At 39.5% G+C, this 288,358-nt stretch overlaps 8 protein-coding genes and 1 long non-coding RNA gene across 19 annotated transcripts in view; 4 read left to right on the forward strand and 5 right to left on the reverse strand.

Moving 5' to 3' along the window:
• The first annotated feature begins 11,157 nt into the window (after positions 1-11,157).
• Positions 11,158-41,621, forward strand: NPHP3 (nephrocystin 3). 6 transcript variants are annotated; one of them, XM_037383823.1, is made up of 27 exons: positions 11,162-11,770; positions 12,130-12,255; positions 13,558-13,708; positions 15,215-15,367; positions 16,714-16,847; positions 17,084-17,244; positions 19,141-19,288; positions 19,856-19,930; positions 20,488-20,664; positions 22,096-22,199; positions 22,931-23,045; positions 23,930-24,073; positions 24,623-24,720; positions 25,217-25,319; positions 25,896-25,978; positions 27,002-27,140; positions 27,968-28,132; positions 28,647-28,744; positions 29,582-29,704; positions 30,076-30,265; positions 30,408-30,649; positions 31,051-31,126; positions 32,303-32,430; positions 34,624-34,864; positions 36,774-36,899; positions 37,805-37,920; positions 38,117-41,621. In XM_037383823.1, the coding sequence occupies exons 1-27, from the start codon at positions 11,420-11,422 to the stop codon at positions 38,295-38,297; spliced, it is 3,948 nt and encodes a 1,315-aa protein (XP_037239720.1). In that variant the 5' UTR covers positions 11,162-11,419; the 3' UTR covers positions 38,298-41,621. The 6 variants fall into 6 exon arrangements, 3 of the variants coding, with proteins under 3 accessions (XP_037239721.1, XP_037239722.1, XP_037239720.1); XR_005103706.1 differs by lacking the exons at positions 34,624-34,864; positions 37,805-37,920; positions 38,117-41,621 and having other exon boundaries at positions 11,158-11,770; positions 32,247-32,430; positions 36,774-36,856; XR_005103705.1 differs by lacking the exons at positions 36,774-36,899; positions 37,805-37,920; positions 38,117-41,621 and having other exon boundaries at positions 11,158-11,770; positions 32,247-32,430; positions 34,624-34,738.
• On the reverse strand, positions 40,658-51,616 carry UBA5 (ubiquitin like modifier activating enzyme 5). Of its 2 annotated transcripts, XM_037383828.1 has the most exons (12): positions 51,406-51,616; positions 50,318-50,363; positions 50,136-50,225; positions 48,940-49,049; positions 48,439-48,525; positions 47,676-47,760; positions 46,741-46,845; positions 46,433-46,560; positions 44,823-44,958; positions 44,294-44,369; positions 43,390-43,496; positions 40,658-42,881 (listed from the first exon to the last, which is right to left on the reverse strand). In XM_037383828.1, the coding sequence occupies exons 1-12, from the start codon at positions 51,549-51,551 to the stop codon at positions 42,798-42,800; spliced, it is 1,200 nt and encodes a 399-aa protein (XP_037239725.1). In that variant the 5' UTR covers positions 51,552-51,616; the 3' UTR covers positions 40,658-42,797. The 2 variants fall into 2 exon arrangements, with proteins under 2 accessions (XP_037239725.1, XP_037239726.1); XM_037383829.1 differs by lacking the exons at positions 50,318-50,363; positions 51,406-51,616 and having other exon boundaries at positions 50,141-50,225.
• A 269-nt stretch (positions 51,617-51,885) lies between these two features.
• Positions 51,886-85,731, forward strand: ACAD11 (acyl-CoA dehydrogenase family member 11). 2 transcript variants are annotated; one of them, XM_037383826.1, is made up of 20 exons: positions 51,886-52,065; positions 54,086-54,185; positions 54,421-54,546; positions 59,123-59,284; positions 59,738-59,902; positions 61,524-61,671; positions 62,235-62,356; positions 63,454-63,560; positions 63,693-63,816; positions 65,434-65,535; positions 65,914-66,052; positions 66,162-66,269; positions 67,487-67,585; positions 79,336-79,402; positions 80,898-80,983; positions 81,178-81,249; positions 82,125-82,279; positions 84,125-84,241; positions 84,693-84,802; positions 85,318-85,731. In XM_037383826.1, the coding sequence occupies exons 1-20, from the start codon at positions 51,929-51,931 to the stop codon at positions 85,430-85,432; spliced, it is 2,361 nt and encodes a 786-aa protein (XP_037239723.1). In that variant the 5' UTR covers positions 51,886-51,928; the 3' UTR covers positions 85,433-85,731. The 2 variants fall into 2 exon arrangements, with proteins under 2 accessions (XP_037239723.1, XP_037239724.1); XM_037383827.1 differs by having other exon boundaries at positions 51,887-52,065; positions 65,458-65,535.
• ACKR4 (atypical chemokine receptor 4) lies at positions 69,454-79,322 on the reverse strand. Its single transcript, XM_037383830.1, is given in 2 exon segments — positions 69,454-71,526; positions 74,399-79,322. Coding segments are annotated over 2 exon segments (1,161 nt in total). The 5' UTR covers positions 74,479-79,322; the 3' UTR covers positions 69,454-70,445.
• Positions 85,732-87,082: 1,351 nt separating the features above from the next.
• DNAJC13 (DnaJ heat shock protein family (Hsp40) member C13) lies at positions 87,083-142,592 on the reverse strand. 3 transcript variants are annotated; one of them, XR_005103704.1, is made up of 58 exons: positions 142,326-142,592; positions 135,290-135,370; positions 132,002-132,077; positions 131,360-131,509; positions 130,996-131,037; positions 129,695-129,895; positions 128,392-128,598; positions 128,210-128,305; positions 127,968-128,059; positions 127,003-127,169; positions 126,824-126,903; positions 126,573-126,742; positions 125,766-125,865; positions 125,415-125,522; positions 124,701-124,856; positions 123,892-123,948; positions 122,502-122,623; positions 121,222-121,297; positions 120,105-120,200; positions 119,812-119,955; positions 118,619-118,633; positions 118,023-118,105; positions 116,743-116,896; positions 114,460-114,563; positions 114,227-114,386; positions 113,134-113,196; positions 112,713-112,814; positions 112,463-112,567; positions 111,893-112,095; positions 111,378-111,462; positions 110,745-110,899; positions 109,734-109,779; positions 109,361-109,515; positions 108,528-108,729; positions 107,648-107,763; positions 106,758-106,836; positions 106,044-106,179; positions 104,756-104,940; positions 103,228-103,302; positions 102,926-103,045; positions 101,903-102,082; positions 100,838-101,005; positions 100,120-100,233; positions 99,700-99,816; positions 98,994-99,171; positions 97,824-97,915; positions 97,349-97,448; positions 96,819-96,893; positions 96,538-96,650; positions 95,959-96,128; positions 95,545-95,587; positions 94,459-94,632; positions 93,242-93,421; positions 92,811-92,951; positions 92,185-92,328; positions 91,188-91,287; positions 89,319-89,430; positions 87,083-87,937 (listed from the first exon to the last, which is right to left on the reverse strand). XR_005103704.1 is itself a non-coding variant. In XM_037383821.1 (57 exons), exons 2-57 carry the CDS (start codon positions 135,355-135,357, stop codon positions 87,840-87,842), a joined length of 6,738 nt encoding a protein of 2,245 aa, XP_037239718.1. In that variant the 5' UTR covers positions 135,358-135,370; positions 142,326-142,590; the 3' UTR covers positions 87,083-87,839. The 3 variants fall into 3 exon arrangements, 2 of the variants coding, with proteins under 2 accessions (XP_037239718.1, XP_037239719.1); XM_037383821.1 differs by lacking the exon at positions 89,319-89,430 and having other exon boundaries at positions 142,326-142,590; XM_037383822.1 differs by lacking the exons at positions 89,319-89,430; positions 118,619-118,633 and having other exon boundaries at positions 142,326-142,590.
• A 298-nt stretch (positions 142,593-142,890) lies between these two features.
• LOC119147676 lies at positions 142,891-171,950 on the forward strand. The gene is made up of 4 exons (XR_005104109.1): positions 142,891-143,158; positions 145,797-145,886; positions 164,611-164,674; positions 171,870-171,950. It is a non-coding gene; the product is annotated as an uncharacterized LOC119147676 (long non-coding RNA).
• On the reverse strand, positions 160,694-182,790 carry ACP3 (acid phosphatase 3). Of its 2 annotated transcripts, XM_037386959.1 has the most exons (12): positions 182,675-182,790; positions 176,655-176,750; positions 175,194-175,280; positions 174,089-174,241; positions 171,413-171,511; positions 169,843-169,947; positions 168,689-168,821; positions 167,207-167,289; positions 165,304-165,410; positions 164,557-164,726; positions 163,503-163,628; positions 160,694-162,323 (listed from the first exon to the last, which is right to left on the reverse strand). In XM_037386959.1, the coding sequence occupies exons 1-11, from the start codon at positions 182,786-182,788 to the stop codon at positions 163,510-163,512; spliced, it is 1,266 nt and encodes a 421-aa protein (XP_037242856.1). In that variant the 5' UTR covers positions 182,789-182,790; the 3' UTR covers positions 160,694-162,323; positions 163,503-163,509. The 2 variants fall into 2 exon arrangements, with proteins under 2 accessions (XP_037242856.1, XP_037242855.1); XM_037386958.1 differs by having other exon boundaries at positions 160,694-163,628.
• A 9,110-nt stretch (positions 182,791-191,900) lies between these two features.
• On the reverse strand, positions 191,901-204,561 carry LOC119146346 (prostatic acid phosphatase-like). Its single transcript, XM_037383848.1, has 10 exons — positions 204,448-204,561; positions 203,013-203,108; positions 200,433-200,519; positions 199,644-199,796; positions 198,589-198,687; positions 197,386-197,481; positions 194,811-194,943; positions 193,475-193,560; positions 192,515-192,621; positions 191,901-192,057 (listed from the first exon to the last, which is right to left on the reverse strand). The coding sequence occupies exons 1-10, from the start codon at positions 204,559-204,561 to the stop codon at positions 191,901-191,903; spliced, it is 1,128 nt and encodes a 375-aa protein (XP_037239745.1).
• A 55,493-nt stretch (positions 204,562-260,054) lies between these two features.
• CPNE4 (copine 4) overlaps positions 260,055-288,358 on the forward strand; it is a 244,814-nt gene continuing 216,510 nt past the window's right edge. Inside the window, exon 1 of the mRNA XM_037386063.1 lies at positions 260,055-260,185. The gene's annotated coding sequence lies outside the window, so the exon portion shown is untranslated. The remainder of the gene's footprint in view (positions 260,186-288,358) is intronic.

Raw genomic sequence — 288,358 nt, forward strand, 5'->3', positions numbered from 1 at the left:
GCCTGTGCTCAGAAAAACAAACCATACCATTTAAACACCATTCTATGTTGCAGGCTGACCAAACACATGTTGGCCTTTGAAAAGATGAATTCAAACACTGCAGCATCCTCTCCAGGATAGCAAGCTACTCTGTGTCAATGCCATTGCCCTAAACTGCAACAGGAGGACAACAGAGAGACAGCCTCATTTCCTTAGCACATCCTGCAGAGAACCCTGGAATGCAATTCCCATAAAGCATTGCCACATTGCTAAGAGAAGGAATTTGGAGAGATCTGTTTCTGAAACCAAGCACCTGACTTTGCTGCTTACTAGATATGAATACTCTCCTCAGTGCTCCTGATGCACTGAGGAAGCCCTGTCATTATACCCCAAAGCAGAGGTACTTCACTTGTGCCCAGTTCATTTGCAAGCTGTTCAGGTATTGCAAAGGAAAAGCACAGCTCATTGCTGCCTGAGCTCCAGACACAAACTGGCCCTTAACCTAGAAACTACAGTTAGTCTATCATCTGTATACACAAGTGCAGCAGGAAGAACAGGCATTGCCCTTACTTTTAATTTCTCTTCCATGAGGATTAATTTTCAAAGGAAACTCTGAATGTTTGAAGTAGCCTTGGGCTTTGCTTTAGCAGATGCATGAGAATGAAGTGACAGACTTTAGGGAGGATGGGGAAATAAAGTAATATTTTGAATGTTTCCTTTACTGTTAGATATCAGTAGTGTTTATTCTAACGTATCACCTAATCTAAAGTCATGTCAATGAAAAGGCTTCACCAGAGACTGCAACAAATTGTTTACTCAATAAAGGTCATTCAATTGGTGCTGTTAATCATTTAGTTCCATTGTGAACATAAGCCCAGCTCTGACATTTAACAATGGAAAGCTAGGTAGGGTTACTGTTTCCAAGACTAGTCTCACTGCTAGACAGAATTCTAATAAAATTGTTTTCAACATGCAGTGTGAAATGTTTCTTCTCATTTAAAGGCAGTATATTTTTTGACAGGTCTGAGCTATGCATTTTGTGGCTTTATTTATATTGTTTAAGAATAAAGTGTCAATTTGCTGTTTAAAAATACATTGAAAAAGTGTTTATGGCATATTTGCCTGTTGAAGGCAATATAAAAGGTATTTTAAAAAAGTAGAAAAGACTTTGCCTGCTTTGTTGTTGTTTGAAACTGCTCTGGGGAGTCAGGTTGCTCTTCTCATTGCAGCTTGCTTTCTTTGTGTGGAGCAGAAGCTTTATACAAGAAGTTTAGCGCTTGTGATTGCAAAGACAGGTTTCTAATGTACTTGAGATACCAGCAGGTATTAAAGATTGTACCTCACACCAAGCACTTTGCATTCTTTTCCAAGTGATTTGTAGCACCTGTGATCTGCTTCCTACCACAGAGAAAATAATGAGAAACCAGTTTTCCCATTGCCAGAAGACATCTTCCTTCATCTGTTGACCCCAAGCTTTTTCCTCTTCCTTTACCATATGTGATGTCTCTTCACACAGCACAGTTTTCATTTGTGGGTTTTTTTTTTAAAACAAAAAATAGACAGAAGACTGAATTAGGAGCTAAGGGGATGAAGCAGACAGCAGTCAGATTTGTGGTGTGGAGCAATACCTAAATTAATGCAGAGAAATGGCTGGCTGTTGAAATGCTTCTGCTTGAGCAGAAGGAGTGAAGAGCCCTGCTAATGCTATCTGGTTCTCTTACTATTCCTTTGGCATGCACTGAAAGATGCTGAAAGGTGGAATGGGATGGGAATGAAGCCTGGAAAGGAGCAAAAATGAAGTCTGTAGAATGAGAAGGACAGCATGGCAAACAACTTTTCAGAAATCAAGTAATGATTATGCATTATGTCCCTTCTTTTGAAGTCTTCAAGACATTTTCAGTAAAGTCTACTTCTAGTATCTTATGCAGTTGTGAAATGCCTCTGTGTGTACTGCAGAGAAGCTGTGGCTCCAGATACAGGGCACACACAAGTAGAATTGCTGTGTACAAATGGAGCTGTCATGTTTCCCAGGCACAAGTACTATGGACACACTGCAGCTTGTAGTGCATGTTCCGTAAATCCAGTATATCTCATATGGATCAGATCCACTGCATTTGAGCAGATGGAATCATAGAATCATTTAGTTTGGAAAAGACCTTTAAGTTCCTCAAGTCCAACCGTAAACCTAATACTGCCAAGTCTACCACTAAACCATGTCCCTAAGTGCCTCGTCTACAGTCTTTTAAACACCTCCAGGGATGGTGACTCCACCACTTCCCTGGGCAGCCTGTTCCAGTGCTTGACAACTCTTTCAGTGCAGAAATACCCAATCTAAATCTCCCCTGGTGCAACTTGAAGCCATTTCCTCTCATACTATTGCTTGTTGCTTGGGAGAAGACACTAACACCCACCTGCCTACAACCTCCTTTCAGGTAGCTGTAGAGAGCCATGAGGTCTCCCTTCAGCCTCCTTTTCTCCAGACAACTCCCATTTCCTCAGCTGCTCCTCATAAGACTTGTGCTCTAGACCGTCCACCAGCTGCATTGCTCTTTGGATGCGCTTCAGCACCTGTCTTTCTTGTAGTGAAGGGCCCCAAACCGATAATCTGTACAACAGATGCATGTTGATTTGACACTTTCTACAACAACAAATTCAGTGCACAGGCACAGTGGAGCTGATTAGTATGTGCACAGTGGGCAATCCTCAGCATGCGTCACTATACAACAACCAGCCAGACCTACCCAGTAAGAACTTATACCACTTGACACCATGGAGATACTCCCCAGTTCCAAACTTCCAGAAGGTCACAAGATCACAACCACATTTCTTATACAATAAAGAACATGCTCTGTTTACAGATATATATACATATTCGCAATTCATAAACTGAAGCCACTCCAAATGTGGAGACTTAAAGTAGCAATGAACACACCACAAAACACTTCACAAGTGCACATCTCTGCTGTATGCACTACAGACAAGTTTTTTTTTCCTTCCTCCCATTCTCTCTAGTCACAGTTCATTGCTACAAAACTCCTGAAGTAAGATGAGTTGTGGCATGAACCTGGAATGCAATCACAGACCTTTACACCTTCAATCTAAAGTACTCCCAGAAGAGTTACTGTAATGGCATGCCTTACATGTTTCAGAGAAAAATTAAGTAGACCTTCTCCCATATTATAGCCCATTGGTCTAATTTCAGCAATGCCACAACATAGCTTTGGTGTGTTTAAGTAAGCTGTAACTTAATTTAATATATATCTGACCACAAAGCCTTTCTTCATTCGAGTCACACTTTATAAGTTACATGTTTAAAGGAGTATATGCAGCTCCACTGTTCTCCAGCTATTCCTGTTATGCAATGGTTATCTAATCTCTCTGTGTGCCAGTCAATTATAGCCTCAAGACATTCAGAATTTGCTGCAGTTATAAAAAGAGAAACATCATTTGGTTTCAATACACATCTCATATATATAATTTAAGCACAATAAACAATGAAGTGCTAAAAAAACCTGCCAGCCCAATAGCCCAAGAAGGTTTTTTGGAAACTATATAAACTGACTCCACTAATATGCCACATGAATGGTTTAAAGATAAAATTCTACATCACGTGGTTGTCAGATTCAGCTCATACATGCCAAATTAATGCAGCAGAGAAGTAACTACATGCTCTTTCTAATAACATGATTTACATGGAAAATACCTAAGATTCTTCATTTATTTCAGCAATTTCTACACTACCCAGATTCATTTCTTCAAATGATATACTGTTCAGCAGGACAAATAATATAGTACAGCAGCACTCCTCAACAGTGAGCACTTTTGTTACACAACTAAAACTGGAGGGATCAACGAAAACCTTACATTTTCAGCTAGATGAAAAGGACCTTCCTCTGGAAGGTAGGAGATCAGAGCATCTAAGCCTCTATAGGGATCTATTCAGAGCTCAAATCAGAGTTTCAAAGGTACATGCTAAGAACTCCCGAGAAGCTTTCTAGTATTTACCTTCTTAACGCTGGGATTCAACATCCTATCTGCCGTGCCCCTGTTGGGACTTCTACTGCTAGACTAGCAACATGGGCATTTCTGAACAACCTTCATCTCCCAGGATATGAACATAATTTCTTCTGCATTTGATCAAGTCAGAAAACAATCTATGTGACTGCCTTTATACCCCCTAAAAGCAAAACTACTTCTGCATGAAAATAAGAGAATGACACCAACCACAAGAAAAAATGGCAGGAAGGGATTTAATATCAAAGTAAATACTGACACGATTAAGGACATTGCTAAATTGATATATTAGTGAAATGCAGCCATTTGCATCGTTGAATAAAGGTTATTCTAGAAAGAGGCAAATATGGCATCTTATAGTATTGTCACAGCAAACTCTTAAGCCTCTTGTCCTGATGACGCAATCAATCCATTACTTTAAATGTCTGACTTCTCTAGGCACTACAGGGGGAGGGTCACACTTGACCCTCACAGGCAGAATACTGAATAACAAAGATGACAGCTACCTAAAGGAATGATGAAAATGGCTATGTTTTATAACTGATCACCCTTGAGATCTCAGGTGCCTCTCTGAAGCAAGAGTTCATTTCAACCTCATCTGTGTATGGCTGAGTACATCTGGAGACAGAAGACTTTTATTTTTAGCTTGTTGTAAGAGAGGAGGTGTCCTAATCACTGAATTAAAGAGTCATGATCCTTATAGTTCTTTCTCTCTGGTCCCATAATCCATGCACTCCCTACTGAATGACATACTAGTTCTCCCCAGACAGTTGCAGAAGGTCTGAGCCCAGCCCTCCCTACAGCCTCCTGGTCAGGGCACCCTTCCGAGAAACAAAACATGCAGGATCTAATTGCTGTAGGCTAAAGAAGCCAGTGAACCCACTCAGGTATCAACCATTTGGATTGGGTCCATTTCCACCATCTGTTTTTGAAGAAAATTTTGTTCAGATCTAGGATGCCTAATTTGCATATCCAGATCAGGATAAGCTATTGGGACACTTGGCTCTGCCAAGAAGGCAGGTGTTCTGGGTGTGCACAATACAACATGAAAATATTCTGGAAATTTCACTCAGGTCCTGTTGAATTTCACACTCCCACTAGCACAAGAAGGTTTTGTAAAGAGTACTCTTAAGTGATCTTAAAAATTATTAGGTGCAATCTTCAGACTATTTCTTCTATATTCATCCCTTCTTACGCACCACTGTAGTTTTGTAGCTCTAGGCTGAACCAATAAAGAGCACAGCAACAGCAACTGCTTGTTGGACATTTCCCTTTCACCCCACTTTTCTGGTGAGCAAGATTAGTTGTTGTTCAGCATTGTGAACACACACAGTATTAATCCAATTCACCTGGAATCAAATGACCTTGAGACTGCAAAATCTGAGATGTCCTTCTCAGTTCAGTGATAATAAAACGGATGTCCAAGAACCCTCTTCTTGCTAGGATTATAACTCATTGTGGAATTCTCAGTTAAAACTCAATTCAGGCTTCTGACAAACTAAGGTCACTTCAAAGCTTGTTTCAAACTTTGAATGCAGAAATGTTACCAAGTGACTTGCTGTAAAGATTAAAGTTTATCTTGTCTGACACACTGAGGCCATGAAGGTGAAAAGTTTGTTTCTGATTATGAATTGCGTTGTTCTGAAACCATTTCCTATAGCTTATGTTGAAACATTTAATGTGTCCTTGCATTACAAGTTACAAACATAAACAAAATTTAAAGTAATAGACAGGTGTGGAGGCAGAAGATTCCAGACTATTATTTCCATTCTAAATAACAGACTGCAAAAACCTTCCTGCATAAGGGCATCTATTTCTTTCATAAAAAAATCAGAACACCTACCAGTTATTGAAGATTGCAAAGAAAAGCCCTATTGAAGATTGCAAAGAAAAGCCCTATTCTTACTGAAACCAATACAAAAAGTATTTATGAATTTAATGGAAGGAGTATATGGTTCTTGAAACCAGTTAGTGTTATGCTTTTCAAATTACACTATCTGTGAGTGACAGGCAAACCGGTACACTAAAACTTTAGGTTTTATTTATCTGTCTCCTCTGCATTTTGTCTTGAAACATCTTCCAAAACTGTCTCAATTCTTTTAAAAGCTTGATTATAGCTAGAAGCATGTAACTTCTGAACTAATACTTTCTTAACTCTTGTGTATGCAATTACTGTCCTTTTCTCCCACCTCTTCACACAATCCCATTTTCATGAGGTCGTGCTGTCCTCTAGTGGCAAAGAACTATGACATGTAAAGTTATGGGGGCATTTAAAAGTAGACATTCCTTCCTTCATTATGATTTTCATCATCTCTGCTCCGGGTAATTTTCAGGTCTCTCACCAAACGGATTCTTGAAAGAAGCTGATGATCTCAGCTTGACGACTGTAGTAAAGTTACTGAGTGAAACACAGCAAAGTTCAATAGCTATTTGAACTTAGAACCATGCCCCGAAGTTGAATTTGTTAATTTTGCTGTTTGAATTGTTTTGCAACTACCCACCTATATGTTGTATTCTTTTTAGCTTGAAAAGAAAAATCGGATGCATTAGATACTCTCATAAATGTGTCAATAGAAATAAATTATCTTAAGACTTTAGGTGGGATTTTCAGCACGTTTCTTCAGATTTCAGCTGTACAGTTCTACTTATAAAGCTTAAGTTTATAACAAAGTCATGGTTAGGAATGTAAACTTCTAACCTGTTGAGTTAATGATGAATCAGTTTCTTAGTTACCCTGTCTCCTGTACTCACAATATACCTCAAATTACTCCAACCCCAGTTCTGCAATTTCATGTCAGGTCATAGAAAGACTGTGCAAGGCATAAGCCAGTCATAATGATGGATATAGCCCCAGCCATGCTGGGTCACATGAAAAAGGGAAGACAACCTCTGCCTCCCCACCATCCAGATGACATTCCCTCAGCTGCACACAGCTCCAGAACCCTATACACTAGTCATAGTGGCTGGTGAATCATGGAACTGCTGCCACTTAGCGTGAAGGTATCAGAGGACAGAGGCAGATGCCTTTCATGCAGATGAACAAAATGCAGGTGCTGCAACAGGGCAGAGACAACAATTATCATGCTCTGAGCTAAGATCTGGCAGTTTCAGGCTTTTATGGAACAACTAGAGTACCATATACAACACAGACCATCTCTATTGAAAAATTCCCCCTGACTTCACTGTGCTGTACATCAGGCCTCATGCTATATAAAAGAAAGAAGCTGAATAAGTAGATCAGTCATTTGGCTTATTCAGGCTTGCACTTCCTGCACAGGGTAGAGTACGGAGGAAAGCCAACAAGTTAATAAAAACCAGCCCAACAGCAAGCAACATCTTAGAGCAAAGTCTTCATCATCACTAAAAAGAGGGAAGTAGAATCATATATAATCCAGGACAAAGTGAATCTTTTAAAAATTACCATACTACATCTTTTCATTGCGTGTCTTCAATATAACTCTCTTAATCATGCTCCATCAGACACAGATATTTTTGAATAATGGAGATCATAAAGAATTATCAACTTGATTCAGCGCAGGCACAAACAATTTAATAGTGATTTATGAAGGGCTTCTAACAGACTTTGCTTATGTCTGTGGTATATAGCCCTGTCACTCCATCATCTGAGTTAACAAAAAGGATGTGTAGAAGTTTGGTCAGCTGCCTTTCATTCAAAGCATCTTCTGCTTTCAGGTCATTATCAACATTCATTCTAACCACAGCAACTCTTGTTTTAATGGGTAGTCAATCTGTGGCAACTATCACTTTCAAATCTTCCTCAGCTTCCTCTGATCTTGCTGCATTCTGACCTTGTACACTAAATTCTACAGGAATACAGAGGCAATAGCGTACCAGACATATTATTTTATAAAATGAACATCTGCTAACTTTGAGCTGAACCATAATAATCCTTGTAAAAAACCAACCTTCTTTCAGAGGGCCATTTCCCACAGCTGTACTTTTCTCTGTGGGACAGATCCTTAGATCCATAATTTTGTTGTCAACAATCACCACCAACTCCTAAAATGAAATAAAGAGAAAGAAACCTCAACAATAAATCATGTAGTAATATAGTAGATATATCACAGACAAAAGCAATACCCCTACAGATGCCACATAGATGTTTTTAAACTGTAGCCCAGCAGATTTTAAGTATCAGCAAATAAAGTATTTAGAATGTTTGCACAAAATTGTCTATGCCATAAAACACAAAGGTCCATGGGCTTCTAAGTAATACATACAACAAAATACCCCCATAGTCTCCGTAGGAGGAAAACATTGGCAGAGCAGTTGTTCCATGATGGATCAGGAGTTAGATTGTATACTGACCCTGAAGGTGTAGGTAGAAGAATAAATTTGTTAAGAGGATCTGCCAATGTACTGTACTCCTCATTATGTGGATTCAGGGATGGAAAGCAGTCTGGTTCTGTTACAGCTGAAGTCAGGAAGGAGCTTTACAAAGTACAGGTCCTCATCTGACAAATACATCTGTACTGCGTCTGGTGAGATAGAGCTGATTTTCTTCATACCAGCCTGTACAGTGCTTTGTTTTAGATTTGTGACTAAACCAGTGTTGCTAACACATGTGTTTTAGCTACTGCAGAGCAGTGCTTGCACAGCGTCAAGGTGCTCTCTGCTTCTCACTCTGCCCACCAGCAAATAGGCTGAGGGTAGGAAAAAGCTGGCCGGGGACACAGCCAGGACAAATGATCCAAACTGGGCAAAGGCATATTCCATGCCATATAACATGATGCTCAGCAATAAAACCTGGGGTGGTCTCTCCAAAGTAGCTGTTCCCCAGAGATTAGCTGGGCATTGGTCTGCTGGTAGGAGGTTGTGAGTGACCACCTCTGCATCACTTGTTGTTTGAGTTCTTTTTTTCTTTTCTCTCTTTCCTTCACTAGTTAAACTGTCACTATTTTGACCCACAAGGTTTTCTCACTTTTGCTTTTCCAACTCTCTTCCCCATCCCGCTGGGCTGGGATACTGACTGAGCAACTGGTGGGTGCTTAGTTGCTGACCAGGGTTAAGCCACCGAATCTCACACAGAGATTGTCTTAATAACCTTTTTAAATTAGGTAAATAATAACAATGTTAAACATGAAGCTGCTCAAGTATCCCAAATGTATTCACTGCACTGTATTTACAGCACAATTCACCCAGCATTAATGTCCTCAATGGACTAAGGATTGGGCTGCCCTAACTGAAGCTTAAAAAAGTAACATAACATGACAAAGCAGTTTTTAAAGAACTTGATAATATATTTTCTCCAGCAATTAATTTTCTGGGTCGATTCATTTTTGAAAGTTAAGACAGCTCATCCTCAAATACTCTGAGAATTGTTTCCAACATCTGGGCAATGAACAGTTGGATTTCTTTCTGAATTGTCCTAGTTGGAGATTTAAAGCAATCTTTGTTTAGTTTACAAATTAGATGTTGAAGCAAGCTAATCTAATCCCTAAACATTAGGAAAACCAATCCATGAAGCAACAGGAAAGTAGTGTAATTTTTCTGTTTAGAAAGGGTTGTGTGAATATGGTCTCCACTATCCATAAAAATTCTGTAATGCACCCAAAAGCAGCATTAGAGAAACAGTATTTACAGTTCTTCCAATCTATTTGTTAATTTCAAGTGGACTATTAGAAGGAATCCAGGAGCTCTACAATACTACACTTTCTATTCTAGGCTTGAAGCTTGGAGATTTTGACTTTCATGAACTCAGAATATGAGAACAATTCAGCTGAAGCACCAGCATGAACATATTTTTAATTATTCCCAGAGTCCAAACAACAGTGAAGTGGAGAAACAGCCTGATACCAACATGCGAATGAAAAAATCAAGAGCCCTGCTTTGTTACAGAATTACAGGCTTATTTGCCATATCACCTAATATTGTGCAGGCTATATTATAGTCAATATTAGGGAAAACACAGTAGCATCCTTCCTCTTCCCACAATTGTCACATATTCTGTATCTGTCTTTTTCACTGAAAAGGGGTTTAACCAGAATAGATCACCAACATAACCATAAATGATATTCAGACAAGAAATTACCTTTTCTTTTTTCTTTTTTTTTTCATTAAAACAAAGAGGTAAATTAGGGCAAACAGCACATATTCCCCAAACCCAGTTTTTACTCTGGGAAATAAACCAACACTTTTTCTCTGTTGTACACAAAAGTAATTCTCCCCTCCAAGAGATTTTGCAATTCAGGGACATACCATTTGAAAGACATTTCCAAAACTCCCCCCCAGCCTTAAAAGCAGATGACTCCCTTGGTCATGGCAACAAACGTGGCACACATGAGGCAAAATCTGCTTTAAAGTAGCAACATTTTTGTTATTCATGCCAATAGTAGGGCAGGTTCTGAGATTTGGGAACAATCAGATGTTCTCCTCAGTCTTGGGGATCTGCTCCTCTGAAATCACCAGGATGAGTGAAGGAACCACACCTTTTTTTTTGAAGAGAGGGAAATCGCATTAGGATAATTTAAGGGACAGCTAATCTATGACTGCCTTATTCCTGAAAGGAAAGGTCTTCAAACAGAGAATTCACGTTTCAGACGAGGCCCTGAGGCACTGAATAGGGGTAGCACAGGGAGCCATTACCCAGCACTTACTTCTGGGTGGACCCACTACTGTCTCTTCTCAGTTCTTCTTTTTCAAGAGTGTGCCAGCTGGTCTCAAATGTCACCATTTTAGGGTGGTGAGAGATTTCCCCCACAAGGTCTCTACCTCACAAAAGCTTGTGGCACAACCTGTGCGCCCCTGCTTGGCTGAGGAGAACCGGGCGTTGTGAACGTGCAGGCCAATCCGGGGTGCGGAGCAGCCCGGTGGCTTCGGAGCGGCGGGTGGACCCGGTCGGGCCCTCTTCTCTGAAGAGAAAATGGCCGCTTTTTTGCGGACGCTGCTCGGCCCGGCAGCAGAGGCCGAGGAATAGGAGGGCTTGCCCTACCCTCACGTTACCTCCTGGTTTGAAAAGCAAAACCCCACAAAGCTCCCACTTTTCCTCAGAGGTGCAGATTTCCGTCCCCCGGCGCCGCCAGGCCCCGCCTTTCCCCGGCCTTCGCGCGCCCCCTCCCGGGCTGCTCCAGCAGCGCTCCCCGAACGGGAGCCGCCGTGGGACGGGACGGGACGGGGCGGGAGGGGGAGAGGGAGGGAGGCGGCCCGCGGGGCCTCCCGCCTTCTCTTCCTCGTCCGGCTGCCGCAAGGAGCGGCCCGTGGCCCGCGGGCTCGGAGGGCCCCCCGGCTCGGCCGGGCCGGGGCAGCGGTGAGAGGCGCTGGCCGGGGGGAGGCGGGGAGCTGCCGCCTCGGGGAACGCGGCGCCTCAGGCATGTCCCCGCCGCCAGGGCCTGCCGGAGGCGGTGGCTCCCTCGTTCGGCGTTGAAGCCTCACCCGGCGGTGGGCGCGGCAGCGGCGTTCCCCGGCCATGGGGACGGCGTCGTCGCTTGTGAGCCCGGCGGGCGGGGTCGGGGAGGTGATCGAGGACACGTACGGCGGCGGCGGCGAGGCCTGCGAGATCCCGGTGGAGGTGAAGCCCAAAGCTCGGCTGCTGCGCGGCTCCCTGCGACGCGTTGGGGCCTCACGGCCCGGCGGCCTCATCGGCGCCAGCTTCAAATCGACGGCCTCGGTGCAGGAGCTGGAGTGCGTGGCGGAGTACGAGCGCCTGAAGAAGGAGTACGAGATCTTCCGAGTCAGCAAGAACAACGAGGTGGCCTCCATGGTGAAGAAGGAGGCTAAACTGGACAGGGAGAACAAGCGGCTGCGCGCTGAGCTGCAGGTAGCGCCTGCCGCCCTCTCCGGCAAGGGGACTGAGCAGCGCAGCAGGGCTCTTGCGCGTGAAACCGCAAAGGACTCGGCCTGCTTCCCAGGAAAGCTGTGGCAGGGAGGTGATGGGTGTGATGGCTTTTCCTTCCCAAGGAAGGCAAGGTGTTCGGGGGACAGTCCTGGTGAGCTGTGGGGGCACGTTCAGGTGTGCCTCTGGGGATGGGGACCACATGGTGCGCAGCTGTCTTCCCTCGAGCAAGGAGAGGTGTAGGGTTCTGGGATAATGCTGTTGCAGTCAGGCAAAAAAGTAATCTAAAACCATTGATCAAAGATTGCTTTCACTCAGAAAATTGGTATGTTAAATATTTGCAGGCACTTCAGAAAACTTACCAGAAAATACTTAGAGAGAAAGAAAGTGCATTAGAAGCTAAATACCAAGCCATGGAAAGAGCTGCTACTTTTGAACATGATCGAGACAAGGTCAAAAGGCAATTCAAGGTATGGATTGACTTTTCTTTTCCTGGGAAATTGACCAAAAAGAAGAGTGATGTCACTTGGTCACATTGCCCCAGTGAACTTTTCTCCAGTAGCTTTCATAGCTTTCATGCAGACCTCTCCTCCTTAAAAAAAAAAAAAAAAAAAAAAAAAAAGTGTGTGGGGGGCACAGTATGGTAGCTGTAGCTGCCTATTCCGTTTAAGATGAGCCTACCAAAACTTCTCTGTAAAACTGTGAGGAAAAAATAGAATATATCTTTTTAAATATTATAAAAGGAGAATGTGCAGTGATGCATCATAAATTCCTGCATTATTTGAACACAGGAGTATCTTCATATTTGAGAGTGACGAGAAAACACGGGCTGCAAACTGATACATACTGAAGGAACGTATGAACAGAGTTCCACTATTTCTGATTTTACATATAGTATTAGAATGTTTAACACTTCTAGCTTTTATTAAAGAAAGGTGTGTATTGGTGCATCTCTTTTGGCTACTAAAATATGATGGCTAGTTAAAGACAAAAGCCTTTGCACTTTCTGGAGGGATGACTTGAAAGGCCAGGCTGATGCTTCCACTTTTCCCTTGATGCAGGTTTCTGCCACCCAAAACAGGGCAATAGATCCTGGGTTTGCACTGTTTTCAGATTCTTGATGTCTTGAATTGCAACAGGGGTTCATGTTTGGCAAATACATAAAAAGAGGGTTGGTTTTGACCTTATTTAAGAAAATGGGACTCAAAGAAGATTTCCTCTCTTCTTGTGATTGTGTTTTCTTCCCAACATGATGGTGATATTTTACAAACAAGACAACGGGAGATGTTTGATCTCTTTCTATCTTAGGAAATTTTAATTTCTGCAACAATAAAAAGTAAATATGAGATTATATGTAAATGTAGAAAAATTCTTGGAAGAGTAAAAGGGAATCTTTGAAAGAGTTTATACCATGTAGTGTGATTTTAGAGGATAAACTTTAAAAGGTAAAGAAAATTACTTGCCATTTTTAATGAACTTCCCATACTAATGTAGACTTCTAACTTTCAAAACATTATGTTGAGCTATAAAATGGTAAAATTTTAAATATAGATAATTATAAACTATGTTTTCCTGCTCAATTATAGGCTGCTTATGGCTTCTTGTTCTCGTTTTCATGCCTTTGCCTGCTAAATGAATGCTAGAAACTTATTTTTCCAATTGAAAGCAGATAACATGAATTCAGGAACTGATACTGAATTTTGAAAGATTTATCGTTTGTTGGTGGTTTTTTTCTTTTTTTTTTTTTTTTCTTCTTCCCCTTCCTGCGATAGATTTTTAGAGAAACTAAAGAAAATGAGATCCAGGACTTACTGAGGGCCAAACGAGAGCTGGAAGCAAAACTTCAGAGACTCCAGGCCCAAGGAATCCAAGTGTTTGATCCTGAAGAGTCTGATTCTGATGATAATTGTACAGATGTTACGGGTGAGAATTTCATCCCCAACGTGTTGTGCTGGAACATGACTGAACTCTGATTAGTAAAGCACAAGACAAATTATGTTCTTTTGAAAAAAGTTAGTTAATCCAGGTGAATAGCAACATAAAGAGTAAAAGCAGCTGACTTTACAAACTTGGTGTAGATGTGGGAACTCCACATTTCTAGTTGTATGAATGGATAGATGAAGAAAATAGAGCACTGTCTAGACACAGTGACTTGAACATTTTTTTTTAAATTGTTCCATGAACAATTCTGAGTTTTCTAGTCTTTTTTTGAGTTTTCTCATACTAGATGTAAGAGATCACGTTCCAAAGGATCCAAAAAGGACACCTGAAACTAGAGGGAATCTTAGGTAGACTTGCTGTCTTGGTTGATGAGGTGTGCTAGTCTCAGCTGCTGTACTTTTCAGAATAGCAGTTAGATATCTACCAAAAATGAACTGACCAGAGAGTCATTGAAGAATTTTTCAAAGGGAAGCCCTAGCAAACTTAATGACATAAAAGGCAAAACCTTCTGTATGCTGGAAGAGGTATTTGATAACATCCTAAGAATTCAGATAGGTATGTGATCAGTCCGCTGACTTTGTATCAGTCAAAATAGAGCAATAATTGTAGCAGTTCGCACCTTAACACTCTTAAGGATGGCCACCATTGCTTCTTGCACCATGAAGGGTTGCTGAGGAAAAACTGTGCAAGTGCTGTTGCTTAACCTTTGTTTTGCTTATTGAGTTATATTGACTGTCACATCTTGGCAGGAGTATAAATATGCAGTCTTTAAAAGTAGTAATGTTTCAAAATCCAGTGGTCATCTTTTTGCATAGTAATTATGCATTTGGTGAATTTTAGTGGTACAGATAGTCTTTTCTTTAATGTATTTTATCTTTTTTCTTTTGTGTTAAATTAATTTTTGAATTCATACCTCCTTTCTTACTTTTTTTCTGTCTTTTTCAATGTCCTGGTTTTCTCCATGGAGTATTTATTTAGTGTCTTGAATGTTCTATTCTATTGATTGGCAGAAGTGTAATCCAAGCATATTGTGAAGAGATACCGTGAAAGCTCTTTCATGTGGCACAGAGAATGTATTTCAGTCCTGACCTACAGCCTCTTTACACTTTTTCAGTGCTGGGACATTCCTGAACAAAAGTTGTCAGTTTTGTGAGGTGCACAAATGACTGAAGCAATACTGTGAACTGTTTTTCTGATCTGTAATGCAATTCAGCATTTGAACCCAATAGATGCGAGCAATCTGTATACTAACAAATACTAGCAAATAACCTCATCCTTTAGCAGCCTGGCTTCTCATTAACTTGGGATAAGCACCCATTTAGATTGCTTGTGTGTAAAGCACACAAAAGTGTGAGCAAAGCTGCTGAATGAGTAAAAATGATGGTCAGTGGCCTGTGCTAGTAAGTTTCAGCTAGAGTATTTAAGGCTGACAATTTACCTTGTTCAGTGACAATTACGAGGGGGGTTTTTTTGTTTTCCAATTCTTAGCTGCTGGGGCACAATCTGAATACTGGAATGGAGGAGCTTTGGGAAGTGAACCATCCATGGGTAGTATGATGCAACTTCAGCAGTCTTTCAGAGGGCCTGAATTTGCTCATAGCTCCATAGATGTTGAGGGACCATTTGCAAATATAAACAGGGGTAAGTAATCAGGTTTTTTGCTGGGATGATAGGTGTCTGTGTAATTTTTCTATCCATTCTTAAGTAATTCTGTTCTTTCTTAGTTCCTTTTTGGTCTGTTCTTGGGTTATTAGAAGGATTATTTGGAATTCTTTGTAAAAATAGAAGGAACTGTGCATGCTAAGTTGTGTTTAATATATTTGATGACTGTGGTATGTGCAGCAGTGATTTTAGCAAACAGCAGTGAATGGTGCTTCATTGTGAGTAAACTAAATAATAAATTGTTACTTATGTGGGCTAAGGAAGATGGTGATCTCTCTTTCAGTATCTGCTGGCATTCCTTTTTCCATTTTGTATTCAAATTCTTTACTTCCTGAGTATGAATGATACATTCATGTTAAAATGAACTATATCCCTGGGTTTTTTCATTGGTTTTTCATGGATTTTGACTCTGCTTAGGTGGCCATTTATGGAAATCTGATTGCAAGGCTAGGATGTATGCACTGTTATGTGAATCAGTGTTAGATATTTTTCTTGTCAATAATTGTTGCTTTTGAACATTTTTCCCAAATGGCCTGTTGTAAATTATCTTCCCGTGCTCTGGTTTCCCTCACTGTTGTCCTGGCCCTGGAACTCCTCCTGCATATAGCTGACTTCATGGCAGGTTTTTCCCTTTTTCCTTCAATGCTTCAGGCTGTGCTTCAAAAAGTCTGTGTCTGCAAAGTGGGAGGGGAAGGTCTGCTCTGTGATGCCTCCAGCTTAATACACAAAGCCTTTCATCATCCCATGTGGCACTGAAAGGAGAACCTATTCCTATCTTGAAACAATAACCAGCCACAAAGCCAAGAACCTAAGAAAATTTTAACATTCATTGCTTCTATAGGGAATTGACATACAGTACTACAGAAAGCAATGGACTTTTCTCTGAAGAGGAAGTTCCCATAATATTTTGCTGTCATTTATTTGTGTGGTCTAATTTAAATATATGTAGATCTAGAGAAAGAAATAAAATAATGTTTGATTATGAGCGATTTTAATTATTTCTGCATATTTTTACAACTATCAGCTCGATTTTTGTGGATAAGTTTCATCAATCCTATTTAAAGGGAATATTGTAATGATAATATGAATATATTTAACACTAGTCTTTTGCCACATTATCAAATTATGTGACAGTATCAGATGATACAGGTTTTCTGCATTCAAATTTATAAAATTGAAATAGTTGATGTATGTAAAGATGTTACTACTATTTTAAGTAAAGTGCAGTATTAATAATGTTAAGAGGTGATAACTTACCTGTTACGCAGCGTAATCAGATGTGAAGATCTCTAGGCTTCATTTTGGGCATTTTTTTTCATTGGCAGATGATTGGGATGCTGCTGTTGCCAGTTTATTACAGGTTACTCCTCTGTTTTCCCACTCTCTGTGGAGTAACACAGTAAGGTGTTTCATTATTAGTACTGATGAGACTCAACCAGAGGTGGACATCTTTGTTACAGTGAGTACCTCACAAACTTACGCTAACTTGTATGTTCTTTGCTTCAACTGTGATACTTATTCAGAAATTTGTCTAATATTCTGTGAAAGCTTTATTTAAGTGTAGCCGATTTCAGTGAAAGTACTGTCGAGGACTTCAGGGAAAGAAACTGCCTAGAGAAAAGAAACTGAGATTTATGTAATAGGTCCTTAGTGTTATGCAGATTTAGTAATAAATTTATTTAAATTTGCTTTCAGAACTACTCACCAAAACTTCAGAGACTCTGTGAAACAATGGGGTATTTCTTTCAAGTTGTTCATTTTTCAGCAGAAAATGAAAGGCCTCTTAAGGATGTAAGAAAATGGGAGATTGAAAAAAGCTCATTAGTCATTTTGCTCCTGCATTTAACTTTGCCAAGGTGAGTATTTTCCAGACTGGTAAAGCAAATGGAAACTGGTAATTTTTGCAGAGTGCATGGCTTATTAAAATGTATGTGGTGCTGTGCTCAGTACATTTCCTAAGTTAAGTGCCTTGGAAGTGATACTACTTCAAACTTTAGGTTTGCTAGTGCAGACAGTTAAAATAATATATCAGCATTGTATCTTTTTCTTGTAGCTACAGGTTCTCTTAAAATACAGTATGAAAGATGTCTTCATAATAAAGAAATGTCTGTTTTGCTTTCCAAGAGCAGCTCTCTGTTGTGCATATTGCTAGAGTCTTAGGAATTCAAGATGGCTGGTGTGAATGTCCTCAGTGTTTTTCATGTGCTTATCTAGCCTTACATCTGTCTGTAGTATTTTGGTTTTATTCTATCACTTACTATTTCCTGTCCTTGGCTATTTTTTGGACCGATTTCATGGTTGTCCTGTGTGATACCTTATGCTAGCTTTCTGTGGCTTAATTTACTGAAGTCATGATGTTTTATGACAAATGGTGATGCAATGTGTTCTGTTTGTTCAGTGAGTAATTTCCTAACTTTCTAGAAGAAGAAACATGAGTTACTAAATGAAAAACACCGAACCAGGGGTACTTGTAGAATTGTGTTAGGACTGTTTCAGTTACGCATTTGGGAATTTGAGTGGAGTTTGGTTTTGATATTTGGAGGAGGGAAGACTGTCCTTTTGCTGAAGGAGAGGAAAAGGGATTAGCAAAGATAATTTTAAGGATCACAGAGTGATCATTCCAAAACATCTCTGAATGCAAAAATCTGAAAATACTGGTATGCATTAAGTTTCATATTAGAGGTAGATTTTGAACTCTAGGGATTTCTAGTACTGTTGAATTGTTAGAGCTCTGTATTAACTAGACCTCCTGTTTCTGTAAATAAACCATCTCTTCACAGAGAATTGAAAAAAGGCTGGTTGAAGGCACTAGTGGCTAAAAGTTACAACAGTGAAGTGCTTCAGGGAGCAGCTAGGTACCACAGAAGATGTGCTTTTGTTTTCAGAGTGGAATCGGACTAGAGCTACTGTACATTTATGGTCTTAGAAAGATAATGTCAGCTGCTGAGGGTATATTGGCACTCTGAAGGGATACTCTTGCCAAATAACATGGTTTTATGTATGTGGGTCACAAGTGATCGAGAACAAAATAAGCAAGAGAAAAAAACACCACAATGGAGCATTCCTGACAACAGTATTTAGTTAGAGAGTTTCTCGCAGAAAAAACTGTGTTGAAAATTGTAGTGCTTATATAAAGAACATAATATTTGAGAGATCCTGTCTGCTAATGTCAGCATTCCTAAGTTGTATAGCTCCTTCTGTGGAACAGCGTTGCTGAGAAAGATATCCATGGATATCATTCACATATATAAATGCAAAATGTTTTTTAGTCTAGAGGTGTGTAATTCTCCCTTTCAACTACTATAAATTAAAAGGCTATCCTACATCTGACAAATACTGAAGGACTTACCCTAAAAAGGCCAAGGAGTAGAACAGAACCTTCAAATAAGAGATGGCAGAGCGTATGATGCTTATTAATCATGTGATTCCATGTTCTTTCCATGAAAGGCAATTAATTAGCTTTCACTCTGCATACTGGTGACAGGGAGATAAACTTTTAATTTACAAAGCAATTAATCATAAAAAAAGTAAATTAATGGTTTTGGTACAAGTAGCATAAATTTAGCTCTTAGCTTTTCCTTGTGTCAGACTTTTATCTTATTCTCTGCTGAAATATTTGCTTGCCCTTTGTTGTAAATAGATGAGACTTTTGAATTAGATTTTGCAGTGAAACCCATCTTTGGAGCTTGTGTTGATTGAACTGTTTACTACAGCAGTGTAATATAGCACAAGAATGCTGATTTCCAATCTAGTTGTTTGTTGGAGGACTATGAGGAAGCCTTCTTGAGGAATCCAGAAGAAAAACCCCGGCTAATTTACCACAGAAAGGAGAATGGCAGAGTCAGTTCAGTCTCAGTCCAGCAATTAATCGAACAAATTTCTTACATGAACAAAGCAAAGGTATGGCATTTTAAAGACTGTTGTATTTTAAAAGGCTTACTTTCCTGCTATAAACAACATTGAGTGCTGGTAGTCCCAGATTTTAGGAGAAATTGCATTACACTCATTGCTCTGGGTGCTCATTATATAAGCAGATTGATGAAGCTGAACTTTTTCAATGTTATGAAATTTTCATTAGCAGGGGAGAAAAAAAGCTACTGCATTTTCACTGAAAAAAAATTCCCTGTACTATAAGAATAGAAATTCTCACCTGTGTTTAGCCATTTGAATGGCAAAGTTATTTATCTAAGGTCCCTCTGTAGCCACTGAAGAGAAAGATGTGTACCTCCTGAGAGATTCCTCCCATCTGAAAATAGATCAGTTGTCATTTGTTTCCCTCTACAGAGATAACTGTTGAGAACAGCTGAAACTAGATGCCCAACTTCTAAAAGCTTAGGGAAAGTGAATCCTACCTAAGGAATGCAACAGAATGGAATTTAAATGTATTCCAGAATGTTTGTGTTGGAAGTCCTAAATAAACCCAGGTGGGTTCAGAGTTGCATCATGCTTTGCCTTGTACTTTTTCAGATAATTGACCATATTGGAGGTGTGGAGGAAGGAGCATATGAAATCTATAATTGTGTGGAAAAGATAATTAAACAGGTAGAGTACATGATGCATTTCAGCTTTTTCTGTTCCTACTTTGATTTATGAACTTAAATGATTTCAGCGTCATTACTATACACTTAAATGTAATTGAGAGAATCTTCTTTTTGTTTTCATCTTTAATATCTAGCAAGCAAGGAAATCTGCAAGTAGAAAATAAAACCCAAAGCTGAGCAGTGCTTTTATGGACAGAAGCAGAATTATCAGGGGAAAGGGATCTTTGTGGCCTTAATTAGCTTTTGTTTTCTTTTTATCCATATCATAGGATAAGGAAAAATTGCATAGGGCATGCTCTCCTTATCCCTGCTCGTGGTGAGTTGCTTCCACTGTGAGAAGACTAAAACCAGTGTTTTGAGACCTATGCATTCAGATTTAACTTAGTTTCATCTGATTGCTCTTTTATTCATGTTCCCTGCTAGCCTGAAAGGAAGCGAGCATATTGATGTTAGCAGAGCTGCACTCGTATACAGTGGAATTGAGACTAATGCCAAATGTGCCTGCACTGTTAAGAACTATAATTGTGGTTTTCTCCACGTAATTTTCTTTTTACTTAGGATATATTGGGATATGAAATGGCAGAACTAGAAGGCAAGGATTTGGGTAATAAGGAAGAGTCCACTACTCCTGAAGAAGTTTTTGGTGATGTATTGTGGGATGCACATGATGAACAAGAACAGATGGAAGCTTTTCAGCAGGCTTCTAATTCAACATGTGAGCTGGGATTTGAGAAAGTAAGTATTGGGAACGTATGTGGGTGAAGAGAAAGTCATCACTGATTTCTGTCTCTTGTTAGGCGAGATGTACTTCTACAGAAGAAGCGATGTCTGAGGGCGTACTTGAGGCTGTTACTCCTTAGGCTAGAATAAGCCATATGTCTTCTATAGATGGCATATTTATTTTCTGGGAGAGATGCCAATTTGTGTGTTGTTGAATGACATTGATGAAGCAGCAGTTGTTGTTCCTGCACTGGGGAAAAGCACTATAACAATATGTCAGAAGTAAGGTGTCCTGCTAGACTTTGGTTGTCAATAGAAAATGCTCTGAATGTCTTTTTATTTTCTTTTTTTGTTTCTTTTCTGATTTATGAGGAAATCTGAACTCTGTCTCGACACCTGGAGTTAGGTCTTTCGGAGATAACTAATGAAAAGATTTCAACTCATCATGCAGCCATACATATGTGAGAAGAAGACAGGAAACTTAAAAGTAGAGAGCTGCTGAATAGCTCAGTCCTTTCTCATTACTTGAAATAAAATAAATTTTTAAAAATATTTCAAATTGGGGGTATTGGAAACAGTTACATATGTAGAGAAGGTGTAATGAATGTAGGAAGGAAAAACAAAGTGGCCATGGAAAGTGATGTGACAGCCTTTTTAGGCAACCATTCCTTGATGTTATAATGTAACATAACCATGCAGTTTCTGTTACTGTATTGAAATTGTAGTTACCACTATTTGACTAGCAAAACTTCTCTTTTTCTTCACTACTCATATACTGGCAATAGTTTGGCAGATTGTGACACTTTTTTCTACATCTAGAACAGTAAAATAATAGAATATTAATAGAAAAAAATACCAATGTGTATCTTAATGTCCCTCCGCTGCTTTTTTTCAGACAAAAAAAATTTCAAAAAAAAATAATACTTCTTCCAAGTGGATGGAGGGTAGTTTTTGTTTTTGTCATCCTGAACTCTGCTACAACATTCTTGGGCATTCATGTGGTGAAAGAAAACCTTTCTTTTTGTGCTTAGTGCCTCAAAATACTGTTCATGGCAGATGTCAACATTGAAGGCTTTATCCTGGCAACCATATCCAGTGCAGTGGTGTAGTTGGGGAAGAGGGGGGGCGAGGAAGCCTGAACATAGTACCCAGCTGCTTTACTATAGTAACAGGAACTCAGTTTATTAGCACTGAAAGTTCCATCTTAAATAGAGTTTTGGAAAAAAAAATAGTATTTTACACTTTCTTTAGAAGAGATGATAAATTCTGTGATTTAAGTGTTTCATTACAAAATTTATTTCCATTTGTATTCTGTTTCATTTCAATATATTCCTTTACCTTAATGAATTTGTACGTGCATTTTGTATCTAGATGGTTTATAATACCAAGCACTATATTTGTCCCTTAAACAGTGAAATGTTTGTAATGATTGTGTCTTTGTTATAGTATTTTGAACGTCTAAATGACCTAGTAGCAGCACCAGCACCAATTCCACCTCTGCTTGTATCAGGAGGACCAGGCTCTGGGAAATCTCTCCTTCTGTCCAAATGGTAGTTTAAAGTTTTTATCCTTTTTTTTTTGTTGTTTGGGTTTGTTGGGGTTTTTTTTGTATAAATGAATGTCAAGAAAAAAATATATTACATTTCAAAGATTGTACCAGTTTAATTGAAGGTAAAATGGGAGCATTTACAAAGCACTGAAGCTATTGAAGCATCCTGGAAGGATTCGTAATAACTGAGTAGCTAATTCCATCTGGACTGCCTTCCACATGTCCCTGACTCCAACTGTAATACCCTACAGATCTGTCTTTGCGCAGAATTAGTGTGTGATTTTATTAGCTTGGTAGTGTTGCCCTTCTCTGATACACGAGAAGGATGCTTTGGAGTCTTTTTAACTGAAACAAAGGAAAGATCAGACCTAATAATTTATCATAGAAATGCATTTTATGGTCACTTGTAGGCTATGACAAAATTTGCTCACATAAGAATAAATTGATAGCCATTACTTCTTAAAAGCTTAGTGACACATGACTATCCAGTGCCAGGAGGGGCACTGGGCAATGGCTATCAATACTGGGGAGAACAAAAATGAAATCTGACATAAAAAGTTCAATTACAGCTCAGGAAATCATCCTATTTCGTAAGATAAACATGGAACACCTCTAGCTCAGACACTCTTGTTTCCTTTGGCAAAACTGTTGGGGTTCATTTGAGAGATATTTGCAGAATTACAGTCTGTTCCGTGCTTTTTCTTTTTTTGTCCCGTTTCTTCCTCTTACTAGGATTCAGTTGCAACAGAAACATTCACCAAACACTCTGATTCTTTATCACTTTGTTGGGAGGCCTATGTCTACTAGCTCAGAATCTGCATTGATAATTAAACGTCTTACTTTAAAGGTATGCTGTATTATTACCTACCTTTCATTGCATGATTCTTTGGAAAGTGCCTTTGTGTGCATGTGTCAAAAGATAGAATTTTCTACATGATTTTCTACATCAGTTAAGAGTAATACAAATGTAAAGCATTATAGAGTGGGGAAAATCTGATCCTGTGTATTGAATGCAGATCAATTAAATACCATCTCTGGATATTCGTAATAGATTGGCATTAGCAGTTAGGCTTCCAGTGACCTATATTGATGGCTTATAAAACCATGTAAGCTTCTTCCAAAACTTCCTGCCATCTGGCCAATGAGAGATGCAGGTGGTACCTCTTCTGTCTATGTATTTTGAAACCCGAGGCTGTATTCACCAATTGGCACCATATTGTTCCTTGACTAGTCTCTTTCCTATGTTAATATTTATTTTTTAATTGTCTGTTATATGGAAGAAATGAGGAGTATTTTTGTGCCAGGGTCTCAGCTTTCCTTTTCCTTTGTAGGGTAGCACTAAGGGCCTCACAGGACTATAACATTTAGAAAAAATAATCGATTGTGCACTCCTTGCAATTTTCTCATGTATTAGAAGTCTGCCTTTTTAACCTGTGGAACTTTTAAGCCTTTAAGTCTCCACATTCCTTTTCAATTGTGTAAACTCAGATTATCTGTCTGGAATTTACTCAACAAGTTTGATAAATATTCTTTGTTCTGCATATGCCAGCTTTCTGCATACACTAGAAGGAAAGAATTCTTGTGAACTTGACTAGAAAAATTGCCCCAAGATAGTGTGTTGGGTTTTTTTGTTTTGGGTTATTTTTCCCCTCTAGTGTCTATAGGACTACATTCAACTATCCTAGTTGATTTTTAAGGTAGAATTTGTTATATATGCTTATAATTTTGCAGCTTATGCAGCATTCTTGGCTAGTGTCACCTCTGACTTTGGATCCAGCAAAACTTCTGGAAGAGTTTCCCCGCTGGCTGGAAAAACTTTCGGCACGTCATCAAGGCAGCATTATTATAATTATTGATTCTATTGACCAAATACAGGTATGTTTTCAAAATACTTGCCATTTGTCAGTCTGAAGGAAACCTTGGCGACTCTAATAGATTCAGCTATAGCTATGTAATAGAAATATTGTTTGCCTTGCTCTAAAGAGTACATATAAAAAATAGTTTTGCAAACAGTGCGAATGAGTTAAAGTAGTCTTTCAATTTTTATAGATAGATTTTATGTTGGGTTGGGTTTTTTTTACTTCTGAATTTATTTTAACACCTTAATTTTTGAGCAGTCCAGTTACATGATCTATCCAAAGATTGAAGGCTGTGAGCTAACTTATTGGACATGTAAATAGCCTAGTCTTTATGAGGTGAACTTTGCAACAGTAGTATTCTATCTGCTTTATTTAATGTATGGTCATGCTGATACATATCAGTGGATCATTTAGCACCATTTCGAGAACCAGATCATGAACAATTTTTAAGGACACTGGAGAATTTAAGACTTCTTTCACTGAGCTGTGTAGTTAATGAAATGTATCAACTTCTGGCATTGTTTTGAACAACCTTTGTATTAAATAACCCAAATTTGTTTTTAAGCAAGCTGAGAAGCATATGAAGTGGCTGATAGATCCACTGCCAGTCAATGTGAGGGTGATTGTATCAGTGAATGTAGAAACATGTCCACAGGCTTGGAGGTACGTTATGTTTCTGAGATGTTTCAAAGTAGCCTGGGTTAGAATTACTGTTTTAAATTACGGTTACTCATTGAAGAGAAAACAGTCAGATTTGTCAAGATCTGGAGACTTAATAAGATAAGATTTTTCAACCATTGAAGGCAATGACAGCTTCTTTATTGCAGCTGCAGTGAGGATGGGTTTTAGCTGTTGGGAAACCAGGGTTTTGTTTTACCGTGGTGGATCTATCTACGTGACTGTATGATGCATGTGACTGTAAATGCAGTTAGATGCACGTGACAAACCTCAATACCATGATGTAGATCCAGGATAAGGCTAAAAGTGGAAATTTGAATTGTGATGACTGGAATTACTTAGTGGCAGGAAATAGCTTCAATTACTGCTTTGATATAAATCTTTAAAAAGTTCTGGAACATTGATGTCTTTTTTTTTTTTTTTTTCCTTTTGTGTGCTATTTAATAAGGTCTGAATATGACTTTGTTCTCTTTTAACAAAGGTTGTGGCCCACGCTTCATCTTGATCCACTGAATTCCAAAGATGTTAAATCTCTCATTAGTGCAGAATGTAACTCTGCAAATGTTAAATTGACTAAAGAGCAGGTATGTCTGTTGCAGTTCTTCTAGAGTACCTTTCTCTAGTATAACTTTTAATGAAAACATGGAAAGATGAAACAAGTCCAGCTGCCAGAAGGGTATTATATTTGGCTAACTAAATGCTGCTGCTCAAAATAGCATGCAATTTGAGTATTTCTACCTCATGGCTCATAGCTCTGAAAGAACAGTGTAAATTAACACAAAACTAGTTATGCAGTTGCACATATTGCTGTAAACATGATATTTTATTTTAGAATAATAGAAGGTATAGTATTGCATGATACTGTAACAATGATTAGCAGCGTACGAAAAGAGTATTTTACCTTTTTGCCTTGGAGTCTGATTCTGTAAGTTAATCCTCATACAATGATTAGATCCTAACCCTTCATCTTAAATTCAAAAGGGAACTTTCACTTGTATGCTCGTGTAGCTCTAAAAGCATGCACTATTTTGTGCACTACTTATTATGTCATAGTCAGATAGAAGCATATTTGGAATTCTTTAATTTTGTGTCAAAACTGAACATTTTAATGGTGTGGTTAATTTCATCTTGGCTCACAGATTTTGTTTAAAATGTTGTAGGAGAAGAAGCTTGAGAGACATTGTCGTTCTGCCACAACTTGCAATGCTTTGTATGTCACTCTCCTGGGCAAAACCATTGCTTGGTAAGTTGAGATGATCTTGAAATTGTTATACTCATCATTAGACTAAAAGACTTCAAGTAGTTTGTTAGCATTTTGAAATACATTCATTTAACACAGAATGAATCTCATTAAGAAAAAACAGTGGAGCAATGTACAGATTTTTCCCCTTTCACTGACTGTGAATGCGATGTGAGGAAAAAATCAGAGAGTTTGCAATCACCATTTTGATACTTCAAGTGAATCCACATAGTTGCATCTGTCTGTTTTCAGCTGTTCTGGTTTTATTTTTTTTTCCTGTTGTTCTGCTTTCTTGCTATGTTGGTTGCTTCAGTGCTTTTTAAAGGTATTTGGAGAATGTTGGTATGTTCTGTCAAACAGTTTAATTCAGATCTGTTGTATTTGCTGATGTACCAGATAGTTTGCCTCATAGATTTTTAAGGCTAAAAGGAAGTTCAGCAACTGTTTATTTTAACAGGCTGCATAGGGTACTTTGCCCTATAATTCCTGCTGTGGAGAAAAATAATCTTCCCTCTTTTGCAAGAGAATACTTAATAAGTGCATTGACTTATTAACCTAGACTTCATCTTGAGAAAGATGTGGGTTTAGTTTAGAGGCACCCAGAAGATGATACACTGATAATTTACTCTGGGTGACTGATTTTCATTATTTTTTGTTTGTTCTATATCCTAGAATGTTTAATTGCTCCTGGAAACATGCTTTGTAAATGCATTAAAAGAAACAGCAGCATGTAGTTTTATCTTTATCCAATCTGATGTTCCTATTTGGTACTCCTGGAAGAAGGAACACTGCAACATACTTTTTTTAAAAAAGAAAGATCTTGCAGCAATTTAGAAAAATCAGTGTGCTAGAAGGTGGTTTCAGGAATTCACCTCTTCTGTGTTTAATCTCTCTAGATGCTGTGCACCTTTCAAACCCAGTAGGAATTCAGAGCACTTTTAAGATACAGCTCTTCAGTGGTTTAAATTCATCTTACTCAGCCAAATGTAATATGCTAAATCATGCCCTTTTTGTCCTTCTGCTCAGCGTTGGAAATACAGGAAATATTGATGAAACCCTTCAACAGTGTTTTCAATGTCAAGACACTGTGTCGCTGTACAGGCTTGTTCTGAGATCAATTCAAGAATCATTGCAGAATGATAAAGAGAAAAGTCTTTTGAGAGAGGTAAGCAGAGAATGTATCACTGTGTCTACAGGTAAAGTATATTCTTTCCTGTGAAAAGTTTTTTCTTAACTTAAAAATAAGTATAAATTTCTGTTGGTTCATGTGTATGATTCAGAGATTACTGTGTTCGTAGTATACAAAGGAAACTTTATTAATCTAATTGTATCTATTGCAGAACTATAGAACATACAAATGCTTTGCATTAAATTTCAACTAAGCCGTTGTCTTACAGAACAGAACAGAACTTTTGCACTATGATGAGATACAGAATTAGCACTTCCTTGCCAATCACTGCCCTGATCCAATGATTAACTACATTGAGCATAGTAAATGTAATTAAAACATGGTATCTTGTGAATACAGGGCACCACTTACTAGATGTCTGATTCCTCTTTATACCTTTGCAGAATTTCCCTGTTCTGTGGGACATTTTTTTGATTAGGACATGCTACTCAATAATTGCTGGAAGTTTTTTGGTGCTGGCAGCATAAGACCTTTTAGCATATTTTACTTAGGTGGAAATCCGTTATGGTAAAGGAGTTATTTTCCCACAGTGTTCTAGAGGAAAGTCTAAGGAGGCATTTGTTTGTCCCAGAGCATCCTATTTGGTGCTTTATCTATTAGAATATTAATCTATTAGTGCTGAGGACTACTCTTTGAGGACAGAAGAGGGAAAGGGCTTGTGTAGGCAGGTTTGGGTTTTTCTTTCCCCTTGGCCTATAAAGTTATACACAGTGATACACTGAAATGCCAAGAAAAATATTGTGTAACTAAACTGTGTACCAAATATTGCTGACTGTGTAAAATTATTTTTCTGCTTTCTGTAGATACTGTGTGTCATCGGTGTTAGCCACAATGGTGTGAGTGAGTCAGAGCTGATGGACCTTTATCCTGAACTATCTTCTGCAGTGTTAGCCTCGCTTGTTCATAGCCTGCACAAAATGTGTTTGCTGACATACGGCTGTGGTTTGCTGAAGTTCCAGCACCTCCAGGTAAATTTTGTAATTCTAAACACGTGTAAGTAAAACTTGACCCCCTAAGCCCCTGCTGTTTCTTAGTTAAGTTCTGTTGTTAACTAGGTAGGCCATGATATTGTTTGTGTTTGCTCATCCGTTTTCCTTAACATCTGGTCTGATGTTAGAATCGTCTTGAAAGTTACTAGAACTATGATACCAGTATTGGTCAGTATTGTTCAGCAGTTGAAAACCTGGCATTTCAAACCTTCAGAAATTTCTGATCTATTAGTTGTTAACTCAGGTGTCATAGAAAAAACTGGTTCCGCAAAAACCAAGCAGAATTGAAGGAGAAGGGAATATTTATTATCTGAATAATACCAGATATTATCTGAATAATACCAGAGCTTTGATCTAATATAAGATGACCTGTTTGTAGTGCTGTTGTCATAGAAAGATATTCAGTTCTACAACACGAGACAAGTTTCATAGCACCCTGTATATCATCACCACTTAATAAAATGCATTCTTTCTCTCAATTATACTCTTTCAGGCTTGGGAGATGGTGAGACTAGAGTATATGGAAGAAGGTGAAAATGTTATTTCTGCCTATAGACAAAAACTAGTGGAGTATTTCACCATGCAGCTAAGGTAGGTCAGAATTCCTCAAGCTGTGCTAAACCATAAAGGTTTTATGCCCTGTGGATATTTTTGATTTCTTCACATAGATTCTTTGACTCAGTTTAGTACATTATTATGGCAAAATAACTCTCCAAAACCCTAGTTGTCAGCTTAGCAGTTTATTATTGATATGTTGCTTTTTAATCTTGGAAAAGATTGAGGGCTGTGGAGGGGAATGGGCATAGAGTGAAGTTATCATGTGTAATGGTAGGACATGAATTTGTACCGCATCAGTTATTTTGTGGTGACTGACTCGTGTGGATTTTTAGCTCCAAGTAAATACTAGGAAATTTGAGGTTGCTCAGAGCATGAAGGAGCAGCAGAAGACCACATGCATTCAGCGATACAAAAGAGGAGATGCAGTAAGCAGCTGAACAGCTACAAGTTCATATCCAGCTTGAAAACTGATTTGCATTTATAGTCCTGAGTTAGTGTGTCCCAGCTGTGGGCTACTACTTACTGTTCCTCAGAGCATCCACTTCTAGGTAGCAGAAAGCTAAGAGGGCCATGGTGTGCCGGGCAAAGGAGGTGCGAAGGGACAGTGGGCTGCTGCAGAGCTGTAGTCCTGCTAGCAGGCGTAGATTAGCCCGTATGGGAGGGAGGAGCAGCTTCCTGTGGGGTACCTGGGGGTTCCAGTACCCTCTGAGGTAAAAGTAAGATGTGGGGAAATGGAGTACGTAGGTCTTGCAGTAGTCTGTTTAGTCATTCAGGTATGGCAATTGTATGCTTGCCTAGTTCTCACATCAAATTGACAAGTTCTATTAGGCTTCTCAGAGTTTTTATTTTTATTTGCTTTTCTTTCAATAGTCGAGACCGAGTGACTTGGAGAAGTGCAGATGAACTTCCCTGGCTCTTCCAACAGCAGGGTGATAAGCAAAAGCTACACAAGTGTCTTTTGAATCTCTTTGTATCCCAAAACCTTTACAAAAGGTACAAAGGTAGCCACTGCTTTGGCAGTTATAAATATTTCAAAGTAATTCTTTGTCAATATAAATCAGAAAATGACAGATAGAGGTTAAAGGAACTTAAATAGTAGAGCCTGGAATGCTAAATTCAATTACAAATTCAAATTTGCTATTCAAAACTTAAAAATCGTATTTTTTTCTATTCTGTTATACCTGGGGGTTGGTAAAGGGAGAAATACTGCTGTTGAATAGCATTAGTCTCCATGGATTGTCTCTGTAGATGCTGTAGCATAAAGACAACATTCATGCATATGGCCCTTTTCCTCTAAGTTAGCATCAGTCTGAATAGAGGGGTATCAGAGATAAGATGAGCTTCTTATTTCCTTGTTAAAACAGGGGACATTTTGCAGAATTGCTGAGTTACTGGCAGCTGGTTGGGAAAGATAAGAGCTCTATGGCAGCTGAGTATTTTGACTCTCTGAAAGAATATGAAAAAAGCTGTGAGGGAGAGGAAAGTATGATCTGCCTGGCTGATCTTTATGAGACCCTGGGACGGTTTCTTAAGGACCTAGGTCTTCTCAGTCAGGTAAGTACATTTAGAGATTGTTGTAACAGCAAGAAGGCAAATTAAGCAGAGCTCATTGTGTGCTTTCTGTTGCAGTTGTTAACTTACTGTAGCATACAGGATGCTGCCTGCTGCCATTATGTTCTGAACTTTGTTGTTACAGGCTGTAGCTCCTCTGCAGCGGTCTCTGGAGATTCGAGAGACTGCACTGGATCCAGACCACCCAAGGGTGGCGCAGTCACTCCACCAGCTAGCAGGAGTTTATGTTCAGTGGAAAAAGTTTGGAAATGCTGAACAGTTGTATAAACAGGCACTGGAAATTTCTGAAAATGCTTACGGAGGTGAACATCCTCAGGTAGCCCGTGAACTTGATGCACTTGCAACCTTATACCAAAAGCAGAACAAGTAAGCTTAACTACACTGGTATTTTCCGTTTACGTTGAGGTGGTACAAAAATAAGAGCAAAGATTTTCTCCCTGAAGCCAGAATGTTTCTTTGGTTCTTTTTGAGGATTTCAGAAGTTCCAATGCAACCATGAGCATCCCCTCTGTGTTCTTGTAGCAGGCCACCCAATAGGGGCCAACTTTTGTGCTTAGTTTAACAACAAACCTCTAGAGATAGAGGAGGAGATTTTTCTGGCCCAAAGCATTTTGGATATTTTTATCTTTGACAAAAAATGTGATATTTTTTTTTTCTTCCCCAAGATTCTTATTAAATTGCAATACTCAAGTAACTTAAAAGCTTTCCAAAATACTCACTGATGCTACATTTGGCATTCTTTTAACACTATAAATAACTGTTTTCAGATATGAACAAGCTGAGCAACTGAGAAAAAAGTCCTTCAAAATACGCCAAAAAGCAGCAAGGCAGAAAGGCAGTCTGGTAAGGAAATTTTTGATATTTAATAAAAGCGCAGGGCATGCTGCGACTCTGCTAAATAGATGATAAAGTGTGTCAGCAGAGCTGACAAAGCTCCAGTGCTTTTGATAATTAAGGACATAGGTAGTGAAGTAGTCTAGCAGCAGCTTTTGGTGACTGCTGGAAATTTCAACTCTGCTGGAAGTGAAGATGCATCAGTACAACTGGTATGGAGTTGAGAAAGGTGGAAAAGAAATAAGTGGATATATGGTTTTGGGGGTACAGATTTACTGCTGATAGAATTGGCTGTCAAAGTGGCAACAGAAAGAAAGTGTTCTCCAAAATAACTGAGCCATTTATCCTACAAATATTAGTGAACACAGTGCTTACTGCAGTGGATAATCCCAGTAATAGTATTAGGTGCCATACTGAATTCTTCCTTATTTTTTCTTCTGTGTTTTTCAGCTACAGAGTTCCTTTTGTACTTTTAGAGCTAAGGATTTGTTTGTAATGTAGTGCTTGTCCTACAGGAGTTCATTTAGTAACTCCAGAATTCGAGTTGTGACTCTAATGATAGTGGTGAAAAGCCATAAAAATGTTCTGTTTCCACAGTGCTCAAATACAAATTAATTTGGATCATGGAAGTTTTGTCCATTTCTGCGATGAGTTCTACTACACAAATATTTTTTGTTAAGACTGCAAAGATCAAGAATAGGTAGAGTGTGTATCAATGGCTGCACTTTTTATTTGTAATTGCCTTCGCATGTAAACATTAGCTTGGCAGTCCATTCTACAAGGATCCATGTAAAGCCTTGAGAAATACTTTTATATGCATTTTTTATATGGCATTTAGGATAAGAGTTTTAACTTGATTTTAACTTTTGAGCTTCTAAAACTAAGAATTTGATCCATATTGGTTATTTGAACTGTGGAGTTTAAGCAGATTAGCATGTGGGATACAGGGAAAACAAAGCTGTATGACAGCACAGTAATTTAAATTTCCTGGAAGCATTTTTGGTGAAATTCACAGTTGGATTGTAAATAAGCAGAATGCCTATGTGCTATTTAGCTTCAAATGAGAACTTAGGTAGGATTATTGTGCTGCTGTGGCACCAAACTGAGTCTTTTGATTTTCTGTTTTCAGTTGTACACTTTAAAAGTAATGGTGATTGGCTTGCATTACCTTGTGCTTTGCTGTAGTGTGGCTTTGCTCTCCTGCGTCAGAGAGCCCTGCAACTGGAAGAGCTCACATTAGGCAAGGATACACCAGATAATGCTCGAACCCTCAATGAGCTTGGAGTCCTCTATTACCTGCAGAATAATCTTGAGTAAGTTGTATTAGTTTTGACACATACACTGAGTGCTCTCATAGATCTAAATGGAAGCAAAGCATTGAGGACTGGCATTAAATGTAGAGACATGACTCATTATGGTGCCATCCTGATTCTTTCTACTGGTTTTTGTTTACTGTGAAATTTACTTGTATTTTCTAGAGTTCATGCGGTTAGCATGTGAGTGTTTACCAAGTCAGTGCATTTTCTGTGTTCAGAATTGATGTTTGACAGTTAACTAGCGTTCATTGCAAATACCATTTCTCTCTCAAAATTTATGCCCCTTCTACTCAGCTTCACTATTTTGTTACCCTCCTTTATAGTGTTCATCCTTGAAGAGCAGGATTGTTGTCACTCCAAATTGTCATATTATAAGAGATAACGAGTTAAATACTCAATGTGCTTGTAATCCTCAGGCTCCTACCCTGCTAGACTTTTTAAGGGAAAAAGAGGACAGAACAAGCACAAAGGTGTTCTAAAAGCAGAGAGATAAGCAGGGGTTTTGAGGGGGAACAAAATGTGCAGAACAGTTCTGATTGCATGGTTAGCCACATTTCATATCAACTTCTTCAGTCCACAGAGTAGTCTAAAACTGTGTTGTGAGGTGATTGTAAAGTGACTTTAAATCCCACTCTGCTGAACTGAATCTCTTCAGAGGAGAAAGTAAGTGCACAGCAAAAAAGCACCAAATAAATTCTGGAAGTATTTTTACATTCTTCCTATATCTGATGTTTATGTCACCAGTAGTTGTTGGATAACTACAGAAGTATGTTATAATGTAGGATCTGAACACAGAATCTCTGTTAAATGCAGGACCTTTACAGTGAAGCAACTGATTTTTAACAGTTGTTGGAAATGCAGGAGTTTTCGTCAGTTTACCCTCATGAAGTCATACTGAAGTGACTGATTATAAAGGAGTGATACCGATCTAACCTCATACACAATCATTTTATATTCCACATTATTCATATGTAGTTCCTGTCCAACACAACCCGCTTCTAGAGTAACCATATCTCCACTATTTCATAGGTGACCAAAAGTTTAAACTTTGTTCTAGTAAAGGTTTAAGTCATTTCTCTAAATGGGTATTGTATGTCTGTTCTGAATCGGCAAGTCCAAAATTGAATTTTTTTCATAAATTTGATGCAGTTAGAATGAAATCAGTGGCAGAAGGCTATGTCACTTTGTTATATGCTATATCACACATCATCCTCTAGCCCTTGCATGGGGTCAGCACCTTTTGACACTTGTCTAAGAGTTCCAGAATTGAACCTACAGTTCTGTGTATAAATGGTCTTTTTTATTTTTTTATCTAGTGCGAAGTGGATTTTTCCAATTTACTAAGCTGACCTCTTGGGAATAGTGTCACGCAGAATTAGGTGTATGTCAGGATGACAAACTGCCTAGTTATACTGGATGCTACCAGTATTACATGGGGATCACCCGTTGTTTGTGATGGAGGAGCTGCTGTAAATCTGTAACGTAATGGTAGTAAGCTAGTCTAGTGAGAGAAAATATACCCTTTTGACAGGGAAACACTTGAATGGTGGCATTACACAGAGTCTTTTCTACTTTGTTACTTCTAGATGGGCTCTACCGCCATAATCTAGCTCATGATACACATAAATTTCTCGCCCTTTGGTATGAAAGCTGTCTGTTGAACTCTGTAGTATATTTTCTATTCTTTAAAGTTATTTGAAAAATAAGTGGGGCGTTCTGAACCTTTACTTTATATTCCACTGTTGCTTTATCTATGGGAAGTACTTGACTACTATGAGGAGTTGCCCTGAAGTCAGTAGAATGTCTTGAATAAAGAAGGATTATTTGCATAACTGAAGATATAGGCTGAATTAAATAAAAGAGCAGCTATGGGGTAGTGTAAAGTCTGCTGAAATCTGCTAGATTGGCTTGTCAGTCCTTGACAGGAGGGATCCAGGATTGCACAGGGGTATATTGACCAGCTTTCTGTCTGCATTCTTATGGTCAGCTTGCATAGCAGGACCATATCTGGGATGTATAGTTCCTCACTGTGTAAATTAATTGCTGATCTGGCATTGGCTTATTCTGAGAAAAGTCTGTTTCCAGATGTCAGTATTTGTGCACTTTCCAAGGCTGAGTTTGTTCTGTTTCACTTCAGCCTGTACAGATGTTACCAGCTTTAAAATATCACTGAATGAATGTGTTCTGTAGGACAGCAGAGCTTTTTCTGAAGCGCTCCTTGGAAATGAGAGAGAGAGTCCTGGGACCCAACCACCCAGACTGTGCACAGTCTTTGAACAATCTGGCAGCCTTGTACAATGAGAAGAAGCACTATGACAAGGCTGAGGAACTCTATGAAAAAGCTTTAGATATCAGGAGGAGAGCACTGGCTCCAGATCATCCCTCCTTGGCTTATACTGTGAAACACCTGGCAGTGCTATACAAAAAGATGGTAAGCACAAGCCTCTTCTCTTACCACCTAAATTAACTGCAATGCCTTGCATTGCTACAGTCTTCAATCCAAGAGGAGTGGGGCGTGGGAATTTTGTCTGCTATTGGTGTTCCACACACACCATGCATGAAAGATGTAGTCAGTGGCCTCAGTCTGTTTCCAAAAAGCCCAGCAGATTTTTCGAAGCATGCTTTACTTAAAGGAAAGCTATTTATGAATAATGTCTTCATTGTTCTCAGTATTCACGATGGAGAATTTCTGTTTTGGTTAAAAGCTAGTGTTTTAGCTGCAGTGAGGGAAGCTCTTCCCAACTGTATTTGAGTTCTCCAGTGTCTGCCATGTGACTTGTGCATACAAGAGTTTGGTCATGTGTGCCTTAATAGAAAAATCATGTTTCAGGGTGTAGGGATAGTTCTTTTTACACAGTGACCTTGAATTTTACAGTCAAATTGAGAGTAACTTGAAGGTTCACAAGGGACATAAAATAATCCCTTTGGCTGAGCCACCACAAGCTTATGTTGATTCACTGAAAGAAGAGTTAACCCACTGTGACATGCACTACAGGGAATAACATTAACAGTAGTATAAACTTCTGCATTTCATCATTTCAAGATGTTTTATGAATAGTTGTGCTTGCAGATGGTTGTTCTAATCATTCAATATCATAAGTGTAAGAGTGATGTAAGGTTTCCAGCTGTTGAACCAAGATCAAATCCAGAGTATGAAAATATTTTTTTTTCTTTTATATTTTCACATTTTACCATTCTTCGAAGAGAAAAGAGTCCATGAAGATAATCCCTTGGATCAGATGCGCCTGTGGTTGTGCTCAATAACTGTTCCCTGCTCTTATGTCCATTAAATTGTTTTGGGTCACGTATTTCCTGCTCACTTCTGCTTCTAATTTTTGTGCTGCTGGAAACTGCAAAAGCACTCAATATTTGCATTAAGAAACTCTTTGCTAGTTTGGAGGAGCACAAATCAAAATTCATGGTGTACTAGTGATGCAGGGAAGAGGGGAGGAAGAGAAGGGACGGGAATCAGATGTAGAAAATTACAGTTATTTATAAATAAGTATTTATTCCAGATGAATTACTAATCATCTTCAAACTGTGGTGTGGTGATGCTTTGAAAAAAGGAAGCAATTTGATTTGAATTTTGCAGTTATGGTAAACCATTATACAACGGACGTTTGCTGTATTTAAGTTCTGATTGCTATTAAACACGGGAATTGACATTCTAGTAATAGAAGCCTCAACACACTTCTGAAGTATGTCCAGTTCATGTGTGAGCAGACTGAGAATTGGAGGAGAACAGAGTTTCTGGAAAAATAATCTACATTAAAACATTAGTTGGAATAAGGGAAGGGTATTTTAGAGAAACCAAAGTCTCAGTATGGTGACTGGGAAGCAACAGGTACTTGAAATGACGCTGGGCACTGCAGCTGTTCCAAAGATGGTGCAAACACCGCTTCAGCAAGCAGAAGACTGCTCGAAAGTTAAGGCAGCTACATTCCCATATCACCAGTGAAATTTAGTCCGTTTAGGACAAAAAGTAAGTTCTGCTTTCTTGTATGGCAGAATGAGGAAATAAAAGTGGAGAAAGTTATTTGGATAGAAGTACAACTGAAAATTGTTTTTAACAAACAGCCTTCTCAATGAGACACTTACGGGGAAAAGTTAAAGAAATAGACATAACTGAGAAACACATTAGCTGGGAGTTGAATATGCTCAGTGTTTTGGAAAATTAGTTCATGATAAATATTAATGAGAAACAATCTGTGCAGAATTAATTAACGAAAGTGAAACCCTTATTCTGGAAACACATCTCCAGGGCTTTTTGTTTAAAATAGATTTGGCTGTTACCATTTTAACACAAGAGAACAGAATCATTTTTTCCCTGTTATTTCTAGGGAAAACTTGACAAGGCTGTTCCTCTGTACGAGCTAGCGGTTGAAATTCGACAGAAGTCTTTTGGCCCAAAACACCCTAGTGTAGCAACTGCTTTGGTAAATCTGGCTGTCCTTTATTGTCAGATGGTAAGTTTTTCATGTCTTACATGTTTATTATTCCTGTGCTAGGCTTTTTATGATTTGTTCCTAAATGATACCAAAGAAACTTGATCACATTTAAAAGGGAAATTCCTTGTAAGATTTGCAAATTCTTAGGTTCCATTGTAAAGATTGAAAGGTTATTTGGCAAGGAAAATGTATGCAGGGAACAGGTAATTGCTGTTAGTGGTATTTCACAAGAACGCTCGGGCTAATACTTTTCAGATTATTCAGCATGCCCACATGCTTTATAAGACTAGAGCTGGAGTACAGCATTTTCTGCAATATGGTGGTTCTCACAGTAAGATGAAACACAGCTCCACTGCTGACTTGGAGGGAAACACAATCCTTTGAAATTTATGTCCATGAATAAAGAGTGTTCACTGTGGCCAACTGCAACTCTGTGCAACTAAAAACCTGAGAAGGCTGTGGACTGTCTAGGAAGTCTGCAACTACTATGAGATTCAAAGGAGGTGCAATCAGCTTGCCAAATTAATTATTTGGCATCAATAGGAGTGAGCTGTAGATTGTTTGCTTGTTTCCTGTATTTCTGCAATCTGCATATCTGATTTTAAACAAGTATTAAAGCTGCCTCAGGTAAAATCAAAGAGCATCTGGTAATTCCAGACTTTTAGGACTGAGATTTTTTCAAAACTGCTGAAGAAGTCCCAGGTGCTAATTATGATAATATTATGGGAATTGCATTTGCAAGTGCAAGCCAGTTGCTTTGACAATCTCAATTATCATACTCATCTGTCAACAGTATCAAGAGCTCAAAACACCTGTCTGGTTAAATACACATGACTGAATATAGGATGTGTTGATACTATGTTGGAAAAAATAATAACAAATGTAATCTACGTCTGTAACAAACAACTTTCTACTACCCAAAGAAAAAGCAGATTGAAGCTTTACCTCTTTATGAACGTGCATTAAAGATTTATGAAGACAGCTTTGGTCACATGCATCCTCGTGTCGGGGAAACTCTGAAAAACTTGGCTGTGCTAAGGTAAGATTGTATGCTTTAGCCCTATAAAATCAAGTTACTATAAAAATTGCTGGATAAAACAAAACATCCTGGACTTCTGTCCAGGAAAGTAGAGAGCTTTAAGTAAACTTTGTTGATAGCATATTATGCATTTCAATTTAAATGAATTGACTTGTTTTATTTGCTTGTTTCAACTTTGTTTTACTCTGCTCCAAAGCTACGAAGGGGGAGACTTTGAGAAGGCAGCTGAACTTTACAAGAGAGCTATGGAAATAAAAGAAGCAGAGACTTTGTTGATAGGTGGAAAAGCAACTTCTCGACACTCATCGAATGGAGATACATTCAGCTTAAAAAGTGCGTTATCACCAAACATTTTCCTGGAACATGGACAAAGGTGATATAAACCTGCTCAAAGAAAAGGCAGTCTATTGCTATTGTAAAGCAGACATAAAATTATTAAGACAAACTTATTTTTCCTAGGCTAATGTACTATTTTGGGACCAACACCTGTCTTCATGAATGACGGGGAAACAGATCTTTAAGCTTGAAATCCCTCCACGTTAACTTTGCAGACTCTATGGTACAAAGTGAGTTTCTTCCATTGTATATAGATACGCATATTAATTACTAGCTAAAGTTACAGTTAACACCAAAAATGTGGATTTGATACCTCTTAGCTTAAGCGCCAGGATTACAGCAAGTTGAACCAACTGTATATACTCTGTAGGGTAGTTCTTATTTCTGTGTTGTAATAGCCTGGCTTAGATGATTTGTGTATTTTTGTTTCATCAATCTTTTCTGCCTTTTCAGAAGCTTTTGAATTTGTTTCTAAAGAGAGAGTAATTTTGAAAAAGTCAAAATACTGTTCCACCCAAAGCTTTACCTTGCAGGGTGATTTCAGCTTTAAGCAAACTTAATTCAAGGGATTTGTGCGAAAATAATTGGGTTTCCTTGGAAAGCTAATATATCTAAATATATTGTCACCTACAGTTACAGGTGTTTAACAGATTCACTGTGTTCAGTAAGAATATTTCCAGTGAGGGATTCTATGACCCAGCTCCCTGTTGTTGACCCTTTAGTGATACGTTCACTATTAAATCTCATTGAATCCCTTAAAATACAAGAATGTTTGTATTGGAGAAACCTAGTGATACAAAACAGTTTGCCCTCAGATAAAGAGATGCTAGTCAATCCTACCTGCCCGTCATTTCTTAATGCCCTGGTCATCTAGAAGAACCAGTTTGAAGTCTGTTCTCATTCAATGCATAAATCCGTGAATCAATTTAAATACATACTAAAGAAAAGATTTTGTAAAAAGTTGAATATAAGTGAAAAATTACTTGAAGCCTCACTATCATGTTCGAAGCAACTGATGTGAAGATTTATTTGATAGAGTTTGAAAAATGCAAATGGCCTTTATGTCAAAGGGGTACTTATCTTCCACAGCATTTTTTCCTTTTTAGAGTAGAGTTAAATATAACCTGTTCAGCCTTTGTTTTGTTTAGAAGGATTTAAATATTTTGGCAAGGCTGTAACTTGGCAAAAGAAACAGTATATAAAACTGACAGAACAAATACACAACCCAAATTTGATTTTTAAGATTACGATTTAGTTGGAAAAAAATAAAAATATATAGCTCTTGAAGTTATTACAGTACATCAACAAGAGCTGACACTTTGTAATAGCTCTCTAAGTATTTTCCTTTTACTTTAGAAAATGGGGATTTAATCAAAGAATCCACTGTATTCCAGCCACCTTGAAAACTTCTGAAAACAACAGAGTTCTTTGCAGGATTGTTACTGAGTAAGGAGAGGGGCAAAAAGGGAAAAAAACCCACCAACCTTGTAACTAACCAACCAAAACCACCAAAACAAAAAAAAAGCCAAAGCCAAGCCCAAAAACCTCATCCTTGCCAGCTTGTATGTGCGTCTGTTGCCTACTCTTCTCAGACCTGGTAATTCCCTCCTCTAATGTTTTGTGCTATGAATTACCAGATGTCGTATCTAGCTTATCACTTCTGATTTTAACACGTATAATGATGTACCTTGCTCTCCTAAATAGTTTTCCTTAATGTTACTGGCTTAAATAGGGAGCTGCTTTTCTAGACCTTCAGTGTTCTATCAGCCCTCTTCCCATTTAGTCATTTCCAATTTTGAACTGTTACTATTTTCCCTTGAGTGACTTCTCTCCAACTTACTCGTAGGTTGCAGGGTTGCTTTTGGAAGAAAAATCAGTCCCTAAAAAGCAGAGCAGATCCCAACCACCTATGGCCCATTAGCAGAGACCGTGAGGAAACAATCTGCTTACCCTGTCAACCCCCCCAAAATTATTACAGAAATAAAATAGCATTATGAGTAACAGTGGAGGGTCTTGCAGGCCCCATTTTGGCCATAACTATTGCTGCTGGTGTGACTGTTGCTGAATAGCCTCAAGATAGTTGTCCATGTCATTGTAGCTGTACCTCATGGACATTAAAAAATAATTGTATAGCTGATGTATGCCAAATAATTTTTCTATGTATAACTGCACCTCAGACCAAAGCGTCACCAGTTTCAATGGAGATTTCATCATAGTCAGAATGCTGCAGAAATGGAGAACTTCTTTTACGGGTTTGCCAAATAAACAAAGCTGGATGAAACCCTTGCAGTGTGCTTTGTAATGCGTAACAAAAGTAATAAACTTTCAGTTATGTTTTATAGTTGGAGCAGATTTCTACTTGTAAATGCCTTTTTAATTAAAAAAAGACCCTTAAAGCCGCTTCTGTCTTTGATGTTTATTTTAAAATAATTTTAACCACTGGCACATACAGTCATCTTAATGTATTTTCTAATTGTTTCCAATTCTTCTTATATATACAAGCTGAAAGTAACAAGAGACCCATTTTGCATACTTTGTAAATAAGCATATAAAAGTGTATTTATTTGGTCATAAAACTGTACGTGAAGTAAAATGGTAAACAATTGCCTCTTGTAAAGCTGACTGTCAGTCATGTGATAGCACTGAGGAAAAATTTCTTCTGTTTGGATTCAATGATCTTAAAGGCCTTTTCCAACCTAAATAGTTCTACAATTCTATGTCAGCCAAATAATTAAGAGTCAGGATTATCTGGGCTGTTATAGGAGCCAGGTGCATGTCTCACTTCTATTGTTCTCAATGGAAAGGTAAAGTCACAAAGAAACCTAAGTAACACTTAAATTGACACTTGGATCAAACTAATGTAGACTTAGTGACATAGATTCAATTATGCACCTTTTTAATGACCTCATTATTCTATTTCCCATCCCTCTTTACAGTTCAATTCTAAAATCTGGTTTCTCCAAAACTGAACTTAATCCAAAAAAAATCACTTCCATTTTACAGTATAATGGACCACACCAAAATGCCAACCAAAACCCCAATCTCTGAATGTAGTGAGGATTTGTATGTATATAATACAGTCTTAGCTGTGGAGAAACCAGATCTTGACATTTGTAACCACTGCTTAGAAATCAAACATTTAAGTAATTAATCATTCAGCTGCCCTAAGAAACAGAAGCACCTCTGCAATATCACTGTCTTCTTACATGTTGGTTGGATGCTGCTACTACCATTGCCAGCTGGTTCTGCGTTGGCTGTTATCATGCTGTGGAAAGGTTTTATGAACGGCCCAAGTTAGAGATACTTGTATTATTTTGCACCGCAAAGGCTGAAATTTACGTTTCTAAGCCAAATTTTGAAAAAAATAAGAAATTATGACCAAGCCAAATCTAAGTAATGATCAAGTTCTGGGTCAGACACCCACAGTAGTTAAAATGTGTGAAATTGATCCTTCCAGTTCAGCAGGGTACATTTACAGGTCAGTTTGATGCATGGTAATTTAAAAGGTAGTATGACTGTACTAACGTTATTCACAAGACAAATATAATAGCTAAGCTACTCCCCTGAAGATACTTGCAACACCAAACAAAGTTTAGAGCACTTAATTTTAGAAGCTTTCCCATGCAAACTCTGATTAATTATATTCATTAATCTAGCTCATGTGATGGGGATGGATCAGAATTATAGCTAAACTTCTAATAACCCCAAAAAAAAAAAATTTAGGTTTTCAAAAAGATAGATAAAATCTCTTCTTTCCAGTGTTGCTGGTGAGTCTTGAAAAAATTTTGTCATGAAAAGCATCTGCTGGCTGAAATGGTGACATACTAATACCCAGCCTGCTAGTGTAATTACTGACAGAAGACTTCGCCTTGTTGCAGCATACTCAAAGCATTATCACATGCAAAACATATAGGCAGCTACTTAAGAACAAGCAGTAGTAAAACACTGATAAAACCAGAGGCATTTAAAAAAAAAAATCCATCCCAGAGATATTTAAGGCAGATAAAAAGGCTGAAATGTTCTGTTTACTCAGAAAAAGTAACCACAGCACAATCCATGCCAAGAATTTGGACAACAGTGAACAACAACAGAGTACAAGTGCCTGGAAAATCAGGAGCAGCAATCTGAATGAGGCACTAGCATCTGCCCTTAACCTACTCGGTCCAACTCCAGCAGATTCCATCTTTCACTTGTCCTATACCATGTACTGTTCTCATTGCATGATACTGCATATAACATGCTACACCTGCTTTTGATAAATAATAAAAGGAGATGGATAAACTGAGTATCTGGACACTAGCAATGCTGAGAAATTAAAATTTACAGTAGCACAACTCTTTTATGTTAAAGACATGAATAGACAACAGAATATAAACAACGTAAGTCTGTTTCCTTCCTGTCCCTGTAACAGTTCCGTTTCATCAGAAAGGTAAAAATAAGCTTCAGTTGAGGTAAAAATAAGGGGGGGGGGAAGACATCTGGTCTTCTCAAAATCCAATGTCAATCCAAACTCCCAGAAGTTGTACTTCATATTTGTTTTGCTACATGTTTCTCATTTTGGCCATGAGTTCTTCTAGGCTTTCTTCAGACTCTGCTACCGTTTCCTCAGTTACCAAGTTCTCTTCCTGTTAGGAACATGAAGAAAAAGTTGGCAACAAAAATAGCAAACAAAAAGCCCCACAGAAGTAAGCTTGATTGCCATTACACCACATCGCTTTCCTAGAACCAAGTGCTCAACTGCACCATTAAGTCTAAGTGATTATAAGCTTAAATTGTAAACTATTCTGACTAGGAGTTAGAACATTCTGGCTGCAATAAATAACAGATTCTGTGTTCCCCAGTAATTGCTCTTTAACTGCATATAGCTTTTACAAATTAAATATGCTAAAAATCAATTAGTGACCAAAATATCAACTGAGAAATTCACATTTCATTTCCTTCCCCCCCCCCCCCAAATACACTCGTTCCTATCATCTCAAAACTACATTCACGCTAGCGTTCATACTTAAATGTATTATATAGAAACACAAAACTAGACCGTAGAAGGCACTAATCTGATGTACCGAGGTACAGTTTTCAATTTTATTTTAGGTTTAAACTGTATTTCAAAAATTCATAAAGAATAAATATTACCTTGTTTGGGATAGTATAAGCTACAGTAATTCCCTCAGGAAGCTCAGGTACTGGGCCAGATGCAGCCTTCAGCTCATCTTCTGAAATTTCTGATACTAATTCGATGCCTTTGCATTAAAAGGAATCAAGAACTCCATTACAACTTTAAAGAAATTTTTCTTCTATCACCAAGTTGTCACAGTAAGAGGAAAACAGCAGCTACTTTTCCAAAACAATAAATTCAAAAGCAGAAAGACCTTTGATTTCAATGACTTCCATTATCAATACAAGTATCCTTTACAATACAGGAAATGATTCTACACAGATAACTTACAGACAAGAATGGCACCTCTCCCATAGGACTTCCTTGTCCTTACCATTTAAATCTTACCATGAGGACACTTCTCCTGATGGCAATCTTAAGATTATTTTCTATATCATGTAATAAACAGAAGGTATATATCCATTCTTCAAATCGTTCTATAAAACACACTTACCACTCCTTAACACAACTCCTTCTAACTTAAAGCCCCCAGAGGAACATAAAAATCCATGAGATGCCTCAGCACAGTGGTTATGGAAATCACAAATGCTTTCTAGTTATGTATTTAAAAGGAATATGCAGTGAATACACCTCCTCACACATCTTTCATATCTTCAGACCACCTTTCAAGAAAGTTTTTTATTCAAATGGTGGTTACGTTTTGAGCCTAAAACCTGCACGTTACACTAAAAATGCATCATTAAGTTGTGGCAACGTTACTGTCAAAACCTGTGAAAAGCCAACAGCAATTACACAGTGCAAGTTAACAAAAAATACAAACCAGAAGAAGTCTCTGTGCCCTACAGTGTGTTCACCCAAAACAAAGACTTCAATTGAATCTTGGCACTGTGAACATCATTTAGTCTCCAGCTGATTACTTACCCCAGTCATTGTCTTCATGTACTATTTCTTCTTTCTGTTCAATTACTTCCTGTTTTGGTTGTGCAGCTTCTCTTTTCTGAAGGGAAAACATAAAAAGATAAAACCCACAATATATGTAATAGTCCAGTTTTCAACTATAGTGAAGAAGATAAAATCTAACATTCACACTTCTCTTAAGATATGCAGTCACCATTTAGAACTTTGCTAGGCATAAAAAGGTGGAATACCTGCAAGTTAAAAAAACACAAACCCCATTAATACTCAAAAATACATGACTGCCAGAAAGGTTGAGTAATTACTGTAGAAGAAAATGTTATCTAACTGAACACAAGCCATTCTGCCTACCCTTTGCTTTAAGATAACTCTAAGTACAGTATTTTCAGAAAAACATGCAACCATCTGAAGACAAGGCTGCTGAAAATTGCACTGGCAATGAAAGTTTTGTGTTACTACACATCTGTAGCCTGCTTTGTTCTTAGGACTTTAAGGTCAAAAAAACCCCAAACAACAAACCTCAAAACATTGTTACCTTATAATTTTCTTGTTGTTTTCTGCAATTTTGGTCACTACATTGTGGGTTTGGCTTCATAGACATAGTTGGAAAGAAATCCTGCATTGCATTGTAACCAAGATAGTAACTCACGGTACCAAAATTTAACAGGTATCTAGAAACACAAACAGAGAAAGTAGGCCCTTATATACCAGTGCAACCCTAACAATTCAGTTGCTCAAGGAATAACTTCTCCTCAAAGAACTTTTAGAATACACTTTCACACTACTGAAGTTTTAAAGAATTACTGTAATTGTCTTAAAATAAGCTGTAATCAACTGACAACAGTGTAACTACATCAACATAACAACCCGCTCCTCTTGTGGTGTGTGTGAGAACAAGTCCACTACAGTCTCAGAAAAAACACATTTAGAGTCGTAAGTAAGCAGTTTTCTCCTGTGCTCTAGTCCGTTGCTTGAAACACTCAGATGCCCTATATTACAACGGGAGAGTTTTCAACAGCTAATCAGAACCAGTTCAATCATCTTTACTGTAGGGTCAGAATTGCAATGAAAATAAAGATTTAGATTAAGCTGCATTGTTTGCATTCTTCATTAAAGAAACATAGATGTTGCTATGCAATTTTATATAATACATCTCTCTGCACAGCTGAAAATGGAGCTTTGTTGTTTATAGGCACTTGCAAACTTGAAAACTTTTATTCTTTGTAACCATAAATTTTTGGATAACTGACAAAGCCAAGCTAAGGCTACAAACAGGCTAAATAAGAACCTCTTCTCAAAGATGCTTGTAAAAGACAGTAAAACTGGGTACAAAGTTGTTCAAATATTTTCCTTGCTGGTACATGCAGTTCTTTTAGCAGTTGGAGTCATGTGACTACTTCTTGACAATATTAAAATAGGTCATACAGCTGTATAACTAATATTAATCCACCTCAGGTTTTTAGAATACAAACACTGCAAGAGAAATTATTTATTCTTTGTCCATGTACAAAATTTCAAAGACACATTTTCAGCACTTCAGCATTTTTTGTGTATAATTTAATGAGATCACATAATACATTTAAATGCAGAACTAAGAAAAAAATGTGTGTGTGTGTGTATGCAGTAAAAGAAATTCTTCGAGAAACTCTGAAGACCTTTTTCTTATGCCTGAAAAGTTCTATTAAGAACAGCCACCCCAAAGTAAACACACCAGTAATTCAAGCAGTGTGTATTTCAGCCCTGTCCAATAATGCCAATACCTTTACGGAAACAGGCCACAAATACAGAAAAAGAACTAAACCCATCATTATGAAATGTTCCTTCAGGTTTCTTTCTCTTACTGTGCTGTACACCTGTTGCAGCACAATCAAACTAGTAGACTGCAACAAGGCTTTACTGTTGGTCAGATTCTACTGTTTGTGCTGTATCTCCTTCCTCCAGGGGTCAGACCACACTACTCCTCCCTCCCCCCCCATCCTCTGGGCTATTTAACCACTTAGTGGGAACGAGCTACAGCTGCACATCATCCATGTCAATCAACCCACGGCCTCTGAGGCAAGGCCACAGCTGCATGTTATCACTGCTAATCAACCCACTGCCTTCATTCCTCTACATACACCGAAAAGCAACAACTCAATCACTTACTTCAGAACATTTTGTACGAGAATTCCTGCCACAACACCCATAGTTGTAGGAAGACTAGCTGCACAAACTCCTTCTCGTTTTAATGTTTTTTCATCAATATTTGCAGCGACTACAAGTGGAGGCGCACACTGATGGGAAATAAAGAAATTAAGTTTAAAAGAAGTATGAACGCTCCCGCCACACAGATCACACACAATCTTAAGATACTCCACCAGCTGTGCCAGGATCACATTCACTACCCAGCTAATCTTCATATTTCCAGTGCCACTTTAAAAGACAAACGAGCTATTCAGCAGAGTACTGCATACCGCAAAACAAGCAGATTCACCAGGTATGATCAGCTGTATATGGCCTGACACTGCATTTTCACTCACTCCAGATTCCATCCAGATTTGTCCAAGTTCATTGCAGGCCTTAGAAACACAGAAACACACACATCAGCACTGCAGAAGTTTAAGGAAAAGAAAAAAGTAAAAAAGAAACATAGTAAATTGAGAGTGATTAAACACACTGATCTTCCTACTTTAAGACAAAAAGGTTATGATCAGAAAAGGTAGAATAGAAATTGCTTATCAGAGTCAAAGGGGAAATCGAAGGACAAATTAAAGTCATCCTCATGAAGCCCTTTGTGCTTTCCTGAGGATCTGAGATTTTTGAACATGCATTAGTGATCCAGTTACTAGCACACTACAGAATCTAATTACACTGTATCCATGACTAAAAGTAGTTTGTGCATCTGTGTACCTTCAGTGCATGCAATTTATGAATCAAGTTAGCTGAAGGGTAACAGAAAACATGCATTTGGCGTGTACCCTATGCTGGCTGCTACTACAAAAAAACCCAGTTTGATTAGGTACATAGCCTTAAGATGTTTTTAGTATACAAAAAGTCATATGAAGTATACAATTAGCTATACACAGTCTTTTGAAAGTTAGCAAGATTTAACATACCAGGCTTTGATAATACCTTTATATAAACAGGATAATTTGGAAAGACAGAGAGGGCTCACAATACTGAACTCTTCCACTAAGCATTACCTGCCAGTAACTTAAAAGGCTACAGTTATATTTATACATATAAAATGTGTTTCGTAAGAACTGGGAAAAAGCCCAGATTCTGTTTTGTTAAACCAAGGAGGAAATTTCTTAGAAGATTCCTGAAAGTTCCTGTCCTTTCTCTAGTCCCCACAATTCCTAACACCATAGAAGAAAATATGTGAAGCTCACACCTTCAATGGCCTTACCGTGTTAATAGCCATGCGAGCTTCAAAGTTGTCCACACAGCTTAGAACAAGATCGACAGGCTGCCCTTCCTCTAGCGCACCGTTACTGAAATAAGTATCAGAAGTTTGCATAACATTGCTGGCAGAACTAAATACCAGCAGGGGAATCAACATACTGCTTTAGAGTATAGAAGCACATGGGAAGTGTATTTCTAATAAAACCTGTGCAAATGCAGAACAGGACAAAACTAGCATCATAGATCTACAATAGACACAAGAGCATGCTGAAGGTGGGTTTTAAATATAAGTGCATTTTAGATTAAAGTAAGTTGTATATAGTATACAGTCACAATAAAAAGTATTGCAAAAGAGCACCTTTGTACAACATAACTGCAAATGGGAAAAGTTACTTCAGAACCTAGTCTGAGATCCACTAATAACTATTTCCTTTCTTCATTCTACAAAGCATATCTGAAACTGCTCCAGAGCAGTCAAAATATGATCTGATCTGTTTTCTATAATGGAAAAAGCCTGTTAAGACCTGCAGCTTTGGCTGGAAATCTAAAGATGCACTAATATAATATATAACTGTAACAGTAGAAATAAATGCCAGCTCCAGAGAAAAGGTCTAGGCTGGAACGTCTTTATATATACATATTTCCCACTGGTTTCCAATTAGCAGTCATTAAATTAAAAAAAAACAAACAAGAATAAAAATGTGAGGCTGTACAGAACCACACATCAGCAGAAGTTAGTGACATGCTTTTGTTCAGAGATTTTTTACCTTATTCTATCCATGAAGTGTTCAAAGTTGTCCAGTGTTGTGATGTTGTAGTTATGTACTTCAAATTGAACATCAGGATTAATATTCCTTATGGAGGAAACAGAGTGAATATTAATAAATAAAATGGTAACTTGCATTCTGCTCCCTAACTTCACTAACTACACAAGCTACAGCCTTAAGCTTCCAGTCCGAAGTCTGGAATACACCCATATTTGTCAAAAATTCCCAGACTAGATGAGAAAAACCCCACAACATATTGAAGTGGCATAGTTTATACCAAACTTCCAAGCAAAATTAGCTATACATAAAAAGTAGACTCACACTGAGGTTTTGGCCAGTACAAAAATGTCCTTAAAATATCAACCTTTCCCACAACTATTTTATGCCCAAATCTCCAAATTATATCATGCTACTTTGCGAGTGATTAAGAGTGAAACACCAGTTTCCTGGAGCAGCACTGTGGGTAAAATGTATTTTGATACCCATTTCTCCAAGTTATACCTCAAAGTATGCTCTGCTGCTTGCACTTTACTTAATCCAGCTTGATGAGGTTGGAAGAAGAGTCTGTTCATGTTTGCCAGTTCCACTTTGTCGTAATCAAACAGAAGCAGCTACAATAAAGATAGTATTAATCTACGTGAAACTCCAAAGACTGCAACCACAGCACTACAGCAAGACATTTTAAACAACAAAACTCCTCTAAAACCAACAACAAAACCCCCAACTAAACATGCCCTCCATCCCTGCAGTCCCATTCAGTTCACATACAAAAGGTACCAACATTGTAAGTACGCGAAGACTGAATTCCAACTGCCATTCACCAGGACCTGACTCGTTAAGTCATGAAAACCACTCTTAATAAAAAGCAAACTGTCCATTTGATTTAAACTAAGAAAATTCAGATCATCTACATGAACAGTATCACCTCTGTTATCACATTCCTACTTGCTGTTATGGCATTAACTGGAAATGTGTAATTTCTTTCACTTGTCTTGGCATGTAGTTCTTCAAAAACAATTCATTTGAAATACCTAAATAAGACAGGGACATGTTGATTCTGAATCAACTATCCAATGTCCTTTTCTATGCCCAAGATGCTGGTCTTCAGGAAATGCTCCTTCAGAGAAAGGGGCAATAAACTTTGCAATAGCTGCATCACCTCTGTATTAAGAAACTTCTCAAAGTTCCAAGAATCAATGGTCAGGTTTGCCTGGAAATACAAACATCTAAGCCACTCCACAAATTCCCCCTTTAAAGAAAAATCCTGTTCTATTAACTCTGGAGGTCCTTGCTATCTAGACACCATCAAATTATTTTTAACCACTGCTAAATTTTTAGCTTTAAGTCTGCCGTATGACAAACTAATGTTTGCGATAAAAATATCTGCCTGACATCTACCACATCTCCATTTCATGAACATCAACTTGTTCACTTGAGCTTACATAAAAGCATGTAGAAGACAATATCCAAACAAGAACCATTCACAGAATACAGAATTAAGCCCTAAGTAAATCAATTTTACTAGCATAAGAAAAATACAGACTCTTCGTTTGTGATGTTTACACAAGTACTGTTCTTGAGTGCGTCTTCACAGTACTTTTTTATTTGGGAAAAATCAACTGAGTGAAATCAAATTAACTCTTCTGTGAAAAGACTGGTCCATCTCCTATAAAGAAGTAGAAGAAAACTCTCATTACCTTACCAATGCCACACCTTGTCAACATTTCAGCAGTCACACTGCCAACTCCACCTACACCTACTACTGCAACTGTAAAGGTACGAATTTTCTGTAGAAAGAAATAAAACACAGATCAGTATATCAAAAGTGGTCCTTGCAGGGTAAAAATGCAAGGGTGTTTTAATGCAGATAGAATCCTACCTCATAGTCTTTGACAATTCCCATTCTTTTTAATGCCATCAAGCGACTACAAAGAAAAACAGCAATGTTATACAGAAAATCCTCTCTACTTTTCTAATAGCAATTTTGCTTTTCTGGTATTTAAAAATCACTTTTGCTTTAAAAACAACCCTGCCACGCACCAAACTCAAGCCTGCTGTTTTCTCTGTAGTTGTAACTGCCAGCTAGATACAGTCTAAATGAGACAGTGGGTGCTTTCCTATGAGCAACAGAGTACTGAACCCTGCAGAAACTCATGCACTTACTCAGTTGGTATGAGTAACATCAGTGAAATCAGGAGGACGCACAGCTATTTTTGAAAAATAATCCCAGATTTACAGAATGAAAGCCTATGCTTTTTTCTGTAATGAACCATATGGCAGCAGGCCAGTGAAGACTTTTCACTGCTTTCTGATCAATTTGGTTAACTCAAATATAACATTAAAAAAAAAGTTAAGATCAGGTTGTGAGGATAACTGGAGAGATTGTAAAGTAACATTTTATCCTACTATTGCATTTTTTCATTGAAAGTATCAATGAAAGAACAAGTATCAACTTGTATCCTGAAAATTAAAAGTGTATCAGATTTCCAGAAGACCTGAGCATTAGAAGGGGTCCGAGATCCTCAAGACTTCTCTAAACCACCTAAGTTAGAGGAACGGGAATGAGACCTACCAACAGCTGTTCCATTTATTAGCTACTTAGCTGAAAAACTCACAGGGTCTCCTCTCTGTCTGCCCGTGCTGTAAGGCAAGACAACATAAAATAACCCCGGTGGACACCCCTGCCAGCCCAGCCAGGTGGGAAACCTGAGTGCACCTCTCCCCTCCTCCCCACAGAGCATCCACCTCCAGCACCCCCAGCCCCATCCCGCGGGCCCCCGCCGGCCCCAGCCCACCTCCACGTGCCTCTTCCCCTTTTCCACAGTTCCTGAGGCCGCAGAGCCCTCCCTCTTCCCCATCCTGCACACCCTGACACGGGCTCTAGGCCTCCTCCTCATAGCTCTCGCCGCAATCCAGCTCCGCAGGCGCAGCCCCCTCCCCCACAGCGCTCTCGCCCGCCGGCCGCACCTGTAGGGGTTGGAGTCCGTCACCTCCGGGCTCATGCTCTCGATGCGGGCCCGCGGCGGCCGCCGCCCGCTCCTCTCCCGGGCCAGCTCCTCCTCCAGCTCCCGCACACGCCGCTCCAGCTGCTCCAGCCGGCTCGGCTCCGCCATGGCAGCGCCGGCGACGCCGCAGCGACACGTCTCCCCGTCCGAGGGAGCTTCCGGGAGCGGCAGGGAGCGCCGTCCCCTGCTCGCCCCGACGCCTCGGGGAGCGTTCCCGCCCCGAGGGGGCCTGCTGCCCCGCAGCAGCGGGCAGCGAGCGGGCTCCGGCGGGGACTGAGGAGGGCAGGTGTCAGCCGGGGCGGTGACTACCTCCTGGGAGCCGCTTTCTTCCAGGAGAAGCCACCCGGCTCCGAGAACCCCGCTGGCTCGGCGCCGGGGACCGCTTTCCTTGACGGACCGAGCCGCCCCCGGTTGCCGCGGCGACGCAGGGCCGGGCCGGGCCGGGCGAGGCAGCTCCGCCTGCGGCCGCCGGGCAGGGGCCAGGCATGGCGGCGGAGCCGGGCACCACCGAGGTGGGGCCGCGGCACCGCTTCGACCAGGAGAGATTGGAGCGGTACCTGCGCGTCCACCTGCCCGGCTTCCCTCGGCAGCCCGCGGGGGCTCTGGCGGTCAGGCAGTACAGGTAACGCACGGGTGGGCCGCTCTCCTGCCCCGAGGCCGCCTGTGAGGGGCGGGCAGCGACCGCCGTGCCTGCTGGCCTGGGCCCTGGCCCGTGGGGCGCCCCGGGGCGCGGAGCCAGAGCGCGGGCCCCAAGCGTGCCTCGGTGGGGCGAGGAGAGCGGCCGCGGCCTCGCTCGCTGCCCGGCGGGAGGGTTGGTGCCCTTGGCCCCGGTGCTGGCGGACAGCAGGGTGACAGCTCGACCCTTGGATGGCTGGAGAGGTTGAAGCTGGCGGTGGCGGCAGGGGTGGCCGTTGGCACAGGCAGAGCCTGCGGCTGCAGCTGGCTGCCTGCGAGCAGGCGATGTGGTGGGTGGCCTTCCCACAGTCCGCTGCAAAATGTGTGTTTGGCCCCCAGTGGTGCGACCTGTTGGAGTACGCGCACAACTCTTTTTATTACCTACTCTTAAATCACAATTTGTCTGATTCCTCTTTAATTGCACATCAAATAATAATGTTCAGGAGCACGTACATGGCTTGAGAAGTCAACTTTAAAAGCCTCAGGCTATCGCCAGGTAAGCAAATCCATGAGAAGAGTGTAACACTGCTGAGATTCCCATTAAGACCCCGAGAGCAATGCATTGCACTAGTGAGGCGCTGCACCCGGGCTCCTAAGCCGCTGCTGCACAGAACATCTAGTTCACTGGCATTCAGTGAGTTAGTGGTGCAGCTGTCTGACTTCAAATTGGGAGCTACAAGAAGTTATTCTAAATATAAGTATTAATTCCTTTGTCAACATGACCTCAGCTGCATTATCTGCAGCTATGACTAAGAAACAGTGAACAAGTTTTCATTGTCTTCTGATACAAATAGAAAGTATCCATTGAATCCTCAGCTGTACTCTAATCCTTGCATGTACTTGAACCGAGACTTTAGGAGGGGTCTCAGGAGAGTAACTGATAGCAAAATCTGCTAAAATATCACCAGTATTTATGCTGTTGCTTTTTGTTAGTGTTGTGGTTGCACTTCAAGGCTTCAGCTGATCTAAATCTCTGTTGTGCCAGGCAGAGTACTTGTCCGTGCAGTATACTTGTTAAATTATATTACGGACTGTGCCCTAACTACCTCAGGGAGAATGGAAATGTCATGGGGAGCATGAGGGCAAAAGTCCACTTGATTCTGATTTTCCAATGGTTGTCTAATCTTTCACTAGACTAGTTCAGAATGTGCCTTAAAAATGATCTAGAATGAGGAGAGGAAGGCATATAGATGAGCACAGAACCTTGAGGAAAATAAGGATCAATGAGCTTGATTGGGATAGAATGAGCAAGGTGTTATGAAGGGTTTAACCAGGCTGTCCTTCTCTTTTACATGTGTTTGTGATTGAAATGTCTAATTTCTATGATTCTTTGTCACTACAACATTCATTCTTTAAAATTTTACAGTTACTATTGGCAGCCCCTTAAGCATAGTGCAGGTGTGTGATGATCAGGCTAGAATACAGTGGGGCTGGGTACTAGAAGCATCAGTTACTTGGAAAGTTTCCTCTATGCTTACATTGTTCAAAATACAGCTCACCAAAGGGCAGATACAATTGTGGGCTAGTGTGAATTCTTCTCTGTTTAATTTCCTCTAAATCAGAAAGCTTTAAAGTTAGTATCTACGCATACCTTGAAAACATTAATGATGTCTTTTTAGGGTGGAGGGGTAAATGCTGCCTTCATTTCACAGGAGAACAAATTGAGTATCTGTGACCTCTCTGCAATGAAATAAGATATCTTTCTCATAGGTAGGAATAGAACATATGACTTCTGATTTTTAGGCTATCACTTGCATCCTTGTAAGACTATATTTAAAAAAAATACTCCAAACCCAAAAAACAAAACAAAACAATAACAAGAGAAGAAACTCTTGAGAAGAACCCTTTCATCTGTCTTGCCATTTTGTTCAGCCCAAGTCACAGTGTACTCTGCATCATTTCTGTTAAAAGTTTGTAAATTTGTAAGTACTTGAATTTGTAAGTAATTAGAATCTTTCTTTTTGTAGCTCAGGCCAGTCAAATCCAACCTTTTATCTTCAGAAGGGTGGGCAGGTTTACGTGCTCAGGAAGAAGCCCCATGGCCCCCTTTTACCTAGAGCTCACAACGTAAGTAACATTCTTCTTAAGCTCCAAACACTTTCTATTGCAAGTTGCTAAGTCCTATACACGATGGTGTGGCACATGGTTGAATGTATCCAGAAATGCAGTGAATTTCTGGATCTTTTCCCATTTTCTGTGCAATACATGTAACTCAGCATTTTAAGAGGGAGATTGGTCATTCACTGTACTCATTTATGTTTGGGAGCTTTTCATTGAACCTAAATTTCTGTGTTGTCTTCAGGTTGATAGAGAATATCGTGTGCAGAAAGCCTTATTTTCAGCTGGATTTCCAGTGCCTGAGCCCCTGTTGTATTGCAGTGACGTTTCTATCATTGGAACAGAATTTTATGTAATGCAGCATGTGCAGGTTGGTCCTCCAATGTGAGAGATTTTTTTTTTCTCCCTACTACAAACTGCTTTTAAATTGTCTAAGACCTTTCTGTTAGAACCTTATGCAGCATTTACTAAGTTTTGTGATATGAACATAAATAATCCTTATTTTTAATATTTTTTAGTATTTTTAAGAAATGCCGCTATTAGAGATTCTCGCCGATTTCAGCTTCTCCAGGACTTATTTCCTACTTTGTTGACGTTTTCTGCTCAGTATTTAACTTCCTGTTCTTGTTTTGAGCTCTCAGAAGGATGTATTGAAATGAGGCAATATTGCTTCTCTGAAAAGCATACACAAGTCAGAGGGAGAACAATCAAGCTATAAAGTTAAACGGAATCTTTGGACATCCTGGAACCTGCTTAGTACTGAAGATAGGAATCTACAATCACTTCTTTTTGAAAACCAAGCAGGATTCTAGCTCAAGCACTGGCTTCAGAAAGAACATGGCGTAGCTCTGTCTGTTGTCCATCACTCTGGGGGTGCAGTAGTTGAGTTCATAGAACCACAGAATCATCATGTTGGAAAAGACCTTTGAGATCATCAAGCCCAACTGTTAACCCAGGACTTCGAAGTCCATCACTAAACCATGCCCCTGAGAGCCCCCATCTACTGGTCTTTTAAAAACCTCTAGGGATGATGATTCCACCACCTCCCTGGGCAGCATGTTCCAATGCTTAATGCTTTCAGTGAAGAAATTTTTCCAAATATCCAATCTGAACCTCACCTGGCATAACCTGAGGCAGTTTCCTCTTGTCCTGTTGCTTTTTATCTGGGAGAGGAGACCAACCCTCACTTGCCTACAACCTCCTTTCAGATAGTTGTAGAGAGCAATAAGGGCCCCCCATGAACCTCTTCCTCTCCAGGCTAAACAACCCCAGTTTCCTCAGTTGCTCCTCATAAGACCTGTGCTCCAGATACTTTGCCAGCTTTGTTGCCCTTCTCTGGGCATGCTCCAGCACCTCAATGTCTTCCTTGTAGTGCAGGGCCCAAAATCAGTATTTGAGGTGTGGCCTCACCAGTGCCGTGTACTGGGGGCGACCACTTCCCTTGTCCTGTTGACCGTGCTGTTTCTGGTACAATCCAGGATGCTGTTGGCCATTTTGGCCACCTGGGCACACTGCTGGCTCATGTTCAGCTGGCTGTCAACCAGCACCCCCAGGTCCTTTTCTGCAGGGATGCTTCCCCAAGCCTGTAGAGTTGCCTGGGGTTGTTGTGACCCAAGTGCAGGACTCAGCATTTCTTGTTGAACCTCATACTTGGCCCGTCAATCCAGCCTATTCAGAGCCTTCCTACCCTCAAGCAGATCAACACCCCTCCAGCTTGGTGTTGTCTGCAAACTTACCGAGGGTGCACTTTATCCCCTCATCCAGGTTGTCGATAAAGATACTCAACAGGACTGGCCTCAATACTGAGCCCTGGGGAACACCACTTGTCACCAGTCACCAGCCAGATGTAACTCCATTTCCTACCGCTCTTTGGGCCCAGCCATCCAGCCAGCTTTTTACCCAATGTGAAGTACACCCATCCAAGCCATCCATGAGCAGCCAGTTTCTCCAGGAGAATGCTGTGGGAGATGGTATCAAAGGCTTTACTATGGTCCAGGTGGACAACATCCATGGCCTTTCCCTCATCCACTAGGGCAGGTCATCACCAACCAGGAGACCAGGTTCGTCAAGCAGGACTTGCCTTTCATAAAACCATGCTGGCTGGGCCTGATCACCTGGTGGTCCCGCACATGCTGCGTGACAGCGCTCAGGATGATCTGCTCCATAACCTTCCCCAGCACCGAGGTCAGGCTGACAGGCCTATAGTTCCCTGGATCCTCCTTCCTGCCCTTCTTGTGGATGGGCATCACACTGGCTAACCTCCAGTCTTCTAGGACCTCCCCAGTCAGCCAGAACAGTTGATAAATGATGGAGAGTTGCTTGGTGAGCTGCTCCAGCAGCTTCTTCAGTACCCTTGGATGGATCCTATGTGGCACCACAGACTTGTGCATATCTAAGTGGAGAAGCAGGTTACTGACCATTTCCTCCTGGACTGTGAGGACTTTATTCTGCTCCTCATACCTGTCTTCCAGTGCAGAGAGCAGAGTACTGTGAGGGTAACTGGTCTTCCTATTAAAGACTGAGCAAAGAAAGCATTAAGTACCTCAGCCTTTTCCTCATTCCTTGTGGCAACGTTCCCTGCCTCGTCCAGTAAAGAATGCATATTATCTTTGTATTTGTAAAAACATTTATGTTGACTTTTATGGCAGTGGGCAGTCTGAGTTCTAGCAGGGCTCTTGCCTCTCTAATCCTCGCCCTGCATAACCTCAGGAGTTTGTAGCCATCCATTGCAGCACTCCAGTCATGCGAGTTATCTCACCATGTTTCCCTGATGGTGACTATGTCAGAGTCGTCCTGCTGCACAACAGCTTCCAGCTCCTCCTGTTTGTTGCCCGTGCTTCAGGCACTGGCATAAATGCACTTCAGTTGTGCTATCGATTTCACCTCAGTGGACGCTGCCCCCAGGCTCATCTCTAACAAGCTTGTTTTTATTCTCTTCCCTCTTCGAATCTAGTTTAAAGCTCTCTCAGTGAGCCCTGCTAACTCCTGACCTAGAATCCTTTTCCCTCTTTGAGACAGCTGAACCCCATCTGTTGCCAGCAGGCCTACTGCTGTGTAAACTGACCCATGATCAAAAAACCCAGAATTTAGTGGCCCAGAGCCAGGTGTCGATCTGTGTGATCTTCCGATTGCATGCACCATTGTTCCCTGAAACGGGCAGAATAGAAAAAGTTACTACTTGTGCTCCTGATCCCTCAACCAGTTGACCCAAGGCTCTGAGATCTCTCTTAATTGCCCTCAGACTGCTTCTTGTTTGGATTTCATCACTGCCCACCTGTAAAACCCGTAATGGGTAATAATCAGAGGGCTGTACCAGACAAGGTAGTTTTCTAGAAACATCCCTTACCCAGGCCCCAGAGAGGCAGCAGACTTCCCAATGGGTTGGGTTTGGTCAGCATTGTTTTGGGCCTTCTGTTTCTCCTGGAGTACAGTTGCTGATGACAACCACCTTTCTTTTTTTCCTAGCAGAGCTGGACATGATGTGTGGGGCAACTCCTTCAACCTGAACGGGCTTTCATTCACATCATTATTTTCCTGGCTCTCAGGTTCCAAAGCCACATACCTATGGTATAGGAGTACCTGGGAAGGTGGAGTAGGCTGGGAGGTGATTCATCTGCTGCCCCAAGCAGGGACCTGTTTCCATTCCCCCCTGTCTCTTAGGTCCCCTCTGCCTGCCTGGTGGCAAGTAGGTCGGGGAGCTGCCTCTTCTTGTGAAGTGTCCATGTGGTACAGTTGTCTCAGTTGATACTGTTTCTGTTAGATACTGGTGATTCTGAGTGTAAATTTGCTCTATCATGGCGGGGTGTTTTTTTTTCCCTGTGGGAGAAGGATTTGAATTCAGGCCTCTTCCCTTTTATTACATCTTACTCTATTATCAGGTTCGCTGGGAAATTAGAAATGTAAGAGTTTGTGGGCTAGTTCCTGAAGATTAAGTTAACCTTCCTACAAAAACCATGAATCAAGAGTAATAAATAAAATGTACAAGCTATGAAGAATTTGAAACAAATTTCTTACATTAAAGATGGAGAATTTTTCTGGTTTTGATTAAAACAAAGTGATTCCTTAATAAAAAAACTTGCTACTGATGTATTTACATTTCTAAGGATGTACATTTACAGTCTATTCATTCTAAGATGGACAGCAGTGCACTGTTTATGACAAATGCATGGTGTATTTAGAAAACAATTACACATTTACTGTGTTGAATGAACTATTCCACCATACAAAATGTGATTTCTAGATTTATTTTGCAGACTCTTTCAGCAAAAAAGTTCTATTGATGCTTTAGCTGCGTAAATATATTGAAGCTAGCATATGAACCAGTGAAACTGAGGAACTTAGAGGAGTGAAGAGACTGTTTTTTCTTTTCCAATCTATTACTGACAGGGTCAAAATTAACAGAGAAAATGGAAAACCACACCCATCTTCTAAATGTATTGAACTTTTAATACATTTAAAGCTTTTAAGGAGATTTAATAGCTTAATACAAAAAAAAAGCTTTTAAGGAGAATGCAACTGAATTTCTTTGGATTGTTCGCCTCTTTGTACATACAACCCAACTATTCACCAGCTCTCTCTGCCAGCTCTCTTCCAGCCCACTCCAAGGACTTCATTGATATTTCTTCTGGAAGTAACTTTTTTTTTTTCCCCTGGTAATCTCAAGTTTGAGGATATCTGGACTGAGTGCTCCAATTCAGACTTTCGTCTGCTGAATATATCTGTTATTTTAATTGCCCTGCAATAGATATCCTGTATACCAATGATCTGAAATTACTGTGAATCCCTTCATCTGTTCTGAGCAAGGAATAAAATAAATGAGGAAGGAATTTTTGATTGCACAGGGAGTGTTGGTTCACTGCAGTTGTTCTTGCTGCTGGAGTGTATAGATGTACTCCTCTTCATCTTCGTGTACATCCCACCAAATATCTAATTCATGATGTTTCTAGGGTCGCATCTTCCGAGACCTCTCTCTGCCTGAAGTGGGCCCAGCAGAGCGTTCTGCTTTGTATATTGCAATGATAGAAACTTTGGCCTTGCTGCACTCCTTTGATTTACAGTCATTGGGCCTCCAAGGATATGGTAAAGGACCAGGATACTGCAAAAGACAGGTACAGCTCTTAAAAAATTCTCTTGTTTTGTCAGGTATATGAAGATTTATTTGATTTGGAAGCTAAACTGTTAATTATTAATGACTTGTGAAAGTAACCATCATATTTTAGCTATTAAGCACCTTAGTTCAATTATTTGTGCAGACTATAAAGTTGCTACTACATTCAGATCAATTCTGTAATGCTATACTCAGGGAATGATACTCATTCACTTTTGAAATAATATTAGATTTGAGCTATGTAAATAGGATTGAAATAGAAAATAGAGGCACTCTTCATTGCATCTTTTGATCTCACAGTTCACATTTTCAAATGCTGAGGTAGTGTTTTTTACTGAATTTACAGGTAACACGGTAATAACCAAAGCCCAGAAGCATGTGCTTCAGAATTTTGTGCTGTTGAAAAACTTGTAAATCAGCTGGAAAATCTGTTGAAGTGTTTGTATTTCTTTAGGTATCAACTTGGAAAAGACAGTATGATGCAGCTGCTCATGCAGATATTCCTGCTGTGACCAAACTGGCTGAATGGTTAGCAAACAACTTGCCATCTGATGATAATGAAGAAAGGCTGATTCATGGGGACTTTAGAATAGATAACATCATCTTCCACCCCACAAAGGTATTTGAAACATCTTTGTATGTTGGGTAGTTTTAGGTTCTCCATGGTAGGAGTACAAACAAATGTAATGGGACATTTACATGGGTCTTTTAGTGCATGATACATCTTTGAAAGGAACAGTAGAGAATTTAACTCCTCTATGCACTGTGTATGGTGTTTAGGTACCTAATAGAGTCCTGGTTTTCATTGCGGGAGGTGGTTACTCAATTTATTCCTTAGTTCTAGTCCCTACTTCAAAGTCCAGGAACAAAATATTTTATATGCATAAATCCTATTTAATTCACTGCAACTTAAGGACATAGTGAAGGCTCACTTCATTAAACTACATAAGCGTCTGATCCAAAGCCTGTTGAAATCTGTGGCATGGCTTCAGTTAACAATGGTGGCTTTTGGAACATGATCTGAATGCGTGATGCTAGTGGAAGCAAAGAAGAATCTGCCAAAGCTGCTTAGGTATGGAGCACACACAGATCACAGAGACCCTGAAAGTTCCTTATTCATCTTTAGGGAAAGGGAAGAGATTTTTTTCTAGTTTGTGGAAATAAATGTGTGTTACCTGTCTATCAACAGAACATAATTTTCATTATTTTTTTCCATGCTATTTGCTATGTTGTGATCGGAAGATATGCCTGAGATTTGTGGCCAATACCCTGCAATGCCTGCTTCACAAGAAAGCAGCAGATCCCAGAGATACCCATTGCTGTGCATAGATCAGTTGATAGACACTATTTGTAGGCTTAAATGTGCTGACTGACTCCCTGAGCAGAAAATCTGGCAGTCTCGGACACTCTCCCAGCCACTCCTGATGTATCTGAAAGAACTGACCGAACTGCACATAGGTAATTTTAAATAATCTGTAGAAACTTTTCCTGTATGTGCAGGAACGATCATGGAAGGAAGTCTTTTAATCATAAGTAGGCTGGAGGGTCATTCAGGATGACAGGCCAGCTAGGTTGTAAGAATTCTTCAGAAGGACTGTGTGGGGAGTTTCAGCCATCCAGCTGAAGACACCATTGCAAGGGATGTTTGCAGCAGAGGATGTCACTATTGCATTATTATGCAATATTGCTTATGCATATTAATATTGCAAATGCACTATTTGCAGCAGCAGATGTCACTATCTGGGCAGTGATTGACTGTCCTGTTTAAGAAACTCAGTTCCCCATCTAAGTGTTAATCTATGCATAATACTGTGATAATTTTTTTTAGTGCATGGGCTGTCCATGAGTATCTGTGCAAAAGGACTATGCAACAGAACTGGAAAAAAAAACCCCAGCTGTCAATACTACTGTTCTTTGGGATATTTTAATTCAGTCATATTGTGACTAGAAGAGTTTAGAAGTTTCTGACAGGAAGAACACTACTCAAAAAAGTAGAAATTAAAACAGATTTTCATTAGAAAAATGCCTGGTTTTCTGCCCCTATGTGAATGTTAATTTTCTGCAGATCCTTACGTAGTACTAAAAGGAACTGGTTTTGCTGTAGACAGGTAGAGTGCGTGTTTTTAATTTTAAACACATGGTAACTGAATAAAGCTGTTGGATATAAAATGGGTTGTTCATTTGTGGATGGAGAGAATTTATCTTCCAGCATTCACTTGAGTTTTTAATTTTTATTTAAGGCTTGTGTTTTGGCAGTGCTGGACTGGGAACTTTCAACTGCTGGTCATCCTTTAGCAGATTTAGCATATGCCTGTCTCTTCTACTTTTGGCCTACATCTACTAAGGACTTAGTTCAAGGAACTGTCTTGGGTTTCAAAGACACCATAGGTATGAAACTGTAATCTTACTGTTGAAATGAATTCTAGGGTTGATTTCTATTTGATATGTTACCTTCATAAACAATAATAAATTTTAAATTAATAAGCACATCATTTGCATTGAAAAGATGTTTTTCCATAGTTTTCTTCGTTGTAGGAAACATGCTGATAGTGAGGCTTTAACAAGCTGTGGCTTTGTCACAGTATACTAGTTCTATAATTATTTTTTTTTATCTTTCTTAGAGATAATGGAGGAAAATAGAAATTTAAATGCAAATTTATCATTTATTTAAACAAATAAAGGCATCCCACCCCATGGTGAAATTAATTTCCTGACTGGAGTGGAGGCGAGGGGCATTAGGAAGTTTTATGCTTACCTGGAATTCTGACAACTCCTATTGCCTTTTGGCTCTCCATATCACACTTAGGTCATAAGAAATGATAAATCATGGGGTTTTACTATGTAAATGGAATATCTGATAAAGCTGAAAAGCTGGTCAAATGTTGAAGCATCAGGTGGAAAAAATTGTAGAAAATGTTGAATATTCTAAAATATTCTGATTTTTTTTGTAGAAACTCCTTCATTTGAAGAACTGGTTTCCATTTATTGCCACTGCCGGGGTATTAGCACTACTTTATCCAACTTCAATTTTTTTCTTGCTTTGTCATATTTTAAAATGGCAGCAATATCCCAGGTAATACACTCAAAGTTTGTTGAAATGTCACATACTTTTATTATGAGTATTTGTAGTTGGTAACACTTGTTCAAAATTTTAATAGTAATTTAAAAAATACTAGAACCACTGCATTTCAGTTTGTTACTTTAGAAGCAGTATCTTAGATGCCTATGACTGATAAGTCTCTAAGATAGCATTCTTGCTACCTAAAGTACATTGCGTTAGATATAGCTGACTTCTTAGGAAAGTAGCCTAAAAATGAAGAAAATGTGGATATGTGGACTTTTCTTACTCGTGTTCCAGTATGCATCCAATGTTGTCATTGCCATTTTCACTCTCTGGCTCATTTAAATCCTGTATTATCACTCCCTGGCTCATTTAAATCCTGTATTACAGTGAAACAAAGATCTTTTCTAAGTTTCTGCAGCTCTCATGGAAGTAGATAGCAGCATAGATCAGTAAGATCCTGTTGGTGCCACCCAGATGAAAAAGGATGTGTTGTGAACTCGGGTTATTATGAGCATGGGAGGCCAATCTTGAGATGTGATTATAGGAGAAAATAAGTTTTCTTGGTTCATTGTTACAGAAGTAAATGTTTAATTATATATTCAAGCACTGTAGGGCATAAATACATTTTAAGAAGTTGCAGCGTGAGATCAGCATGCCAAATGTGGGATAAGCTACTTGGTATTAATTTGGAGTAAGAGTGTGTCTGTGGGTAGTGAATTTAATAGTGGATAATAATTATATGTGTATACTGTTGTCAGTTGGCTTAAGGGACAGATTGGGCTTGCTTGCATTATCATGTGCAGACATTTTCCTTTTTTTTCTTTTTTTTTTCCCACCCTTTACTAGTTTTTGTGATTTGCCTTTAGTTTGGTTTAGCTGTGGTATGGTTTTTTTAATCTCTTGTGCACCAAGCATCTCCAATATATCAGAAATGGACCAAAAGCAGTATTAACATATCCCAGTAAAATCTGTCTGGGTGCTAAGTTTTTCCTTTTAAGAATATGAGAATTTAAGTGTTACTTCTGTAGTTCAAGAAATCACTATTCTCTTAAAAAGACAATTTTAAGTCCATGATTATACCATATATGCCTTCCTTTTGGTTTTAGGGTATATATGCTAGATATCTCATTGGAAATGCTTCTGCAGAGAATAGTCATGAATTTGCAAAGATTGTGAAGCCTTTGGCAGAGAGAGGGTTAGAGCTCTCAGAAAGGTAAGTGTGGTCAAAGGCAATGCAAAGCTTTTACAATGTCTCCACTTATTTAAATGCCTCTACAAGGTAGCTTATATTATTATGAGGGAAATTCTGGTCTTACTTGTCATTGCATTGAACGTTCTTCTCTAGGTCATCTTTCAGCAGCACACATCACAGTGTTTCTGGAGAGCTGTTCCATCAAAGTAGGAAAGGCCAAGAAATTTTGTTGAAAGTCAAGCAGTTCATGAAGCAGCACATATATCCAGCTGAGAAGGTAAAAGCTTTTAGTAAACCTACTTGTAAATGTACATTTTATGACTGGAGTTTATGAAAATTGTAAAGTATGTCCTATTTTTATTTTTATTTTCAAAGCATTCTTATTTTCTTGCAGTGATGTTTGTGACATTGCAAAATATTAACAGAAATTATAGTCTGCATCAATTTTTTTTCAGAACTAAAATGTTGTATGGATTGCTAATGAAAGCTAAGAGTTACTTTTTAATTTTTTTAAAGTTTAAGAACTACTCTTTTTAAAGAGTTACTTTGTGAAGGTGTTTGCCAAAATACTTCTAACAAAAACCTAGAACTCTTACATACTAAATGGAAAGATGCTTAGTTAAAAAATGTAAACTGCTGGTTTTAACCATACAAAATGGAATGTTTCTGTTTGTTGCCTTATTTTTTAAAATGTGACACTTACATTATGGAATCTTGTTTTTTGTTCTATCAACATGCCCTCATTCCTGGATATATCTAATACCAGTGAATGTTTGAAATCAGATAATGAATTAGCCTAGAGAGATTAGAAATTTTCCACTTAAAAAGTTGGTTCAACTTTTAGCCTTGTGGAAGCACAGGTGACTTTTCTTGCAGAACTGGGGGGTTTGGCTTTTTGATTTTTTTTCCCCTTTTGATTTGTAGTCAGGCAGAAATGCAGAGAATGTATTAATATATAAGATTTATGAATTCCTCTGCCTATCACAAGCAGGGATTGAGATCAGAAACTCTTGATATGCAAAGTTTCTTGAAAGTCTATCTGTAACTAGCTTTGGATTATCCAAGGGAGCCTTGCAATAATTGAAGTACTTGCTTTAAAAACAAATGAACCACAAATAGCCATGCCAGTTTTGCAGATGAGTAGTGTTGGGCTTGTAAGTTAGTTCTGATAACAGGGATTGTGAATGAGACTTATAAAATCTACTTCAGAATTTGTCTTATTGTGCGATTTTTCAGAAGAGGGCACTATTTTGTTTGTTCTAAAACTAGTTCTGGGCCAGCTTTGAAGTGCTGTGTTTCACTAAAACATGCTTGTGAAAATACTAGGATTACTGAATATACAGTTTTACTTAATACTAATCATTGGTGGTCAGAATGACTGCTTGTATCATCTGTTAAGGAATTGTTTTGACAGGAAAATAAAAAGTATTCTTTGTGGTTTTTTCTCAGTTAAAAAAAGATTAACTGGCTTATATATCTCCATATGATGATGGGAAACCTGAATCTTAAATGTCAGTACCTCAGGTTTTTATTTATTTTTGGATTATTTTACTTTTGGATTCATGCCTCTTGTGCATACTGTTTGGTAACAGTTGCTTGTATCATCAGAAATCACTCACCTTCTAGCGTCATCATCACATACTTTAAAACATCCCAAATCTTTTCCTGCTATGAAATAAGGTACGGATTGGGGTCATCTCCATGATGCATTTAAAGTCTTGCAAAATTAATAGATTGCAGTTTGATTGTCAGTTATATTTTTAATTTTATAATGCAACCAACTATGTAATAAAAACCTGTGTTGAATTTTTTTTGTACTGGTTCTTTGGGGTGTAGGGCTGGAAAAGATACCATATTATTACTTGTGTGTTACATGTGTTCTTAATTTAAACAGCATCTTTTAAACTGTCTCTCTAAGGAAATAATAAAATACTATGCTGGATGTGGAAGTACTGAGGAAAAATGGAAGAAACCACCACTGCTTGAGAGACTGAAGGTATCAGATAATAAATACTCCTGAGCACTCTAGCAGTAAAAGAAACAGGCATTGACATAGAGCATAAGAATGTTTGGCATATCCTGCTGGAGAAGTTACTCTGCATGGAAAGAAACAGTGTGAGGAATAGTGGAAGGAAAGGAAGAAGGAAGTGTGCAAAAGGAGGTGGGAGATACGAATGAGAGAGGAGGAAAGCAAAAGTGAGTTCTGTGAGGTGTATGCCTGAATTTGAAGTCAAAGACTGTACCTACTGAAAATAGCTATCGAAAAAAGGCATCAGATACACTGGACAGTATGTTAGGCAGAAAGGAAGAAAAAGGGCAGCAAGATTTATTAAGATTTATTGCTTATGTTTTTCTCGGATGATTCTTTCAACAGGAAATGGCCAAAGCAGAAGGTCTGTGGAACCTTTTTCTCCCAGATGTCAGTGGTCTCAGCCAGCTGGACTACGCACTAATAGCTGAGGAGATGGGGAAATGCTGCTTTGCTCCTGAGGTTTTCAACTGTCACGCACCAGGTTAGCAACCTTGTCCATAAGTACAACACTGAGAGCATTAAAAAGTTGGGCATCTTATGCCTTGAGTTGGGCGTTTCAAGAAGAAAACATGACTGCTGATCTTTTACAGACACTGGAAACATGGAAGTCCTGCACATGTATGGGACTGAAGAGCAGAAGAAGGAGTGGCTGGAGCCTCTCCTAGAAGGGAAGATTAGTTCTTGTTTCTGCATGACAGGTAAATTTTTCTCCAGAAGAAAGTTAGATGCAATTGGCGGAAATTTCATATGGCATATGTGAAAAGTACAAACCTACAAGTTGTTATGTGTTTGTGAATACAGAAATTTCCACTGTACCTGTGAATGTGTTTGAAGGTGAAATCATCTATGAGCTGTGAATGCAAAGTGAAGCACTCTTGGTGCCCTTCCCCAATAGTTACCATTCTTCATGGTTACAATAATCAGTATTTGCTTTCCATATATTTTCAGTTTATTTTTAGTACTAGTAAAATACATTTTATTGTACCAAATTGGTTTACAATAACACTTACCCTTTTTTGTAATGTGCTTTGGGGTTCTCTAGAAACATACAATTAGATACAAGTATGATTATTGTGATTAAAGTTGTGTGGTTTTGCAGTATGTCTTAGGTAGAGGTTTTAAGACATAACCTGAAGATAACTTGTACAACATATGGTTCACTTGCTTTATGTCTGTTATGTCTGTAGCTCAGCATTGTATTAATTTTTGCTCTTGAAAGCCTGTGGCATTCAGCGTCTCTGGAAGGCCTGGCTCTTGCTATAGGAAGGTAGCTTTTGAAGATGTGATGTCAAAATCTTGATCTTCCTGTGTCAGCAGGAATTAAGAGAACTCAGCCTTGCAAATTCTGTTTCACTGTGTTTCCCAAGAGGAAAGGGATGGTTTTGCTTTAAAGAAGGTGGCCTATAAAAGAACTTAAGGGTTAAAGGACAGGAAGAATCTTTCCTGTTCTAAACAATCATGGATGACATTTTGCTGGCAACTTTGTGTAACCTATTTCATAACCTGTCACAAAAGCAGTAGTAAATCTCTTTAGTTTCACTTGAGAAGAGCCTAGGGGAAAAAAAAAGGCTGAGGAGAGATACAACTTGCCTGTAAGTACATTGGAAGGAGGAAGGTTTTAAAAACATCAGGGAAGGAAGAAGGCTGCTGACTATAAAGGATAGTCTGAGCTCAAGAACGAGTAAGTTTAAATGGGCTGTGAATGTGGGTTGTTGGAACACCCAACCAATGTGGGTTGTTGGAAAATAGAAAGCCTTTGACCGCCAGCAGAGTGAGGTTCTGAAAAAAGTTTTTCTACCGGGAGCAAAATAGTGTTCCTGTCAATAGAGTATATCCAGATCCCTATATTTATGGAGGTAGGACTACCTGCATATTTAATCCAGTGGCTTGGTGGTGTTTTTTTTATTTAACACAGAACCTGACGTGGCTTCAAGTGATGCTACCAATATGCAATGCAGTATTGAGCGAGATGGAAACAGTTATGTGATCAATGGCAAGAAGTGGTGGAGCAGTGGTAAGTATGGAAACCCTATATAAGAATGGCTAAGTCTAGCATTCTTTCCAAAAACTGATAAACCAAAAATATTTATGCTCCATTTCTGAGATGGTAAAACGTGTCTTCTTGAGTAAAGGTAATAGAATGTGAAATAAGGAAAATAGCTGAATCAAGCTTTTTTTTCCTTGAAGCAAACTCCAAGACTCGAATCCACCTTGCAGGTTTGGGCCCTTTTTAGAACCTCTGAATTTTGTTTCCATCAGGTAACTTACGTATTTCTGTAAGGCTGTAGCCTTTAAACTTTGTTCTTATGAAGCTGCCTTTGGGAGCTTGTCTGTGAGGTTTGAGTATATTGTGCAGTTACAGTAGAATTTGGCTGCTTTTTAAACTAGCCTGTGATGCAGTTGAACTGGATTTTCTTATACTGTACTTCGCAGAGAAATCAATGTATTTGTACCATAAGTAGTATAAGTCCTTGGTACTGTAGCACTGTTACGTTTTCACCAAAACATACGTGACAACAACTTGAAAATCATCATTCCCTGGGAGTCAGGAAGCCAACTAAATACAGTGAGGTGCCAACTGGAGTGAAACTTGAATGTTTCATTTATGTACCTTGTGAGAGTGGCAGCTACCTGATACACGCTTGTGCAATACCTAGACTTACCAGAAAATAGGGCTCTCTCTTTCCTAGTACTGCAAAACGGGCAGCAAAAGGTGTCATGGTATCTTGTCTCTTGACATGAGAGCGTTGCTTAACTGCTGGCTGCTACCTTTGCTCTGGATCAGTGTTTCCCAGCTGTGCATTGCGGTTCCTAAGGTAGTAATAGGAAAGTTTGTAGGAGGTCACACACAAAAATATTATTCATAATATTACTTATGTGGATTAAAAAAAGGAGAGTAAACATAAGAGAGTAAGCATGATTTGGTTTGTCTTATTTCTGATCAAAATAACTAGGACAGTCAGGTTTGCATAAAGACAGATGCTTAAAAGGCACCGTGATTTCAAGAAGATTGAGGAACACATACGTGCAGCTCAGAGTCTCCTTTTCTGCCTGGTTGGTTTTTTTGGTTTCGGAGGGTTTGGGGTTCTTTCTTCCTTTTTACTGTGAGTGGGATTTTAGGACCTTGGGCATTTGGGAATTCCAGAAGCCTGGCAGCCTGGTCAGAATGTCGCTCTGGGTGCAACCACTCTGTATTTGTGAAGACAAGTCATAAATCACATATGGAAGGAGTCAGTTCCTTTGTGGAATGGGTGCTTTGCATGTCTACAGTAAATCCAGTATGGCTTAAATATGTCAGATTTATGGTGTATGTGTAGACCATCTGTCAAGCGCTTCTGACTTGTCTGTTCACGCCCTAGTACTTTGTAAAATACTGGGCAGAAATTCTGTAAGCTTTTGCCACCCAGAGAGAAGAGGCTTGTGCTGTGTTTATCCTACTGTTGTTCCTTGTCTGTCATTTTAGAGCTTTTTCTTCCAGTCCATAACTGTGTAACTAGCAACAGTGTCTAGGAATGAGACACTCTTGTTGGCTTTCATAAGCCATAGATCAGGCATTTTTTCAGAGCCCCTGAGGTGTTTGAAGGCAGGGACAGTATGTTGTAATAGCACTTTTTTCATCTTGAAAGCTTAGCATGTCAATATATTTTAAATGCTTGCAGACACTCATGGAAAACTGCTGTTTTCCTGGCATCCTTGCCAGGACTTTGGCAGGGGACGACCTTGGTACCTCTCCATGAGAAAACTGTAAATCCCACTGACCATGAGCTCCATATTGAGTCAGAACCTCAATTGTTCATCAAGTAAGCCCTCCAGCTTGATAAATTGATAAATGCCTGTGAAGAGATATGTCAGTATCTACTAAAACAAAGACAAAGGCACGAATAAATGAAAGCGTACTTGTATTCTTTGATTTTATTTTATCTCCATATATTTTAGCAGATACAGTTGTTGTAGTGTTTGATTCATTTTACAAATTCAGACTAGAAATTCCAGGCCCTGTATCTGAAGATTAACTTAACTTTTCGTTACATTTCTGCCAATGCTTTAACGTTATTTTGTATATTTGACACTGGGGTAGCATTTACAGAGATCTAAAATGTGCCTCCCACGGGGTACCGGGCTTGTTGAAGTTTAGAGTGAGCCAAAAAGGAGAGGTTAAAGGTCATTTTTGGTAGTTACTGAGAAGGATTTACTGTTCGTTGGGGAGGATATTGTTGTTGCTATATGTATGCGGAATGACATACAGAATGGGTTTTTTCTCCTCTCTCTCAGTTCTCAGCCATGAACTTATACCTCACTTCAAGCTGCAAAAGTATATGGAATGATAGCAGAGGAAAAGAAATGGAACTGACTTATTAGGCAAATGTGCGAAAGTTTTACAGAATAGTTGGAGAAACACAAGATTATTAATTTTTGGTACAAAAGAATCTGTACTGCTATTTTATTACTGATGGTTCCTTTTTCTGTTTTATGTAGATGTTTGCACGTGTACAGATTGTTCGCTACACAGCTATTTAATTGCCTGCTACTGTGACACTTTTAAATTTACATCTTGGGATTTTTTTAGGTGTTTGGGGTTTGTTGTAGGTTTTTTGGGTTTGGGTTGGTTTTTTTTCTTTTCTTTTTTTTTTTTTTTTTTTCCCCCTACTAAACAGCTCTAGTAGTTTCTAGGAATTTCAGGATTTAGTTCTTGCCTGATGCCTAATTTTGATCAATATGTTCCACTTGGAACTGCACTGTACTGTCTTGGCTAGTCTGCAGGTTCAGAAATTCATCTGAAAGTTGAAATGCAGTGAAAAAGCTGCTGAAACAATACCACCAGAATTAGTAAATAATTCCCTTGGTTATATAAGATAATGAAAGTAATGGAGATGCTATATAGTGAAACTAATTGTTTCTTCAGTGTGGTCTTCATAATTCATAGAAATTTCTTCAGGTCTTCCATTCTGTTGTTGTCTTCTCCAGTATCCATAATTTTTTGCGATTTTCATAATATGCATTTTAAAAGAGGCACCCAGAAAGGCATAGAGAAGAGGGTTCAGGCAGGTATGAAACAAAGCTATGCTCTTGGTGACCTGGAGTGCAACATCTATGGTTTTGCTTGCATCACAGTCAGTAATCAACATGTAGATGATATCTATGGCTCGCCAGAGCTTAACTATGTTGTAAGGTAGCTGGGTGATAATGAAAGCAGCCACTACTGCCAGCAGAACCATAAAAGGTCTAGATTTTTTAACATTTGCAGATCTAAAGATTGCTCGAGCAGTAGCTGAATAGCAGATCAGCATTACTAGGAAAGGAAGCAGAAATTCCAGGATAATTTCCAAGATTTGAATGGTTGCTTTTAAGAGTGTTTCCATGTTCATTGGAAATACAGGAAGGCATTCATTCCTGTCATTGTGTTTCTTGACTTGATTAAATATCAGTTCAGGGATACTGAGGAAAATAGCAGACAGCCAGACACAGATGCAGGTAACACTGCAGTGTTTACCAATTCTTCTATGACTCTGGGATTCGGAAGTGGCCTTGTACCTATCCACACTGATACAGGCCAGGAACAGCATGCTAGAGCTGAAATTCATGGTGTACAGAGAAGAAGTGAGCTTGCACATTGAGTTTCCAAGTTCCCATCCCTGCACTGCATTTGCAGCCCAAAAAGGGAGTGTAAAGAGCAAGAGCAGATCAGCAATGGCTAGGTGCATGATGTACACATCCGTCTTAGTCTTCGGTTTCTTGCAATAGGCATAAATTGCAACCACTAATGAATTTCCAGCAACTCCAACAGTGAAAGCCAATGCATAGAACACAGGGAGAAATAATTTACTGAAATTTCTCACATCACTCTTTTCACAGAGAAGCTCATATGTATTGTAATCTGTTACAGAGTTGAGATAGTCTTCTTCATCCTCAATCCAGTAATCGGTTGAGTTATTCGTATCCCAGCCCATGGCAAAGCTACAAGACACAAGAAAAAGCAGGGAAGAAGGGAAGACCAAACAAATAATACTGGGTTTACATTTTAAAAATTCTGTTGAAGCCTAAATCCCTTGCTCAAGGTTGCTTACACATTTTAAGTTTAAAGAAGTTGGATACTGAGAATACATTAGAGCTAGACAGTGATGGAGGCAGAACAGACTGTCTCACATTCTTACATCAAATAGGGTAACTGACTACATCCGCACATGCAATACAGAGTAAAAGGGATTAAATTTAAATGTTTTCATTAACCTTAGTGTTTGAGATTGCAAGGTGCTTGGAGTGCACCTCACTGGTCTCCACCTTTCAGTTGAGGAGCCATCATTGCTTAAACTGCTCTGATGGAGTTACGTTTAACAATATTAATTGCAAAATAAATGTGTACCTTTGTAGGGTTGAAATTACACCTTCCTCTCTACAGCCTCTACAAAGCAAAGATGTACCAGCTGAAGGCTGTAAATGCTATTACAATAGAGTGCATAAGGAATACTAACAGATTAAAGCTGAGAGGCAAGCAGAAATATTCTGTGCCTACCGTCATAAATTTTGGCAGATCCGGGATACGAGTGTAACATAGGGAGAGTGTGCTTGCTTGTTTCTCAGGCACACATATACATGCCTGTTACATAAAGCACAGCAGTAGAGTCAGTTGCTGAACAGCAGTAGAACAAGCTTAGTTTAGTCTCCATCCCACACAGTGAGCCATGCCCATGTGGAATTTCATACAGAATCAAGTTGCTGTGGGTACACTGCAATTTACAGCTGGAGAGTTCTGAGGATATGTCAGAAAGGAATCTTACTGCATACAAAGCTGCCCGCAAGTACCCAAACAGCTCAGAAACTCTCCTGTTTTTCATGACAAAGTACTCTGTAAACAACTAAGGCTCTATTCTTGCTGCCAGCTTAGGGTTGAAGTTTGAGAGTTCTTATCTTCAGATAAGTCTTAAGCAAGTCATGTCCTACGGTATTCTCTTCTTTTCCTGGAATTGTGTTCATTGACTAATTTGCTGAAATTCTTTCTGTTGTCAACTACAGTCCAGCAGTGCCCTGTTTTCTTGAAATAAATGGGATTAAGATTTCTTAACAGCACTAGCAAAAAGCAGCTGAGAATTAAAAGCACATCCCCCTTTCTCATCATCTGCAGTGTTTCGGAATTTGAGGCCAGCGTTTCTGAAAGCAGATTCTTATCTGCTATTCTGCCCGAGAGCTACAGTTTGGCTTTTTCAAGCTTCAAAAGTTCCAAATACCATTTCTGTTTTTCAGGGTTTATATGAAGGGTTGGCAAACCTTTATTGTGAACAGTATCTCTTAAAAAAATGTTAATATATTCTGTCTGGCAGGAAAAAATGATTGATCTTGTATTCAGGGATGCAGACCAATTAAATAGAAAGGAATGAATAATATCTACTTTTGCTTGATATTTATTTTTCGGCAGTGAATCTGCAATCTAAATTTTTTTTAAAGTGTGTTAGAAATGAACTGTTTGGTTTGGCTTCATCCTTAATGACCTCCTTGGATTACTCGGTTAACATTTCAAACCACTTCCCATTAAACCTTAAAAAGGATTACTTTTATTTTAAGTCTTGTAATCTGTCATTTACTGCTGCCTAAACGAGGTGTGCAGAATGGAAAAATACAGCAATTCTATTTATTATTGCTGCGAGAGATGTCTGTTCTATGCCTAACAAGCTATTTTAGCAGGATTTTTCAGCATGGGTAATCTTTTGCAGCTTTATGGCACTTTGAGGAGAGATTCAGAGATCAGCAGCAAATTTATCTTTTTTTTTTTTGTTGTGGAAGAGAAATTGCTGTAGGGAGAGTTTAATCCATTTAGCCAAGATTAGAATTAAAATAAAAATGAAACTGAAAAGATTTGCTTGTGATCTAAAACACTTATTGCAGAACCCATCTGGGAATGCTTAATCAAATTGTATCACTGGCAAATTTGCTTGAAAGACAAACAATAAACATTTCGGTGCAAACTTCAACAAGTCTGCATATCGCAAAGAGGTTTGGCAGTGGCGAGGAACATACTCTGCTGCCTTGATAGGCTTTTGCCTGACCTGAGTTATTGACAGAAACAAAGTTACCTAAATTCTAACCGCTGAAATTTCTCCCATAAAAACACAGTTATGTTTTGGCTAACATACCCATTCATGTTTGTCATTCCTGTTAATCTTTTTTCTGGGGCGCATGTATACATGCTCATTACATAAAGCAAAGCAGAGTAGTGCCGTGGGGTGCTGAACGGTGCTGGAATAGGCTTAGTTTAGTCTCCATCCCACACAGTGAGCTGCCTTAAGCCTATGTGGAATTTCATACAAATTGCTGTGGGTACAGTGCATCTTACAGCTGGAGACTTCTCAGGATGTTATGCACAGAAAACATTCTTATTGCATACAAAACTGCCCGCAAGTACCCAAAACAGCTCAGAACCTCAGCTGTTTTTTTCAAGTAGTGTTTTCTAAGAGGTATATTAATAGATATGTTAACAGACAGCCTGTATGTTTTCTTGCAGAATTACTCCAGCCTTACATTTAGACACAAATTCATTGTTTCTGTGTGTTTAAACTTGACAAGGGATTTTATGAGTATTCATATACAACATTCAACATGAAGTTAATATCCCAGTTTAAACAGACAGGGTTTTTTTTTCTTTCATGAATTAAAGTTTTCTGTTCTTCTGCTAAACAAATCTAATTTTAAGACTGGAAATGAGCATGTGCCTTAGTGAAATGATGTATTTCTGTAAAGCCAACTTAACTACATTAAATCCTAGCTCTTCTCTATGTAAACAAGGTAAGTATATCACACATAATATACAGAGCAGTAAATATTAAAAAAAACTAACCTCCTTTTGTCAGTAGACTAGTAGCCGGTACTGCAATAGAGATGTGCTTCAGTGAAATGATCTGAATTGGTCTGACACATTGCATTTTGTCTTCAAGCACCACACCCTCATCTGGAAGTCAGTTGCACTTTCATTTTGGCTTGTCAGTTAAAAAAAAAAAAAATAAAAAAAATAATCTGGCTTTCCTGGAAACTTCTCATGTTGAACACATACATTTCCTACATTCCTCCCTGTTCCAACCAGAATGTGAGTGGAAGGTCAAGACTCTCTTACTCTTTCACTGTGGTGTTGGTTGTTTTATTCTTGAAAGTCTAAATATTTTTTTTACATCATCAAAAGGCTTTTATCAACTCAAACATTTAAAAGGTGAAAAGGAGAGAAAGAAGGGGAGGTCTGCCTGGGGCAGAGTTACCTGTAGGGAGTCACTATATTTTTGCCTCAGGGGACTACTGTGCATTTAATGGCTGCCTATATAAGGTTTTAAGGGATCCTTATATTCCCTTTTTAATTAACTTTCTAGGGGATACAATGGAGAGATGAGGTTACTTTTTCTGAGATGGTGAAGGTTGCTGTTTCAGTATGTGGTACTAAACAAAACCAGGAAGATGATAGGGAAAAGATGTGAAAGCACATGGTAAATTGGCAAGCAGAGTATAAGCAGATAGTCCTGCACCCTGTAGGTATTTTTGTTTTATTTTAGAGGAAAGGGAAGATGAGGAAGTTGTGCCATTTACATGCAGACATTAGCATTTCTGCGCTGAGGCATGAATCTACCAGTGCTAAGAATTCCTAAAATGACTGGATCTTGCTTAAATTTCCACAGTCTTTACAGCTTCAAATTGGTCTCTTCTGCAGAGTACCTTGTGCAGACTGTCAGGAGCCTTCCATGGTCTTCCAGAGCTTTTATTTTGTTTGAATTATCCTGTATCCTCTAGCAGTCTAATGAGTTTCAGTAAATGCAATATTGAAGGCCAACAACAGAAAGAGATTTTGAGCAGACAGAAGTCAGGTTTTGCTTTGTGATACATTGACTAAATGGATGCACGTGCCATGGGTGGATTAGCCATCTGTGTTCTTCAACTATTTTGGAATGTGTGAAAGGAAAGGTTTTTCAAAATGGGCAGCTAAGAATGTAATGGGCAGGCGTTTCCCACATGCTTCTATCTTCATTTGAATTCACAACAAGAAAGAAAAATGGGTTGGAAGAGGCATTGGAATCTAGAGAAAGAGTGCTCCTAATATTTCTGAAATGTGTTTATCCTGAGTTATCACAGTACTTCACAGCAGCAAATAAGACATTTGTGTTGCTTCCAGCCCATCTGCTTCTTGCAGGTCCTATCATTGCTTAGATGACTGAGCTATATCTCTTTGCGATAGGTGAATCTCTCAGTTCTGAATAGGCTTTGTCTCAATACGGTCCCCCACAAGACAGAACAATCGGGCTAGGACTAAGAAAGCTTCCAGGGAAATATCTCCGTGTGTTGCCTGCAGAAAAGAAGACTGTGTTACCAGTGCCTGAGAGGCCCTGTGGCCAGCCTGTAGGAACGCTGTTCATGTAAATCTTGTGCTGTTTATTACAGTGCCCCAGCTCCTTGTGACTTTGCAGGGTGCAGGGAGGACAGAACCTTCCAGTCAGGGTTCAGAAGTAATACTGTTGTGTAGTACTACATTTCAGTATATGGCCCTATAGGCTCAAAAATAATAAACATCATAAAATAAGTAAGAGTGAATGCAGCATGACAATGGATCTTGTTTAACAAAGAAGGACTTGTGGCTGTGTAAAAGTGGGATGAAGGTGAGGAAAAAAAGATGCTTAAACTCAGCAGCTGCTCTCACTGGCACCATCTGAGACTGTGCGCCCTCCTGGGAACAGTTAGCAGCCACATTCAGTGGCAGGACATAGCCCTTGCTGATTAGCTGCAGAACCCCAGCACTGACTCTGTCTTTACCGGTTGTAGCAAATTTGCTTGCAGCTACGTTATGATCTTTGTCATATGTGAACCAGATGCTCAGCAGCGTTATCTGGAGAAGATGAGATAAAAATGTGGAATACATTGTGCTAGTGGATAGAAATTACTGCAGGCTCTTGGGGTGTCCTCTTTGCTCCTTCAGAAGATTCCCATATGACAACAATCAATACCATGCTGCCATCCACCCTACTGCGTCCGGTTTCTTCTTGTAGGAGAGTCCAGAATATGTGTTTATCAGTGCCTTTCTAGGAAGCTGCCAAGTCTGTAATGTCACCACAGTCCTCTGATCTTTAGCAGAGTGAGGTAACCCACTGGGCTTACCAATGCAGCAGCCAATACGGCAAGAGTCATAGTTACTCTGAGCATTCATGCAGTAGACGATCCTGTCTTAATCACCTTAGACAAAAATTTGAAGACTGGACACTGAAAAATAGCTAATTAGGCTGCAAGAATTAAGTGCTGTTGGCTTCTGAAACCAGGTTATATGGCAGCTTCTTTAAGTAAAGGTTGTACTGTCCGTCTGTGCCACATTTAGTATTCTCCACCAGAAGGAACCTGTGTAAGTTGGTTGTGTGAGGATCAGTAATCTTAAGCATATTACACCCCCTGACAGCAAAGACTAGGCTTTTAGTAGGATTTTGATCAACCCTCTTAGCACATTGAAAAATATAGTCTTTGCCTATGTAGGTGCCATGAAGAGTTAAAAAATGTAATACATTAAACTTATAATGTTTCCCAATGTAGCAACATTACAGTTTAAAAGTTTTGGATAGGTTGTGCAGACATATATATGAAGAAGCTTCTTAAAAAGCTTATCCATATGGAAATATGTTTAAAACTGACCTTCTAAAATCTCTATTTCTATTTGGTCCGTTGTGCATTTCTTGCAAAACTACTGTCTTAACTCCTGCCAAAAAGTCAGGCTTCGCTGACTCTTCTCCCCCATCCTCCAGCAGCTTCTTTGAATTCCGTAAGTGTTGTAAAAATGCCATTTACGAATCAGAGGTTTATTCCCTCCAGGCAGTCTGCATTTCTTCCAGAGCACTGGAGTCTGAAAGACTGAAGTCTTGCATTAGACCAGAGCTCTTTCTGGTGTTTATGGGTCAAAGCTGCATAAAACTTGCTTTAGGTTTTCAGGACTTTAGAGTCTAAGGGATGCCTTTGCTGTGTTCAGATGGGAAGAAGCACATAGAAACAGAGGTATTAATTTGCCTTCCAGAAACTAGTACTAATGATTTAGAGCATCTAACCAGATGTCTATCTCTCGGTGAACTACTCTCCAAGTTCAACATGAAAGCTTCTTTGGATTTTTTTCATACAACACGGTGAAATTTGTCTTTTCTTGAAGCAGGGATGTGGCTTGAGGATTGTTTACGAAATAGTTTGTGAAGATATTCCAGAAAGTCAAAATGTCTTTTGTTGTAAACATCACTTCAAGATAAATGTTTAGAAAATACCACTTTTGCAATTCTTTACCTTCTGTGGAAAAGGAGAAGAGTTAAATACCCCTTAAGAGTTGTAGCATTTCTCTTTGCAGGACAGTGCGTTCCAAAGCATATGTTGTGTTATTTTGGGGTTGGTCACGCACTTGTAGTTGCCCAAATGAGCCAACTGTTTGAGAGCTACCTCTGTTTTTTACCAAGCTGATTTACGTCCTCCCCCCCCCCTTCCCCCAACCCAGCTTTTCACTCAAATATTTTAGCTCATGAGCATTGTACAGCTCAAGGGCCACGAATATAATCCCACTTCAATAACAATGGGTGAAAAGCATGTTGCAAAGTTTTGCATATCGCATGTTACAGGAAAGTAAACAGCCAGCGGTCTGGCCCACAAAACAGGCAGTGTTTATCAGAACGAAATAAATCTGTCTCCCGCTTCCCAGCCATCACTGTGACTGTGTTTAGGAGGAAGTAGCTCAGCTCAAAGCCAGGTGGTTGTATTGTTTAGACCAGATGTTCCCAAACCTTGTGATAGCAGCTGCCAGAGAAGTTAAAAAATCATCTTTGTTTCTGACCTCAAAACAAACCCAGTTGGTGCAGATCAAATCTTGAATTGTATCTCTGCAAAGCTTGTCATCTGCATTGAGATAGCAATAAAAAAAATACTGTTTGTTACATATGTCAGGTGTAATCAGGTTTTTCCCAGGCTCCCTAGCTTTGTCATCTCTGTGAGACTTTGAAAGGAATGAGAGCACGCTTTGGTACTAAGAAACTTTTAAAATAAAAGGTTGCGAGGATTAAGGCTCTTGGAAATAAGATGCCATTTTAATTAATGGTAGAATCTTCTTTAGGGCTTGTACATTAAAATGTTAGCTTTACGCTACAAAGACACGTAATGTTATCAATGCCTTTAAGTGCTGGCAGATTATTTTCAGGCAATGATTTCCATTCGGATACTTCTTTGGAGTGCAAACTAAAATTATTTGCATAAAGGGGGAAAAAAAACATTCATTCCAGAGAATTTACACTGAAGTAGTAGCAAAGCCATCATCATAACCCTTTGACAGCCTTATTTGTGTAATTTGGTTATATTGTGGTCAGCATTTCATTCCCACATAGATCCTCCAGTCTTTATAGCTGTAAGAAGGTTTACTTTTGAAATGGCAACATCTCAGCTTGAGGTGTGCTTTGGTATCACATAATGGAGAAAGAAGTAGTTAAATTCCATTTCAAACACCTTCTTGTTCTCTTTTCATAGGATTAGATGATGGAGCTGGATCCTTGAGGATTTGGATGTTTGGTTTTTCATTGTTCCCCTCCTCACAAGTCAATTCCCTTTTCCATGTTAAGCAAGAAGGTGTATTTTGTTTGTCTGATTACTCGGAGTATGAACACTGAAGTAGATTGCATGCTTTTGCTCCTGTGTCATGAAAGGAAGGGAGTAAGATTTATTCGTATGAAACTTCATTGGATCCTACATTGAGATTTTAATATTGAAAGCTATTATTGTGTTTGTGTTTTTTTTAAGGTGCTGGGAATCCAAATTGCAAAGTTGCAATTGTAATGGGCAAAACCAAGAACTCCTCAGCATCCAGGTAAGGATTCATAGGAGCGTGGAGAATTACCTAGAACTTGTTCCCTGGAGGAATCACTGCTTGCAAAAATTTTGTTAAGTGAAATACCATGAAGTGCCTTGATCAGTTGGATGTGCTCATGAATTACAGGGCGGTTTTAAACCTGTGCATGTGTCTGTTACTGACCAAGCTCCTGTTTTGCCACCAGCTGCTGCTGACTGAAGCCTTTCAACCTTACCGCTGTCACCAGCTTGCGTTGGCATGCTTCCCCCCTTGCACTGGCACTAGCTCTAGTGTTTGTTTGTGCAGCTGTGTGATGAATTGGATCAGGAAATTTTGGGGGTTCACTAACTTTATGTTGGCCACATTATTTCTATTCTGCATCAGTTGTTCCACCAACAACTATCTCTGGCTTGCAGTTTATTTCCAGAATGTAGCATACAAAATAATTAACAAGAGGAAGAATCGTGTGCTTAAATGATAAAAACCCCAAACTTCTGGGGTTCCTGAATGGAATGAGTACCGGTGGTACATCAGAGACCTGAAGGTATCTACTGTTTTTCACAAAGTTATCTGTAGGCGTAGAAAGTTAAGTTTGAAACATGGGATGCTTGTTCTGTGAAGATGTGGGAGCAGACAGCATTGTACATCTTTAATCAGACCTACTCATTCCATTCCTATCTGTGTAATATAATACTTCCCTCTTCATGTTTAAAATAAATGTTGTTGTTCAACTCATTACCAAACTAAAATTGCCTTTTACAAAAACCTACGCAAATGATGAATAAAATGCTTCGTGACTGGTTCCATTAAAATCACGCAGCTTGTAATGCAAAAGAAGTGGAACTTTTATATCTCTGAGTTGGATTTTAGCCCAAATTCCACTGATTAAGTTTTTAGATTTGGCTAGGTTCCGTTGACAAGTAAACACTAACTTACTTCCAGCCTACAGCAGGGTTTGTGCAGCAGCTGTGCAGACAGTGGCATCTGTAAAGCTCTTGGAAGCTGAATGCAAGTTCTTGGAGGGGATTATGTGATACTGCACTTGCTAGGACTTGCAACTGAATTCAGGGACCTGAGATGTCACCTCCCGTTCTGTGTGACTAATAGCTGACTTTAAATATTCTGAAGGAATTTAAACATTGGGATTTTTTTTCCTAAACTATAAGCAAACCAAGATGATGATGATGATAAACATGTTTTGAGAACAAAAACGAAAGGTGGTGGTGAGTGTGGGAAATTGACTGGGTGATGCAGAAGGGACAGAAGCAGTATTTTTACAGTTGTGGTGCATTAGATGCTGGTGTAGTACCTTTTAACTCGTTGACTGGTGATTCAGGGAGTGTTGAAGCATGCATGCCACACTGCATGCAGGCAGGGTGGCTGCAGTCAGTAGAGATAAATCTCAGTATTGGCTTTATGTGATGCTAAATTGAGGATAGAAAATAAAAGTGGTGGGAGGGGACAGAAGGGAGACTCAAAGTTAATCATAACGTGTGCATTTTGTCTTGATCAGGTACAAGCAGCACAGCATGATTATTGTTCCCATGGACACACCAGGGCTGAAGCTGATAAGACCCCTCTCAGTGTTTGGCTACCTGGGTAGGTGGTAACATTTATCACCTATACGTGTATTAATTTGTTAGTACTCTCAGAAGCTGCAGTAATACTAATAAATATTGTACATGAAATAAATGAGTGAAATGCATGTAATAGAAGAAGAGTTAGGAATTGAAGACCCATATTGTTGTCCTCCTCCATTTTACCCTGCTGTTGTGTCTTCTCTTTCCCTGTAGATGAGATCCATGGAGGACATTTTGAGATACACTTTAATGATGTGCGAGTACCTGTCTCCAATATAATACTGGGTGAGTTTCAGTATTAATTCCTTTTTAGTAAGTACAGTAATGAGCCAAGTTTTATGAAATGGTGGTTTATTTTATGAACCTGCTATGGTCAGTTGACTGCTATGGTCAGTTGAGCCAGGGTCTCAAACACGTGAGGGGGAGCCCACTCTTCCTTTAGCAGTCTACCTGCTGCTTGAATGTAACTTGTTCAGAGCAGAAAGGTAAAGGAAGGAAGCAGGGCAGCTGTAGCTGTCACGTGCAAATCACTTCCCTGAAGTAGAGCAAACCAGAAACTGTCAGTGGCATTCTTTGTCCAAACTGACTTCTCACAGACTTTACAGACTTCTAAAAAGAGTGTTCTGCTGTAGTCCACGGCTGTCCAAGCCTGAGTGCCTACAGACTTAGCAGAATGGAAAAAAAAGGAAGGAATGAGCAGGCCAGCACGTGACCTTCTGCAGGGAGAGCTTTGCTCTGCTTCTCTCACTTACTATAAATCCTGATTTCTTCTGTCTCCTCTCTGCTGTTTTTATTTCACTGAAAGCTTTCCGGAGTAGCCTTAGGACCTGGAAACCTCCGAGTCTTCCCCCCAGGTTCTCATACCTCATACCAGATCCCATGGATGTATTTTTCAGTTAAGATTAACATTTAAATTAAAACAGGTAAATCAAATCCTCTCAGAAACCATCTTAGGAGTGTGCTTGGTGCTATAAGTGCTACTAACTGTCTGTCAGTACAGATTTAGTTGGAGTAAAAAACCAACAGTTCTGTAAAGTGTAAAATAAATTTTTAAGAAGATTGCTTCTAGCTCTGGTGCTCTGAAGCCACTTCTGCTCAGAACCGTGGATCATGTCAAGGGGCAATTGAGTCTGCATGTGCCTGTTTTTCTTTCCAACCAGGTGAGGGCAGGGGCTTTGAGATCGCTCAAGGTCGGCTTGGGCCAGGCCGCATTCATCACTGCATGAGGTCCCTCGGTGCGGCTGAAACAGCTTTAGAGATCTTGTGCAAGCGCGCAGCACAGAGAGAGACTTTTGGGAAGAAACTGTATCACCATGTAAGTATGTTCCCTCTGTCTCAATTCACGTGCTCCCAACATCACCCTTTGTTTTGCCCACACAGAACGTTGTGACTCTGGTGTGCCCTAACCTTGAATTCATAATGCTATAGGTGGCAAAGGAAAAAAATCCCAGTGCGAGAATCCCATTTTTAATTATAACCTGCAGGATATTTTCCCCCCTTGCAATGAATTGGATATTCTTTGCTGGATTTGAATAAGGGTTTTGTCATCATGGGGTTTTTTTCTGCTTTCACTGATCAGTTTGGACAGGTATTTTTTCAGGCATACAGGTTATGTTTCTGTAGTTAAAATGTGAATTCACCATTTTCGTGCATTGATTTTGTCACCTAGACATCTATGTTCGTGCTTACCAGAGACACTCAAGGGTCTACATTTGACTAAAAGTTTTACTTCTCTGATGAATTATTTGTACTTACTTATGGAACTACAGACCAAGCCAAGGCCATGTGGGGATTTTTGGTCTTATTTTGCTCTTGAATTGAAATACTGTTTTTTGAGGGAGAGCTTGCAAGAATAATAAAAAAATGACAGTCTGCTTTTTATAGAACTGTCAGCATTTAGGAGTTGGCCCATCCCATTTCAAGAGTTCCTCAATCTTATCCAAAAGCTAGGATGACTTTATTGGAAAAAACAAGTAAAGGCAACGGAAAGAGGAAACTGAATTAGTGTCTGGCACAGGTTATAGAAAATTGTTTGTACAGATCCAGAGGGAACAATCTTACATATCCATTTTCCAGTCATGTCATTGCCAAACTTCCATTCACAACCGTAACCTAGAATTAATGAGTTGGATGAGGTGCACTCTTGTTTCTCAGAAGCTCATAAATGTAAAACCAGTGTTTGACGGAGCCACAGGCAAGACCTGGAGGCCAGCTGCATAGGCCACGTACATTCTCCACAGCTCTAGGATAGCTAGAAAGAGGGGATGCTGCCTTGGCTAACAGGCTGACTCGCCACCGCCCATGTGGAGTTAGTCACAGCCCTGGGAGCTGTTGGCAGAAGTGTCTGAACGCCTCCACGCAGGTTCCAACCACCTTTGCTGGCATGGGCTAAGCTCAGCCCCCAGACTTTGCACTGAAGCAAGTGCTGAGCATTAGCTCGTGCCTCCTGCAGCTGCCACAGCTACCGCATCCACAGTCTGGCAGGAGCGTGAGCCTGAGGCTGGCTCAGGCTCCAAGCAGCTTTCGCACGGACAGGCAGCACACGTACTTTTTTTTCTGCTGGGGTTTGTTGGCTGCAGATGCGGATTAGCTAAGCGGAGCAGGGAAGGGCTGCCAAGACTGTAATTTTGGATCAAGTGAGCTGCTGATTTGTCATCCACGTGAACAGACAGATGCAGCAGGTACCACCCTGCAGCTGTTCACCAGTAGTTCAAGCAAAACACAACCAATTTCTCTCCTCTTTCACAACTACCCCTCACCCCCCAATTTTTGTATACTGGGGCATGTTACACAGAGCGGGTTGTGAGTCATGGTACTGGGTAAAGGAAAGCAGGGTGTAAAAAGCAGGCGCTGAAGGGCTCCAGGAAAATGGCTAGCAGTGCGTCTGACCAGGAAATGAAAGTGTGCCAGAATGGGGAGGTCTACCCCTTTTCACTTTTTCCTGCCAGGAAGAGAACTGCTCTAGCTTAAGTATTTGTCAGTCAAGTGTTCTCTTTCTTTTTTCCTCATTAATCAGAGCACATGGCAACAAACTATCTGTGATTTGCACAAGAGCATCTCTAAGTGGCTGAACCTGCACATGTGGAGGAAGAGGGCCATCTTCACCCAGGGATGCTGGGAGGCAGGGACTGACTTTATCTGTTGGCTTTGGTTTCCGCAGGAAGTTGTTGCCCACTGGATCGCTGAATGCCGCCTTAGCATAGAACAGGCTCGACTGCTTACTCTAAAAACAGCCAGGAAGATCGACACGTTGGGCAACAGAAGAGCAAGAAAAGAGGTAAAATTTCTTTTTGGCAGCCGTAGGCTAAGACTTGGGGGATACAGTACCTCTGCATTCAGCTGGTCGAGCTACAAGCTAAAACATTTTTAAACATGATTCTTCTAATTGTAGAGTATAACTTCATGTTGAAAAGAGGCAGCCTTAAGCTGTGCTTTTGATTGTCACAGGATTAGAAAGTGTTCTGTTTAAAACTTTGAGATCAATGTGATAAGGTATTTAAAAATTGAAGTAGTTCAAGAATTGCTTACTTGTCTCAACACAATGAGATAGCTCTGGGTGACTGGGAACATTTTCACCTTACCCAGGGAACAGAGACAGCAGAGCTCTCCTCAAATCCAAAGGGGAAGGAATGTACTGTGAGATACCAATCTTCAGAAGCGCTGTTAAAGAGATATATATTTTCACTTGCTTGTGAAACTGTCACCGGTAATGTGAGTTCTCACCGCAGGTAGCCATGACCAAAGTGGTTGTCCCTCGAGCTGTGCTCAAAGTCATTGACTGTGCAATCCAAGTGTGTGGTGGAGCTGGAGTTTCCCAGGACTTTCCTTTGGCTTCTATGTGAGTAAAGAAAACTTACCTGTAGAGTCCAAGTATTGCTTTTAAGGAAAGTTGGTAACAGTAGTACATCTCTTTCACCTCAGATAGCCCAAAATAATGGTCCGTATACCTTTCAGCTATAAAGGTTAAGACAACTGCTTTCATAATTCAACTCCAGTGCAATTGCACTGCTTTACTCTTACACCTGCCCTGCCAAAAAACCACCACCGCCCCACAAACTGAAAACTGGCACTAGACCTAGTTCTTATCAGCAGCACAGAGAATCTGTTTCTAAAGCTTAGTATTCTCCCTTAGGGCCTTGGGGAGAGGCAAGCCTTTGGAATTTCCAGCCCACACATCTCAATCCTGCCGGGAAGGTTTTGCTGTAATATCTCCTGTGTGATAACAATAGTATCTGTGAGAAGAGCTAAGAGGGTGGCTGTGGCAAAAACAGTACTAAGAACTTCTGCGGTCAGAGTGGCTTGCTGCTGTGGCACGATTAGAAATCTACCCCTAATTTGGCTCTTCTGACACAGGTTTGCTTCTATACGGACCTTGCGCGTGGCGGACGGGCCGGATGAAGTTCATCTCTCAACAGTTGCAAAGTTGGAACTACTTGATCAGTCCAAGCAGCTAACTGCAAAAATCTAATGTCAACATAAAGCCATCTGAAATGGTTGGAAGACTTAGAATTTTGTTCCGTGCAATAATGTTTAAGGTAAGATAGGATGAATATAAAAACTTGATTCTAGCTTGAAGCAATACCTATTTGCTCACTTTAAGTACAGTAATTAATTACAAGTAATCAGGAGTATAGTAATTTTAAATTTTTTTTAAATTTTCACACTTTTTAAATTTACACACTTTTAAAAATTTGCAGAATGCCAATGTTAATACCAGAATTTGTCTGGGTTCTTTATAACATGAAATAAAGACTGTTTTCAAAGAGGCCTGAAGTGCTTTATTTGCTCTGAGCCAAAGCCGCCTTTGTCCTTTTATTGTAGGCAAAGCAGTTTTGATTTGGCAGTTTCACCCCATTTTGTTTATTGCAAGCTAGGATAAACTTTTGTTTTTTTATTAAATGAGACTTAAGCACTTCGGTTAATGCCTTTCTTTTCCCTTTCCAAAGCTCACCTGCAGTCCCACACCTTCCTGCCCAGCTCCTGCTCTGAGCTGCCACCCCTTGCACTAATGCTATGCTCAGTCCTTCCCCCACCTCTCCTCAAGGGAGGCAGGCTGGGGTCAGGGTGTAGCTGTTTGCCTGCTCCTCCTCACTTTTTACTCCTCTACTTGCTTTCTCCAAATAAATCTTCTCACATTCTTCCTTAGAGGTGCCCCTTTTGTGCATCCTCACACAAAGTTGTCTCCTGGCCCCAGCTGCTCCCATTCTTTCTTAAATACATCTAAGCACAGGCAGCACCTTCCCCTCTGAGGGACTGAGTTTTGGCTGGAACCAGCCGGGACCAGCCCAGGGCAGTTCACAGCCACCTCTGCTACCAAAACAGGCTCTGCCATTTATGCCCAATACACCTTTGTGATGTTCTCAAAGGTCAAGAGTTTCTCAGCTCTGCTCCTGTAATGACACTCTTTGACATTAATTACAAGAACTTCGCCGTACAGTAACAGCACCAGGCAGCTCCCAGCATACTGTGCCGGCAGTAGGTCTACTTCCTATAAAGTTAAGACAATCACTTTTCAGCTTATAGGGGGTTGATCAACAATTATCTTAAGAATACAAGCTTTTACTTCTTGCATGAACAAACAAACCACCCTAGCATAGTGCTGGAGCTTGGAGAGAACACGCCGCCTTTGGCTCCATCTTCAGGATGAGCCTGCAGCCAAGTGTTCATCGGAAGGGTGTCCCAGCTAGAGCTGCTGAAGTCAGTCAGGGTGGTTAGTTTCAGAGTACCTAGAACCACATGCTTCCCACAAATATGTTTCTCTCATCTCCGTTCATTATACCTAAAACCAAGATTATAATCTCTTTTTAGAAAGCAGTAATTCTTGTTTGTATTTCCATCCATCTTAAGTTTCCTCTTGCTTCCTGCCTGGAATGCTTCTTAAGAAGTCAAGAACAGCAGCAAGTCAGTGGCTGAAGTGCATTTCAAGTACAAAACAACCTGTGCTGTACCACTACCTGTGGTTTAGGAGTCAACAGCCTGGAGCAAAACATCTGCACGCTGTGTTTTGCCAAGCAAGAATGCCCAGGAATCCTGTTTAATCCCACTGAAAATTAAGGTCTCTGGCTCACCCTCATTTCCCACACCTTCAAAGGACATCTACATAAGAACACCACCTTTATCTCATTAACAAGGCTCTTAATTCCCTTTATTTTAAAATTTTATGTACATATGAATGATCTGTATAATGTACACTCAATATAGAAAGTTTTTATATACTGGATAATGTATAGAACATTTCACAATTACACTAATTTCTTACATAACATGTCAACTTTAAGGTTTTTTGCTGAAGCTTTGTCAATTTGGTCAAGCCAGTTATACATATGAATGTCTAAATCTGTTTGATCTCGGGGAAGAAGATAATGTTAATGATTAAGGACATCAGTGAACTGGTGCAGGGCCAAACCCTTTACGTGTCATGTTCAATGGGAGTGATCACATCAGACCAGGAGAAGGGATGCCCTTTCAGGGGGGGGGGGTCAGTGAGGTCAAAGTGATTTTAGCCCAATTCCTCTAGACTGTAGCTCAACTCCAGTCATGCTAATTAATAAAATATAAAAACTAGGAAAGTTTGATTCACAGTCTTGTAAACAAATACAAAGGAACAAAATGTGCTTACGTACGACAAGAAAAAAAATCTTGTGTACCCATTTCAGTTGATCCACAGAGTGCTTTCTTGTATTACAGTGTGATAGATAGTATCACCAACTTTTTCCTAAAAAAACCCAACAAAAACAAAACAGTCATAGAAAAAGGAATAACACTGTCATAAACACTTGGAAAGGCAGTAAGTTCACTTCAATGTGTCGGAGGAAAGTGCTGTTCCTCATCACTGGCCTGTCTGCCTTTGTCTCTTTCACAAGGATTTCCAGTCCTTAGCTGACATCTCCCACTTCGTTGTCTACTGGGGGTGGTACACTGGGCATTACAGATGACGTCGTCCCTGCAGTAAGGTAACCAGCAACTCCAGGGCCTTTCGGGAAGAAAACAGAACACTGGTGATTAGTTCTGAAGCTAAGGAACGACTGCACAGCTTTATTCCCTCTGGTAACACCCAAATCATCCAGAGTCAGCCAGACACATTAAACCAAGAACATTTAACAGTTTTCATTTAGATTCTTTGGAATCCAGGAACACTAGGAATTAAGGCATCTTAGTGGACTGAGTAGCTTGTGGAAGCCATTCTCTGACTTGCTTTATTCCTATTTATTACCAAGTAAGTTACAAAAGCACCCCGACCACCACAGTTACCCATCTGACCTTCCTCCATGGAAGCGGCAGTAAAGAGGGGTGGCCCTCCTTTGCTCGGGAAAGAACCTGCTGCCAAGGTGAAGTGATTGAGGCGTGCATTCCACTGCTGGGCTCCACATCTATGCTTTCAGTGTTGCAAACGTTTTCCCAGCTGTATATTTAAAGGAAGCTCAACAGGCTGCCCCATGAACGAGCCGAACTGCCTTATGCTTGTCTAGGCAGCTCTTTGTGCCTTCAGTTAGAAAAAGTAACAGCATTCCCAGGGTGCACAAACTACTGGAGATACAGAACTCCTTCCCATTAATAAGTCTCCATGACTGTTACTACAGGGGCAATCAGGTCCGCACTGCAGACAAAGCCCCTCTCCCTCAAAGCTTATAGTCCTATAGAAGCTTTCCACAAATAGACTAAACTCCTATTGCGGCGTGAGGTGTTTCAACAGCAACTCTTACCAGATCAATGGCTGTAGAAAACTGCCAACTTGCAGCATGTTCCTGCATCAATGCAGTGATCAGCTTGGTATGAGACCACCAGCCTACAGTGCCGATCTTTAACATGGTAAGTTCCGCTGGGTCCTTTACCCTCCCCCCTTATGTCATCCGCGCTGAGTTCTCCCAAGTTTACTGCTCCTTCATGCCCCACCCTCCCCTTCTCACACCACAGCCTGGAGCCAGAACATCAGAGCATGGTCTGTCTCCTTACAACGAGTCCTATACTACTACTGCAAGCAGGAGAGCAAAGCAAGCAGTGACTTTTGGTAAAAAAAAAACAAAAACAAAAGCCAAGCTCTCTGGCTTCAGAAGGTGACTTCTCTTTGCCAGCCCATCAGTGGCACTTGTGAAGAGCCAGACCCGCTGCTACATGTCCTAGCACCAAAATTCCACTAGTTCTCTCATTGCTCAAACTTTTCCATTCAGAAGTTTAGTTCACCTGTAGCACCAGCAAGTCTCAGCCACTGCAGTTGTTAGTTTTCTGCTCCTGTGTGCTTGAAGGCAAGTTTATCGGCGTTTTGCAGTTTGGGACCGCAAATTACAGTTCTACGACATGCACCTGTTACTTGGAATGCAGCAAGTGCAGCATGCATTTTGCAAGATGGTATCTACCTGCTTTAGAGAGCTACACAGAGGTTAGCAAGCTGCCTGGCAGAGCAGATCTAAAGCCCGCTTCTCAGGTGAAGGGGACTGCTGCCAGTTAGAAGGGAAGGAGAAGAGACACCTGAGGGAAGAGAAATAGGCAAGGGAAGTTTCAAGGGAAGTGCAAGTAGCAAAGCAATTTGAAGCAAGACATAAGGCAGAATACAAGATAAAGCAGGTTAAAAATAAAGCTTGTTGTTTAGTTTTCATCTATACTTTGCATTTGTACAGCACCTTCACTCTACATCTGCAAGCACTTAAACATTATGCTATTTAAATGCAGCACAGGCCTTAGGGCAGTTGGATAGCTGTATTGCCCCCCGTCTCAAGCCTGACAACATCTCTTATAGTTTCAGTTCTTAGCCAGCATTTACTTCATACTTCTAGTTTTACAGTACTTATGAAATACCAAGGAAATTCAGTACCAACTGAATCAAGCGTTCTTTTGTCTAAGCGACAGTAGATGGTGCAATAAACAGAAAATTTGCTCAGAGCTAAAGCACTGTGTCTTTCCTGTGTGGAAAAACACATCAAGTGTTGCAATATACCTACTCTCAAAGTATTAAACAAATGCTGAATTCCTGACTTGAAAGGTTCTTGCTTCATTTTCTAAAAATACACGCGAGTATCTTGCAAGAATAACTTTCCTGTCTATGCAGTCTTCTGATTTATACCTCATCGGTACAGTTACACTCAAAAGCTTTACGATTCCTATATTGGGTTAGATGAGGCACATTCCATGTGGCACACAGAAGTGTTCATGTTTACTTGTCACAACTTACCTGGGAGGCTAAACTTTTAAAGACCAAATGATTGTTCAGCCAATGGCTATTGAGGAGTCAGGTGGTTTCATAATGTGTTGCTTTAGACAAAGTTTGCTGCAATATCGTTACGTAAAGTATTTACGTATATATTTCAGTATATATTTCAGATATAGCAAGTAATCTGTGATAGCAAAGCTCTGGACTGTGATACCGCAGAACGCAATCATTAAACATGTATGTATCAAGTGCTGCATGTGAGAGAAGGAAGCACCAGAGTTTGATTTGCTGTGACCTAACTGTCCCAGGGTTACGTCCCCGCTGTCCCATTACCAGCGAGGAAGTTCACATCAATTGCACACACAGCAAGAATGCTCTTCTACACGGCTAGCGGCACTGAGGCGGTGACCCTGGAGTGCCACTTTACTCTTGGTGGCACCAGCAGGGGACTCAACCAGAGTGCATCACAGGTGCTTTGAAGTATACACCACAAGCTCCAAGTACAGGCACGAGGCTGTTCCCACCGGAGAAAGGCCCTATGAGCACACAGACCGACTGGAACATGGCCTCACGATCTGAACGAGCTATTAACATTCAAACTTTTCCAATACTACATTTACACACCTAACGCGCTAAAGCAACACAATTCACATGGCACAATTAATACAGTCTAAGTGACTTTGAACAAAGTTTACTCCTCCCCCTAACCCTGGAAAACAGTTTGTTCTCGACCTAAAGCAGACTGATCCTGAGAAAGCATGGAAAGCTACTGTCATTCATTACTCCAATTGCACCTCTGCTTTATCACTACAGGGTACTTGCAAGACTTGCCTGTGTCCAGATTCCATTGCTCTGCTATTTTAGAAGTAGGTACAGCAATGTCTATCCAGCAAAATACAGCCTCAACCACAAAATAGTTAGGCTTTTTCTAAGTGTTTTAAAAACTCACTGGATTTTTACAGTTTTGAATGTTCAGGCCATGTGATGGCACTAGATCCTGAGGGTAACAGTATCTCCAGAGTCAAGTGACAAGCAACATTCCAGTACAATTCAGGACAAATAGGAAAGATTTGCTAACCTGTGAGGTATCCTGCTGTTTGCGTCTCAGAAATGAACAAGTCATGTTTCTGATCCTTAAAGGCACTCCACACAGAAGAACGAGACAGAACTTCATTTACCTACAGTATTTGAAGACATTAACAGAGTGAGCAAGTGACATTTGTAGCGTTCTAGGGGAATAGACTCATTTTCTAGAACCAAACCACTCTGAAGAGATTACCGGACAGCACGGCAGTAGTTCAGGCTGCAATGTGGAATCACACATTTCCAAGGTGACTACAGCAACCTGCTTTCCCATTTGAATTGTGCAGCTGAATGCATAATGCAGAAGAGCTCGTAAAGAAGTCATTTAGTGGTTTGACTACCTCCCTCATTGCCCAGTTAGGTGACAAGGAAAAGCACCCTGCAAGCAGCCACTTGCCACGCATCTAGAGCCAAGGTAGAAGAGGAAAGTGAGATAGGGCCAACTTGGAGGAGAGACCTAATCCCAGTTTCCCTCCCCTTAAAGTTTTCAACAGAGGGGCAAGCAAAAGGCACCAAGAATTAACAGTTACTGGGACAAGTCACCAACTTGAATTTACATCCTTAGCACTGCTGCAATTGTCTACAACGGTATTTATCCGGGGGGGGGGGGGTGGGGGGTGGGGGGGGTGGGACGGACGACACACGGACGGGACAGGGACGACGGACGACGGGGGGGGACATGGACACCAAAACACAATTTACATTTCTAACCCAAGTTGTGAAGAGCTGTCAGTAGAAGCCTACTACCTTACAGAACATTTCTGGATTTAGGATTTGTCTTTCTCATTGCTTGCATTTCTTTCCCATGCATTGAACCAATGACTTCTCCACAAGAGATGGAGATGTTCCAAACCCATAGTGATTTTGTAGTTACATCGTGTTAACATTTTAGGTGGAATGATGTACATGACAGCCATAATACCAAACAAAGGCTGTTCAGAGTTTGAACTTCCATGTGTCCAAAACCCAGTCAAGGACTTGTCAGTACTTACCTGTTCTCCATACTGCAGGCTGCGAGACATGGATTTCAGAGTTTTAACAATCTGAGCTTTAGTGGCAGATGGGCTTTCCAGGTTCTCAAGACCAATACCTTCAAGCAGCTTTAGAAGGTAAGGGACCAAATCTGCTTTCAAAGCCTGCAAATATACCCAGATGAGTTGCTTTAACATGGACTAGAAAGCTCTGTTCAGATGTTTTATATCACTAGCACTAGTGTGAACCAGAAGTGCCAGCAGCTATTACGTTTATGCCAGTCAGTTTTTCCTGAGCTGCATGAAATACAATACAAGAGAAAGCAAAGACACTGTCCAGCAGTTCTGCCCTGTCTAGATGTAAACTCCATCGCATTAGCTAGCATTCCGATGTTATGCTTTCTCAGCAGAGACAAGCCAACACCATCCTACACATTGAGCTTCACTGCTCGGGTAACATCCTTGAGCAGGTCTACATTTTTGGTAAAGAACCGACTTCTGACTTCTCCAACATGAAAAATACATTAGTTAGATGGCTCCTAGGAAGCCTCACGGACACATACCGAACAGTACCTCTGTTCTTAAGAACAGTTTAGATACAGAAATATAAAAATATCAAACTTACAGCTTGAGAATGTACTACTTACTTGGGCTACCAAGTCATTTTGTTCCTTCTGAAACATTCGATTAAGTGCTTCACATGCTACACCAACTATATCCGATCTCTTCTTCATTCCATTCATGAGAGGGCTAATGGTCTCTAGTGATGCCATTGCTCGAACACAAAGCTGCAGAGACAGAAACAGGTGGGTTTTTTTGTTGGGTGGTTTTTTTTTTTTTTTTTTTTTTTTTTTTTTTTACACTCAGCTTGACAGTTCTGACCAATACGGTCAGCCAAGACCATAAATATCTCAGGGTCTTTAATCTATCAATTCCCCATTAATTAGCCTCAAGTCCCCATTCACCTGGTACACAGTGTTTATAGTTACAGTAACACCCTTCTAGGAACAATACTAAACACCACAAGTAACTCCAGTTATGTTTTTTTCTCCCCTTGAGCACTTAAATGATTTAGTACCTCATTGTCAGACAGTATGTGAATGACACGAATGGCACTTCTAGGAATGGCATTGTTCTTGTGATTCATAGCTTGGATTATCTTGTGAAGATGACCAAGCGGAGGAACTTGATCAGCTAGCTGAGGCTGGGCACTGAACAGGCACACAGTTGCTGTGGTAATGGTTTCTAAAGTTTCCCCCTGGAGAAAACAAACAAACAAAAAAAGCAGCAGAAAGTATAACTCTGTAAAGGCTTATGTATCACCATAATAGTAACATTTCTCACATGCTCTGTATTGTAGACTTTTTCCCTAATGCTTGTATCATGTCACTATGCTTTGAAGTTGTTAGAACAAGAAGTTTAGAAGAACATGATCAGCTCCAGTAGTGACAGGCATGCGCTAGTTTCAAGAACACAGATCACGGAAGTTTCTAGGCACTATTTCTGGTACCTGGAGAAGCCAGTGTCTGGCTGCAGCCTCTGCATGCACAGCAGCATATGTGCTATTTTGCTTGGTGGAAGCATGATAGAACGGATGTTTAGGCTGACAACCCGAATCATTAAAGGGTTCTGCAGCCTGTGCAGCAGCACTCACTGCACTTGCTGTATTCTGCATGCCTACACAAACTGCTATCACTTCTTTATTACAAAGAAGTCTGCTTTATACAATATACAGGTTAGTTCTTTCCCTGCAAGTCTAACCCAGAGTCTAAACACTGTTTAACAAATTCAGGTTTTAGTAATATCATTAAGTTACAGTTTGACAATGTTCAAGAGTAACACATTAGTCTTTCTGCTTTATACTAATGGTTATGTGGCAGCCTTGTATAGGTCACAATTTACACTAGAGCTGGAAGTTAGTGTTGCAGAAGGACACTAGAAGTGTCAAATTCTGCACTACCTAAAAAATTTCAGCTCAAGTGGCATTTTCTTAGGTTGGTCAGTCATAGATTAATTGAAGACACTTCATTTGTTAGACCTCATCTCTACCACAAAATAAGCTTCTAAAACTTACTGAAGCTAGTTCTGTGGCTTCAGGGACTTAAAAAGCACTGACTCATGTTCAGAAGTTGCCTAAACCTATCTACACACTTTAGAGAGTCAGAAAATAGACAAAAAAAAAAATCATTCGTGTTGGGAAGAAAGTGCGAGAATTCAAGTTAATCGGATACTGAAGACCAGAAGCTTAAGACTACTAAACAAATTCAAAGAGCAGAATCACAAAAATCATCTTACATGGGGGTTATTTTTCTCCAGTAGTTCAGTAAACTTTTCCAACAGTGCAATGAGAAATTCTCTTGGTTTCCGTAAAACCCAGGCCGGCTGGGCAATAAAAATCCTTAGGAAGACTCCCCCCACTGAAAGTTCACCTTCTGCCTCACCATACACCACAGCAAAGTCTTCAGGCAGCTGTTGAATTATAAAGTAGGAGTTACTGGCAAGGGTATTTGCAAGAGCTGCAATTCATGACTAATTCATAACACCATGACTAAGCAGCAAGGGTCACTGAACTAACTGTATTCTCCAAAACTGAACTATGCAAGACTAATAAACACTATCGTGAAGAGGTGTGAGGTAAGAAATCAGTGTATAAAGAATGGTGCAGGCACTACTACTACAGTGGACTCTTCTTTCAAAGAAAGGTAGTAACTCAGTCTAAACTACACCAGTGGTAAACTCTACTTCAAAAGAAGCACCAGCAACAAGACTGATAGAACAGTCCTTTCCTTTCTTGCACACTTCAGGGGAAGGTTTTTCACCATCAACCTAAAGAAGTTTCCAGTTCCGACCTGCACCAAAATAGCCATCCTGCACATGAACACATGAAGTGGTTTTAAGGCTGAACTAGACTACTATTGGAAGTCACGTCTGCCCTCTCCCAGATATTGAGAAATACTACAGAAATACTGAAACATCTCACTGACTGGCCAGATGTGATGGAATGGCTCAGGACAATAATTTGAGACTCAGTAGCTTACTAAAATACCTGAACATCTACCAAGATCAAGTTTACTACAGCTACATAGTAAGTGACAGTCACTAGCAAAATTATATTCTCCTTTGTTGCTGACTGTTGACAATTTTTAGAATTACCTATGAGAAAATTCAGAGTATTACTGGCAAAACCGCTGGCAATACAGTGTGTGATTTCAAGGTATAACTAGTAACAAAAGCATCCATTCAATACAGTTATGTGAGCACACCAGTGAGTTCCTGTTGGTATTTTAAAAGGAAAGCCTGTCAGAGTTACATGGATGCATATATTATTAGCTGGTTTACAGTCTCCCTGGACGCACTCAAAGCAAAACAGTATGCTTTTACCTTCCAGTTAGTGTCAGGGTTGTCCCTCTGAAGTTTAAAGTGCCTTTAAAAAGAAAGTAAGTTTTAGCAAGCAGTAAAAGAAGCAGTTGTTCCTTACTTGACATCTCAGTCTCCCTCCACCTTTGTGAAGTACTTCCAGTTTCTAAACCCCATTTTCTCCTCATTGTAATCCCCTCCCAAATCTCATAGCAGTGAGCAAATAGCTGGATTGTGCACAAACCGCACCTGCGTCACTGAGTTACAGGTATGATATACAAACAGTGAACAGGTTCCTTTTCACCGAAGTCTGGCTTGCAAGGCTTCTACTTTTTAAAGGCAAAGCTCTGTCTGACAGTTCTTCTATAGCAACTCTGGTTTATTGCCACTAAAAGTGTCTCAGATAAGGAAATGCTTAGTCAGTAGGTCTCCACATACTCAAGCATCATTTCTCGAACTGTTGTTGATACTCTCTCCCTGGAGGCATCATTCCAAATTAACTCAGGATTTTCATGAGTTCCCTCAAAGATGTGAACAGCAGCTTCAGGGTTGTCCCTCATGGCATCCATGAAGACTCCAGGTAAAAATTTCATCAGTGTAATCCTAACCTACAACAGACAAGTAGAATTGACATTTAGTATACCATGAGAAAAAGTGACAGAGAGAGAACTCAAGGAAGTCCAGTTATTTGTAGTGCTTGAATGTCAACTGCTAGAACACAACACCACCAGATAAGATAGTGCTATCATTTTAAATAGCAATAGCCAGTGACAGGTCTGAAATCTAGGTATCTATAGTTGAAGTCATTACAAATGGAAGTCGAACTGCTTATAGTAGTTACAATAAATACAACTGCTTCTAGAAACCTGCTCACAGATTAAGAGTTAACTGTTTTGAAAGAGCCAGATTGCTCTTCACACGAATCTTTCAGTCGCAGAAGAGGTTTTTTTGTTCCGTCTTGAGAAGGGTGGGTAATATCAAGATAAGTGTTCCAATGGGAGCTGTTAAGATTCTTACCTTTGGACCCACCAGCTTATCTGCAGTCATTTTGGCAAAGAGCTCTGCTGTTTGGGCTCGGACTTGTGGATGAGTTGAGTTGCAAAACATATCTAGTAAGTAGATTAAAGCACCTGTACAAAGAGACAGAAAAACATTCAAATTTTTTTCTGGTCACAAGTAGTATGAATTCACCAATTCCTCATTGATTGTTCTAGAGGGAAGAGTACAATTTGGCCAGCCATTGTATTTACTTTAAGTCCAGTGCTGCAGAAATATTTGCTTTCAATGTAGTACTGTACCTTTTGCCATGGCCTCTTTAATTATTTTTGTGCTAGACGTCAAAGCATACAATGTTTCAAGGACAAGTTGCCGACCTGTCAAAATAAAAACTGTTAATAGTCTATATGGCACAAAGTTCTTAACTAATCAAAGATGAATTAAACAGATCTTAACAGAAAGCTGTAGCAAAACCACAATAAAGCTTATGACAATTGCAAGCTCAGGGCTTTCTGGCTAAATTCAGCCAGTTAAGAAACATCAAATGAATCATACATTTTAGTAGAGCATAACTTCTTAGTTAAATGTTTATCACCTAAATTCCTTAAGAGCATTGGTCAACAAAATACTACACAATTCAAACATGATTTGAATATCTGCAATTCATGTTTCATCTCTCAGATTTAAGACAAACAACTTTTTTATTTACTCATCCCCACTGTAACGCCGTTCTAACCTAAAACTCAGTAGTAAGCTCAGCCAGCTGCATCCTAATTGATTTCTAAGTTGGAAACCCTTTGCCTTGCAAGACTAAAAATTGTATGGTACATACTTGAAGGTAAGGAATGCAGGAGTGCCAGTAAGTTAGCCAGAACCATTGCCTCAGCAATGTTGTTAACACATTCTTGGTTACTTGTTACTATGTTTACTACCTGTAAAAGATCAGAAACAGCACTTGATTATATACCAGCTATTAAGACATTGCTCAAAAGATGCAGTGTATGAAGTCAGTCACCTCACTGGCCAACATAACTAGTATTTACGATATTTATCCCTACCACCAGATTGTCTTGTCACCTCAGGGAAAAAGGGAGCAAGGACTCAGGCAAAAAGCTATCACTTGTTCCCCCCCAGAGGAGCTGACACCTTGGAACACCAGTCTTCATACATTTAAGGTACTATTCTAACAGTTACACAATCAGGTTTGTTTATTCTCATTATATACAGCATCCAGACAGGGGGCTCTGGGGGCTTTTAAAAGTGTCTTTTTTCAGGGTTTTTTTGTTATTTTGTTTGGGTTTTTTTACCTCCAGAGCCAACTGCTGCACTTGGCCAGCTCCATGAACACGCAGAAGGGAGAATATCAACTTAAAGTGACCTATGCATTCACACTCAGAACCTGCAAGAGACCAAATAAGTTATTCTCTTCAAGTTAGCCCAAGTATTCACTGCCAGCTATCCCAAGCGCACATTTCACTATACAGAGAGGTGTTCCCAAGTCTGTGTCTAAATAGAAAGTCACAGTAGTTTTAACAGCTCCTACAGGACAGCACCTGCTACAGAATTTGAAAATTATGAAGTCCTGTCTAATAATCTAGCTTCCGTAATGTCTCAGGTCAAAAATATTTCAAAAGCAGAGGGTACTGACTGAGTCAACTGACTGAGCTAGTTCTTGGACTACCTAGCTACTTGCATTCTTACAAAACAACTAAGACAACTAAACAAGTGTAGTTACTTCATTTATCATTGATGAGTACTTCTTGTCTTCAAATACACTTGCCCTTTTTGACTCTCCCAGCTCACAGTAGGGTTGTGATTTGCATGACAGCTGCCTTCAGGGTTATAGTCGCCAAATACAGAGAAAGCAGTATGAAGCAACCTAACCAGTTGTATTAGAAGCCATGATAATAACACAAGTGGCTTTCAGAACTACCATATAATACCACAGGAGAACATCCTAATCATGTTTCTCAGGCTTTTCCAATCTGTACATTGACACCGGCTTATAAATCTTGGCTGGTGTTACCCGCCCACTCTCAAGAGCATCTTCTCCTCCTGCTTTAGTAAGGCCCTAACATTTTATGTGTTTAGTAGTATGCACTACTCTGCTCAAGGAGGTTCTTTTTGAGGCAAGGAAGTTTAAAAATCAAGTGAAGATGCTTTGAAGGACTGCAGAAAGTTTCATCCAAGTCCTCCTGGTAACAGGCTAGAACTAGAGTTAAACCCCAGCATTTCAAGAAAGAAACTAGATAAGGCTGGGACTTCACACAAAACTAATACATCTACAGATAACATTCTCCAGGGGGTAAAAAACCCCACCAAATAAAACCAAGCCTATACAGCTTATCAACAATGCTAAAGTCTGTTAGCCAGCAAAACAAGCTTCCTTCTCACTAGAAGATAAAGATCACAGAGGTCTGCAGTTTTTGAGGTTGTCCCCAAGGCGGCCTATCGGGGTAGTTCAGTTTTAAGCCTACCTGGGTTGTGTTTTATCACATTTCTCAGAGCCTCCAGAGCCATTTCAACTCTCCGTAACCGATCTCCATGTTGATTGGACTCTACTTTCCCAGTCTGTGTTATTGCCATTAGCGTATGAAGGTACTGTGCTTGTGAGCCTATGTAATCCAAGAGGCTTGCAGCAAATGCTTTAGGAACCTTTAAGTTAGAGATGAGAGCATTTTTAGGTGTGGGATGTAACAGTATTCACACTCGTGGAAAGTATATCTGAATAACTTTTCTACATTTCACATATACCTTTCTTCCAGACAGGAAGCACTTTTCTACTATGATCACTAACATCTGGACAACATTAGCTCTATTTCTACCTACACATACCCTTAAGAAAGCTGCCACTACTTCAACAGCACTCTTAAGGTGTACATTTGTCCATATATATGGATGGATAGCAATGCCACTAGGCAGAATCACTGCCTCCTGGAATTACTGAATAAGCCCAAGCACCTGCAGTGCAAGCTTGTAGAGAAAAGGCATTAAGACATCTGAAGCAGCACATCTTATGACAAACTCATTGTTCTTTTTAATTTATTCTGCTCGGACACAGAGATAACCTGTAAGATGCTGATCATGTTGAAGGAAATTTTATATGCTGTTTGCACTGATAGATAAAGAAGAACTAACATTCCAAACGCTAGTTTCAACAGGAAGGTTTTAGCTATCTCTCACCTCTAGTTGGAAGGTAGGGACCTCATTGTAGACTCTAACAAAAATCTCTCCCACAATAAGTTCCTTTGCATGGTCACTGAAGACAAAGTCAGATCCATAGCTCTTGTCACAATCACCCTTTAAGCAGAGATAAGCAGCACAAGCTCAGACAGAAAGTAATCTTGTAGAAAGTGTAAAGCTATAACCCAATAATGACAAACCATAACTGTACAGAACACTTAAGGCTTTAACAGAAGTCCAGGAAGTAGACAAGCAAACTCTTTGTTTTCTTTTTATGACTGCCGAATGAAGGAAGTGACTTAGGAGTAGACAACAAGGGATACTTGTATTAACTGTACCACAGCATTACAAGTGGATGTACCAAAACATGAAATCTTTTTTAAAAATTACTAGTGAGATTTAAAGCAAAGATTATCTCACCCTCTTAATCATGCTTTCTTGTTGAGATTCCAAAAACTCAAGTAATTCAGCTCTAGTCCCATTGTTCCAGATTAAGTAGGGGTTCTCTGTGTTACTGTTAAGCACCTTCAGAGTCTAGGAAATAAGGAATTTACACAATGTAACATTTTTATAACAGTTGTGGGTCATTATGCATAGTAATCTGCATGCATCATGACAAATTAATCCAATCTCATTAATAACCAAGCTGATTTCATAAGCAACTTAAGTGTCAAGTATCCCTCATACTGGAAAAACAGCGTAAATTATTTGGTACAGTACAATCTATATTTTAGTTTTTCTTTATCCTGCTTTGAGCCACACTTACTTCAGATTCTCCTATTTTTGACAGTGAGCAGCAGCTACCTGCAGTACCTCTTTGTAGATGACTTCCTCGGCACTACTTTTAAAGAGAAGTTTAACCTTTGCTCTCCATCATCATTACATCCCTAAGCCTTCAACAATTAACCCAACTTCTTCGTTCCCATATTTGTTTCACAAATATTCTATAGGCCTCTGTTCCTGTCTATAGCGTTTGAGGCTAAACCAGCTTCTTCTCCTTGCAGTTAATCCAACTGCAAAGAAAAACTATACTGCTGTTCTCTGTATCAGGTTGGTCTAAGAGCATTCAGTGTTTTAGAAGCTACCAGATACTCCTTCCATAAATTGCTAGAGAAAGGTTTGGCCAACAGATGCTTACCTCAGTAGGACTGACCACAGCAAGTTTCCTTGCAATATAGGGTGTCAACATTCCAGCCAAGCTTTTCCTGATCGTTGGGTTTTCAGGTGTAGCTTGCTCTTCAGAGAGATACCCTCCAAGGCGACTCAAGGCCAGGAGACTGAGCTTAGCAAGGCTATTTGCTACCTCCTGAAAAATACAAAGACAGTTGTAAAAAAAAGCCCCATGGCTTATTGAAGAAGTATCACAATAGCCAGAAAGAGTTGTTCAACACTTTGGCACCAGAACAAACAGTTTGTATTATCTATTTATCTCCATTGCTAATTATGCATTGTCTAACAAAACACTAGGTGCTGCAGAACAGTGCAGTATGATAACTGTGTCGTGGGCTTGATAAATGCAGTTAGACATAAGCACTAGTAAGTAGGAAAAACTGGGGCCATCAAGATGAGGTGAAAGCTACAGAAGCTATTTAGTGTAATAACTTCTGACCAGACAACTATTCCTGCTAGCACAGTCAAATACCAGCATAATAAACCTTTTATGATAGTGACAGAAGAGTTAATAACTACAATACTGTTTAAAGTTCATTTCATCCAGTAGCTGAGGAAAAAGTGCCATACTGAGAGTGTCACCATTTAAGGAAACGGAAATGTGAAGCCACTTACATAGCTGTGGGGCAAAGGGACAATACTGTCCTGAAGCAGACATTTCAGGTTAAGTTCATGTGTCACTAGACAACCCCTTCAGCTGAGCTTCAGACAGACCTTTTCTTCCGATAGCACAAATTTACTTTTTTACTATCACTGTAGAGAACATCTCTTGCATTAAGTTTCTAATAAGCTACAGGGTTTGGCAGCTTGAACTCAACACACAAGCTACACTAAAAAAAAAAAAAGAAAAAACAAACCCCAAATAACAGTGTTTACACTACTACACAAAATTCCCTTTCAAAACTGCTCTGTTAATATTGAATTACATGAACAATAATGATTCTAATAAGTATTTGAATACACTTACTTTGTTAGAAAGATATGGCAAGCAACAACCATTAGTTTCTGAGAACATGCACCTTGTTAACATTACCTGGTGATTTGAATCTTCACTTTTCTGAATACCACTCTCTTCTAGCGTATAGTCATAGTTGAAGAGGTAACCCAGTAAGTACCAGAGAACTCCAGCTTGGAACAAGTGTGTTTGTAGCCAGTAATCTAAGGCAAAGGAGCTAACACACTCTACTCCCAAAGAAGCTACTCGTGGTATGTTCTGAAGAAGGAAAAAAAAGTTTGCCTTAGTACTTGTGACCAACAAAAGCTAACTAGCTTCCTTACCAAAAACTTAAAAGCCCAAACTTGTTAATTCTAGAGTACTATCTAAGCAGCACAGAGATGAAAATTGAAGTACTCGGAACAACATGCGTCTGGTAGCCAAAAACCAGTTAATTAGTCTGCATCCTTCATCAATGCTTATTTCTAATTACATGAAACTATTGAAGTGCTCTTCCTTTGAACTGGTGGAAAAACAATTCAAGAAGCTGGCAGAGATTCCGACGTGAGTTTTTTATGGTAACACATATTCTGCAGGGACTAGAGAACACACAAGCATCTTACAATCAATTACTACAGTCTGATTTTAGAGTCTTCTGTTTTCACATGCCCTGTATGAAAAGTTCAAGACAAGCTTTCCTTTAGTTCAAAATTCAGCATTTATATAATGTCAGGCAAGTTCTAAAGAGCTAAATGGGATCAAAAACTTCTTGAATATTGTTCCCAGAGTTTATGCTGATTTAGAAGTCTCCTTAATGCAAGATCTAGCCCTTCTGTTCTAATCTGCCGATTTAGTACGGTCAGCTAGTCAGGTAGACGTATCAATAAAAAAGCAAGAAGTAGTGAATCATTGTAGTGAGTGCATTTTAAGTGCACCAAATGGATTGAAATACAAGTGCTGCGAACAAGGCACTAGAGTTCTGTATCCTGTAATGATTAGATGGGATCTGACAGAAGGATTTCATCACTCTCTGCAATTATTTTATCTGCCACCTTAAAAGGTGAGCGTTCCCCTAATCATAATAGTTAAATACCCATTTAGGTAAAGGAAAGGAGCTCTTACCTTGCCATAATACAGTAGTCTACAGAGGTCCTTGATGATGTTAGGCATTTCTGTAATCTTCTCTCTGCATTCCTCAAACTGAGCTGCTACACTGTAACACTTACTAATATAGCCACACACCTAAAAAAAAGCAGTAATTTATTGGTTCCAAGTGGAGGGAAAATATGTTTACAATCCTATTTAACATATGTAATACTATATCCATATTATATAAAACCACACTTTTTACTGTATTATGTATATATACACACATAAATACTGCCTTCTGAGAAGCTGATACAGTCAAAGTTGCTGCAACCTACCTGTACAGACATATCATCTGGTTTACTAGAACGAGTCAAGACTGCTACACAACGATTAAATGCTTCTTGCAATACCTGTGAGGATTGGATGATGAACAAAGTTCAGTCACAACAAAAACTGAATAATGCTGGCAGAAATAAAACATTAGCTGGTTAACCCATTGTTAATGGCAGAAGGGAAACATTTGGCCAAGCCTGCTGCTTGCTCAAATAGTTTGTAGGACCAAAATTCCTTGCAAGTGCTGCTACTAGACTTCGGTGCTTTTTGAGTTGATAGCATTCCCACATGTGAGCTAAAGCCTTAGTCAGTCTGCAGATGACACCCAAGCTGGAGGGGGGAGTGTTGGTTAATCTGCTTGAGGGTAGGAAGGCTCTGTAGAGGGATCTGGACAGGCTGGATTGATGGTCCGAGACCAATTGTATGAGGTTCAACAAGAAGTGCCAGGTCCTGCACTTGGGTCACAATCACCCCACGCAATGCTACAGGCTCGGGAAAGAGTGGTGGGGAAAAGCTGCCTGGCAGAAAAGGACCCAGGGGGGCTGGTCAACAGCCATCTGAACATTAGCCAGCAGTGTGCCCAGGTAGCCAAGGGCAACAATATCCTGGCTTGTATCCAAAACAGCATGGCTAGCAGGACAAGGGAAATGACTGTGTCCCTGCACTTGGCACTGGTGAGGCTGCACCTCAAATATTATGTCCAGTTTTGGGTCCCTCACTATAAGGGGGACACAAATGTGCTAGAGTGTTCCCAGAGAAGGGCAACAGAGCTGGTGAAGGGTCTGGAGCACAAGTCTGATGAGATGTGGCTGCGTAAACTGGCGTTGTTTAGCCTGGAGAGGTGGCAGCTTAGGAGGGACCTCATCACTGTGTACTACTACCTGAAAGGAGGCTACAGCAAAATGAGTGCCAGTCTCTTCTGTCAAGTAACAAGCAACAGGACAAGAGGGAATGGCCTGAAGTTGCACCAAGGGAGGTTTAGATTGGATATTAGGAAAAAATCTTCACAGAAAGGGGAATCATGCATTGGAACAGGTTGCCTAGGGAGGCAGTAGAATCACCATCTCTGGAGGTGTTTAAAAAATGTGTAGATGCAGCACTTAGGGACATGGTTTAGTGGGATTTGGCAGTCTTACATTAATGGTTGGACTCTTATCTTAAAGGTCTTTTCCAACTTAAATGACTGATTCTAATACAAACAGAAAGGCTTTTCATTGCGCAAGTGACTTGTTCACCTTCATCTATTTTTTCACATACAGAATGCAAAAGCTCTCAAAGTTTTGTAAAGAAGTAGAGAAACATCATATGTAGTTTCCTTATTCACAGTTCAACAGACAAACCAAGGTCCAGAGAGAGGGATCCTCTGCAGGAGGCTTCTGCTGCATCAAGAGACATTAAGAATGGACAAGTGTCTCAACAAGGCTAAAAGCAATTGTCAATTGCATCTGATATCCTATGCATTGATGATATAGGATTTTTAGCTGTGGAAAATTAAAAGTAAATAATTTCACTAAATTTCTTCCCATTTACCTCAATTCCATTTTCTCTTCTCAGTTCCTCTGCATTTAATGCTGAGCAGTTGACAGTATGGAAAGCAAGTTCCGTTGCAGCAGGCAACAGAGGAGATTCTTTGGAAAACAAAAGATCATCTGATGTTTCAATGGTAATAGTCTTTATCAGCATAGGATAGCCTGCATACTTGTAAGGTTTCAACTCTGAAAGAAAAAAGTCAAAGTTTACATATATGCAGTGTCTAAGCAATTTAAACCATGGCACACTTATGAGTTGAAGATGTATCAGATATGCAAGGACTAAGTGTCAAAGCAAGCCAATGCCCAGGAAAATTGGAGCAAGACTAGAGCAGTCCATGCAATCTGACGCCTTTTTACGTAAGACCATTCATGCTAGAAGCTAACAGAGCTTGATAGAAAGAACTCATTTAAGATTAAAAAGATTTATCTCCAGCTCAGCAAGGCTCAAGAGTCTTCCAAATGATGCTTGTCTATCTTCTGAGAAACACAACTACAATCCTAGCCTCGGACGGGCAAAGCTGTCTAACAATAAGCCTATAATAGATTGCCATGTCAAACTGGAAAAGTTATTTTAAACAATTATATTTTTCATTCCTTTAGGGGTCAGCAGTACTAAAGAACAATTTCATCTTGCAGTACAGAGCTGACCTACTCCACACTGATGTAGTCACTGCCTCCATACAACTGACAGAGCTATGAATGCATACAAGGTTCTTAATTTACCATTTTAATGTAACACTTAAGTAGCAGAACACTGACTCTGCAAGACATGGGCATGCCGGCAACGGCCAGCCAGAGACTGTAGGTAGAGCCAAGGGTTAGGGTATTCTAGCTACCCCTCTTTCCTAGTTGGGCTGCGAAACAGCTAGTGTTGCAGCCTACTCACCAGAGGATGAACACTAGTCAATTTCTGCAAGATTACACTTGTGGCTATTAAAAGTGAGACAATTTATACCCAGGATCTGCCATCTAGGTAACTGAATACTAGTGGGGACTTTTCTACATAGATAGAACTGTAAGTCTAAGGTATATACAGAGGAAGATTCAAACTGAGTAGTTTTGGAGCAGAGAATTTCAAAAAGCTATTTGTGCTTTCTTGAATTAAGTTTTACTGTAGATTTATTTCACAGGAGAAAAAGTCCTATTTTGAAGTCCTTTACTATAGCTACATAATGCTGTGGCAAGCCAGAAATCAGATAAACAGAACACAGACTGAAGAGCAGGGGAGATTAAAACCAACTGCAATAACCACTAAAGAAATGAACATTCTGAGACAGCATGCTTACCTTCCTTATGCCTGTTGAAGAGGATGCTTTGAGTTTTCAAGATCAAAATTATGTTTTCTGGATCTGGCCCATCTATCACCTTGGCAGACTTTGTGCATAGAAACTCATATGCTTTATTAACTTTTTCAAACATATCCTGCAAATAAAGAAGAATAATCTTAAAAATTGCTAAGAACCCCCTAAATTACTACAAGTCTGTAGCATCAGTTTAGACACAGGTAAAGTAAAACATTCCAGGTTATTAGCCACAACACTAGTTTTATTGTCTTATTACACTTCAGAAAATATCTCAACACTGACTCACAGATCAATTTTGTCTCCTAAACTCTGCCATAGGCAAGAGCCTAAAACTATGTCAATTCCACTATGACAAAAGTAGTAAGTACAGTTTAATTGACTGTAAGAGTGTGTAGAGGATGCAGTCTGTTTCTGAAAGGGAGTAATTAGCTTATTTAGGTCCTGTGTTAACTCCAAACCAGACACTTTCCAACATGTGGGTATGACCCGATTACATCAGTTTACTGTAGGAATCCTAATATTCCTTGACTAACATCAGTTAAATCACTCATAGTATTAATCTGTATTCTAGTATTCATCTAGGGCATCGCTTTTAAAAGGAAGAAAGAAAATTAAGTGGGCATTTCAGAATTTCTAGTACACATAACAGCTGAACTTGTCCCCACCTTTAACACCATAAATTTGTGTTGTACATACCCTGCCTTCTGGATTCTTGTCTGGGTGATATTTTTGCGCCAGCCTGAAATAAGCTTTCCTGATCTTGCTTTCATCATGCCTATGAGAAAACAAGTCCCATTACATTGAGTAACAACCTAAGAATAAGCCTGAATTCTGACAGCAGTACTAGTAGTAACTGCAATGAAGTGAAAACTACATAGCGCTCATATTTCAATTTGAAAATTCTGCTTTATCAACTGACACTGAACAGGGGTAATCATGTGGCCACAGAACAGAAATTTTAGAAATTCAAAGCATTTTAGTACTGAATATACTAACCAGAAGGTGCACAAAGTCCCTGAATCTTCAAAATGAAGACCCTAAATAAGCTGTAAGTGGTAAAAGTAGTAGTTTGTGATTTGTAGCAAGTGCACTGTTCTTGAAGGATGAATACAAAGTGCTGTTAGTTCTCCTCTACAGGCCTGAAGTCAGAAACCAGTGGTGAGATAGAAGGTAAAAAATCCTAAGGATATTATCACCAAGAAATAGGACAATATTTGGCAGGGGTAAGAAGGATGATTAGAGAAACCAAGTTCTACTTTGAATACAGTCAATTTCTGCCATGCTCTTTGCTCACTATGGGTCTGTTTATCCTGTAAAACTACCTAGTGAATACTTTGAAGCTCAGAACATTTTCTCCCCAGTTTCAGTTTATCTGAACCCTTGACAACTATTCTCTCAAACACTGGAGTTGGGTTTTCAAACTTAGTTTCTTTTTAGATAAAGCAATCCTCCACTGCAAGAGAAGTAGGTGCACTGAACTGGTACCACTAATTGGCTGCAAGTACTATCATAAGAAACCGCAGTTTGCTCAGTGTATGGAGTTTATGTAAGTAATTCTACAACTTAAAATACTGAAAACAACTTACTGGCCTTGTCCTTTGGGAAGGTTAAGGACTTCATAAGCATCATCTATTGACATGGTAGGTGGTTTCTTTTCTACCTCCTTCTTCCAAGCTTCTAGCGTATCTTTCAGCAGTTTAACCTACGTAATTACAATTCATTAGTGTTTCATTTATACTGACACCAGTACACGTCATCATCTTTAAAAAAGTGATGCTTTATTAATGAATCTTTATCATCCGATACCCTAAGTTCAAAGACCTAGACCTACCCACTTCAGTAATTATGGTTCCCCCTGCAGTCAGGAAGCAATTAAGACTTTGTTTCACTGCAGCACTGTATTTTATTCAAGTTAAGGAGCACTTTAAGGTTAAAATGTCTATGTAAGAGTCATGTTAAAAGAGGGGAAAATCACTTTAAATTACACCTGCCTCACATCTCAATACTACATAAACTGCAATAGAGCTACATGAATAAGTAAAGCTGCTTAGACAGATCTAGATCATAGACTTGTACTGAAAGGATTCACCAGTTCACACACTGATACCAAGTTAGCTCAGTTTCTTGTCCAGCATGGACAAACGAGAACCTACAAGTGATCACTTCTCACCCCCACCCCACCACCACGTGAGGTTCATTGAAACACTATCTGAAGTTTCTTGGATGCTTTACTTTTCTATTTTAGTAGCTGCCACAAGGAGGATATGCTTAACATGTTGCTATTTGGCATGAAGACTGTTTTGCTTCAAGATAAAGAACTGTTTAACATATTTGCACTTATGAACTGAAAGTCAAGATCAATCAGTTATTTAAAACAACCTAGCATTTGATTTCCTTAATTTTTGTTACAAATTCCACTCTGAAAAAATCAAGAACTAAACGAATCCTAAAATACTTCTTACTTACTGGATCTTTAATTGGCCAGTCTGGAAATCTGAGTGTATCACAAAGATGCTTGAGATAATAAATATTACAGAACAGTTCATTTTCCAGTTGTGGATAGTTGATAACTGGGATAGGACAGTATTGGTAGAGTGCTCTTGTATTGCTTTGAAGACGAGGGGTGAAGTCAGCAAGATGAGCAGCAATCTTCTCTATCATAAGACGCCTAAAAGTTACAAAGTTTGGTTTAATGCTTGCCAAGCAGTCCTCAGTGACTGCAGAAGTGTGTTCAATGACTTCTTCTGAAAAGATTTTCCCTTAGTAGTTTCCCACATTTCAGAAGGGGTTCAGAATAGGATCCAGTCCTATTCTGTTATAAAGCTATTTCAATGCCATGAAATTAAAGTGTGTTAAAAACAGTGTAAAGTGACATTTTGCCCTCCCTCAACACCTCTTTTTTGGGAGACCCTAAAATTGTATTGTACTATTAGAGGTGTATCTCCCAGACAACTACTGTTAATAAATGAGACTAAGTATAAAGCAGTCTACATACATAGTGAAGTCTCCACTCATAAAAGGAACTTAAGTATGACAGAAGCAGATGCAAAGCATGTTGTCAGATGTTCAGAAAATATTCCCCTTCCTGCAGCTAATTCTGCTCCCCCCACCCCTATTATTTTTGATACAAGCAGAAGGTAAACACAGAACATTGCAGAACATACAGAAGACAAAAAGAGGGAAGCAATGGAAACCATGGAATCCAGGTGTTTTGGGTTTTCTTTAGAAATGTCTAACACAAGAACTCTTCAGCATGAGACACTGTTCAGAATAATTTGTCCCCGACAGAAAACAGTTACCTCATTTCATTGCTCCATATTGCTTCTGGAGTGTCAAATTCTCCAAGGAATATCTCAGAAAATTTTTCTGGTTCATAGTTTTCTAAATAACACACCATTGCTTCAGGAAGAATATGTCCAAGTATACTTCTTTGAACTATATCTTGGCTTTTTGTCTACAGAAGAGATTACATTGTCACCTCAAAGGTAAGCTGAATTCAGTCTTGCTAACCAACCTGAAATGTAAAGAACCCTCCCCCATTTCCCTTTGGTTCTTAAATTCTAAATCCTGAGAACTCAGAAAAAGAACAAGCATCAAGTAATGTTAAAGCAACTACAGGCAGTTTGTAAAAGCATTTGGAAACAGAGGTAGTTACTTTTGCAATCTACTCACTTCTTCAGATTTGAAAGCTTGTTTTGCATGTGTGTATTTCAAAAACCTAGAAGAGAAACAGCAGTTATTTTTTGTTTAATTGACACCTAAAGTACCCTTGAAAGATAAACAGACCAACACAGACCACCTGGCAAGTCTCATACATTTACTTGGAGATAAAAGAGTGAAAGCATCAAATTAATGAATCTCTGTACAAAGTCCATCAAACCCTTGGGAATTTTAAGTTAAGCAATCCTGTGTTATAAATGTTGCCTTATGTTCTTTGTTTCAGCTTGAAAGTCCTATTCCTGAAAGTTTACTTTCTCCACACAAAAAAACCCTAAAAATCAAACAGACACGCACCACCTTTCCCTACAAACCTCTCCCTGCAGTTAGATCATCACTGCAGGGATGAAACAAGGTGATCTTACATTAACTGCTGGGCAGTCCCGTTACACTACAGTCATCATGGAAACATGCCATTATTTCCCAATGCATTTTGCTACACAAGAAACTTACTGGAATTGTACAATGGCTTTTTATGAACTATTGAATTTAGAGGACGAGTAGTGGAATGAACTGGAATAGATACCTGCATGTGCAGTGCACCTGTGTCAGGCAGTACAGACCAATTTAACTGTTTCAGGCTTCAATACTAGACTGGACTATTAGATGTTCTCTCAGCATTCGATAGCTGCTTACTATCAAAAACTACATTAGCGTATCAATAGCCTATATTAATACTCTTTAGAGCTTCTAACAATTTGTTCTTCCATGATAAACCATGCCTAGTTGTACTGTTAGAACCGTATGACCAGACATGCTCTCATTCCCTCCCTGCCAGGGTCAATAAACAATTCACTTCTTAGTGACTGACTAGACCATGTGGAGGTGATTCTTGTAAAGGGCATTTGCTTGCAATCTCATGTTGGTTCTAGCAAGCCACACTCCCTGGAGCATTTAGAACAGCAGTACTAAGCATGACTGGTGAAGAGGCACTTCTAGGTTGTTTGTTGTTTTTTTTTTACTCACCTTGCAATAGGAAGTACATTGGAACCCGTGTACATCATGATAAAGAAGAACACTCCACTCAGATAAAAACGAGGTAACTGAGGGTTATCTTGCATGACATGAAACAGCAGTATAGCTACTTTTTCCACAAGGATAGGATCAAAAGTCAGTAGTAGCTGCAATCAAACAAGCATTTACATTAGCTGCTTGAGTAGTGCAAGTTACCTAGCCAAAACTGAAGTTTTAACTAATCCAGTACTGGGACAAGCCAGTAAATTTACAAGAATTTCAGTTAAAGGATACTTCAGCCCAAGAGTTAGAAGTTCAAATCACAGAATGTTTAGAGTTGGAAGGGACCTCTGGAGGTCACCTTGTCAAAGCCCCCTACAAGAGTCCCCTACAGCTGGTTGCCAAGGACCACATCCAGACGGCTTTTCAGTATCTTCAAGGACATAAGTGTTTATTAATGAGATATCAGCTGAAAAACCATGAAATTTGTAACACCCAGTAAAACAAACAACTGCTTTTCCAGAGGTTTGCAGTTTGTTACAGATGTCATTTGATGTGTTTATCACACAAAGTACTCACACAGTATTCAAAGATAGTAAAGTCAGACTTTTGCTAGTTTAGATACATTTTTGAAGACTTGCATACCTGAGTGATGTGAGGAAGGCAAGTACTGTCTGACAACAGCCTTTTCACTCTAGGCAGAGGTCTTATAATAGCATTGTCTTGATCCCTAAAAAAAAAAAAGAAGTGACACAGCAGAAAGCACACTTGTGCCTTTTCTCTTTCAAGAGCGAACAACTAAGTACCACACTAGTGAGATCATACCCAGTGTCGTCATTTTTAACTTCCAAACTTGTTGTTAGACTTGATGTCATGCATTATAGCAGTTTAAGCTAAACAATAACCTGTGTGCAAGCGTAAGACTATACCACTAAGTGTTAGAAATGCACATGGCTTGTGCATTCATGCAGTCCTTTTCACAATACTAGTATTGTCTCATTTACAAACTATTTGCCTGCAGATCTAATTAATACTATGTAAAAGGCTTTACTGCAGTTTGTTAACATACTACTTTGTTTCTAATAAAAGCTTTAAGATAGAATTTATCAATTTATGCATCTGCCAGAGAAAGTTAACCACTTCTGCTGAAAATTGTTTACCTGCTGGGAAAATATCCACACATTGTGATGAGCATGTTGAGTACAAGTGTGGCAAGGTCACTCTCATTCAACACAGGCTGGCCACTGGCTAACAAGCACCACTTCAACTGAGGGATAACCTGTAATGGTCGCCATCCATCCATACCTTGAGCCCAACAACGTGTTTTTGAAGTCAGCTTTCCACTGTTCCATAGTTCCTGCATCTATTGTAAGATTAGAGATTCATTTAGTGATTCAGCATTCACAGCTACCTTTACTCCTAAACATACACACTCAAGACAAGCTTTTAACTGCTGTATGGCAGACTACTATAGTTGCATGAAATTCTGATGTATTTGTAATTCTGTTGGGAAACATGAAAAAAGTTGTGGAGGGGTAGGCAGCCTTACCAAAGGCTGTGGTTCTTGACGCAATATCAAATTTCTTATCTAGGTTTAACCCTTATTTAAAGGGTTACTTTGAGAATATACTTTGACATCATTTAAAGTTTTCCCCTCTCAGTATTTTAAACACACTGTCACCAGGATGAAAACAATTTGTCCAGTTTGAGAGTTCATAGCTGACAGGTACCTCTTGAAAACTGTAAGGACCACTCCTTTCTTTGTCAGCGTTGCCGAAGTACCATTCTTTCTCACTCTCCCTCTTCATGTCAGGTGCTGCCTCAATCACATTGCTCTAGAAGTTGATGTTTATAAGAATAGCTTTATCACAAATATAACATTTCTACAGGAAGTGTGAAAAGGACATTGTTTCATATTTTTTGTTAAGAATTGTCCTTTTAGCAAAGGAACACTTGTAGTAATAAACAGAGGCTACATACCTGCAGAGGAACCGTAGCTCTGCTCGTGTGAAGATGTGCCAGAGTAAGCAGATCTACAAGGATTCTAATACCATTTGAATCCATAAGGTCCTTCACATTTTTCTGTCAATGGATAAACTGCATTAACACAAGCATTTTCTAGATAAAAGTTATTACAAGTACTGAACAGTCTATAAGAAAAGTCAAGTCATTCTCTAAAGTAACTAGAATGGTAGCATCACCACAGTATCTACGTGTTTCCTTCAGTTTCCTCACCAGTGAGTAACTGCCACCACATCCCAGAGAGCCGTATCTAACATTGTTTTTAAGACCTTCTCAAGACTTGAATTTTTGCTCAATTTAACCCTGAAAGACTAGTTCAAGCCATTTTATACAGCGGAAAGACTGATCAACTACTGTTATGGGTGCATGTCCACCTTACCTTATTAAGGATCAGCTTGTTGAGAAACAGTATCAATCTGTCCCGCTCAAGTCTGTCAGTGCACTGTTGCAGCAGAAGAGAACAGATTAGTATTTGATAGTGTATTAGAAGTTACCTTCAAAAGTCAACTGAGTTGACCCTGTAAAGACTCATTTACTTTTTTCATGCCCCAGATAAAACTGCAGACTATTAAGTGTCCAGTTTCATGCACAGCTAATAAATGTAGCTTTCTGCCACTGAGAAGGAAAACCCTCATTACTCCCTATCCCCTTTGTTGCTCTGGGTCTGACACTTAAAACTTACTTTTCTGCCAAGTCTATTGCTCTAAAGGGTGAGTGTTTGAATCCCCCAGTGACCCAGTTCACACAAATACGAGAGAAAAAGAGAATGCTTTCAGCCAGCAGACTGAATGCGTCATTGATGATACGTCCCTGGTGAGACGATCAAGACTGGAGGCAAAATAACAAGAGACTGCATGGGTTCAGCTTCACTTACAACAGCCATATCTAAAACCCATATTGATGTGCATGAAGAATCCCTTCTTCAGACTGCCTGGAAATGTATTTTTGCAAGCTGTATCAGTTGTCAGACAAAACTTAGCAGACACTTAATAGGCAAAAGCAGTTACCACCAAAAATCTAATCCATCACATGTGCCCACCCAAGGCTACCATTTCATTAGGTCTGGGGCTGTTGCTACTGCTCTTGAAATCAGTATTTTGAAATAATGTGACATGGAACAAGGTTCTCTTAAAAAAAACTTTATACTTCTGCATTTTTCAAAAGCACAAGATTAATACCACAATGTTCTTTCATACTATTACTGTACAACCCAAAAAGCTGTTAAGGTCAACAAAATCCAGATCTAGACATTACTTTGAAATACCTTTAAGATCAGCAATTTTTTTAGTAAAACTTCAACTTAATTAAGGGGAGATACTAGGAACACTTGGTGACAGCATGGAAAAATATTTATTCTGCAGCTTCAATCATGTAAAAGTAAAACCTGTGTTTCACAGCAACCAGAAGGATCTAAAGATGTTGGACTAGCAGTATGTTAACTACCATATCAAGTAATTTTAAATAATTCTTACCCTTTCTAACATGCCAACAATGTATTTAGTATCAGAAAATGGTCCTATTTCTTCATGACATCTTCCATAAACAATTGCCAATGCTTGCAGACATAAGCACTTCATATTTACTTTTGGGGTAAGCAAGAAACGATGGTAGAGTTCATTGAAGAATTCATAACTAAGAAAGAGATGAGAGTTTAGAGAAGAAAACTGGAACCTTGGGAATGAGATAGATTTTAATAATGTCTCACGATTTTTTGATTGCTCCACTCTCTTCAGTTTCATCTTCTTCTAGTAGCAATCTTAGATAATAATCTCCTATTTTTATTTCCTCAGAAAGGCACTCATATTTTACCTGTAACACAGAACAAGTTATTTAATAGTAAATATTGTTTCTCCTTCATTAAGCTCTTGTTTGCACAACATCACTGTACTTCCTTGCATCCATAAACTCAGCAAGGTTAGCAACCCCTTCTACTGTTTGAGGAAGACTGAAATCTGCAAGTTTGCTGTTAAAGAAACACACCTCTATAAAATGCATGCCATAAACTATTGTTGGTCCCCGGAACGAAGTAATTCTCATCTTTCTGAAATCTCGGCTTCCAGCCTTTAACTAACTTACTTCTAACGACAGCTGGTTTTACAAACTACACTTGGATAATACACGGTGTATTCAGTGACTCACACTTTAATAAGTAGTTATTCCATTGCAAGGTACTCCACTCAAAGTTACTACAAGCATGAAACACAAGCATGACTTAATTACTAGTTACACTTGCTATTACACTGTGTAATTAAAGCCTAGAGGCATCAGTACATACACACCAAGAAACTGAAGTGAATTTGCACAATGAGAGCCATCATTAACTTCAGAGCAACTACATTAGATTTAACCGCATGCCTCAGTGCCCAGTGGTTTTAAGCATTTGGCAAACAACTCATTTAGAGGTACCTCTAACAGCACAAAAGCCACACTTCACAGTTTGTTTTCTTATCTCTAGTTTGCAGGCCGCTGTCATGAGGCCACGTAAGTTACCTACAGATTTGACCACAGCACACAATACAAAGATATCCCCACTAACCAGTATACTTTCAGACCAATCTCAAGCTACCATCCCACTTGGCAAAGTGACAGGTTCCACAGCTGACAGTGAAGCCTTTGTCACCACACTACATAGTTCAAATACTTACAGCATAGCCTGATAAAGTATTCGTTTAAAATATTTAAAAGCAAATCTTTGAGACAGCAGCTGCCCAAAGCCCAGATGACAGAAGGTCCCTCAAATCAGTCCCAAAGTATCCTGGGCTGTAACTCCAAGAATCCTAGTGACAGATCCCAGCAGTATAAGTCACAGAGCATTGCAAAGTGCAGGTGAGAAGCCCACATTACTGAGTTTCAAATCTGTACTTTTGATTTCATGCCACTTAGCATCTCTAAAGTACAGAGACAGAGCAGACACTGTGGTGCCCAGAAGTTCTGTACAGGCCTGACCCATACCTAAAGACGACTTTGAAAGATAGATGCCAGTGCAAAAAACACTAATCCAAACTCAAATTTAGCTAATTACTGCATCAAGTAAGTAGTAATCTGTAGCTGAGACACAGCTGATTACAATAAAGTAGTTTTCTCCTAAAGCATTAACCCCATGTCTTGTAATTCTTCAATTTGCCAGTCAACTGAAAATTCAGCAAAAGCAGCAGTTTACTCATTTCACTACTATTCCTCTGCTCAAGTTTCAGCTAGAAAGCTGTACTGTGACAAGGGTGGCATTTAGTAACACCTAAGAATACCTTAACAGTTGAATTCAAGCGTGGGCTTGCTTTGCTTTAGCATTACACATTAATTAAAACTGTGTGGAACCATAACAATACTGGAGATAAACCTTTCCTGTACTCTGCTCTTATCAGCATATCACTCAAATATCTTGCAAGTTGTTTTGAGAAAGCCAATTGGGACCATACCAATTGTTTTGCAGAAGCCTGGAAGGCTACTCTGACTTTAGATACTGCTGTTCCTAGAATGTGAAAACAGAATCCTCAATCAGTAATCTACAGAGCAGCATTGTTTTAGCCACATAATCTATTCGTGGTTTGGCAACCCAATATTTGACAGCCTTATGATCACTGAGACATGACGGAAATAAAGACAATGAACTTGTTATCGGGAAGTGACTTGTGGAACTAACAAAAACAAGTCTCATAAAACACAATTCAAGAACAAGTATGACTTACCCTGACAACAACGTAAACCCAACTTCTCTTTTTATCTTAATACAAAGAATGTATCAAGGGTTCTGATCAATGTTTAATTTCCACAGTGTCATGTCAGCTGAAGAGAGTTCAGTTTTGCAGAGTGACACTGGACAACAGTACCTGTTCACAGCCTCAAGCTTTAGCAGTTTGTTCCCTAAAGAACCCTAGCTTGCAGTCCATTATTGTCAACACAAGATTCACTCATGTAGTTAAGGGACAGAAAAGTGACATTTGAACTAGACATTTTACATATGCAGTTTTTCCTACAGTGGGTCATTTACCTCAAACTCCTGATGGTTCCATGAGATAACATTAGCACTACCAAGTTCTCTGTCGATATTAAATGCTCTCATCTCAGACTCAAGAGTATCTCTCAGTTCTTCCCGTGTTTTGAAGTTCCAAATCAAGTTCGATCTAGCATGATCCTGAAGAAATCTAAGAAGGGAGTTACATAGCTTAAACCCCTCAAAACATTTTCTGAAAGGCAGACAAGACTCAGCTGGCAAGCTACAGAATATTCTCATTAGTGGACCTTTATTAGAAGGCACTGAGTAGTGGTCTCTAGTTTGTTACGTAATTATGGTTGTTCACTTGTATAGTATTTCCAGCCATGGAGGTCAGCCTAGATTAAAGTATGCCTGTTGTCATCCCTTTTAGCTCAATTTGTTATCTGCATACAGTTTATGACCAGGAGACATGCAAGCTATTTGTTATATCTGCCAGTAAGGGCCTCAAGGGCACAATAACCCAGGGCAGCAGACAGGCCCATACCATGCGTATGCTTTCAACAAAAAAAGTAGTTCATACAGGAAAAAATAGAATTTGACATCTCAAGTGTCACAAGACAGCCAGTGGACAATCTTCAGTAGAAGTTACAAAACAGCCTTTGGATCCACAGAGTGGCTGAGAGCAGCACTTTAATACTGGAAGTTTAGGAACGTGCAAGTCTTCCTTTCTTACAACACTTGTGCAGAATGGACTGTATTTGACCTTTAGAAACGTTAAGCACCAAATCGAACAGCTGAAGTTCAAGGAATTTCCTCAAGCTTCCTTTCAGAGTTTGTTGAATAGTCAAGCTTTAATTAGTCCATTTACCTTAAGACACCTAACCAAAGTAAAGCGATAGTAACTTTTTTCAAATGGAAACTTACAGTTGTAAGTTGTAAACTTTGACAGTTGTAAGAACTCACAGGCAAGCCAGCTGCATTTAGTAGCTTACAGGTTGATGCACCAACACACTACAATAATTTTCAGTGCTACTTTGCTTAGCCTCCAACATCATGCAGATCTGCACCTGTAGTTTCTTATTCACTCTTCCTTTTGAGTCAAGGGAAAAAAGGATGTATTTTGATAACATTTGAGAAAATTTCCAAATCCCCCCCCTTTCCTAAACACAAGCTAAATCCTTAAGAACACCTTAGGATTTATTTTTTCCCAAGTTCCTATTATGAAGCACTTGCATTGTTTCAAGGCAGGCAGAAATTGGAATCAAGCCACAGCAACTCAGAAGATACTAACAAAAATCATAACCCCATCAACCACATTAATCTTAATATTTTACCTGTAATAGAAGAGATCCCAGTTTGCTTCTATTTTTATCCTTTGGCGTCGTTTCCTTAATATCACTGGCTTTTGAATAATGTTCTGCAAAAGAGCCGAATTTAGGAAGACAGTAGAAACATATTCCCCATTTTCCCCTTTTAAAATAAAAAGCTGGAGCTTTTTACTGCTTCAAAAGCCACACTAAGTTAAGCCTCATTAAGGTGGTCTCCCTTCTAGCAAGTAGTAGCAATACACTTTCACAAGTGTTATTTATGCCAAGTTAAATCATGCCAGAGAAACTTTCAGCTGTTTAACAAGTCATTAATTTAGAAGCAAGTTATCCCTGAGGAAAACTTAGTTCCCAATACCATAAGCACTCATCAGCTCCAAAGCTGATGGAAGAGGGGAATCCCACAAAACAAGAATGCTTTGCTCTTGAAAGGAACTAGCCATAGATCAAGTCGCAGAAATTAGTCACAAACCTGACTTGGCCACCGAAAGGTTCCCTAGTATGATCAAGCATGAAAATCAGTGTTATACTCTACATAAGGTACCACATGCAAGCAGAAGTCTAAGCAACATAATGCACACAAGTGGCAGAGAATACAGACTCACCATATTGTTTCTGTCCTGATTGTGATTGAGAGTTGGAAGAAAAAGAAAAGGTACGTTTAACAAGCCACAGCCATTGAAGTAATTCAAAGTGTTAATACCAAACTTGCTACTATTTTTTCCAAGCTACACTTGCATACATTTACTCTGAAATTAAACAGCTCAGAACTCCAGACAGAAAAATGATTGTTTAAACTCAGTATTTAGACAAGATATTTAAAGTGCAATCTGCTCTTCCACCGTTTTCTCCATTTCTCCATTAATATTTTGTTTTGAACCTAGTTCATTGTTATTCCAGAAATACTACCTGTCAATATCCTGCACCACAGGCTACAAACTTGAGCTAGATTTTACCAAGTTCACGTTTCCTTAAATTAAAGCTTATTGCTACATCAGATCAAGCACAAAGACAGACATTTCCAACACCCTTGCATTGCTCTTTTCATCCTTCCTTGCATATATAATAGTTTCATTTCCAGAACACACAAAACAACTTTTAGTCTCCTGACTAAGCCTGAAGGTAAACAGCTCATAATGCAAAAAGTTTGTCAAACTGAACACAACAATAAAATCAGAAGAAAAAGGAGACCAACAGTAAGAACTCAAGCAGTGCTTGGGCTATCCTATTATAATATCAGATCAAACCAGTCACTTATCACTCCTGTCTTAACCGTGGTTTCATGTATAGTCTTATGTTGCAATTTAAGTACTGAGAGACCTATATTAAAGGTAATACTAAGCTTCTTCAAGCACGTTCCATAGCTAAAAATCGAGCTAGCACAAAGTACGTAATTTTGGATGCAAAGAGCATTCATAGTTTCTTCCAGATGTAGTTTAAAAACTGGTTTTGCCACATTTCAAGGAATTTACTATTCTCCTGTATAATTATCTTGGAAGAAATACACATAAGCTGCAGTCCAGTTTGATAAGGTTGGCTAAACCAAGAACAAGCAAAAGGTTAATGCATATACTGAAGGAATCCATTTGCCTGCTTTACATCCTCCCTGGAATTCATTTCTAACTCAAGATGAAGAGTGGTAAGAGGTAGAGAGTTTGCGAAAAGGAAGCAGAACTATGAAGTTTTTCACATTTCTACACTTTATTATTGTCAAACTTGCCTCTGATTTCATGGGACTTGTAGGTGTTCCTCTCTACACTTAGTCAAGTTGCTGTAACAAAGTTCCAAATACTTTTACCTCTTTTTGAGCTATGCCCATTCTGTCTCTCCAGTGCATCAAGACTAGATCCACCTTCTCTTTGGCAAATTTCTCAACTTCCTTTGCAGCTTTTCCAGCCAGTCTCTGCCACTCCGGTACTTTATTAAACTTGCCATACTGATCCTGCAGAACAGATCTTATCAGTTATTTGCAGTTGCAGGTCTATCATGTTGGATGCAGGTCAATGCAACAGTTAAGTATCTGTTTTTAGAAAAGTCACTAAAACTGTGCATCTGTACAATGGAAGAGGTAAGACAGCGGCATTTACTCACACTTGCAATTTTTAAGTTATCTCTAACATGCATCCTATCAGCATCTTTTTCAGGAACAGGATCAGCACTGTCAAGGTATGCCAGCAAACCTGGTGGCTAGAAACATTTAAAACCAGCGTAAACACACATGTGGTTAATTGAACAGAAAACATCATATTACATAACAAGTTCATTTCTTTAAATTAGCGATTTCAAAAAAGAATTTATATTCTACTCTAAAGCAAGTATATAAAGCCACCGCAGCTTTTTGCTTTTATCTGTGAAATGTCACCATACTCGAAAGAACCCTTCAACAGAGGTACATGATTAGCTTCCATACAGCAGAGCTCTTGCCTATATCCCATTTCTTAAAGGAGTACTTAATGAAGCTAAGGACTGCAGGGAGAAGAGTTGATCCCACAACAACATTGAGAGGGATGAATACTGTAGTACTAGAATCTGTCCATATCTGATATGGACCGAATGTTGCATGTGACATTAGAGATGAGATAGTTTCATTTTACTAAGCCTTCCAGAAGATAGTAACCAATATCAGGCCAGTTCGCTCTGCTAAAAGTGAACTACCATTTTTAATGTAAAAGTTGGTATTTCTCCAGATTTAACAAATCCTTACAACACTATCTGAGCTAGTTTCACTCAAGTAACTTAAGCAAGAATCTTTCAGGAGGCTGTAAGGGTGAAAGAACATAAGAACTATCAGCCAATATATAAATTTAACTACAATATAAGCAGTTGGACAAGCATGGAAGTGGAGACAGAACTGTGGCCTTAAGTTTCTAATGCTTAGTGCCAGTAAAAAATCATGTTTATTATGTCTCCCACATTTTTTTCCTTTTAACAAAAAAAAGCAATCAGACACCTTATTTTTAAGTTTTGTGTCGTACACTATTTTTCAAAGTAGCAGGAAAGTAACAGAGTACTTTAAGAATTCAAGATGTTTTCTACTAGCCATCAGCATCCTTTAAACAGCAGATGCCAACCTGGTGATTTTCCAGGCTAGCCTTCCCCCTTGGATGGAAAAGGGGTTAGTGTTACTATATAGACTACCCCAAGTTTCCCAGTACTGCAGGCTCTCCAATTTTATTCTTTCCCTACTCTGTATCACATTTTTACTCACCAAAATACGTTTCAACAAATTCATAGCAGTTTTGTTCTCAGCTGTCCAGAGGCCAACCAAATGTCTACTTAACTGCCTGAAAAAAGCCATTGAAATCAATAAACTGCAGGTTAGTATTTTAAACAGCTTGTTAAACCACTAAACTGACACCCTTACCATGCTGGTGAAATGAAGATGAGCAAGAGCTTCATGCTCTTGAGTGAGTAAGAGCAAAAAGCATTATGTTGTTCCAGTTCAAGTATATGCTTAGCATGCTTTACAGTGTTGCCCTTAGGAAGTTCCAGTGAAGTTAGTGGAACAGTAGCAGTACATGCTTTTTGATCTAGACCTCAAAAGAACACTTGAGCAATAGAGCAGAAAATAATCATCAAATAATCAAATGAAAGTTTATCCAGTGAATCTTAAGTTAAGGTTAAAGGGTCTAGAAGCCATCAAGAACTGTTAACTGCCCTACTTGAAGCTCTTAACACCCATTATTGGCCATGAAAACCTCTTTGGGAGCCTGCCTTCTACACCAACTGACATTTTTTGCCAGAATTTGTCACTACAGTTCTACTACACTGAACTGAAGCATTGCTTACAAACAGCTCATAAGTAGTAGCTCCAAACAGAACTAGTATGACAGAAGGCTTCACACTAGCTCCCCCTTGGACGACAGAGGCAACAAGTTCCATTTGCCACTACATTGCTTTGCAACTCTTTAGGCACTTCAGGAACATGCACCCAGACCTTCTATAATCTTGTATTTCAGTGGAAATAATTGAATTATCACTCATCCTCCCCAGTATACCCTCAGGCCCGCTACCAAAACGCAAGTTTTACAGACTGCTAAATTCAGGGAATGATTTCTGCACGAGGAGACTTCTCTCTGGCAGGTTGAATGAGTCTAAGTGCATGCAAGATGCCAAAGGTGTGCAAACCAGGATTTATACAGTTGTAAAATACAAGTTAAACCTTTATACACGTTCCAGACATTCTACTTGCCTTTTCTTTCCCTGAATGTTTTCAGACAAGAATAAAAAACTAAACTTGAGCCTTTAACGAATAACCAACCCATGTCCCATTCTGGAAAAAAGTAATTTAAAAAAAAAAAATCAAACATTTATTAAGTGGCTGCAGTCTCAGCTGAAGCTTGCTCTCCTTAAACATACCAGCTGCTGAAAAAAGTATTTTCCTGAAGAACTTCAGGATTTCTTCCCTGATCTCCTGATGTTTCTAACATTAGCTAGGCCATTACTTAAGACTTTTTAAACATGATATAGCAAGTGACACAGACATACCTATTTGTAAGCATCCTCTGATCTGTGCTTATTGTAAACATAGCAGTGTGCAAATGACGAGGTAAGGCACCTTCACTGAGGGCAAGATCTTGCATTTTGGTAGCAATCTCTTTGTCTCCTTCCTTTGGAAACAGGGCAAGATGATTACTAAAGAAAGAATCTTAGTTAAGCTGCTTTTACCTTAAGCCTACAGTTCCAAGGCCTTCCTGACTATCAGTTATATCAGCTAATATCCAAAAGCCAGACACTATAGTATGACACGCTTTAAGTGCCAGTTCTGAACAGCAACTGATCAAAGTTGTAGTAAAGCCACAGACCTGACAATCTGTAGTTATATCTGAGGACAGTAATTGGACAGGATAAGACGTAAGCCTCTCATCACAGATCAGGAGGTTGGTTGTACATTTACAAGTACCACTTCTATACTGTTTAACCCTAATTTGCAATTGCAGAGAACGACAGCCACAAGTAACTGCTTGTTGCTTGTCAAGTGTAACCATTTAAGAATAACTGTTTAAACAGCCACATGGATAAGATTGTCACTCAGTTGAGATACATTAGTTGCAATAAGTAATTAAGAAAAAGCTTTCCCTGCGTTTTTACTTGCCCATGGCCCACCATAGTTCAAGTGACAGGTGTTAAACAGCATAGAAACTTTTAGCTAACATTATCAGTTATATCAATGGAAACTTGAAGATTTATGATACCTCTATTTCAAGTGTTCATTCACTTCCATTCCAAGAAAGTACTAGATGCATTTCAAATGCATGAGCCATTGTGATACACAATGAGGCACTAAGTTAAGCCCTGAATTTCAACACAGGAAGTGTCAAGAGTCAGTTAGCAAGGTCACCCTGCAACAATCATGAGCAGCCCTTAAGTAGTATGGACTTAGCCCATAGATCGTGTGGTATGAAAACTAACAAAGCCAAATCATCCTTTGCTGAAGCAGAAAGAGCAAGAACAGGCACTGACATCACTCGTCTGCTCTGGGACTGTACTACCTGTTAATTCCAGTCCCATTCTGTCTGGCAATGCATCCCAGGAAATACGGCCTCTCCTCAAGAGACCCTCTTTAACATGCAGGAGAAGTCTGGTGGCTCTGAAGCATGTGACTGAGCTACATACAACACCAACAGCCACCTCTTGACTGCAGTATGAAAACACACACTACCTAATGTCCCAACTCACATGCCTTCCAAACCCCCAAGTGGAAGATAAAGCAAATTGCTGTATTAAACCACACACAATTAAGCCAGTGTTCTGTTCCTCCCCCCAACCCCCTGCAAGAAGCTAATATAACAAACAACTTCTGGTAAGTAACTGCAGGTCTGAAATAGACAATACATATTTTAATAGGCTAGCCCAGATAACACTGATAAAGTCTCACCTCTATTATTGCCTTCATTACTAAACCTGCTCCTTTGACAATTGCCATGGAAGGGTGCTAAAATAGAACATTGACAAATAGTTACCCAAGTGCAAAATCTGAGGATTAGATCATCTGTGATTCAGTTTCCTTAATGCATTTACACAGCTGTTCTACCTCCAGTTTTGGGCAAAAGGTTAGTATTCCAGTTTTGTGAAAGCTAGCACCAGGAAGAGCTCCTACAGTATGCCTATCAACAAGAATCTCTCATGCGACTATCAGATCGACTTCTTGGCACTGAACAGCAGTATATACCAAAGAAGCTGGTATAATGCTGGGAAAACTGACAAGCTGATTCGGAACAAGGAGCTTACCGTTTTTAGAGAAAATTAGCATTTGCATTTTAGCTAAAAATCCTAGAACTCTTACAGGTTTACTAATGAAGAGGATGTTACTCTTGTTTTGCAACCCTTTCAACTCTCATTTACTGTGAAAGAAATTAAAAGGCAGCAAATGCTCCCAATGAGAGAAAAATCTGTGCATCTGCTCAATCTAGCTTAATATTTAACTGGTACTTTAAAATGTTTCTAGGAACAAGTCTTAGGCAGTCTATTCTACAATTTGGCATATCATTCACTATAGAATAACCACCTCAATCTGATATATGAAGATAAGGCAACAGGTCACTAAAAAACTGACCAAGGTAGAAAAGGTTTACACACATTAACCAGCTGAACAGTAGACAAATTTGTCATTCAGGAGAACAAGCAAGTTCATGCTCGCTGACTACCTAAGGCCTCTAAGAATAATAACAAATTATGAAATCTTACCTGAAAGAGCTTAAATAGCGTTCTTCCATTAGATGCCACCATTTCCAACAACATGTCAAACTGCTGCCCCTCAGTAGTCTCACTATATGGAGCACATAGGGCAAATGTCAGGAAGTCCAGAAGCGAACTAATTACTAGGGCACCTGTCCCATGATCCTGAAATTAGGAAGACAGGTATGTAATACAGATAGTGTTCTCTCCTGCCCAACAGTATTCATGTAAGTTTTATTCAGTACTCATGATGCTGAAGGTGCTCTTCCCTGTAATACCACAAAATACTCTGCAAAGAAAAATTACAAGTTTACAATATGCCATTACTCTGAGTATGGCAATACTCTGGTAAAGTACTGGCTCCTAGAGCATATTGGAGACTATATATATTGGAGACCTCATATATCAGTGTGCTGCAAATTACTTTTTCTGGTTTTAATCCCCTAAGTACCAGTTTACACTATCCTTTTGGCTAAAAGGACCCGGTTTCCATGTTAAACATGACAACTTTTGTTGCATGACACGTTCTGCAGCATAGACAGCTACATTCTAACCTGTCAAGATCCAAAGGTGTTTAGAACAAACCTCAGTGCCAGACACAGCTCTATTTTCTGCACTTCAATTACAGGTACAAATACATTCAATGATATATCCAAGTATGACAGCAGTGTTTCCATAGCAATTTGGAAAAGCACTTGAAGCTGTTTTCAAAATTTGACTTACCACATGGGAATTGAATTTCTCCAGGAGGTTTTCTAGAAACTTCTTTGAAGAAAGAAGGGAAGCTTTGTTCAGCTGCTCCTGCCTCAAGTCATAGTCATCATGCATGGGCTGTAAAAAAAGTATTCAGTATGTAGTCACATTTCAACCCTGAGCTCATAACAGCCGTAGTCCAAAAGCCACGCTCTGAACCCATAAAAAGCACATCCTACTTAAAATTCAGTAGGAAATCACTGTACCATAGGTTATTTCATGTCTGAGCACACTGCAAGTTGAAAGACAGTCCCTGCTTCTACATCTTTCAGTAGATTGAAGTTCATCCCAAAGTTGCAGAATCTGCAATTTAATACTTACACACATAAGAGCACAAAGCATGTCAATAGAGGCATGAGTTACTCCATCATTGTTCCTTTTGAGGGCTTTCACAACCTTCACTCCTAATCGTTCTCGAAATCTTTTGAAAGGAAAGGAAAAAATTAGAGGAAACAGAAATCTTAGTTTTAAGATAAAAGTCCAACCAAGACCAAAACTGACCTGCTCCCACTGCATTTGGCAAGCCAGGACCTTGACATCTACATATATATGAGATTCCTTGGTAGGAAAACACTAATATTGACTTCACTGTTAACAACGTGCAAAGAGCATGCTCACCAAAACAAAGATATTTCTGTAGTTATGTGATAGTGAGCAATTTTTCTGCTTTCTTATGTCGTCCAGTTAAGACACAAACTCCAAGTAGCCTGTACTTACTGTAGGAGTACAAGTCTGCTTCCTAACATCACGTTTTATCTTGCATTGAACTCAAGATAGTAATGGCATCAACATTCTTTAAGAATGAAGAACCACCTATTTCAAGGACAGATGAAGGTGCATTTTAGAAGTTTTTCCACTAGGAAAAACATTAAACCATTTTTGACTCAAGGCAGAGAGTATGCAGCAAAGGATAGCTTTACATACTAATGATCATTTGGGATTTTCAACTTGTGTTAAAGCCTGATGACAGCCTCATACTACTAGAAGCAAACAAACATGTACAGATTCTTCTAGGCTTTTTCAAAAGTGAGGCTTAACTCCCAACTCTCAGTTTTAAAAATAAGACATCAAAAGCGTAAGAGTTGTTTTCACCTACTACTTCCAAGCTTGAAGAGACTTCTCACTTACTTTGGAAGCTGAGTAAAGGCAAGGAAGCCCGCTTTTGAAGCCACTAGTCGTCTTACTGCTTGGAATTGGCTTTCAAGCTCTGCATTAGATGCTGCAATATCTCCCTCTTGTGAAAGCAATGCTGTTATGGCATTATTAATTAGTTTCTCCTTGTTTTCTGAGAACAGACCCTGGGGTTAAGAAATAACAATTATTAATACCTTTATGGATTAACAACATCTTAAGAGGATGGACACAGGACTTATTCTTACATCTTGTGTAACTGCATGTAGTACCCCGCTGTATGAAATGTTAGCATTGAACCTGAACACAGCATCTGCAAAGTTACCATCTGGAAGAAGACATAATAGAAGTTAAGTGCACAGTACCTGACTAAATATCTGGATGCTTTAAAGAGTACTATAAAACCAGGTAATATGCGTTAGCTTACTTGGAGGAGCAGCCAAAAACCTCAGATGAAGGCTCTCTACTTCTTCATCTACAGGCATACTAAGTAATCCCCAGCGCTGGCCTTTGTGTGTGGAGGTCATTTTCACACAAACATCTCTATTACCAGAAGCTCTCACTCCATCTAACAAGCTAGCCAGGAGAGAATCTCTAGGTTGGGAGAAGGAAATATAAATACAATTTAAAGCAATGCCAGAGAATCAAGGTAAGAAAAACAGGCAAAAAAAAATTCAAATATAGAACGAAAGACAGCAATGCTTTGAATCTCTTACCAACACTAGTGCAAATAGCTACACCTCTGGAAGAAATCATTAACTTTCAAGCATTCCTTTAGTCACTGTAAGACTAGAGCTGCCTTACACCCAGTATAGCCAGCTGCAGCCTTCCACTAAAGGGATCAACTCTAGATTATCTGTTAATGAGTTACAAATGTTGCAAGCCACTTCATCCCTCTGCCTTCTGCAAAACCTCACTTGGCAGGATTAGACTATGTTACAACTGCAAGTGCACTCAGGGACTATTCAGTTGGTTGTTTTAAATAGAATCAACTAAGGCTATCCCAAGCAGACAGCACAGCTCAAAGGATTTACAGCCTTCACATTTCTGTATCACCTACATTGTGCTTTCTTTCCTTGTGTCAGATATACTGCTTAACCAAGTTCAACATACACAGAACAACACTGCTTAGGAGAAACGGGCTGCATCTAACTGTTCAACACCCTTACATATTCATCAGAAAACTTCTGGATGGATTTCCTTAAGTTGGGATGAAGGTAAATCGAAGAGATTTAGATCCCTACAAATCTTGATTTTTAAGTAGCAGACCACTAGAATAGCAAGGCTTTGAGTTAACACTTACAAGGGTCAGAGTTTATGGAAGCTGAGAAAACAGAAGTACTACAATGCCAACTTCCATCTGAATTTATAACCCACAGGAGCTCCAGTTACCTTTCTGTTGAAGAGTATTTCCGAATTTGTCCTTTGATAAATTCAATGGTAAAAAGCTGAGGATTTTCATAGTCGCATACTATTGCAAATACCTAAAAGTAAGAAATAAGGGTCACACAAAGTGGAGTTATTTATCTAGCCTACAAATTAAGGCCATCTTATGTATACTATCAAATGCCTACTATTATCATCTTAGTACCACTTCTTCCAATAGAAACTGTAAAAGAAAGGCTGCTCCTTACCTCACATAAAGGTTTCAAAGTTGCAATGTTATAAGTAGCTGGATCCCGCTCAACTAAGCAAGCTTCTGTAAGAGCTAGTACTCTTTTCACAGGTTCCTTAAAGAAGAAAAAAAAAGGCATGTTAAGTGCTAAGTACTCTCTTTCCTAAGAGGAACCAAGTAGGTCTAGTTCAATACCCTTACCAAGTGTCTAGGTGTTATTTTTTGAACAACAAACTCTGCTAAAGATGTTACAGATTCATCATTGCTGTATTTTCCAAAGCGTAGATTCAAGTACTGCTCAAATTCTAGGGATTCTTTCCTTATCCGCAGAGAGATACCTATGAAGTTGCCAGCATGCTCTATTGCACTTTTGATAATTTCCTCCCTCTGCTCAGATGCAAACAGGTGCTGCAAATTTTGACAAGAAAAAAAGCAGGTGAAAAATATGGTATAGCTCAAGAAGTCAGTTCCATAAATAATCCTCCACTATATACCCTACAGCAGACAATCGACCCAACAGCAGCCAATCTTCCAGCAGCTGGGCGTGACTTTGATAAGTGCATGGTATAAAGAGAGGAGCTAATTATTACACAAGAGATCCACTATTAGTTCACATTTGCCTTTCGGGGAAAAAAAAAAATATCTATAGCAGCTACTCCTGCTGCCATTAAAGGTCTGCACGACCTGCCTGTCCACCCCTGGCAACAGAACCTGACAGCCTGGCAGGAATGAGGAGCCAGGAACCACAGTGGTAGCCCTAGCTGCTGTCTCTAAGGGCTGCTATCCAGCCCGGCTAGGCAAGGTTAGGACAGATCTAGAGGATCCATTATATATTGCTAGTTTTATGCAAGAGAAAAGCATGCTGCAGTATGTAAGACATGGAAACCCTGATCTAGAGAACACAGTCCTATCTTGTTCATAGTGACAGAGATAGCTGTATTTACATTGGTAACTGTAAGTTAATTCCTGTAAGAATTACTATGCTGCTTGCAGTGTAGCACACAGAAACCCTTTTAAGATTGAAACCAGCATTACACCACAGTATTTCCCAAGCAAAGCTGCTGAGTATCAGATCACAGGCCTAAAAAGAAAACATCACCATTGATCAATATATTTCTGCATAAAATCCCTCCATTAGTCAAATAGATTAGCAACACTACCTGTCACTTTTGTAGCTTTGAGAAATGTCAGGAAACTCCCATGTTCACATTACTTTCTTATTCACTATCCCATATAAATAACTAGGCATTTTATGCTCAGTAGTTTTTAAACATGCAATAAGCAAAAAAAACCAAAAACACCCTAACACATTGCTCTCAAAAGTTTTTAAAACCTCTTTTTTTACAGGAAATTAGTTAAAACTTGTCCACAAGCCTTGAGGCTCCACAGCTGAGTTCCAAAGACATGCATACTTGTATGTTCAAATTATGCTGAATCCTCATTATTTAACATGCAGCTTAAACATCCTAAGCACCATACCAAGACGTTTTGGTTTAGTACTCACCAATCTACTAAATCCTCCGTAGAGGATACAGAAGCCTCCCTGATAGCCAGCAATATCAACAAAGCCTTCAATGTTTCTGTAGTCATAGGAGCACAGGACTTTATTTGTTGCAGGATCAATTTGGTCAATACCTCCAGGAGTCACTTCCAGAATCACAGGTTTCCTTGAATCACTCCAGTGATGTTTATAGCAGTTATACCTCTGCAGAGAGAGCTACTTTTAGACATCTACACACACTCCTTTACTACACAGCAATAGCTCTTTTCCCATCTAGTAAGCAGTGTGGGTGTAAAGTTCAAAAAAATTAAATCATTTTCCTTAATGCTCCTATCTATGTTAAGAACACTATGAATCAAAGGAAAGTAGCTGTCAACTGACAAGGAAGTCATCGCTTAAACAATGCATTTTGAAGTGAGAACAGCAATCCCAAAACAGCCACTCCAAAAGGGAGTAAGTTTCTTCCACTGCAGATTGTCTACTCTCAGACTACACGTGCTGTGGTTAGACAAGGAAATAGCTATTGCATCAGATACTGTTACTCAGCTAATCAAACTAAAGTAAACCTATCACTACAGTGCAAATTTTTCATCTCCTGCAGTCATACTCCATTACAAATACAGACAATGAAACCACCAAAAGTTAGAGATCTATTCTAAACTACAGCAAGGCAAAAGGGACCCCCATATTCCAGCAACATTACTAGACTGATCAATTAAGATTTATTCTATACAATGCTTCAAGTTACATTAAGTGCTATCCTCTGTGACCAGAAGACATAACACCAAATATAAAGTCCAGCTCTGTGTGCTTTGCTTGTTACCATATTACCAAGATACATTAAATGGCAATCTTGTCTTTAATTTGTCGTACAGAAATCCTCCTGGAAAACAATATTCCCACATCAAGTGTTCAAGATGCTACACAGAAAACTATTTAGTTAGAAAGTGAAGTGCTGGAAGTAGTAAACATTGAATAATGAAAACTTATGTTTTTCTTCTTTCTTCTCTCCAAGTAAGAGCTCCACAAGGCAAAGCCCTTTATTTGAGAGTAACATTCAGAGTATTCAAGTGTACCACCATAAGGCTCAGGTCAAGTGAAGAAAACTCAAATATTCCACTGTTGAAAAGGTTCCCATTGTTTTTTAACAAACTTTTTTTTTTTCAAAGCAAGACTTCAGATTCAAATTTACAACAGCTATTTTAGGTAGTATATTTAGCATAATATACATGAACAAAGTAGAAGTTTAGGTCTTTAGATCATTTCATTAAACTGCACATGATGCAGACAAGCCAGACACTTACCCGTCCTGTGATTTTTCCTTCTGAGAAGTCTGTCCTGAATCTCTGTTTTTTAAAAAAGTTAACCATGAGTGAATGCAAATATGATAGCAAATCCATGCAGGAAGTCTATGTTTAAGCTGACCCTGTTTTAAGAAACTCAAACTAAGCCTCCTTGAAAGCTCACCACTCCACTGCAGTTTAATACATTCAGTATTTCTAATTTTACTCAATATTTAAGAATCATACACTAGTTGCTGCAACTGACACTAGATCAAGTCATTAAGATAACAGCCTAAGACAACTTGCTTTCATACTTTTTATATAAGGAAAGAAAACTTATTAAGCTACCACAAAATGTAATGATAGCCAAGAAAAAAATTCTTACCAGTGCCTCTGTAAGGAGTTCTGTTCTGTGCTCTGTGGAAAACTTAAGTGTTTCAGACTTTTTTCCACTCCCTTTGCGAAAAGTGAGACTAAATTCTGTTCCTTGTCCTTTTCCAACAGGAGAAATGCTACAGATATCTCCATAAGGCCACTAGACAATTGAAAGTAATTAGGTTATACTGTTAGTAATTTTAAAGCTACATCTCATCTACTCAAAACCCCTTAGTACCTATAACAACCGAGTTACTGTAATGAGACAATAGCTAGCAGTCTACGTGACAGCCTTAGCTTGAACTTCCTATTTGATACTCTGCAAAGTAAATAAACGTCCCAGCTCCCTTCAGGGACATAGCCTTACAGTGATCAAACTTAGCCCCATTCATTCGGAACAGCACACCCAGAAGCAAACTACTACTTATTAGCCAATAAAGACAAACTGCCTAGAAGTACAAAACCCACTGGATATTCATAGAGTTAGTAAAGGCAACACCAGCTTTCTGTTATGTGTACTTTTGTAACTGCTGCCATACCTTCTGGCTTTGCCAAGATCTTGTCAGACTAGGTAGCTTCTAAAGACTGAATACCACTGTTCACTCTGAATAATGAACGCAAGTCAGAAATCAACTTTAAAAATGGTAGTTACCTGATTTGTAACTTCTAGTGTGTTGGGATTGTATGTGGTGATGGCATGGGTTCCAACTGAAAAGACTCGTTTATATCTAGAATACAGAAGAGAGTTAGTTTCTCCAGAAGTCACAAAAAATCCCCACTGAACTGCAAAAATTATGTTTAGAGGCTATATAGAAATTATTGGTAGGAAATTGATATAGTTTTCTTTGGTTTTAGTTTGCAATTTGCCCTTGTAATACGTTAAGCTCCTCTTCTTAATATATCAATAAAAGGGACGTACAAGTTAAATACTACTAAATATATTTCTTCACGCATAACTTTGCCCTACCATTTTCCATTATTACTCAAATTAGTGCAAGTTCAAACTCATCTGGGCCAGTAATGGCTTATCTAGGAATTAAGAAGTGCTTATTTTCTTCAAAACTTAGAAAAATCTGTACTATTGAAGCGACCTGCCACCTTAAATTTGTTTAATCTGTTTGAAAAACCTATTTGTTTTTCCATGTAGTTAAATTTTCTTTATTTAGGATGCAGATCAAGAAGTCATAGTAATGAAGCATAACATTTGAAGTTACTCTGGCTGCTAATAATTCCACTATATTCAGCTTGTCAAAAAATGCTCCAGTTCTTAGATCATAACAAAATCCTCTGACCAAAATCAACTGCTCCCTCTCCTCATGTTACACAATTTAGGTAGGTATTCTTGTTTATGCTGTGCTAAAGAACTTTTCACAAGTAATAAAGCACTTTATTACTTGCATAAGGTTTTGTTTACTCACTTAACATACTACAGAGCTTCACAGTGCTTTGTGGCAGAATAAGGATCTGCCATGATCACACACAATTGAAGAACATCTGCCAAACATTACAGCCCCTTCTTTTTCTTCCCTCATGCTCAAGCCAGCACTTCAATATCTAAGAAGCATATTTATTATCCAGCATTCTTAATATGTGATGCAACAAGGAAAGCAAGAAAGAAGAGCAGATTTACTGAGTTACCGTTTCCTTCATCTTGTCTCCCTAGGCAACTTCAGAAAATCCAAGTCTTGTTGCGTGAACAGAGGAGACTACCAAGTCAGTTCTTAGATGCAGCCTAAACATATTCTTGCCCAGAACTTCACCTTTAAATATGTAAGAAGGTATTTATACCTTCAGGCCGTGAAGATTCTACTGTCAATTATCTCAAATTACACTGAAGTACAGTCTAACACCAGGCTGTTTTAAGAAGAATATGAAGCAAATGTGCTCTTCCTAGTAAAAAGGCTATTATTGCCTATTCACTAGTTTCTCTGAAGCACTGTAGAAGTCAAAAGTTACATTTTTTAAATTAATATGAACCTGCTAGCCAAGTTTTATACCATCACACTTAAGAGAAGGACAGTGTTCATTAATTTTACAGAACTACAGACTGACACTGGAGCATTATCATCTGCACTACTAGAAAATACTTCTCATATTTTCTGCCATGTACCCAGCCCTCATTCAGCAGTGGGATAAATCATACAAATATTCAAAGTGATTCAGGCCGGTTTAGCACTACACATTAAGGTCCTGCTTTTTATGTTGTTCGCAGATTATACTGAGAATGTGTAACTATGATCTGAGTGGAATTAGGAATTCTTATATATATGTATAGGAATATATAGAAGCTTACTACAAGCCATATAAGCTTCTGCTGCAACACAAGACAACTACTCACTAGATATGCCTTTCCCCTCATTATGTGAAAAGTGCCATTGAGTTTTTAAACTAAGCCTCCGATTTAGTCTTTAGACTTAGTTTGAAGTTCCGCAAGACTTCATAGTTTATCAGAATGTTGCCATCAGACTTCAAGATCATACTACTCTAACTTCAGCAGCTTGCATCACATAGCAACAGGCTCTTTAATGGAAGGCATTGGGCAAATGAAGAAATCAGAGTTTATGTATTTGATTTTCACCAGGTAGCTCTTATCACATGCACGCTAGATTTGCACATATGCCTTAGAAACTTCAAATAGAGGCACCTGGTATTGTCTGCTGGGCAACAGAAGGATTAAAAGGGACAAACAGTTCTAATGTTATACCCCACATCACTACTCTTATTATTACTAAAGGAAACAGTTTATTTACCCATGCCCACACTAATTCAAATGCATGGAACTTAACTCAGGTAAGAATCTACACAAGTATTAGCTAGAATTCTAATGAGGTAAAATTAAATATTAAGCTATTTATTTCAGGTCAATCAAGAATCTGTCTGGGCAGAGGAAAGATTGTCCTCAGACAACTGCTCAGTCTAGTCTGGACTCTCAACTACCCAGGGCTGTAATTTTTGCTGACAAAGGCAAGAAGCTTTTTGATTAGACACTGAAACAATCTCATAGTTCTTCAAAGCACAATCGAGAAAGATCTGTGGCTGCCACTCCCTGCAATCCCATCCTCCTTTCCTTCCCAGCATTCCCAGTCTTTGATAGGAAGAATTCATTAAGTATCTATCAGCATACAGCCAACAAAGAGCGCCAGTTTCAACTTACTGGACAAACAGATTTAGACATCACCTCTTACTAAAATAAAGCAGTAGTCATGCTCCTGAGGTGTAGAAAACGTACCCTCTTTGCTCTGTTGATGTTTAGGTAGCAAGGAAAAATCCCAGTTCCACAGTGCTACTATGCATGTGAGAAGGAACAATGGGTAAGGATACCAAAGAAATTCCTATGAAGCCTTAAAAAGTATGCGTAACAGCTGATTTCAAACACTGTGTGACAGATGCCAGTTATGATAATTTAATGGATAGTTTTATTAGAAGTTCCCTAAATTTTACAGTCAGAAGCATCACTGAAAATTCATTATTAGATCCAAGACCCCCATTAGGGATGAAGTTTATTTCTATTAACAGAAGTCTTTAAAATCTCAGTAGTTTAATAGATAATCTATTAGACAACATGTTAAGTGTATGTGTGAACTAGCAAGCCTCAGCTATTAAAGTCTGTAAGACACTACTCCTCCAAGACCCTGTTCTGAGAAGCATTTCCACTTCAAAACTGGTGCTTTATGTATTAGTTCAAGAGACTGAGAAGCTATGTCAGGTGGCCCATTTCTGAGCTACACTGAAGTGTGGGAACATGTGCAGAGGAAGGCTAAAATTAAGCGTTTAAATCCAAATTGGTTCTAGTGTAGGTACATTCTGTTCAGAGATTGAGCATCAGGAGCCTTTAGTTCAATTTTCATCCATCAATATATGAACTACGCAGTTAAATCCAATAATGGAGAAGAGTCATGTCTCGCACTTTAAAAAAAACGCCAAACTTGAAACTACTTACTTTCCCCTCCATGAATGTTTTGTTGTGTAGAAACAAGCAAGATCTCTGTTTTCTCTGATTATATTCATTCTGTGCCAAGACCTGAAAACAAAAGAGACATCCTGTTAGTACCCACGATTTTCATTTAAAACCAATGTTCACTAATCATCAATATGCTTCAAGACAGAAAGACTTCGTTTTTAAACATTCAAGTCATTGCTTGGTCAATTCCACACAAAATAATATTAGGAATACTTAGGTTTATCAAGCAATGCACAGACTAAGTTGCACATGGAGTTCAACATGAAATTGTTTCCCCACTGATTTTGTTACACTAGTTACTCTAACAGTACCAGGTTACAGTAATTTACACCCCATTATTTGCCATATTATTTCAATCACTATTTTTGCTGCACCTTCACACATTCAAATTCAATTAAATTCTATATCCTTTCAAGAATGCTTAACTCCTGGAAATTGTGTAATATTCTGAAATATGTGTAATAAAAAAACCTGAGTACCCTGACTCCACAACTCCAGCTAAGCTGTATTCCTATTGCAATTTTTAAATACACAGCAAGGAAAAACCTGGACACATGTAACAGGTTATTTTCCAGTCTGAGATGGAATCTGAAGTTGAGAAGTTTACTTACTAGCTAAGAATTATGGCTGAAGAGCTAAGTACCCTTTCTCTACTTTAAAAGCTTAAGGAATCCCACCAATAACATCCTGACATGCCTATTTCACACACGAATACCTATTCTCTAAGAATTTAGTAAAACTTGCCCTTAACTGCCTGACTAGATCACTGCCTTAGGAGCTCTAAGTTCCAAGGAATGCTTCTGAACACTACACACAACCTTCCATGAGTAAAATGGATGCATGTTGAGTTGCTTTTCCTTTTCACTTTGCTTTATTACATATACAAGGCACTTAAGTAGACATACCCTAACTAAGCTGCAAGAGCAAAGCTGTCACTCAAGCTTACTGCTACAGCATTGGTTTTATTTCCGAATGTGTCAAAACAAGTTCCCCTGCTCCTGACTGCAGACTGGTACTACTCTCAGGATCACACCCTTAAATGTGGTAGCATCCCCAAAACATCACACACAAACTAATGTGCAAGAATTCATATTCATAGCTTGCCTGAAGCAACACTAAAGTAATCCAATCCCAGTCAGCACCCCACTAAAAGTTAGACTACAACTCCAGTTATCTTTATACATTCAGCTAACCACTTGGTTTGGCAAAGGAAGATCTCTCATTTTAGGACGGATGACCTGTAACATTAGCTCATTGCTAATTTCTACCCTCTGCAACTTCAGGCTATTTTCTTTCTGGGCAGAGACTGTAGCAGTTATGTAGTCACAAACATGAAGAATGGATAGCCTGACTGAAATGAACTTGAGAATTCCTTCCCTCGGGTGAAAAACCAGCACAACCATCACTACCTACTGAAAAGAACTTGTGGTACTGCCTCTGGAAAAAAAGAGAAAAGCAGTATTTACGTATTTCAATGACTCAATCTTCGAGTCACGTTTTCAGAGTTAATATCCCACTGACTTGTGACAAGCTAAATTCTCTAAATCCGGTTTTTGGAAATAAAATTTCATGAGGGTAAGATATCCAACAGCATTATTCCTGAAGTTCTCCATTTTGCTCAGTTATAAGAACTATACTGTATTATTATTGCCACAGATAAGCATCAGAACAGTACACTGTTCAAACTACACAGATCTTACTGTATAGTAGGACACTTTAGATCTGATGTGTTTTAAAGTTATTTTTCAGAATGAAGAGCCAGATACTGTTGCAGCACTCTCCAAACGAGCCGGCTGCAACAAGGTCTTTCACCATCTCATATCAACACACTCTTCACACCAGTCCCTCTGCTGCCTTCTCCCTGTCTCGCTTCATCCAGGGCCTGCTCTCTCTTGCTTCTTCCTCGGCTGCTCTCTCTTCATTGTCTCTCAACCACTTAACAGAACCAGCCACAGCTGCACCTCATCTACATCGGCCAACGCGCCGCCCCTGAAACCCACAGCTGTATACTATCAATGTTAATTAACCCAGCTTCATTCCTCTACAAGATACTCAATCTTCATACCTCCCTTTTTAAGCCATTTTCTTGACATTGACTAATGTATTAATAAAAATAAAAGGTTTATAAGACTAGTCCACTAAGTTTGGGATTATAAGATCTATTTATCTGTAATTCCAGTTTCACCAATACCGGTCCTCTGACCAGCTCTATTAAATCTCCCAGACCTGAACACCACCTGCTTTAGAGTATTTAAAGCAGGATGTTTTCACACTTGCAAACATCTTAACAATACTGAACCAAGAAACACTCATTTATGAACTACTAGCAGCTTCCATTAATTTTAGCACCACTATCTACGATTCAGACTACTGACACATGAAGTATTGTACATGCAGTGGAACTGACAAATTCACCACAATGCTTTTCTGTTTAGATTAAAACTACTAAAGTCACTAAGCTTTGATGCTTCACTCACTGTGCTTCTGGACAGTGATTGTAACTATCTCTCCCACTGAGAAGACTAGCACAGAGGCAATACATGCCAAAACCTAATAACAATTAATTCTTGTACACATCTTCCCGCAGTTTGAGAACAAGGCTAACAATAGCCCAGTGTTCTGAGCTGCTATGTTGAAGTCCAGCAATCATTTTTCAGTTGTCCTTGGTTCTGCAGCAAGAGCAAGATAAAATAGTTCATGACAAAGACATTTTAGAAGAAACCAAGAAGTTACCTTCCTTCACTCATTCTGGCAGAATCAATGTGGCATCACTTTTACTATACTCTCTACAGTATGATACACTGTAATTTTATTACCTGAGACAGTGCAACCACTGACTTTGCAGAGCACATCAGGTTTTATGATTAATCAAGTTTAGCCATATTGCCAGTGTAAGCTATAGCAGCCTGCTTAGTCCTATCAATTTCCAAAAACAATAGAACATTGTCACTTTTACATCTTCTTCCTGTATTAAGAAAACATTTTAAAACTTTACTGACTTCACAAAAATTGAGTTATATTCTTTACTTCACTCATAAAAGTATCCAGAGTAAGACCCCAATTTTTATTATCATCTTAGTGTCCTGAGGTAACCAATAATAGAAAATAACTTCAGATGTTATTTCAAACATTTTACAGCACAACCATTGGATATCCCCATACTCACGACTCTCAAAGGCTTAATACTAGAGAAACACCTGTTTCAGTTGTTCTACTTCCATTGCAGTAGAGGCAACAAGTACTTTGAAAGGAGCAGTTTATAGACATGTTTCATCTGGTTGAGAGAGAGTGCAAGCATGCTGAATGCAAAGTAGTCAAGTAATCTGAAGTTCCTGCAGGCAAAACATTGTCTACAATTCACAACTTCTATTGGGAGCTTAACTAAAGCACTCCCCTAATACCTGGATATTTTAATTAGCTTTTTCATAGACAGAAGTTCAGCAATACTCTCCAATTTGGTTCATGTGGTACCGTAAGCAGCAATGAAACAACTTTTTGGGGAAAGAGTTGAAACCACATTTTCTACTTACCACATGTGCTACACATACCAGAAGTAGGAACCCCTAAAATTAAAGGGCCTGAACTACTGCCAGCTACCTGAATAGGTATATTATACAAGCTGTGTTCAACTTGCGTTCACTTTTCTGGGATTTCACTTTCTTCAGACAAAATTATCATGTGGGAAAACAGAAGCTATTTCAGGAAACAGAAACAAGTCAGTCTCAAAGTAACACTTGCAGAGTTAGAAACAAAGCTGTGACCTTGGAGGCATCAAGCCAACAGGCATAGCTGTAATTATACATAAGTGTCCCTTAGTTTAAATAAAGTCAGAAGTCTGAACATGGGTTCAAAGTTTAGAGCAGAATTCAGTTTGACTTTTTTTCCTGATCATATTATTCCTCTACAATTACAAAGCTTCCGTATGTTTCACAGAAGGTTTGCCTTATGCTGCAGTAGCACTTCAGAGCCCCACATAGGATTATTATTCTCTTCCACTGGGGGAGGAGGAAGAGAAATGCTGATTAGAAACAGAGATTTCTTGCGGGAAAGAGGAAGAGAAATGCCGATAAACTCACATTTCTTTTTTTTAAAAAAAATCTTATTCTAGCAAGGTTAAAATACAAGGTAAAGTTCCTGGAAAGTCTATACTACACAGAGACAGACACTCAGATCAAGCTCAAGTGTGTCTTTTCTGAGAGAGCAAAGCCATACCAGTAAGATAAACCCAGGGACCAACTGGAAAGAGAGTAAAGCACTGAAAAAAGCCCCAAGGTTCTGTTAATCTGTGGTTCTACATACCTACCTTTCAGCTTAGAGGTCTGGAGCCTGATTTCCAGTCATCTACTCATCTGTAGCTTTAAAAGCGTTATTTAAATAAATGAGTTTTTCTGCACCAAAATGTTTTAGCTGTCTAGGTTTCATCTGCTTCTTCCACTGCTGTGTGCACCAACTGGCAGAGTTTTGCCTCAGACAGATGCTTTCTAACAAACACTAAACTTTTCCCCTATTCCCTAAACAGTACTCTTAAAGCACTACAGCCCAATTAGCTGTGGAAACCCAGATTTCTTGATCTGTTGTGCAGAAACTCACAGCCCTTTTTCTAAGAGTAGAAAGAGTTGAGATCCACCAGATCCTTAGAAGAGGATTCGTGCAGCCTGCCTCATTGCTGCCTTTAGTTGGTCCAGGATGCAGACAGGCTGAGAATTTCAACTTTACTACTACCAGAAATGATGCTGATGACAGTAGTATCCATCCTTCATCTGACTGTTCAGTTTCCCCCACTGAGGACTGGTATCTTCCATGCTTGTTATTTCTCTTTTCCGTCTACATTAGCATTCTGCTGTACCAATGAACCAATCTGATTCACCAGCTAGACAGGTGAATATCAGAACAAAAAGGTTCATTTACTAATCAGGGAAAAGAAAAAAGTCATCCTTTCAGACATAGTTTAACCTTACTGTAATATTTCCTCAGAATATTGCTCTACTTTAAGTTTTATTAATGAGGTAGGACAATTGTTATGGGTTTTTTTGGCATAAGAGTAGTTTTTTTGGAAGCAAATTGAGAGGTTAAACAGTTGAGGTTAACACTTCCAAGACACAGTTGAATGCCAGCTGAAGGATTACTTTATTAATTCACTAATCTTCATTTACTGAGGCTCAAACACAAGTTAAAAGAAAAGTTATTTGCTCAGTCTGAAGCACAGATTGGCCCTTAAGACCAATACCCAGCATACCACTTAAAATCTGGAAGTGCTCAGTGATTCAGTCCCTCAGGACGATATGTGTTTGGAAACTGTGAAAAATACCACATGACCCCCAGAGGAGCAAGTGATACATAAGAAACAAAGTCTTTTTAGAACTGTACTCCAGCAAGGCTGAAATACAAGATAAAGTTCCTGGAAAGACTATATTACACAGGGACAGATACTCAGGTCTGAGTCTCCAAACACTTAGAAATCTGTTGCAATTGGGGGGAGGGGGGAAGAGTCAGTAATAATGGAAAGGAGTCTCATTTCTGGTTAAGAGTTCTGGCACTTGGTTGCCTATAGCAGGCTGGGATTAGACCAAGACGCATATCTACAAACTGAAGCAGGCTAGAGCCAAGCATAGTTTTTACATCTATAATACCGGTCCTGTTATTTTGAACTAAGCCACGGCAGACTGTCTGAACAGCATCTTCTTAAGTCAATTCCAAGATGTATCTTGAGTCACTGGCAGTTCCTTCAACAGCCTTCTTCCTTTTCTACATATCTCACTACATGCAAGTGGCCTATGTAGGCAACCTTCTAATAATCAAGAAGAGGCTTCAGCTTCTGGTAACTTGAGTTCCAAAACAAGGAATATTTTCTTAAATACAGTATTATTTAATCAGTACTAAGTAACAGGAAACAAAGCAGCTATCTACTCAGCTTCACCTTCTCAGACTGACTGCCATAGATCTTATTTGTGAAAGGACACAAGAGAAAAAGGGAAAATACATTTCAATTAACTTCAAAAGCAGCCACAGAGCTGAGAATAAGTGCATTAATAGCAATACTCCAAATAAACTTATATGCCCGTTTCCCCCAAGCAGCATGCTCAAACATTCCTTTGGCCTAAGGGCACTAAGCTGAAAGAAACACACACATCCTCAAACAAAATTTGTACAGTCCAGTGCTTGGCCCTCAGTACAGGTACAGCTACCAAAAGGTGCATGCTCCACACCACCCGACAGGGAAATCTATCCTGAACACTGTTGGCAGCTCACTGCAGACAGAAAACCATTCAGCATGCCTACCTGCTTTGACTGTCAGAAAACAAAAAGCAAGTGAAAAAGCATCCATCAGAGAAATCAAAAAACTGTTTGAAAAATAAGCACGTTAAGGGTAGCTTTTCTGAAAGATACATTTGGTTCTGTTCATGCTTTCCAGGCATACTATTACCACTCAAAAAAGAAATAAAATGTCATCTCTGTGACAGCAAGTCTCCTCCTCACCTCTCCCACTCTTCATAAATTATTTCCCAAAGCATCTCATGATAAGTATATTTTCATCTGAGGCCAGGAGGAGAAAATATAACACATCTTTTCTGAACGGACACGCTAGTACTCATGTGGGAAAGAGGACAAATTCTGCCCCACGGCTAAAAAAGCTGCATCAGGTGCAGAGCACGTTCAGTGAAGCACCAGCCAGGCTGTGGATAGAGTAAAGCCCAGATTCTCCTCTGCTGGGAGATGCAGGAAGAGAAGGGCTTGAGAATGGCTCGTAATAAAACAGGTGCCGCACCTAGGGATCCCGGCCGCCCCGGCCGGCTGCTCCCGCCCCGCGGCCCTCGCCCCCCCGCCCGCGGCAGCGCCTGCCCCCGGGCACACAGCGCGCTGCCTCCCGCCCTGCCCCCGCTCCCCACGCAGCCCCGGCAGCCTGGCGCGTCCCCCGGCCTCAAGCGGCACCTCGGTGCCAGCGGTCCCGCCTGAGGCTGAGGAAGGAGGCAGCGGCCGCCACCGCCTCCTCACCTCCCCCGCCGCTGAGATTTACCTGGCCGGGGAGCCTGCGCCGCCCGGACCTGCCCCCACCAGCACCGCGCTTCCCGCCGCTGCCGGCAATAAGGGTGAAGGGCCACCGAGAGGAGCCCTCGCCCCTCGCCCTCCACCTGGCCAGGCAGCAGCCGCTACACCTCTCCAGCTCCCTCAGAGCCTGGCTCTGGAGGCCGCCATCTTAGCTCCGGCAGCAAGACCGCCCTCTCGACGCAGTCGCCGTCAAGCCCGGGGCCGTCACGGGACGCGGTCAGCTGATATACTGCCTCCCGCGGCCGCGCTGGCCCGGCCCGCCCCACCGCCTCGCCTGGCTTCCTTCCTCCCGCCCCTTGCCCCCTGCCCTGCCGGGAACCGGGGCGGGGGGAGCGTGGGGTGGCTCCGTGCGCAGGCGCGAAGGCGCTGGGTGCCGCCTCCCGTCACCGCGGGCCCCGGGGAGGGGGGAGGGAGGAGCGGGGAGCGGGGAGCGGGGCCCGCAGGGGGCGGGCTCTAGCTCGAGCGTGGCGGGAGCGGGCGCGGGAGGAGAGAGGTCGGGGCAGTGCCTGGGGCTGTGGCGGTGGCGTGTCGCCTGAGGCGGGCTGGGGGGTTGCCCGGCGCCCTGGGTGGCTCAGCTCGTCGTCTTGCTCTCTGTTGTATTTTAACAAGAGTTTAGTCTGTCTAGACTAGGTCAACTAGTTTGGGGCTAGTTGGCGGTTTCCTGAGCGCCCGGCTCCTGGAGACTTGTGATTGTGTAGCGCTGGGAGAATGGACATCTCCAGCACCGCCAGGTTTCCGAGCCTTCGGCATCCTGCTACTGCATTTTTGAGGCCTGGTACTGGTTTTAGGCTCATCACAGAAGTATGTATCTAATGAGAGAAGTGCTTTAATTGCATACAAAATGTTGCTAACCTGCCATCTCCTGTTAGAGAATGTACATCATCAGGGCATGAAAGGCACATTGAACAGTCAAAAAGCAAAGTATGCTTTTAAGTTATGCATATTATTTGTGTGGTTGTAAAAATGTTAAATCCCTTATTAATGTTGCTGAAGCACTGATTTAGGTGGTTGCCTAGCCACCATCGGAAGTTGTTACAGGACTTTTCAAGCTCTCTGTTGACTTCCCATATTCTGTACCAAACATAAGATTTCCCAGAGATGTTATAAACTACAGCAGCATTGTAACAGCTTGCCACCATCTTATTAAAATGCCTAGATTGACATAAATATTTTGAAATGTGACTCAGAAGAACACGTGAGCTTACCATGCCTTTCCTGTAAAGTAGTGCTTTTAAAGTCTGCAGATGAGAGAAATGAGGAACAGATCGTAACTGCAGCTAATTATTTTGGAGAAAAAATAACATTAAAATCACAGGCCGTATGTTGCTATTTTTTAATATCATATAAACTACCCTTCATCTCTTACATTTTACATAAGATATTTAAATACTAATAAGTCATTCTTTTGATAACTCTAGTCCTCTGAATCTGGGTCACCATTGTAAAATAGTGCTAATGGGAAAATAACATTACTTATGGGAAGCTGATAAATTACTTTTGGTCACAGAACTGAGGGGGAAAAAAGATTTCATGTTTTATTAACATACTAGGAATTGCAGAAATGCAATTTCAGAAGGAGGTGATATGGTTCAGAAGAGTTTCTTTGGCTGAGTGCATGGAAGAGGTTTTGGGGGGGGTTTGGAGAGATTTTTTTCTGTTCTTGATGAGCTGGCTTGGAGAATTTTTTTATTCAGAAGGGTTGTATTTTGTATTAATACTTTTTTTGTGTTGCTAATATAGGTGGGTAAAACAACAAGCGAAGCAACAGCTTGTTAGATGTTTATTACTTGAGAACGAAGAATGATATTTGCATAATGAAATTGATGTAACTAGGAATCAATGTTTTCATAGCCAGATTTTAATTAGACAACATAGATTATATTTCAGCATATTTATTTTGGTCAAGCTAGTATTTCAGTAATAAACTATGTGTTTACCTGTTTGTTTTACTTTATGAACTACCACTATTTTTGGATATGATTTTGTGTAAGTAGCGATATTAACTTTGGTTTATAATGCAGAAAAATGATAAAAGGAAGGGAAGATACAGATCAAGAGTGAGAAAATATGAGAGGAAGTAAAAGAATACTTTTGAAATTATTATTCAGAGAAAAAGCAAACAAGAAAGGTGTGTTTAGCAGTTTGGACAACAAATTTTGGAAATTATATTGTCAACATGGCAAAATGACTTTCAGAAATTAAAATAGATCAGGATTTCATAATTGTTTAATTGTAAAGCATGTGTGAAATTATGATTGTGTGCAGACAACATAATTTTAGTTTTCTTGGTCATTTTTTCTCATGAGGTGGTACTACATATTTTTAGAGAAAGGGCGTTTTCTGTTTACCTAAAGTTGTGTTGAAAGCCTGGAATACAAAATAAAGTTTTTAACATAATCTTTTAATTCTAAAGTTTAAAATTTTACTTTAAAAAGCTATTAAAAAGGAAGCGGACAAAATGCCTACTCCATTAACGTCAATGGCAGTTTTATTATTAGCTGTGACATGGGTACTGTTTCACCCTTAGTTTTCCCAGTCACACATTCAGGAAACATATTAGAGCCATTCTCATTATTAAAATAAGAATAAAAAAGCACGGGTTTGATGCCTTCCTGAAAGATAAAATGCTAAATTGCTTCAGTCCACTTTGGAGAAGTGAACACATTTTCGTTATTTCTAGATCTTTCATGTGAAGAAGTACTGCAAATGTCAATCTGACCTTGTCAGTTTAAATACTGTCTTTTGCAAAAGATTGCAGGCTACCACCAGTCTAGAAAGCAAGGTCTCTCCTTACCATCCAATTATTGAAATCCGGAAGGAATGAAGAGTTCCAGTCCACTACTAAATAATTAACACTCCCCTGGCTATTTCTGTGATCAGCACCTAATCTGAAAGACTGTGGTTTAGGATGGCTGAATTCTTCAAGCACACCACAGAAAAAATACAGTAGAGGGCCTATACAAGGATTCTCTGCAGCAGCAGTAAATATGATGATTTTAAATACAACCGATAGTAGCAGAGCTCCTATTATTTTTAAAAAGGATATGTTGTGGTTTATAAAGAACAAGTTTCTACCCAACTTGCACACAGTGAGCAAAGGACACGTTAACTCCTTTTCCCAGTACTGCCTCTAATGACGGGGCAGAATTTTGTGTCAGCTTTCTGGAGAAAGGAGAGACTCCTTCACTCTTCCTTTTCTACCAAGAAAATAGGTTTCTAGTAGAATTGCGAATAGTTATGTCACTTTCTTACTCGATATATTTACAGTATAGGAAGGTGCAGGACTATCCACTCAGACCAACTACTGATTTTCTGCCATAAGGTGATGGGGAGCTATCCAGTCTTAAAGTTTGTGTGTAAGTGGTACACTACAGCTTAGTATAAATGTAGGATAATCAAGAGATATTAAGATAATCTGCTTAATAATTGTATTTTTTAGGTCACCAGATAACAATAATACTTTGATGCCTAATTATAGGACTTGACTGATAGAGGATACCAGAAAGATTTTCAAAGGGGCAAGAGGGAGGTAAGTGTACAAGTCCTACCTGAAACCAATAAAGTAAGATGCCTTTCAAAACCTCTTTCCTGAATCTTGTTACTTTTACTCCTAATTTGTTGCTGATGCCAAAACACAGGTTACACAGATGGCCTTCTGCGAATCAGACCCAGATTACTGCATCTGTCTTTGTTCTACTCTTTCTCATCCCAAAGGTGCATTAAGACCATGCTGAGTATTTGCCAGCAGTTCAAAGCTTAAATCAAGTTTTTTATGTAATTTGACATATTTTGTCTAAAAATAAATGCAGATAATATTGATAATTTAATTTATAATCTCTGTGAGATTAATTAAAAGGTAATTTCTGGGTGCTCCCTATTAATAATTCCATATTTCCTGATAGACTCATTAAATGATATTTGTTTGTTGTCACAGCTAATAGCTTGATAATAACTGCAGCCTAAGCTAATTGGCTTCACAATACTGTTACTGAGTTTTGTTGAATTATTAATAAGGAGCATCTTTAATACAGTGATTCACGCTAAACTGTATTCATATTCATACTATTCCTTTTGGCTACAACAAGCCCTTCTCTTCTGTTTGGATATTCTTTTCATTTTGGCATCTACTTACATGCAGTAAATACTGCTGATTAACTTTTGATCTCTTCATCTACCTATAGTCCTGTATAACTCAGTATTTTTGGTGTGTCTTTTGAAGATAATCTGTGTATTATCTTTTAACTCTTTTACCTTCCAATAGATAGGTTTCAATATTAGTTGCAATCCAGTCTTACTAGTGTATGTGGGTACATCTGGCATAAGTACAGTGAATGTAATAATTTACTTCATATCTCAGATGTCATTCATTGTACAATGAGTTTTTTCATGAGCCTTAATAGCAATGGACAATGGCACAACAATTATTAACAGAATTACATTGTTTAAAAATGTGTGTTTATATTTTTTTCAAAGGAAAAAGTAAAGGAGAAATATGTTGTTTATTGCATGTAAAAGAAAATAGAAACCATTTCATAAAGTCTGTAAATACCTTCTCTTTTGACTGCATTTAGCTCGGTTGTGTACATCTGAAAAAACTGCGTTCACCCATGTTCAGTGGAAACTTTGATAAAATACAACAGTGAATATTTCCAAATGCTTAATTCATCCTGAGGACACTTCATCTTAGTATTGCAAACCTGCTTGAGGTAAACTGCTCTTTGAAATATCTGGCTATTGGGGACAATTTTGTGATAGAAGGTACAGAAGATATCCCAGTTTTTGTCTTCCCACTGATGACACACTGCCCTTGCAGTGGAACGGCCTAAAACACAGAGAGGCATTGAAGAAGGAGTAGGCTGTAATAAAGGCAAGGGGCTCAGGGAAAAAAGAAGGAGCATAGGAGAGGAACTGGAGATCAGGTGCTAGCTGGGGCCAATGTGGTAGGAGTGAGTTTTGCATATGGGAATCACAGGGTGGATAAAGATCTTGGAACAGCTGAGTGGGGAGGAGTGACCAGTTAGCTTCAACAGGCTAGACCTGAGAACGGGAAAGATAGGAAGAACTGTGAGGCTATGATTTTGGAAAATTTGAAAAAAATAGACTATGAACAGAAAAAGCACTTACGTAGGGAGAAGAGGACTTTTTCCTCAAGAAGACTAGTACTAAGAACTCACAGAAGAGGGAAAGTAAAAGGAGTAAGGAGAGAAACACCTAGGTCTGCCATAGGGAAACACTGTTAATGATACAAGTAGCTGAGAGGAAAGGCTGGGAATGGCTGGGAAAGGAGACAAGGACTGATCTAAGGAATACAGTGAGGAATACGAACTTAGTCAACATAGGATGCTAGAAAGATTCAAATGTAGAGGCAAGGAGAGGGAGAGAGGGCTTAGCAGAGTAACAGGCTGAAAAAGACAGGGCAAAAAAAGCAGTACCCACAACAGTCTGCTAAAATAGAACCAATGGCTCCAGCATGACTCCAGCTGAAAAAATTAATGCCCAAATGTGTATTTAACATGCTCTAGTGGATGTCAATTTAATTCTGTTGCTAGTTACTGTTAGTCCTCTCGTCAGAGATCTGTGTTGCAGATCTGGATGTAGTATATGATATAATCCCACATCATAGTTATGTGGATTTTTTAGATAAACCTAGAATATTATACATCTACACACATAAACAGCTATGCAATATTGACATTGTAAAACCAGAAGACTTTAAGAGTTAAAAACAACCAGAAGATTAGGATTATCTTTGCAAGTAGTTGTATACTTATGTACCATTTTTTTTCCATGGGAACTTTGCCTTATTCACTCCACAAGATCGAAGGACTCATTCAATCAACATGTATGCAATACTGTATTCTATCCACATTGCTCAATTTGATGGCCCAAGATTTATTTAATGTAAGCTGTACCAACTCTATTATTCAAGCTCTAAATTTATTAATTTCCATATTGACATTTCTGTGACATTCTTCAGTACACTGAGTGCTCCACAAATATTAATTAATTTTCACAACATCCTTCTGCTTCTAATATTTGACTAGTTGAAAGTGCATTAATGCTTCTTTCTCTGTATATTCTTGTGTATAATTTCCAGCTATCCTACACAAGCTCTAAAAATCATGTGTTTCTTAGCAAAACTACACTCTTTCTGTAAAAATATAGAATTGCTGTTTGATTCTCTCCATGTCTCTTTTTATGGGCGGTAGAACCAAAGCAGATGATACTATACATTGCAGGCTTATTCAATGTATTTGACCTATATAACACCATGTCATGTCATGTTTTACATACCTTGCACATTTGAGAACATAAACATAGGATACTTTGGGTTGGAAGGGACCTTTAAAGGTCATCTAGTCCAATGCCCCTGTGATAAGCAGGGACATTTTCAACTAGAGCAGATTGCTGCTCAGAGCCCCATCCAACCTGACCTTGAATGTTTCCAGGGATGGGGCATCTATCACCTCTCTGGGCAGCTTGTTCCCGTGTTTTGCCACCCTCATTGTAAAAAATTTCTTCCTCATATCTGGTCTAAATCTACCCTTTCTCAGTTTAAAGATATTATGCCTTGTCATATCACAACAGGCCCTGCTAAAAAGTTTTGTTCCCATCTTTCTTATAAGCTCCCTTTAAGTACTGAAAGCCACAATAAGGTCTCCCCAGAGCCTTCTCTTCTCCAACCCCAACTCTCAGTCTTTTTTCATAGGAGAGCTGTTCCATCCATCTGACCATCTTTGTGGCTCTCCTCTGGACCCACACCAACAGGTTCACTCCTGCCTTGTGAAGTTCAAACGCTTAAGACTTTCAATTGCCAATTTGTTTGTCAATTTTTTTAAGCTTGATTCTTGTGGAAAGGGCTAAGTTAAATACTAGCTCAGGAATGGGAATGCTACTAATATGAGAAGCTGGAGGTTGACAGAGTGTCTGAGATTTGTGTTCAGCAATTAAGGTAACAAAAAAGAAAAAATGCTTCCAAAAAAGTAGCTTGAACACTGTTCAGAGGTTTTCAGGAGTAGAGTGAATTAGTGGGACAGTAGGAAAATTCAGTCAGAGGGATTTTTTTTGTAGAACTACTCAGGAAATCACGGTGGGGTTTTTTGAATGTATCTATAGCTGCAGTGCCTTCCAGGAATTTAAATTTGATCATCCAAACCAAGAGGACCTCTGAAAAGGAAGCAACAGGCTCTCTGCCTAGGCACTAATCCATGAGAATAAGAGGAAGTCAATTATATATACTTGATTCCCCACTTCAGCTTTTGCAGCATCTAGAGGAAACATAAGTACTAATCCTCTGATTCCCTGCCCTGGGGTCAAATCCCAACGTAGAAATAAGAGTGAGATTGTAGTAATTGTGAACAAAGCAACAGACAAGAATTACTAACCTTGCCCACAATGCCTCAGAGTATCAGAACATTCTTACTATTTTCAAAGAGTAAGAATGTTCTTGAGTATATCCAGCCTTTCCTTCATGAAAAATTGTTCATGAAGCACAGAGAACAGAGGAGATTATGATGACATAACTTGCAGGCCAAGCCATTGAAATTATAGCCTCATGAGAAAGAATGGGAAACAGAAGGTTTCTTTCATTTTACTTTTTTTTTTTTAAAAGAAACCCTCCCTTAGTCCAGCGGTGTGCTCTTTACCATTTAGAATGACTGGTAGCTGAGAAAAGCAGACTAATTGTGTATAAATGATACAGATGCAAGGTGGTTTTGCAAAAACAAGAGAACATTTTTTTACCTAATAACACTCCCCAACTCTAATCCGTCTATGAACAGATCACTACCAACAACAGCAGCAGCAGCGAAAAGACTTCTAGCTAAAAAGTCTAAGTTGCATGGTATGCGAAAGTTGTATTGTTTTTGTAACAATATAATCTCAAGCATTATCTGTGTAACTGATAGAGACCTCCACCCCACAATAGCTTAATCCCCTATATGCAGGATCCACAAGCAGAATGGATTTTTATGGTGGATTTTACCAAAGTGTATTTTAGTTTCATGACATTTCAATTAAACAATGGAGTGCAGTTATCTCTTTACTGGCAGACAGGCAGTCCACGTTAGCTCAGATCTGCTTTGCTGAGCTGTGTTCGGCTTCTCAAAGCATTTGACTGTTTTGAGATTTCACCAGACACCCCTGGCTCCAGCACCACGACACAGAAAGTGGGATGCACAACACCTGCTGCTTTCCGCATTTTGGCTGCTGCTGCTGCTTAAAATCTACTGCTTTCTACAGAAACTGTTTACAAGTATTTCAAAGGTTAGCATAGCTCTGTGTATGTATGGTTTGTAGCGTACACATCTTACCAGGCCACTCTCTCCCCCCATCCCTTTTTTACGATGGAAAAGTGAAAATTAGTGGCTTTGTTTTCACCTTGTTTGCTCAGAATGCCTAAAAATCATCAGCAATGGTATTTCAGACTATATTACCATGTGTAGTTTTACATCCTGCTGTAACTTCCTGCCACAGAGGATGGCACACGGGGCCACTCAGTCCCTGCATGGCAGAGCTGGCATGTCACACACTGATAGTGCAAGGCACTAAATCTGATTTAATTGCCATTTAAACCTGGAACTCCTGATGGAGCCAGAAAATCCTTGATGCTGGGAGATGTTTCAAGTCGGCGGTGCCCCTTCCTCGATGCAGACAGATCTCAGATCTGAAAGGTCGTGCACAATTACGCTGGAGCCCTTGACTCTGAATCTCCAGAAAACGACCAATGTGCGTAGGCTCTCCTCCTCCCTCTGAGGGCTTTCAGGACTTGGTATCAGTGAAATACAAGGTTTGTCTTTCAGAAGTACTGGCTAAAACGAGAGCTGGGACTTAACATGAGGAAAAAAAGATACAACATTCATTCTTAGAAATTAAGCATCCCTCACTGTGCAGGCCATCTAAAGATTCCAGACTGTATTTACATTTGGTCCATGGTTTGGGACCTCTCTAAGTAGGACAAAACCTTTCTTGTTGTGGCAGTGGAGCATGTAGAGACTGGTATGGGGAATTGGTTTGTATTGTGATTCTACCATACATTACAATCTTACGTCATGCTTGTGTCATTTGGGCATAATGCTGTATCACTCTTGTAAATAAAAATTCCAATGTAATATCAAATATCTACAGGTAAGTAAATCTGGTATTAAAACATGAAACCCTCCTGCCATCTCAGACCTGTTGGATAGACCAGAGCCTGTAGGTCAGGACATAGAGCTACCACATCTCCTTGGTACTACAGGGCAAACAAGCTCCAGCTGGCCCACAAGTCACTGACCTCCTTGTCCCTGTAGCACCAAGGAGACCTGGAACAAGCAGGATCAAGGCAAGCAGAGGTGAGTGACTGCTGTCCTTTGGGTAGCGCACTAAGGCGTCTCTTTGCTGAACCATGGACCAGATCACTCAACTTGGCAGGAAAAGGAAGAAGGTTAAGAAATGGGACATCTGGGATGTTGTTTTAGGCACATGAGCCATTGCTGGTGCTCATGCAAATGATGACACACAGTGGAGCCCATGGAGGTGGACTCACTGGTATTCCCCATAGGAATATGTTCTCACCCTTGAGCACAGGCAAGAGGTCTGGTCATTCATACGTAGGTCAGTGTGCAACACCAGTGATCACTAGTGCTCATCTGAACGAGGGTGGGGAATATCACCAGGCAACATAGCCTCTCCTTGGAAGAAGTCTTAGAGGAGATGGGCACAGGTGATGTGCTTATGAAGCTCATGTTGTGGGCTATTTACAGGGATAATCGGATTATATCTATGTTAACAATAGGAGGAGAGTGTAGCTTTATACTGCAATAATGCTAAACTCCTGCATTGCAAATCGTGGCCATACAGAAGCTAGTAGTTTGCCTTTCCTCTGTTATTGAATGACATCTACACTGTAAGAATGCCAGACACAGTGAGTCATTAAGAGCATCAGTCAGCATAATTTTCAGGCTCTTTCCTCTTTTTGTAATAAGCAGAAGCAGGACTTTGGAAATGTCTCTTTTTCTTTTGGGTTGGTAGATTCTGTTTTTTCTTGGGTCTTTGCAGTTTCACCTTAATTTTTGTTGTGCTGTTCCTGGTTCTAGTTTTCTTATTAGGACTGAATCATTGATTCCCTTGCCAGTTTCTCATTATTGCAGAGATACCAGCATTTCAGCTTTCAGAAGTGTCGCTTCTGAAGATGAAAAAGTAGTTTGCTTTTAATATCCTTAAAATTGTCTGTAATCAGATCACTGGGTTATTTGGCTAAATTAATGGAAACAGAAGTATATGAATCTGAGAAAGCACAACAAGCAAGGCAGAAATGCACACAGCTAACACCACTTCTAGCATCCATTTCAGGGAGTATATTTTCCATATTATCTTCCCACTCCTTTTGCATTGCTTTAACACAGATCGTGACCATCAAATGGTATATAAGGCATATGCTGTTGTTTTTAAGCATAAGCATATGGGTACTTATGTAATCTTATTTAGTGCTAGTTTGTAATGATACTATTAATGCTTGGGGTTTTGGCCAAATTTCCCTGAACTTCTGCTGTCCCATTTTTACTGTATGGCAGAGAGGCGTGTAAGAAAAGAAGCTTGAATATATCCCTATTTACATATCTTTATTTCTGAAAAATATTGAATTATTATTGTATTATACTAATAAAGTAGGCTTGGATTATATGAAGTAATTAGTTGTTTGGTAAATCACTTAACAGGGAACTGAAATTAGCTAGTATACTTGTTTAATTAGTTGGCCAGCAAGTGGAGGCTATCCACTGGAGAGGAGGGTAGACTAAAGTATTTAAAAATGCTTGAACAGTCCTTCCGTTAAGGTGATATTATAGCAGCCATGAAGAGGATAGTGTTTTCTATCATGCAAGCACAGAATGCTTTTGTTTCTGCTCTTGGTCCAAATTCCATTTTGACAAATCGTTGTTCATTATTTCTATTCCACTATTGGAGTGTCAGGAATAAAATTAATGAATTTATAAACCAATTTCATAATTGTTCAAGCTTTTTACTGATAATTTTTCTCTACAATCTGCAAAATAAGTGGTTTGTTACCAAACAAGCTAAGCATGTTCAGACTGGATCTTTTACGAAGAAGTAATTATTTGCATAACACCAGATATGCTGATTTAATTACTTCCAATGTGAATCTTATGATCTGAAGCAACCTGACCTGTACAAGAAAATTTTTCTATGCACAAGTAAGATTGAAGTCAAGAAAGTTATAGAACATACTCTATACAGAAATAGCCTAAACCTGAATTGTTTGTTGTTTTTTTTTTAATTTGAATTTTTGTTTCATTTGAATTTGAATAAACTCAAGCATTTTGATAGTTATTAAGAGGAACTGAAGTATGGTATTTATTTATTTTCTGTTCTTTTTCTTACATAAAAGTGACTAGCAATTATGTCTTTGAATAAAACTTGGTTTTCTTTCTGACCAGTGCTTAGAGCTCTGGTGCACTCAGTTTTTTAGGAACACTAATACAGCTTTTGACAGAAGCACAGGGTGATGACTCCTCACTTGGCAGATAAAAGACGTACTGTTCAGTTGTGGCCCTAAATTTATTTTAGTTCAATCAGTAAACAGGGGCCCAGCATGGACTTTGCTGATTAAAAGCAAAACTGAAAAAACTGAAGCTGGGTGTGACAATGTTCCAACTTGTAACAAGTTCATCACATGGGTTTCTGTTTCCTTTTACTTTCAGCTCCTGATAGCTATTGGCTTCAGGAATCCCAGTGCAGAATATTACTGTTTCATTGTGGTGATTTAACTCCATCCCAGCCAAAACCAGGACACCTAGGAAGGGATTTCTGTCCTCCTCTCAAATTCCTAGAGACTTAATACCCCCTGCCCAAATGTTTGCATCTTACCAGTTCTTTGTTTTACTGCTCATGCCTTTACTATGTAGGAAGACCTATCTCTGCAGGCGTTTGCTTATGCAAGTACTCTCAGTGTGAGCGATCAGTCAATGGAACTAGCATATGTGATGAATAATCACACAGGTGAGGATTTCCAGGAGGTGGCTGCAAGTATATTGCATATCTTCACATCCCCTTCCCTATTTTTGTCTCATGTGTACTCTTGTGTGTCCCTTCTTCATGTGTTGTCTGAATGTACTTCAAACAGCATTGTACTGAAAAGTTACTAATCATTTTCTGATTATTAACTTCAGCTACCTCAAGGAATGCCTTCTTTAATGTGATTACTACTATTAAAAGCAGTATAAATCTGTTAAAACAGCTTTCTTTCAATATATCATAATTTTAGGTAGTTATACTAGTACAAGATCTTGAAGGAAAACTTGGAGAAGTGAATTTCCTTGCCATGAGACATTTCTCACATTACTGCAGTCTTATCCATTAATAGCTTAGTATAATTTTTATGTTCTAAATTTTCCCAAAATTAAAAAACAAAAGAAGTTCAAGCTTGCTAGGCCTGAAAAAAGCTTTCTAAAACAAGTGTGTCTTTTGGTGACTTCTGATGGAAAGCTTGCATCTGTGTGTGACAACAGCATTTGACTTCGGGTGACAAAATGTTGAAAAATCCCCAGCTGAAATTCCTGGTGTCAGACTGAGCGGCCAGATGTGATGTGATGGATTCATCGTTGTAATCAACAAGAAGTGAGAAAACGTTGGTGGAAAGTCTGTGGTCAGGATGAAAATTGAATATAGCAAAACTGAGCCTGTACTCAACAGCTAGACTGATCAAATATGTTTCTCCTCGTGTTCTTCAGAAGTTAAACACAGATAAGATGGACACAGACTAACAGAAGGTCAGAAAAATGTAATCATCCTCTGAAGTTTAGCCATTGAATGTGACTGAATAGGAATTTTTTCCTGTGAGAAACTTACTGATTAATCCCTGAGCCAATTGTGTAGTGTTTTCTGAGGCTGCAGAATCTGTTCTTTTGGCACTAACTTACCTGTCATCAACTTCTGCATACTTTATCTAGAAGAAAATTTTTAGTAGTATCTTCTCTACTTCTTTAAAAAAGAAGTTGATTCTGGAAGGGCAGAACAGGCCTTTTAACATCCAAGAGGAATTTGGCTCCAGATTCTGAAGCATCAAAGTGAGCTAAATCCCATTTAAACAAGCTTTCTTACACTTTAGGTGGAAAGCTGCAAACACAGAGAGCTTGTATAGGCAATAGGTGGCAGACTGCTCCCAGTAATCAGTAGGTAGCTGTGACTCAAGCCTTTCTTAATGCCTGTGCAGCTGTAGTTAAAATGTAAGGAGAGATGTAAAGGTGGAGAGAATCCTAGGGTTCAAACAGACTACCTACTTTTATAAAGCATGCCAGGGATACTCTGGTTGGCACTTGCCAGGAGCAGAGATGTTGCTTCTATGCACCCTGAACTATCAGTTCCTAAAGTAACTGTAAAGGCAGCTTATCCTGCCCTGCAGCAGCTGGATGACCTTGATCTTGCTTTGGAGGATTTGCCACTTGTGCATGGTAAGCTACTTCTCTCATGGCTTTGCCACCTCTACAAAACAGTATGCCTTAGTTTACTCACTACTTGGGAATCCCTCTTAACTCCAGATACCTCAAGAAGTTTTTTAAACCAAAATAGAGTTTAACACATGAATTATTATGTCTGAAGATGTCTACAGATAAACCAAGGCCTTCACTACTCTCTGCATATATGTGACATAAATGATGTGCTAAAGCATTCTCCAAACAGCAGTCCATCCCATTAAAATAGCTTCTGTACAGTACCAAAAAAAATGTCATCCAGTCTTGACAAAGTTTTTTCATGCTTGCCATTCCCTAAATGACGCTAATGTAGAACAAATCTACTTTTCTCTATTTAACAGATTTTTTTCAAACTTAAATTCACCTTGAGGGGTTTCCACGATGTTCTGCTGCTAATAATTAATGCACCTAGGGAAATACCTTGTGCTTTAGCTTCTGTCTCATATCTTTTATTGCAAGGGAAGCTTGTGGTGCTTCTACAGACTGTCTCTCCCATCACATTTGTTTCTTATGCCATTATTTTGCTGACTGCCAAGGGCTTTAGCTAGAATACACTGAGTCATTTCATTACTCACCTAGGACTGGGCTGCTGTATCAAGGTAGAGGACTGCCCAAAGACTGCTGAAAACCACACAACCCAATAGCTGGTAAACACCTGGGGGAGCTGCTCATCCACTACATGAAAAGATTGGATCTGATTTATGGAATGATATGCTTAGCATTCACCAGATTATCTAGGACTAGTTTTGTCACCAGACAAGATTTAAAAGTAGAAGAATCTATAAACATAGATTTTTGTAATGGGAAAAGCATTATAAAACTACAAAATAACCAAACATTATGAAAATTATGTTTTTATTAATATTATGCTATTTTTAAAAGTATACCTCCTCAGGTGCTTCTATATTTAAGCTGGTGTCTAAGACTGATCCTTTAAGCTCTGCCAATGGTTACTGGGGCATCACATGGGTATGCAGAAACTTTTTGCTTTCCTTCTCAGGCTATTTAACATTTCTACTGCATGCTTTGGTTAGACTAACATTATGCCATTAGTCTTCAAGATACTTTCTCCTGCTTATATCTTCCCTGAAAAATAATGGAATATACATCATGAAACATGCAGATTGTCGGAGCTCCCTTCCATTTGCAGTGTAAGCTTGCTATCGGTTTTGCATCAATTGCTTAGCGTATAAATGAAAGATTGATTTGAGAATGTGGTGTCCAGCTGTGCACAGTTCCCCTTCTTCCTCCCTCATACACTCTTATTCAGACTTAGGGGCAATCCTGAGTGATCCGGTCACAGTAACATTTACTCGTTACTACTAACTACATGCACATGTAAGCATGTGGCGGAAAACAAAAACATCTCCAAGAACAGAAAGAATAGCTTCAGAACCATCCCAATCATTTCCTGACAGAAGACCTCATATTCAGAAGTGTTAGATTTTATTATTATAAACCTCCCCAAGTCATACTATTCTATGACCATTCCTATAGTATTTCCAGTTGTCTTTGGATTTGCTTTGAACAGGTAGGAGTCTGTAAAATGCTTCTGACTCAGCAATGCAGTTCTTTTAAAGTTTATCATTATTATTTCAGGTTATTTGGTCTCTTTCTTGAACAATCAAGGCCTGTCATCATCAAGAGCCTCATATCAGTGTTTGTGTTTTCTCTGATAACAAACATACTTAGGACTACATTCTAAAACTACATTCTAAAACAGAAAGATATGTCATTATAAACTCAACAAACATGCTCAAGAAGAGCCAGAGTGTGTTTGCACTCTCCAAAGTGGCAGTTACTTCACTGAAATAAAGAAGAAAGTTTGCCTAGAGCGCTTAGTCTGCTTTTGATAATGCAAGCTGCGGTTTTGAAAATCTCCTAGTGTTCTGTTCAGAGATACTTGCCTGAAGCAACAACTAAATAATTATTAAGTAATGGTGCTCTTGCCTGCAATTCTGCATAAAATAGGATTTTTCGTAAGGTTCAAGTGAGACAGTTATTAATGACAACAGCACTTCATGATGGAGAATGGTCTCCTTTACAGAGAATCTGAACTAAAATTACAGTGAAACATCATCCAGACAACCAGACCAACAAAGACAGTTGCAACTCAGCTAATGGATTTTTTACGATATTGATATTATTGAATGTAGTCAGAAAGGGAGAGACATAAATCAGCAGAGACTATGCTTTGGTACATACACTAAGGTTGAGTGTGGTAGTTAGAATGGAGGGTTGAGGGCATTAAAGACCCATTTGGTTCACATCTATGACCAAATAGTTTTGATGGTTAAAACATGTAGGTGTAAGCAACTGCAGCTTGTGTTGCTCACTACAGTTTAGTATATTTGTTGTTCTTCACCTCCATCCTACCAGTGATTCAGAAGTGAGAGCAAATAGCCATATAAGAGAAGACAACTGAATAACTGTACTGGAGACAGGCCAACCACCACATAGTGCTGCTTAATATATCCTGTCTTTGCCAAATCCAATCCATTCCAAACAATGAAGTGAAAATTAGGCCTTCGTTTGTCAGAGTAAGATTGTCATCTGCGTATTTGAAGAGTCTGAACTTGCAGATTAATGTGGTTTTTGATCCATATCTTCCTTTACCAAGAAAAGAGGACTCTTTCTTGTGCATAAATGGATTGATGAAGCTCTCTTCCACCTGAATATCGCAGAAGATACACAAGACTGTCATGAAGGGCTGCTTATATCAGTAGCAAATGGTCTCGTCTTTTTACAAGTGTAACATACTATGTTTGAATTGTTCATTTAACTCTTCTGCCCTGGAGGAGGTGGCCTGTACTGTAAAAATACATCTGTCTTAATTTTGCAAGTAAAAAACTGTCATACAACAAACAGTAATTTATTTATCATATCCATTCTAATCTGAAGTGCATGTGGTTCAAAAATTCTGAACAAGAATTGAGCTTCAGATTTGCTTCAGCTCTTGCTGCTTCCTGAAGAGCAGCCAGGAGAAGCTCTGAGGAGCCTTAGAATGGAAAGTATGGAGGAGCTCTGCTTCGCTGAAGTACTGGAAATGTCCTCAATCAGCTTGATAGTTGTGGGTATAACAGAATTTTGCTAGTCTTCCTGTAATTATAGATCCAAATGCTGTCCAGACCAGTATTTTAGAGAATATAGGACATGTACTTACCTATTTGGGCCTTAAGTTATAGGTTTTTAAGTCCATATAGCCTTTTAATTCTCATAGAATCAAAGAATTGTTTAGATTGGAAAAGATGTTTAAGATCTTTGAGTCCAACTGTTAACCTAGTACCGCCAAGTCCACCACTAAACCATATCCCTAAGCACCACATCTACATGTCTTGCTAAAGAAAAGGCTTTATGATCATCCTGCATCTTACAACATTTCTTTCCATAGTTTATAGTGTAGGTGAGCTAGTAGAATTGCTAAGTCCTTTGAAGTCAAGGGCTCCCTACAGGAAGAGGGCAAGAGCTTTAGTTGCCATAAAGAAAGCACAGAGAAATTACCCTTTTTTTTTGACATGGACCTGATTCTGGCTAAATGTATAGAAATGGAGCCAGGGTAATTGTCTTTTGCCTCTATTTATTTTGAACTGAAAAATAAATTTTTCTACGTATTTTTTAAAAGATCACTGGAACCTCAGTCAGCAGGGTGGATTAATTTGGCAGTATACTATCAGTCTCAGGAGAGGAAGTAGTGTCATTATTCTACTTTAAGAGAAGTTACAGAAATTAGCACAACTTGAGTTTGGACATGTCTTTTTAACTGTCTTTTCAACTATACCTGATCTCCTAAATGTGCTCTTGCAGGCCTTGCCAGTGCTAAAATCCCTTTGGAAGTGAAATTGCCTAGTCATAGAAGAGACCATGTAATGTAATAGTTCAAATGATTTACTATTACTTCAGTAGCAACTTGTGTTTATTCGTTTCAGTGTTAATACTTGGCAACTTCTGATGAAGAAGCATTATTATCTGAATCAATAAAGCTAGCCATTTATAGGTAAATTTCCACGTTTCGTCCCCATTTTATAAGAAATGCTTTAAGGAGTACAGTATTTTCAGCTATTTTATGCCAAGAATACAATCCCATGCAATATTGCTGATGTCACCTCAACATGGATTCGTAAGGGCCAAAGTTATATGCCCAAGAGTAACCCAGCCTGTACCTCATCATCACTGTCAAATTCCATCACTGTAAATCTTTATTCTTTGTAGAGTATAGATTTTAGCATTTCTTTGTTTGTGGAGAAAAATTTAGATACATAGCCTTTGTCTTTTTGGGTTCAATCCAAAGTCAAGATTTTTTTGACTGAATTTTATTTTATTTTATTAATACAGTGCACTTTTTATTCTGTTTTCTGTATCTTACCACACATAAGAAAATGCATTTAAGTGAGAAGAAGTAATATCATTTGGATCAAATGTCCCTACATTACAGGCACAAATGAACAGGAGTGCTCCAGACTGAGCTGGTGTTACTGGTGTTGCTCTACTGACCCAGTGTGTGCAATATTCAGGACTGTGAATAAACAAGTTCCAGAATGAAATCAATTCAGTAAGAGGAACTGATTGTTCCAGACATAGCTGGAAAGTGCTGTGTATGCACTGCTGTCTACCATATGCACCAGAAAACCCTGCTGCAGAGCTTCTAGTTGCTACCATAATTATCATAGAGGCAGATGAGGTCACTGCTAGAGGGCAAATGGAAGAGCTTAATGTCATCAACATTAGTGTTATCTGTGTCAAAGCATCAGTGTTTTAAAAATCTGTTCTTACAGAAAGAGCAAATCTGAACATTCACTTTTGTTTGGAAACTCTAAGCATACTGAAAGCTCCATTATTTTTCACTCAAATACAATTGCAAATGCTGAATTGTTTCTTTAATATACTTTATTGCAGTGCTACAAGTTGCTTGGAGACAAGATATTTTCTAATCACAAACAGTCTGCAGATTATACGAAGCAAATTTTAAATATGGCTGAAAAATTTAAAAAGCCACAAGCTTGTCTTGGTGCTTACAACCTTTTACTGCACTGGAGAAATTTTACATGATTTAATCACAGCAAGACAAAGCATCTTTACTATAACTGAGATTCAGGGCCTGCATTAATAATGTATTACATCTTTATTGTACCTTCATTAATTCTGAAGTTACAGCATCTGGACCTATCCATTACATTCTGTGTAACTTGTATTCATTCACTGGATCCTCTCTAAAAGTGCATGGTCATTTTCAAGTCGGTTAGCAAAAAGGCGTCCCTACAATAAAATTACTTCATGATAGCTCCTGCTGCAGCTAGTATTGCCTCCTGTCCTGAAATTCTCTGTAACAGCCTAGGCTTGAGTATCATAAACCACAAAAGATGTCTCAGACACTTCATATTTTACTTTCTGTCTGTCTGTAGTTCTTTTAGTAAGAAGCAATCTTGGAAAAAACATGCCCCATTCTACTTCTTGTGGAGTGCAACCGACTTTCTGATATCTCAAAACCAGTTATTACTGCACATTATTAGTCAACTATATATCTTCATTTATCAAGCATCTGACTGCCTCTAATAAAAGATACTCAATCAATCCTTAAGTGAGTACCATCAACGCTGTGGCCGTGGTAATACAGAGCTCAGCATCAGCTAATTACTGAGTATATATATACTCAGGAGACAGGATCAGTTTTGCAGTCAGTCCTGAGTTTTTCCCCACTATGGGTACACTGCTAACAGTAAGCAAGCCAGCTCAGGCATTTTTCCTAGAGCTACTGTAACACTTTTGACTGCAATATAGACTTTTCTTTTAAGTTTTTGCACTGAGGATCAGAACTACTAGTTACAATATGAAGCTTGTACATCGAAAAAATCTGATTTAAGGATCAGCTTTTTGACAGCTTTGCCCCAAATTGTTATACAATAAAACATCCTTACCATCTAAGAATCAAATCCATCACTTATTTATGATACTTCCTATAACAGATAAAATGGAAACATCAGGGATACTTGCAAAAGCTTTTTACTGAGTGGGAAATACTGCTTCAAAAGGTGGACACATCAGTACCTGAAGGGACTATGAGAAAATGCAATGATGTTTGGAAAGTGCTGTATTCTCACAAGTTTTGCTATTATTTTTGATTTATCCTATTTAATATCAGTACATCTAACTACATCACATTTTAAATGTGTCCATAGCTGCAATACTGAGGGCTGATCTCTAGATCAGTGGTAGCTGACCCAAGCTTCTGGGCTCCAAGTTGCAACCCACAGATGTGAGTCAAAGTCAGTCTGTCCGGAAGCAACGTATTCACATCGATATGATGCTATGCCTGAGCTAAGCAGCTCCATCTCTCAGCTTTCTCTAGACTTCTGCACCTCAACAGGACTCATTAGCTTGAGCACACGATTGCTCATTATATCTGTTGGGCTGGACTTGCTGCTGGCACCTGTCTGTATAGTTGTCTTGATTTTCGAAAAGGCTTCTCCATGGTAATGTAATTCACAGTATCCTCTGCAGGACTACAGGATAAAAAAATCTTGATTCAGCCCTTGAAACATATGATGATAGGCAGTATTTTATACAGCAATATTAGTGCTTATGATACTAGAAAGCAATTATGGAAACACATTCCCTGCCCTTAGGAGCTTACAATCTGAAAAAAATATATTACACAGAAGAGATAAACCTACAAAAAGCAGAAATGTTATTTCCTTACTTTCAGTGCGTATCTTGCTAACATAAGGGATTTTGAACATAGGAAGGACATAAAGGAGTTATTGCAAATTAAAATGGAAAAGTGATGAACGGAGTGATAGCTTGAGAAATTATTGTAAGAGTGGCTCGAAGAAATAAAATTACAGAAGGGACCTGAAGCAGGACAGTAAACAGCTGCATTGTAGAAAAGATGCAGGGCAAAGGATCATTTATGACTCAGAGCTCAGAAAAACAGCAAAGCAGTGTAGCAACAAGAAATAGATTTTATGTATTTGCTTATCCATATTACTGAAGTTGTGGACACTGACCAAGATCCTTTTGCACTAAGCTTCTTGTTTGATGCCTGGGTATGTGACAGAGCTCTCCCCAGTTTCTGCCAATTTCAGTGATAGCTATGGTAGTGTAACTCCTTTCAAAAGCAGGCTGCAGACTTTTATTAGCTGAAGGCCAAGGTCAAAACTCATGCATAGATTTGCATGAATAAATGCAGAAACAGTATGCCCAAGTGCTGGCATGAATCTTTTTCACACAGTAATTGCAGCTTCTGCTCACTGAAACATCTTCCTGTGCATCAACAAAATAGCCATTTATAAGAAGGAAAATATTACAAACTGTGATTTTGAAGGAAGACTCATTGAGCAGCAGAGGGCTAAATGGTAATAGGCAATATAAAAGAAAACAGAGGCCATAGCATCTCCTCACCCCACTGGTTACTTTAAGAGTGATCAATGGTAGTAGAAAACCTAAAGATATAAATTGGAGTAATTCCATCTTCCTACAAAAGTAAATTCTTAACAATAATGTATTTCTACAGTATGTCTCACTGCAGATGTTTAGTCTTTTAGGAGCTAGGCCACAGATACCTCAGCTGTTCAAAATTATTGAATATGCTTTGGAGATTAATTTGGCCAGAGCAAACTGATGGATATAAGCAACTTCAAGGGTTGCTCAGTGTCTAGCTGCTCTCTCTTTCATTTCTTTACCTCTCCGTTAAATGTCTTGGTAATTGTTTCTGCGCCTGCAGCGTCCATAATGATAAAGCAGGTAGAGCAGTACAAGGTCAAAAATGAACAACAAGCCAACAGCAACATCAAATCCAATAAAAATATCTGTGAAGGAAAAACAATAAAGGAAAAGGGAGTTAATGAAAGACATGCATAGATATCATGTACAATGGAAATATAGTTACATTTTGTTCATACTTCTGGCAAGATCACATAGCCTGCATTTACTGACATATGCATTACTGACATACGCAACATAAGTACAAAAGCGTATACTTCAGTCCTGGAAATGCATAGGTAGCTTCCTGTGCATGGGTAGATCTTACTCCTAGATTTTCACAGGTCAAGACAGACCATGTGTAGTTAACGCAATGAGGAGTTTCATCAGGGATCAGCAAAACACCAAATATATGTAGAAAGGGGGAAATACCAGGACTGTTTGAAAGTAGCATATATTGCCTTGCCCTTCACTTCCCTCCTAGAAATAATATCGAGGCAGGAAGAGGTTATCAGCTGTCAGCTGACTGGTAGTCCAAGGCAAATAGCTGCTATGTCTGCATGGATCAGCTGCACTCTGTCTGTACAGTGGAGGTTAAGGTGTCAATTCATAGTACATGTGCCAGAAATACAGATGCATCGATCTTACTGTGCATGTGCAAGCCATTTTTGCTTCACATCTACAGATGTCTGTTGCAGGTCTGATGCATCCAGCATACACAGGACTCCTTTCATAGCACCCACATTAATACTTCTGTTGGACATTCTCAACAAGCAGAGCTCTAGTTTTGGCCATGGCCTTTAAGTAGCTCCTTATGTGAGTATGCTAATAGTAGCACTGCCTTCACACTGGTGGACAAGTCTACTCTTCACATTTTCAGAGAAATTTAATTTCTGTCAGCTTTCCCTGTCTGTAGTAAAGCTGTCCGCACTTGTTAAAGGGAGATCTATCTATTGTGTGAAAGGTACCTTTGGAGCCGTTGATACAATTTTTGCCTCCATGTCTTATGTAGAAAATACAATGCTGTTACACTACCTTTCATTTTGTCTTTCTTCCCACATTCTTTTGACCAATTTTCTGTTATCACAGGAGAAACTAGTTGAGCAAACTTCTCAAGTGGACAAGAAGAGGTGCATCCTGGCAGAGTGAGTAGGTAAGGATCCTTTGAAGAGTCATTCCGATAATGCATTTCAATGCTATATCGCCTGATTAACAACATTGAAAAGATTTTTTTAAAAAAGTTCTTAAACTGAAGTTTTCCTATTTAGAGATAGAATGTTGGAAATAGGCTCTGGCATCCTGCTCTAGAACCTGTTCTTCAGGAGTGGAGGCTTTGTGAAAAACACCTGGAAAGCTCACTTTGCCAAAGCTGGTTACACTACTGCACAGGTCACCAGTCAGCTCAAAAGGCCCTTCTGAAGGCTCCTTGAATGGCAACAGCACCAGGCTCTTGTAAACCAACTGGTTTACCTTGGGATTTATGAGGTGCCTTGGATATGTTGTTGCTATCATTTGAAGAATCAGGAAAATTTATTTTACCATTTACTTCCAGCTGGTAAAGTGTGTTTTCCTCTTCTTCCTCTCTTTCAAACCACACAGATGCATACGCATAAGCAAACTTATTTTTTCCTAGTTTTAATACAACTTTGTGCCTACTCAGTGAAGTACCAGTTTAAAATGAATTTATATTTCCTCGCAATATTTGAGATGAAAAATATTTTGGGGAAGAGGGAACCAATTTCCAAACACTCCTTGTTCTTGCATAGATAAGAGGATACTTGCCCACTGCTTTCTTGGTAGAGTTCAAAAAACTGGCAAGCAGCATATGGTGGCAGTTTTCCATTAAAAATACTGAGAGCAATCTGGAGGGCCCCAACTGTGGTGTCATGCTATTGGAAAAAAAATAATCCATCATTGAAAGTCAGTTAAGTCAACTACCATTTATCCAGAGTAATGAGACGAGTAGAGATGGAGTGGAAATCAAGATAAAACAAAAACTATGTAAATTTGACCATAAAAATGTATTAGGTATATTAATCATTGGGAAAAACATGTTAACAGATTACTACAGACAGCCCTGAGGCATTTTCAAAGAGTTCCTGCAGTATGTGTCTTACACCATCTGGCAATATTTTGGAGACAGAGATACTGAGGGAAAGGAAGATGTGGTCTGAATAATGAATTAGTTTTTCAGTGCATTTTGCTACTCCTTCCTTCAGCAGTGTTTTGGGTTCCAAGGTCAGATTAAGGCAGTATAAAGTAATATATTCTAAGTCATTTCAAGTGAAGATACAAGTACTTTTTTTCAGTGGTATAACAGACAAACAGTTGTGAACAAAGACTACTCTTCTCGCCTCCACACACACTCCAGAACTTTTTGAAGTGTTCTTCCTTCCGTTTGGATTTATACAATAAAATCTCAGTTTGGCTTCTATTTTGATGGAATGAGTTTCCCCTCCATCTTGAGTCTCTTTCTCTCCCCATTGTCCCTCCTCTTGCAGGGTATGCCAGGAGGAAGAGCTGAATGAAGGAAGTCCAGTCACCTCGATTCCTAAATTTTACAAGCATCTTTGTATACATATTTTCTAGGGTTATTTGTATTATAGTCTAATAGCTATGCTTTAATTTCTATTCAGGATCTGGAACTTTTTAGACTGATCAGTTTCAAAAATAAGAGTATAGTTGGCTTCAAGGCATTAAAGCAGCAATGAAAAAAATTCTGTATGCACTTCTTCCTTTTCAAAAATAATACAATAGGGCTAGAAAACAGAAAAAAGCAGCAAGGAAGATTTAAGATATTGAGTGGTTTCTACATGAGTAAAGATTTAAATAGAGTAGGACTCTATCTTGGAAAAGGAAAGGTGGAAGAGGTATGACAGAAAATAGTAAATTCATCAGTGACCCAGAAAAAGTGAATAAAGAATGACTATCCCCTGTTTCTCACAATAGAAATGCTAAGAAGGAGCTCAGTTTAAAAAAAAAATAAGGAAGTACTTTTTTTCTTTCAATACACAAGTCATTGCCACAGGATGTTGCAGAGGCCAAAAGTATAAATGCATTAAAAAAGTGATTAGATAAATTGATGGAAGAAAGTTTGTCAAGAGCTATCAAACACTCAGATACAGATTCTATCTCAGGAAGTCCTAAGCCACAGATTGCTGGACGGTTGTATCAGGGGAAGCATCACTCTGTGCTGACATTATTCTCACATTCTTCCCTGCCGTTGGCCATTGTCAGAGACAGGATAATGAATGAGCTAAGTGGAGCTTGGTCTGACCCGAATGGCCCTCTTCATCCGCTAAAATAAACAAAAAGAATCCACAGCTATGTCATCCTATTCTAAGCAGAGGAAAGGTTTGGAGGCGCAACTGAAGTTCTGCTATGTGCCAGCATCTCTGAGTTAGGAGCACTTAAGGAAAGATGCAACTTACAGAAACTCTACCATTAGGCAGAAAAAATGGATGATAAAATATGTAGTTTTCTTTACCAAATGCGGTTTGACTGAAACTGAGGTGAGATCCATGCTTCTGCTGTGTTCTTGTACTGACTGGTGTTCAGCTTGTTAGCTGAATTGAACTATATTATATTATTCATTCATTTAACTTACAGGGAGACTGATTATTCTCTTTAAGGGTCTTTTATGGGTAAAATCATAGCAAGATTTATGAAACATGAAAATACTCACTGCAGAGTAGACCTCCATTTTTCTTTGTTTTGAAGAATTGGCAGCTTGCTTAATACTATTTAAGATAATATTCACAAGGACACCTTAAAGAGATTGGAACAAGGAAGAGGAATGAAGAGATGATATTTGCATAGAAACCAAAAAGACAAAAGATTTTGAGTATCAAATAGAAGACATCTACTCGGGTCCTGTGCTCATTTTTTAGCTTACTATAAGTCCATAACTAGAGAGAAAACGTTACAGAGGTGAAATATATCATCCAGGTCAAGTGAAGAGGCAGAATTTACAGGAAATCATCTAGAACTGTATTGAGAACTGGGGCTAATGATGCTTCCAGTTTTGTTATGCTGAGACCTCCTCTCCATCATTTTTTGTCTGTTTGGAGTGTTGCAATAATGACAGCTGTGCTAGCCTCTTCCTCTCTACGTGCTGAAGAAATATTTTTAACTGTTTACTTCCAACAAGTCACACAGTATCAATTCTTCATTTTTCCAAAGCTCTTTTGTTCTCATTCTCTAGACCAGAGATATTCGAAAACGAATGGGATAAGGGCAGCAGAAATTCCTCATAACACAATTTATACAGTTCTAGAGAAAGAGGACGTAACTGGTGTAACACTAGGAAAAACGTCCTGAGCACATGATATGGCCAGCTACCAGCTAGAAGGCTTTAATGCAGGCTGGGCCTGTAATTACTATATGGATGGATCTGGTGATATATATGCCCAGATGATGAGGCTGCTAATAACTCTTTACCTAGGTCTAGACTGCAGGGTACGTGCATTACAAAGGCTAGCCCCGAACAGTCCAGCCTGCAGACATACAAGCTGACTTGTTTGGGTTTCCTGCTCATGGACACCTGAGGATCATATGATAAATTCCTGGGTTGTGTCCTGAAGTAGCGTTAGCATGTGCATAACCTGTGTGCCCCAGTTTTGGAGCTAAGCAGTAATGCCATTTCTTGCAGTATAGACATAACGTGAATCTCTCAACTTCTATTCTGATCAGACTCAGACTGTTCTGGAGCAGCTTTATATCAGTCTCTCAGAGAGCTACCAATGTGTTGCTAAGGTTTGGGCGCAATATATAACCAGTACATCAAAAGGAAAAACAAAGGTCAGGAAACAATTAGAATAAATGGAGAAACAGAATATAAACTTAATCTAACCTAGTATGAGACAAATAATGATCATACCCATGAGGGCTTGAATTTTCCCTTGATTTTCTATATTCTTTCTTAAAATCCTAATCCCTTAAAAACTATGGTATAACTTAATACATTAATGTTTACACCTTGTTTCAATATATCATCCATGCAAATGCCAGCATTCAGCATGTATTTTCATGCTTAATATGGCATCCAATGTCCATAGTTACAAACCAATGTTCTGTATCAATAATTTTGCATGAGTCAGGTGACAGGATGTTGCACATTATCATAAACATTGTCTCCTTTCTGGGAGCTGTGCATTTTTTAATTTACCTCCTTGTAGTCGTGATTTCTCTTCTGTTTTATAAAGCCCAAATAGTGATAATAAGGACAATTCTGCCAGTTTTTCCATCTTGTCGATTACATCTTTGGTGGCCCATACAGGGAGAGTATAATTGTGAATACCCTAGTGATAAAGGAAAACAAAATAATGTTTTTTTCTTCAACTGGTTTCCATCATCCTATTGCCCAGCCCCACACTACCACATTTAGACCCTCTGTCCTGCAATTCTTTGCCCAGTGAGGTTTCACTCACCAGCATTCCCTGAAATACACTTTGTAGGAATGGGGATCAACCTGAAGTGGGTGGATGGGAAGAGGGGAAACACCCATGTGAAGGGATTCTCTTGTAGGTTTAATGTGTTCTTGCTATATATGTATGTTTTTGGTTTTGCTAGTGTGAAAGATTGCAGACGTGTCTTATTCTCTTGCTTTCCTCTGGGTCTTCAGGGTATAACCTAGCTACAGCTCTTCCTGCCTTTTCCATGCAGTTGTCAGGTGCCAGTTCCATCACTGGCCATTAACAGGCAAGTGTCACTCTCCAGTCATGTAACAGTGACAGTGTCTTACAGTGTTTAAGTGCCTCAGTGTGTGGAGGATATGTTCAGCAGCCTTCACACGCTGCTCATAATGACTGGGCCAAACAGAATCATTCCATGCTTTGAGCCAGTCTGATTTTATTCCCTGGTAGCAATCATAATCTCCTAATTTTCTAACTGAGAGATCATAATCTTACCTCTCATTTTGAACATCTGAGTATTTAGACATTTGGCTGTTGATAGATTAAATCAAATAATGTCATTTTCCTGTTAAAAATCATAAATATGACCTAGGCAGCATGCTCAAATAATTCTATAGCAGCATATTCGGAAGGAAAATGAGATAATAAAAGGAATGGATTCTGGTACCAGTACTTCAGGAGAAAACCAAAGGAAACAGCAATTTCCCAAGCTGTAAACCATGTTTTTTGGGTTATCTTTTACCAATGCACTAAATTAGAACTTAAATTCAAACTAAAAAAAAAAAAAAAAAGCAAGCAAATCCATGAGAGAAGGCAACTCATTCCTATGAAATCACATTGCCATGGTTTAATTGAAACCCGGCTTAGGAGTTATACTCTTTCCTGACCTCTATTGTATTATTATTACCTCACAGTGTAGAGTATCGTATGTATTCCAGAGCTGGAAATTGTCCAGTATTTTAAGATGATTTAGTTCAAGTCCTGTATTAACTGCCATTGTTCGTAAAAAATCCTGGGGGGAAAAAAGTGAAGTGTATACCACAAATACTCAATACATATGGAACATATATGCATACAGATTCATTAGCACCCAACCTGGCAACACAGTAGTGTTTAATTTTACATGGGTGAAGCCCTTTTAGGAGAAGATTTTGGTTGCAGATTTCATTTTGTAATCATCTCAAGGTACTGATCTCTCTTTCAGACACTGCTTTTTCTCAGCCCTGCTATGGATAAGTCTGGTGCTCTCTGCACTGCACTCTTCTCTCTTCTGACTGTTCCAGGAGACTACCTCAGTCATCTCAAGCCTTCAGATACACAGAAGGCACTAAAGGAAAAGGAACATGAGAAAAATGTTGAGGAGAAAACAGAAAATTAAAGACAGCTGAGGCAAATATTCAAGATGAGGCAAAAAGAAATTGAAAATGAAACTAGGTTTTCCTTCTACCATTAAAGAGGAGCTGAATATCTATGTAATAGTTCCACAACAATTCCCATAGGGATTCTTGCTACATGCTACCACAGGGACTCTTTAATAACCCTTGTTCCCATGTTACCTGTTTCATACTAGTAGCTGAGAGATAGGATAGCTGTGAAGCCCTAACTGCCCTCCCACTGCAGGTGAGTAAGGCTGACCAGAGCAGCTGAGCTAGCAAAAAGTTAGAAATAAGCCAAAAAAGGAAACTGTTTGGTTTAGCCCAAGCAGTAAGCCTGAAGTGACTTAGAGAGAATGTGTACAGGTGCAGTCGGGGTATGAGGAACATGAGACCCATGCTTTTTTGTGCAGTAGTGCTATTATGAAGTGCATGGTAGACAAATGAGAGCAGCAGTAACCACTGTTTAGAGCAATTGTTATCCACAAGAACACATTTGCTTGAGTCAGGTATAACATCCATATACCTACATCTTTCTGCAGCACTGGAGTCAGAAATTTTTAATCTCTCACTGTCAAGACTTGTGTCAGGGCCAAAACAGAAGCGTGTCTTGTAATGGATCCAAAATACATCTCAGAAAAATTTACATAAGTCAGAGTGTTCACCTGGATGGGCTTCTTTAGTCCTCTGTTGTAGTGTCAAGTTCAGAAAAACACAGCAGGAAGGAATAAATCTTCCAAAGTTTCACATTTATCAGATTTACTCAGATTCATTTTGTGCTACCCTGTGGAATGACATCACTGCATCCAGAAATTTCTTCTCCCCTCATATCATGGAACTTTAATTATATACAGCTCTAAATAGTCTCAGAAAATTAATGTTAAAGTCACATTTTAAAAGATTGATATAGAAAAGTGTGAGAAATGCATAAGCATATAAAACATACTTTTTGATTCTATTGGCCTAAATTTCCAATTTTAAGAAAGCCCTCAGGATTTTTTTTTTTTTTCATTTTAGTGAAAGGAAACAATGCAATTCTGTAACTGTTACATCTTACTTACATTCCTTCTTCTTAGATTTTGGTTCCTTTTTATTTTGTCTTACCATGTATGGTTGTATTCTATTTTGAAATTCATTAGATGTTTGTGTTTCATTCTGAAGTTCATCAAAACGGGGACAGTCAGGCAGAGGAAAATGGAGCCTCTGAAACAAGAGATACAAAACTTAGAATAGTTCTATAATTAATCATCAGACTTCTAGTTTTTCTGTTCCTGAGATTGCTGATGTAGTATTTGTTATATAGATTTATGGCTGTGTACAGCTACTCCATAATGGTTTGTTCAGGTACCTTGTTCATGAATTCAGTTACCATAAGCAATGAACTGTGGTAACTTGCTTTTTTCAGTGGCTACTTGTGGCTATAATAGCTTGATTTGTCTCAGTTTTGGCAAAAAGCAATTATGCTAATCTGTCAGGGGATCACTTTGAGAAATGGATCAAGGTCCATTATCAGGAATTTAAAAAAGCTAACAATTCCCTCTTAATTTCTGAATCCCCCCAGGTGCAGCTTGAGTCCACCTGGTACTGGAATATGAATTGCTTCTGCATCTACACATCCTGCTCTCATCTCTTTGGAGATAAGCAGCATATTATATTAAGCATTTTAAGTATCGCTTAATGGACAGAACTTGAAAGAAGAATGAAAAAGAAACTGTGCTCCTGAAATACTAAAAAGCTGTGAGCTTAATGGCTCTGTTCTTTTTTAGGGATATGGTTCACTTTTAATAACTCCAAGTGTATGCTTTACGAGGTCACCTGATAGTACATATTTATCTGAACCATGTGTAAATACATATGTGTCCATCCGATGCTGCTCTAGCAAATACACTTTACACTAGTTGCAGAAGGACAGATGATATCTGATCCAGCATAAAGTGTCAGTAGAAAGTTATGATGAGCAAAATAAGCTTGTGTTGTTTCAGCACTTTATGTTGCATCACTAGAGCATTTTTGACCCGGCACTGATATTATCCTGTCAACCGTACAAATCATGGCAAGGAACTGACTTTAATATACAGTGGTAAAATTAACTTCAAGATCTATGGCTTATGTATGTGCAAGAAGGTCTGCTTTGTCTTGGGTGAGCCTTAGCAGACTGCACTTCCAGTGCGCATCTTTTCTTTTTGATTTATCAACATGAAGCTTGCAGCAGCCACCAACTGACACTAGTACACTTTCACATGGACGGATTTCCAAGGGTGCATTTTTTCTGTAACAGCAGCACACTGGAGGGTGAAGGCTTAAAGCTGCAATATGAACTGGAGAATGTTGCTTAATTACACAATAACAAATGTTTTCCCTGCTCTATGGTATAATTATCCCACTCTAGATGTTATTAATTAAGCCACTCCCTTTGGCCTCATCAAGCAGTACTCAGTACTGTTGCCTGTCAGGCCAAAAAGTAAGCTGTGATGAGGATTTTTTACAGGACTGTACTTGGCCTCAGTTTACCACTGTTGCTTAGGGCTTGAAAATTCCTTCAAACTTCTCCTTCATTTAACAAGGGAACCATTGTTTTGGGGTGATTTGCATATTTAATAGGAATTTTGACTTGCCTTAGAGTTGTGTTTCAGTGAAACATCAGTACTCCCCAAGGCAGCTGCAGAAGTGGTAAGGTACCATAGTTTCCTACAAATGAGCTTGCCTTCTCCAGACAGGTCATTGTACTGCACTGTGATTCCCCTAAGGCCTTTGAGGTTTTATTTAGCCAAAGCTCTCCCTACTTTGATGCTTTTTCAGTCTTCTGCTGAAGTTTCAAGCTGAATCACATTGTGCCTAATACAGTTTGTGGAAACCCCTTCTCTCTGTACCTGCTTTCAAGCATGGCCTCCGAGAATAGAGGAATGCCAATGGGAGGCACATGCGGCCACCCCCTAATGACAGAGTCCATCCTCTGATGTTGGTGACTGGACAGGCGGTTATTTAATGGGGGAGTTGGGGGGGTGTATACATTTCCTTAAACTCAACTTGTGTCCTTAAAGGCAGAAGAAAACTACCCTTTCTGTCATTACACTCAGTAACTTTTTATCCTTGTTTAACACACTGTTCCTTACACGATCCTTGCCACTGGAGCCAGGGAAATTAAAATGTACAACTGAGTCAGTCAGAGAGAACTATGTATAGTAAAACTTCTCTGCAAGACCTATTATTCAGGTAGGTCTGCTCTTACTATGAACCACAAGGCAAGCACTAGGGTTTCATTAAATGTTTGTATAACACTGAGCATAAAAGGACCCTTGTCTGTAATTAAGGTGCCTAAGTGCTACAAGAATAGGAAAGTAATAATTGAGAGGTCATGACAGTGGCTGGTGAAAATTCCATTCTTTGAATAAACTATGGGGCAAACTTGACAAAGAGGAGAGGCCTGTCTAGCTGATTGGTGCTTAGAAAAGCACTTGTTCTCTATAAAGGTTTAGGCAACTTCCCTATAATATTGTTCAAAAGTGTCCTTGCCAGGAGAAATGTTAGGGCTGTACCTTGAAGAAAATGGTAGCACATATGACAATTCAGATATTCTGCTACTATAGAAGAAGGATATTCATGCAGCTATTACAGTTGGCCTATGACATACTTGTCAGCCAGTAGCTGCAGTTGATGTTTTCTATTAGATTGAACTCAAAAAGAATAGAAAATATTTTTTAGCTTTTTTTCCCCATTTTTCCTCTTTTTTGATTCTGGGAAAGTTTATGGTGTTATAGGAAGTGTCCAGTCAGTACTCACCTGGTCTGTTGATTTTTGCAGGATATGAACTGGAATGGGTTGCCAGAGAAGGTCAGGGTTCCAAATTTGGCTGCTAGTTGGTGGGAAGAGGCCAGAAAGGTATGACTGGGCACTCATAATGGTGCGATCATAGTCTGTACTTTGGATGTAAAACTGAAGATAGAATGGAAAAGATTAAAAATAAAATGGAAACAGTAAAAAAAAAACAAAACCCAAAAAGAAGGAAATTTTACCCAACTCATAAATCCTGGATTCTCATTTTTAGTTTTATCGTTTTGCCTAAAATCAAAGCAGTGAAAGCATAACTCAGCTTCCTAGGGCCCTACTTCATTTGCATAAATGAAATTGCCAAAGCAAACTTTCAGTTTGGAATCTGATCCTCAGATTGAACTAGGAAGAATAAGAAAGCATGATTTAAAAGAATGAAACTCTATCTTCTGAGATTCAGAGGAATATTGATATACGTAGATGTGTCACTTAGGGATGTGGTTTAGCCATGGACTTGACAGCACTAGGTTTATTGTTGGGCTCAATGATCTTAAAGGTCTTTTCCCACCTAAATGATTTATGATTCCATGATCCATCTGCTGTACCTCAGGAATGAAGGCACTTAAACTTCTCTTGGAAGCAGGGCAATGCTATAGTCTTTTATGCCTTCCCATCAACGGATCCCTCACGTACAGACCAAAATGATAGTGGTATCTTCCCCACGATGGATCTGTACCATGCGAAAAACACATCCAAACAACTGTTAGACCTCTCTTTTACAGGATGAAGTATGTGAGCATGGCCCATCACATGGTTGGATACTCATTCATTCGCCTTTCAATGGAATATTGGGTCACTATGTATAATTTCCCAATTAATTTGGTGGCATGGAGCTGTTCGGTCCTGGAAAACTGGGCAGTAGAAGACCTGAACTAAATGTAGGAGCTGAAAGTTAGACTCTAGTCTATGTTTTTACCCTTACTTGATAGCCGGGCTATTCTTTTATTACCTTAATTTTTCTATTAATGAAATTAATATGATGATGTGCTTTTATCTGGCACAAGTCTATAGTTCTGCTATGCCAGAGAAACGTCCTCCAGACAGTTCTGCTATATACCTCTTGCCGGTTGTATGTGCTGTTCAAAAAGTTGGAATATCTTTCCCTTGTGTACTGTCCCAGTTCAAACAGCTGCTGCATTCCAGTCTGTGAGGCAAACAAACAGATGACTATTAGATTAAGGTCACTGAAGGATCTTCACGTAGAAGTTTCATTTCTGTTTTATTTTTTGTCTTCAGCAATCAGTTTTTAAGTGATCATTAACCATTTATATAAAGTACTGTATATGTTGTATGTGATCTAGAATTTTTAACAGAAATACTCATATCTATGAAAAATGATACATTCTGAAATGCTAAGACTCCAACATCTGCTACAGGAAAGGCAATGTGCCTGATTCTATACAAGTACTGTTTCCACAGTGCTGTAGCTCTGTGGATGTTCCTGGAGTTATTAATGATCAACATTGTTTTTTACAATGCATGTCAGTTAGTGACAGCTGAGAAAGGGTGATTGATAACCTGGTATTTATTATTGTCATTGCTTTGCTATTGGATCAACCTGATAAATTTCTGCCTTGCAAATCATGCCTTAAGTGATTTTCTTTCACGTTTGCCTTGGTGCACCTGCAGTTGTGTTAGATTGCACGCTGTCTTTTCTGTTATTCATTTCAAAAGCTGTGAGCTGAACTTTCTAACTTCTAGATGTCAGAGAATTACATTCTTTACTACTGTTGCTAAAAAGATAACAGAATAGCAAAAAGCTCTCAAAATTCATGCCAAAGCAGAAACTTTTGTTTCTTCTTACAACATAAGCTATGTACCTGGAGATAGTGATGTGTTGTGCAAGCGTCTGAATTTTACAGATCCTTCAAGCCTCACTTCAAAAACCAAATGCTGAATTGACTCTGATTCATGCTTCTGCATCATGATAAAGTATTAGGAAATGCATTGGCCTTTCTTTGCTCCAGAATTTCATGTCAGATACAGTTAAAGAGCTAAGGCTAGATGTTGAAGAAGTAGGTTCAGTGCATCCTACTGAAAATCTGGGCTGAAAGTAACCTTATTAGAAGGCATGTTAGAAGCAGCCTTCTCCTGCAAGACATCCCTTGTTTTGCGAGTAGTTGGTTACCAGTCAAATGATGAGATGTGGACTCATCACTTGACCTGGTGGGCAGGCGTCATTCCTTTACCCTGTCACAGGGCCCAGTACGTAGTGGTCATTGGAACTTCATCAATGTTAAGAGTATAGACAACGTTTAAACTTGCCATTTGTTTGAATGCAAACACACTATCAGGAAGTTGTTGCTTTTAGGAAGGTAGTTATAAAGCTATGATGAACAAGATTTCAATTTAACAGTAATTGGATGAATAATGTTACAAAAATGTTTAGGAATTACGGGGTATTGCTAATACCAACTGTTAGTACTTGGGATTTGCTAACATTTCTGAGGCACACGTAAGCAAATCTGCCCACTTCCTATTTTAGTAGCATATATAAGTTCTAAGAAAGTCAATGTACCTTGGTAAGTTGTCCAAATCCCTGGGGCCATTCACTTTCTTTGTGTAGATCAGTCGGAAAGTTTACAATTGGTGTTCGGTCACCATGTCGGAAAACCTAACAATATTACCAATGAAAAAAATTTATTTAATTACTGTTAACATTCCTTTATTACCTAGCTAGAAGTCAAGCATACATTACACTTCCAGTGCCATTTTTCAAATTAAAATATCGCAGAGTCTGCAGAAACCTAGTCATGTAGGATCGGAGTACATTCTTTACACACAAGAATATGTATAATTATATAGGAATTTAGCAGACGTGAGCCTGATGAGTCTTCCTCCTAGAACATAAAATTAATCAGCCAAGATGTTAATGCTGAGATTATATCCATAGCTAGGAACTTAGACAAGAAATCTGACTGAATTTTGTACATTCGACACCTCTGAATATTAAACCAGTTTCTGATGTGCTTATATTAGTATTTAATTACTTTGGCATAGACACTTGAAACTTTTGGTAACTGCTTTTTTCATAGCAGTATCTTCAATAGTAACTCCATGTACACATGACTCTTATGTTTGATCTCTAAAGTCATCCTAAAATATAAAGATGAAAAAGTATAAACTTTTAGACTGTTAGCTTAGTTAATATTTATTAATACTTTTACATAGATGTATGAAAATACTTTTGAAAGTCTGTAGGTTTGTTGATTTTTTTTTCTGTTAAATTCAGTGAGAGCAAAGAATTTGGTCGCTTTCCTATCCCAAACACTCCAGCATGGTGAATATCAGTGTGATACATTCAGTCATATTATTTTTACATCAGAAACCTTAAATGAGCCTTTTTTATATTTTTCTTCCAGCATACAAAGGAAGTGCCAACTCTAGATTAAATGGTTCTGAAAAATTCTGGATTACCCTCCTTAAGTATGTCATGTGTGGCTTAGAAAAATGAAGTCCACAAAAGTTTCACATTAGAGGAAATGCTGAAATACAAATTCACAGGGCTCCAGACAATCTTCCAGGATTCTGACCTAAACTGTTGCAAACATTACCTTTGCTTGCATCAATGTTCACATAATGAACCTCATTCCTGCAGAATAAAATGACAATGTGGAAGAATGGTATATTTGTTCATAAAGTGACATTTATTCCATAATACCTCACTGGTATAGAGCTTGATTATAATTAATACTCTCCATTGCCTTATTAAGCCACATCATTCTTGCCCAAACATCAGAGAGGTTTGTACTTGCTAGTTAGTTTGCCACTCCCACTGGGAGGTGTTTTATGTTTATATTTTTCAAAGTAAACACAAGCAGTGTGGCTTAATGTTTTAATTACAACACACACCCTTTTCATCAGCCTTCTGGACTAATGTGCATGAACCTGTGCTAGAGCAGGTACTTCAGAGGTGGAAAATACTGTCCTTTAAAAGCAAACAGAATTGGATTTCTCCCTATGTTAATTTTCTACAATAGGCAGCAAGGTTTGCTAGACTAAGTGTTACCATTAGAACCATGTAGAAAACTGCTTGTTACTTTTTTGCTTTGCTAGTTGAATTTCACTAAAGATGTGACCAAATTGAAGTGAATATTTTTCAGCAAATCAAGGAGGTTTTTTCACCATGATCAACAACATGTTGATCAACATGAAATTGCACAGTTTTCAAGAAAAAAAAAAAACAAACTTTTTTTTTTCTGAGTTCAAGTACAGCAAGAGTCCATAAAAGCTTTCTTTTTCTTTTTTTTTTTTGCTTCTCTATGCAATTTTTAATTCTCTTCTTTCTAATGTGGAATCTCCGTTCTTTATAATAATTTCTCAGAGCATTTCTAGTGAACAGGAGAATAAGTAAAGAGCTACATTGTCAGGTGACTGATTCAGTTGCATGCAAGAAAAATGAGTGAGGAGGACTTTTGTGTCACTGCTTATTTCCTTGGTGTTTTAACATGCTGACATACATAGGTGTCAGGTAGGATTCATCAGCTTTTCTGGACAAGCTAATGACTCTAAAGAATGAAGGTTAAATTCCCAATTAAAATGTAGCTGCATACTTTCTTCTTAAATTATCCAGCTTCACAGAAAAGCATTTTTATGGGTAACTAACAGTTATTCCAACTGACTGACATCTTTAAATTATTTTGTTAGGCAATATGTAGCAATGGATCAACACTTTGCCAATAAATATGCCTTTTTTATTATTGACAAATTACTGAAAATATGTTAGATTTTAAATACTGGTTTATGATACTTTATACTAAATGTGCAACATAATCCTCAGTGTGTATTTCACTGTCACAACAGTCGGACCCTAAAAATTTTCCATAAGCCATAACAGAGTAGCATTTTATCTGAACAGAGGTTAGAGGGCAAAAAGATCAAGATTTAAAGATATTCAAATATATGTGGGAGCAGGTGATGTAAAGAAAAATATTTTTTATCTTTGTAACCTTAAGAAATGGAAGCAGTGGAGTATGTTCTCTTCTAAAAGGCAGCACAGCTTCATTAAGTCCACACAAAATAGAAAAAAAGTTCAGTTCCTTGTTTGTATTTCTGCACCTTCATTGCACAGTGACATATAAATGTGATATTAATACTAAGTTGGAAGTAGCAAGAACAGAACAGATACTTAGCAGAACCCTGTTTTTAGGAGTTGAAGGACTAAGCTTTTCAGCCAACTGATTTTTGTTTGAGCTCAAACCTCCTTGCTTGCTATTTCTGAAAATGACCTTGTTTCAGTTGCAGTTGGAAATGAAACAATGACCTTATGAACAGCCACTTAACCTAAAAGGCTAACTCCTTCAGTCATAGCTACATTTTAGGATACTTTTTTAGTATATATTTTAAAGCTTTAAGAAGAGCTTGTGTATTTGGAAGTTTTGTCTTTTTCATTAGAACACCTGATACTGTTAGGGAAAGAAAGTGTTTCCCTGCAGAGCATGACTTGCTCATCAGTATATGCTTTGCAACATTCATCATTTGGATTTTGTTAAAAAGGAGTTGATCCTTCAAATTAATTTGAAAATACATGTACTGCAGCATTTATTACTCCTGGCCTACAGATTGCATTCCTGACCTTTCAGAAGACAGAACATGGCAGGATGAGAGAAAAGGAACAAGAAGGCATCGTAAAAGGTGGAAAGACACTAGAAATCAAGAAGGAAGGGAGGTCAAGGAGGATGTACACAAAAGGAGCAAAGTATACCTGTTTGGTGTATTTATTTCAGTACTTCTATCTGAGGTGCTTCACCTCAGTCAGTTCTCAAAAGCAATAGATGGATAGTTACCAAATACCCTCTCCTTCAGCTCTAATACAGCTTGAACCTGATTTGGTGTCTGGGTTCTCCCATTCACTCTTTGTAACTTTGTGAGGGTGATCACTTCAGATCAAAATGGCCACATGGCTCAGACTTCGGCCAGTATTTACTTCCAGTAATCTTAGGTTAAAAATCATATTGGAGAAAAACGGGTGGAGGAGAGGGTAAACTGAGAATATGGCATGTATAATATACATAACATCTTCATTCAGAAATGCCATTAATTATCTGACTCTGAGTAATAGTGAGCCTCTTACAGACATTTTTTATTGACAGACTCAACTTCAAACAAAAAGATTTTTATCTTAAGCTGGCAACAGGGATGAAAAAGCAAGAGAGAAATGGAACCAGTCATGCTGCCAGTTCAGGGAAATCATAGATGCAGAAACACTGAGCATGTTTTGTCAAGGTTCAAATGGCTTGGCTTGATCAGACACATAGATGACATGCTCAGTCAACACTTCCTATCTTGAGCTACAGGAAGAAAGACATGATGAAATCACAGTACTTCAAAAACCGCACCTCTTTGTATATATGACAGGTGAAATGCCTGTGTGGAGCCAGAAATTACAGGTCAGAACTTCTTTATACAGACACAATAAACCAGTATTTCATTTCTACTTGGGCATCTGATGTTCCTACATGTTTCCTAATTTCTTCTTTTATGTCTAGTTTAAATTCAGTGCACAGGAATTCTGGTGAAGGCTAATATGTACATGTGAGAAAGAAAATTAAAATAGCATTTTGAAAAATTGGCTTGAATTAGAGCTTTTCAGCCAAAAGGACTTGTGGCCAGTAATCAAAATGCACAGAATCAGCACAAAGATGGATATCATGAGCAGAGATTAAGTCACCTTCCCAGAGCACAGAACAATTCTAGAAATGAGCAAAAGGGAACATTTATCCATTTTTTCTTCCCTGTAGATGTATTTTATATTGTGCAGTTCTGCTGAAAAAGTTTAAAGAAGTCATTATGGCATATCTTCACAATGCAGTACTACTCCCAGGTGAAAACATAGCAACTTACAGAGTATAGCTGGGAAATGGCTATTGAATTATCTCAGAAAAATGCCTTTTAGACTTACCTTGACTGTAGCCATACCCTCGTTATATCTCATTATATCAGTGAAATGTTCTGGGGCTAATTCCTATCCTATTTGTCCATGCTAGCAATTCTGTTCCCATGAAAATTCAATCAGTGAGTTCAGAAGGCAAAATTCAATTGAAGACACAGAAACCGTGCCTTGAGAAAAGAGATGCATGTTGATAATAAAATTAAGCCTATTGTAAATTGTTATGCAGATTGGTCAGTCTGAGTAAAAGTATCAGGGATAAAAGGAAGACATTTTAGATTAAATTTACCTATTATTTTAATATTAATTGTGATAAGCTACCTTATAAATAAATAAAATCCTAATTATTTTTTTTTGGTAGGTGGCTGCATAGTTGTGGTAAGCAGCTGATTTTGGATAGGAAACCTCTAGCTCCATAGTGGTGAGCATTTCCTGTAACTCCTGCTGCAAAATCACTGCTTGATAGAACACAGTAACAGCTGCAATTCAATACGTGTCTCCTCCCCTTGAAACAGTTAATTCTCCAAAGCTTGCTGATTACTTGATTTCATCTGCATATCCAGGTCTCCGTTTTATCATTAAAACAACATTTAAGTATATTGCTATACACAGGTTACTGGAGTTAGTGTTGAGTCCCTGCCATGTGTAGTGTCTGATAGGGCAGTAAACCTCAGCAGGAGTAGGAACTGGTTTTTCCTGTGGACTCTGGCCTCTTTCCAAGTGGCACATCTACAATACAGCCAATAGACAGCTAGATATGAAATAATTTACGTAGAGCTAGGTAATATGTGTTGGACACCGTACTTCTGTCTATTTACTGCACATGCACAAAATGTGTCAAATAGAGAAAGGTGGAAGAAGATCTTAAAATTCCTATTTCTAAATGTGAATTCAAATCCCCACAACTTTGTATTGAAAATTTTCATTTACACTAACTATTCTTTATCAGTATATCTCTTACTAAAAAAAAGAAATTATAATGAACAGGACTGTGATGCAACCTTTACAATCCAAACTATTTCACTGAATTAATCTCTCTTTTACCTGAGGTATTGGGGAAATGACACTGGAGTAGTGTCTAGAGACTTTAAAATAAGAAGTGACCCACCAAAAATTATTACAGTCCATTTACAACCAAGCTGCAGTTAATGCAACATGTATCTCAAATCTCTACATAAAAATGCCCTTTTCTGTTTCTCAGTGTACTGCTGTGCCAATTCAGTTATTCTGAAATGGAAAATACATTTGTTTTTATGGTAACTTCTGTAACATCATAAGCTTCAGCTTCCAAGAACAGAGAATGTAGGCCATAATCATCAGCTCTCAGACTATGCATCAGTTTCAGGTAAATTAAGCAAGAACAGGTAAACATTGACCTTAGATCTCTCCTGTGCACTATGCATCTACCACAAAGCTAAGTTGTTCGGTTATCTTGAAAGAATAACTAGAGGTCATGAGATGAAAAATTTCGTATCTTGAGGCATTTTTATCTTCTTTCAGTAAAGTCTTTAACCTCAGTAGAGCAGAAGGGCAGCAGTGGTTATCTTTAAGTCTAAAAAGAAGTAAAGAAGCTACACACCTTGTTTGATTAAACAGCCCTATCAAATTCCCTGTGTTGCCCGCAACAAGATAGAAAAAAATCTACTTACTACAGCCACAAACTTCAGTTCTCTTTCTGCAGTAGTCTGCTGAAGCAGAATGAGGATAATATGAAAATAAAAACATAGGATCCTAGATGGGTTGGGAAACCGTATCACTTCCATCCTGGCAGAGGATGAAAAAGGCTTTGTAGCTCCAGCAGCTGCTCAGGCTGAACAGCCCAGACGTCAGGCTGTACTTTCAAAAGGGGTGGAACTGCTGCTGGTGAATTTCAAATCCAAGAGGAATGTTGTGTGACTACGCAACAAATTGCATTGCCCTTTGTTTTCAAATTACTGTTTACATTCTATTTAATCAAATCATAACTCAGTTCCTTTTCCTTTGTGATATTTTTCTCTTTTGGAGTGTAAGGATGAGGTTAAAATATGAAGGGTTACTAAACTTTCCTAATGTTTCAACCTACCTGTTCTGTTTCCACTTCTCAGGGCTTGGAATTTTTCCATACTATAGCATGGCCATGAGGATGAACTTAGAATCAAGAGCTGGGCAATACTGTTTCTCTTTCCTCTTTGCTGCTCAATTAGTCTTCTTTTCAGCTTTCCTCCCCTCCTTTTTTCTTTCCTCTTCTACATTGTCCCTTGAAAACAGTATAATTATTTCAAACAACATTTCGTGTAGGTTAAAATTACTAGTCCCTCAGATAAAACAGTTGAATAAATCTTGCAACAAGTATGTTCTTTAGGCTCCTTTCTGGGCAGCTATTTGCTCTTCAATTTGTGTGTGCTCTTTTCCCTTGGAGTATATCTATACTTCCCCTTGTGTAACTGCTTTTGTCAAGTTCTTCTTTAGCCTCAGTTCTCTATTAAATTTCTTGTGAACAAGCCCTGGAGCTCTCATTTTTATTGTTACTGATTCAGAGCACTCTTTCTGACAATAGCTCACTGACTTTGAGAAGATTGGTCAGCTTGCCTTGGCTGACTTCCTTTCTATAAAATAAGCATAATGATATTTCTAGACTTGATTTCATAAGGATTTTCTGAGTAAATAAATTACAGTTTGCAGAGGCCATAAATAGAATTCTCTCAGTGTTAAAACTTAAGATCTACTGTGTATTGTCTGAGTCATCCCACTCTGTTATAACCAAACCTGTGTCAGGGTCTTCTGTTGAGCTCTCTGCAACAGTATTGTCTACAACTGGTATTTTACAGTTTACCAGAAATTCTGTCTTTAGGGCCCTAAACCCCACTAAGCCTCAAGGGCTTTTTCCTCTGAGTTGTGTGAATAACCTGATGTATTCATTTCATCTGATGGGTGGGAGTGGAAGAAGAAGGACCATGGCTCCCAGGCTTTCCCATCTCTCTTGTCAGTCCATGCCCACTTTTCACCACTTCTCTCTTCCTCCACTGTTATGTCCCCACCCTGCATTTTGGTCTCTCCTGGTGTGATTGTGCCAATGCAGAAGGTGTAAGAGAGTAATCCGTACTTCATAAATACATAATACTTTGTCTTTCCGAAAACAAGCGTAAGCTGATCACCTTCCTCTATCAAGAGTGCAGGTCATAAAATTTGCTTTCTTTAGAATATTTCAATATCTCTCAAAAATCAAGCATGAATGTCCTACTTTTTTAATCTACATAGCTTTTTGGATTAGTGGTTCCTAAACTTTTTGGATCAAGGACTCCTTGTTGGCTCTCAGAATTTTTTGCCATCCTTCCTAGGTCCTTATAAAATTCATAACTCGTTAGTTTTTATAAGGTTTGCTGGTTTATTGTCTTTCTTTGATGAGTGACTATGACTAATGAAGTCTCATTATTATAGAACCCTTACAGTAATTTCCCTTTAGATGTGAACTCAATTTTTTGTGATGCTTGATGGCATCATTCAGGAATGTTTGAAAATACATAACATCTGCATTGTATAGAAAAAATTTGCTAACATCCAAGCATATGATACATAGTTCTACTTTCTGTGGTTTCACTCTTCCCTTTGGCATGTATACTTTGCTAGTGAAATTATTTTATGCCCAAAAGAATGGGCACTGCAACATCTTAAATAAATCTCTACACATTCCAAAATGGAAGAATACCCTCATTTATGTGTCATAGTGGTGAAGACAGGGTCCTGTAGGAATCCTGGAGGTAGTCTGTAAGTATGTTGGTAGCATGTACTTAATTTGGAAATTTCCTTGCTTCTCTTTTGTCTCCATTCCTACTGTGTGTTTGGCAGCTATAAACTGTCATGTTCTGCAACAATTAAATTCTTACCTTTTTTGGGGAAAGTTGCTTCAAAATAAAAAAAAAAATCATTCCTTTATCTATCTAGTTACAGTTGTCCAAGCATTATAATGCAAGTGGACCTAAACAATCTGAATCATGTTTATGTTAATTTTGCTCATTGGCATATATTTTAATTATGAAATTATGGCATTAAGTAGAATTAGCTTAGGACCAATTGTCCATTTTAAGTGCATGTAGCTACCTTGAAGGCTTGCTGAAGCATAGCTAGATTGGCTTTGAAGTGGATAGTTGCAAAAGAAGCCATGCTTTAGTGTTTGCAAGGGTTACCTTAGGTAACTGCTGCTGGTGAAGCACAACCTACACACTGAAAGGGCAGAAGCCATTGCAGACAAGGCAGCTGGGTGTGAAAGCATTGCCAGCACCCATGGACCAGGCTGCTCACATGGGGAAACAGCTCAGGATCTGTCACTGACTGAATGGGCAGGTCAGCACTTAACCTAGTTTGGATTTATCTGCAACCATTTTTCTCGGGTTTTTTCTTGAGCTGGAAAAGGGAAAGAAAATTTTGGTGACAAGAGACAAATTTTCCAAGAACTGTGTTGAAGCACTTATGACAAAACCAAAAGACTTTCTTGCAGTCCTGTCTTGGGGTGATTTCACCCAATTGTGGGGAGTAGGAAGGGATAAAGTGTTCATTGGTGACACGGGAAGAGTTAACTTGCTTAAGCTGGTGACAGGACATGAACCTGTGTCTTGCAATACAGGATAAAATGCTCTAAGCATGAAGTTACTATTCTAAGAGAGATGGGGTGGAGGAGTTGAAGAAAGTGTCTACTCAATGTCTCCTAAGAATTTTTTAGCCAAATTTATAGTATTCACCTGGTTACAGGGCACTCAGACAATTTCTTTCTGGTCTTATGTTTAAGGTGTTTGCCTGAGACATAGGAAGCCTAATTTGCACACCAGAAAATATGTAAACAAAGTGAACTGCTATGAGAAAGAGGTAGAAAGTACTATTCATCTTCACATTCCTCTCTGAAACTCTGCAGCTTGGTGGTGATTTTATTTTTCTGGAAGATGTAGGGTGAGATCCTTTCGGTACAGGAGGGATTTGAATTTGTGCCTGCCACATTTCAGATGAGTACCCTAAGCACTAAGTAAAAAGAAGGAACACCTACTTGTAGCACTACCATGAAACAAATCAAAATTAGTCAATGAATTTGATCCATATTTGTGAATTATGGTAGGTTTGGTTTTTTCTTTCTTTTTTAGGGAGTCACTCAGCTCAGTAAACAACCTAAAGAGAAAAGGAAGTGGTGAAAAAAAGGAAAATTACAGTCCAGGTAGTACAGTGCCACATTTCCCAGGCAGCACAAGATTACTGTTGCTTTTCTGTTGTTCATTCCCCATCTTACTGACATTGTTTCAGTGTACAACGGGAAAAATAGTGGGCGTCATGAGCTACGTCTCACCTATATTACAGCACCTATGACTATTCAGGCTATTGTATTATAGCAAGTCTTCTTTAAATACGACTGGACTGTCTATGCATTGTTTGTGAAGGAAGCAAGGAAGTTCCATTTTCATGTGATACTGCTTTTGCAACATAATATAAAAAATTCTTTTCATTTGCATTCTAAATAATTCCAAAGCTGAACTGTAATATTTTACTCATTTCTTCTTTAAGAGGAACTGAAATTAAACTGTTTATGGTTTCTTACCTGCAAAAGACTATGGGACAGATTTTTCAAATGGAGTCAGCTGGTGCAGTTGTAGAAAAACATCATTTAAAGTGTTTTATTATTCATTCACTGACACTCCCAATTTGTATTCCTACAACAAGATCTGGGCTTGATGTTTCAGACTTAATGAACACTGATGTTTATTTTTCCTTGAAGTAAGCAAGGTATAAAGGAAGTCTTCCTTTCTGTGTTCCTACAGGGAAAGTCCTAAGAACAAAAAACATGAAGAATGTGTGTGATGGGATTTCTGCTGAATAGGGATGAGGCTTTAGAAATATCTTAGGAAATTAATTTGAAATTTAATTTTGCTCAACAGAAGTCAGAATGTCCAAGGTACTTTCACTAGGGCATGTAACAGGGAAGAAGACATGGTCTTCTTATATGTGATGGAAATCTATATAAGGTAAGATATCTTCCTATAATGTGATGGTAAAGGAGGACCTTCTGTTGGTGTTCTGTGAGCAGCAGCCTCAGCTAGGATGCACTTCCATACTGAACTGAAGTGCTGAGGCCAGGGTCCAGCTCCATGATCCCCCATTCCAGACAAATCTGTGGGCAGAAGGGTCTTCATGCAGTTCTGAAAATTTTTGGGATGGATTTGGGTGAGGAAGGAAGGGAGAAACTGGAAACTGGAGGCTGAAGAGAGTAATGAAGAATGTCTCAGCTCTATATTGCATTTTCTATGTGAGCCTTGCCGAGTCAAGAAATCAGCAGAAAATTTACCCTTGCATTTGATGGGAGAAGAATGAGACCACCTGTACAGCTCTTGAGCTTCTAGTTCTAAATATTTCACAAACAAAACATGAAAAGCAACTCAAGCAACACAAGTTGGCACAAGTTTAGAAAAAGGAGAAATAGGAACAAGTTCCAAATAGAAGAGAAGATGACTGGAAACTTGGTTTTGGCAGCCAAGGCTACAGTCTTGTTAGAAGTCTAATACCGATAAAGATGGAGTCTTAAATTTTCCTCTCTGCTTTCTTGGCAATGTTTTTTTAATTACCTCTTGTTAAGGGAGGTGTGATGATCAGCTGTGTGCTTTTGAGATGAATCATTTAAACTGCTTGCACTAAATCTCCTGTGAGGGCTGCCAGACTTAGGAAGGCTGTCTGCTGGTGTCCATTATAGATGTTAAGATAATATGGAAAAAAACAAGCTTGTTCTTCTTTGCATTTAGAAGCATTTAGAAATGGTTTTCTCATGCTGTTGGAAAACATTTTTACCCTTGTTTGGATGCTATGATAAAAGGGATTGCATTTTTCACGAGAGGGAATAATTTATTTTTATCTATGTGTTTGAACTTCTTTGCTGTGAAATGTAACAGCTCTTCTTGATGAACTGTGTTTCATATGCTGGCTTAGGAAGCACGGGAATTGGGCCCTGCTGAGAAGAGAATAGGCTTTTGCAGTGAGAATTCTGAAACTTAAGGTTCTTGCTAGAGGGGGAAGGGATCTTTTTGTTCTTTTTATTCTTTTGTAGCTTATGGACTAGTACTTTCCTGCTTATGCTGTAGTTCTAAAAAGGAATAGAGATTTCATAGGTTTAGCATCTATTTTAAAGGCCTAGTCGGACGAAAGGAACTAGAATGCCAAAACTTTCTGCATCTCATCCACTATTCTGGTTCTCTTTGAAATGATCCATGGGCAACAAGGCTGTGGACAAAGGTCCTGTCCACTGTGAGGAAATAATAAATAAGAAAGCCTAGTTTTTCAAGCAAAGAAGGTTTCCACTATTTTCAGAAGTTAGTTGCATCTGATTGTTCTGACCCACCTTTTATAGTAAGAACACAAATTAGTTTTGCAACAGCAATATTAGAAAATGTAACTAGCGAAGGATTGCCTAGCATGTTCTGCATGTTTTAACTAGCATGTAGCTCTGGATTTTTTCATTTTGTGTTGTCAGTAAGATCTTTTTGTTGTTATTGTCAAGAACAGTATGGACTTACAGACTTCCCTGAAGCACAGACTTTTAATGATCAGATCAGAGTATACAATCAAGGTAATATAACAAAAGGAAGATGTTTGAAAAGCTGTTTGAAACCACTGCTGTTTGACAACCACAAATGGTTTTTCTTCCAAAATTAACAGTTGGCTTTGCTGTCTTTTTGGAAAGAGACAGAATGGCTTAACACCCAAAAGCCTTGTTGGGTCAGCTAATTGCCTGACAGGTTTTCATGGTAGCCAGGCTGGCTGTTTGTAGGCTTCTCTTAGGTCTAGATCCATGGCCTGTTATTTCCATAAGTCTCACCTTCCTTCTGTATAGAGGTGGTATACTTGTGCATTTATAAGACAGAAATTAAAAAGACAGATATCACTTAGGTAAGTAAACAGCTATTATCCTATTTTTTGTAGCTTCTGTGACCTGTTTGTGTAAAATGCTTCATTACTTCTTGAATAAAATAAAGTAGAAGGAAAGTAGAAGGACACTGGAATACTCCTTTTGGTGGCTCCTTTTGAAGCACTGCTTCTCTCACCAATCCTGAAAGCCCTTGTCTCATTCTTCAAAAGAGGGCAACACTCCTTCAGAGGTATTTTCCAGTTTTGCTAAATTAAGGCTATAGCTCTTCAAAACACTGTAACTATAATTACATTCTCAAATTAGTTCTTCTAATCTTCTTCATTCTTGGAATGAATAGATTTTGAAAAACTTCTCTGGTTTCATATTACACTTAGGTCTTGCCACTTGATAAAATAAAGCAAATGTTTATGAAGGATAGGTCACTGCTTTCTGTAATTTTGATTTGTTTTACTGAGGGATGTTTTCTTTCAACAGAGATCAGGAGATTGTTGGTCATGCTGATGGACATTAATGAGAAATGTAGTCACATCACAGTGGGAGGAGTTGTTTCATAAAACTAATCACACTGAAGATCTTGGAGGGAACACCTAAAGGTAAGAAAAAAAGAGAATTGTTCTTAGCATATAGCCTCGTTCTCTGCAAACATGGCAAATTTGTTAATAGTACCTCACCAAGTGGGTAGCTTAGACTGAGTGCAGAAGAGTTAATAAATTTGCTCCCATTTTGATGGATTTAGGAAGAGTCTGTTGAAATGGTGAGCCAAACCACACTGAAAACTTCTTGAGCAACCAAAAGAACACAGAAATGTTGTATCTCCTTCCCAAATATGCTGAGCTGTCTTCATCTCCTATGTTCCACACTGTGGTCACCATTACATGGAAGAAATACTGCTGCTCTTGTGTGACTTGTAATAGCATTACTTCCCTAAACCCCATATTTCCTTATACTGGGGACATAAGTCATCTCCATGAGATTTCAATTAAGCATTTTCTGGAAACAGCTTTATGTTTGGGAAATGGTGTCTTCATGTCGAATAGCTATGTGAGGTAAATTTTTGAGCTCAGTCACACTCCTGGATTTCACTCAAAAAAAATCACATTTATGGGCTTCTTTTCATCAAATGCATGTATAATAAAAGTATTAACATATGTATTAGCAAAGGACAATATTTGAGATGATTTTTGACAAAGCTGAAAACAGCTGAAATCAGTGATGTTGCAGCTGTGTATGTTAGGTGTAAATGTGACGTGTAAACTCCTTGCATCACTTTTCAGCTTGGGTTGGCTTCCTGGCATTAAAGATCAGCTGTTCCAGCCTATCTGCATTCATTGAGAATTGGTAATGCACAGTGGTTTAGCACAGCACAGTCCCTCTGCCAGTGTGCTGCACTGTGCAGGCTGCAGGGCAGTGTTTTTTGGCATTTTCTTAAGTGCCATTCAAGCACAGAAGAGTTTAAAACTTCTGCCTGCAGGAAGAGTTGTGAGCCCCACAATTGGGTTCTGGCCTTAACACGTACTGAGATGGAACCATTCTGAATCAGGATAAAATAGGGGAAAGTGTCAAATTTTGATCTGACAACATGACAAATATTTTAATTGGAGTGTCAGTTCTGGGTGAAATCTCTTTTGTGGGCTGTATGTGATTTCAGCACTCAGTATCACTAATGAAGGCAGTCATCAGCAGTGATGCTGGACTTGGTGGTGTAAAATGCCTGAACACCATCTAAGTTCTGCTTAAGCAAAATTGAGAACCAAAACAATCTGCAGCCTTTGTGTTGAACTTAAAACATTGTGTCTTCATTAATGCTAAATTTTTATTATATAATAGATATTTTTTTTATTTGCTTGGTCAGTTATACAGTTTGTTTTGTGAAGAAGGGGAACTAATCTCCACAAAACTTAGATTACTAAACGCCACAGTATAAACATGAAGTGCTTATCACTGTCTTCCATGACTGTATTAGTGGCTTGGACCAAAAAGGTCGTCTGAACCAACTTCCTCTTGATGAATTACCTTTTGCAATTAAGTGTGTTGATTTCCTGATGTTTCCTGAGAATTTGTGAGCAATTAATATAGTGAAGAAAAATATTCAGATAATCATTAGTTGCTAGTTATTCATTCATTCTGGCTAAACTATCTCTAGTCTGTTCATGAATTCAAGATATTTAATAGGAAATTATTTGCAACAAGGTAAGTTGGCTTGCCTGCATGCTTCTAATCTCTGAAATTTCAAATTCTTTTAAGATCAGTGATTCAAAAATCTGTTCAGATTTTTTAACATTAGGTACAACATTTGATCATCAAAAAAGTGGGGACACTTTTGAATAGTGGGGCTTGTTTGCATTTCCTCTCCCTTAAGGAATATAAAGCTAGAAACAAGAGAGACAGTGTAATTCTCTGCCTTCCTGTTCCCTCTTTCTGCAAATGTAAGTATCATCAGTGGTCAAGGTGGAAAGTTAGGCATCCTAATACGGAGATACAGACAACTTACTAGAGAATGTGTTAGTATGCCAATGTGTGCCTGTATATGTTTGACATTCTGGTACCAGACTGGTATGCTATTCAATATCTACCTGCTTTGACCTCTGAATGTCTCCTAAAATCAAGGGAATGCATAATGTTGATATCAGCTTGGACAAATACTCTACAGTTTGAGAAGATAAGGTGAATTGTTATAATTCACTGCATGTGTATCTGCTTCTTCAGTAACTGCAGGTCTTCTTGACTATACTAAAACAAAAAACCCCATGAAAAATAGTATCCTAAAGTCTAATCAGCCTTGGTTCCATTGAACTAGAAAGTTGGGCTGGAATAAATACATCAATGGAGCAGAAATTATGGCCATGGGTACAATTCTGTCTTCCTGGATCTGCATGTCTTTCATTTCAGACCAGACCCTTATAAGAATGATCGTTACTTCAAATGAGCTCTTGGCAGATGTAATCCTGACTTTACTTTCGGGTACATGTGCCCAAAACACTTAACTTACCTCTTTTAATGTCCTACATCCTACATTCTCTTGTCCAATAATGTACTAGGACTGGGTAGACCAACTGAGTAAATCTCTCCAGTGGACAGCGAAATTTGCATCCAGGGAGAGTGAGGGGGTGAGGACCTCTCAAGGAATTATTCCGATAGTACATTTCTATGGTGTATTGCCTGTTTCAAAATACAGAAGGGTCAAAATGAAGTTAGGTATGCAAAACCACACAGCCTTTCCATGTGGTAGTGATTGTACTTCTGGACAAACTTTTAGCCAGCTTATTTGTCTGGCTGTTAACATCTATCATTAGTAGTCTGAAGAAATCTTTTTAAACAATAGTTCGTCAACACCAACTTGCATGTAGTTTGTCTTCTTGGTAAAGAGTCAAGGAGTTCAATAGATTAAAAGCATAGATAACAACTGTAATGAAGAAACAGACAGAGGGTTTTCTGGCTGCAGTGCTGTAATTCTGCTATTGTCAATAACTACTGAGTCCAATTATAATAATTAAAATCAATCTATAATCTTTTCCTATGTAGTGAACCTTGTGTATCCAGTTTAATTAGTCTGGGGTATCAGTACATTGCTTTTTAGAAAAAGTCTATTTTAGCAGTAAAGCTTGGAGATACTTGCCCATTTGTTTCCTGGTAAAGTTCAAAAAAATGACAAGCACTGTAAGGAGGCAATTTCCCATTGAAAACATTGAGTGCCATCTGTAAGGCAACAATGGTGGCTGCATGCTGTAAACAGAAGAAACCTTTAATCAAAAGCCTATGAAATGTACCTATTTTTTAACAATATAACCAGCACTGTATCTGTCCACTTAATGTTACTTGCATGGCCTCATTAATACTTGCCCTCTGCAACACTGAGAAAATACTGTCCTTTTAATGGCTGTACAATAAACATATGTAAATATTTAAGAAGTCTTAGTCACTTGCAGTTCTTATCAAAGTTAGTAGGAGCTGTTAAAACTTCTTTTAAAAGGGACTAGTGATTTTGCATGTTAATTAAACAGTATTTGACATCAGATCAATAAACTCTTTGGCCGATATAAAACTTATAGGTCATAATCTATCTGCAGTTTAGAAATAGGAGCTTTTAACTGACAGCAATCCAAGTATTTCCTTCTCAGTGATGGTGTTTGCACATTCTAAGCCAAAATATAAAGTCACAGTTGAGTAACTGACTTCATAAGACCTTCTAAAATAACTAACTTTAACTTAATTTTTCTTTTTTTTCTTTTTTTTTTTTTTTTTGGCATCTGAAAAAGATACAGGAAGCAGGAGGTTTGTTGCTAAATTATCTTTGTCATAAAAATTCAATAAAACATGAGGCATGGTATTTCCAGTTCTCTGCTCAATCCCAGCAATAAGACAGTGAAACAAGCCATGACATCAGGTGGAAAATGGAATTCTGCAGGTTTCAAAGTAGTATTTGTTCATCAAAGAATGAAAATAATTCAGTGATATTGAACTTTAACCAAATAAAAAATGCTTGTAGGTGCATTTCATGAAGGAAATAAAGTTTCATGGTTTTCACTGCATTTAATAACTGCAGAAAGGGAGCATAAAAGAAACAGAAAGGACTCACCGCAGAATACATAACCATCTTTTGCTGGTGTGAAGGCTTTTTTCTAGCATCTGAGATATGCTTTAGAATATTTTTTAAAAGAATACCTGAAAAAAAATGGGGAGGCAATGATAATGAAAGGGATGCTTGTGTCAACATCTGTATCACTTGTTGGTGTTTTAACACAATCTATCTTTAAATGCAATTGACTATAGGTGATTTGTGCAGAGTCCTCTGATTAATTCTGATACTATCTCTTATATGAACAGTGGGCCTATTTTACTCCTGCGTGAAATGTTTTGGGTGTCCCTAATAGCCTAAACAGCTTCAAGCAGTGCATTCACAGCTGCTTTGTGCCAGCAGAACAGTGCAAGAAGAGCAGGGTAATGAATACTACCTTATTTTATGTGTAACTCCATTGACTTCCTGATTTCCAGAGGAAAAGAGCATATCCTTTGGATTCTTGGCCTTCTTAAATCATGTGGTTGTCTGTATTTTGTTAATGTTAACTGCTGAAAAGTTGTATGACAAACTATATGAATTAAATCAATGGCCGTGCTAGCAGTATGTTAGCATAAGGTTCGAATCTTGACAAATTAAAATCCTAAAATGAGAACCATACATGCTAGCAGAATTAGACACATGTATTGTCTTCAGCTACTGGCACATGTTTTTTAATAGCAATTGTTAGTAAAGCAAGAACAGAGATGTGAACTTTGTGCTTAGTTTTGTAAGTTGGAACTCCAAAAAAGCGAACAAATTGGTCCATGCTTAATGTGACTTGTCCTTGTAGCTCACAGAGCCTGACTGTACAGTGTCCAAATAAAACAAAAAAGGCCTGAAAGGTGACAGTGGATGAATGGAGGAGAATGAATGATTGAAAAGATATAAACTATTTTGAAATTTCAGCTACTATTTGCTGAGCAGAATAAAGTTTAGAAGCAGTTTAATAATCTCGTTTTAGTACTCTTAGTAATGGCATATGAAGACTGTAAGGCAACAAAATTACCATCCTAGAGATTATTACAAATAATCTCTTCTTAAGTAAGTTAAGCATGGTGCTTTACATTAAATTCAGACTTGGTTCTGTTCAGCAAGGATCTCTATATTACTTTGGATTTCTTGTATAGTGTAACCAAAATGATACCTCCATTATAATGTTGGACTAGGATATTCATGACTCATATCCTCACCATCTCTCTTCGCATTAATCAAAATCTTTCAGTGCTGATCACCAATATCCACATCATGGAATCTTTCATAGTTCTGCTACGGAATCAGTAGCAATTTTTATGATATGCCCTCTCTTCTTTCCCATTCTACTCGTGGCTTTAAATGGGGTAAGAATTCGGCTTACCTCCCTGCAAACGTGATTTTTGTATTCGTTTGTGGAACCCAAATTCCGCCTGCAATAACAATTCTGAGAGCTTTATCAGCTTGGTCCTGACACCGTGAGTAGCCCAAACAGGTAAAGTGTAATTGTTAATATCCTACAGTGAAGAAAGAGAACATGGTGATTTTCGTACAGATTCCTACTGCTAACTGTTGGTTGTTCTGGCACAATATGCTTGTCAGAACAAATTCTGAATGTTTCACTCAAGTAATATTTTCTCTATAATAAAATAATGAGTGTATTTTGCATTTAGACAGCTGTAGTATTCTATTTATAGCATCACATAGGTCAAAACAAATTTGTATGGCAGTGTTCCACAAGAAGAAGAAATATAATACTAAAAATTATGCAAAAAGTGACTGGCATTATTTATGCGAATTACTAATGCAGTTTTCATGTGCAAAAAAATGAACTTTATGACTCTTTCTTTTCCAGCCATTTACTGGCATATATCCTGAGATCTTTACTGAAACAAACCCTAGATAGATGTCAGGATTTTAGGGGCTGGCAGCCCTGAGATATGAGTGAGATCCAGAGGTCCAGTAGGAATATATATGGCTGTAGTCAGATGTACCAGAGTATAAGCTATATGTATAAGGATTAGAAACATAGATGGAATTCATACCTACCTATACCAGGTCTATTGGATAATGACACAGTCCTCAAGCTAAAGCGGAATGGATTAGTCTTTCCCTAGGGATGCAGCCCAAGATATGTTAATGGTTACAACTATGAGAAGGGAAGATCTGCCCAACACTCCTGGTTTGCACTACCTTGAATTCCTGTTTAAACAAGGTGGGTACATTTCCTTCAGTGCAATGTAACCATTGGACTGAGCTCACCAAAGGGAGTGTTCTTGTAACAACGACTTCTGAGGAAAATGCAAACTACTTAACGCATTTGTTTAAACAAGTGAAACAATGGAACATGTTAGGTTACACCAACTCAGGTCACAATGTATCACTTTCTTTTTTAACAGATATGATTTGTATCTTGAGAGGAAAATTGGCTAGTTGAGTGCTATTTAAGACAGTACTGTAGGCAAGCAAGTACTTCAGTTTCCAGGACACTTGAAAGTCAGATGATACTTAGCCAAAAGTAACAGATACAGAATGCAAGCTACTGTAGTTTCATGAATTGTATTTTATAAAACGATGTGAGAAAGCTCTCTTTGTATGCTTGAAAGGGTGAGAGTGGCTTTTATAGTAGATTTCTTAATTGATACCCCCAGAGTCTTCACTGAGTAGTATGAAAGACCAAAGCTCATCAAATCTAACACTAGGAGGAAAAACCCAACTAATGAGCTTTTTCTTCCAACATTTTGCTAGATCCTTGATGGGAGCTGTTGATTTTGCACATTTCTCTGATGGCACAGGTTTCTCAGTATGATATAACAATTGAAATAAAAAGTTGTGGTGCTGAGCTATCCTGCATTTGGAAAATATGAAAGGGTGACCTCAATGAAATTACAGTGAGATATCCCAACATGTTAACATTTCATTTAACTTAAGGCCTGCCTAACATTCTATTCAACATTTGGTCCATTTGGACCAAAGTTGGGCCTTTGCAGAAACTGCAAGGACAGAAGGTAAACTCATTAGCATCACACCCAAATATTACATTTGCTTGTGAAATCTACATTAAAACTGCCTCAGTTTTCTAGGGAATATTCCAGTACTGATGACTGATTTATCATTATTATTTGAATTTAAAAATAATTATGCATTAAAGCATTTGTAGTGAAAGCTGCCTGCAACAATAACTTGTTAACGCAAGACTGCAGTTCTCACTTGCTTCAGCTAAGTCTAGACTTTGAAGTGACATGAAGAGGGACTTGTTGCTACATTAAGGGCACTCAGGATTTTTTCGAATTCCAATCAGAGGTACCAGACTGTGGGACCCAGATACCCATGACAGCTGGGCACCACAGTACCCCTTTTGTTATAAAATCCATGCTTCTTTCTGATGTGCCTGGTTCCTTTGCATAGAACAGGCTCCTAAACTTGCCCAAATAGCCATTGTGACATTCCAATGGCTGCTTAATTCCTGAAAATACTCTTGACTGCTACTGTCCATATGCAAATAATGACTTATGTTGCTTATACAATGTGCATAAAATCTTTGTGGAAGGATGCTTATGTTTCTTTGCCAGCAACCTATTTTATTCGTGTGCATCTCTGTGAAGGGGTTTGGAGGAGTAACATGATAATTTTATCCAAAGGTATGCTTTTACCTAACTCATATGCGGTCACTGACAGGATCTTGAATTTGGTAAGTCATTGCTTTCTGTTCCTTATAGTGGTGGACGACCCACAGCAGCCTCACACAGTCATACTGTCTTTACAGGATTTTCAGTTGCAATTTAGATGTTAGGTGAGGGTTTCTGGGGAAGAAGCTGCAAATAGTGCTTCAAAAAGGTCTGGAAGCACAGAGATACCCTCTTTTGACGTCTTACAGACAGTAGAAATAAGAGCTAAAACAATTTTGTGAAAGTGTAAGTATTTCTATTGGACCTTTGGAATTTTCTTTATATTATTACCTCATATTGTAAAGTGTCAGAGAGCTTCAGAATTCTTTCAGTGTTCAGCTTCTTCAATGGGTATCCTGTATGAGTGGCTAAAAACTTCAGAAATGGCTGGAAAACACAAAAGCAAACTTTTAGTACACAGGGCCTTTGTACATCATTTCCTCACACTGCCATACTAGAAGATAGTAATTTTTAGAACCAAGATAGTCTTTGCACTTAAGCAATGAACTGTTGCTGAGTGGTAAGAGAATCAGGCCTATTCATCTAGACAAGGTTGGTGACCTGAGTTCAGATTTGAAGTACGGTGGTGGTTTATGCTTGATGGAAATGTTCAGAAGGGGGCAGAGTAGAGGGGACACTGATATATGAGGAAGTCTGGCAGAAATTTAGAAAGTGCTTAAAGGAAGTGTGATAAACAGAATTATGTTGGTACTCAGCAGAAGGGAAGTACGATGTAAATACGATAAAACTGGGAATTATGATTCACTCATGTATAATACCCAGATGTAGAGCCACAGATAGATGGCTGAGGTCAGTGATTAAAGATTATAGAAAACCAGGTGAGTTTGATAGTGTCATTTTTAATAAACCTGAGAAGAAGACGGTTGCAGCAGAATAAACAAGTGATTACATAGCCATGGAAAGATTTTGGTGGTGGAGAAAGAAAGGAAAGGATACCTTACAGAGGCAAAAACAATGAATGAAGACTTCAGGTGTGAAACATGAACGGGTACTTGAGGAAAGCGCTGAGTCTGTTTTATAGAAAATCTGGGAAATTGAGCTGTGAGCATCTTGTGGATGAGGAAGGTGGAAGAGGAATCTGAACTAGCAGAGAGTTATATAGACAGAGACAGAGGAATTGCTTTACATGGGAGTAAACAGAGAGAGGTGTTGGAGTGATTTGAGAGGTTTTGGCACCGACTGATCTGAGTTTTTGTTTTGTCTGCTGTCCTAGAAGGTAGGTGGGCTGGGTTTTTGCAAGGTAGTCAATAATTTATCTTTTCTATGACTTCCAATTTTCAATTGATGGGAATAGCCCCCTCCAGCTGGATCTATAATGTTGTAATAATGTTTTGGGTATGTTGCCTACACCCACTGTGAAGATTAGAGATCTGGAAGGAGCATATTGACTGCCATTTTTTAAACTTACCTGTTAGATAATGTTGACAAAAGTGGTCCATTTTAACTGGATTTCCAGAACTGAAAATACTTTACCTTGTACTGCTTGAATTGCCTTTGGAAATCCCTTGTTTCAAAGGTTTCTCTCAGAAGCTCACTGTATCTTGGGCAGTGTGAAAAAGGTAAGTATAGCAACTGAAAAGAAAATTGCAAAACACTTGTTAGGCAAGGTGCTTTATGTTCTGCAATTCAATATACCCTGGCAAGATTGTTGTTCTAATTGGCTGCACTAGTTAGAACAAGCTGAAAAATAATTTGGGAATGTAGTTTTCAAGGATAATAATCTTCAGGACTGTAAGAGTCATACTGATGACTACTTACAAAATAATCTTTAAATGTTCAGAGGACTAATAGCTGCAGTAGTTCAAAGTTAAGGGATCCATTTACACAAGATGAAATTTGTCCCTCAACAGAAGACTAACACAAGCCCTCATGTACAGCTTTGTGCTTGGCTTCCCCAGGGATGATTTCATTCATTGTGTTCAGTCTTTCTTTAAACACACCGTCACCTTTTTGCAACAAATTGCCAAGCAGCAACTGGACTGCAATAGGAGTCTTTGTGCATACTCAGCTGTATTAAGTGGACTTACCACAGCTTACCTCAAAGTGCATGCACTGAGCTTCAAAGTGCATGAAAAACAATCCTGCAACTCAATTTTCACAGTAATGAAAGTCCCAGGATAATTATTTTGTCTTTTCTGTTGGCTGCAAACTAAGAAATGTTGAAGCACTAGTGAAAACAGGTATGCTTCCTCTTCTCATACAAAGCAAGCCATGTTTGTGATAAGTTTAAGATTAATCTGCTTCTATAGTGGTTAACTCACATAATAGGATAACTCTTTTTCTCTGTACCTAGGACTTCTGTTTTTCTTCCTTTTTTTGTTAGGTCCGGGTCTCTGATACATAAGTCCATTCTTGTGGAAGCTCTTGACAATATTTCTACTCAGCTTATTAGGACTTTCTGTGCAATGCTTGTTACATAATGTACTTTTTGTTGCCTTTATCATGCCCTTTATGCGGCCTCTTCATCTCATATCCTAAGCAGTTTACTAATGATTAAGGGAAAACAAATGCCTCTAGTATATACTCACATTATCATGTGACAGTGGCACTGTGTGAACTGGAATTGGCTGCCAAAGAATTCTGGGGTTCCAAATCTCACCCTGTGTTGGTGGGTACAGCCCAGCAAGACTTGCCTGAGCACTCATAAGTGTGTGATCACAGTCAGTGCTTTGAACATAAATCTGGAGCAAGAAAAAGACAAAAATTTTGAAAGGTCATTTCTCTTCTTAGGTTTTGGGTTTCTTTTTTTCTGTTGGTAGGAAAGAAGGCGACCAGTACTGTGCTGGGGAAGCTTTCATTAAAATGGAGTGGGGTGAAGAAGGGCTGTGAGAAAGAAGGAGGAGGGAGAAAGAGTGAAGCTGGAATAGGGCCTTGGAATAAAATGTTGTTGGACAAGTGAGCTGCAGCATGGTAGCATTTCACTTAGAAATCCTAGTGGAAAGCATAAGAATGACTCCATTTGACCACTAGGCTTTGGGACATTGCGTATGCACTGAACAGTTGCACTCTAAATGAAAACAACTAAGCTGTACCTGCACTCCATGTGGAAGTGTAGCACTGGAGTTATCCAACATAGATACTCTGCCATACAACAGCGAGGCATCTGAACGTGATAGCCTAAAAAGTCTTTCACATGGTTTTCAGTTAGCCATCTGCCTGAATAAAAGTTGACCCAGTTTCAGGGATACTTTGAAATTACATTGAATTCAGCGGGTATTAAATTTTCTCCAACCTCACCAGGTTTGGACTCTCATGCATTCAGGAAGTCTCATTAACATCCATGAAAAAAAATCTTCCCTCCCAGATCCAGTACTTGCCTCACACTGCTTGTATACGACACTCAGGAAATAAGAGTATCTCCTCCGCATGTACTGTCCAAGCTCATACTGTTGCTGTATGCCAAGCTGTAGAAGTAACAGAATAGTGTAAGAGGCTCAAGAAGTGTGCTATGCATCCATTTCTGCAACCAAAAAACGAGACAGTATTTCATATTATTTTGACAAATACCTTTTTCCTTTATAAAATGGAGGAAAGGAGACGGGGAAAAAAGCAGTAAAGTTGCTGCATGTACAGTAATGGATAATGTTAGAGATCTCTTCCTGACGGATGCCATTTTACATTGTGCTTTACAGAAAGCTATGTATATGTTTATCCAAGCCAGTAAGACTGGCTGAGGGGCAGGGTGACTTACAGCAGGCATAGAGATATCCTGACACCATCTGTCTAGTTTCTGCTCTTTGGATGGCTCACAGCTGATTAACTGGGAATTCAGAGTAACCACCTGTCCCTGAAGACACATCCAGGGTATGAGTCCCATAGAGTATCACCAGTGATTCTGTATGGAGGCTACAGTTTTGGCCTGAATCTTGAATCAAAGATTTCAAGTAGAAGTCCTCTAACGCTTCAGGTATTTTGCTGCAATGATTAATTATTATCAACAGTCTAAAACATTTGATTCTTGGTTCTTTTCTATGTTCCCAGTTTTCAGTCAGTGGATCTTGTTACATTTTTGAATGACACATTCTTTACCATCACAGATCTTATTCCCAGTAAGATAATAATCAGTAAGATGGAATCAAGTCACTTAATCTCTGTGCTAAACTAAGTAGATGACAATTCTCTACTCTCACAGAAAAATGTTTTCCAGCCTCAGCATTTTAGTAGCTCTAACTGAACATTTTCCAGTTTACCAACATAATTTGGTAAACACGTGACATGAGAATCACATGCAATGTCCCTGTAATGGTCTCAATACTGTTATCTTTTTACTTGTACCTGGTGTTATGTGGCATACATAGAAATATATTCAACTTTGCTCAAGTAATCACTACTCTGCACTGGAGTCACAGGTACAGTGATTACTCATTGCTTGCTAAAGTCCTTTTGTAAGTCATAGGATAATTCAGGTTGAAAGGGAGCTCAGGAAGTCTCCAGTCCAACCTCCTGTTCACAGCAGAGTCAGCTATGAGGTCAGACCAAGTTAGTCAGGGCATTATCCAGAGTGCCAGATGTGGCCCACAGTGTGTGTGTGTGATCACCTCTTTCTGTTGCTGGAATTGTGCATCCAGTTTCCTAGGGTATATTTGACTTAGGCTTCTGCCCCAACTTGCCTAACGTGTGTTGTTAAATCCTGACACCCTGGTCTTGAAGCCTTCCATGCCCTGGAACAAGCTGGCTTGTAGTGCTGAACTCACAGAGTGTCTATGTGGAATGACTGAGTCACAGCCGAGTTAAGGCATAGGAAGCTGGTCTGTTACTCCTGTTTCTTCAAGGGAGATGACGTGAGAGGAAACAGGCCTGACTTTTGCATTGGAGATCAGTTTGGCCTCCTAAGAATGTGGAGGAAGAGAAACCCCTCAGGCCGTTTGTTCTATTCTGATTTTGGTGAAGACCTGGCAAGTGGCTACTTCCTCTAGGAGAGAAAAACATGTGCATTGTGCTGGACCCACTGGACATAAGGTGTGTAAGTGAACTCACTTCAGCAGCCTAACAGAGACACACACCTCACAGTCTGCCTACATATGCACAATAGCCATTCATCTGGAACATCAGATTTCTGGCACATCTAAACTACTTCAGTGAGGCTGCCTGGTTCCCAGGATCCTGGGCAAATAACCAGTGGATTTTTCTATCCAAAAAACGTATCTTGGGGAAAAAGGAATGAAGCACAGACACAGTGGGTACTGCTGGTGGGAGTGCAGCAGAAGAAGGGTTAAAGCCACTAGTGTCCACATACTCCATTACAGTCTGATGATACAAGAGTTCACCCTTTGCTCCATTCACAAGAGGTGGCAGCTAATAAAATTACAGTTAATGCAGAGGCACAGTTTCTGCAGTTGGACTCTGCAGTTGCCTTAGCTGCTACTAGTTACTGCCATCAGCTGATACGTGTGTGCAAGCTCAGCTCTGCTGTATTCCACCAATACCTGCACTAAAATAGCTGAGCTTTAAATCAACTTTCCCTGGTACAGCTTGAGAGAAATTTCTGCTAGTACTGATTTTAGTAGTTCATGAGCTAGGAGGCACTCCTACTCAGCAGAGATTGAGGCTGGTCTGTGAACACTTCCACCGCCTTATGCCACTGATGATTAAAGCATCATGTTTGGTCTCAGGTGGACTGTGATGGTCACTAGTGCTTGGCTCCTCCCAAAACACCCACATCTGCAAACAACTCAACATATGCTGCTACTGGACCAGAACAGGCTGACTCTGTCGTTTAAAATCGGTGACTGCTCGTAGCTGTAGCTTCCTAGTAAGTTCTTTGGCTGTCCTTTTGGAGAGCTATATATAGCACCTTAATATGGGCTTCCCCCAAGTGAGAACAAAGTTCCAAACCCCAAATATCAACACGCTACATTTCAATATTTCAGTATATTGGGCCAGGTAAGAAAACAGACCTTGGTAAGCTGTCCGTATCCCTGCTGCCTTGCAACTTCTCTGTGGTTGTCAGTTGGAAAAAACTCTTGTGGAGTGTGGTCACCATGACGAAATACCTGATAAAACAGATGGAATTCCCTTTGCATTACTGGGATTTTTGTGATAGATGTAATTAGTGCAGTCACAAGGAATATGCAAAGACAGTGAGTACTGTATCTGACAGATGCTGAATATACTCATGCTGCTTTTCTTGGGTCTAGAGAGCTACACCACCTGTTTGATTTATTTAGACAAGTGTAACTTGTCTTTTTTTCCTGGCATTTGAAAAGTAATGAGCTTAAATAAATTTTGGTAAGTCATAAGAACTATAAAATATCTTAATATAATTTAAAGAGGGTTTATATATTTCAGGAGCTATAGATCACAACATTAAATAAACAGAAAACAAACAGAAGCATGTAAGTAATTTTCCAGAAATATTATAATGTTAATATTTTGGTAGGACTGAGGGGGAATTCAGAAGGAAAAAACCCCAAACTACTGCTCTAAGATACTGTTTCTGTGGCTGACTGCTTTGAAGCCTTCTTTCTTGGAAGAAATTGGCCTTAAAAAGCCACCTGTTGACAGTTTCATCACACAAGATGATAGAAGTGTCATCCAATATCTAAATACAGACTAAACTGTTAGTTTGAAAACATTGAACCTGTTCTGCAATTTCAGTTCACATAGAAGGTATATCTATAAAGATGCATCTAGATTTTTTATTTCTATAATGAATTATTTCCTTGTCCAGCATAATTCCTGTATATATATATTAATCTATGTGTCACATAATTTTAAAAATTAACCACCAGATTTTTTTTTATTTTTTAATCCAAGTAGAGAGAAATAAAATTGAAAACTGCAGCAAAAATAGTATATAAGTGATTTACAAGCACATACAGTGTTCAGAACAAGATTCAGGCTTCCTGCAAACAAACAGTACATCATAATCATTGCAAGTACCTATAGTTTCACAACACTGGTTCAGTGTTGCTTATTCAGTGCCATAGTACACTAGTTTGGATTTCACATAGTGAAATTTGTTTTGCATGTTAATCCATTGCAACCACTGGAAAAGTGGGAACTCTTCCATGGTAAAGAGGGTTTTTGCACTAGTTGTGAAATCCTCTTCTACAATTTAAAGAAGAATTCTACATGATTCCTCTCTTAGTGCTATAAAAAAGGCATTCTTTGTCAATCCAGAAAGTTAAGTTCATCTAGGACTGCACAAAGGAGACAAATTATACAATCTTATTTAAAATTGAGGATTTTGTTGTACAATGCAACAGTGAACTTTGAATATGCAGGAAACAAATATTCAAAAAGTGCCCCCTGCCCCCCTATCCTAGAGTACAAGAGCCGTAAGTGACAAGTTTTAAAGAAATTCCATTTGCCCATGAACTATCTACTTACTATGGACACAAACTTCAGTTTTCTTTTAGCTGTCGTTTGGTGAAGAAAGATGCAGAAAAGGCAGAACATGAAACACAGACTCCAGATTCCACACACCAGCTGCCTTGCTCTCATCCTGAGGGTAGCTTTCAGCTATTTTGCACACCAAGGTCCCTGGCAGATGTGGTGGTACAGTAGATATGTGGTTCAGAGGGGAGGAGTCAGTTGTGCTCAGTGAAGTCCAAAAGCGGGCTGTGAGCTTGCATCCTCCTCCCTTTTTTCCCTTCTAAGGTTAGTGCTTTTCAGGAGATTTGTGAAATGAAAAGTGTATTTTGCATTTGCACTCCATTTCTGTGTCCCATGTATAACATGAAGTGGCATCTCTGAGCACTCTAATTCCTGTCCTGGCACTTGCAAGGCAGGTGAACATAAAGAACTAGAAGATGCCTTCTGTTATTTAAGCTAGGATATAGTATGGTCAATCAGCCTTCTCAAAAGTGAAAATGCTGCAGATATGCTGTCTCTTGCTGTATGCAGAAGAGCTAGTAAACCATCCTCATACCTACTGCTCACACAGGCTTCTCTGAACACTTTGTACTAGAAAGCTAGAAGGACCAGTGCTAACATTTGTTCTTTTATAAAGGATCTATGGATTTTCCCCTGGATTTGGCAGTGGTCTGTAGAAGGAATAGACAGCAGAAGGTTTTGTTGCACACGAGCAGGGATAAGACCAAATTCATTGAAAACAAAAAAAAAAGTTACATGGATGAACTTTTAATCTCTACAGTAGTTTGACTGTGTCTCTAGTGGCAAAATGTGTGCCACTGTTTCCTAGAACTATTCCACAGAATTTAATACAGTTAGGTAAATTCATTATTTTCAAATCTTTCTTGCTGCAAACACTCACATTGTTACAGCATGCATAATTCAAACATTGTTTCTGTCATTTCCCCAGTATATTTTAAATAAAGAAAAAATGTAGTTTGGATACAGTGTTGCAAAAGACAGGATTGATCTTACAAGCTTATTGGTCTATGTTCAGTCACATTCATGTGTTAATGGAAGCCCTGATAATATGTAAAAAATTGAGGATGATTTCTGAATGATCAAAAGCTCTCTGTATGTAAGAATGTAAAAGAAATTAGTGGAAACAAAAGTATTGCTACCTAAAAAGGTTATATACTCTCAGCCCAGTTTAAGGCACAAAAAGCAAAACTTTCCTTCATAATTATTAGGTACAGCCTTGTCTAAAGGCATCAGTTCTCTTTCCTAAAGTAACAATGCTGTACCTTTCACGTCTGTCAAAGCTGAAGAGATTCCTCTGTGGAACTTCCAGAGGTCAGACTTTCTTGGTGCAAGATGGCTCATCTGTTGTTTCTGCTTTTGTGCCTGACAAGTCTAACACACTCATGCAGAAATAGAAAAATACGGGGAACCGTCCGCATTTATTGAGAAAGATTTATTTATTTTTTTTTAGATAAGGAACCGAGGGGAGATGTGGTCAACTAATTAAAGCTGCTCACACCCTGTACATTTTCTTGCCTCCACTGGCTGTCATACTTCAAAAAGCTCTTTGAAGAGACTATGTATTTTGCTGTTTCTAGAGGACATGACATCAGATGCCACTCCTAAAATACACTGCTCTGCAAGGCAAGGTTTTCAATTAGACCAATTGGTATCACTAAGGAAAAGCAGGCAAGTTCTCAGGATGGCAAGGCTCCATTCAGGTTCTTCAGATACTGTAGATACATCTAGCAGGGACAGCAGATATACAACAGGAGCAGAAAGGTTTAACTTTATTCTTTTCAAGCACCCATTGTGTCATACTTTATGTGAGATTTCTTTGACAAGCAAGGTGAAATTACTCTTTCTTTGGAGATGGCAAAATATTAGTGTAACAACTGATACTTGCTTCCTTCAATCTAGGCTTGGCGTTGCTAATTCTGTGGGTAGACACATAAAGGGCTGGAGTTATTTTAAAGTACACTGTGTTGGTTAACTCTGTTCCTGCTGAAGGTCATAGAGGGAGAATGAAACAGTGTGCTGTGCAGTGTACCAGCGTTCCTGAGTGAAACTCTAGGGAGTGGGAAATGGAGCATTCTTGGCAGCTAACTCTAACCTGCAGAAATCCCTTGTTGCAGGTGGTGAAAGGTGTGAAAACTGTAGCTGCTTTCAAAGTCAAGGTAACTGATACTTTAATATGCCTGCAGCCGGCGTTAAAACAACAGCTGAAGGTAGAAGAGGAGGAGATAATGATAAAGACAGTAAGTGAACCTCCCTCACTGCCTTGGAAGTACAAATGAAAATATCTGAGGTGTAGATTGTATGCCTTTATTTTACCAATAAACTTGATGAAATATTTGAGGCATCGTGATGAACATAACATTATATAAGCAAGTAAAAGTACAGCTTTGTGTTGTGTCCTGTATTGCGGTGTCTGAAGAGTCAGTGTGTTAAGAAATGCTGCTGGATCTCTGACATTGTTTAGGGAATTTAAGTTTTCATTAACAGTCCTTCAGAGCTTTAAAGTAGGTTCACAGTTTAAGTGCTGTTGTTGTATTTAAAAGCTCAGTAATCCAAAGGACAAAATTTGGCCCTCTCTCCCCAAACTGCAATGTGAAGAATCTTCTCCAAGCTGTGATGCTTACCCTCTCCTCCAGTTTTTAAGTGTAGGGTAAAATCTGCTTGGTTTTTAAACACAGTGTAGGATTGGACTTAAATTTCAGATGCTACGTCTTCATCTGAAGTGGAGGAGGATCAGAATCAGTTGAAGATACACTGATAAGCATATTAGGAGAAGACTTCAGTGTAGAATTAGTGGGGAGAGAAGGCAGGTGTAGGAGGATTTCAACCTTCCCACCCTGCCTCCCCTCATTCCCCCTTTCCTGAAATGCCCCCTAGTGGGGCATAGTGAGGATATAATTCATTCAGCTGCGATAAACTGACAGCCAGAACAAAAAAATTCCAACTCCATGCCACTTGCTTAGTATCTAAATAGATAGGTATCAGCTGCTCTATTTAGCTAATGCTTAACAGACTTCTTTGGTCCTTAACGTTAGGAAAAAAAACAAAGGCATGTCATGTCACCATGCCTGTGTCCAAGGGACACGTTACCCCCACCACAAAAAGAATTCTCCCCCAATTAGATACACACTTTCTCTTAATGATTTCAGTGGCTGGCATGCAATGTTCTTTCAGCCCATTTTAAGATTTAGAGGCATGTTCAGCTGTTCTGAGGAGCTGGGTCAAGGCTTGTCAGGAGTATGAGCAAAATGGAGCATTTGCACTCTGCAAATAAGAGTAATCTGCAATGGTAACAGGCACCCTAAAAAGCAGTGTGTGATGTTCTTGCTGCTGCTGGCAGGAGGCAGAGCTCCATATTCTCCAAACCTTCCTTAAATGGCAGCAGAAAACAGAGACAGCAGTTGGTCTTGGGACTTGTAAGGTGTGGGGCTTTGGCTGGTCTTAGGCCATTCAGCATTATAAGCAATTGCCTTCTCTTTGGGTTCAAAGCTGCGCTCTTGATGTCAATCTGAGATAAAATACTTGTAGCCAGGTTCTTCTCCGTTACACTGATGCAAATATAGAGTAACTGCGCAGAAGTTGATGAACTTACTCCAGATATATTTCCCTTGGGGTTTACACAGCTGTTCTTCTAGTGATGCTCTTCTCAGCACATTCTGATCTTCTGCATTTTGTGGCTGTGTTTGGGACATACACATCTGCTGCTCCAGATCCTAATTTGGTGTGAGTTAGATTAGCTCTTTGTCTTTCATGGAGTTGCACTGGCTAACAGGTACTTCAAAATACAGGAAGAGGAGGATGTTAAAATCAATTTATTCCACCTGTTCTGATAAAAAAAGCATTATTAAAAACCTGGGTCCCAGTGTTGGTGCAAAAATAGATCAAATTCCAGATCCAACCTTTGTCTGGAGTTTTGTGTGACTGTAAAGCTTCCTCCTCTCAAATGTTTTTTCTCTCCATGTGATTGACCTTTGCTGTCATAAAATATACCACTCCAGAGAAGCAAGACTGACATGGAGGAATTGCAGATTAAGGTGCATCTTGATATTTGTGTCTTAACAGATGATTACTGTAATATCAGGACAAAGGGATTTAGCTGGCGTTATTCCACACAGTGGTGGTACTTATTTTGGTCTTAGGCCATCAGCGAGTCACAAACCTGAATGTTGTGCAGTGTAAAAGCTCTTTATTCTATTTCCCAAATTCTGTGAATGAATTCAAGCAACCTTGCTTGGGTGTGATGGATGGCTGTATCACATAACCAGACTGCCACTGCAGGAGAGAGGTAAGCCTTGTAGCAAATTGCTAGGAGACAGAGACCTTTAGACCACTAACACTATCTAGTCATTTAGACTTACTAATGAGTTGCATGGGACTGACAGGATCCTGTTGTTTTGGCAATGGGAGGTGAGATGTTTCTTGTACTGGAGGAAAAGAACATTTTCTTCAAGCCAGCCATCATCATAGCTGTCTAGCTTGGGCATAAACCAGAAGTGTTTCATCCAGGTGCTGACATTAAGTCCAAACAACAGCAACCTCCCTGTGTGTAATCAAGCATCAAGCTATTGTCCTTGTACACCTTAGAATACCTGAGGGGTTTGGGTTGCTGCTTTCTTTAAATTTTAGTAATTATATTTAACTTTGAGGTAGGCTACAATAACTATGATTAAAGCAATCGTTCTGCTCAGCTGGAATGATTTCTGATCATGCCCTAGCACAATGCTCTAAGATTTGGAAGGCAAATATGTTGGAGGGAAGAAATGTTCTTTCAGTAACTTTTTTATTTCTTTTGGAATAAACCAAAAAGTCCTTTGTAAAAACCCAAACTGAGGTCAAATATAAGAGCAATTTCTCATAAATATTGGATCTTGCTGGTAATGTGTCAACTACCCATGTAGTTTAGGGTTTGGTACTTAAATCCTGAATTAAGAATGAAGAATTACTGAATTAGTAAATTAGCTGTTTGCTTCAAAACTGTTATCCCCCCTCCTTCTCGTCCTACACTGTTTTCATACTTCAGTCTCTTTGGATTCTTGGACTTTGTGGTTATTTTTGCTCTTCTTTCATTTTAATCAGTGAAGCATTTTATGCTAGGTCATAGGCATACTTTCATAGCAGATTTTGAATCTTTTTTGATCAAGTGTTTTCCTGAGAGGCTAGTGATTGATTTAAATATCACCACAAACATTTTCTGAATGAAACTGTCAGAGCTGTTACAATGGAAAACTGTGGGTTTATGTTGCTGGACTGTGTCTATGAATACTAAATAGGCTGCATGTTGGTATTACTTCCAAGCTCTCCTTGGCGTTTCCAATGTGACTTTTATCAGTGAAATTTTCATTAACTGTCAATGTGGTTGTTAGAAGCAAACTGCTATTTTTGCTAGGTCATATATCCAGTTTCTCTCATGTTAAATTGAACTGAAATAAATATTACATATCAGGGTAATAGAAACTCAAGATGTTTACAGACTTTCACTTAATTTAAGAAGTGACATTGAGCTTGTTCTGTCAGGTATTTTGATCTGCCTCTACAAAGTACTTAAAAAAGATGTCCCATCTTCTTGCCTACTATAATTGTGCATTGTCCATGTTTTCCTTCACAGGCACATCCATAAAATCACAAAAGATGTAGAAGTTCCTTTTGCAGAAATATGAGACAAACTATTCAGAGGGCAATAGCTAAAATGATCAACAGAAAGAATAGTACTGGCAGTTAACCTGTTGTGTTGTTTTGGGATCTGTTACTTACTGAATCGGTGGGAGGAAGAGTAAGTTGCATGTGGGAGTGGTAATAGCTTCAAGGACTCATTTTCATCAAAAAAGAAGCACCAGTAGAAGGAAGACAGGCTCAAAGTCACACAGGGAATTGGCCAAGGGCTTTCTGAGATGCTGCCACTGCTGAGACAGATCAATGTTACCTTCAAATACTAATCATTCTTGGAAACAACCAAGCAACCCATTAATTAGCAGCTTAGTAGGTAATTATAACGTGAGTTTAGTTTTACAAAGTGTGGGTTTATAGATTTGATTTATAACATGTTAGGCTTTCCAAGGAATTTGGGAAAGCGCTACACTAAGTATAGGTAAGCCATCCAAAGTACCTTGGATAACTGTAGTACAATCCATGCTATTCGACCTGCATAACTGACTTGGACTTCAGTAGAGGCCACATGCTTAGGCATGAGCACAAAACGGCTAACCAAGATTAATGCTTTAGGTAACTCAAAGGAATCCTGAGCTGAATAGGTACATGATCACATTCATGTTCTGATTTACATCAGTGGATGAAAGGTATTGGCACACAAAATAAGCTTTCTTTTGATTTACAGTTCACCAAGCATGATACAATTGGTAAACACTTATCATGTGATTCTTCACTTTTTACACTCACACTGTGTAGTGAATGATTTATAACATACTTCCAGTTAAACTGTGAATCTCTTCTGTTTGGTCAGCTCTAGGTTAGAGTACCGTCTAAACTTAATTTAAAGCAAACAATGAGAAAAATGCAATAGCATGAAAGGAAAGTGTATTTTAGTTCAAACAAAACAAAAACTGTATGCCTAAACCTACATAAGAACTAAGAAATAGTATAACGATTGGAAAAATACTTACCTATGTCTAGGCATCTCAGAGAAATATTTTGTAAAGGCATATTGCCATCTAGTGTTAAACTTTCTTCTGTTTGCTGTACTTCGGGCTAGCGTAGTTGCAGTAGATTCTTGACAGTCACTCCTGTGAGAATCATTGGAAATCCATATTGAGAAATGCAGAACAGCATCACTGCAACCAGACAACAAGAACATATGACCACGTTTCTAAAATAAATAAAGATTAAGTTCAATGATATTCACTCCTATATTCAGGGTTGCTGGTAATATAAATTTACTCTCCAGAAGGAGCTTGTAAAAGTTGGCGTCCAATTCTTTCAGTATTATGACAAGTGGTGAAAAAACATGTTTGTTTTCAATGTTGTGGTTTTTATATACTTGCAGTATTGAATCTTAAATAATTTTATCTTTGTATGCTGTCATTTATGTTGTCATCTTTCAAAAGAAGTCAACACCTTTGTAGAAAGAGAGGCATCTGCATTTATTTTACAAAATGAGAGAATCTGAGTGGCCACAAAGATCAAGCTGGGATAATGTAGCTTCTTTTCCTCTCACATATTTTATTGGGTTGGTTTTTTTCTCCTTTTCTATGCATCTCAGTTCTGAGTTTTACTTAAAGTGAAACAGAGGAATTATGTAGATTGTTTTGGTTGGTATTCAAAGATGACATTGCTTTCACATCTCTCTTTCCATGTTTTCTCTTAACTTTGGACTCCCCTGATTCATAGCAATGACTTCCAGATAGTGAACTGAAGGTTAGAATTCTATCAGCTGGCTGGAAACACTTCCTCTTAGAAAGGACTTTTGCTTCTGTGACATCCTGCTTTATAGTTATATAAAACTTTTCAGTACTTTAGTGATTGAAGCTGTAATTTCCTATTGTATGACTTAGATTTAAAAAACAAACAAACAAACTAGTTTTACCTAGAAACAGTATAATAAAAGCTCCAGTACATCCAGCAGTGCTATTTGCTCTGTTAAGACATCTTTTTCAAATGGTAGAAGACAAGTTTTCAGCCATTCCAAACTAGCATATTTACACTAAACATTTGTTGAAAGTTGTTGGGTAGGGGAAGGAAAAGGAAAAGGGAGAAGTTTTTTCTATATTTCATCATCTATTAGCCTTGGAAAGGTAAAAACAAATTCAGAGTTTTATCTATTTCCTACCTATGTATGTATAACTTAACTATTAGACTGCTAATGTCTGTTTTCTTTTCATCCTGAGAATGAACAATGAAGAAGCAGCAGAAGCTTTCTTAACTCTGTATTATGTGTGAACATATTAAAGTTAAAAATGTGAACATATTTAAGAATAGCAAGTATAGCTTCTGTACTTGCACCCAGCCAGCTTTGTCGGAGTCAAGTTAGCAGCATCTCCTGTGCTTGCTATTTGTAACTAAGCTACTTTAAAGTTTGGTTTCAGATAAAACTATGTTGTCAGAAAATCGTGGCTGCAATGGATTTTTTTTTCTCATACAGTGCCATATTCTATTTGTTTGTCTTTAGTTTTTGAATACATGGCTCTGTTTCTTACTTGCTCTTTTTCAAACAACTAACATTTATTGATTGGGAGGTTGGTAATTTCTGGCAGATTTCATAGCACTTTCTTCGCCTCTTGTCTATAATGGTCTAACAAAGTTACTTTCAAGAAGTTTGGGGTTTCTTTTCCCCTTCATTATCACCTTGTGAAGCAAAGAATATCTAAATCTACACTCTGCTGTTTAAATTTTAGTTTCCTGGAAACAACATTTTCTGACATATTGGAAGGCTTAGTATGGCTTGATCTTTCACTAAACTGTTTACAATATTCTATTGGAAATCCATACTTTACTGAAGTCATTGTATTACAGATACCAAGTTTTGATAATGACATAGGCAGTCTTAGATAATTTGGGAAAATTACAAGTAAATTCAGTTTTGGAAATCGTATGAATGATTTCCCTTTCAGAAAAAAAGGAAAGGGAGCGATCCCATTAGCAGATATCATTATGCATTTCTAATTGAGTTACTATCTGTCTTTGAAACCATGAGACAGACACAATGTTCTGGGACTGACCTGTGTTTTATAATGGCTCCAGATTTATTATGTAAGTAAGTGACACTACTGTGGAGTTACACCAGCGGAACATTGCATAAGGATGATACAAGTATTGCAATGCGATATCAGTGCCTTTTGACTTGGTTGCTTTGTCCATTGGATAACTGAATTTCCCTTCCCTTTTCTTTAAATCATGAGCAGATATTATTGCTACTTCCCTAAAGAGCCATCATTTCTGTTCCCTTGGGCTATTAAAAGAATTTTTATGTTTCTTTGTTTTCTCCTGCCTAACCTGTTGGCTATGTGCAGGAGCAAAATCACAGACTCAGTGACATATCACTAAGATCCTAGTTGAATCCACTTTACTTAAGTTTCTGCAGGCTTATATACAATGCTAATATTCATACGTCACACCATAATTCTATTGGTTACATACACTGTTCACATGCTGCTATACAGATACTAATTGGTTAAAAGCATACAAGCGGTTAGTCCCATCTTTAAAATTGTTGACATTCTTGCTGTCATCAGTTCCCAGCACAGCTCCTGTTTTTCTGCCTGCTTAACTGCCAGAAATCCTGTTTTCTTTGTTCCAGGTGTCTTTCTCACACAACCTTGCGGCCTTGCTGGGCAGATAAAGCTTTTAATCATATCAAGCTGCTAAAGCAAGAGCTACTTTTGATAGGCCAGGTGTCCCTTTTCTCCCAAATACATTGCCACAATTCCCCCTTTTTCTTCCTGGACTATCAAAACACGCTTAATAGCCTTTTCTATTATTCCATAGATACATTTAAGAATACAAGGAATCAAAAGTATTAAAAAACAAAATAATTGCTGAAATCGTTACACCTTGTTTAACCAAATCTAATAACCATCCATTAATTCCCCAACCCTTGAGCCACTGGTCCAGACCTCCATCTGTTAGAGTGAGTTTCTTCATGTTCGTTCTTGATTGTTCTAATTGTTTATGAATTGAAACTGAGTGATCAGACAGGTTCATACAACACATACCCTCAAAATCTTCACATCCGTGCCCATGTGCTAACAATAAAAATTCAACGGCTGCACAATTTTGTAAGGTAGCATGCCTTACACTATCCAAATCTACAAGAAAATTTTAATGAATTTGTACTCCTTGAAACCAAAAGGCTATACAAGAGAAATCTCTTGGAGGAATGTAAAGTCTGGCTTTCAGGTCTGACTAGGCCATTGTGTTTTTTACTGTAATCAACTTCCTCTCAAAAACCAAAGGCAGCATTATAAACTCTTAATGCAAATACATTTTCCATCTCTGTTTTTCAAGAAAGAGGAATCCTCTTCACTATATTCTGTTCTATAGATTTTTTTTTTATTAAAAAAGTGAAAAACAAAATTAAATTCTATATATGGATATAGTGGAAAGGTTAAAAGTCTTTCTATTGTTTTCAGAACTCCTGAAATTTGAATGTTCATGTTCACCACCATTTACAGGCTGAGGAAAAATGAGGCTGTTCAGACTAAAGAACGCGTCACAACAGTCTTCATATATTTAAAAGCTGCTGCTAAGAGGAAAGTAATAATCGTCCCCATACTGAGCAAGGAAAGAAACAAACATAGTCTGGAATTGCAATGAAACAGACTGAGCTTAGGCAATAACGCAAACTAAAAATAAGGAACATGAAGTATTGCCTATGAAGAGTGTGAAGTTTCCATCACTGAAGGTGTTTAAAAGTGAGTTACATGAATATCTGCTATAGGAGTATAGATACATACCTGCTGTGTGGAATTTGGAATAGGAGAGCTCACCTCTTGGTTTCCCTTCCATTCCCATTGTTCACTGATTTTATGATTTCACAACATGAATGTCCTGGGTTGTACTATTTACTAATATTAGTTTGAGGGACCAGATATTCTTTTGGGACTGAAAATTCTAGCAATTAAAAACTTGGGTATTGGGTCTGGATAGCAGAAAATAGTTATGGCCTGCTGCACTTAGAGACAACTTTAAAGCACCGTCTCCTGGGCAATTTAATTTCTGTGCATTGCATAGTACAGCTTCTAATTAGTGAAGTTCATTTTTAAAAATGGAGTTCATTTTCACCTGTTTGATATTTAATTCCATTCTGCCATGGTACTGTTGAATAGTTGAAGCTAATGAGTTGGTTGAAAGCAATGAGACCAAATTCAAAGTGTCAAGCACAGTTACTAGCCACTCCACCTGATGCACACAGATAAGAAATTACATTCTCTGCCAAAAAAAAATTTTTTTTGGGGTTGTATTAATGAAGCACATCCTGGATGTTTCTGTAGAAACTTTGCCCTCAAGCCCCCTGTCAATTCCCTTTGTTGGGATTTTTTCAAAATCCTTTCCGTAACCAAGGCTTGTGCAGTTAAAGTGTAAAAGATGGGCAGCATGACAGGAAAACATCTAGATAGCTGAAGATCATCTGTTACATGGAATTGATGGGCATTAAATCCTATGCACAAAGGCATGATTATCTCTGTTGCTTACTAGCTGCTGATTTTGGTACTGTCAGGCTTGTAGAAGAAGAGATATTTAGCTTCCTCTAGTCAGAAAATGGCAGAAGACTGAATGAATTGTCTGTGATCTGTAGTATTCTGGAGAAATTATTTTTGTGGGTGAAGCCCTGAACTGAGTTGCAAGATACCTGGCTCCAGTCTAAGACCACATTTGATTTCCTGTGTGACTTCCTAAAAATTACAGTGCAATGCAGACATAATGAATTAGTACAGATCTAGCTATTCCATATACCAGAAACAATACAGCTGGAAGACCACTGTGCTGTTATAAATTGTCTCTGGCATCATCAGTTGAAGCACCCTGTGATTGCAGTGCAGAGCAGTAACATGAAGCTAAGTGTAGCTGCACAAGAAGCTGAATGAATGAGCTGAGTTGGAGTGTTCTGATACTGTGACTGAAATCCCTCCAGGACCCATCCTCCCTGACTTGTTACTGCTAAAAGTTTCAGCGTGGGTATACCTTTTTCTGCCTGTGAATGTCTGTTACTACTGGTGAGATAATTCATTTAGTTAGAAAAGAAGTAGGAAATGTGCCAGCTCCATTTTCTAGTTCTTTGCCCCAATCATTATTCCTTGCATTTTAACCCAATAATAAACTTCCCTATAAGTGTTAGTTGTCTGTTGGGTTTTTTTTAAAGCTCAAAATGGAGACTTTTCTGAATAGGATTTCTACAGTACTGTTCAGGAAGCATTTTGTCCTTCAGATGTCCAGAGCATAAGTTGATCACCAGTTCAGACCGTAAAGAAATGTGTATCCATGGCATACTATTGTATGGTTAGAGGCTCTTACTTGAATTTTATATCAATTTGTTTTTCATTTTTGACCATTTTAGTTTTCATGGCTGACTACTACCAAGTAATGCTGAATTTAATTTGTCTGATGCTGCTCTTCACTGCCAAGATTTCTACTGGGAGAATGATTTCCACTTCTGGTCATGTGGATAACACTTGTATTAGTACTACATGTAAGACGGCCCTGTTACAACAGCCATTGAATTGATTTGAATGAAACAACTTATTAAAGTCCTTACAATACTTATTCAGCAAATTAAAAATTGAGTTAGTATAAAGATCTTAAGCATTAAAAAAACCTTATTAAGAAAGGTAGGATGCTTCAACTGTATTAAAAAAACCCCAAACCAACAGCACAAAACAAGTCTAATCTCAATAAAAGCTGACCTAACTTTCTTCCCAGTTCAGGAGTCATGTGTAAATCCACAGATGTGTGGATTCATGGTCCTGAAAGTGTTCTTTGTCTCTACTGCCTTTACGCACAAACATTTCTCCACCTCCCCTAGTGACACATATTTCAAGGACAGACACTACCAGTGTGTAGGTGGTGGAGTTCGAATGCCTTTTACCACTTATAGAAATCAAAATCTGCCACCTATACCTCCTTATCCTTGTCTTCTCAGAAAAGGGGAAAAAACCTTTGGATTTCAAGTGCACAGACTTCAGGCTAAGGAACAGTTCAACCTTTGGCTTCTTTCCAATAGTACTGCCTGGAAAGCAACGCTTAAGGGGCTTTGTTCTGTAAGAGTGGAGATGGCCAAACTTCCAGTCCCTATGACCACAGACATATTTTCCTGCGACAGAGATGCATATCTCAAAGACTTGAGAGCTGCGAGAACTTTTCAAAGTGAAGAGACAACAGCTCCTCACTTAGGATCACATACTTTGATGTGGGAAGAATACACTGAACATGCAGCTGGAAGGCGTGCTTTCTCAGCACTCTGTGCCAGAAGCTCATGCTGGTTTGTTTCTTCACATAGTCAGGGATTTGGATAGACTTTCACCCTTTGTGTTCATTGCTGCTGATTAAAGGATGAAGTTTTGGCCTGGGACCCTGATTTTGCTTAATAAATATATTGATTCCTGAAAAGAAAAAGGAAGTTCTCTGATCCTGAATACTAAAAAAATTTCCTTCATGTGAACATGGTCCTGCTGCATGAAAAAACATCAGTCATATCAACAGTGTTAATGTACCTTGGAAACTGTGACATATCCAACTGTGAAGCTGTGGCAGAAACTGTAACATTTCCAACACAAGGATTTAAGCAAAGGAAAGCTTCTTTCAAACACTTGGTCTTCATAACACTGCCCAGGTATTTGGCTGAGAGTGCACATTGGATAGACTCGCTTAATAAAATGGAAATCACAACAGCTGTTTAACAGAGTACCAGGTTCCGTTAGCTCCATTTCCATAGGAAGAACTCCAGTTAAATGGTAAAAAAATCAGAGCCCTTGTGAAGTATAGATGTCTATAAACTATCCATTTATCTGTGCAGACAGATATCAAGTGGGGTAGAAGGGCCAAACTGAGTATGTGAGGTTTGTATACTATAAAATTGCTGCACAGAGGTAGTTTGTACAGTGCTTGAGGTCTTCCTCTTTATATTAGTCAAGGAATCATTAACAAAAGCTAGATGAGAGTGAAACTCATAAATTAGCTGTTCCTTCTTACACTTTGTGTATCTCTGGTACTATTTTTTTCTCTTATTTTAAAGTAATGTTAGATGCATCCAGCAAAGCTACTCTGGCAGTTGTAGAGGAATGAAGCTGGGTTAATTAACAATATACAGCTGTGGGCTGGCTTCAGGGGCGGTGGGTTGGCTGATGTGGATAAGGTGCAGCTGTGGCTGGTTCCTGCTAAGTAGTTAAATAGCTCTAAGGACTGTATGAAAGAGGAGCAGCCAATGAAGAGAGATCTGGAGGGAGGGAGGGAGGGAGTGAGGGAGTGAGGGAGTGAGGGAGTGAGGGAGTGAGGGAGTGAGGGAGTGAGGGAGTGAGGGAGTGAGGGAGTGAGTGAGGGAGTGAGTGAGTGAGTGAGTGAGTGAGTGAGTGAGTGAGTGAGCGAGCGAGCGAGTGAGCGAGCGAGCGAGCGAGCGAGCAAGCAGGGGGACTGACCTAAAGAGTTTGAAGAAACAAGACAGACAGTAGAATCTGATCAATGGTAAAAGCCTTGTTGTAGCCTACTAGTTTGTGCTGCAACAGACAGTTTTTTCTATTTACAGCTGGTAGTAAAGCTGTTTCTTTCCTGAGACATGTTTGTAATAGTTTTGGCTAGTATGTTGTCTGTGACAGTAACCTTGCCAGGAAAAACTGAGGACCTTTTTTGGAAAACTAGTACAAGATGGAATGGAGGAAGAAAAACAGGCAAATGGTCATCTGTTGTACTGCACCTCTGTCTTAGTGTCCCATCTGTGACTCAGCTGTATACATACATGCTTGTGTGTGTGCACGCACAAATGCATTCAAACTACTGGTCTCCAAAAGTCCCAGTGACCTGCCTTGCAAGAAATCATAAATTGTTCTGCTGTGATGTATAGAAACATCTGGTGCTTGCTTGCTTCAGACTCTGACATCTCTGATCTGCAAAACATGTTTCTCTCCTGGGCTTGCCACTTGGGGAGCATGAGCCTGCCTTTAACGTTCTTTTGCTGGGTAAACAGAGTCAGGTTAGATCTGTGCTGTTATTGAATCTCAATGAAAGTGAGGCTGTGGAACATCAAACATGAATCTTCTCTCTGATGATTACCTTGTGCAATAAAAAAAAATTTACCTTGTCTTTTGTAAGAATCACAAGTTACTTAGCATAATTCACTGAGTTAACTTTGAAGTTATGAAGAACGTGCATTTTCTTCTGCAGTGCCTTAAAGGTGTTTTTAGGCTTAGCATATCTTCACTGGGCACATACAAATATGAAAGTAGATATATTTCCTACCCTAAAGAGACAGCAAAAGCAACTTACTAACAAAATTATCTAGTTTTGTTCATCTGACTTTCAGTCTTATTCTCTGCAGCATTAAACTACATGTAGTTGTCACCTCTTTGCAATATTACAAGAAGAATATAGTACAGTCAACAAGCTGTTCATATGTTCAGAATTATTTCTCAGCGTGAACATTTAAATAATGAGAAGAAAAGCAAGCATAGATTTCCTGTCAGTGTTCCAATTATATGAAATCTAATCTGTACTAGATCAAAAAGGTTATGTATGGACCTCAGTGATTTAAGTAATTTGGTTAAATTATACAGTCTACTAATATTTGATCCAAGCATTCTTCTTTTCATAATTTTTAGAGGCATACATTGGGCTTTCAATTTTCTCCATGATTTGTGCTGCATATAAATTATAAGGGTTACCCTAAGAGGCATTCTTCCTTTGAGCTTGCCAGCATAAAAAAGTATGTCTAGCTTAAACTTGCAAAGGACATCAGAATTGCATACTTGCAGTATCATATTTAACAGTGATGATTTGATTGAATAGTTTTGTTCTTACATGGAGCTGCAGCATAACAGTTGTTACAGTGAAGAAAATGGAAATGACTAGTATGAGACAAATAATGAGGGAGGAGATGGTGAAGAAGCACATTTTCAAGTAGCTAGTATGGGAGTTGGGTGGGAGATGATTACTAGGATGAACTAGTTTGATCTTCTGCTGCATGTCAGATTGAAAAGTCCATATATCAATAATATTTTTAAAACTACTTTATGCTGGTCCTATAACTGAACAAGTGTTTTTTTGCTAACTTTTCTCTTCTTTTCTGGGACGGTGTCCTTCCTGGCCATGGTACACTATCTGTGCCAGGTCCTAGCATCATAGAAATTGCTGTTGTAGGCTGTTCTGCATTAAGAGCAGCTTTCTACGTGGCCAGCTACTCAACCCTCCTCACAAAAAAAAAAAAAAAAAAAGGCAGGCAAGAATGAGAAGGAATAAATATCTCTGAAGTGCTTCCCTCTTCTGAAGTCTTCACAACTGAAACCTTTGTGATTCTGTGCAGTGTGTGACCCCTTTTCCCTGTGTCAAATGGGACCCATCCAACAATCTGATCTTGTTCACAGCAGCTCTGTAGTAATTCTCAGCTTCTTGCAGCCTATTTTATGTTAGTATAATGCACATCTCAAAACACCAGCTTGACCTGTGATTGCTCTTTAGACAAGGTATATGTTCTCTCAAACAGAAAGGTGTGGTTTGCAGGAGGTAAACAAAATAACATCAGTGGTTGACAGCTAGACACTTACATGGGCCTTTCATCCACACCAAATGCACTTTTCACATCAGCTGTGACTTGTGAATTAAAGTAACAAACCTATGTTTGTGCAACTAAACTAACAGAACACTGAATAAAGCATCCAAGCCATTGTTCCTTGAACCATCCTTCTTGGAATCCACTTAACACAAAATGACCCACCTTGCCAGCTATTGTGTTGCTAACTTTCCATTACGGATGTAGCTGCCTGTATGGTAACCCTGCAAGCCAGTGTAGTCTGAGAATGTAAGGATCAGGAGGTTACTTTCTAGAGGTCAATGGCATTTCCTGGCCAGTCTGATTTTCTGGTGGAAAAGAAAAAAAAAGAAATAAAATTTTTGCCAGCAGGTCCTCTCTTTTTCCATCCTACTCTTGGCATGCTCTGTGTTTTGCTATCTACTACAACAATGTCTGGTTTTTGCCTTCAGTTTCACATCTGATGGACTCAACAGGCTAGGTTTCACATGAGATGAAGCTAACTGTCCTGATTTCAGCTGGGATGGATTTTTTTTCTTAGTAGCTGGTCCAGTGTTGTGTTTTGGATTTGGTGTGGGAACAAAGTTGACAACATGCTGATGTTTTTAGTTGTTGCAGGTAATGTTTATACTAAGTCAAGGACTTTGCAGTTTCTCAGGCCCTGCCAGTGAGAAGTGTGGAGGGGCACCAGAAAGTGAGAGGGGACACAGCCAAGACAGCTGACCCAAACTAGCCAAAGGGGTATTCCATACCATAAAACATCATGTTTGGTAAGCTGGTGGAAGAAGAAGGAAGGGAAAGACATTTGGAGTGGTGGCGTTTGTCTTCCCAAGTCACCGTTAAAAGAGATGGAGCCCTGCTTTCCTGGGGATGGCTGAACACCTGCCTGCTGATGGGATTTTTTTATTATTTGCTTGCATGCATGGCTTTTGCTTTTTCTACTAATCTGTTTATCTCAATCCACAAGTTTTCTCACTTTTACCCTTCTGATTCTCTCCCCCATCCCACTATGGGGGGAGTGAGCGAGCAGCTGTGTGGTGCTTGGGTGCCAGCAGGGGTTAAACTACGACAGGAATTTTTAGCTGCTGCACTGAACTGAAACAGATGTTGTGCCATCATTCTTTCTCAGCCTTGGAATATAAACTCTCATACCATGTCACCTGTGTGGATATATCTAGTCAGCAGTATTGGTTGGTAACTTGAGGGCAGAGAGAATGGATGCATACCATTTTGGTATTTTTAGGCAATATTTGAAGAGAATCCAGAGAAAGCTGAGGGAGTTTTTATTATTAATTTCCAAGTAGGAACAGGATTACTCAGGAAAACTCAGTCAGAATAATGACAGATCCTGGGGTTTTTTGCAGTTCTTAGCAAAAGGTGTGGAGTGAAGGTATCCAGAGAAATAATGAAGTACAACAGCCAAAAAACATGGCCTCCATCACAGACCACAGTCTTTTTTAAAAGTGTAACAGGACAGTCAACACTTTTTGGCCAAAGTGTCAAAAAAAAAAAAAAAAAAAAAAGTATTCAGTGTCTGTAAATGAGATGAGATGGTACAGATTTGTTTGCTTCAACCTCACAGTCCTTGCCCCTAACTAATACTGAGTTTCTCTCCCTGTATAAGTACAGCTTTAAGGTAAGGTCTGCTGCTGGGCACTTGCTTATTTCTTTGTATTCAGAAAAGACACTGCAATGCTTCCTAGCTCATGTTTGGCTGCCATGTGGAAATATCTCTGCTTCAATGAGCTATTGTGTCTGTGTTCATCATTGTTTCAAATTTTTTTTATCCTGGTTTGTTAATCCTATTAGCATATTTTTACAGCTGAAAACCATTGAACAATTATTATGTGGCATTCAGGGTATGATTACTATCCTTTAGAAATGGTCTCCTTCCTTACTGGGTTGTAATGCACTCTGTCCTGGGTTTTGAAGCATTAGCCAGCTGGTAATTTGGCAGTCCCTGTACTGCATTTCTAACTGGGTGATAGTGTAATGGACATGTAGCTGGTCTTTATGGACGCTGATATGATTTTCAAGCTTCCCGACAGCTACTAACTTGAACTTTCTTGAGAGGAGAAAGAATTAATCCAAGTTGTGAGTAAAACCAATTTTCATTAAACAACTAAGAGGTTGGTCCTGCCCATCCATTCCAATATGAGATTTTGAAAATCTTTTCAACTGGTATTCACATCAGGATTGTCACATTCCCATCACATATGCATCAGTTCCAGTTAATTCACAAGGGAGTCAAGGCAAGAGAAGTGACTTGTTCATGGATTCCCAGGAGATGAATGAAAAATGTGGGATTTCAAAGCCAGATGTGCTGGCTGTCAGTCCTCTCTCCAGTCACAAAACCTGTGTTGTGTAAGCTAGTCTGCTCTTTCTACTACTTTTTTCCCTTTTAAAGTTACCCATAGTTTCACTTGCTGGGATATGAGTTGTGTTCATTCCTTTGAAAACTGATCCTCCACCAGAGATAGGCTGAAAAGTTTAATGATTTTTTAATAATGATATATGCCTACTGTTTTATGGTTATAGTATAATACTCTGGATAGGTTAATCATGATTGCCTCTTACCCATCCTATATTTTTTAGATTGGTTAGACTGACTGTCACACTAGGTGATTGGATTAGTACGTACCAACTGACCGCTGTTACAGTGTTAGTATCATCCCACTGAGCAGTTCCTGTGAAAGAGTTAAGGTGCTGCTAAATTAGTAAACTGGAAGCTGAGTCAGCAATTCACAGTCATTTATTATAATTCTGCACAAATGCAGAATAACAACCTGGAGCTAGCTTGCTTTCTGGGTCCAGTTTTACAGTTTTATTTATCCTTTAGTAGAATAAGGTGATCTATAGTCAATAAATATTCTATGGGGAAAGTCTGAAAAAAATTGGTTTTATTTCTCACTTACTTTACATACAAGTTTTACCAAGCATTCCTTACTCATAACTGCATAAGGAATAAGATACCTAGATTGTACTAAGCTTTCTGAATCTCTCATTTACATTTATTTCAAAATTACAAATTATTTAAAAAAAGAAATAGTAGAAAATGCCTGATGGAGGAAAAGGGAGAAAGAGATTAGTGGCATTAATGACACAGAATTTATTAAGTATTTATGGATGACATTTATGCCCTCCTAATTAAGTAAGAGTTTTGCTCTACCAGCACTCATTCAGAAATACACTGGTTTACCACACTGAATCATCCTAAGACAAACAAGCCAGGAAAATGGATCATCTAGATGCTGAGAAGGCCTATTTCATGTGGCTATCACATCCTAACTGGCAATACTCATGGAAAATGAAGTAGTTCTTTTGAACCGTTATTTAATTCTTCCTCTTTATTCATAGAGGTGCAGTTTGTCCTGTCATCTGTTGTGAATACATCTAAGGATATGTTTCTCATAGTTTATAAGACATTTTCTTGTCAGCAAGATTTGAAATGCTTTACCTAACTTCTGCCACCAGTAAGAATTCCTTTTTCTTCACTCCTGCTTGACTGCATAGGCGAGAGCTTTCCAAGCCGTGGAAAACAAGAAACATGGTATCGGATTCTGGACTGAGAAACTTTAGTTTCTTTATGTCAGCTGTCCCAGACCTCTGATAGGTACTGGAAGTCTTGAGTCTTGAGGAAGTCCTTTTGCAGGGCAGGACTCCAGAACACCAGGTTTTGAGATAGATTTTAATCCAAGATCAGAAATTCTGCAGTTCTCACCAAGTCTCCAAAACTCACTGCAGCAGAGATGAGGTGCTGTCCCAGTTGGAACTGAAGCTTCTGGGACTTTCAAACAGAGTACTCTGCCAGGACTGCAAGCATTCATTCTATCTTACAGTGTGTCCCAAGTCAGTGACTGTGAAGCCCATTGCAGTCACGAAGCCAGGGAATCGTACTTTTGATTTGTTTAAAAGTCAACTGAATCTAAGATAACGCTGGCAAAACACTGCAGTATCACCCAAGCAGCATTTTTAAAAAGTGAAGTTCAATTTCAGACATGAAAGAAGTAACAACAACAACTACAACCAACAAGTTCTATTGTGGAGAGGACTGCAAGTAACAAAGGATGAGGGTCCCGATACCTCTGACAGTACTAAGTGTGGTAAAGAGAGGAGAAAGAAAAGGAGGTTGTGGGGTGACCAGTCCTGCTTTTTTTTGCAAAGAACTAGGATGGAACATATATTTCCAATAGCTGTTCTATATCTGCCCTTTTGAGATAACATACAGATCTTTTCTGGTTGAATTCTAGCATCCTTCATCATCCCAGAGTCTCTTTACATAGGATGTGCGTGTATAATTTCACAACCATTTTTAATGCCAAAATCTAGCCAGATGAGTTCAGTGAAGGACCATATGTTTTTACTGGTCTGAATTTAGCTTATAACATGTTGCAGTAATGTTCCTACAAGAAATAGCTGGTGGAAGACTCCAATTCTTTGTTCTGCTTTGCCGCTGATCTACTTTCTGACATTAAATTACTCAGGCAAGATGTTTCATTTGAATATCTGTGGTATAAATTACCAGTGTTGTTTTTCCCTAGCACTTGCTTGACAAATTAATTAACAATACAGTTTTGTGCAGCCTATGCATTTGCAAGGCTGTATAAGGTGGTAGCTGAGGGTTCAGCTTGTGTAAATTATAGGTGCAGTTGACCTTGTGTGAAAGTGGCTGTGGCATGCATAAGATTAAGAGCCATTGTGTTAGGCTGTCACTAGGAAGCACCTGCTCTTTGTATTTCTGATTCAGTGTAAGGAGCAGGATTGTATCTGATAAGAGGGTGTGATAGCTTACTCTGGGAAGTAGGAGAGCAAGAGAAGGGAGGTAATGTGGAAAGAGACTATACCTCAGGTGCCTCCATTACCTGATGCAGATGTGTAGAGGGGGCTATGATTCAACTTCATTCCCATAGGGTGCTGGGTTAAATGGCATTCGGGAGATGTTAGGACTGCCCTAACTCAGATGCTTGGAAGATGGCAGTGCTACATGGAATTATGCTAACTTTCCACTTGTGGGTGGCATGCACCACTTGGTAGTACCCATGAAGCCTGCTTAGCTCTCTTGATATCTGCTATATAAGGAGTCTTGGTCAGTGAAAATCAGAAAAGGACAGGGGACAGTGTAGCTCAACAATGGCTTCAGTTCAGAGAGGCATCTGCTGATGCATCAACACTCACAATGCTCAGATTGTCCAGATATTTCATTACTTTGCTGACTATCATTTGACTACTTGTTTCTCAGGAAAACTTTGGAAATTGTTGCATATATAGTTTGCCTGCTGTTCTGTTTTTTTTTTTTTAGCTAGGGATGGGGGAAAGTTTTCAAGGATGCTTTTCTTTCCTGCAGGTTTCATCACCTTGTGCTTATTCCTCCGATGAAAGAATAATCTATGAAATCAATTGGTTGGTGCAGGAATGATTATGCACCTTGGGATGATTATAATTTCAGGTAGGGAATAAATGAAAGGACCAGACACTTCTGAAAGAATAAGTAGCGTGTAAAATTTCCGATGTCCTTGGCAAAAACACATATATAGTGCCTTAAAAAAACCCAATATTTTCTGAGTTTAGCAGTGCCTTCTAAGTGTTACCCAGGGCAGAATTAAAAATACAGACATCAAAATTATAGTATGCTTAAGCTTTTGCAGTAAGACTTAAAATGCTGAATACTGCTAAGGCAAAGTGCCTGTGGGATGGTGTGGGGGTGATGCTTTATGGAAAAGTTTGGAAAATTCTCTAGACTGGATGCAATTTCTAGCTACATCAGCATAAATTGGAGTAAGTTTCCTGGAGACAGTGGCAAGGGTAGTTTATTGGCAGTGAGATGTGAAGTGAGAAGCTCATCTTTCATGTATAAAAAAAACTGCACAGTTTTTCTTATTCTTCCTTCTTGGTCTGAGGAAATTATCTTCTCACTGCAGTCATTTTTCTTATATCTACATCTTCCTTCTGGATTCCTGTTTCTGGTCAAATGAGCATGACCCCAATTTGACAAGTCTGAAAGTGTTTCTGGATCTGTAGTGGGGGGCTTATGTTGGTGAAGCTGCAGAGAATCACTAGGGCTGAAAGTAACTTCTGGAGGTTTCTAGTCCAAACTCCTGCTCAAAACAAGTTCAATCCCACAACCCCTCTGGGCCAGTGTTTGACCACTCTGACAGTAATTATTTTTTTTTTTCTAATGGAAGTGTCCCAAGTTCCTGCTTGTGGTTATTGCCTCTCCTCCACCCACTGTGTAGCTGAAGAGTCTGACTCTTCTCTACACTGTCACGAGGCAGTTGTAGACAGCAACAAGGTCTCCCTGAGCCTTCTTTTCTTAAGCTGGACAAAACAGGCTCCTGTCAGTTGTCACATGTCCATCCCATCTAGCACAGTTCAGCCCAGTTATAAATCATAATTAATTGATGCTTAAAATGCTGTGTGAACACTAGCAGTCTTTGTTTCAGAGACGGAGCCTAAAGGTAAGAAACTTCATATTGTATTAATAATCTCTGTTGGCAATTGTATTAGAATCCTGCCTTGTTGGAGTACATAGAAATTTTCCATTGACTTCAGACTATTTTCATTCAATGCTATAGAAAGCAGCTAGAATTTTGCTCTGAATTTGATGGGTCTAGGATTAAACATCTATGCAGCAGAAAGGTGACCTGAATGTCCTCGTTTCAGAGATTTCTGAATGGCTACCAAAGGGTGGCTTGAACTGCTATGGGTCTGTACAGAGAACGGAGTAATATTTAACAACAACAAATGAAGTTGGGGGGGGGGGGGGGGGGCAGGGCAGGGCAGGGGCAAGGAGAAGGAAAATATACTGGTTCCCAGAAATTCACTAGAAAACTACCAAAGAACCATGGAACAATTCCAGGCACCTCAGAAATACATGTGTATACACAGTGCCTAGCTTATCCTACTGGAGCGTTTCCATTTAATAAGTTTTTCATAGCAGTGCTTTTGAATTAATTTCTATTCCACAGGATCAAACATCAACATTTCAAATTCAGCAACAATTTAACTCTGCAACATATTTATTGTCCTTCAGCTCTGCAACTGTTAATTGCAAACGAAATACAAGGAAAAGGGTGGCTTTTTTTTTATTGTAAAATACATGATCAAGTGCAGTTTACACTGTCTTTAGACATTTGTATGCATTTAGTCATTGTAATGCTGCTGAGGTGTACAAATACAAGAACGTGTTCTCCACCATAATGATCTTGTGACTGGCTTTCTTGGCAGCTACTGGATTGCTGATGTGTGTTAACTCACTTGTAGCTAATGCTCTTAAAAATTAAAGCCCTCAGAAAACAGTCTCAGAGAGCTACATTGTTTTACCTGTGTTTGTGTTACCCTGGAGGACATCTGGGGATGTTTGCAATGTATGGTGAGTGACGGTTCTTCCAGCATCCATTGTGTCCTGTGAAAACAGAAAAGGAGAGAACATGTCCACCTGGATATAAAGGGATCCAACATTAATGCTTTCAACCAAAGCCATTGTATTTGGTTCTCTGAGATCTCTGCTAGCACAGAAGATGAACGTATGTAGCCCCTAACATGTAGGTTTTGATGACAGCACAGAAAACTTTTGATCATAAGTTTCTATGGTGGGTTGACCCTGGCTTGACACCAGATACCCACCAAGCTGTTCCGTCACTCCCCTCCTCAGCTTGACAGGGGAGAGAAAATACAACAAAAGGCTTGGGGGTGTCTGCTTCACTGTGGGCCTTCATGGGCTGCAGGGCACAGCCTGCCTCACCATGGACTTTACCATGGGCTGCAGAGGAATCTCTGCTCCAGTGCCTGGAGGACCTCCTGCTCTGAGTGTCTGCAGGGCTGTTGCTCTCACATGTTCTCACTTGCCTCTTTGCTGCAGTTCCACAGGTGGGTTTTTTTTTCCCCTTCTTAGATATGTTATCCCAGAGGTGCTACCACCGTCACTGATGGGCTCAGCTTTGGCCAGCAGTGGGTCTGTCTTGGAGCCAACTGGTATTGGCTCTATCAGACATGGGGGGAAGCTTCTAGCAGCTTCTTACAGAAGCCACCCTTGTAGCCCTCCTGTTATGAAAACCTTGCCACACAAACTCAAATACAGCTTTGTATGTTTAGAACTAATGGGTTTAATGCACACACAGCTCTGCAGAATCAAAGGCTTGTGCAGGTCCTCATTTTTGAAGCTCCAAACAGAGCGCTGACTACATATTGGGTGAAATTCTGACTGCACTGAAGCTTTTATTGATCACAATAGGGTCTTTATGTTATTGTTCGTGTGTAACATGTAAGCAACTAGATGATCTATAAGAAAATTCCTTAAACAAGAGGAAGCTCATCTACTGCTATGTGGATGACTGGTACAGAGGAAGGTCCTTAAACAAGGTGACATTGTCTCATTCTTGTGAGGGCCCTCAGGGCACTAACAGACTTCATTGGCTCTGAGCAACCCCATCTGCGGCCTCCACCCATGCCCATTTAAGCTCAGCCTGGGGCCTTTGGTTTTCAGGAGCTGTTACAGGTTTGTCTGCCTCTTTCTCTGCCTCCTGGCTGGATCTTTGCCATGTGCTGCATGTAGATCATCTCTTGGATGAACCCCTTAGTTGTGTGTTATAGCCTTATCTCCAGCTCTGTCTTCTTTGCCTCCTGACTGAAGCCTGTGGTTGGACCCTTGGACTTCATTCATCACTTTCTGGGTCTGTGGCTACTGAAGGACCCTTTTACCAGTCCCCAGGTCTGTCTGATGTGTTCAGACCCTGTGGGACTGTGCCCAGGTGGTAAAGGCATGCCCTGTATTGTGGCCACCATCAACTCTTGGCTCTGTTTCCCTGGCCCTCGCTGTTCCCCAACACTACTGGGGAATTTGAGTCACTGTCTTAATTTAAGGAGTAGTCAGCCTAGTTTTAACTGTTTCCTATGCCTTGCTCTTAATGCTGTGGATCTGGTTTCCCAGGTCACTTATTACTATTCTGTTTGGAGAGGACATTAATTGGCAGAAGTAGATCCATAGTTGTTCCCATGTGAATGGTCCTTCTCCCAAATGTGTCATATGTCAGTTCCAGACTCTAAACTTTTGCAAATAATCAAATGCCAGAAAAATCTCTGATATGAATGTTCATAGGGAAAGAAGAGTGGGGAAAAAAAATAAGTACTGTGAGTGAAAATTACGTTGTGGTTTAGATGCATTGTAACAATGAGACAAAAGGATTATTTTGTAATGTGCATTGTATTACTCCACATGAATTTTTAGAAGCAACATCCTCAGCTCACAGTTGTTTAATGCTCACCTGGATCAGCATGTTAGGGTAGATATTTGTCAAATATTAGGTGCTAAGCAAATGTGGATTCTGTGGAGTTTGGCATGGATGACGCTCATTTGTTCTGATATGTTGCTAATTATACATTCTTGTCACAAAAATGTATGGTTTGGGTGATTCTGGTCTGTTTCCAGTTAGCCGAGCTGTTAAATCAGTATTTTATCTTCCCAATATGTGGAAAGCCAAAAACGTTAGGAATTCCAGATTTTGTTTAGCAAAAGCGCAAAAAACACCAGCTGCGCACTGCTGATTTGTAGTAACCATTTTGAGTGAACTTCTGTCTAAACAACATGCAGAAATCCTGGAAGAGCAGAAGACTAAGGTTTGCCAAAGCTGGCTGTATTTGCATAGATTGTAGGTGGCAGTGGGTCAATCACTTAAATCACCAGAGTCTGGGTTGTATTTCAAAATGAGTTTGGAAATAAATAGGGGGGTTACTTTTCTTAGGGATGTGTAAATCTAGATTTCCATATAAACTGAACATAAGGTTTGTTCAGGGGAAGAAATACTGTCTGATTTCCATATGAAAGACCACATCAGAGTTAAATAAGCTTTTCAAAATCAAGACACATTTTGTGCCTTATTCATTCTCAAAATGCTAATTTATAAAAAAGAAATTAAAGGTTCAAGTAAATGACTTTCGGTGTTTGGAAGAAAGTGTTTCTACCTCTTGTCCTCCTTTAAAGGGCTGTCATTTCTGTGTTCAGATCTGGACCTGCAAATTGTAAATCTATGTGCATGTATATACAATAATACATGCAATGCAGTAACATGTGGAGGTACTGTGAAGTGGCAGTGTGGATTGTAGGGTTGGACTTAGGATCTTTATTCTCTGTATTCTGGTGGTGGCCACGTGTTAGTATGAGGCGGCTTACAGTTCTGTGGTCTTTGTTATCTGTCCTATCATCTCTGGGAATTTTTCATTCCAAAAACACATGGCAATAACGATCGATCACCCTAACCTGAGCCATATACCAGTGGTGGTTCACTTCTATCATCTCCTTCTCAGGTTTGCCTGATGCACTGTGAGAACTGAAGTTGCTGTATATTACTGGCCTTTTTTCAGCTATGTGCTCTTAAGATGATGCAGCAGTGTACTTTTGTTTAGCATAAACTAGTACTTTCCCATTTTGGGAAGATACTCAGGAAGCTGGTGAGGCTGGAAGAGGTGTATTTTACTTCTTTTTTTTTTTGCGTCTTGCTGTGGTTTCACTAAACAATGGGATTGGTTGAAAACCCTCAAAATTAGTAGTAATAATTACTGACATTCAAGGGTTTGGGGTTTTTTTGAATTTCCAAGTATACAACATAAAGGTTTATTTTTAAGTATGATAACCACTTGCATAATATTTTTTACAATGACCACAACAAAAATAAATCAACCTTCTTAAATTGTATAGAGAATGCATTTTTGAGGAAAAGGAAATTAAAAAAATTAAAAGGTTGCCTAGACAAGAGATTCCTTTGAATAACAGAGTGATGCCTTTCTCTAAGTACCCAGGTGAAAGGCTTGCCTCAGGAAATTCTTGCCACTGCCTTCAGGACATAGATGTACTCTGGCTCTACACCTGGGATAGGTGATTTTCCACTTTGGACCATCTCTGCTGTTTTCATGCCCTTATGTGCCTATGAGGAGGGAGCAGCCCTGATTACAAGTGCACTTTAAACAAATTAGTAGTTCTGTACAGCCTTGTTCACAAAATGGTTTTAACTCTCTAAATATTCTGTCATTGACGCTGCTGTGAGGTTGGTTTCTTCATTCTTTTTCCAGTGGAAGTTATTGAGTGCTGACTATTTGGGGAAGGTAGTGCTTTGTCAGTAATTTCTTCCCTAGCAGACAAGAAGTTCCTCCTTATATTCTTCATTGCTGCTCTCTACATATATCCAGTGTATTGGCTAGAGAATGGAGATTTCAGTATTTTTTCTTAGTTATTTCAATGATCGTCTCCTTGGAAAAGTGAACTTCCTTCTTGTGGGAGAAGCACACGAGATCATATGGTGTTTTTCCTGATAAGATCTATGCTTCACCAAGAGCTGTGTGCAAAGTACCTGACCAAAATCTCTTTTGGGATATCTTAGTGATATCATATCGCCAGCCTCTTCATTTAATTCTGTGAATGAATGAATGAATGAATGGACTTCCAGTAATTCATTCTTAGGAGTTATGCTGCTATCAGGTAGGCTCTGCATACAGTACTTAACTGCTCAGCATTAAAGAGAGGATATAAAGAGGCTTTTTCAGTGGAAAAGCGAAACCTCCACCTACAAATCCAAATTCCCAGATATCTTAGTGGTGAACTACAGAGATTTGGAGTGATTTAGATGAGCTGTTAATTCCTTTTAATAAATCAAGGAAGACAGCATTATTGGGATTCAGGTAGGAATGGGAGGGATCAATGAACTCCTAATGTCTTTATAGTAAAAATTACTTATTTTAAATGGTGTAATAATTGATGATCTTTACATGTTTTATTTCTATAGATGTCTGTGATAGTCCCTGTGCCATCTAACCTATCTGTGGCTCTGACCCTGAAGTGTAACTGGGCTTCCTGTCAAATACACAAAGGAAGGAGTTTTACAGTGTTCGGCTCTATTATTTTTTTAAGGGTTTTTTTTCTGAAAGCAGCATGGATGGAGTGCTGCCGCTGGCTATTTTTAACCTTAGGGCCAGTTGCCAGTAATGATAACTTATCAGCAAAGAAAAGGCTAGGAGGTTTTAGCATTTGCTAAGAGTAAGTAATGAGAGGACAGATAATAGCATTGGTGTGTCAGGACACAGACAGGGGAATTGTAGCCAGGACCAAATCTTCCCCTTCTCAACTGCTCTTTATGTAAGACATCTTAATTACCCCCTTGCTTTCTGTGTGATGAATTAACTATACAAACCATGGTCCCCTGGAGAGCTATGGGTGGTGACTAGAATGACTTTCTGCCTTCACTAGCTCCCATTGGGTTCATGACAATTCTCTCTGAAGCAATTTTGTAACAGTAATATTTTAGGTTTAATACTTGAAATTGTCAATTTTGGATGGCCAGGAGTTGTGGCTGCAACAGCAGGCCTGGCACTAAACTGAAGCTAAAGAATTCCTCAGCAGTCATTCATGTATCTTATCTGTGTGAACCCTGAATTTGGGCAACAGCCTCCAGAAAGGCTGGTTCTGAGGGAAGCACCTCAGGAGAAACCCTGCAGCAGGCTCCTTCCTAAGGAAGCCAATCGATACAGGCAGCCTGAAATAAGTCTTTAACCTTCACAAGAGTTTCTCTTGCCTCTAAAAGTGTAATCTAAGTGGAAGCCAATATTGCTGTTAGTGCACTGAACGAGAGGCCACCTGTTTTGAACTGTTTCTGTCCTGGAGCCTGGGCAGGGATGTGCTCCTAGGGAGGCAGGGGCTATAGTCTACTCTGCACGTATCTCACTTAGCCTAATGTTGTTCACTTTTATAGATGCTGCTTATTATATAACAACAGTGGTAATGATCAAAATGATTAATGAGTGAAGTCCCTTTCCTCTTACGGTCATAATTTGCTGCAGTGCTGTATTTTGTCACCCGCAGCTTCTCACAAGAGTCATGCGTTTAATACTAAGCTTGTGTTCAGAATGTTTTACTCCTTGATGTGTTTAATGAAGTCTGGCTGCATCTGCAGCACTGCCTTTACCTGTGCAGTGTTTTTCACAAAGAATTTTTTGCTTCCTGCAGCCTTTCATGACTAACTTTCCTAAATGATATGAACTGTGCAATTATATTTTATTTCTGACAGTTTATAGCTTAGTATTTAAAAAAGGCACTTAGAGAGCTTGCTTATTTCTGAATTGGATGTACCTGGTTTTGTTTCTCTTACTGAATTCTGTTTAGCAGTTTTGAAATTGCGGTTTCTGGCAGTAGTGAATGGAATGAATGTAAATACTTTAGTACTTTCCCTTCAGAATTTTTCATATTTTAGTTGGAGTACATAGATATTAACATACAAATTTGGGAGAACCACTATGGTTTTGTTGCTGCGGTACACAAAGTTATGAAAGTGCGTATTTCACTGTACAGAAGAGCTACTGAAGACTTCTTTTGATTTGTGTGTGTGTTTTTGGTTTTTGGTTGTTTTTTTCTTTTGAGCTAGTATGGCCAAGAATTAACGTTCTGGAGCAATCTCTGTTGTATCTGTTATATTCTTGGAATGCTATAAAGCTGTCATAGGTAACTACAGGATGTCACATAGCCTTTATATTTTGCCCACTGGCTTTTTTTGTTTTCTTAGTGTCTTTTATATTCTTGAATGCTTTTACCTGTCATGGTTCAGAGCCTTGATTCAAATATTTAGGAACCTAGATGCCTTGTCGCAAACTTGTTCAAACTCCATTGGCTGGAAATATATCTTGATAAACTTCTTGGGTTTTGTTCAGCAAGGACTATCTTGAGAAGAACCTTTAATATTTCAGTACTTCAATCCTGTGAAAACCAGGCATACCGAAGTATCTAATATAGTATTAGCTCAGTGTTAGGTTTGGAGCAAAACTTTTGGTTTTATTGGTAAATATTGATTTATGCAATCTATATTCTTCATGGGAAATTTTTAAAGACATTATAAAAGTTATGGTTTCTAGATAAAAATCATTGAGATTGTCACTGCTTAAGATGTGGAAAGTATTATTTTTTCTCAAGAGCTTGGCTTTTTATCCCAATCTAAAATCTGTACCTTAGCATATATAGAGTTCACACCTGTCTCTTGCTAAAGTGTCAGGGAGAACCTATATAGATGTGCAGGCCCAAGGTGTGACCTCTTGCCTCCCACCCTGTGGGATGGCTGTAGGGACTCAGGGCATGGCTGTGTCACCTTGAATCACACTCCTGTAAAAAGATGTGTAAGAACTGATCAGAGGATCCCTTGTTTGCTCTGGAGCCGCAAGGCAGATCAGGCACAGGCTAAGAGGAAAGCTTCAGCTACATCCCAGCCATGCCCATGTCTGGCCATGTACCTTACTGATAAACCCTGACCTGTGGCTTTACTTTCCAGCTTGACCTCAACGAGCCTTATTGCTATAGATTTGTCTGATGATCACTGGCTCAGCAGCTTAGCCAGGTTAGCATCACCAGCCTTGAGCTCCTACTTTTGTTCAGGTGCCACGGGACTGAACACCTCTGTTCAGTGAGGCCACTACCCTGTGTCTGCTTTGGCGTCACCTTGGGCTCCCGACTCTGCTTTGCTTGGAGAGGAGCTGTCTCCTGCACCTTCCTGGCAACAGACACAAAGCTGTTTTCTGGTCAGTTGAACAACCTGACTTTGCATACAGAATAACCAACCCCAAATGATGAGGCACACTGCACTAAACCATCTTTGAATGATATGTGTTATACAGTTGACCACTGTCATGTAGCTTGAATTGGTCTGCTAGCTTATTTTGATGCCAAAAGTGGGCAAAAGAGCCTGAAAACCAATTTTTTTCTGGTGTAATAAAATATTATCGACTTCAGTAGAACTATATTGACTACAAGGCTGCAGAGTTTATACTAATGTCTTGTCTCAACAGAAAAGTTAGTTTAATTCTGATACTGTTTATTTCAGTGAAAATGAAATATTCTTAAACTTTTATTTGCTCTTAAAAAAAAAAAGAAAAAAAAAAAAAAAAAGAAGAGCACTGGGTAAATGGGATCACATGCAAACTCTTGGACAAGGACCCAAAGCTCTCATGGTCTTTTACCAAAGGAAAGTTAGGAAAGTTTGGGACTTTCATTGTTCTGCCCGTCACCAAGCACTAGCCAAAACTGGGGAACATCTGTGTCTGGGTGTTTTTTTCCAATCTTCAGTATTACTGCAGTAGTTAAGAGGAAAATCTTCTTGAATTGCGAGTCTAACTTACTGTGTATCTCGAGAGAATTTTACCTTCCATTCCCCATAAATCAATTTACAGTGACACATCTTGCAGATGGTCTACCAGCAACCAAACATTTGGTGCAGCTGTCCATATATCAGACGTCCAAGTTCCAGGATATAATGTCCAGTTTTGTTTGCTGGATGCTCAAATAATGGAACCACTGGTTTGGTTTATGGTTGCATAATTTTATGGAAGGAGAGAGATCAGTGTCATTGCAGTCAGACAAAATAGCTCTGTCATTTCAGGTTCAGGGCTGTAGTCAGGTACACAGTGATGTTTCATTTGTCTGTCTTTTAGGGATTAGCACTGTGTATTTACCTTCTAAAATGATTAACATAATACTGAGGAGAGACTCCCTTGCCAACTGAGATGTCAACAAAGATAATATTAACTGTGACAAGCTGAAAAGAAACAGTACTCACCACATGAAGGGGGGAAAAGCAAAAAAAGTTCTTAACTGGTATTGGATCCTTATGGCACAGGCAGGTGTTAAAGGTACACAGCAGACAATTACAGCACAATTAGAATTACAGAGCTGGCCTCTCACCTCAATTAAAGGGAAACCTGGTGTGGGCAATATAACAAGGAGGGGAACTGTTCTTTCCTTTTATCTTGTGAAGTGTTTCTTTCTTTGCTTCCATGGACTGTTTAGTCAGGTCTTCAATTAGCGTTTAGTAGAGGTGTGAATTCTTTCTGCTTTCCTATGAGAAAATCCATACTTAAAAAGAAGAAAAAAGGTAGACTTTGAAAACTGAGAAGAAATCTCAAGGCGGGTGGGGGTGGGAAAAGGAGCAAATAGTGTCTCACTTGCTATTAACTGTTGTGGGTCTTCTGACTTCAGCGCACTTCCTCAGGCACCCTCCTCCACAAATCTATCTCTTCTATTCCTTCAGAGCCAGTGACTTCCCATTGTCACTAGGTGACTCACTGGAAGCATTAGAAAGGGCCTGGATATTGACATCTGTGCTAGCTCCTCAAATCACTGTTCAGCTCCTTTTCAAATGACCTTTGAAGATGGAGATCAGCCCTCCTAATGAAGGTACATAGCAGTGCAGTAGAGCTGTTTCTCACCACTACCCATAGACATATTTACAATCACATTCTGTTGTGTGTGGATATGTCTTTCATTATTCTTAATGCTGAAATATAATCTAGTAGATCATCTTGTCACTTTTCATCCCCCTGTCATTATCACCAGGCAGCAGCTAGGTTACTGACCCTGTGGGTGAAGGGAGGATGAATTTTTTTAATACAGAGACAATGCTGAACCTAGTGTGGAAAATTGAATGAAGGTGAAAGGGTCTTTAGAGTGCTTCCTTTGCTAAGTTAAGTTGTCCATTTGATTCCATACTTATGAAATTATTGATGTTTGACAGAAAAAGAGTGTTTTCAAGTTGTGATTGAACTAATCTGCGTCTTCATATGATACTTTGGTAATCGTTGGTTACCAGACTCTCTCCCATCTGTAAGAGCAATGGCTGATATCTATACAGGAGTTAACATATACTGGCATGTAAACAGATATATATATGTATGCAAATGCACCTTCTAGGTTCCATATGTAACACTGTTTAAAAAAAATAAATCACCTGCTTAATCTTGGCATGATCATACTTGCTTAAGAAACTAATGTTAATGTGTAACTACAGAGTAGATGGGAGCACTTCTGAAAGATATACCAAGATGATCTCTAAACTGAACATTTAAGTTAAATTTGTGCTCAAAGTCCAGAGAATATGACTGAGGCCACAGTCTTCTCAGCTTTCTATGTATGTTTAGTCCAACATGATGACATTTTGCAAGACAAGCTGATATCATGCGTCTTTAGATGTTTTTTCCCACCTCTTCTTGCAATGTCCTCGCAGAGAAACTCTCTTTTTCAGTTCTAAGGGTAGACACTATTTAGTTTTTGTTGCAGGGGCTAGTTTGTTTTCTGTCCATATGGACTGTCAGTGGTTTTGATTTTCTTGACTGCTTGGTACCTGACATGTTTGATAGAATGTATTCTTTTGGTGTGCAACAGGAGTGAATAATTGGAAATTGAAGTTAGTGAATGATTGCCATACTCCCTACAGTGAGCAGAAACAAAAACCTCCTGTTATTTACATCTTAACATGTTCAAGCTTGTTCCTATGGGAAACAAATATGTAGCTTTGGTTTAAATGGATTGGCTGAATATGTTTATTAAAATGAACATTGTTCCATCTTCCCTTAATTTCCTCTTTAAGAAAATAAATTCTTTTTACTGAAATCTTAAATTTTTTTTTGGCTCTGAATGATGTGAAACATGAAAGATGTACCTTAAAGTTGCATGTAGCTAGTGTATAGATCAATTGATCCTACTTACACATTAAGAGGGTTTTGCAGATATTTGCTCCAACATCAGAAATTGGAAATATGAGCAAAAATTTCATCACGGTAAATTAGAAACAGACATTCTTACAAGCTGCAAATCTTCTTCTGACATTAAGACTTTGCCTTAGATTGCTCTTGAGCGGCACTGTGTACTTATTCAAAATCCTGTAGGTAGATAAGAGGTGGTGTAAGGTGTAGTTTTACTTTAATAAATGTTTAAGACCCTTATTTGGGCACGAGGGCTTAGTTTCTTGCTTTGTTTTCGGGTTTTTTTGCTATTTTGGGGACAACTGCACATTCCTGACCGGTGGCTGAGTTTGAAATGGGGTCCAGAGAACTCTGCTTATAGCCTCAGAGCAGCAAATGTTATTTTTCATCTGAAAATCTGCATTATGGCACACAGTAATGCTGTGGATACTCCATCCACATCAAGCTTTCTTTAAAAGTTTATGAGCTTGTTCACTGGAATGCTGTGTCCTTAGGGAAAGAAGCACAAATAAATATATCTGCATAGTTAGCAGGTTCTGATTTAGCAAAAATTCTGTCCCCGTCTTATGTGAACAAAGGTGGAAAAATGGACTCTGGCAACATCATCTATATCCATAAGATATTCCACACAAGGGTTTGTAAAGGTCATGAAAGATTTTGTGCCCACAGAAAAAGTTGTTATTTCTGAAATATTACTCTGTGTCTGGACTTGACTGACTAGTGAATTATGAAAAAAAGAGAGGGAGTTTGTCTGCAATGATTATAGGAGGGGAAAATCCTACTCAAACTTTGATTTCTATGATGATGACTCTTATGCAAGTATTATGCTTATTAATAAGGCCCTGCAAGATATTCCCCCAAAGCTTGGAATATGATCATGTAGTTCAAATGGACCCTCTTGATTCAAAACCACGAGGACAGTTCCAATACTTAATTTCTAACCAAGCGCCTTGGTTTGCATTCAGGTGGTGGTAACCCTCCTTCACAAGCTGTCAGACAGCTATGGATGAAGTGTTTGAGAAGTTTTAAGGTAGGAGTGCAACATTACATTTTGTTGTATAACATAAACATTTTGGGGATTTCCTGACAAAGCACCCTAATGTCTTAAGGGATTGTGGGGGGCTGAAATACTTTACCCTTGAGATTTTGCACTGCAATTAATCAACAGCATGTGTATATCTCTTCTGCTTTTGTGATGATGAGCCTCGACAGGTGAGCCTTCTCTGGACAGAAAAATTTCACTTCTGTACAATCAGCCTGTCACATTTTGAAGAGCATTAACTTAATTTTTAAAACAAACATCTGGAAATAGAAATGTAGGTTAGAAGAAATAGAACTATGAGGTCAGATACAACAGCCTTCCCCCAGCAATCTATTTTGAAAACCCAACATTTTTCTAATACTAAGTTCACTCCGACATGGAAAGCTTCAGATTAGTTTTCTGATGAGGTTGTGGGTAGTGGAATCACACTGAAGCAATTTATGGATCGATCCAGAATGGCCCACAAACTTGGGGTGAAAATTCATGCTTCTGCAGCTCAGTGTGGAATATATGGTTTGTAAGATGACTGAGGCGCTCTGTCAGGGAAAGAGTAAGGGTTAAGGTCAGTATTAGAGGACTAAATATAATAATTCCTTCCTGAATCCAGTAAAAGCCTAGAAGTAAAGCTATGATTCTCATGAGTCAGTGTTACATATGGAGCTTGAGTAGCATCATAGTTCCTCTGCCAGAGGAAGGCAGAGCTGCAGGTAGGTGACAATTATTGAAAATGAGAGTGAAAGATACAATTTGTTTGTAACTCCTCAAAGCTTATGATGAGAGGATAAGGTTTAGTATTTGCATGGGACTGTGTCAAATGTCTAATTTTCTGATGGTCGGGCAAAGATTAGGGTTGCACAAGACAGGAGTGAAGACTGTTATTTATTGTTGGACTATGGGGTTCAGTAGAGTTAAGACAGACTGGTATTTCCAGGGGATAGTGTTGTATCTCCATTACGGTGGTCACTGCTCAAATTAATTCCATCACAGAAATCATGTGAGTTAGACAGAAGGTGCTGGCAAAGCAACCAGCTTACATGGACCTCGTGTGAATGGTATGGATGGAAATGCCACCTCTCATCCTACCTTGCTCTAGGATGCAGCAATGAACTTGTTGGCTCCTACTTCCCCTAAGTTTTCCCTTGGGACTGATAATGCTATGTGCATGGGGAAAAGGGAGCCTCATCTTTGATATGATTTCAGTGAAGCAACTGGGCATAGCAGGTATAAATTTTGCTATTTCAGTGTCCTGGAAACAATATGCTTTCAGCATACAAAGACAGTAATTTCAGTTGCTCTGCTTATGATCTGCTAATACTCAGTTACATACATGTTTGGATCTAGTCATCTTGCACATAAAATCTTCAGTGCACATGAAAACACATCCAGAGTGAGTTAGATAGCTGTTTTATCACGCATCTGTCCAGATACCTAGAAATGGCTGTTAGAAATGTATTTCCAGAGCTGTGATTCCATCAGATATATTGCATAAAACAAATGCTTCTGTCACAGAAATTTTACTTTAGTACAGCTAAAAAGAAATGTTTATTTGTGTATGGGTACTTATGGAGGGGATATAGAGGGAAGGTTGCAGGTGGCTCTGGAAATTTGATGGTAGATTACTGAGACAAATTAAGTTTTCACTCACTTTAAAATGCTAAGGGATTTGGGAAAGTCAAGCAAAAGTACTTTGGCCCTTAAAATTTTGTGATGCAGCTTATCCCCTGCCAAAAAACGAACCAGTAAAGCACATCTGAGTAGATGCTGAGTGCTGGTAGGGACTTTGGGGAAAAATGCAGTTCATTACTACTCAGCACTTGTCTTCTTGATTTTAGTGAGTAATTAAGTTGCAGTGGCCCTTCTAGTGATCTGAGCTATGCACAAGAAATTCAAAGCCCAAAATCCAATAGCGTGTGCTCTCCTGTTTCCTGACTAATCCTATAAGATGCAGTGGGTTGAATGTATGATCTAATAAGAGAACATAACTGCAGTCAGCTCACTCTTCTACAGAAATTAATAGTGAAAGCCCACTGAAATAAAGAGAAAGAAACTAATTTATGAAGGAATAATAAAATAAAATAGCTGAAGTGGAAAGTTGCCTATTGGAGAATCAAATCTTATAAGCAATTGTGTTAAGTGTAAAGTATGTCCACTGTGCTTCATACACCTGTGATTGCTGAATCTCTTGTGTCTACTCCCTCTAGTAACCACGTTGACAGACAGTGGCCTGGGAAGGTAGTTTCGTGCAGCAACATCATTCAGAAATTTTGGATGCAGAATAATTTACAAGTGAAAATGTATCTGAGAGACTTCCTCACAGGCCAAGGAAGTTTGTAAACCAAATTACTACTGTATACACACAAGTAAAAACTCTACATTTGTAGAAAGCAAGAGAAGGTAGACATAGAATTGCAGAAGCTGGTTATTGGGTCAGTTATTAAATTGTATCTTTGTAGCTCTGTTACACACAGCGAACTGTTTTCACCCTTCTGTGGGGAAAAGCTACACACGGAAGATACTTTGCAAGCTATGGAACTGACTGAATACATCTACGCCACTCTGGAAAAATTTGCAGCCAAAAATCTCACTTTTTCATAAAAAATTTATCAAACTTCCTCTTTCTCTGCAGTGAAAACATACTGTCTTTTCAACCCCAGCACTATCTCCTTGCTTCAGTACTTAAAATCCTCCATGCTTTCTCCAGCTCATCTTTTCTTATACTCCTCTCAGCCCCTCTGAACCCCTAATGCTGTTCCAAGCTGGCACAGAAACCAAAAAATTGAATTAAATACAAACTGTAGGTCATTCTTTACTGCAGTTTCTTCACCTTCTGGTTTGGCAGCAACATGATGGTCCTGTCTAGCATCTGGCAGTTTACCATACTGCGGCTCCGCAAGATAAATCAGGGGCCAAGGCTTATCAGCTGTTTTTAAAAAGTTAAGGATTAATTTCCCTGGAAGGAAGTTCAGCTACTGTTGTGGGACTGCCTGTACCAAAACACTCTAAGGCACTATGAACTTGGCAACTTACTAGTAGCAAATTTAACATGTGAAACTTTCTGTTGGTGGAAGAGACCACAAGTTTTGCAAGAAAGTTTGCATCTACACTCACACATTTCTCTGTGGTGCATTGCAACTTGCACGTCCCTTCCACAAACCTGCAGCTGTCTGCTCCTGTGTCCTCTGTGCATCTGGACCAAGTGCTCTTGTTTGTCCCAAGGAAAATCAAGCAGTAAGTAGCTTTCTTTTCCGAGTTGTGGGGAGACCTAGGCAAAACAGCAGAGCCTCCTTTCATATAAAACTCAGTTTGGGCCACATCTTAAGCGAGGAACAGATCAAGGATGAAAACATCTCACCTCTCACTTAAAATCAGTTTGACAAGTCTTTCTCAGTTACAGTCATCTGTAACAGAGAAACAGACTCCACAGAGTGTAAAGATATTGCTGATTTCTTGGTTTTGGCTTCAAGGCCCTTTGGGCAAGGTCTCTTACTGTTTTTTAACAGTGTCCAGCACCCAGCAACTTTGGTTTGACTATAACAATAAGGCCCCTGACTGTACAAGGTAGACTAATGACACTGGGCAGGCATATGATAGTTCATCTGCTGGGCCAGAAGACAGTCCTACAGCTCTAACCTTTGAGGTAAGACCTCTGCCCCAGGGCTCTGCTCTCCCACCAGCTGGATGAAAACCTGTGACTGAACACCAAGGAAAATAAGAGGAAAGAGAGGAGTGCCTTGTGGCTGTTGGCCATACTTAGTTGCCTTGTCACCTGTGGGACATACTTTTATCCAGAATGGTGTCAGATGAGGTACAGTTTAGCATGACCATATTCTGTGTGATACAGGATTCTGATATCTTATGGCTTCATAGCTACAGTGGATCAGTAATAAGTTTATAATGTTTTCATGCCTGATATTAGGCTTATTCAGATTCTTAAATATCCTGATGTCTTATTTTGCTGTTCATTGCCTGCAAATCCACTGTTCAGAAGCAGATCATTATACCAGGAAACAGCAATGTTGGTGTTTCAGGAGGTATGTAACTGTGGATGCTTCCTATGGGAGGTTTCTTCTGACCCTTGATTTGTTATTTGCCACCACCACGGAGCAATTTCTCATCTGGCTTCTGGTTTTGCTATTGTCTTTGGTTACAATGGGCTAAACTCATTTGTACTTCAGCTCCAGGGAAGTCAGTGGAGATTCAGTTCGGGTTAATTAGGAACGGTGTTTAAACTTCAGCAATCTGAATCAGGGTATTTTGCTATGGCTTGTGTTACTGCTGAGGCTTATTCTTTATCTGCCAGAACAGTCTTTTAACCAGTTTTTGTCCAGTCCTTGAGGATGGGATTGGAAAGAACCAGACTGGTTTGTGGTAGAAATGCTCAGTCATGTAGGAGCTGATCAGGTCATAAACACCTACTTGCTTTCTATAGGTCAGCATATACTTCGACTATCACGGTTTATGCTGTTTTTACTATTACTTTTTAAATTTAATTTAATTTAATTTTACATATTTAATTAATTATAACACAATTAATATAAATTATTTATACTATAATTACTATAAATAATAAATAATATAATTAATATAAATTTAATTTAAGATTACAGACTATTACACTGAAGGGGTTTTATGTCATGGCCAGATTCTGCTCTTTCCTTTCACTGAAGAACTGAGATCTTTGGTCTGTACCAACTATTGTTCCCACAGACATTAGCATCCATCTTTTAGTGATGTCATTATGGAATTTTGTTTCATTTTTCTAGAAGTCTTTCTAATTGTATGGGTTTTTTAATTGTAGAACAATTGGATTTGTGTATGTAAAGGGAAAGCTGAGTTTAGTAGTCTATTGCATCTGATAAACAGCAAAGGCAGGGCACCTATGAACACATTTGGCACAACTTTACTTGCTGATACCAAGACCACTGGGTAGAGAGAGCATACTCCTACTTCTGTGTGTCCCTGTAAGGGATAGGCATGCTCCAGTTTTTAATAAATGTGTTTTCCATCTTAGTTTATATTAAGATCTATAGCATGAATCACAACATAGTCCTGGTGACTGTATTATACTCCTACTGCATACACCTACAGCTATCTCACAACAAACAAGCTCACAAATTACAGCTTTTCTCTGCTACTTTGTGACACTGCTACTGGTATTAGAATGCCAATTTACTAGCAGACTGCTCTCTCTAACCCAGTAATAGCAACAACACGAACAAGTGAACTGTCTGAAGTATGTTTGAAAGTTGTCATGTCTGCTACTGATCTCAGGAGTAGATCTATGGTTGTTAAGACATTGATTTCCTTGATAAAATCAACGATTCAAAACTGTCTTTCATTTAAACAATGGGGCTTATGACAGGAACTGTTCAATTATGCTTTTTTCTTGTGTATATATTGTCAGTTTTCTTGATGGTTCCCCAAAGACATCCCATCTGGGAGAAAAACATGTTCAGTCCAGCATTACTGTCTTCCTCTGTGGTAAGGGAAAGCAGACATATTGTATCATCAAAAATAGCATTGCCTGACAGCCTCTAGAAATATACATCACACATCGCTAGCTATTTTAAGTAGCTAGCTAAAGGAAGAAAACCTCTCCAACATATCTCAGTTATAAGTATCGACACATTAACATTTTACATAAAAGAAACAGCTCTTCATGAGCAGAAACTTACAACGAAGCAGCTAAACATTTTTAGCCATTTTGAACAGAAAGATACATTAGACTGCTTAGATCACTGAGGATACAGGTTTGGGCAATGCCTACAGAGAAATTAAGTGAATCAATGCACTAGGTATTCACTCCATCCCCTAAAGAATATTGCCTGGTTATTATATAAGCTCAAAACTTCCATTAATGACCCCAGATCAGATGATTACACTGAGCAAAAATCAGTGCTGAAGGGAAAGGAAAACCATACAAATCATGGGATACAATTCTGTACCCCAGCATCATCCTGAAGTGCTTTCCTCTGCTCCAGGGGAATTATTTAGCATTTGTACTGAAATAAATTCTGAGAACAGTAGCAACTCTTGAGGATAAATTTTGGTCTCCTCAAGCTTGCCTGGATTTTGGAGCTAGTAGGAAATGCAGCCTCCATAGGTATTCCAGCTGGCATGATGGGGATAGGGAAATGCATGTTGCTGTTCCTTACTCTATTCAGAACTCTTCAGAGTAGCTGACTAAGCTGTAAATATGAAAATGTGCTGCAATTTTGCATCAACGACACTAATATTCTTTCCATCTCAACTATTATCTGACAGTAGAGGAATATTTGCAGTTCACTGGACTGTTATTGGGGTAATGCCTCAATTATTACCTTTTGTTCAACAAGAAGACCCAAAGTACACTTTGGCTTCTGAATGGGATCAATTTAAGCACTTTTGTGCAAGTTAAAATGCTTCCTTTTGAAAAGTCTTCCTCTTAAATTTACTGCATTCATTCATTGTCAGCACACCCTTACTTTGCAAGTGGTCACTAATCTTTCCTCTGAGAGGCTGGTGACAAGGTTACCTGCAGTCTGATATAGCTTACAAGGCAGGGGGACATCCCTGTGGGCTCTGAATGCAGTTTGACTGCTAGCTCCAAGGATGCTTAGAATATCCCTTAGCAAGGGCCAGACATCAGGGGTCTTCTGAGGGTGTCCATCTGTTTGTCACTGCTCAGAAGACTGAAACACATTAGTAGAATGCATCATGGAGTAAGAAATTCAGAGCTTTTATTCTTTTGAGCTTTTTAATCTCCCTCAATGCAATCCTTAAACAGTACTTGATTTGAGAGTAGCATTTTATCTGGATATTCACTATTTTTTCTTCTGTTAAACAAAAATTTAAAAATCTTGCTGACACTATGTTTACCAGCAGACAGATAACATATGCAGAATGGTCTCTGGTCATCTTACAATTGCATAGTATGGAATGGTAGGGGTTTTTTCAGGGCTCATAACAATAAACATCTCTCTTGTAGATACTAGTCTCCAAAACCCAGGTAGGTCATATAAGGGAAAGTCTTATATTATTGGTGATGCTTTTGACTTGCTGTGAGACCTTGAATAAAAGACAGCCCCTCTACATTGCCTCAGTTTACGTTCCCAGCCACTTCTTCTCTATGTGTCTCTGAAACCTTTGGAACACAACGTTGTCCCTTAAAATAAAAATAAGTAAGCAAATCTTCATACAAAACAGCTTTGTGGTTGCAAGGATTGCCAAGAAGTTGTTGCTTGTTTTCTCATTTTTGGAATTGCTAAGTCTATGGAACTGAAATAAATAGAATTTACTCTATATATTACAAAGCACAGGAAAGCCTATGAGTTACATAGCTCCATCCTGGAATAGTAACAAGCACACAGGATGCACCTGTGGTGTTGTCATGACAGTGATTATTGTCAGAGTTTCCTGATCTGGCTGATGTTAGATGAAATAAACTTAATGTACTAAACTTCACTAAACCTCATTGATTTGCTTTACTAATGAAAAAAGTAATCTATTTTTCTTAAAGAATGTCTAAGAAAAGGAACTCACCATTTAAAAAAAAAAAAAGGAAGTTCTAGAGTAACTGAAACTTTGCCTTGTTGTAGTACTAGGGAAAGCACTGTAAGTTGTCTGTAACTTCCTCTGTGCTGCTTTGTCCCTTTTTCTGTCTCTTGAAAGAGCTCTTTTCCCTGGAGCCTCAGAATCTGCTCTTGCCTCCTGTTGTTATTTAGAGAGCATGCAGTGGAGTTTCACCATCAGCATATAAAGGTTTAATAGTGAACTGCAAAACAACATAACCTGGTCATGCTCTGCTACAGTTTCATGTCTCTAGATGTGCTCTCCGGACAGCCTCAAAAAATGTTGCTGTCCTAGTTTTGGCTGGGGTAGAGTTGATTTTCTTCTTAGCAGCTGGTGCAGTGCTGTGTTTTGGATTTGGTGTGAGAACAGTGTTGATAACACAGTGATGGTTTTGGTTGTTGCTAGGTAGTGTTTTTATGAGGTCAAGGACTTTTCAGTTTCTGCAAGTGAGAAGGCTAGAGGGGCACAGGGGCTTGGGGATGGGACACAGCTGGGATGGCTGACCCAGGCTAGCCAGGGGAATATCCCATACCATATGACATCGTGCTGAGTATATATAAGTTAGTGGAAGAAGGAGGAAGGAGGGGACATTCAAAGTGATGGCATTTATCTTCCTGAGTAACTGTTAGGCGTGATGGAGCCCTGCTTTCCTGGAGATGGCTGAACGAACACCTGCCTGCCAATGGGAAGCAGTGAATGAATTCCTTGTTTTGCTTTGCTAGCATGCGCGGCTTTTGCTTTTCCTATTAAGCTGTCTTTATGTTAGCTCATGAGTTTTCTCACTTCTACTCTTCCGATTCTCTCCCGTATCCCGCTGTGGCGGGAGTGGGTGAGCAGCTGCATGGTGCTTGGTTGACAGCTGGAGTTAAACTACTACAGTTGCTTTTGTGCCAAAGAGGTGATGTGAAAGGTCTTCCACTCACTGACAATATCCTAAGTTCACTTTCTTTTTGCACAACTGCATGATGAATTTACAGAAGGCTTAAGACTTACTTTGCAGAACTGGTGTAAACTATTCCTTTATAGTAGCACTGGAATACTTCTCCATGTGAACCCTCCGCCACAGAATAAGTTACAGTATTTCAGAATACCTATTTCCTTTTAGACGGAGAGACATAATGGTTTTGAAAAATGTTATATTTGCTCTGGAGTGTACTGTACACAGAGGTAATTATCCTGAGGTAGCTATCCTTCTGCCCCTCAGTTTCACCAGTTAGGCATGCTCTGGTAGGATCATAATGTGCAATAAAGTGCAATCCACTTTTATCAGGACAGATCTATGAGAATGACACTGTCAGTGTGTAAATTCAGCCAGGAAGGACTAGCAGGTCATTCTCTGATGTCATGTGAGGAGATGGGAGACTTGTTACCTTCTACACCAGAAATTTGTCTATGAGCTATACACTGAGTCCTCCTACAGCATATTTAGGGTTAAAATACAGTCATGAGGGTTTCCTATGTAGGTTTCTGTAGCACTGAGAACAGGAAATGTTTTCTATATTCAGGTTTGTGTTTTACAGATAGGTTAATACCTTTGTTTAGTGGTCAAACAAATATAAAAGTAAGGATATTTCAAAATCAGCTTGGGATCTACATGCCAGCCCCCATCTGCAGAGTGCATTTTTAAAATGTCTGTGTGATGGAGTGGTAGACACCTGTCCATTTTGACAACTACAGACTGTGGGGGTAGAGTCTTGGCTTTGTTCTTCATACTCACTTATGTGTTTTCTTCCCTTACTACTTGGCTGCATCTTTGTTTCTTGAGGAGTTTTTTTTTCCAGATTCCTTGTTAGAACCAAATTATCTTTTTTTGCTTGCAGATGAGGTGTCTATCTATGTGGGTGAGGATAAAGACAATAAATGCAGTATTATTTGAGAAACTGGCAGACTGTGGAGACACAGGTGTGGACACATCTTATGCTTCTGAGAGGTAATTGTAGCTTGGGTGATTTCTCAATGGCAAGTTGCTTCAGTTTTCTTTGTTTTGTTATCCTTTTTCAAGGAGTTGTTGGGCTCAAAGCGTTAATAGATGCAAAGTGCTTTAGAACTGGAAAGAGCTGTCTTAGTGCAGCTGCTGTTATTGTCTTAGTGGCAACTCCGGACTGAAGGGAGTAAACACTTCTCTTGCTGTGCTGTAGCTGGTAAATAAAATTAAATGCAGACTTGTCACCTTTCCGAGTACTGGAGTTAGAGGTTAGTCATCCTCTGTCCTCAGGTTTCCACAGCAATTTTCTGTTGTCATGCTTCAGAACTGAAGGACTTTATGAGGCAGAATACTTCAATAGGCTACCAGAAATAGATGTGTGCAGGTGGCAGTATTTTTCGGTTATGAACTATCTGTGGATAATGAATTAGTCTTCCCCTTAATAAACAATTTGTGCAGCATCCAGGAGGGAGGGGGAAAAAGAGCATGGGTATCTTCTAATTATTTTGCCATTCTCCAAAAATGCCTTTGGCAAGATATCAACAGGAATTAATAAACATTAATAAAACTTGAAAGCAACAGCGAAAATTGTTTGATTCAGAGGTGGTAAGTACTTGCCTGCCGCCATCCTAATTGATGTGCACTCTCCAGCCATGATGGGGGCTGTACAGAGAGAAGAGCCCACTTCGATGGAAAGCTGTGGGGGGTAGCCCCATCAGGGAGACGAAAGGCTTACCTTTCACAATATGCTGGGTAATGCTGATAGAAAAGGACTTCCGTTAGCAGAGCAGCAGGCATGGGGATGGAAAGAAGATGAAAAAGTACATCTGGGAATGTGACTGATGGATGGCACACTGGAGGTGAAAGACTCTGAAACTCCACTCTCTTGGGAAGAATCACAGAAAAGAAAGCAGAAGGTGGATGGCCTGGGGAGGAGAGCTTGAGCCAAGTTAGGAATGTGCTGCCCACTGGTTTCACACAATCATGAGCAGAGCCTAGGATCTCCTGTGTAAATGGCTTGTGTTGGTTGTTGGTCAGACTCTGAAGTCCTGAGGGTCCTTGCCACCACGGTTGGCCAGGGTGAGGGCTATATCAGACAAGTGGCTGGTGTGATGGATGTGCTCTTCCCCTCACATGGGCAGAGGGTGTGTTCCAGCTGATGGGCAAGTCCATGGATGAATCAAGACAGACAGTGGTCTGGGCTGTGGTCAGATGCAGCAAACAATGTTTGAATATTTGCTTTTGTACAGACACTGAATTGTGGCTAATCTGATTCTGTGTGACTTTATAGGGCTCTTACAGAGACCTCTATATGGCAGGTCCTATTGTCCTTTCAGCTAGGAAATGTGGACTTTACAGAACTGGGAGGGAAGCTCACTGGATGCAGTCCAGAATAAAAAGTGGACCAAATGAGAGCAAGAGGAGGGATGATGGCTGCAATGTCTTCATGCTGCTGTTATCCTATTCAGTTGGTCCCCTTTATTTCTTCCTTGTGATCCATACTAATTTCTGTTCATAGCTGTGGCAAATACTTCACTCACTCCTCTCTGGGAGGAGAATCTCTTGTTCTTCATGCTCAGAAATGGGATTTTTTGTTTAGCTGTCAGTATCCATGTTACCAACTCTTCCAATGAGTCTCACATGTACAGGTTTTATAGTGATTACTGTCAGGGTGCTGCAAGGGCCAGCTATTCCCTAACAGACCGGGACTCAAAAGAACTTTGCAGGGCAGCCAGGGCCCATCACACCATCCCAGTGAAGAGTAGGTCAGCCCCACCCCTGGGCATCAGACACCTCACTGTGGACAGGGATGGGACGGGATGTGGACCCAGGTCAGTGGGGTCCATAGCCAGACCAGGCAGGGCTGTAGGACACTGGAGGCTGGCCTTGCTGCATCATTTCTGGGGCAGGATCTGGTGCTCCTGGGGATGCTGGGACAGTGGGCAGGGTGAGGAGAGCCCCAGGGAGGCTAGGCAGGGGCAGTCAGGGCTGGTGGTTTGGATGGCCTCCAAGGACCAAGAAAGACTTCAGTAGCTGATTTGCATTTGGCTAGAGTATGGCATATAAGAAATAATAAGCTCTTTCTTAGCTAATGATGACCCTTGAGGGGAGTCTGTGGGTAACATGATGTAGGCTTCCCTCCAGTAAGAAAGTGCAAATCTTTTGACAGGAGCTGCTGGACTGAGTGATTCATCACTGATGAATTTGCTATGGGAAATAGACTGTGGCTAGCTAGGGCTCAGTAAATAGGATCCATAGCATTCAGGCTACTGTATGTCATAAGCTACATTTCAGTGGGAAGCCTTTCTGGGGAACACCTTTTTCTGGAGTTAAGCCAATTTGCTGCTCAGACACAGGAAGATAATTATTTTCCTAATTGACTTCAGCAGTATAGAAGATGCATAATGAAAGATTATTAATAAAATGATAACATTTGTCATTAATGATAATGTTTGTAGTCCTAAATATTGTTTGGAAAGGAAAATAAACCCAAACCTGAGGTTAGTGAAATAGAGCTAGAAAAGAAGAGTCAGTAAATTGGGGATGAGGAAAGAGGAGAGAAAAAAATGGAATCCCAGATGATGGGCCAGAGGTAAGATCAATGAAAAAAGGCAGGACCTGTACAGAGAAGATAAAAAAGAAGCTTAGAAAGGATAAACCAATGAGTTTCTAATTTTCCCATTGGCTTCCTGCATAGAACTGCTCTGAGGCACAGATGCGCACATGCGTCCTTTCCCTTTGGTCATGAATTACTACCTCAGCTAACATTTCTGACTTTAAGCAAGGTGCTATATAAAAATGCTTTAGTAGATGGTTGAATGTCTTCTTCACAGGTAACAGTTCAGGTGCATCACGGTAGACTCTTGGAAATATTTTGTTAACTTGCAAAAAAAAAAAAAGGAAAAGAAAAGAAAAAAGAAGCCGTTGAAAAGGGACACACCAGGAGATAACCTTTCTCATTAAATCTTAGTGCCCTTGGCCTCCATCTTCAGCAATTATGCAGAAAAATATCAGCTCAGCAGTGTTAGCCACACTACAAAGGAAAGTCTTCCTGTAGGAAATCTAAGGATTCCTCACTCCTTTTATTTATGATGCAAAATGACTGAAACATTGGAACATCACAGACCCCATTTTTGGAAGCCCTGTCACAGGCTGAAAAAACACATGCACACACAGCAGCCTAAAGAAAGAAGGGTGACAATCTTTCTTTCTTCCTTTGGTTTTTTTTTTTTTTTTTTATACTTTTGTATGAACTAAATTCGGGTAGGATAAAAGTCAGCACTTTGGGGAAAACCTAAAGCAGCAGCATGTAAGAAGTTTCATGCTGAATCAGACCCATGCTTCATCTTGTTCTGACATCTTACCTTTGTGAATGGCAATGTTGCCTCGGTGGGCAGGTGATTAATCTAGAGTAACCTGTACACAGGCACAATTTCTTCCTAGTCTTGTCAGATAGGGGTTGGGATTTGCTGTGCTGTATGAAAAGCTGCACTCCTTCTAAACAACTAGATTTTTAAATAGTCGTAAGTTCTGAAGAGTGTGGTTACAAATATAGTGGGTGGGTTTTTTTAAGCCCTTGTCTTGTCATGTGATTTGTTGTGACTGATCCCTGCTAAATTCTGCAGAACACCCTTGTAATCTTACAGGACAAGAATCTCCCTGTAAGGGTTACCTTATTCTAGTTTCACTTGGCATATTTTTATTTTCTGTTTGAAGTTCCATCACTCACACTTATCTAAAACACTTCTCCTGTCGCTAGCAGAAGCGGTAAGAGAGAAAATAGCATCCTGCTTCGGATGGTATTAGTTAAAATGATTGCAAAGAACACATTTAATGTATCCTTTTGTGTAAAATGCTTTTAGCATATATTTTCATCACCCCAGAAGACCTCTTCTACCCTTGCCACTGTGGGAAGTCTTTGTCTTAGCACTACCCACAAAAGCTGGCAGAGTGGCTCAGGCAACTGTTTACATCTGACATCTTCCTCACCCTGTCCTTGCTATAGCTCTCCCTAACCAAATGTTAAAAACGTTGTGTACACAGGCATTTTGGGGGTAATTCTATGCCTCTCTTGTGAAAGTCCAGGGGTCATCCCAATCTAGATTGCTAGATTGTCTGAAATGTTCACTGGGATAACTGTACACTTCCAACTGTAAAGCTTATGCTTTTCTTGAATAAGGAGCAGCTTCTTAATAGTAAGTACTTTTCTATGCTCAAAACCTATAGGTGAGTTGTAACTATTTGGTTGTTCATGGGAGTTTAGCACACCAGTGCTGAACTGGACTGGGAAGGGGTGATCAGAAGCTTTGCATCAGAAGACACTGAACTTGCACTTTTCCTCTGTTTCTTGTCTGGAGTATATGTGTAAGAGGAGGTTTCTGTTCTGACACTGAAAAACTGATTTTACCTTCACAGACTACTACCTTATTATAGAGAATTGGCTTAACTACACCTTTAAATGGTGAAGATAAGATATTTAAAAGCTCTGAATGTACTTTTATTGGTAAATTCCAGTTTGGTACAGTAGCTCCTTATTCATATTCTTGTAAAAAACATTACAAATTACCATCTGTAGGTTACAGGGAATATGGGGTATTGAATATCTTCTATGATATCAGGGCTCTAAGTGTTGCCAGGAACCATGGTACCTTGTAAAGAAACACCTCTGACCCTGACGGTAGAGACTTTTTATTACTGATACACTGAGATAGCCTCCTGCTGTGTATGAAACTTAAGCACAAAGGGAGCTGGGTGTTTTTAAGCAAACCATTATTTCTAACAAAAGATGCTTTTTCTCTCAGCCAATTGTTGAGAGAAAGCAACAGGCACTTATTGTTAAACAAGCCTTGGAGTTTTCCAAGGAAAATAGCATGAGGCTGGCATAATCAATGGCTGTTTGACAGAGCGATAGAAATGCACATGCTACACAGTAGCTAAAAATCTGCCAAGAAGCAGCCAGAATGGCAAATGACCGAACACATTTGGGCAATAGTGTGGACAAAGTGTTGTATGAGGCGTAACCTTTACCCTGTCTTAACTAGTGGATGAACAAAATGCAGTCAAATGGAGCCTTTATTTTTAGGTGGAATGTCATGTTTCATTCAGAAAAAAGGCTATGATGGATGGGTTATTCTCAGCTTGTTTTAGGCTGTGACATTTCCTCATTCTCTGGTTTTCTCTGGGGGCAGTGGAGGGGGCACAAAAAAAATATACGGGCTGCCAAAACACAGAAGAGGCTGGTAAGAGAAAAAGTATTGTTATATTAGCATATCCTTGCCAAATGATCACCAAAGTATATTAGATGAGGCCTACTGTAATTCCTCTCAGTTCCACCATTGCTATAAGGAAAACTTTATTGAATAACACAATGCCACTTTAAACCAATATCCCTCTGTCTAGATGCTGTGATCTGCCTTCACTTTTCCATGATCTTCATATAGCTTGTTTACATTTTTAACTGTCTTTTAAATTCACCCACATTAAGTGCAGATATAACAAAAAAGGTTGCGAACAGCTTCTTTATAGTATAGGCACTGTTATCTTGCCTCCTGCACCCCTTGTCACCATATGGAAGGCAGTATGGCTATGATACCCTGACCAATGCCTGTTTGTGGTGCTGCCAGATGCCATGACAGCATCCTACGTGTTGGGTAGGTCTTGCATCACCAGTCCATTGGCCAGTGAAAGGCCATACTGGCTGCTTGTATGGGGCTTGAAGATGTGTATAGGGGTAAATGGAGCCAAAATAGTGATTCTGTAGTGGCAGAGAGGCACAGCCTCTTCTAACTACTTATCTGACAACACAGAGACTCATGAAATGTAGGGAGTGTGGTACTAGTGGGACCTGCAGTAGTGCCCTGACCTTAACATTGTGAACTTAATTTCTGTAATACCTAATTAGCATGAAATTAAAGTAACTGTAGCTGAATGTCTTTTGAATATGGTTACAGAGCTTATAGAGAAGCTATATACCTATATAGGGAGTTTTCTTGTGGCTACAGTGTCAGTGGCCACAAGTTCTGCAAGTTGATAAAAACTGCTTACGCTGATCTCTGCTGACCTATATGGTTCTTCATAAATAAGCCTTCAGGCCAGAATCACACAGGCATGTACTGAAATCAGCAGAACTAAAGACCTAAAATCCACAGGTGGAAGCTCTACGTTTCAGTCCGCTTACAGTTGCAGCTGAATTGCATTGCTACAAGATGGGACATGTCTCTGGCATCACCGATGGCCACTGTCACTGTAGCCACAAGAAAACCCCTGTGAGTTTTCTGGGGAGTATGAGGGAGGATTAAATTTTCCTTTCCTAAATTTTGGGCAGTGACAAATATTTTTTATCTAGAGGAAGGATTATTTTTATTCTGTGTTGATTGACTTGATGTCCAGGCAGGGCTGGCTTTGTGAGATTGTACAATAGGGATGCCGACACTACCATCCATGGCAAAATGGCTTGGGGACCCCTTAGCAAGCTGGGCAGGAAAAGCTGAAGCGATTTTGTGTACCTTAGAATTTTCAACCCTTATTACTTTGATTATCTTGCTTTTTCAATAGTTTTCTTCAACAGGAACCTTTATTAGAGAAACAAAGATATCTTTGTCTTTTTCCAATTCTTTCACTTGATGTCACTTTCCAGAGATGTTGGATAGCTCAGCAGGTGGAACTGAAGATAATATGATCTTGCTAAGTCAGTGGCAGTAATTTCTGCATCAGTTATTGCTTGTCATTGTCTTGCTTGGGATAACTTTTGTCTCCTGGGAGCTGCTGGGCACTACTCAGACTCCATGTCATTCTTGCTATGGCATGAATGACTGTAATGCAGCAGTGGCAGGCAGCAAGAGATGATATGTCTTAGCAGGGCCAAAGGAGCTTTGCTAGAAAGCATAGTGCCTGCCTTCAAGCTAATGTGTACCTTCTCCTCTTTCACATTACTCAGTATTACGTCCTACACAGAGCAATAGCATCAGCTTTATGGCTATTTGGTGACACAAAACTATGCTAAGGGACTCCAGAGTGATTAAGGATTGAAGCCAAGAGAGTCCAGTATAAGGGTTCAGGTACTGCCACGCATCACAAGATCACCTGGTTGATTTGTAAAACTGTTGGGTCCCAAGCTATAGCTGTAACCCCACTCACTATTGCTTTTTTTTCTTTTTTTATAATTCCCATGTCATTTTCATTTTCTCTAATGTTTAGTAGCTCTGAGCCATCTAAAGGCAATGATGTGCTGGTGGAGGCTCTTGGGAACTGTTGGTTAAAATTCTGCTGCCAATACAATGAGAGTTTTAGGGTGATTTCCTGTACTGGGAGATCAGCTCCTTTCTGATACTATCAAAGCTGCCAATGTGTATCTATTGTGCCTATGACACACACAAGGACCGTGTAGAAAACTAAGAACAGCAACACTGCTGACAAGATAAAAACCCTTAGTCTGTGCCACCTACTCACAATGACTATGGTACATACAGAATCATAATCTCAGGAGAACCAATCTTGCTTTTTTTTGTGTAATAACTGTTAGGAATAAATTCATGGGAGGAAATGGAAAACTGGAATTGATCCTGTATTAGCATAGATCAGAGGTGAGTTTTAGGGCAGCATATGTGATTTCTGATCCTGGAAACACCCTGAAAGAACCTAGTTTTCAGAAGGTGGATGATTTTAACCTCAGCCTTCTCTCACATATATAAACTTTAAAACAAAGGGATCTTACCTCACTAGTCATTGTGGAGATCAAGGATTTGGTCTCAAATGCAATTAGTCCAGGCCTTTTGCAAGCAACAGTGTCAATGAAGTTCCTAAGCAAAATCTTGTACACATCTGGTAGAAGAGTCTGGTGTAAATGTTCAGTGAGCAGACCAGCACTTGCAAAGCCAACAAACACCAACTTTTATCAGTTAAAATGCTTTTAAAGAAGGGGAAGAAAATAAAAGGAAAAAAAACCCAACACAAATGCTTTTCCTGATGTGTTTTTGAAGGTCCTGTTTTCCCCCATTTACAACCAGTCATGGTTTCTGGGCGTATGCTGATTAAGCTTTGCTGTGGTTATGGTGTCAGGCTGTGGAATTTAGTCATATGGGCAACTGAACAGTACAAGGTACTCTCTGAAATTCTGAAAAAAGTATTCTAAAATGAGCACAAGAATGAGCTTTGTATTCCTATCTTTCTTAGCCTTAAGAAATATTGGCTGTGTAATACTCTGAAGGTAAGATAGTCATTTGCTCAGTAGTTACACCCATATAGTTTTGCGCATTAGCACTTGAGTGTTTGAAAGTGCATACTGGCTTCGGGGTGTGCACTGACTTATCCCAGTGCAATAAGATCTTTCCTGATCTATACAGCTACCAAACCCAAGCATGACAGTTGTAACATGACATTTTAAAAACACAGAGCAACCCTGCTCTGGTTACAAGTGAACATCTTAAATCTGTAGCCTCTGATATCCTGGCTTGCACTTAGACTTCTGTGTCCTGTCAGATGACTGTGGGGATTCACTCATATTCATCAATTTGTAACTGTCTCATTGAGGGCAACATGAAAAGATGTGACACTACTCCTGGTGGTGATAAAGTTCTGATTTTGCTGAAGCTGTGGAAGCTGAGATGTTTAATCACACATTTGCATCTTCCTCTTGTGGTAACTGCAACATGTAGAGGGCGTGGACGCAAGGTGTGATAGAGCTTTCTTTATCAGAATTAAAAGAGTTGCTGGAGCGGTGCTAATTCTTACTATTTTATATCATTCATTTAATTTAAGGATCTACTGGTTTATGGGAGCTTCTTAGCAAAAGCAGCACCTGCACTGCAATGATACTTAGGTGTTGGCAAGGAGTATCTTCTCCCTCCTGCTTCTTTCCCAAGCAACACTTGGTCCACTGAAGATATTCTGATGCCACCCACAGGAGGACGCAGGTACTTTCAGCAGTTCTGTGCCCTGTGAAGGGTGCTTCAGCAATACTAGCAGGAAACTAGCAGGTAATATTAGCAAGCAGAGGAAACGTCGAGGCATCTATCTGTGTGGACATGTAACTAAAGGTGATATTCAAGGCCCTTATTGTATCCATGCCTCAGAATGGGATGTATGATTTGAGGGCTGGAGCGTAAGATAGAGAACAGAAATCTCACGCTTGGTGTTCATCAGGATTCAGTTAAGTGCAGATTGAGGCTGGATCCTGCTCCTTCCTCTCACAGTCCCTACTATCGGTTACCTAAGTGGTAGGCACCAGTCTACAGCTAGACCACAAATACATTTTTGTGAAAATCTTGCCAGAGCTACGGATGTGCGAGGTCTCGCTCGTTCCTGCAGGGCATCCTGGATTTCTTGCTGTTTTCTAGAGAGTGGAGCTGAACATCCAACACCGTGGTGTGCAGAGAGGCTGTGTCCCACTAGCAGGAAGCAGATCCAGTGTGCTGTCACAGCTCCTAGCCATGACACAGCATGCAGAGTCTAGGAACCAAGCAGCCTTGCCCAACAGTTATTCTGGGACAGCACTAGTACCTACTGATACATAGATTTTTTTCCCTGGTGGCTTCACCAATATATTTCAGCACAATATGGTTCTGCTGTTATTAAGCTAAAATATTTGTGAGATCCAAGTAAAACTAAGGGAAACCTTGGCTCTCTGGAGAGCTTGATTAGTTCTGTGGTTATGCTATGATGCACTAGGTGCATAAGGGAAAAAAATCTCAACTTTTCTTTTACAAGAATAGTAACAGAGATGAGGTAAGCAGAAAAGACAAGGGAGATCATACTGTTTATTACAGTAAATGATATTTAAATGAGTTTTGTGTAAACCTCACTGTACTATAAAAGTAAATTAAGTTTATTTCTGTAGATGCAGAAATAGAATGACTGATCTTTGCTTTTAGTGCTGTGAACAAATTACCGATTAGCAGTATTTTTGCATAATATGCTCAGTAAAATGCTGCTTTTTATCTGCACTGTGAAAAAACCCAGGTTTACAGTGTGTATTTCTAACGTGTGGCAGTATGATGTTGAAGTCTCTAATTAGAGAGTCTGGGGTTTCTGGCAGAAGATTTCAGCTACACCCCAAGTAGCAGTTGTTATACTTTTTAATTTGGAAGTCTTGTGACGAGTGTTCCTGGTATGGGCTAGCAAATTTGTTTGGTTGCCTGCTCTCTATTTCATACCTCACAGTGCTCAGGAGCAGTACTCTGGATTTGCCGGCTCAGCAAACACCTGATGTCAAATTCGCAGCATAAGACTGATTTGCTTGTTTTGCGCTCCTTTCCTTTCCTGGAAAATTTGCATCACTGGAGATATTCTCTTTTCAAAATGTTTTGTGCATATATCTTTATGCCTATTTGGGGGTGGACGGATGCAACTGCAGCATCTCTCTGTCGGTGGCTGTGCTCCAGGAGCTCTATCACTGTCAAATCGGTGTGCCTCAGAGACGTCTATAAACTTCTTTTCATCAGATTCTTGTGAGGTGGGGAGTGGAAATTAGATTATACAGATGGGAAGCTATGACACAAAGATGCTGTATTCCACAAACATTTAGGCATGTGTTTAACTGACAAGTGCAAATCCAGTTCTCTTCGTAATCTGAGGTTTTCTGGGAAGCCAGCCAGGCTTTTCACAGGAGCACGCTTTGCCATCGCCACAGCTGCTTGGTAGATCAAGTACTGCATGGCCACCATGGGTGGGCAAAGTCAAAGAGTGAATCCTGATATCCCAGGTCCTTGTGCTGTGTTTTAACTGTAAGAACTCTTTTCTGCTTAGCTGAGGCCATTCTATCCCTTCTCCCTGTTAGGTCATCTAGGGAGGCATTGCAGAATCAGCAAGAGCCCTGATGCCAGGAGGAGCGGTGGCCCCTCAGCAACCAGCCCAGCCTGCTCGCTCCTGCAAGGCCACTGCTGCTCCATGGGCTTGCGGGCCCTGATGCATTTGTGCTGCTTGCCGCCATGTGCATGCTACAGGCCGAATTTAACCAGGTGCTAAACTTGAACCAGAAGGCTTTCTGGAAATACTGGTTGGACTTAACGCCGCGCTCAGGGCTTCTCAGCCGCAGCGAACCGCAGCTCCTGCCCGGCCATCAGGTTTGCTGGTCGGCCCCCGAGAAGAACAGGCTGCTCCCGGCCGGGAGGGCGGAGATGCGCCCGAGAGAGGCGCGGAGCGGCTCCAGCACCCGCCCCGCCCTAGCCCCGCGGCTCGGCCTCCCCGCGCCGCCGAGGCCAAGGCAGCTGGGCGGGCACCGGCGACGGGAGCGGGGCTGGGCACGAGCCGGCCGAGGGAGGCTCCACGCCCGCCGCGGCCCCCAGGGGGCGCTGCCGCGGGCTCCGCGGCTCCGGCACCGCCGGGGCCGGGGCGGCACCGCGCGGGGGGAGCGCCGGGCGCATCAGGGCGGGCGCGCCCGCCTCCTCCCCTCGTCCCCTCCCCTCGTCCCCTCCCCTCGGCGGCGGCGGTGGCGCCGGGCTCCCTCGCTCCTCTTCACATGGGGCTCGCCCTGCTGGAGGGACGGCGCTCCTGCCAGCTGCCGAGAGGGAGCCGGCGCGGGGGGCTCGCCGCCGGCGGGCAGGTAGGGGCGGGCGGCGAACCTGAGGGGAAGTTGGGGAGCGGGTGGCGGCGGGACGGGCGCGCGGGGCTCTGCCGCCCCGGCCGCGCGCGTCGGTTACGGCGCGAGGCTTCACCCGGGCGCGGCGGCCGTTGGCGCGGGGCGCACGTGGAGCGGGCACGGCCGGCCCGCCCGGCTCTTCCCGCCGCGGTCTCGGCGTGGCGGCGGGCACACCGGCAGCCGGGGAGCCCCGCGCCGCCGCCCGCTTGCGGACGCGTCGCGGGTGCCCGCTCGTCCCGCCAGCGGCTGCGGCCGGCAGCTCCCCGGCTGCCGCGGGAGCGGCGCAACTTCAGGGGGAACCCGGGCGGGGACGCGGGGCTCCCCCGCTTACCCAGAGGTGATGTAGTTTACTTGCAGAGCCGCGCATCTCCCGCCGCCCGCGCCGTCTTGTCTTTTAACTGGCGTACGAGGGTCGCAGCTGGAGAACGGCTCCGTTATTTGTGAAGTTATTTTATGTCAGTTTAGGGTTTGCGGTTCGTTTGCTACCAAAGGCAGAGTGCCGACGGGATTAATTTCTGTGGTCGGTAGATTAAACGGGGCAAATTCCTTATGCCATTAAAGCGAGCGTTACGGGCTTGCCGACTTCATATAATCTGGCGTTCTCGTAGCTCAGAATAAACCTTTTCACTACAAAGGAGAAAACCGGATCCAGTCCTTGCAGCTTCTGATTGATTAGAGCTCCCTCGTGGAAATCAGCAGGGAGTTTTGCCTGATTAAGACCTGTAAAATTGTCCTGAGGTTTGTTACACAACTAACTGGCTGTAGATGTGCAGTATGGGCTCCGTTAGGTAACTTTGCATCTAGGTCTTGTTTTCACTGGTCCAGTCGAAGTACTTTCGAGTCAAACTAGTTTTGGTGCACCGCTTCAAGGAGTCTTGACATGTCTTAAGGGAGCAGGACAACTGTTTTATCTGCCTTAAAAGAAGAGCAAACTTGTTGGTTAAACAGAGAAATGAGTGACATCCTTTGAAGATACTGATTGAAATCTAGAAATGCATAGGTATTTTGCTGGCAGTGCCAGGTAAAATCAGCTGTTTTCATTCCTGGATGTGTTTTATTCCCTACTGCTTGTGTCGCAGTTGAGCTTTAGAAGTCCCAACCAGGAACCAGGGACCCAGCTGTAACAGAAGATGTACAGGCATGCATGTAATTGTCATCTCTCCATTAAAGAGCATCCTTTCTGGTATGATTATGCAGAAATATTACAGAAAACAGAGCGTTGCACCCAGAAAAGCTTGCAGGTTGCCATTTCCACGCATGAGCTGACTATTCAGTCATTGTAGTTTTTGTTTTTTCTGTGTTCCTAAAATACCTGTTAGTAAGCAGGGTTACGGATTCTAGTCAGTTGTTCATGGAACTTTTCTTGTTGCTGCAACTGCAAAAGTTGCTGTCAATTATTTTTTTTTTAAGGTGCGAAAGTAAGTAAAATAAAATAGAAACTTCCTTGCACTTCAAATAGCAGCAATATAGGACCAGGCTTGGGAAGAGTGGAACAAAAAAAACCCCCAAAACCCAACACTTTTTTGTTGTACCTACTTTCAGATGAGAACTCCTTTGGGGTGGCATTTCTCAAGTTTGTTCTTGGGTCCTTGGAATTTCAGGTGGCAAAAGTCTCATCAGTCTAGCTCTTTGAGTAAGAAAAAGGCACTGTATTGTGGTCTGTAGAGTTCAAATGCACATTACTGGAAAGTTTCAAATAGCCTTAAAATAATCTTTAGTGGGGCAGGTGTGTTTGCTGTATTTGGAGCAATTTGATTTGGTTATGAAAGAGCAGGTATTGTTTCTGAATTAGGGCATACCAGCATAACTGTTAGCTAACTGTTAGTACTTCAGTACTGGTGTTCCCAAAGACCATGATCCAGTATGAATACATGCATGTAAATTCAGTGTCTGTAGAGACATGTGTTGGTACTGTTAACCTCATGGCCACATTGGTGGCTTGGGTACCAGATATCCTTAAGGACAGGTATATGGGAAAAACTCAAGCATGTGCTGAACAGCTTTCCTGGGCTAGAGTTTTTTGTGACTAAATTGTGATTTTGTCACAAATTGCTTTCCTGAATACTTTTAACTTTAGTGACAAACGGTTGGTAACATTCAAAAAGATTTTTTTAATATGCATATAAAGAGCTTTATTGGTTTGTGTAGCTCAGTAGCCATTATGTATCTGGGCTATCATGCCTAACTGTCCATCCCCTAATCTTTTGGGAGAGATTTTTCTAAAATAGGATGCTTAAATGAGCCCCAGTTTAAAATACTGAAGTGAGGTGGAGTACGATGAAGTAATTGTACTCTTAAGATTGGATGTTTGTACCTTGGACAGAAAAACTATCTTCTTAGCAGCATGTCAAAGCTTGGAGCTCTCCATAAGCAGAAAAGCTAATGGAGTACACATTGTGGTATTACATGTTCGGTGCTGTTTACAGGAGGCATTTATATGGCAGTTAGCAATGAAATATCGTAATTGCTGATTTGTCTTTATAGGGGTAGGATTGTCTCTCCACATCCCTCATATTTTCCTAAGTGTCTTGCTGAGTCACTTGAGAAGTCTGAAAGAGCAAGAAGTTGAAGCCAGATGGGAGAAGGTCTAGACTGGCAATCCTACCTGGATTGTCTGCCTTGTCTGCTATAGATCGTTTGAATTATGCTATAAAATAAAGATATTTCTAGGTATTGCATCCGGTGGTTGGCTTACAATGTTCAAAGTTTATGAAGTGATTTTCTGTTAGATGGCTTTCTATGTCTTTGCATGCATATTTTGTAGATGTTGGTATTTGATTATGCTGTCATAGCTTCCCTTTTCCTAGATTTGTTATTTTAATGTTTTAAAATTATCTAGTAGACTCCATGCAGAAACAACACACTCTTAATGGAGTGTTGGAGTGGAGAATTTGAATGTGAGATAGCCCGTGGTCAGCATTATGGTTCCCGATGCAACCATTAGTCAGCAACGCTTCACATAAATATCCAAACTAAAATTTAATATCATCCGCTGTACATACTTCATCGGAAAGGTGACTTTAAGCAAGCAGGAAGTTCTAACTCGAGGATGAAGAATACATGTCTACAAAGATCTGTGCTGAGGTTGCTGTGAAAATGATAACTTTGAGGTTTAAGTGTTCATGACTCAAAGTTTAAGTCCATTTTTGCTCTTACAAACTGTAACATACAATTTTAAAGAGTAGCTAAACAGTTTTAGCTTTTTCCAAGATGCCTGACAGCAAAACCTCTGTGTAAGAGGGTGTGCTTCCCTGAGGAGCTGTGCTGTTGCTGGCAGTTGCAACTGGAGTGTCCTTTGCTGGTTCAGTTGCATGCACCACTGATGCTAGCTGATGGCAGTGAGAGGCATTTGTTCTGTGTAAACTCAGGTTTGAGCAGCTGAAGACCCTCATGGTGTTTACCACTAATGAGCCAATTGTAGTTTCTGTGTTTACTGCAAATTAACAAAAAGAAGTGTGTTAGATTGCTTCTGCTTGACCTTTTATGCTGCAGACGCTACACAGCTGTGAAGTTGCCTTTAGCTCTGGCTTAGGAACATACTTTTCAAGGTGGGGTGCATGTCCTTAAACAGCCTTGATTCTCAAAGAAAGGTTAAGTTTGAAAGTGGCATTTGTGCCCTAGAAAAAGCTGTGCCGAGAAAAGGGGAGCTACGTGCGTGCTTAAAAACTAACACATGGCCAAATGTTTTGGTGAATAAGCTTGAGTGCTTTGCTGAATCACAGCTGTGAGCGTGCAGAAATACTATACCTACGAAGTCTGCTGCAACTGAGTACAGTCTTTGTTACGTATTTCAGTGCAGGTGTTTGGAGACCATCCGAACAGCAAAAATGAATTAGGAGTGGGATTATACATGCTATCAGACAAGAAGGGAAGCGTAACATTGCCAGTGGCTTAGTTCAGGCTTCGCTGGGAAATCTCACCAGGATTTCTCCCTTTCTCTCTGATACTCTAATACCAGGTGAAAACTGTTGCAGTAACTGTTCTACTTACCGTTGATTACATTAAGAAAGTGGGGCGTCCAAATACATATAAAGGGGGCATCCAAGTAAACTGCCTTGGGAGTTCCACCAGTGGCTTGCAGAAACTGTGGGATTTGCCCGATAGTAACGTTTTTGTGGCAATCTGTGAGGCCGATTTGACAAGCTAGAGTAGCTGGTAAATTTGACAGCTCGCGGGGACCCGCGGTCCCGGTCCCGCCCGCCCGCATGTCGCTCTCTTCATTTGAGGGCAGCGGAGACGGGGCCGGCCGCACGCCGCTGGGGGGAACGGGGCTGGCCCCCAGGCCCCCTTCGGGCGCGGGGCCGCCAGGGGGCGCCCGAGGACCGGCGGAGCGCGGCGGCGGTGTGCGGGGCGCGGGCGCGCCCGAGTCCCGCCGCCTCCCCGGGGGATCCGGGCCGGTTTCGGAGTGGGGCCGTTAATCCCAACTTAGCCGATCCACTCCTCGGGTAAACTACATCGCCCGCCTGCGCGCCCTCGTGTACGCAGTGAGGGGCCGCGTTCCGCTGGCCTTGGCTTACGGACAGCAGCGAGGTAACCTCGAGGGAAGCCAGGCCGCCGAGGTGCGCGGCACGGCGGTGAGGCGGGGCGGTACGCTGCCCGGCGGGGTTCAGATGAGTTTTGCACCGCATCCCTGTGCAAGGCAAAGCGACCTGGTGTCACGGGTGCCAGCGCACCCTGGCTGGCTCCCACAGGGAGCGGGCCCTCTGTGTTGGCGGGCGAGCTGCTGGAAGAGGGGCACGGGGCGAGGAAAACGCTGCTTTGGCAGAAGTCCTTCAACAGCAGAGCCCTTTCACGATGGGCCTGGTTAGCTACAGGAGGTTGTCTGGCCGGGAGGAGTTTTCTCTCCTAGCTTAGCTCTTTGCGCCCCCAACACCAACATCACTTTACCGCTAACCTTTCCTACTTTTCCAGCGCAGGCCCTCTGAAGCTGGCAATGAAATGGCTGCCAGCTTCTTTGGTAGCCTGAGCACCTCCTGGTGTGGGTGCCACAAGGACCCTAGGCCAGGCTAGCCTTTCCTGGCTAGAGCAGTGGTTCCCAGCTGTAGCTACCTATGTGACTTCGATTCCTCATTTATTTTCAGTAGATTGACACGGGGTGGGGGGGGTACCTACAGCATTTGATTCGGTAATGAGGCTCATTCGTGGATCGGCGCAGTCTGTAAGTGACTGTTAAGGAGAGTTGGGGTGGTACAGAATAAGACTCCCTTTATTTGAACAGCAGACAAATGGAAAGATGAGTCCTAAGTAAGAAGAGTTTTCTTGGTGGAAAGGATTGTGAGCTGTGGAACTGTTTTGGCACGACACCTCTGTGCAGTTAATCCACGCTTTCCTAATCTACTGCCTGCTGTAATTTTCTCCAGTGAATTATTTAAATTATTTACTTGAATCGATCACTGAATGTTACATGGATTGCCAGTCATCAGGCAGCAAGACAGATATTCACTGTACATCTGGAGAGGGCAAGACACCCTTCTCACAGGTGGCAAAAGCCAATCATTTGGCTACGGGGTACAGCTTGGACAGGGGTGATATTTGGAATTAATTTCTACCGTGTTTTTTTTTAATTATCTGTTTACTTAAGGGAGTTTCTCCTCTTGCATTATCTTGTCTAGAGCCTTCAGGCAAGATTGTTGTCTTTAGTAATTCTTGTCACTGTGGCTCTGCACAACATGAAGGACTAGGATTGTTAATGTTAGTTTCTGCCTAGAAGGATTCTGTCGGTAAGCAACTGGATATTCTGATACATGCAGAATTGTCTTGTTGAATTAAAAAATACCTTGTATATAATCTGCAGTAAGGATATATCCGTACAGTTATGTGAGGACTGTAAGTGACTGGCACTTTGTCAATGCCAGTAAAATTCTTGGAAATGTGAGCAAAGGAATAATCCACAGCTAAAAGTATGCTAAGTAATGTAGACAGCTGTTTCTTATTTGGTTTTATGCTAATTGCTGTTACTGTTGGATTTGCTAATGGATTTGAGCATCATTTGTATACTCTTGGTGCAAACATTGCTTTGGTACATCATGTGTTGGTAACGGATAAAACAGATGCTTTTACTTGGCTGTTAATTTATGCTGAAAGTTTTATGGGATCATGAAGGTTCACTGAGAAAGATTGAAAATGATTCTGAGATCTTGCCAGACATTTGGCCAGATAGGAGCATCTTTGCATAGTGATCAAAGGAATGAGGAAGAAAAAAAAATTATGAAATTATTTGTATGGAGTTAGCATATAGATGAAGGAGAGGAGAGGAATAAGGGAAGGAGAAAGAGAAAATTGCACTAGTCTGTCTGTCAGAGTAGGTTCCAATTCTCTGTGAGAGATTGTGGGCAGCTTGTAAACTGCCTGGGTATGTTTTCTGAACTTGCAGAAAGGCTTTCAGTCTTAAGCTTGTATTAATGGTCTGGGCTGAGGCTCAGCTTCACTTGTGTGGAAGAAATGGAAGAAGGTTTGCTATGCTACAACTTGGCTTTCTGTTATTTTGTGGATGTATAAAATAAAATGTCGGCCCTCGTGCTGGGGCTTACAGTACATGCTGGAGTTGGCCACAGACCAAGCAGAAGCTTTAAAGGCACATGTAATTTCCTCTGAACTTAGGAAGTGTCCTTTTGTCTCTTCACCTAGATTAACTGCTGCTTGACTAACTTTAATTTTAATTTTGCTTCTCTTTGTGACATAAGCAGCCATGCTAACTGATAGAGATTAAAAATAAATATTTGTCAGTTTTGATTTGATATCTTAAAAGCTCAAGTGCAACTTATAGGAAAAATGACAGTCCTTCCTTCTCATATCCATTGAAGTCTTACCTTCCAGAAGAAAGAATTGAGCCATAGGGCTATAGAGTAGTCAGAACTGGGGAGGCTGGTGAACTGTATTTGAAAGTCATTTCTGCACAAGCTGAGATACTTTGTATCTCTCTCTATTGAAGGGCTAGGAGGTGAAGCAAAATAAATGCTTGTTATATGCATGTTGTAACTGGTTTGAAATGTCATCAAGATGCAGCTTATAATTAGAAACACGAGACTAAACCCTCATCTTTCTGAACATGGATTTGTAATGAATGGCTGATTTAGAACAAAGTATACACAACAAGTATACGCATGAAAAATGTTTAAACAAATGTGTTTATGAGATTATCCCTTGGTACTGAATCAAATATTGTGTCACTTCTCTAACTATTGTGTCAAGAATGATATGAAAGTGACTAATTACACAATATACAGTTATACAATAAACATCTTTTTTGGGGTGGAATTTTATTAGTCTTGTTTATAGGTGGACTATGTGCAACTACGGACCCAAGAAAGAGATAGCACATGATAGAACTGAATAAGCTGATCTAATGCTTCCCCATCAACTCGATACAGTTTTAAAAATAAGAATAACTGCAACATTGAATAAAATTGTTTGCAAGGATAATTTTGTTGGAGAAGCAGTCTTTAGGTGACTAATACTTAAATGTCTTCCATGGACTGGTAAGGGAGACGGTATTCCAGTTTTTGCACACAAAGATAAAATGCCTAGTTTGTAGGGACTTATTATAAACAAAGACTTTCTTATTTCATCAGTGCATTCATAACAGTAGAATTCTAAGAACTATTCAGTGTACTTGGTCAGCAGCATAGATCCTGTTAGACAGAGATCCTGTTAATTGCCCCTGCGGGGAGAAGCTAATGCAGTTATCTTTAGTGCTCTTTCTTGGCCACTTTGTTCACACTGTACTGTGCACGAAGCGACTATGGAAGCAAGAGAGATGTAACCTTAAACCATTTATTGACTGAGGTGTGTAGCAGATGGGATTAGTGCGCAACTGGGCAAAGCATTGACATACCACCTCCAGTTAAGACTCCAGTTAAGACAGAAGCACAGAATGGTTGAGGTTGGAAGGGACCTCTGGAGGTCATTGGGTCCAACGCCCTTCCTCAAGCAAGGCCACCTGGAGCCAGTTGCCCGGGACTGTGTCTAGACGGTTTCTGAATTTCTCCAAGGAGAAAGACTCTACAGCTTCCTTGGGCAACCTGTGCCATGCTTGGTCACCCTCACAGTGAAAAATGTTTCCTGATTTTCAGAGAGAACCTCCTGTGTTTCAGTTTGTGCCCATTGCCTCTGGTCCTGTCACTGGGCACCACTGGGAAAAGCCTGGCTCTGTCCTCTTTGCATCCTCCCTTCAAGTATTTGTATACATTGTTAAGATCTCCCTTCTCAATCTTCTGTTCTCCAGGCTGAACAGTCCCAGCTCTCTCACAGCCTTTCCTCTTATGTGAGATGCTCTAGTCCATGCAGTCCATTCATCATCCTTGTGGCCCTTTGCTGGATTCTCTCCAGTATGTCCATGCTGCTCTTTTACTGAGGAGCCCAGAACTGGACACAGTATTCTAGTGGCCTCACCCATTCTGGCATGGTTGCTGGCCTGGCAGCCGTCAGTATTGGGGAAGGTTGACTTCTACTGCTTCTTGGATGGACTGATGCCCAGTGTTGTGGAGATGCTATATTCTGATTCCCTAGGGTTTTTTTCTACTATAGGTTTTCATAGCTTTTCATGGGGTTTTGTTTGGTTTGTTGTTTTGGGGTTTGTTTTTTTTTTTGAGTGCTTGAACTGTTAACAACCTATGTTTCAAGGATCTTAGGTCTAACTGCAAATTTACTGTTCTTATGTATCATGGCTCAAGTCTAAGTATCGCCACGCAGATTCCTTGCAAGCTGGCAGTTTCCTCAGAAGTTTGATTCAAGGTTATGCAGTTCTGAGTGTGTCATAACTAGGCCTTGGATCACAGACAGCTGAACCCCTAGGAGAAGGATTCACAGAAAGCTGAGGTGTGAAATCAGTATGAGCTATGCTATGCTGATTCCCTTAGGAGGACATACAGCAAATAGTAGCTGCAAGGTTGTTTGAACTACTTTCAAAATAACTGAATGCCTGCAGGAGAAGCCTTGTAACAAGCTTTCTCTGTGCTGGACTATTATCCATCAGTGTGTATTTCTGACACTAATATGGTTTATAATTGGCTCTTTGCCTGGCCTTACACAGTGACAAGTGGTGCTGGTATGGATTGCCTGTGGTAAGGAACGCCTTTTTTTTTTTTTTTTTTTTTTTTTTTTGTGTCTAGGAGGTTTCGATTGAATGATAGGAAAAAATCTTCACTGAAAGGGTTCTCAAGCGTTGGAATAGGCTGCTGCAGAAAAGGTTGAGTCGCCATTCCTGGAGGTATTCAAAAGACCTGTAGATATGGTGCTGAGGGACATGGTTTACTGGTGGACTTGGAAGTGTTACATTTATGGTTAGACTTAATGGTCTTAAAGGTCTTTTCCAACCTATATGATTCTATGATCCAAAAAAAATGGCACGAAATCCATCTAAAGAAACAGGTGAAGATGAAGCTCAGGGTGTTGACAGGAGTTGTAAAGGAGCAATTGACTGAGGGTGAGAATGAGTATACTGGCCTGCTATGTTACATTCTATGTGACAGTTACGAAAAGGTGGTGCAGTAGGTAAAATTGGAGAGAAGGAAAAATAAGAACAGGTTTTATGAAGAGAGGAGAAGACACTTTTCGTATTTCCCTGAGAGGTAGAAGGATCAAAAATCCTCTTTGGCTTTTTTTTCATTAAAAACCACTCATTTGGTAAATTTCTGACTCTTGTTGAAATGCAAAGCAAAACTTTACATTGCATTCACTGGTGCTGGAATTACTCCTGTCTCGAATGTCAGGAAAAAGCCTAAATTTTTTGTTGTATTTTTAAGTTTACAAACTTGGAGCATTTCTATATGCAATGGAAAATCAGGTCAAACACTGGGAAAAACTTTCTTACTGGAACAGTAGTGTAACTGAAAAATATTTCTGAAGGAAGTGAGATTTCAGTCATCTGGAAGTTTTAAGAACAGAGAGTATCTACCATGAGATCTTGAGATAAAGTTAATTCGGTTTTGGGGGCAGTTTATGTTTCAACCACACCCTTTGTGATTTTATAAAATTTTCCAGAAAGCAGACTTTCAAATATGTTTGATCCCTTCTACACAGGAGGCAAAGAGTTCTTAAATTGTTGATCTCTGTGCAGCACATCAAGGAAGCCAATGTGTTTCTAACATAAAATCACAAGAGTTAACAAATCTGTGATGGTACTTACTTGTGAACTGGCTATTTATTAATGCTCTTAAATTTTTTTGCTGCTGCAATTTAGATATTTATTTTGACAACCAAAAGTGGCCCCTATGACTTACAATTATGTACAGGTATCAGTCAGACATCTCTGAAAAGTGCCACCCCTTTATTGCCACTAGAGACTTGAGTCTCAAGTGTGACTTGAGTGACTTCCCACTACTTCTTATGAATAGGGACAGAGGATGTGGTATCTTCTTCTAAGAGATGATACTTAAAGCTTCAGACATAGTGGCATAAGCATTCATCAGGTGTTATCAAAGTGACTGGCACACCAGTCGTCTTCTAACTATTTCTGCAGTAAAATATAAGTAATTGGATTGTTAAGGATTATTTTACTCTCTGGAGTGGTGGTGTTTGTGTGTAGGTTTATTTTTTGGCGTGTGGTGTATTTCATGGTTTGTTTTATTTTGGTTGTGGGGATTTTTTGTTGGTTTTTTTTTTTTTTGTGTGTGAAGTGTTCAGTTTGAGAGCAATTGCAACAGTCTTTATAGGACAATTTCTGTGAGTATTGTTTTTGGAAACAGTTAACTGAATGGATGACAAGACTGAAATCCTCATTTTTATTATGGCCTTTCTTCCGTCCATCTGTGATCTTTACTTCATGCTGTAGCAAAACAACAACTTGCAATGGTTCTTGCATTCAGCTGAAATTTCTTAGAGCAGTGTTCTTTCTAGTTCTTTCTAGCTGTTCACTTAATTATGGGTTCTAAGATGGATTTGCTTTGTTTAAAAAAAAAAAAGCCAAGAATATCAGAGACCAGTTTTTTTGAAGTTCAGTAAAACCTTTTTTGAGGAAGCATCCTTGAAACTTTTTGAGTTAACTGCTCAAAGAGGTGTATTTGAAGTTTAGCAGTGATATTCAGCGGGCTGACTGGGGGAGTTTGTAAAGTTAGCTGTTCTAGTCTGTGATGGAAATGGCTTTGGTTTGAACCAAAGTTTAACCAGTTTAAACAAAGTTTAACTGGTGTTCACAGAAAGTAGTTTCATGGTGAGGATGCTTGTTTCCTGCCTTAAATGAATCTTTAATTTTTACACCTTCCTACTTGTGATGTTAATGAATTGGTTTCCTTTCCTGTCCTATTAAGCTGTATTTGGCCTTCTTTTACTGAAATAAATCTGGTCCTGACAGTTTTCTTATGTAATTACTACCTACATAGTATTAAGAAAGTGTAAAGCTGGTCCGTACTAAGTATAAGATGAAGCATGACTTTTATAAGTGATGATGATGCAGCCAAATGTGTTCTGTAGGCATTTATGATCGTAATTGGCAAAAAGCAAATTTTTACATGACTCAAATTTTATTACCTTCTCGGATATAATGCATTTCGCTGTGGGCAAATAATTACTGTATAATCACTCTCTTTAGTGAGTACCCAGAGTTAATTTACTTATTTGCACTTATGTCTTGGTGGAGTTTTATTGTGGAAGTAGTTATATTTAATGACCCATTTAGCAGGTGAATAATTCTTTCATGCTGTTGTATCCATTTCCCTGTGACCATCTATGACTTGTCACATACTAATTTTTTCAAAAGGTGCAGTTTTATATCTGTGACCAGAGGCTAAATTGGCGTTGAACAAAATAGCAGAGAGAGAGGAATGTTGGGGATTTGATCAATTTGAAATGGTCCATTTCTCCTTCAACTTAAGAGAATCGGGGAAGATGGATTCAGCAAGTGACTTGCAATGTAGCTGATCTCCTTAAATTCACTGACAAAATAGGAGCTGCATTCAAGCAATGTTTACAAATTACTGCCTTGTAGGTTGCCAGCAGAATGCATGAGATCTGCAAAAGTGGCAGTACCCAGTGATTTCTGAAAGATAAGGGAAAACAAAGGGGAGAGTAGCCCTAACATTTTTCATGCAGCTGTTGCCAAGAAGCTTCAGTCGAACATAATCTGTTATTGATTGTGGTTTTCTTGGTTTAGGAATGACAGAAGTTAGACCACAATTCAGTTTCTCTAAACTGATTCTGATGTGACCTATGCTCTGGCAGCAAAGAAATTTTGTACTATGGATTTTGTGCTGTGTTGGAACTGAAATTGCAGTTGGAAAATAAGGTAGAAGATCAAGTCACTAGTGTTGAAGTGGGGGAAAAATTAGTGTGCAGCTTAAAGTTTATGTATAAATGAAGGATTGGTGTTAAATGTTCTTAATAGCCATCCATTGGAAGGAAAACACAGTTGACCTCTGTGGAAAAGGATGCATTAGACGTCAGTACAAAATATCTAATAAAACTGGATTAATAGCACTAATGTTTGGAAGGAGAGAGGAAAGCCTTTGAATCGTTTTGATTAGAGGTGGAGGAACTTGAATCTTTTTCCTGTCCGGGGCCAATATTCTTTGGACAAAAGATGAGGCTGGTTACAGCTCTTTGATGTACGTTGTCATTCAATTTTTAGTTGAAAGCACTTAGCAAAGTCAGTGGAAATCACTAATAAATTGTTATGACAGAGGGACTAAAACTCTGGGGTTTTGGGGTTGTTTTTCCTAATATTTTCAGTAGCTCTCCCCCCATCCAGTTCAACTTGATGTGAAACTCCAGACAGTATTACTATTGCACAGGGTATTACTAGCTGTCAGGGAAAGTGGTGGCTCTCAGCTTTTTCTGCTTTTGTTCCTGTAGGGAGGGACTGAAGTATTCTGGGGAAAGCAGGGTTCAGGTGTGAGGAATGTCTGGGCAGCAATGCAGGGTAACAGATCTGCCTTTGCTCCCTGTCATGGTGTCTCTTCTGTAAGGTGTGTATTTGGGAAGCAAGAGGCAATATGAAAGCTTGAAGCAGGAAGAAAAGGAAGGGAAGATAAAAAAGAAAAACTGCCTTTGAAGTCACAGTCCAACAGCTTATGAATTCTTACAGATGTTGAATAGTTTTGCTCCTCTTTGCCTTGGTGAGTGAGTCACCAACGTTGCTGCTGTGCTTTTTCAAATTTGGTGTAAAGAGGGGAAGCAATGCTGCTTCCACTCTGCTGTCTGGGAACTGAGGGCCAGCAGGGTTATGTGATCTGTCTGCACTCACACTAGGGATCTGTGGCAGTGAGGCACCAGAAGAGGGGTGTTTGGACTTCTGGTCCAGCACACAATTATATGCAATTCCTCTAAAAAAGCATTTGTGCATATTCTGTGTATATTGGAAGAAAAGAGCAGAAAACTTGATCCCAAGATTCTCATTAGTTTCTATTAAAAAATTAAGTGACAGGCAGAAATTGCTTGTGATACTTCAATAGTGCAGGTATGCTTTTGGCCTATGTAGAAGCACTTGTGGAAAAATTACTATTTATGAAGAGATTTAGAGCTATTTATCTTCCATGAGCTATTTACTTCTTCAACTGAGCTAACATCTATTAAACATTCATTCAAAGTAAAATAATCTCAAGAGTCAATTTAGGTAAACTGCAGTACCTCTTTCTAGACTAAAAATTGCTTTGCATAATGCACGTAGAAAAATCCATTAAATTAATTTTTCTGTTCCTCTCAGTCTTTATTATATGTTGAGATTAAAAGAATTTTATGAGGAAAGGAGGGAAGAAAGCTCTTTTGTCAGCTGCATAAAGGGACAGTCAGAGCTTTTGTGTGTAAGGGTGTTTTTTTTAATCATGTCTTCAATTTTCTTCTCTTTTATGTTGAATATGTTATCATGATGGCAAACTTCCACACTCCCATTGATATAAACAATAGTCTAATAACCTTTAGAGCTTTGGTATTTTCCAGCCTGTCAACCAAATGAATGTGTGGAAGAATGTGGAAGACAGTGACTTAAATCATGTTGCAATACACAGTTAGCTTGTCCTTTACTTGAAATAATGTATATTTTTAAAACCATGTGGCTGCAGCAGTGGATGATTTTTGAGAATTAGTATCACTTTTGATTACTGTTCGAGAAGACAAGCAGCTGCTTTGTGTTGGAGGTATAAACAAGATGCTGCTGTACTGCACAGCTTGCTGAGCTGAAAGCTTGGGGACTGATTACGAATGAGGACGATGCAGGTGAGACCTGCCTAGAGGTGTGGGCCTTGGTGGGAAACTGGAGGGATTAAGCTTATTCTGGGTTGGGTGGTGGTTGGAGACGGTCTGCAGTCTCCTAGCCTTACCCCGATACCATTGTCGCTCTCTCTTAGAAGTTCAGTTTTACACTACATTTAGATGTTACCAGGTATTTAAAGTGCTGATGTTTTAAGACCTAGCTGTTAAGGGGTGGGTCATTAAGGGGCACAAAGAACTGGTGCACATCAAACTTCGGGAGATATACCATTAAGGGACAGGACCACAGCCCGCTAAAGTCAAGGAACGTTTTTTCCTTAGTCTCTAGTGTGGTTGTGGTGGCATTATATAAATGTTTTAACAAGTTGGGTATTCCTGTGCAATGTCCTAACATTTTTTTTGCCAGGATGTTTTAAAGAGACAAAAAAAAACCCAAAACATTTTGAGACTTTGTGCAAGGTTTCTTTGTTCATTCAGTTGTATTAACTCAGCTTTAAATTAATTTATCGGCATTGCAGGAGGGTAGGGGAATACCAGTAGGCCATCAGTAGATGGTAGCTTTGCTTTTGTTGCTACAATTGTCCAGTAAAGCTAATACTTGCCTGTACTTCAGTGAATCCTCTCCCAATGCCTTCTCAGATACTATCAGCTATTTCCAAGCTTAGGAAGGGGATTCAAGTAAGCAATATCAGGCTCTGAACCATGGGTCGAGGAGGGCTAGCAAGTTACTGTAAGTCAGATGAGCCATGTTAGCTCTCCATGTTTATGCTCTGAACTTGACTACCATGTGTCTCCTTTAGACTACTTTAGCTGAATGTTGGAAATAAAAATCTTTGGCTGCAAACAGTTGTTCGTGTTGCTGCACTATTTGAAGTTGATGTCACCTGCTGGTACTTGCCAGTGCCATGTTGCCAGAGATTGTTCCCCTACAGCTCTGCAAGCAGAATAGATGTGTGAGAGTATTCCAGTCTGTTTCAGTCTGAATCCGTGATGTTAGTTTAACTTGCTTTGCATGTGGGAGTGGATTTGAGTTATCCAACTGACTTTGCTGGAAGGAGATTAGAAAGTGCTTTCTACTGTCACAGCCATAGGGAGGGGACAATGACAGGTAGCACAGTACCTACACAAGACATCTTTGTAGAGCCTGTGATTTTTCATGAGTTCATATTGATGTAAGATATATAAGTTAAAGAGGTTAAAGCATGTAAAAGTGCTCATGGAGGTCCAAACTATACTAGCAGGCTTATACCTGCTATGATTGTGACAGAATTCTTAGATTTTGATGTCCCAGCAAAGTCTTCTGAGTGTAGGCAAAGGCACAGTGTTGATTCTTCCACCTCATCTAGCTTTGATTGTCTTAAAAATCTCTGCTTAATAAGAATCCCCCCTTATCAGGTAACTAGCTTGCTGTAATTCTGAGTGCGACTGAACAAGTTTAAAGCAGGCACATCTGTGTAAGAAAGATGTATCTCTGTAAACATCCAACAAGCCCAGCCAATCCACTTTGGAATCCTGGCTGGAGAATATGTGTGCTGGCAGTCAAATAGCAGTTCACAGTTCAGTTAAAAATGCAGATTTTATTTAATTTTCTACTTGTTTTCTCACATGACGCTTTTGCCATCTATCTTTCTTTATAAAACACTCAAATTGAACTCTAGGAACCATATTTTCCCAGGCAGAAGTCATTTCTTTTCTCAGCAGCAACTAGTGGTACATAATTTAATGCCACCTGGGAGCGTGGCTGTAAAAGGTTTTTAATTCCTTCCCCCCCACCCCCCCACCTCCTCCTCCTCCTTCCCCCTTATAAGGTACTATAAGCACCCTTCAAAGTAGCAGCAATCTAGAATGTTCATTTTCAAATAATTTCTTAAAATTCATAATTCTGTCATACTTTATTATTTCTATAGGTGAAATATGTTACAAAAAAGTCGGTTTTCAGGAAATATTGAGCTCATATAAAAAAAAAGAAAATTCTAAACTAATGTTGTAAACCAATTATGAACAGCTGAGTATACTCAATAAGCCAATCTTGCAGTAAGGTGTTTGTTTTAATAATTAGAGTATTCAAGCTTTGGAAGCACTTACTACCGATGTAGTGAATTCATTGTTATTGTAATTCTTATTCATAATTTCTATCTTTATAAAAGTTCGTCCTTCACTCAATGATGAGTCATAGGCTTGCTTTAAAACTTAGGTGAAAACAGTCTTTTTCTGATTTCTGATGCAAAATATCAAACTTCTTGTTTACAGTGATCCTTTCTGCCCTCAAGATAAGAATCTTGTTGCAGAATCAGGACATCAAGTTGTTGTCTTTGTCAGGGGTTGGATAGTAAATTTATGTTGTATTCTGTGTTTATTACGATGTGCTCACCTAGTTGAATTGTATCTGGTTTTTGACATAATTGATATGCCTACTGGTTTTCCACAGTATAAAATGGACTCTTGCAGCTCTTGGGGAAAATGAAGTTGAGGAAGGAAAAGCTCAGCACATTGCACTGCTTAGGTGTCAGACTAGGGGAGATCTGATGATGTAGAAATGATGATATAAGAAACCAGAAAAAGACTTCTACAGTGATTCATTTTCTCATCTCTGGCAGCCATAGAAACAGATCTGAGAGCCTGTTTTTCTAGGTTTTATGCTGTTACTGTGCCTACAGTATGTTGGTTAATGTGAAAACAGGCCTCCCCTAAAGACTACTAGTTTGTAAAGTGACAAGATTTGTGGATATACATGAATATATGTATGTATGTGTGTATTTCTTCCCTATTGTCTTGAAATTTTATTTCAAAAGTGTTTCTGCAACTCTGTTCTTCACTCCTTGGGCTTTGCTGATGTACAGTAAAGTCAAGGGAGCCTACCTCAGAGTCAGCATTTTGTCTACGGGACTGTGCTATACAGGGCTACGGGGGAGAGAAAAAAGTGCCAGAGAAATATCTATTATATGATGTCATCAAAGGTTTCCAAAGCATCATAAACCCAAATGTGTTTAAGTCAGGTCTCTTTGAGGGTGTGTTGGGGTGGGGGGGCGGGCACTAACTACTTGTTCATGGTGTTATATGTGACAATAGTGTCCCATTTTAGACTCCCTGACCTGAATCTGTCATCTGTAAGATGAGGCTGTTTTAAAGAGCATGGGATCCAAAGAATGTTTTTCCTGGCCTCTCCTGTACATCATTTAATTCTCTTTTATTTTAATGGCTATAAGTAAAATACAAACAGCACGCAGACTGTAGTAGCTGAATAAATGTTATGAATGGTGGGTGTTTTAAAAAGAAAAAGCCGTTTTAGGAAGGGCTGTTTTCTCTTTGTGACATTATGGTTTGTCAGTCTTTGTGCGTATCGTAGCCCTGTCAGATGCTGCTCATGAATCAGAAAAGGAGATGGGAGAGCTGTTAAAAGGGCTTATTCGAAAAGATGGAATACATGCAAGATGAATTTTGAATGATGAGGTAGAGCTCTGCTTCAGGTCACTCGTGCTTGTATGAAGGCTCATCAGTGTTGTGCGCTGGAGTGAATTTGCTGGTGCCAGGAGCTCCTTGTGCATTTGTGTCAGAAGGCTGCAGAAGGGAGTTTGTAGGTTAGCTGTCAGCAGGCAGTGCGCGGCGTGCTCGCCTGCCCTAGAGCTTTACACGGAGGGATGTGGGCTGTGGCTGGGGGCATGCAGTGAGACCGCTGCTAGGTGCACCATATAAAGAACCCACGATTCAGTAATCCTTCAGTGAAATACAGGAACTTGCTCTTGGATGGCGTGAAAGTGTAGGAATTTGCTGTTTGTTTAAAAAAGCAAACAAACCAAATGAAACCTCCCCCAAACCTGAAAAATGTTTGTGTTTCCTGTGAATCGTTTACAACTCCCTTCCTCCCTAGTTCTTGTTTTGGCCTGTGCTCCAGAAAGTCTGCAATTTTCCCATGTTCCCATGTCTTCTCTTGGGCAGAAGAGATGGGTGCAAAAAACTGATGGGTGCCCTTGATGACCCTGTCAGATTGGCACATGAATGCCCACTATATGTCAAACATCGCTTTCTCAGCTCTGTGCGCAGTATTTGAATGGCGTGCTCTGAATGCCTCTAGTGCTGGTATTGCATCTCTTCTTGTTCAAAGCACATCTAGATAATGATCATAGAATATTAAGTGACTGGTACAGTAACTATTGTTACTAATACACTGTTCCTGATATTGTTGAATTGCACTGCCTCTAGATTAACAGTGGGGAGAATTGCTTCTAATTCAGACAGTAATAAGGATTCTCAGTGTGGTCATTCCTGAATTGACTGGTTTTTGGTACTGGCAGTGCACTACTTGTTTTGCAGCCCTATTATCAGGGCATCTTGAATAGAAGTTGGAAATGTGAAGTGTGGGATTTGAAAATGAGGATCTGGAAATACTGGTGTGGATACTTAAAAAGTGGTAGAGTGGAGAGATATTCCCAGAAAGTCCTTTTTTTACCTTGTTTCTTTCTGAAGTGCTGGTACAGTGGGTATCCCAGCAGGTACAGTCCTTATAAAGGAGAACGTGTATATAGTTATTATCCTTTCTATTTAATCTATGTGCATGCTTTCTCAGTTCAAGTTCAGCCACCTCTAACTCACTCATGCAGGTCCTTTTGATTAGTTAATTTATTGCCCTTATTGAATGTCATTCTGATATTAAAAGGCTAGCACATGAAAGCCTCAACACAGGACCTTTGCTGGACCTATTTGTTGAGCAGCCTGATCCTTTTAATCAAGTTACTGAATTGCTCTGTTCCATCAGGCATGGTCTGGTCTCCTGAGTCTCAAGGAACTTGATTGCAGGAGAGGAAAATGTTAAAGCTATTTAATGTAATATTCTGGGTTCAGAAAACAGTAAAATTGCTGTTTAGGTAAGTAAATAATGAGAAACCAGTTTTTAAAGGAATTACTAAGTCTGCAGATATGCTTTGGCAATTTTTCATGGCAAAACAGTGTATTAAGGTAATACATTTTTCAAAGTTTTGATTTATATGGCTGATTTTACAGTTCTGTTTTACTCTGTAGAATAGGGTGAAGTGCAGTGCAAGAGTCATCCTGGGAAGTTTTTTTTGTCGTGGTTATTTGAGACTGCAATCTCAGCCCAATAGACTCTGCAATACAGAGTCTGTGCATCCTTTTGGGGAGAAGAGGACCATGTTGTCTGCTTGGTGCTGTGAAGAACAGAAAATATTCTCACTGAAACTCCTAGATGAGAGTGTATGGATGTCTAGGATTAAAAAAAAACAACCATGAATATAAACCACACAATAAGAAGACACAGCAAAACACTGTAAGTTCTCGGAGTCGCTGCTTGTGTTAGTACTCTTTCATAGATACATACTGAAAACTGACTGGAGAGTTGCTCCCTGTAGCTGAAGTTATTGCTGTGTGACAATATTGGGCTGGAAATACCACATTACCGAGAGCTCAAGTGGTAAATTTGTATTTGGTCTCCAAAATGTTCAGTCCAAAATTAAGAACCATCTTTTCAGCATGTCATTGGGAGGATTTGTCTTATTTTTCACCACAGGTTTTAATCATCAGGGTGATTAAAAAACAAAACAAGAACAAAAAATAAACAAACCACATATAGGGTGATTGGCTGAAGCTCTGTTGGGAATTTTCACTGGGAATTTGAATTTGTCTTCCCAAATCCTGTTCCACTGACCTGTCATTTAGAACAGTCTTTCCTGATCTAAGCTAATGCTAAGAGAAAGCAACCTGATCTAGATGAACCTGCTTTAGCAGGTGGGTTAGACTAGTTGATCTCCAGAGGTGTCCCTTCCAACCCTGAGCATTCTGTGATTCTGTGAAGCATCTATGGCATTAGATAGTTGCCTGATTCCTGTATCTGCATTGGTGGAAATCAGTGGGAAGCTAGAGGCACCAAAATGATGTGGAGCTGTCCCTTATGCTTTATTTAGTGTTGTCTTTAATTAAAAAAAAAAAAAAAAGGAAAAAAAAAAGTAGCAGTCACCCAAAGCTAATCGCATCAAAGTTCTATTTAGACCAATACTGAGGTATGCATCATTGCACCTTATGCTGTGACCATAAGGGGAGGTAAGTGCTAGGTATAGGAGCAAAGTAGATTAATTGTAATTGTAATATCCTGTTATAGAAGGTATTTTTTCTTTAACATGGAGGAAGAATGTGAACAATTGCAGGCAACACACAGCTTGATTCTGTGGACTTCCTAGAATTACTTCATCTTGAAGACTGCCATCCTTTTTGGGGACTGTACTAGTGCTACCATGTCTATTTAAAATAGTCTAGAACTTCCAGAAGTTCCAGATAATCTCCTGGCATAATTAATTTCATTTGCCCATTCTTATGTTGAGTTACTGAATACAAAAATCCATTTGGCAACCTCTCATCAAAGGAACATATGTAATATGGAGGAGCTCTACTTCAACCTGCTATGGAGACTTCCATCTTAGCCTCGTGATCTTGCTAGATCAATCTGTCAAAGTAACTTTTTTAGAAGAATTTAATGAATAAAAGCATCTATATTCATATTTCTATCTATGTCTGCCTAACCCCAAGCTCTTGCCATTCCCCCACATTTGTATGAGCAGCACATACCACATCCGTCTCTAGAGTGCCTTAAATAGAGCTGACAAAGGACTGATCTTCCTGCTGCCTATTGTGTGACAAGGGCTTTTTCACAATTTTCTCGATTTCCACTGTGACTCAGGTCTGTCATGATAGAGCTGGCAGAACAAAAAGGTTGTAGGCTCCTTAAAGTTAATTCCATCCTCATTTCCTGAAGGTATTTGAAGAATATTTGGCTTTTGCTTGTTTTCCAGCAGCCTTTCTTGAATGCAAATGCCTGGATAAACATTCTGGTAATCCTGGTTTAGTTATTTAAGCCAGGACAATAATTAGGCCTTGTGTGCTTTAAAAACCCTCATATTGTGCAGGCACATGTGGCTGAGTAATTGATCTGGAAAGTAAACAGGAAACCTCAGCAAATGGTATCACACAGTGCAAAGGCAGAAATATATCTGCTATATAGACTTAGTGTAGGATCATTGTCATTTCGTATGTGACAACTTGTGCAAAGCTGGTGAGAACAGGGAAGTACATGGCTTTACCCCAAAGCTGTGTATAAGCATACACCTTTTCTTTCCAGTGCTTTTTAAGGAATGTTTTTAAGCATGACTGTAAGGCAAAAGCACTTTTTTCAGTACTGTTGTCTTGATGTGACTGTCTAGTAAAGGGCTGAGTATTCCAGTTATTGTTACTAGGAGATATAACACATTAAGTATTTTCCAGGTCATTATTAATTTAAATGTATGGTGGTTATGGGTGACAGCCTATGCTTTATATAGGCTTGTGTATTTCACTTACTACCACAGGTCAGTTGCCAGCCCCTCTTCGCTGGGTGCCAGACACTTATATTAAATTCAAACACCAGAAAAATAATCAATAAACTTTCCATATTATATTCTGAATTTTTAATAAAACCCGTTGGGAGTACTGCACAATGCTATGGAGCATATTCAGTAAAGCAGCTAGATAAGAAATATTCGTAATGTGAAAGGAACTATTGATCTTCCTGAAGCTTATCTATTTCTTGAATTCTGTTTCTACGAAGACACTGAATTACTTCCTGAAGGACACTTTTGAGGACCTTTTCATTTGTTGGTTTCATTGGTTTTGGTTTTTTAAAATACCATTCCTATCATCAGATGCATAAGAGGATTTAAATTTGTTGTGGAAAGAATTAAAGACATTGGGGATGTAAGTCTAGGTAGAGCCATGTAATCAAGAGACAGTGGAAAATAATAACACCACCAAACATTTCATGAACAGAGCAATTGGGGTAAAATAGGACATGATCAGCTTGAAAGTATCAACTTTCTATGCATGTTTTTGAAGGCAAATTTGGAAAATAAACATGTCATCAATCGTAGATTGCATCACCTGCAAAACGATTCTGAAACTTTAAAATTAGGCTTTAAAACTTCTTAGATATTCCCTCCTTTGGGTTTGACCAGATGGCCTCCAGAGGTCCCTTGCAATTTTAAGTTACTGTGACTCTCCACATTTTTTTCTCCAGCCAAAAGTATCTGGTAAATTTAATTTCAAATAATTTTGTTTTCCCTAAATTATTTTTGTGAAGAATAAACTGCTTATTTAGAGCAGATAGTTGCTCCCCCCTCCGCCCCTTAATAGTGACTGTGAATGGAAAGGTACAAATTGAAGGAGAACTGTGCTGCTAAAAAGAGTGTCAATACTGTGGGTGTGTGATCAGAAGCTAAGATGAGGTGACGCTTGCATCAGCTATGAAAAGAGTTCTGTTGTTTGGTACAGATTTGCCTGAAATCAATGGCAACTATATCAGCATATTTTTTTTGGCCCTATGTTTTTTCAGTCTTTTATGTAACCCATAAATGCACTTAAATCTAGCAGAAACCTCTCCTTTGAGAGTTATTTCTATAAAGTACAACTGTAGTGCAGTCTCCCTAATTTTGTCATTCTTTTTTTTTATTGAAAACATAACCCCATTGTTGACATGTTGTTAAGGTTTCTGCGCTCAAAGGTCAGCTCTCCCTAGAGTCTCCTTTCGTCTGGAAGATGGCATATATTAAAATTTTATAACAGTTCCTATTAGTTCCAATCCTAGAACCTTGGGATCAGTCTGGCTGCCCTTCTTCACAGCCTATCAAGTGCAATAAATGCCTTGGGTGAGCAATAAAGAGATTGGAATTAGATACTTCTAAGCAAGACTTGTTTGCATAAAGGTTTAAACCTAACCACAGTTGTGCTGATTAAGACTCCTTTCACTTCAGGTGAAAGAAGCTGCTAACACTTCCACATATAAACCAGCTGATCTTATGAAATAAGGTATAGTAAATATGCATGCATGTAGAGGCAGGGCTACACTTTCAACTTTCTTTCACTTCACAGTTTGCTTTTTGTAGATAATTGAAAAAGAAATTACTTCCTCTTAGTGTTAAGTGTGAATAGATAACTTCACCAAGGTTTCTAAAGGAAAAGGGTATTTTCATTGCCAATAATTAATGTTCCATTCCCAAGAACAGTATCTGTCCTTTCCACTTCACTCTCCATGTCTTTCTTTGGGATTGGCTCTTGGTTTTGGTCAACAGCCCCTGGGAAAGCTAGAATGGGAGAGTCCCTCCCAGCTGTTAGGGAGGGGATCCAGATCATCCAAGAATATGCTTGCTTTGAGTTGTGTGTGAGAGGACTGCCCTGCGGTAGTCTGAGTAAGCTCTGTGGGTTAGCATGGTGGGAGTGGACTTGAAAGCAGAGGCCAGAATTCCGCTTGTCCTTCAGTCGCTCTAAAAGGAGGGTACTGAATAAACACTTGTGCCTGAAAAACTGGATTTCAGATATTTCCATCAGAAAAGTTTAGATAAGGTCAAGGTAATTATTTTTTTCCTACAGACTTACTCCACTGTGAGTGACACAATAGTCTGATGTCTCTAGAGACTATTGTGCCCCTGGACATTATTATGTGGATAATAAGATTAGCTTAAAAGCTTGGAGAGAGTCACTAAACTTGTATTTTCAGTGTGGGATAAATTTTTCTCAAACAGCATGCCTTTTCATAATTGATTGCATTTTTAAAAATGTCAAGCAGTGTCCTGCTAAGTTTATTGATGAATGCAATGGGTGATATCTAATATTAAGGAGAAAAAATAACACAGCATCTAACAAACAAATCACGCTTTTCTTTTAAATCTCCTCTTGTCATGGTCCATTTGAAGGATGTTGCAACACATCTTCGAGAATTAATATTACAGCTCACTGAGTATTTGTGAATGAGTAAGATGTCTGTCCTCTCGGCCAGCTCTTTAACAAGGGAAGATATTGCCAGGGCCAAACCTCCATGATGAAATTGTTTCGATGAGCTGCTCCTTTTGACTTTTGTAAAGAAGCCAAACTGTCAAATACCTTAACACTAAAAAGATTTATTGAGTTAAGCTGCAGTTGTGAAGTGTTTAGATAGCTCCTATCATCACCATTTGATCGGGTATGTGCCCTACTGGGACTGATTGATCACTCAGTGCTGCTTGGTGGATAAGCGTGTGAACTGCACTGAGAGGTGCCGATTGAGCTGCCAAGGTGCTGTTACAGAAACTTGTGACAATTCCAGCATTAGGTGATCCTGTGCTATTATATAATGGATCTATATAATGGATCTTTTGACTGTGGTGGTGGTGTTCGGTTGGTTTTTTTTGCGGTGTGGTTTTGTTGTTTGGGTTTCTTTGAGTTACGGGTGGGGCAAAAGAGTTAGTATCTTAACAGCTTTCTCAATTCATGCAGGTGTTGAGTTTGCCCAGCAAAATAAACAAACATGGCAAGTGACTTCTGTTCTGCTTTCCACTTCCATGTCTATATGTAACTCCAGACCTGCAACATTCTGTTCTTGTGGATAAATGAATAATTAAGAAAACCCAAAGAAATACATGTGGATTAAATTAAGCACTTAATTTCTTCAGAATGTGGAGAGCCTTCCACAGCGTCCTGTGAAAATTCATGAGTCACATGAAATTATTTCAGGCAGTAATGTCAGCAGAAGTTCATCTTGGGGATGCTGAAAGTGAGTTTCAATGTTATTTTAAAAAATGAAGGAAGAACGAATGGTAAGCTCCAAGGGATTGGTTATCTTCTGATCATGCTGGGTGAGGGAGACAAATACCTCTGTTAATGTAGGCATAATCTGATGTTAACCTAAAACTTTATTTGTTCAGAATGTATGTTTTTCTTGCTGCATATTTTACAACACTTTGTCTTTGGTACCCATGGTCTTAAAGAAACTGCAACACTATTTTGCATCCCTTTACATTGAAGAGAAGAGCATGGTGTGTTATTATTAGGGTCATCTGACAGCTCACACTACAATACTCCATTCTGAATTGCTTGCTGACTCTGATAAACTTTCATGCTGGAATTTGTGTTCCATACTATGTAAAACCTCGTAACTGCAAAGAAAAGCCAAAGCATTCTTCAAGTAAGGTTCCAAGAAAGTGTTATATTTATACTTTTAAAATAAAATACAGTAGTCTTTTCTTTGAATAAAACTAAGTTCTCTGTGTTGTAGATGAGGGATTTGAAATTTGGCAGACTCAGTCTTCTGCTGCAAGGAATATCAGCTAAAAATAGGTGTATGGAAGAACTTCTGTAGACTAGACTGAAACCCATCAGGTCTGATTCTTTGAGTATGCCAGGGCATTTCATAGCTCTGACTGTTCACCAGTCTTTAGAGCCACTCCACCTACTTGAGCTGGGAGCTACAGGGTCAGGTCAGGTTTTGTGTACAATGTCTTTTTCCCTAGCATCCTGCCTGCCTACTTCTTAAAATTCATAGAACAGCTTGGGTTGGCAGGGAACTTTAAAGGTCATATAGTCCAACACACCCTGCAGTAAGCAGGGACATGTACAACTAGATCAGGCAGCTCAGAGCTTCATCTACACTGACCTTGAATGTTTCTAGGGATGGGGCATTTACCACCTCTCCAGGCAGCCTGTTCCTGGGTTTCACCACCATCATCAGAAAAAAGTTTCTTCCTTATATCTAGCCCGAACCTACTCCCTTTTAGTTTAAAACTGTTACCCCATGTCCTATTGCTACAGACCCTACTAAAAGTTTTGTCCCTCTCTTTCTTGTAAGCTCTCTTTAAGAACTGGAAGTTTGCAATAAGGTCTCCCCAGAGCCTTCTCTTCTCCAGGCTGAACAACCCCGGCTCTCTCGGCCTGTCTTCATAGGGGAGGTGCTTCAGCCATCTGAGCATCTGTGTGGCCCTGCTCTGGACCTGCTCCAACAGGTTCATGTCTTTCCTGTATTGAGGGCCCCAGAGCTGAACGCAGTGCTGCAGGTGGGGTCTCACCACAGCAGAGGGGGGAGAATCACTTCCTTCAGCCTGCTGTTGGCCACGCTTCTTTTGATGCAGCCCAGGATATGGTTGGCTTTCTGGGCTGTGAGCATTGCCAGCTCATGTCCAGCTTTTCATTCACCAGCACCCCCAAGACCTTCTCTGCAGGGCTGCTCTCAATCCCTTCATCCCCTAACCTGTATTTGTACTTGGGATTGCCTTGACCCATGTGCAGGACCTTGTGCTTGGCCTTGTTGAACCTCACAAAGTTCATATGGGCCTACTTCTCGAGCTTGTTCAGATCCCTCTGGATGGCGTCCTGACCCTCAGGCGTGTCAACCGCACCACGCAGCTTGGTGTCATTGGCAAGCTTGCTGAGCATTTACTTGATCCCTCTATGTTATTGATGAAGATATTAAAGAAGTGCTGGTCCCAATACAGACCCCTGAGGGACACCACTTGTCACTGATCCCCATCTAGATGTTGAGCTGTTGACCACTATTGTCTGGATGCAACCATCCAACCAGTTCTTCATCCACTGAACAGTCCACGCATCAAATCAATATCTCTCCAATTTAGAGACAAGGATGTTGTGGAGGACAGTGTCAAAGGCCTTACAGAAGACCACATAGATGACACCCATAGACCTTCCCTTATCCACTGGTGTGATCACTCCATCACAGAAGGGCACTAGGCTGGTCACACAAGACTTGCCCTTGGTAAGGTTATGCTGGCTGTCTCGAATCACCTCCCTGTCCCCCGTGTGTTTTAGCATAGCTTCTAGGAGGATCTGTTCTATGACCTTCCCAGGCACAGAGGTGAAACTGACCGGTTGGTAGTTCCCAGGGTCCTCCTTTTCTACCCTCTTTAAAAATGGGTGCAATTTTCCCATTTTCCAGTCACTGGGGGATTTCAGCTGACCACCATGACTTTTCAAATACTATGGAGAGTGGCTTGGCAGCTATGCCAGTCAGTTCCCTCAGGACTCGGGGATGCATTTCATCAGGTCCCATAGACTTGGTATGTTTAGTTTCCTCAGTGGTAATGAACCTGATCTTCTCTTATGGTGGGAGGGACTTTTCTACCCCCATCCCTGTCTTACAATCCACCCACTTGAGAGGTGTGGGAAGAGAGGTTGCCAGTGAAGACTTAAGAAAAAAAGTTGTTGTTTACCTCAGCCTTCTCCTTGTCTGTTGTTACCAGTGATTTCAAGTTGGTCTTTCCTTTCTGGGCAAAAGGGAGTGAGAGTTGTCTTTGAGAAGAGAAACAGATTAGATTAGCCTGTGGTGGAAGGGAAGGAGAGCTATAGACTAGGCAAGGAAATTGGATGGGTTAGGTAACAATTTGGTTAGATTTGGAAAGAGCTCTGTTGAGGAGGTGAGGACAGGGCAGAGTCTAGTGCTATGAAACAACAGTGAGGAGGAGGAGTGAGCTGAGATACATGAAATACAGGCTTAAAGGGTTGGGTGGGAAGATGATAGGGAGTCTCCTGAGCAAGAAAACCTGGATGGAGGGAGCAAAAGGCAAGGAGGATTTTCTTTTTGAAACAAACCAACCAGCCCCCCTGCCCCTCCTGGAAAAAAACAAAACAAAACAAAAAAACCCAAACCACAAAAAAAAACCTCAAACCCCCCCCCCCCCCCCCAACAACAACCCCAAACCAGAAACAAACAAAACAAAAAACCCAGAACAAAAGAAATGTTGTAGTAGGGAGAGCACAGTGGGTTGAGAGGCACTTGAGCATTTAAGGCTGGTATCTATTTGAACAAGGAAATTTGGTAGAAGGTTGGTGATCTTAGCTCAAATGAGGAACAGAAAATGAGACCGAGCTAAGGGTAGAAAAGAGAGAGGGTAGGCAGAGGTGGCAGAAAACAAGGGTTAATAAAGGAGCAGTATATAGCTGTATAGCTGTGCTATAGCCTGGAATGGGACCTTCGCCCCTCCTTTTATTCTTCTAAGTCTACAATTTATAGCAGAGCTTCCAATGCAAAAAACCTTTGTTAACCAGGTGCTTCCTCCCATCACCTCTGCTGCTCTTGTGCTTTTTGGCACAAAAACTTTTGCATTTAGTGTATTTGCTACAAAGATCTGAGTATTGTATGCCTATGCCAACAACTGTCATCAGGGAGTCATTCCTCTCCTGTGTGACACTAACTGAAAGTGG

Source organism: Falco rusticolus, chromosome 4, assembly GCF_015220075.1.
Source record: "Falco rusticolus isolate bFalRus1 chromosome 4, bFalRus1.pri, whole genome shotgun sequence".
NCBI classification, from domain to species: domain Eukaryota; kingdom Metazoa; phylum Chordata; class Aves; order Falconiformes; family Falconidae; genus Falco; species Falco rusticolus.

Bases quoted from the DNA above. Each gene is read 5' to 3' on its own strand.
- NPHP3 (XM_037383823.1), top strand. From the start codon at position 11,420: ATGGGGACGGCGTCGTCGCTTGTGAGCCCGGCGGGCGGGGTCGGGGAG. The intron at 17,245-19,140 runs GTGAGTATTTTC...TTTCCAATCTAG, and splicing joins CTGCATTTAACTTTGCCAAG to TTGTTTGTTGGAGGACTATG. The intron at 29,705-30,075 runs GTACAAAGGTAG...TTGTTAAAACAG, and splicing joins TCCCAAAACCTTTACAAAAG to GGGACATTTTGCAGAATTGC.
- UBA5 (XM_037383828.1), bottom strand. From the start codon at position 51,551: ATGGCGGAGCCGAGCCGGCTGGAGCAGCTGGAGCGGCGTGTGCGGGAG. The intron at 50,226-50,317 runs GTAGGATTCTAT...TTCTTTCTACAG, and splicing joins GAATTGTCAAAGACTATGAG to AAAATTCGTACCTTTACAGT. The intron at 47,761-48,438 runs GTAAAAAATCTC...TACTTATTTCAG, and splicing joins CACTTCATGGATAGAATAAG to TAACGGTGCGCTAGAGGAAG.
- ACAD11 (XM_037383826.1), top strand. From the start codon at position 51,929: ATGGCGGCGGAGCCGGGCACCACCGAGGTGGGGCCGCGGCACCGCTTC. The intron at 59,903-61,523 runs GTATTTGAAACA...TTTTTATTTAAG, and splicing joins TCATCTTCCACCCCACAAAG to GCTTGTGTTTTGGCAGTGCT. The intron at 67,586-79,335 runs GTAAGTATGGAA...GTTTTTTTTAAG, and splicing joins CAAGAAGTGGTGGAGCAGTG to GTGCTGGGAATCCAAATTGC.
- DNAJC13 (XM_037383821.1), bottom strand. From the start codon at position 135,357: ATGAATATAATCAGAGAAAACAGAGATCTTGCTTGTTTCTACACAACA. The intron at 112,568-112,712 runs GTATGTAGCCTC...ATCAACTTCTAG, and splicing joins GAGCTACGGTTCCTCTGCAG to AGCAATGTGATTGAGGCAGC. The intron at 109,780-110,744 runs GTGAGTAAAAAA...TTTCTCTTCTAG, and splicing joins AATGTACTTCCTATTGCAAG to GTTTTTGAAATACACACATG.
- ACP3 (XM_037386959.1), bottom strand. From the start codon at position 182,788: ATGGAAGTGATACGGTTTCCCAACCCATCTAGGATCCTATGTTTTTAT. The intron at 176,751-182,674 runs GTAAGTAGATTT...TAATATTGTTAG, and splicing joins AACTGAAGTTTGTGGCTGTA to GTTTTCCGACATGGTGACCG. The intron at 168,822-169,842 runs GTAATAATAATA...CTTTATCACTAG, and splicing joins ACGATACTCTACACTGTGAG to GGTATTCACAATTATACTCT.
- LOC119146346 (XM_037383848.1), bottom strand. From the start codon at position 204,561: ATGAGAGCAAGGCAGCTGGTGTGTGGAATCTGGAGTCTGTGTTTCATG. The intron at 203,109-204,447 runs GTAAGTAGATAG...CTGTTTTATCAG, and splicing joins AACTGAAGTTTGTGTCCATA to GTATTTCGTCATGGTGACCA. The intron at 192,622-193,474 runs GTGAGTCCTTTC...TTCTGTTTACAG, and splicing joins AGATGGTTATGTATTCTGCG to CATGCAGCCACCATTGTTGC.